Source organism: Pagrus major, chromosome 17 (genome assembly GCF_040436345.1).
Source record: "Pagrus major chromosome 17, Pma_NU_1.0".
Taxonomy (NCBI): Eukaryota; Metazoa; Chordata; class Actinopteri; order Spariformes; family Sparidae; genus Pagrus; species Pagrus major.
The window spans coordinates 19,634,086-19,914,441 of NC_133231.1; the positions used below are offsets into that span (position 1 = coordinate 19,634,086).

General features: G+C 41.5%; 26 protein-coding genes across 34 annotated transcripts; 10 read left to right on the forward strand and 16 right to left on the reverse strand.

Annotated features, from left to right (window-relative positions):
- Positions 1-5,485: 5,485 nt before the first annotated feature.
- On the forward strand, positions 5,486-15,984 carry cacng8b (calcium channel, voltage-dependent, gamma subunit 8b). Its single transcript, XM_073485735.1, has 5 exons — positions 5,486-5,510; positions 6,093-6,317; positions 12,207-12,290; positions 14,765-14,905; positions 15,188-15,984. The coding sequence occupies exons 2-5, from the start codon at positions 6,095-6,097 to the stop codon at positions 15,982-15,984; spliced, it is 1,245 nt and encodes a 414-aa protein (XP_073341836.1). The 5' UTR covers positions 5,486-5,510; positions 6,093-6,094.
- Positions 15,985-21,276: 5,292 nt separating this feature from the next.
- On the reverse strand, positions 21,277-32,315 carry cacng6b (calcium channel, voltage-dependent, gamma subunit 6b). The gene is made up of 5 exons (XM_073485480.1): positions 32,264-32,315; positions 28,728-29,479; positions 26,098-26,172; positions 23,680-23,817; positions 21,277-23,594 (listed from the first exon to the last, which is right to left on the reverse strand). The coding sequence occupies exons 2-5, from the start codon at positions 29,089-29,091 to the stop codon at positions 23,374-23,376; spliced, it is 798 nt and encodes a 265-aa protein (XP_073341581.1). The 5' UTR covers positions 29,092-29,479; positions 32,264-32,315; the 3' UTR covers positions 21,277-23,373.
- A 4,614-nt stretch (positions 32,316-36,929) lies between these two features.
- Positions 36,930-45,093, reverse strand: u2af2a (U2 small nuclear RNA auxiliary factor 2a). 3 transcript variants are annotated; one of them, XM_073485233.1, is made up of 12 exons: positions 44,503-45,093; positions 43,543-43,684; positions 41,613-41,648; positions 41,182-41,285; positions 40,814-40,965; positions 40,580-40,696; positions 40,300-40,438; positions 40,089-40,168; positions 39,686-39,808; positions 39,439-39,525; positions 38,780-39,028; positions 36,930-38,327 (listed from the first exon to the last, which is right to left on the reverse strand). In XM_073485233.1, the coding sequence occupies exons 1-12, from the start codon at positions 44,549-44,551 to the stop codon at positions 38,193-38,195; spliced, it is 1,413 nt and encodes a 470-aa protein (XP_073341334.1). In that variant the 5' UTR covers positions 44,552-45,093; the 3' UTR covers positions 36,930-38,192. The 3 variants fall into 3 exon arrangements, with proteins under 3 accessions (XP_073341334.1, XP_073341332.1, XP_073341333.1); XM_073485231.1 differs by having other exon boundaries at positions 38,150-38,327; positions 40,089-40,189; positions 44,503-44,640; XM_073485232.1 differs by having other exon boundaries at positions 38,150-38,327; positions 40,282-40,438; positions 44,503-44,640.
- Positions 45,094-46,414: 1,321 nt separating this feature from the next.
- On the reverse strand, positions 46,415-50,006 carry LOC141011385 (coiled-coil domain-containing protein 106-like). Its single transcript, XM_073484531.1, has 8 exons — positions 49,931-50,006; positions 49,392-49,474; positions 49,203-49,301; positions 48,890-49,111; positions 48,701-48,757; positions 48,283-48,564; positions 48,008-48,175; positions 46,415-47,899 (listed from the first exon to the last, which is right to left on the reverse strand). The coding sequence occupies exons 2-8, from the start codon at positions 49,459-49,461 to the stop codon at positions 47,583-47,585; spliced, it is 1,215 nt and encodes a 404-aa protein (XP_073340632.1). The 5' UTR covers positions 49,462-49,474; positions 49,931-50,006; the 3' UTR covers positions 46,415-47,582.
- A 1,527-nt stretch (positions 50,007-51,533) lies between these two features.
- Positions 51,534-64,177, reverse strand: LOC141012126 (C-Jun-amino-terminal kinase-interacting protein 4). Its single transcript, XM_073485527.1, has 28 exons — positions 64,081-64,177; positions 61,583-61,961; positions 61,269-61,463; positions 61,035-61,155; positions 60,833-60,903; positions 60,639-60,703; positions 59,822-59,894; positions 59,563-59,732; positions 59,140-59,432; positions 58,623-58,680; positions 58,244-58,396; positions 58,064-58,106; positions 57,833-57,960; positions 57,666-57,713; positions 56,934-57,074; positions 56,713-56,845; positions 56,451-56,537; positions 55,219-55,266; positions 54,926-55,067; positions 54,712-54,754; positions 54,520-54,600; positions 54,314-54,381; positions 54,057-54,205; positions 53,655-53,826; positions 53,106-53,219; positions 52,928-53,026; positions 52,749-52,838; positions 51,534-52,623 (listed from the first exon to the last, which is right to left on the reverse strand). Exons 2-28 carry the CDS (start codon positions 61,682-61,684, stop codon positions 52,505-52,507), a joined length of 3,006 nt encoding a protein of 1,001 aa, XP_073341628.1. The 5' UTR covers positions 61,685-61,961; positions 64,081-64,177; the 3' UTR covers positions 51,534-52,504.
- A 2,360-nt stretch (positions 64,178-66,537) lies between these two features.
- Positions 66,538-66,972, reverse strand: LOC141012121 (uncharacterized). The gene has a single exon (XM_073485523.1). The coding sequence runs from the start codon at positions 66,970-66,972 to the stop codon at positions 66,538-66,540; it is 435 nt and encodes a 144-aa protein (XP_073341624.1).
- Positions 66,820-75,015, forward strand: rcvrn2 (recoverin 2). 5 transcript variants are annotated; one of them, XM_073485520.1, is made up of 5 exons: positions 66,834-66,878; positions 71,121-71,166; positions 71,288-71,815; positions 73,870-73,981; positions 74,434-75,015. In XM_073485520.1, exons 3-5 carry the CDS (start codon positions 71,435-71,437, stop codon positions 74,520-74,522), a joined length of 582 nt encoding a protein of 193 aa, XP_073341621.1. In that variant the 5' UTR covers positions 66,834-66,878; positions 71,121-71,166; positions 71,288-71,434; the 3' UTR covers positions 74,523-75,015. The 5 variants fall into 5 exon arrangements, with proteins under 5 accessions (XP_073341622.1, XP_073341621.1, XP_073341620.1 ...); XM_073485521.1 differs by lacking the exon at positions 71,121-71,166 and having other exon boundaries at positions 66,820-66,878; XM_073485519.1 differs by having other exon boundaries at positions 66,846-66,878; positions 71,121-71,815.
- Positions 75,016-76,033: 1,018 nt separating this feature from the next.
- LOC141012423 (germ cell-specific gene 1-like protein) lies at positions 76,034-80,767 on the reverse strand. The gene is made up of 6 exons (XM_073485900.1): positions 80,572-80,767; positions 77,923-78,105; positions 77,703-77,750; positions 77,450-77,602; positions 76,513-76,624; positions 76,034-76,406 (listed from the first exon to the last, which is right to left on the reverse strand). The coding sequence occupies exons 1-6, from the start codon at positions 80,765-80,767 to the stop codon at positions 76,034-76,036; spliced, it is 1,065 nt and encodes a 354-aa protein (XP_073342001.1).
- Positions 80,768-84,156: 3,389 nt separating this feature from the next.
- Positions 84,157-86,970, reverse strand: atg12 (ATG12 autophagy related 12 homolog (S. cerevisiae)). Its single transcript, XM_073485602.1, has 4 exons — positions 86,842-86,970; positions 85,473-85,609; positions 85,294-85,356; positions 84,157-84,356 (listed from the first exon to the last, which is right to left on the reverse strand). The coding sequence occupies exons 1-4, from the start codon at positions 86,945-86,947 to the stop codon at positions 84,297-84,299; spliced, it is 366 nt and encodes a 121-aa protein (XP_073341703.1). The 5' UTR covers positions 86,948-86,970; the 3' UTR covers positions 84,157-84,296.
- Positions 86,971-87,039: 69 nt separating this feature from the next.
- On the forward strand, positions 87,040-90,774 carry isoc2 (isochorismatase domain containing 2). The gene is made up of 7 exons (XM_073485601.1): positions 87,040-87,126; positions 87,310-87,425; positions 87,717-87,841; positions 88,497-88,709; positions 88,907-88,977; positions 89,091-89,208; positions 90,606-90,774. Coding segments are annotated over exons 2-7 (594 nt in total). The 5' UTR covers positions 87,040-87,126; positions 87,310-87,424; the 3' UTR covers positions 90,672-90,774.
- Positions 90,775-90,974: 200 nt separating this feature from the next.
- On the forward strand, positions 90,975-97,269 carry foxj2 (forkhead box J2). Its single transcript, XM_073484803.1, has 10 exons — positions 90,975-91,241; positions 91,564-91,925; positions 92,023-92,097; positions 92,221-92,313; positions 93,783-93,899; positions 93,978-94,452; positions 94,576-94,728; positions 94,843-94,944; positions 95,611-95,952; positions 96,563-97,269. The coding sequence occupies exons 2-10, from the start codon at positions 91,590-91,592 to the stop codon at positions 96,658-96,660; spliced, it is 1,791 nt and encodes a 596-aa protein (XP_073340904.1). The 5' UTR covers positions 90,975-91,241; positions 91,564-91,589; the 3' UTR covers positions 96,661-97,269.
- On the reverse strand, positions 97,079-112,330 carry epn1a (epsin 1a). Of its 2 annotated transcripts, XM_073484800.1 has the most exons (13): positions 112,255-112,320; positions 108,565-108,727; positions 108,166-108,267; positions 107,721-107,879; positions 104,648-104,776; positions 104,152-104,272; positions 103,847-104,004; positions 103,603-103,674; positions 101,977-102,069; positions 101,203-101,491; positions 100,445-100,609; positions 99,956-100,198; positions 98,497-99,051 (listed from the first exon to the last, which is right to left on the reverse strand). In XM_073484800.1, exons 3-13 carry the CDS (start codon positions 108,232-108,234, stop codon positions 98,585-98,587), a joined length of 1,965 nt encoding a protein of 654 aa, XP_073340901.1. In that variant the 5' UTR covers positions 108,235-108,267; positions 108,565-108,727; positions 112,255-112,320; the 3' UTR covers positions 98,497-98,584. The 2 variants fall into 2 exon arrangements, with proteins under 2 accessions (XP_073340903.1, XP_073340901.1); XM_073484802.1 differs by lacking the exon at positions 103,603-103,674 and having other exon boundaries at positions 97,079-99,051; positions 112,255-112,330.
- A 5,167-nt stretch (positions 112,331-117,497) lies between these two features.
- On the forward strand, positions 117,498-123,293 carry sbk3 (SH3 domain binding kinase family, member 3). Its single transcript, XM_073486153.1, has 4 exons — positions 117,498-117,509; positions 120,154-120,301; positions 120,828-121,030; positions 122,523-123,293. The coding sequence occupies exons 1-4, from the start codon at positions 117,504-117,506 to the stop codon at positions 123,291-123,293; spliced, it is 1,128 nt and encodes a 375-aa protein (XP_073342254.1). The 5' UTR covers positions 117,498-117,503.
- Positions 123,294-131,443: 8,150 nt separating this feature from the next.
- On the forward strand, positions 131,444-135,716 carry mfap5 (microfibril associated protein 5). Its single transcript, XM_073485668.1, has 7 exons — positions 131,444-131,479; positions 132,440-132,516; positions 132,628-132,660; positions 132,783-132,818; positions 132,943-133,030; positions 135,030-135,103; positions 135,193-135,716. Exons 2-7 carry the CDS (start codon positions 132,474-132,476, stop codon positions 135,303-135,305), a joined length of 387 nt encoding a protein of 128 aa, XP_073341769.1. The 5' UTR covers positions 131,444-131,479; positions 132,440-132,473; the 3' UTR covers positions 135,306-135,716.
- A 722-nt stretch (positions 135,717-136,438) lies between these two features.
- LOC141012012 (adaptin ear-binding coat-associated protein 1-like) lies at positions 136,439-142,176 on the reverse strand. Its single transcript, XM_073485392.1, has 7 exons — positions 142,033-142,176; positions 140,965-141,065; positions 140,604-140,708; positions 140,321-140,402; positions 140,107-140,215; positions 139,730-139,877; positions 136,439-138,108 (listed from the first exon to the last, which is right to left on the reverse strand). Exons 1-7 carry the CDS (start codon positions 142,131-142,133, stop codon positions 137,999-138,001), a joined length of 756 nt encoding a protein of 251 aa, XP_073341493.1. The 5' UTR covers positions 142,134-142,176; the 3' UTR covers positions 136,439-137,998.
- Positions 142,177-143,311: 1,135 nt separating this feature from the next.
- aicda (activation-induced cytidine deaminase) lies at positions 143,312-145,031 on the reverse strand. Its single transcript, XM_073486117.1, has 5 exons — positions 145,012-145,031; positions 144,174-144,339; positions 143,764-144,046; positions 143,473-143,588; positions 143,312-143,362 (listed from the first exon to the last, which is right to left on the reverse strand). The coding sequence occupies exons 1-5, from the start codon at positions 145,029-145,031 to the stop codon at positions 143,312-143,314; spliced, it is 636 nt and encodes a 211-aa protein (XP_073342218.1).
- Positions 145,032-148,007: 2,976 nt separating this feature from the next.
- Positions 148,008-150,029, reverse strand: nat14 (N-acetyltransferase 14 (GCN5-related, putative)). Its single transcript, XM_073485924.1, has 4 exons — positions 149,903-150,029; positions 149,266-149,426; positions 148,879-149,184; positions 148,008-148,792 (listed from the first exon to the last, which is right to left on the reverse strand). The coding sequence occupies exons 2-4, from the start codon at positions 149,344-149,346 to the stop codon at positions 148,349-148,351; spliced, it is 831 nt and encodes a 276-aa protein (XP_073342025.1). The 5' UTR covers positions 149,347-149,426; positions 149,903-150,029; the 3' UTR covers positions 148,008-148,348.
- Positions 150,030-151,309: 1,280 nt separating this feature from the next.
- Positions 151,310-160,132, reverse strand: znf628 (zinc finger protein 628). The gene is made up of 9 exons (XM_073485919.1): positions 160,030-160,132; positions 159,042-159,602; positions 157,918-157,990; positions 156,897-157,826; positions 155,480-155,650; positions 155,009-155,342; positions 154,522-154,676; positions 153,802-154,044; positions 151,310-153,684 (listed from the first exon to the last, which is right to left on the reverse strand). Exons 2-9 carry the CDS (start codon positions 159,425-159,427, stop codon positions 151,708-151,710), a joined length of 4,269 nt encoding a protein of 1,422 aa, XP_073342020.1. The 5' UTR covers positions 159,428-159,602; positions 160,030-160,132; the 3' UTR covers positions 151,310-151,707.
- A 1,712-nt stretch (positions 160,133-161,844) lies between these two features.
- Positions 161,845-166,402, reverse strand: il11a (interleukin 11a). Its single transcript, XM_073486030.1, has 5 exons — positions 166,396-166,402; positions 165,502-165,659; positions 162,652-162,747; positions 162,315-162,476; positions 161,845-162,158 (listed from the first exon to the last, which is right to left on the reverse strand). The coding sequence occupies exons 1-5, from the start codon at positions 166,400-166,402 to the stop codon at positions 161,979-161,981; spliced, it is 603 nt and encodes a 200-aa protein (XP_073342131.1). The 3' UTR covers positions 161,845-161,978.
- Positions 166,403-182,379: 15,977 nt separating this feature from the next.
- rasip1 (Ras interacting protein 1) lies at positions 182,380-192,123 on the reverse strand. Its single transcript, XM_073485772.1, has 16 exons — positions 191,836-192,123; positions 191,028-191,149; positions 190,249-190,700; positions 189,809-190,069; positions 189,489-189,730; positions 189,243-189,407; positions 188,487-188,691; positions 188,094-188,392; positions 187,837-187,998; positions 186,601-186,641; positions 186,147-186,301; positions 185,887-185,999; positions 184,131-184,425; positions 183,201-183,364; positions 182,966-183,107; positions 182,380-182,872 (listed from the first exon to the last, which is right to left on the reverse strand). The coding sequence occupies exons 2-16, from the start codon at positions 191,147-191,149 to the stop codon at positions 182,694-182,696; spliced, it is 2,997 nt and encodes a 998-aa protein (XP_073341873.1). The 5' UTR covers positions 191,836-192,123; the 3' UTR covers positions 182,380-182,693.
- A 1,862-nt stretch (positions 192,124-193,985) lies between these two features.
- cox6b2 (cytochrome c oxidase subunit 6B2) lies at positions 193,986-196,327 on the forward strand. Its single transcript, XM_073485943.1, has 4 exons — positions 193,986-194,075; positions 194,576-194,704; positions 195,375-195,475; positions 196,016-196,327. The coding sequence occupies exons 2-4, from the start codon at positions 194,599-194,601 to the stop codon at positions 196,067-196,069; spliced, it is 261 nt and encodes an 86-aa protein (XP_073342044.1). The 5' UTR covers positions 193,986-194,075; positions 194,576-194,598; the 3' UTR covers positions 196,070-196,327.
- A 6,719-nt stretch (positions 196,328-203,046) lies between these two features.
- slc2a3b (solute carrier family 2 member 3b) lies at positions 203,047-214,665 on the forward strand. Its single transcript, XM_073486164.1, has 11 exons — positions 203,047-203,148; positions 203,760-203,882; positions 207,532-207,636; positions 208,075-208,235; positions 208,479-208,719; positions 209,365-209,527; positions 209,782-209,969; positions 211,504-211,608; positions 211,704-211,805; positions 211,913-212,116; positions 212,209-214,665. Exons 2-11 carry the CDS (start codon positions 203,859-203,861, stop codon positions 212,464-212,466), a joined length of 1,551 nt encoding a protein of 516 aa, XP_073342265.1. The 5' UTR covers positions 203,047-203,148; positions 203,760-203,858; the 3' UTR covers positions 212,467-214,665.
- A 2,362-nt stretch (positions 214,666-217,027) lies between these two features.
- ephb6 (eph receptor B6) lies at positions 217,028-261,659 on the forward strand. Its single transcript, XM_073485331.1, has 19 exons — positions 217,028-217,102; positions 228,732-228,796; positions 237,310-237,582; positions 239,321-239,490; positions 239,570-239,865; positions 252,994-253,149; positions 253,534-253,805; positions 254,223-254,304; positions 255,910-256,034; positions 256,131-256,293; positions 256,794-256,908; positions 257,003-257,058; positions 257,560-257,676; positions 257,772-258,019; positions 258,125-258,343; positions 258,430-258,579; positions 260,252-260,436; positions 260,544-260,702; positions 261,362-261,659. Exons 2-19 carry the CDS (start codon positions 228,734-228,736, stop codon positions 261,465-261,467), a joined length of 2,955 nt encoding a protein of 984 aa, XP_073341432.1. The 5' UTR covers positions 217,028-217,102; positions 228,732-228,733; the 3' UTR covers positions 261,468-261,659.
- LOC141011968 (small ribosomal subunit protein eS25) lies at positions 241,134-241,627 on the reverse strand. Its single transcript, XM_073485332.1, has one exon. The coding sequence runs from the start codon at positions 241,599-241,601 to the stop codon at positions 241,230-241,232; it is 372 nt and encodes a 123-aa protein (XP_073341433.1). The 5' UTR covers positions 241,602-241,627; the 3' UTR covers positions 241,134-241,229.
- Positions 261,660-266,452: 4,793 nt separating the features above from the next.
- Positions 266,453-272,798, forward strand: trpv6 (transient receptor potential cation channel, subfamily V, member 6). The gene is made up of 16 exons (XM_073485815.1): positions 266,453-266,583; positions 266,728-266,825; positions 266,907-267,029; positions 267,821-267,961; positions 268,134-268,232; positions 268,388-268,563; positions 268,681-268,827; positions 268,935-269,014; positions 269,092-269,227; positions 270,093-270,179; positions 270,276-270,352; positions 270,436-270,601; positions 270,761-270,827; positions 270,944-271,212; positions 271,301-271,407; positions 272,540-272,798. The coding sequence occupies exons 1-16, from the start codon at positions 266,453-266,455 to the stop codon at positions 272,796-272,798; spliced, it is 2,163 nt and encodes a 720-aa protein (XP_073341916.1).
- Positions 272,799-273,045: 247 nt separating this feature from the next.
- Positions 273,046-280,183, reverse strand: LOC141011991 (C-type lectin domain family 4 member E). 2 transcript variants are annotated; one of them, XM_073485365.1, is made up of 7 exons: positions 279,970-280,183; positions 279,636-279,734; positions 275,925-276,029; positions 275,563-275,655; positions 274,625-274,788; positions 274,410-274,507; positions 273,046-273,545 (listed from the first exon to the last, which is right to left on the reverse strand). In XM_073485365.1, the coding sequence occupies exons 1-7, from the start codon at positions 280,091-280,093 to the stop codon at positions 273,419-273,421; spliced, it is 810 nt and encodes a 269-aa protein (XP_073341466.1). In that variant the 5' UTR covers positions 280,094-280,183; the 3' UTR covers positions 273,046-273,418. The 2 variants fall into 2 exon arrangements, with proteins under 2 accessions (XP_073341466.1, XP_073341467.1); XM_073485366.1 differs by lacking the exons at positions 279,636-279,734; positions 279,970-280,183 and adding an exon at positions 276,137-276,278.
- Between the last annotated feature and the right edge of the window lie 173 nt (positions 280,184-280,356).

A 280,356-nucleotide genomic window follows, 5' to 3' on the forward strand; every position in this document is an offset into this window, starting at 1 on the left:
ATTCAACAAGCAGTTTGGTAGTTGATTTATGCAATGAATAGCTAATGGAGCAGCTGCTACAGAATTCAAATCTCCCGTGTGATTTATGGCTGCATTATTGGAGCCACAACTCACTGTATTTATTCATTACATTTTATACGAGGCATTTTGTCATGCTGGGAATGAGTCACGCAGGTAGATCTGATTACATCTGAAGTTTTCTGACAAGTGAGGGCCTGGTCCTATAATGGTCCCTGTAGCAGCTAGCTCCCAAAGCTAAGCTCTCGGCCTTTGTTGCTGCAGCACATCCTGCTGCGGCTAATTGGCCTCTGGCCGGCCCAGAGTCCCGAGTGTTGCAAACAAACTATTAAAGCACCACTGTAAGGGGGGAGGAAGCTCCGAATAGGGGAAAAGGAAACATTTACTTATAATAAATTCACCCTAATGTAAAGCAAACAGTTATCACCACTCCTGCCAAATCTGTTGCCATTAGGGACCGTATGAAAATTATTGAGGTAGCAATGAGGGACTGAACCTTCTGTTGTTTGTGAAAAAAGAAAGGCCCACTGCACTGATTTAGCATCGCACTCATAACATTTAAATACAGTTAGATGCAGAAATCGATGTAAAGTATTAATGCAGCAGAACCACAGATATCATCCTCGTAAAAGTCAGCGCAGTTCCAAATCGACCCTGTTACGTTTTCTAAAAAATGCTTTCGAACTTGTTCAAAAGTTGTTGACTCTCTCGGGTCAGGAGACCACCACACATCAAATGCTAAACATTGGTTTAGATTGACGCCATGTTACCTTAAATGTTTGATGTGCAACCTGACATACAGCTAATTAACTTCCCACATGCATTGCATTTTGCCTTGACATTGTCTTGCGACCACGCTTCTGAGCGTTCATGGCAGCCCGTCTCTCACACTGTGTTGACATGTTTGCGACGCATGCTCGTATCTAAACGTACTGACACGGTGTTATGTTGATGCCTGACGTAGACGGGTGCTGGCAGAGAGCCACATCCTCGGCGGTATGTAGCCTTTGTTTGCAACAAAAAAAGGAACACATTCATGAGCTGATAAGCAGAAGTAATATTACTCTATTCTTGACATCGTGGATTCAGTTCTACTGGAACCAAATAACTGGTGTTGTGCTTGTAGCGGCTAATGTAGCATCAAGCAGAGATGAGGAGCGGGCTCCAAAGGTCTGGTAACTTAAACTACACACCCCCAGATTATTTAGTTTTTTGTATTCAGCCCCAACCGATGCTGACTATATACTTACCAGCTGATAGCCTCTGTAGTTTCAGCTGGGAGTTGTTTGCGAGTGGCATGTTCGATACATTTTACAAGCTCTCTTAGCTTTTTGTGGGAAGAAAATAAACTTACCCTCCTACCCTCCTTACTAAGCCCCCCTCCAGTCAACGTCTCTTCCTGTCTAACGGTCAAACAGAGAATGGGGGCGTGGTTGATAGTCATACATAGTTATTACCATCACAACCAGACTGCCTTTCTGGCAAGATCAACATCACTGGCATGGATTACAGTAGCTAAAGCATTGATATTAGCCGGGATATGAATAACACGAGTATGAGCTGTCACTCCAACAGAAGTTCTTCTTCCTCTTTCATGGTCAAGCTGTGACCTGTACTGTACATTTACTGCCACTGGACAACTTCCGCTAACACTAGCCATGCTGCATTTATAACCCCTATTAGAAGATGACGTTATTCCATATTAGCAACAGCTTAAATTTTGTGACTTTGAGCACAACATTAAGTTATTTGTCGAGTGTCGAGATAGAATCACTCAGCCCTCCATCTGAATCGTCGCTGCTTTAAGTCCTTAGTTTTGGTCAGTGCCGCTGTAAATCACCTCCATACTGTATCCCCTGTTTTGAAATTGACCTCTGGCAGTTCTGGAGGCTGTGCTCAGTCCCAGTTTGGTGTTACACGTAGTGACTCACTAATGCTAATGAAATGTAAAAACGCTAGCTACGGTGATACAGAGGTATGCTGCCCCCTATGTTTTTGGAGCTACTTTCAAATTATGGCCATATTCTACAAATTAGACCTTTAAGATCTCTTTGATGTAACCATGAACTATGTTGCAAAGGGAGGCAGAAATAATTAATAATAATAATGTACAGTCCCTTTACAGTCTAACCCATTTAGTTAAACTCACACACTGTCGTTCATTTTTCTTGCCCTCTTGTTCTTTCACGCTCTCCTGCTCTCATTCCCCTCGTTCCCCTCTTTCTTAATTATTGGCGGAGAATAGAAATTACAGATAATTAAATGACAATTATGATCTCCTACACAGGGGAGTTTTTGCTGCGGGGAATAACTTAGTAGGTTATTGTTAAGGTCATTCATTAAATACTGGAGTCAAAGACCGCACACACACACACATACACACACACATCTACACACACATTAGATACTGCGTTTTTTAGGCCTTGGAGATAGTGTAATCCCTTCTGGACATGTATTTTCCTCAGGGAAAGGCAGTATGTTGATAGGGTTGGAAGGTCATCGTACACACAGATACACACACACACACAGTCACACACACACACATACACACATTCACTTGTTTGCTTGCACATATGAACCCACAATGTATAAATAAACCACACAGTGGTGGTGTCATTTGACAGTTTACATAATAAGGAGCCTGAACGCAGAGATACGAAGCTAACTGTCTAACTGAGGGGAGCTGAGGGGAACATTACTGGGATTCAATAAGATTGGACTAGACCCATCCTCAGATGCACTGGAGAGGAAACGTGCACGCACACACATAAAACACGCACACACACACAACACAACACACCGTCTCCTTCCATCTCTCCTTCTGTCTCTGAGGCAGCTCTGTTTTGGGTCTCACAATGCAAACAGGATGTAACCTATTTTGATCACGGTGCCATATTGCATCATCAAATATTAACAGACTTGACTGCACTGCATTATGTCTGCTAAATAATGTTTGTTGAATAACGTGTGCTGCTTCATCGTATCCTCGCGTTTCTTTTTTTGCCTTAATTCAGCAACAAAAGACACTGACGGAGGGTTTTACTTTGTGTCGTTCTCTCTTCAGTAACTGATGGCCTTGTTGTCTTTACTCGTGTGTGTGTTTGTGAGGCGCACGTGCATGTGTGTGTGTCTGGGGGCATCTGTGCCGTGGACACATAAATCTATTGATAGAGCATTAGCGCACTGGTCTGTGTGTCTGTCTGTCTGTGTGTCTGGTTTCAGACTAAACACTCCTGCTAGTGATTTGAAATATTCCCCCTCATTTCTGCCTCTTTCTTTCCCATCTCTGTCCTCTCTCTGCTTCGCTCTCTCTGCCTCTTCCTCCCTCTATCTCTTGCCCCCCTCCTCCTCCTCGCTCTATGCTGATCCAGACTTTGGAATTCAATGTTGCTATGGTAACAATGTCGGGTTGGTCCTCGCTGCCTCCCCCTCTTGCTCCTCTTATTCAGGCTAGATGCAGCACAACCCGCTCTGGAGTCATTCAGTCTTTTAGCCTGTAACGCTGTCACTTCTATAATTACTCCTGATCTGTTTTAACATCGGTGCAGAGCCGCGACATTTAAATACGGCATCCGTAGGAGGATTTGAATGTTATTTCGTTCATTGTAAGTGACAGTAAAATTAATCTGCAGGTGCTTTCAAGCATGAATCAGTAATTTAAAGGTAAAGTTCATCTAAAAATGGAAAGTCAGTCATCGTCTAATCACCCTCGTGCCGACGGAAAGTCAGGTTGAAGTTTCGTAGTCAACCAAACATTTCTGCACGCAGCATTCTCCTCATCAGCTGAAGAAGATGGGGACTTGTTTTAAAATGTAAAAAACAGGAAACGGAAAATGGCTCCATACAACTCGTCTGATGTCTTTCAGAATGCCACGAGATTTCTAATTGATACGAAAAGACGAGATTAAGGCTCGTGCAGCTGCTTCAGACAGCGTGAGAGTTAACGCTTTTAGCTTAGCAGCTACAGCAAAGAATTCAGCCTGAAAATCGATGTGCGGCTCACAGAGACTTGGATGAGTTGTATGGAGCAAATTTATGTTGTTTTTCAGTTGTTCTTTTTACATTTTAAAACGTTATAACAGTCATCATCTGCTTCAGTTGTTTAGGAGAGGGCTGCAGCCTTGTTTTGCTGTGAAGCCCCAGAAATGTTTTGTTGACTACGAAACTTCACCTGACTTTCGTCTGCATTGGGGAAAGAAGAAAACACTGAATTTTCATTTTCGGGTGAACTTATCCTTTAAGATGTTTTTCTAGCAACAAGACAGAGCTGCAGTCATGCAAGCAGCTCTGTTACGCTGTTGGTAGATACAGATGCACTTTGAGTTAAATGCTAGCATCGGCATGCTAACGTGCTCGCAATGACAATGCTAACATTGTAATTTTAATTGTAACTGACAATGTAATTGACATTGAGCCTGCTGCTAGCATGACTTAACATTTAGATAAAATTCCACCAGTTTTGATTCCTCAATTGAACACCTTGAGGTTTTTGACTGTATGTTGGGTGAAACAAGACATTTTAATATATCATCTTGGCCATCAAGGCAGTGGAAGGTGGCAGTATTCACTGTTTCCCACCCTTTTTGTCCCTAGTGGTCCAATGAGAACAGTTTCTTTTGCGTAGAGAAAACAAAACAAGCAAATGCAAAAACCCGACATGCAGACAAACAAGACTTACTGGGGCTGCAGCTTACAATTGCTTCAATCAATTAATCATCAGGTTGATAAAATGCCACCGTGTAGTGAAAAATGCCAGTTACAATTTCCTGAAGACAGAAGCAATGTCTTTAAATTGCCTGTTTTTCAAACACAATGATTTTCAATTTACCATCACATTACACAAGGAAACAAGATGTTGGAAGAAGATCATGTTGGCATTTTTGCTTGAAAAATGACTCGGACAGTTAATCAATTATCAAGTAGTTGCCGTGTTATCTTCTGTCAACAGCTAATTGATTGATTGATTGTTTCAGCTCTAAAACTCAAGAAAAAAACTAAATAATCATCAAAATGAATCGATAATGAAACAATCATTAGTTACAAATGATTGTACTTTAAGTCATATACTATTTAAACTCTTTTCTTTTATCCCCGTTTGTTTTCATCTGTAGATTCATTGTCTAATAATAATAATAAATAAGGTAATAAAGTGTAAAACCCCCCTTTGTTTTTCTTTATTTCATGTGCAAACGCAGCGACAGCACTGACCATGATGCAAGTTTTCTGCTAACAGAGGACGGACGGAGAGCGGGACGACCGTCCGAGCCACAACCTCCACCAGCAGCAGCAGCTGTCCACTGAGAAAGACAGACAGAAAGAGAGAGAGCGCAAGAGAAAGAGGCAACAGAGAGAGAACGAGTGTAAGAAGGAGCGAGGGGAGCGGGTGAAAACAGTCGATGGATGCTGTCCGGATTGAGGGGACAGCACGTTTCTCACTGACGAGGAAAAGAAAGATTTCAAAATTGAGTCGAAGGATAGAAACTCGCCGTCAGGTAAGAACTTTTTCAGAACTTTTCGACTTTTCTACACTTTGTGTCGGTGTCAGTGTTATCAGTGTGAAAGGGAAACTCATTATAGACCGCCGTTAGATGTGTGTCGTGTGTTTGTTCGTGCGTGTGTTTGTGTATTCATCTCCAGCCCTGCTGATTCTGAGTTGGAGAACGGTGTCAGGGTCATGAATATGGAGCACAGAGAGATTGGGGAGGGTGTGATCTGTTGTGTTTCACATCAATTCCTTTCTTGTTAAGCAGAGTCAGCAGAGTCATCCAACTCTCCTCCAAGGACACATCACACAGCCACTTACGCACCTCCCACATCAGCCTCGTCCTCGCTCTTGTCTTCTCTCATTGCCTCCCCCTCCGCCCCTCACCTCTTCTTGCCCCTCATCATCTCACCTGAATGTTCGCCGTCTTCTTCAATAAACTGCACTTTGTGTGTGACTGTAAACACATCATTCTTTCTTGTTCTTGAACTCCACAATTATTGTTTGCTCGCCCGCCTGTTTGTACTCCTGATGTCCGTCCTGTTCCTCTTCTGCCTCCCTCCGTCGACCTCCTATCTTTTTTTCTCAGCAGGCATGGTGTGTGAGAAGGGGATCCAGATCCTCCTCACCACCGTGGGGGCATTCGCTGCCTTCGGCCTGATGACGGTGGCAATAGGGACGGACTACTGGCTGTACTCCCGTGCCCTCATCTGCAACAGCACAGCCAACGTCACCCAGGATGATCCCCATAACAAGGACAAGAAGGATCCTGGGGCGCTCACCCACTCTGGACTGTGGAGGATATGCTGCCTGGAAGGTAAAGGAGAAGTTTTTGGGAGGGATTTGGATCGCTGGGAAAAGTTTGCTTTGGTCGAGGCTTTTCATTTTAGTGAGGAGGGTTCAGGGAAAGCTGATATGTGGCAACACAGCTCAGGTTACTTTCTAGCCCTTTAGCATTTAATGTAGATCCAAATCTGATCAGATGAGGTCTTCTCGCCTTCAGGACTTAAAATAAAAGCAGAGTCAACTGAAGATTGAAAGAGTACTTCAATAATTTGGGAAATGTGCTTATTTTCTCTAGATGAGGGTGAGAGAAGAACATTGTTACCATGAATATGAACATAAATCCAGCAGCCAGTTAGCTTAGCTTAGCATAAAGATTCATAACAGGAAGAAACAGCTAGCCTGGCTCTGTCCTGCTAGCACCTCTAAAGGTCCCGGTGGTCGGTTGTTGTGCATTGTCGGGACGGTCTGTGAGCATCCTTGGCTTTAGTCGGTGCGGTGTGTCCCACGCTGCTGGCACTGGACAGCCCTTGTTGAAGGATCTTTTGCCGAAATAGAATTGGTGGCGGCTTGTTGGTGAGTGAAATCACTGTTGTTGGCCTCCGGCTGTAGTCTTTGCGGTGCGTTCAAGTGCAGGTTTCTGGCCGAGATGCTGAAAACACAAGGCGACAGTCATACTAGTTATTTGATGTCAGTTTTTTGTGTCAAGGCCTTAAAGCTCACTTCTCATTATAGCTTGTTCTAATCAGTACAAAAGCTGAAGTGTAAAAATGAAAAGTGTGTGAACTCACAGGGGTAAAATCAACTGACATAACATATATATATAGTTTTAGATTCGTGTTAAAATATAGATACAAGGCTATAACATGACAAAAGATGACAACACTACTCCCAAGCTTCACGGACGCAGAATGAAAAGGTCAAAAACTGCTGCAGGAGTTTTTGAGCTGCTAAGCTAAGCTAACTGGCTGCTAGCTATAGCTTGATATTTACAGTATAAGACTAAAAGTGCTATCAATCTTCTTTTCTTACTGTCAAGAAAGTGAGTAAGCATGTTTCTCAAAATGTCAAAATATTTCTGCAAGTGCTCTTTCCAGTCTTAATTTCCCTGTCATGTAACAGGGAATGGGTAATATTTTTCCTTTTTTTCCCTGCAGAATAATTCAGACTGAGCACACATTAATGTTTCGACTGTCGCAATCACAAATTCTTTTTGCCTCCGCTGTGATTTGACAATTTAATACACACCAAAGGCTCTGAACACTGGAGGTAGTGATGAATCCAACTTAACTTATCAGCTGCAACTGAACTGAACTCATTAACATCGTCTCTCTCGGCTGCGTGGAAGCTTTTATTGTCTGTCAGTCACCATGTGTTTTTTATTATTATGGCTCAGCAGTGTCAGACTTTCAACTGATTTTAGGACTCTTTTGCATCGCTGTGATCTCAGTGATCATTATTAGCATCAGCATATACACGTTTCATTTGTATTTGTTAGACCGTGCTGTAGTGACAAAAAACTATTTTGCATAATTGCGGTATAATTACACGACACTGAAGCGTATCCCTCACTCAAAATAATCCATTAATCACTGCGTTTGACTCAGTAATTTAATTCGAGGGATGAAACAAAAGGCCCTCGGTCACCCTGACGCACAACGACTTCTCACTCCAAGTGGTTGAAGCTACAGAATCTGGCAGTGGCCATCTCTCGATCTTCGGTTTGTCACTGCAACACAAGCTGCTAATCCATTATACATTACACTGCCTGGCTGACACTCAACAGTAAAGGCTGCGATGGAGTTAACAGTGAAGCAGCTACAGCCAAAGGGGTGGTGTGAGTTAGCGATCTGTGCCTTTGCTCACATACAGACTTCTGTCTCCAGGAAAACCTCTTGGCTCTCCTTATAAAGCATCCCCGGCCCATCCTGGGCTTGGTCATTGTACAAAGCTAATTTGTCCTCATCTCTAAGCTTCCTGATAGCAAAGCAGCCAATTAGAGATAAGCTCCAGCCCTTGCAGCACTGCTGCAGTGCACCCCCACCCACTCCCTCCATTGCCTCACTCTTTCAGTTTCTCCACTTGCTATCCCTCCGTCTCACTCCCCCAAACATTACATTGAATCTTTCACTGGTTTCTCCTCTTCTTCACATCCTCGTAGCTTCCTCTCCTTCAGTCCTTTTCTCTCACATTGTGGTGCAGTAAAGCTGACAGTGTCTTGGCATGGCTTAGAGGTCAAGTATCCTTGATGTCTGTGGAGTATTCAGCCAAGATAGATGCTCTGTAGCCGTGCAGCGATGCAGTGAGGTGTAGCTGGAGCCGAAATGCAGGACATGCTAGCTCTAAAAGATTTATGCCCGTGGGTGGGTGGCACATTATGCTGTGGATAGAGATGTGTCCTGTCCTTGTCTCAAGCTCGTCTGCAGGTTTACTGAAGGTGAGGTTGTACTGAATTACCTGTCAAAGATTACTTACTTTTATTTGTTGAATCTTTGTTCATGTAGCGCAGAAGTTACCAACCTTTTACCTTCATAGACACCAGGTAGCATGTTATAAATATGTCCACTAAACGGATATATAACAGTGGATATTGCTGTGACACATTTTCATGCAACTGATCTCTTAATGTTGATGTTGGTTTGAAAAGTTCACCCATTTATCTGTCACTTTTAGCTTCTTTTCAATTAGTTTTAGCCGCCTATTCAACTAGTTTCCAACTGTTTGAATTGTTTTAAGGGACACTCCATCACCGAATCAAAAATACACATTTTCCCTCCAGATTGTTTTGGTGTGAGTTGCCCAGTTTTGGAGATATCAGCCGTAGAGAAGTCTGCCTTCACTTGAAAATAACGGAACCAGATGGCACTTAGCTTGTGGTGCTCAAAGCTCCAAAAAAAAATACATTTGAAAAACTCAACAGCAATGTCTCTTTCCAGAAATCATGACCATTTACTCAAGATAATCAACAGACCTTGTTATGAGCAGTTTCATGTAGGAACTATTTTCTTTGTGCCAAACTACACCCCGTGCAGAATGAAGCATGTATCTACTCATGCACCAGTTAATTAGCTAGCCTCGTATCCATGAGCAGATGCACGCTTCCTTCTGCGTGGTGACACTTTTGGCGGGTGTAGTTCAGTAGACAGAAATAATGCCAAAAAAGTCCAATGATGATCTTGAGTAGTAGTGCCAAGCGGTTGCATCATATTTTAGAAAAGGCGGACATCTCTACAGTCGATATCTCCAGAGCTCAGCAATTGGCGCCGAAGCAATCTAGATGGATAAATAGCAACACATGTAAGATTTGTTGATTTGGAGGTGAACTTTCATATTAAATTTCTACTCCAAACCGAGTGGAGGCAGCATATCACCGGAGTAGCCATGTTAGCCATGTAGCTAATGTGGTCTGGACTGGGAGGGGAATGTTTATTTTTTACACCGCTAGCTCAGTAGCTTTAGACTGTGAGGGGCCGGGGCTAGCTGGTTAGCATTTGCAACAACACATAGACATCATAACATCAAAACTCGTATCTCTTCGCATTCTGTTGATGATTTTAGTTTTTGTTGTTTTGAACTGAAATTCTCACATATTTAACTATTTACCTCTCTGCTCGCTCGCTTGCTAACCATTTTTCACACACTCTCAACCGCAAGCTGTGGTGTTCATGATTTGAAGCAGGCCTATTCAATTACTTTTTTTCGAAGGGCCAGATTTGAAGTCAAAGAGCAGGGCAGGACAAAAAATACCTCCGCTTAACAGCCTTGGCTAAAACGTTTTGATAAAATAAGAGTATTTTTGTGCTTAGAAGCAGACAAACGGCCAGAATGAGGTTGATAAAGGGCCCAGGGGCCGCTAGTTGAATAGGTCTGATTTAAAGCTTACTGTGGCCTGTTTGTTTAGTTATTTATTTGTTTATTTATTTATTAGTTGAGCCTCTCAAAACCATTCACACACCCCCTGGCAACTGCAGAAGTACCCCCTCACTGATACGGCAAATGAAGTTGTGAAGATAACGCAGAAAAAGCCAGATACTACGGCACCAAGTACATCTGTATGTCCTGTAATGAGACGCTGGTCGAGCTGCTGATGTTTTAGCAGTAAGTCATTCAGCGATCAGTCCTCCAGCGAACATGTGAATTCAGAAACTGGAGGGGAACACTTACACTAATGTCTAAAAGCTCTGACAGTGTGAACGCCACCTGAAACAGTCTGTTGAGTCTGTGTCTGAGGATGGTAACAGCACTGATCCGTGTGGCTCAACTGACATCCCGTCCCTTTGTACCTCCATCTGTTTCTTTTCAGACCAACCTGTGGAAATAAAAGAGCTGTGAGAAAAGAGACCAGCTCACCCCACATCTGTCCATGTCTCCCTCCGTCTGTGTCTCTTCATTCCATCACCTCCATCCATCTCTCTCACAATCCACCCATCAGCAACAGTGGTGTGCTGTCATCATCGTGCGTGCATCCCTCCGTTCGTCTGTCTGTCTACATGCAGGACCCCGGCGGGTAGTTATCTGTCTACCCGTGTGTCTGCATACTTGTATGTATTTACGTGTGTGTGTGTGTGTGTGCGTGTGTGCGTGTGTGTGTGTGTACTAGTGTTAATTTTGTTAATGGAAATTATGACTAAATACAACTAAAAAACTCAACTATGACTCATTTTCCGTGACTAAGACGAGACGATGCCGACAAGGAACAGATGTCTTTAAACATTAACTGTGACTATATCAACATGCAGTTTTGTTGACGATGAAGACGAGGCCGCCGAGCTCAAAAGATAAAAACTCCGCCAAAATCTCAAACAAAAAAAAGAGAAGATGAAACGTTAGAGAGGCTTTTTTCTTTCAGCGCAGCGGTTCTGTTTCCTGTGCTGCGTGCATCATATCAGGACGATACCATCAGCACAAAATGAGCAGAATCAGGACTCGGAGTCTTGTTTCCATTGTTCACAACGCAAGTTTGTCATGTTCTTTGGTCAAATTGTTTTATTGTCTTTACAGCTCATATTGTTGTATAATAGTGTGAGAGAGAGTGTTGGGCCCCAGTACTGGTTCACAATAAATATGCAAATCAGAACATGGTCCATCGATACCATCGGACCACGAAATGAGGCACTTTCTGCAAAGCTGCATTCTTAAAGGGGCACCATTTAAAAATTTGTATTCATTCACATGTATTAATCTTTTTTTAGTGGCCACACGTGAGCGGATTGTAACGTGACATGAAAAATGAGACCTTCTTGGTTGCCTTTACAAGCCTGTGAACGAAGTTGTTTAAAGCTGCTGGACTGTGGATTTCATTATGAAGGACTCAGGTTGGACTTCCCGATGTGACTTTATGCACGTTCTCAAGTGCCTCTCTCAGCTCCGCTAACGGAGAGCAACAGTAGCTAACGTTAATTTAGAAATGTAGTACGCTAACATAACAACACAGAAGCTCCGCAGAGCCCCTTTAAGCACAGTTACTGGATGAGGCTAGACTAGACACAACACTTGTGCCATATCATTTTATAACGATATTCAAAACCAAGACGATATAAAGTCTCATGTCACGATATAATAATGACATATCGCCCAGCGAATAGGTTGATTAAACATGATAAAAACTAACAAGGACATAAAAACTAAATCTAAATGAAAACTAGCCGTCAAAATTAACACTAGTGTGTACTGTATGTATGTGATGTTACTAACTTGCATTTAACCTCTGTGGTGTTCTTATCAGTATGTTGAGGTCTGACATCCGGCACATATGCTCGAATACAAAAGAGAGATTTTCTTACAAATATATGACTGTGCTCGAGTGTCAGTCAGTTTGTCTCTCAGGAGGATATTTGCTGCTCTCTTTTTCTTACAGCGTCAGTTATGAGCTGCTGTCTTTTGTTGTGTCTGGTCACCCCCTGTTTCTTCTCTCATCTCCCAGGAGTAAAGAGAGGAGTGTGTTCTCAGATCAACCACTTCCCAGAGGACGCAGACTTTGACCATGACGGGGCAGAGTACGTCCTACGTAAGTCAATAACAACATTACTAGGCATGGGTGATGAATGACAGGGGAGCCTGGTTATGAATAAGAGAGAGAGAGAGAGAGCCTGACGCTAAGAGAAAGAAAGTGTAAAATTACCCTCCGTGACTTTTTAGCTCTGTGTTTTTGTTGCTCGTCCTCAGAAGATTCTCTCTGCGAGAAATGAACATGTGACAGTGTGTGCAGAAAATCAGGGAAGATGGGGCGCCCTAGTTCATACCCAGTGCCCTGCAGTGATATCTCTCTGCTCTGTGATATGCTACATGTGTGCCTGTGCATACATAAAGAAAAGCTTGTGTTCTGTTTACAATGTTGCAGAGGCATTTTGCTGGCATTTAGGTGGCATTTTCTCTCCCGTGGCCTAGTTGTCCTAGATGAGAGAGGAGTGCTAATGTGTGTGTGCGTGTGTGTGTGTGTGTGTGTGTGTGCGTGTGTGTGCATGGTTGGCAGACCTGCTGAAAGCACCGAAGGCCACATGGGAAGTTTGATTCGATTGTGTGTCTAGAACTGAGTAATTAATTATCTCACTCTCAAGTCTTATGTTCATATTTATAACGGAGCAGCTTTCACATTTTTATTTTCTTTGTCGACGTTATTCTGTGTCCTTGCATTGTTCAAACCTGGGTTTAGTTATAAAGTAGCTGTCTATACTGACTCGGAGTAAACCACCAGTTTTCTTGAAGTTGTAACCTTTAAGATTTCATTCTTGGTTGATTTGGTGACGCCTGTGGTGAACGAGCACATTTTAATGCTTAAGTTGACAGTCATTGAGCCACACAATGAAAACACATTCTGGGTTCACGCTGTGCACGGCAGTGGCACTTTTCACACAACAGCAGAGCACAGCGAAATGAGTTTTTGCCAAAAAAGACGGTATATTGTGATTCTCATGAGTTCTTCAAAATAAAAGTAGGGCGATTATTTTTTATATGTTGTGAGTCACGATTTCATTTCATTTCATTTTCACAAAAAAAAATATATGAAAATGTCGATGTGATTTTTTTTCTTGAGTCTGTACTAGATAGAGCATGGATACCTGACCAGAACCCAACAGAAATTAAGAATTCACATCCGGGTTTGGGTCGGGTTCGGTGACGTCAGTGTTTTCAAGTTCTCTGCCTGGACGTAATTTCTTTTCTGTATGAGTTTGTGCGTATAGATAGATGATATTAGTGTTGTACCAGCTGTACTGTGTCGCTCTCTTCTCTCTGACAGCAAGTTGTGAGACGAACTATTGCACTATCTGTATACTGTAGGCTCGCCTCCTCACATACAGTTATCTTAAATGCTGTTGTGCTAATCACACAGTAATCAAGCCTTGTCATATTTATCTTTCAATAAAAATAAACAATGTTATGCCCTCAAAGTTGTGTTTGATAAAACATAGCATCGATTATCCATATTTTTCATGTTATTATATCAAAGTTAGACATTTTAGTATCGTGACAGCACTAATAGATATATAATATATGTGGGCGTATATTATTATTTTTAAATTTAATATCTATGTGCCTAGAACAATGCCTTTTCATGGTCATCTGCACTGAACATGTCTGTAATCAGGGCAAAGCTGTAACCATAGTAACAACTGCGTGACAGGGTAACATACACTCAGTTCTTCAGTTTACATTAACTGCTGCCCAGAATAAACCTTATTAACTTTTGGATACAGGGATAAATGCACAAGGCTTAACATCGCATGGCGTTGAGTGATATTGCACTTGGCCATATTGCAATTTCAATAACATTTCGATTAATTGCCCAGCGGTAATGTTTGACCATGTTTTACCAGCTGAATCCTTCAATGTGAAAACTTCTGTTTGTATATGGCTCATTTCTGACTGCAGGACAGTGAGACTAGTATCAATGAGAACATTTGAAACAGTAACACTAGATTACATGCATACATCATTTCCTGTGAATCCCTCAGGTTTAGGTAGTTAATTAGAGTTAGAGAAGTAATTACAGAATGTAAATACATTGAAAGGCTGTTGCTAAGGAGACAAAAACCATGAATAGTATCAAAGACGGGGCTTGATTTTATACAAATCTTAAGGATCGTAACTTTAAGACAATTTCAATTTCAGTTCTTTATTGCCATGTCAACACAGCTGATAGGAACGTTCCCCAGTGCAGCTCTTAAAAACGGACGAGAACATAAACACAAGTCGATAAAATATATGAACTAAAAGCGACAATGGAGTTATTCATTCATACGTACATAATATGCAAAGTCATAAAGTGCATAGTGTTGCTGTATTCGTATCAGGCGATAGTTGCTTTGTCCTGCTATCTTCCTACTTTTAAAGTGCTTGTTGGCTAATGCCTGCTCTGCTGCTAAAAGTGCTTTTGTGTCTGAAGATACTGTCACAGAAGTCCGGCGTCATTTCACACATTCAGTATTTATACTCCTCGTTTTCTCATTTTTGCCGCTGACTGTTATTCTCTCCTCTGTTCAGGGGTAGTCAGGGCTTCCAACATCTTCCCGATCCTCAGTGCCATCCTGCTGCTGATGGGAGGGGTTTGCATCGCTGCTAGTCGTTTCTATAAGAGCAAAAGGAACATCATCCTGGGGGCGGGGATTCTCTTTGTGGCTGCAGGTAACCCGAGATTATTGTATGTGCATGCGTGTGTGAGAGACAGTCTGGAGAATATTACTTGCTCTAACAGTTTTGATGCTTTGTTTGGGAGTGTGCAGCTGTGTGTAGACTCTTCTGTCAGCTTAATAGAAGTCTTTATATCCAACCTTCGTCTTGTCAGTTGTCTTTATTGGGAATGTCACAAATCATCATGTCAAACAAATGTGTTTATTAGTACTGTGAGTTGCTCTGTCTGGGTTTATTTAGCTCTTTTGTAAATACCGTACTTCTGTGCTCTCTCAGGTCTGAGTAACATCATTGGTGTGATCGTGTACATCTCGGCTGCACTGGGGGACATCTCTCCTAAGAAGGACGAGGATAAGAAGTGGCAGTACTCCTACGGTTGGTCCTTTTACTTTGGAGGCCTGTCCTTCATCATGGCCGAGATGGTGGGGGTGCTGGCTGTCAACATCTACATCGAGAAGAACAAGGAGCTGCGCTGTCGCTCCCGCACCGACATCTTCAAGAGCACCACGCACGCCATGCTCCGCCTGCCCAGCTACCGCTTCCGCCGCCGCTCCCGCTCCTCGTCGCGCTCCACCGACCCCTCACGCTCCCGAGACCCCTCACCTGTAGGAGGTGGGGGCAAGAACTTCGGCCTGCCCCCCTCTGCGCTGCTCTCCCAGGGCCCCATCTCGGTGTCCACTTTACCGAACCCCCACTCTCGCTCCCACACGGCCCTGGCTGGAGGCGACATCTCCCTCTACACGTTGTCCCGTGACCCCAAACTGGGGGGTTTGCCGCCCATGTATGGAACGGTGGACAGGGCCACGCTTTACCAGCTCCACAACTGCTTCCCAAAGGATGGAGGGGGAGGTGGAGGGGTGATGATGAGCGGCACACTTCCCTCGCTTAAGTCACACAACCCTTCCAATTCTTCCAACTCCAACGCGCCGATGCCCAACTCGGTGGGCTCCGGCCCTCCACCCTTCACCTCGTCCACAGTAGACAGGGAGCGAGGGATGGGGACTCTGGACAGGCTGAAGGGAGACAGGGAGAGCAACTCTAACACCCTGAATAGGAAGACAACGCCTGTGTAGGGAGGAGGGGAGGCGAGAGGGAAGGGAGGGGAGGATAGGTAGTGATAAAGGAGGGAAGATAGAGAGGAGCTCTGTGTTTGTTTGGCTCAATAGAAAGACAGACAGGTGAAATGTTAAATCTCTCCCTCCATGTTCACTGTTATTTAGTCTACTCAATCTCACTGAGAGCAAAAAGAAGAAGAGTAATAACAGAGCGATAATAACAACAACAATGAACTTTCACAATAAAACTATTTTGATATTTTAATGTGCTAGAAATGATTTATTTTGTTAATGATCAAACGCAATTAACCTTGGGCTATTATGAAAAATGTTTCACATATTTTTTTGTGCAATATTACTGCTAATTTAACCAGATCATCATTAATGTAAAATTGTTGTTGTGATTATTCTTAGCGTTATTACAGGCTAGCCGCGTTTGCAGAACACTATCGTTTTGGAATGAAGAATTTTAATTTCAATGTTGTTTTCACTCTAATTTTAGATCTCGATGACTTTTACTGTGAATTTCTTCCATGCAGAGCCGCTGGGACTGTCAGTGAGCTGTGCGTAATTGTGTCAAAGTGTCAAGCATGAGTGTGCACAATATGTGGAAGAGTGAGGGCCTGTATTATTTTTGTAACCCCCATATTATATAATTTTCATTTATAACATGAAGTCAGATTTGAATACTGTAAATTGTCTTCCAATATTGATACTGAAAGAAATGCAACAATAATGTGAGTGACTGCGACAACCGTCCAACTTCATTGTTATTATGAGTCTGAGTTTTCTATGGGCCTCTGTTAGTCTTATTTCCATTCTAATCAGTGTTAACAGTAGTACTTGTAGCTAATAGTCGTGTTGAAGATGTTTGTTCTTGGGCATTAACAGAAACCTCTGACCGGAGGAAGCAGAAAAAAGAAGACATAGAATAAATACATTTGTACAGATTCAGGTAAAGGTTACTTACCTGAGCAGAAAAACAAAAAACCTAATCATTTTTTTCTATGAAGAGTCCCAAAGTGAGACATGCAACTCATCATTTTCAGTGGCAAAAAAATACAATATGTATATGTGGGTTGAGAGGGTTTAAAAAACACTATGGAGAAAAATCTTTTGAGAAGATACATGTACATTGTAATTACGCATACATCTCTTTGTAAAGTCTATAGATATGTTTTTTCGGGACCACTGTTCAAACTGAGTATGCATTTTGGGCAGGTTTGGCTGAAGTGTTTTCTTCCCTGGACTCTTGTTGGGTAGTTTCATCCGCTGAATTTGTCCCCGTCCCCGGCTCCCACATTTGGTCACAGGATCAGCGTTCCCTTATTTTATCACGCCAGTAACAGTTTCACCACAGAGACGACATCTTAACCTCCCCAAAGATTCTTTTCACTGTGCTTCCCCCTGTGACCGGCCGACTCGGGATCCTGAACTCTGACCTGTTTATGTTGATGAGAATGTAAACACATGTAAAAACCCAACAGCCCACCCGCCCCGCCCATCCCACTCTCTCTATTAAAACTGTCCCGAGTGACTGCAGATGCGGGTCGAGACCATGGACACACCGCTACGTGATAAAATGAAGAAACTAAAAACAAAACAACCAGACGCTTCCAGATTCTCTACGTTTTCATTTCTTTGATTTCATTTCAGAAAAAGAATAATGTGATAAAAACTGCACACAGATAGCATTTATGTGGGCAATATGAATAGTATGTAGTTGAGAATAGATATATCTAGACAAATGATTATGGTTTATCTAAATGTGTGATAAACTTAAACACTGTATTGCACGAAGTTTATAAAAAAAACAATAACAAACATATTCACAGACTGCTGTCTTTTGTTTCTTTTTTGCTGAGGAGAGCGGCGTCTCTTCTGAAACACGAAGTGAGCATGCATCTGTGTTTGAGTATCTCTGAAAAGGGAATTTTTTAAACTGTGGGGTTTTAAACCTGGGCCCGATATTGACATGTTTGGTGTGTAAATGATTCATAATTACAGATTATAGATCGCCTTAGCTGGCAGCTGCAATGTAATCCTTTGGGATACTATGACTGTCGAGTCTCGCTCAGGAAGTCTCCTTCTGAACTCTCGTGAGAGGTTAGTTGTTGCAGGGAGACGACGGTGGACACGTGAGTCAGATCGGAGAGAGGAGTTTACCTCGAGGACCTGCCAGCGAGAATTTATCTTCAAAGTCACTGGACGTTTCCGTAATGTTGTCAGACACCTCTAACAACAACCTCAGCCTGTCAGTAGCAAAACCAGCACTTTTAGTGGACGTAACTTTGACGGTTGGAGTTGCCCCAAAGGATTACATTGCAGCCATGTTGCAGCCGCCAGCTGAGGCGATCTACAGGACCGATTCCAACATTTTTGGTAAGTTTGAATCATTTACACACCAAAATATATAAATATAGGGCCCAGGTTTAAAAATACAGGAGTTCCCCTTTCAGAACAGTTTGTAAGTATTCAGATCTTTTACTTTAAGCAGCTATAATCTATGTTTTTCTATATATATCTAATGACAACGTGAAAAGGTGGCACTCATAAAAATGAACATTATCACTTGAATCTTCTGCTCCCTTCAGCTCATTGTTTAGCTGTCCGGCCCACTCATGGCGACGCTGTCAGCCTCAGCAGGTGCCTGTTCTCAGTGAAGAAGCTCTGAAAAACCAACTGTACTCTATCTGCTCAGCACCAAACTGCAGAGAGACACAGTTAGCGATTAGCTGGTGAAGACGGTGGCATTTAGCAGTGAAAGAGCCAGTAAAGACCAAAATAGAGCTAAAACAAGAGTGAATACTGGACTCATCAGGTGGCCAGAAAGATATGACTTCAAATGAATGATAATGCTGTTCTGTAACTGCTGGATGATAAGATAACTCTTGACAAACGCTGACAAGTTTACCGCTTAAAAGGTGATGACGCGTCACTGTTATGTTCACAACTTGCCTCCACTAAGCTAAGTGGACAAAAAAGCACAACAACATTGCAGGTTTAGGTGAAAGTAGCATAGTCGTAGTTGTGTCCTGAAAATTTAACCTCCACATCCACTCAAAAATATCTTTGCTTATAGTTCTGTCTCTCAGTTGTTTCACCTTCACTGTGCTGAATGATGTATGTGCTGTTTTCACATTCATCTGCTGACAGAGGGCGTTTATATGTTCTTACCTAAAATATGATTTAATGCGTGTATCTACCCACATGATTTTTTACCTCTCTGTTTGGCTATCGTGGTCTCATATGCCTCTTAAAGGTGCAATATGTAACCGCTAACTGCTACTAACTGCAGCTTTCCTTAGTTAGTTAGCTCAGTTAGCCGTGCAGCTAGTGGTTCAGACTGTGAGCTGTGGAACCAGGGGGATGCTTTACACCACTAATACTGGTGCTTTGGATTGGGACGTTCAGGGCTAGCTGCTTAGCATGCTAACTTCAGTAGATGTCTCTGCAATACAATACGCTAAAATGTCAAAACTGCTAATTATTCACATTCTGTTGGTTGTTTTAGATAATTTTTTAATGTTTTCAACTAAAATTCTTACGTATTACCCCCTTAAACAAATTTGATACAGAAACTTAAAACCTCCAAAATGGTAAAAACAGTTTCAGGCATGAATCATCATTCATATTCAAAGCTGAATATTTGTATTTGTTTTAAAAGATGTCCGGAGGAGAGCTTAAAGTAAAAGTACAGAAGGATTAGCAACAAAATATACTTAAATTTACTGATAAAGTATCAAAAGTAAGTATTCAGTATGAAGAATGGCCCCTGTCAGTGTTACATTATGAATGATACTTTATTATTGATGCATTAACTTACATCTAGGCAGAATTTTAATGTTGTAGCTGGACCAGGTGGAGACAGTTTTACCTGCTCTATATAAAAATACAATTTATATTATAAACTGACAATATCTTTTGTGTGTAAAGTATTGTTCATCATTAGTGAGCAAACATCGCTTTTAGTAGTAACTCAAGCTCAGGGTCACTCAGCTAATCTTTGCTTGTGCTGTGATCCTAAAAAGACTTCGACCTTCCTTGTCAGACCTGAGGCTCGTTATATTTGCAAATATATGGATAGCGCCAGATGGGCGGTATTTGCCAAATAGGATAATGAGAAACGCAACTGAAAGTTTATTCAGGAGACTTCTTTGTGACCACTGCCTTACCTGAGCTCATCATTTTTTTTTTTTTTGCCATCTGGTACCTCATGCATGATTTTTCATGAATAAATTAAAAATTACTCTGAAGGTCTGTTCTGGTCCCTTCAGGCCCACTGGGCAGGTCTTCCTTGACCTCAGAGGGATGAATGCGGGAAAACTTCCAGGGAGGGATCAAGCTCTTCAGCGACGAGAGGTGATACTTATGGCAGAGTGAAGCAGTGTCACATCCTTGACAAGGAGCATGAGATTCTTTGCGATGCTCCTGAACCCTACGGATTAGTTATCTGGGAGCCTGCTCCTGCTATTATCATACCTACTGCAGTCTTGTTACAGTCACAGTGATGCTGCGATGAGAGATTCAAGGAGGAGAGGAAGCCAAAGCAAACTCCTTTAGTCTACTACACAGGGACCGTTCCTTATTACAGCTTAGGGTGAAACAGCTGAAAATATATGGCCATTTATATTTCGGTCAATATATCGATTATAAAGTTGAGACCACCTTCAGTCTACAGAATTCTTGGACGCCCATTTCCATTTACAAACATGCAGCTCGTGGCCGGTGTGTCACACTGTCTCAGTAGGACTATTAACAGCTATATATACAACCAGGATAGTGTGTCATGTGGATTCAGTTTCTGTCCACCCAGAATTAAAAGCCTGTGCCTGAGAGAGTGTGTGTGTGTGCAGGTGAGTATATGTGTGACTGTCTGGATGCCACTCACTTCCCAGTGGGCCCGGGGTTAGAGTAGTTATTGGGACATCTCTGATCTGAACAGTTAGTTCCCTCTGTGGACAGAGGGAGGAGGAGGCGGAGGGGTGGAGGAGTGGTGACCTCCAGGCTCCCCCGGAGACAGCAGGGAAAGTGACGCACTCAGGTCAGGGGTGGAGAAGCAGAGCAGAGGGCACAGAGGTACGAGGATAGGCCGCGGGGTACATAGTTGAAATTCAAGGATAAGGTTTCCCAACCTCTGCAGTGAAATGCATTACGATGAGCTCTGGCCTAATTATAGAGGAGCCGGTTCAGGGGGGAGGGGGATGTTTGGCAGAGGGGTTAGGAGTCACACTGTGACAGGGTGAAAATGGGTGAATGTCAACTTTGAGAGGAGACAGGGTGTCATGTCAGCAAACAAAAGGGAGGCCATTATTTTATGTCAAATCCCTTTAATGGTAAGCAAAACTGGTGCCACAAACTTTACACGTGAGTAGAAATGAGCACTTCCTGGTAAAGAGATAAAGTGAGTATCCTGTGACAAACATGTTTTTACTGCATACATATTGCAAATAAAGTGTTTGGAGACTAAACTACAAACAATGACCATTCATACAATATAAACACATTCATTCAGTTTATGTACAAATGAGCTTATAAAGTGAGTCCATACAATTCTCTGATATACAAAATGATATTTTAAAGGCACAGTTTATTTCATTCAACATACATTCATCTGTTAAACTGAAGCAGCCCTCACTCAATAGTTGTAAAACATGTAAGTAATAAATAATAACAACTAAAGCCTCATAGGCTACAATATTAAGGATACTTATTGACTCTATTCATAAGGCAACATGTAGCAGATAGGACCATATTCACACGGCGGCCATTTTCCTCCGACATCTTGCTCAGCGTGGGAAGATCATATGTCGTACATGAAATGACATATTGAATCTGACGATTTTTTTATCACTCCACAGGCACCTTTAATGATCAGCAAATAAAAACACAACAGACAGTGAGAATCCGGAGGAATACAGGGCATATTTCAAGGTAAAACAACATATTTTGACAACCCGTTAGCTAACGTTAGCATTCAGCCACTTCCGAGCTAACTGTACGTTTCTTTCACATTACACGATATGATAGAAAAGGTGTAAACTAATTCTAAAACATTGACACACATCTTGAACCCAAATATTTAAACTTCGAAGTGAAACGCAATCAGCTGATAAAGTTGGTTGAATGCTAATGTTAGCTAACGGGTTACCAAATATGTTGTTTTATCTTGACATATGGCATATATTTTCATTATTAATCATCTTTTCAGTTGCTGATAAGTCAGAAGCAGTGATGTTATAACAATATATATAAGATTTCCTACATTTATATGACTTCGAACACAGCAGCGTAATGTTATCTGAGCATTTCAGCTTACCATCATGAGAGTGATGTCAGAGGAAAATGGCCGCCGTGTGAATATTGGTCTATACTGATCGTTAGCATTATCAAAAACATAGTATTTGTTGCAACTCTGGTGGTGATACTGCTTTTGGAATTTTAATCAATGGAAGCCCATTTCTGCTTGTTGATAAGTCATAATTAATAAGTCAAACGTTTGACTCACATTTTCAGAATTTTGTTTTATGTCTAACTTTGAGCTTCACGTCTCCCAAACGGACGTATGTTCACAGTTTCATTTGGACGACTTGTTGCTTACATTTCATGTTTTGTTTTGTTTTTTCTTGGCAGAAATGAGCTTCCATATTAAACAGACGACAAAACGTTTTAAAATATAAAAGTGTCTGAGCATTTCAAAGTTTGTATTTACCTTCCTGACGCTATCAGAAAGACTAGATGTATGTAGTCTAACTATATGCAGGCTAACAAGCCTATTTGTGACACTTCGTTAAACCTGCAGTCTGGGGTGCAATGCATTTTATGTCAACCAGCAGTACTTCTGTTTACGTGGACGATATTTCGGGTCAACTGTTTACATGGTATGGGGTTAATGGATCTGGTGTTTAATTGGAACAGCTGTGTGTCATAAGTGATGTTGCCTCATGCATTCCTCTTCCTCGTTGGATATTTGATCTCTTCTGGCCCATGTTTAAACAGCTCCCTGTCCTGAAGATAAGGTCAAGTGAGAGATTAGACCAGTTCACCTTAGAAGTCACCACCTTTGGTAAGTAGAAAAACATATGCATTTACGTCTAGACGGAAAATAATCAGGTTGTATCGTTTACAGCTTAGTTCCACGCCGCAGGTTTAAGTAAACATAACACAGAGCTAAAAAATTGAACAGTCAGCGGTAGCCCTGTTGCTCCTTCATCTATTTTCTACTAAAAACGCTAAAACAAAAGCTCTGGAGGCCTAACTAATGTATTACTGCCTTCTCTTCAGACATTTATTAAGACCTATGACATCCAAGAGCAAGCAATGTCACAACTCTCAGGAAAACGACTTTTCCACTTGCTCTTAAACAAGACATCAAGAACACTGTGTGCATCATTAAGCATTTAAGTGCTAGGTGGCGCTATTCTTGTGAGGCAAGCATTTCTGCCAGGGGCTGAAAGGAAGGGAGAGGATGATGAAGAGGGAACCTCCAAGAATAAGAAGGGCCCCCGCTGAGCCCACGCAGGCCACAGACCAGGACAGCTCATGGTGTAAAGGTATGGAGTGGTCACTAGACAGGAAGGCCAGCACCGACTGGTGGAATATTAGCACAGAGAGAAGGACCAGTACACCTGCACAGAGGTTAGAATAAAATCACGTTATCACATCGTCTTGCCATCTTGAACGTAAACAGGTGATGCAGCAGTGAGGTCCCACCTGATAGGATGAAACAGAAGGAGGCTGGTTTGAGAAAGAACTGCACTCCTTTGCTGAGGGCCATGGCGATACAGATGGAGCCCATCACCATCATGGTCAGACTCAGAAGGGCCAAGACAGCTGATGCAATATTCAGATCTGTGAAGGAGAGAGGGAGAAATTAAAAGAGAAAAGGGAGTGAAGAATTAGTCACTTTATACAGCGAGAAATCTACAGGAAATATGGCAAAAACACTGTGAAATGCTCTGTGGAAACTGGTCGCGTAGTAGAATCAGACATTGTTTAATTCCACCGGGCTTTGAGTCGATTATACTTGAGTTCTGAAACGTGAAAATACAACCATGGTGTGAACTGTACCACTTCCCAAACTGGCTCTATTGAAAAAAAACTTTATTTTGGCATTGAATAACTGAACAGGTGCAACCTAAAAAGAGCCCGTGCCAGTTTTGTGTTTTTTGACAATCCATCACACAGATATTATTATTTTATCAATTAAAACACAACAGATACAGGCTTCAGGAACGTGAGAGGGAGACAAAGCCAAAAATGAGGCGAGATCAATCATGTCGAAAAAGCAACATAAAAAGACTTTGAGCACTTTGGTTCTTGCCCAGCAGCACAGTTTCAGAGAGATGCATTTTTCCTATCATCCATGCTAGCCATTCATGTAAGTGTGCCGGTAAGACTGTAGAATAAATGTGCAGAGAATACAAACCTGCTTTACATGAATAAATCGTCACATTGAACACTTTATGGTTTGGCAAAGTTATGTTTTGTGTTAGTGCAGAGCAGCTCTGTGTGGCAAACAAGCTAACATGCTCACAATGATAAAGCTAACATGTTGATGTTTAACAGGTATAAAGATTAGATTGTACATTATCTTAGTTTAGCGTGTTAGCATGATAACATGAGTTATTGAGCACATAAATGGTAACATCATACATTTTGCAGGTTTCTGGTCATAAACTGATTGAATAAAAGAAAATGTTGACCTGATGGTTACGCTGTATGAAATATCAAAGTGATAACTTTTCATTCTGAGGGAAATTTCATGGCAATCTATCAAATTGTTAAGAGACATTTCAGTGCCAACTTCATGGAGGCACAACAGGAAAGGCAGGGGATTACAAAAGTCATTGTACATCATAAAGGACGCATGATTACATATTTAACATTTCTTTGAAATTACCTCCAAATAATTACCTCAAAATGTATTGAAAATTACCATAAAATAATTTAATAATAATATTCTGTTGATTTCCAACAAGCAGTTAATAAATAAATATATAAAAAATATATTTATTTGATACATTTCCCGGAAACTTCCAACTTTTGCTGATCATGTCATCGAGTTTCTGTCTAACATCCCTTTATGTCAGTTTACTGACCTGCAGAAGTTAGACAGAAACTAGTTGGAGGTAAAGTTGGCACAATAGGCAGATGTAAGCGGTAAACAGGTTGGAAATTAAGCTGCAACAACTCACCTCAATTTATTGGCCTGCTGACAGAAACTAGATGGAAGAATTTGCGACAACTCGCCTTAATTTAGAGGTGTGCTGAGGGGAAGTTAGGTGGAAACTAGTTGGAAATTAAGCTACAAGACTCTCTTCAATTTAGTGGCCTGGTGAGGGGGGTGTTAAACAGAAACTAAACTAAACTGGCATGATCAGCAGAATTTAGGCAGAAAACAGTTGGAAGTTTCTTGGAAATATATTAAAGAAATTAACAGCTATTTATCAACTGCTTGTTGGAAAATATCAGAATATTATCATCAAATCCTGTGGGGGAAATTTTTATAGATTTTGAGGTAATTATTCTGGTAATAACCTCCTACTAACCAGGAAATTTGCTGACCTGTAAAATGAAGCAAAACTTCTCGACAATCTATCCGATCGTCTTTGAGATATTTCATGTAGGACCAAAGTGGAGGCCTGACCAACAAACCAACATCGCTAAACAGGCAGGTGCGCTAATAGCACGGCTACAAACAGCATTCCCACTGTGTATGTGATCACAACCATGGGTGCTTCACCTTGTGATCGCACTTCCCTCTCACAGCTCTTAAATATTGTATGTCCTTCAAGGAAGTTTTCAGCGTGAAATCAACTTCAGAAAGTTGATTTCACGCTTACTGCGATGTAAGCATCAAGTCTCAGCCAGCTGAGCTTCAATATGCACTGAAACCAGCGGCTGCCTGGACAGTAAGGTAAACACATTAATCAGTCTGATAGCTTATGATTCGCTTTGGAAAATGGGTGGCAGCAAAAGTTAATGGGCTGAAACATGCAAAAAAAAACACAAAAAAAAAACACCAGCATGGTCCTCTGAACACCCCAGTGGACATCTTTATTGATAGTGGCTGTAGTGTGTGACTGTATGTATAGTGAAAATTGCAGGGGGAAATGTTTAACGTCTCACTTTTGTTGGTTGTCTTCTTGAATATGACTGCATTCTCCCCAGAGGTGAAGAATTTGAAGTAGGTGCAGTTGGATTCTGTGGTTAGAGGAAAAAGATCATACAAAAAGATGAGACATGTGCCCACACACACACACACACACACACACACACACACACACACTGGCTGCTGGTCTTCTGTTATGTGCCTCCTATGCATCCATGCACCCTGTCCTTCCAGGCATTATTCCTATTTATATCCAAGAGTCGAGCATTAGCTGGAAAACCCAGAGACGCACACCGCTCCACACACACACACTGCCCAGCATCGCACATATGGTGCCGCCAGAAAGGGTGAGAGACAGCAAAACACTGAGGGTGGATGGCAGAGGGGAGAAGGAAGAGAGGTAGATGGGGAGAAAGGGGCAGATGGAGGAGAGAAACGAAGAGGCGTGGCTGCAGAAGAAGAAGGAGTGAGGGGAAGTGAGCAAATGATGAAGGGGGGATGCAGGAAATATGCAGCTCAGAGGATGAGATAGCTGGGGGAAGAGGAGGAGGGAGTTGGAGGGGGGCAGATGGAGGGGTGGTGAGTGAAAGGGAAGAGAGAGGGGAGCCACAGATGGAGAAGGAGGTGAGGGGAGCAGGAGATGTCAAGAGGGGGAGGAAACACAGAGGGGTTGGTTAATACTGCATTAGACATACACTCTCCCTCAGTCCCTGTCTGTCCCTCATCCTCGTTTCCCCCTCTCTATATTTAGACAAAAACTGTGAAGTAGTCAGATTCCACTTGGCTTCACAAGCGCATAGTGATGGCTTTCACCCACTGAATATTTTGTGGTCCAAGATGACCACATGCTCGCACACACACTCACACATTTCCTTCACACACAAATATGTTTGTGTCTGAGCGCATTTGCAAACATTTCTTATTGAAGCCGACACACCATTTATCAGCCTACTGATTCTTTTAACACATTATGCTATCACAGTCAACTGGTTTTTGCTCTCGCTTGCCCCTGCTGAGGCTATAATTATTGAGCTGTCATGTTCCTCTCCAGCAGGCAGCGAAAAGATGGATGGCTGGTCTTGAGATGACGGGCATGGAAATCGGCGGGGCCGCACTTTTGCTCGGGACAGGAGCCAGAGGCATGCAAACAGGGATGTGAAACGGAGAAGCAGAGATGGCAAAAACAGTTGTTTTCGTCCAAACATGACAAGCCCACGGCCATCTGCGACAGGCGGCGTGGGCCAACAGTGTTAGGACGAGTGAGAAAGATTGTCAGAAGCATACTGGCTGCTCTCACACACAAACAGACCATCTCGGAGGCATAGATATATAATATATCTGCTCGCTGGGAGCAGCCAGAGATGGAGGACATTTTGACGGGTAAGATGAATTAGTCCTTGATGGCTGGATGGTAAAACAATGTTGTGACCCATCACTCAATTTGATGTATGCGAGTAGTATTTATGTATATGTGTGATCCTCGTGTATCTCTGCTGGGAGAGGAGATTTTCTCCTCAGAGCTTGGCTCTGTCTCAGCAGATTCCCTGAGATAGGCAGCGACTCCATTCTAAAGCCTTGCCTATCTCTATCTCACGTCTTCCAATACCTGCCTCTCTCTCGCTTTTCAGACAGAAATAGGTCATTGTGCAGATAATGGACGCACTCTGGAGAACCTAACCACGGTCAAGTTGAATAAAGTGCTTTTGCGAGAGGCGCTGTCACAACTCTAAACATGGACGTTCGTCTGCACGATAAACCTGTGGTCTGCCCCTCATCATCACCTGCCTGCACTGTGTGTACAACAGGAGATGATTAGGCAGCCAGTGAAGGGAGAAACTTGAAATTAATGCTTCATTTCACTGACAATGTTGCACACAGATTTTATTGTATAGTTCTACATGTGCCTGCACGCTGCTTTGTGTCGTTACAATAACAGCGTTACTGTGGTCGGGCTCTGTTTCTGAGCATCGTATTTCTTTAATGATTCAATTTGCACATTATCTGTAGGATGACCTAGATACATATGCATGCAGGCAGCTTCACATACACAAATATCCTCTCTCAATCCTTTCGCAAGGTTACAGTGGATATACTCATTTATAGGAAAAATGTTTAAAATCCTAAATATGTTGCTCAGAAATCTGAGGATTGTCAGTGGGAGGAACATTATTTTTATTAAAATGAAGTGTTGGCACAGCGTTCCTCAGTCCCTTATGGGCTCACATGAAAGACCTACAGATGTAAGCATATTCCCAGAGGGCATACATCATATTAGTTATGCCTGCTCCCTCTGTTTTCACATCAGTGGTGATGGCAAAGAAAAATCGTTGCGATTAAGTGTACACGTTTTTTTCCTCAATGATATCAGCAACGTGCAACCTCTCAGACGCATCTTTTGACCCTTTTCTATTAAATCACTTTAATACTGAGGCACGTTCTGCAGCGTGGAGGCCGCCTCGAGGTACACTTGCATGGCCGGGCAATTCAGTTTACAGAGAGGCAGACACGAGCAGACAGTCAGAGAAACAAAACAGACACATGCCCTGCAGAAACCTCACCTGCTCACCTCCTAGACAGCACAGAGAACAGACAGACAGACAGACAAACTCACACAGCCACACAGACACATGCCAACCAGAGGTCTCACCTCCAGGTAGTTCAGCAGGGCCGCAGCTTGTCCTCTCTGGGTCTATGTCAGCCACCCATAGGGTGCGGATGCAGCCCTTCCACAGACCATAATGGGCCATCTGGCAGGTCTGGTTGCCACTGAAACTCTTTGGTTGGGCCAGCTCCACCCAAAACTCTGTCCCCATGCCCAACACCGTCAGGGTCACGCCAATGATAGAAACAAAGAAGGCCAGCTTGATCTTCCCCTCCTGGCTGTCACTCATCTTGTGAGTCCTCCTCTGTCCCCTTACACCTTTCATTCCCCCCAAACCTCCAGGTTGTCCAGCTCCTGCCACCCCAATGCGACCATCCTCATCCTGCTGTACAAAGAAGTTGGACCACATGCTGATCACAACTGGCCAGGCCCGAGGAAGATCAGGAGGAAGTGTAGGGCGATTTGGTTAAAAATCAGAGGAGCAAATAATAGAGGAAGAGATTGAAGGAAGGTTTGGTGAGAGGAAAATGTGGCGGGGGTAAGGAGGGCTTGGAAGTTTTAAAACAGTATGTAAAAGAAAAGGAGACACAGCTATCAGCTATCCTGTGATGGATGAGTCAACTGAGCAAAAGCAGTCAGAGTGAACAAAGGATCAAGTAAAAATAAGTGGGTTGAAGAATGAAATTAGACAGAAAGCGAAATGAATGAAGTAGGGGGCGGATGAAGTAAGGAAATGATAAAATGGGAGGAGACGGAGGCAAGGACCAGGAGAGCCGGTGTCTGTTTTCTGTCCAGTCCTGTGAAATAGAGAGATGAAACAGAAAGATGAAAGAGCAGCCAGCATATGCTTCACAAGAGCAAAATCCTTTCATCACCAGCGTAATATTTAATTTCCAACAGCTTTATCAGCATCTACAGTTATCCCTCCCTAAAAGCCATATGACATGCTCTCAGCCAACAATAGATAAGCCATATGGCGCTTCCCTGAAAGGCAGATTCTGCTTCAGATGAAGAAACAATTGGGCTGGATGAGCTGGTGGAGTCGGTTGGTGCGGGGTCAAGGTGAGAGATAACACCACAGCGCCAGACCGGACCACCCATCTTATATTTTCCCAGAGGAGTTGACAACAGAGCTCTTTTCCGAGCAGGTACACTCTCTGGGGCTTAGACTCAGATCCCTTTTGATCTGAGGGGATAATGGGTTGCCACAAATACCTCCCATCCTGCATTACGTGTACCGGCAAACACTTGGAATCTGCAGTTATGACCGCCTTTTTGCATACATGTATATGTTTGGGTCTGTTGTATATACAGTGTAGGTGGATCCAGGCTTATAGAGTCGTTTCTGTTACAAACTGTGAGCCAGCAGTATAAACAACGTGAGTGACGGGGTACAACGGTGTCGCTGCTCTGCTCAGGGTGCATGAGAGGTGATAATTCATGCCTGAACCCTCTGACAGAGAGAGGGCTGCAGTAATTAACTCTGCAGTGCAGTCCAACAGGTCACGTAGTGGAGGCAAGAGGCCTGGCAAGTAAGGGAGGCAGCACCAGCAGTTGTGGATCACTTAATTTAGAGCTTTGCGCTTACAGCATCAGAGGTTTTATATAGGCACCGCACCACATGAACCCAGTGCAAGTCCTTGTGCAAGTCCTTTGTGTACAATATTTGGCTGTATATAAATCTAAAGAGTAAATTAAGAGTTTTGCAGTATATAAATATCATTACTTGCATGCATCAAAAAATTGGGGTAACACCTTCTAATAACAGTTTTACAAATGGTTCATGGTATAGTAAATTAAACTTATTTTGTACAATATTGTAAGACAAGTAAATTACATTTTAATTATGCCTTGCTTGGAGTTATCAATTTGGACAATACAAATGTGTACAAAATAACAGAATAGAGCAGAACAGAACATAACATAACATAGAATAACAACAACATAAAACAACATAACATAACATAAAATAACATAACATAACATAACAACACAACCTAACATAACATAACATGACATGACATAACATAACATGAAATTACGTAACATAACATAACATAAACTAATATAACACAACAGCAAAAACATAAAACATAACATAACATAAAATAACATAAAAACAAAACATAACATAACATTACATAACATAACATAGAATAACAACAACATAAAACAACATATCATAACATAAAATAACATAACAACACAACCTAACATAACATAACATGACATGACATAACATAACATGAAATTACAATAACATAATATAACATTACACAATATAAAATAACAAAACAACATAACAACAAAAAGCAACATAACAACACAACATAACATAAGATGGAATAACAACAACATAAAGCAACATAACAACATGAAATAACATAACAACACAAAATAACATAACATAACTCTAACATAAGATGAAATAACCTAACCTAACCTAACTTAACACAACATAACATAACATAAGATAGAATAACAACATAAAGCAACATAACAACATGAAATAACATAACAACATGAAATAACATAACAACACAAAATAACATAAAATAACATAACATAACATAACCCTAACATAAGATGAAATAACCGTAACCTAACCTAACACAACACAACATAACATAATAACGTAAGCTAACATAACACAACAGCACAACACAACATAAAATAACAAAACACAACATAACATAACATAACATGAAATAATATAATATAAAGTAACATAACAACATAAGCTAACATAACATAACATTACACAACAACACAACACAACGCAACACAACACAACACAACACAACACAAAACAATACAACATAACATAACATAACATAACATAACATAACAATATGGACGTGTATTGCTGCCATGCCAGAAAAAGAAAAGAGATCAGTTTGACGTCATAATGTAAAATGTTTATTCTTTTTGTTATAACAAGATTTTTTTGGACAAACATATCACATTAAAACAAGAAACTTTTTGATATAACAATATACTATTTATTTTGTTAGAAGATGAAATGTTTTAAGTTACAGCAAACCCTGTAAAGGGCTATAATATATAATTAAGAGCTAATAAAAAGGAAATGTATGCATGTCTCTAATGAACCAAAGGTTTGGAATAACACCCGTGCATTAGAATAGTCTTGCAACATTAACTGTAATAAAGAATATGATGACTGCAGCTGCTGACAGCCATGTTAGTGGTCATAGAATTACAAACCTCGATCACATTACATCCATATTAACCACAGGATGATCAGAGGGGTCAGAGCAAGCCACGCTACTCTACTGGAGGGATAACACAGACAAATGCTCACTTTGTACCACAAGATTATCCTAAGCAGTGTATACATGCATGTGTTTCAGGTTGATAATGCAACAAAAACTATGATGCACTGACTTAAGCTCTGTAGCAGTTGTGCCGATGATAAGCTTGTACACACTGGTGCATTTTGTGTTGTGAGGAATGAGGAACTTTCTCTACCATTTCACCAAAAAGCCAGCCACGGCCACCTGTGTGACAAGAAAGCAACAACCAGCTAAAGCACTTTGAGTGAAAAGAAGAATAAGTCTGACCTGTTTGGTGTGTGTTGTTCAGTTCAGGACTGAGAGACGCCTGAAACTCAATAGAGGGGGGAGAGTAGTGATGGCAGAGTAAGAGAGAGAGGGAAAGGGGGGTGGGAGGGAGGTACATAAGGGTTATGGAAAGTGAGTGTAACAAGGGAGGGGGCCGCAGCCTGGTTGGTTCACACAGTTGTTGATTAAATGTATGTGTGTTTGCACTGCTGTTGGATTGCACCTGCAACTCAAGCTCAACAGCACCCTGTTCATACTCCACACATGTTTGAAATCCTAAATCAATGAGCAGGGTGGTCCGCTCACATGAGCAGCCCTTATTAAAAAACATGTTTATATCTGTGACAGTGTGAGGGTCTATTTTTGACAGCCACCTGTTAATGACATTAAGTAAGGGTGAAGGAGGAGCCTGTGTTTACACGAGAAGGGCCAGGATAGTGTTTTACAGCAACACATTATACTGTGAGGAAAGAAGAAAACTGACAGACAGAGAGCAAAACAGAGATGGAGAGAAAAGTGTGAGAGAAAGATGGGAAGAGAAGATGAAAGAGGGGTAAAAGAAAAGGTGTACGAGCTCTAATGTCTGAGCCAGATGCAGATATGGAGTACGCTGAGTGAAGAAAATGAGAATGTGCAGCCCCATTTCATTCCTCACTGAACAAGGTCCAGAGAGACTTCAGAGCCTCAGCCTGGTCTTATGGAAAGCTTTTTCTCGTGGCCCAGCCCTGCTTGGCTCCTGCACAGTTTAGGTTACATACGTGGCACAGCGAGAGAGAGGCCAGCGGCCAGGGACGCTCAGGGAGGGCAGGGAGAGGGGGGAGGGGAGAGAGAGAGAGAGAGTTGCAAAAGTGAAAGTGAGAAACAGAACGAGAGGAGAATCGGACAAAAAGGGGACGAAAGAGGCTGTAGGCTGTGACAGGAAAATCAACACCTACAATGTCCAAAACAGTCAAGGCCTGTTCATTTTTAGGAGAGATTGTTGTGACGCCACAGTGCAGTTTGCAGATGGACTTTCTCTGAGAAGAGGGCGCATGATAAATGGAGTCATCTGGAGGACAGCAATCTGTTTTACTGCACATATGTGTGTCTACTCTTTATTAAATGACTTGGCTTCTAATTACGCAGCCCGACTCTGCTCCTCCATCATAAGAGATGGATAGAAAGTGTCCGCAGTCAGTCTGAGGCCATCAATAATCTACAGTATGCTGATGTGAACAATCTTGTCTCCACATCACTCGAGTGGCCCTGTCAGCAGGACTGATTTATGCTTGAACACACTGAAGTACACACATGTACGCTCATATACGCAGTCATGCGCACACTGACCACACTTGTGCACATAACAGCTGCATCCATTTCTTACTATGGCGTTGGAAAGTAGTGTTGACTGAGAATATTGGCTTTACTGCAGCTTAAAGGATGAGTTCACCCAAAAAGGAAAATTCTGTTATTAATTAGTCACCTCTATGCAGATGGAGAGTCAGGTGAAGTTTTGTAGTCCATAAAACATTTTTGGAGCTTCACAACTTATCCTTTAAGTCTGGTGATATCTTGTGCATCTGGTGACATCTGTTCCATACAAGTGTTTCAGTGTGTGACAGTCAGTCAGCATGAACGACACCAGAACCCTGAAACTGTTGCAGCTAAATGGACCTCAGCCATAATTAATTTTATTGTCTACACATGCTTCCTTCTGTGACATGTTTTCACACTCAAAATGACGTCTCTGTACCCATATTCATGTCAAAGTCCTTCCCCATGGGATGTTTACCTTCCTTTAACCTCCATGAGCTGAACTGGCGTAATGTACACAGAGTACTGCATCCATCCCACTCCAGTGTTGCACTCTCCCACTGCTGCAGTGTTCTATCTTTCTGAATGAGGATCAATGGGGAGGCTCTGCCCAGAATGACAATGACCATCACCAGAGTTTTACATTCACCACTAGAGGGAGATCATGTATTTACAATCTCCACTGCAGCACCAGGCCCGGGGAGGGCTGCTAATAACACTAATGGGTCTCATGTTAGGCGGCCTGAATGTCCTGATGTATGAGAGGTCAGTTTTTACATGTTTCCTCTGGTGGATGTGGCGCTTCAGCAGCCCGGGAGAGCTGCTGTGTTATCTGCGCCCTCGGGGAGCGACAGGGGAGAGCGTGTTGCAACAGTGGCCCTGCTGCTGGGTTTTGTGCAGTGGGGTGCAGCGATGCAGATGGAGATGGGCAGTATAGAGCTGACACAGGACATTATTTCATGTCAGAGATGTGTTGCTTTGCTGTAACTGTTTCACAGGAAGTCCCTGTTGAATAAGTCTCAGGTGGACTCAGCTTATGGCATTTATTGCTGCTGACCAAGACTGTGCACTCATGTCCACTGACTGACTGAAGACCTGTTTATATAAAAGCCTTTTTCTACTGTGTATTCAATTACTTGTTTTTATCACTAATGCACCTTTATACATTTTTGCTATTATCATTAATTAGTTTTGCTTTGTTTCTATTTTTTTGTATAAATATACTGTGTTGTGCTGCTTTCTCTCATCATTTTAGCTGAATATTTTGTTTGTTGTTGTTGTTTTTGTTTTGTAGCAATGTTTTGAAAGATGCAATATCAATGAAGTTATTATTATCATATATGAAGGGAACGACCGGGTGAAACAACTTCACTTGATATCTGGCTGGATTTTGACACAGCAAGCATAAAAAGCTGCTCCACATCAGTGTGGTGGTGTTAGTTGCAATGTCATAATTAGATTAATACAGATTTGCTGGCTAAGGGATGTAAACATGAGTTTTAACTTCATGTATTTTCACAGGTTAAAATCAGACAAATGACCTTGCAAATGAATGAGCAGGCAGAGGAAAGAAGCCCAAAGACCCAAATGATATTTTAAAACTTGCATTGTTAAAAATATGCAAGACATAAGAAAGAATATAAAAGAGATGAATGTCCCATTTCAATATGTTTTGTACAAATTGAAGGAAATATATAATGTGAACCAAATGAGAAAAGTTGTTCCCTACATAAGGATTCTGTTTGTAGGATGTCACAGCAAGCATCGATGCTGCTCCAACTCAAGGAAGATGCTTTTACTGAGAATTTGAAGAAGATTTGCTGGCTGACGGGAGTTAGAATATAATTTCTCTTTAAAATACATTTTGCACAACTTGGAGGAAAATAATATTTTAACCAAATGAGAAAAGGAGCTCCTCACTTTTGGACTCTGGCTGTGAGATGATTAATTGACTGTCTGATCTAGAAGTGAATGTGTGAATCAGTTTAAAAATGAGTTCATTAATAAGATTGAAAAATCAGTTAATTGGTTAATTAATCATAAGTCAATTAAAAATGAGTTTAAAAATAAGACTTGAAATGATATGGAATCTGTAGAGGTACATACTTGTAAAACTAAAACTAGAACATATCTTTAAATTAGTTGAGTGGGTTGTAATGCCATGATATTGTATCGTGTTGCAGCATGAGAACCAATATAAAATATACACTGACAAATGGATGTCGAATTAAATGTAAAACCTGCATGAATGAGTGGAGAAACATGACAAATGCAGATGCTTCCATACAGGCCACGAGGGGTTAACGACTACATTGATGGGAATCAATTCAGCAGCTGTGGGAGAATATGGAGGCTTCCAGAGACGACAAGGTTTGTGTCGATTTTCCTTTAAATTCTCATCCATTTGTTGATTTCATACTACATTTAAAAAAATCAAATGGAGATCTTTTGGTGACTGTGAAATGGCTCCATCGTTCGGACATTACCACTAACTGCAGGGTTTGATAAATTATGCCATCGACCGAATGAAACTGAGTGGACATGGCTCCGGTCTACTCCATCTCTGTAATGAACTGTGAATGTCATCGCTCACTGGAGGAATAAAAAACTGTGCTGCAGCAGGGTGGGTGTGCATAAGAGAGGACGCACAAAGAAGAAAGACATCATGTAAATTCAGTTTTTAATCAACATTTGAAAACAAATTGGACAAGTGAAAGACTTTTTGCTTTTTATAAACTAGATGTGGTTTTTAGCTTTAAATCATTTAAGAAATCACATTTTTTTCCAGAGAAAGAAAGAAAAAAAAAAAAAGAAATGACACAGTGACACTGAGAAAGCAGATTTCAGAAAGTAAGGAGTAACATCTCGTAAGTGTTATCACTGACACAATCGCTCTGCAGCGCCGTCTTAAGCAACCCAACAAATCAAATGAAAGCAGTCTCAAGCGTGTACAGTGTGAATATGTGGTCCTCAGAGAAACAAGGGCAGAAGATGAGGGAGATGAGAGAAGAGCAGATTTTGTCTAAGCACTGTTCCTAACACCCCAGAAACTACCAGAACATAAATTCATGAGCTGAACACTAAAAAGTGAAATGATTTTGTTTGTGAAAATTTTAGACAGCAAGTCTTTGCCTGCAGGCTTCAATTCAATTAAACAATTTGCAGTTTTCAAACTTTTTTTGTCGAGCACTTCTCACTCAAGCTAGCGCAGTTTTCATTAGTAAGATGGAACAAGTGATTTTTCTTTTGTGTGAACAAGCCATCAAATGTTAATTTCTATGTTTTTTTATTTTGACAAATGAGGCTGAAAGTTGACAGAACAGAAAGATTGCGTGGTTTTGGTTTCACTCTGCAGTACAACATGAGTCGTGGGTATTAATCATGTGTTTATTTGGTCTTGTCAAAGAGGTGAGACGTTGCACAAAAAAAACAACCGGGTCCAACACATCTTACATCCCAAATCTGCTGGGAAACAAGGACAAAATGAAAACTGCTAATGCAAAGGCTGAAGTACAAGATGGTGACATCTATGAACATACAGAGGGGCAAGCCGAATTTCTTTCCTTAGCGAATTGACATATATTAACATTAAGGCTTTTTGGTAAGGAAGAGATAAATCCACTATTGAATACCAATCTGTTCTCCCCATCTTCCTCTTGAATTAAACCAGATCTGAACTGCTGAGACAGAAACAATCTCACCTGTTAAAAGCTGAGCACAAAAGATGGACGTGAATAAAGTTACAGAAAATAAAAAAAGGACGAAAAGAAACGTTCTTTTCTGCAGTTCATGTTATTCTGCGGCCTGAATACACGGTGATATTACAGCTCAAATCAGTGAAGCTACACACAGTATTGGAACAATTACAGTTAACATTCAGATAGAGTCCAATTAGACAACAGATTCTCTGACACTCGTCCTGAGGGGGGCAGTAGTCTGATGAAAATGAAGGAACATGAAGAAATGAGTCCAAACAGAAAACAAAAAACAAAAAATGAGGACTCTCCTCTCGTCTCTCAACTGAAGTGGATGTTACAGCTACTGTGTATCTACATTAGATGGTCAAACAAAAATGCCCTCATCTTCCTCTCCATCTCCCCCACGTCTCCCTTTCACTAATAAACACTCCTGTTTTCCTCGACTTCTCTTCTCAATCACAATAGTCCAGTTAGTTCCCCCCTGCAACTCCTTCCTAATGTACTTAAAACAGGCTACCTCCATTTAAATACAAACCTTAAAGTGTGGCACCCCCCTCCCACCCACAATGACATCCCTGTCTCACAAAGTATAAAAATTGTTGACCCCACCCCTGGACCTATTATTACACACATTTCTCAAAAATCTTTGACTCCCCCACCCACCCAGCTACACCCACCCAAACCTAGCCCCCCTTTGCTATGGACTGAATATAAACCCTCCCCCTTCTTCTCCTCTTCCAATTATCTTTTTTAACTGCTGGACATTTCACGTAGATCTCAGATGGGAGACTGAATATCACTACAGCCATTTGTCAACGAGTAATACTCTCAGATCTACCTGAAATGTTGCAAATTACTTGGGGGGGCTGATTTGGAAACGGGCAGCACATGTTCCCTCCCCTCCCTCCCCCCCACCCCCTCTTCTCTTCATGCCTCCTCTACCAGAAGTCTCGGCGGTGATAAGCGTCTGGATCGCAGTATTTGGTCACCACCACCCGGTTGGCAAACTTCCTTCCTGTCAGCCCCTGCATGGCCTTCTGGGAGTCAAAAACTGACATGAACTCCACAAAGATCTGCAGAAAAGTTAAGAAAAAAAACATTAGAATGATGACGATCACTTGCAGCTTTTTGGGAGTAAAATTCAAGCACTTTCAAGGTACCTAAAACAACGATTTCCAGACTCTCAGCCTTTATCATTACATCTTAATTGTTACTGTAATTGTGAAAAATCAAGTTTATTGAATTGCTTTAAGCTCCAAGCAATCAGTGTTTATCGTTGCATTGTTTATTATAGCAGCTGTTTTATTAACTTTAATTGTATGATTTGTCAATCTAGCTCTGCTCTCCATCTGGTGTGAGACGCCAGGAGACAACAAACATGATGATGGGATTGTTTCATTTCAAATATTAAAAGATTTTTGGTTTGCATGTGTGATTGTGTGGAGTTTATTTCAATATAAGTATATTCCTAACCTTGAAAAACAGAACTCAAGTCAAATTTATATTGTGATGTAACAGTTCCTACCTTGCCGGTCCCAGGCACCTCCAGGCCATCCACAGGTCGAGGTATCTCAATGCTCTTAACTTGGCCGTACTTGCTGCACTCGTCCCTGACGTCCTCCACAATCTCCTCATATTCTTCATCATCCAGCAGCTCCTCTGGGGCCACCATGTTCATCAGACACAGCACCTCAGTGGGCAGGCCACCCATCTGAGTCACTGAGCTGTTCAGACCTGGCACCTGCAGCGTCACGGGGGTCTGGTTTATACTTGTCTGCAAGGACAAACAGAAAGGTTAGAAGAGATATTATGCTTCCTTGTTAAGGGAATATAAAGCAGAATATATGAACACAGTGCACCACATTCCTCTTTCAGTGGCCTACTATAAAGCATGTGTAAAAGTTTAAAAGCCAGTGACTTTCATTGCAGTGCTCTGCATGCTGTTGACACCATTAAACCACAAAGAACACCGCAGCTGACTGACTTTCATAGTGCTCATGAGCTCATCTCATCATCAGGAAAAGTTTTACATGTACACTTGTTAGCAGTGTGCCTGGGAGTGTGGCAGATAAGTTGCTCCACTGGATTTAATCAGCAATGTGCCTTTATCCATTTCAGTGAGTGTGAAAGAGCATCCAGCCTCCCACCACCCTGCTGTCATCTGTCCAGCGTTTGGACACTTACCAGAGTGGCGTTCTTGGATCCCACACTGGCCCTCTGCACCAGGAGCTTCTTGTCTCCCAGCTGCATGCCGTTCAGCCCAGCAATAGCCTGTAACAATATCACGGTCTTTAATTATACTTTCAAAACATCACATAATTGTGTTGTGTTAAGTTTAAAAGGGCAAGGTAGAATTTTTTGTCTGTTTAAATTGACCAAATCATCAAAACTTTTACAATGTCTTGTAAACATCTTTTTTCTGTTTGCTTACCTGGTCATTAAGGTTGACATCAACATATTCACAGAAGGCATATCCTTTAGATAAGCCTGTAGCACTGTCCTTCACCAGGTTGAAGGCCTTCAGGGGGCCAAATGACGTCAGCAGCTCCTTCACCTGAGACACAGAAGACAAAAGAATCACTGACAGTTCTACTGGTGTAAATTTTAAAAAATCTAATATTTGAAATGTAAGAATTTACAGTTTTATGAAGCAGGGTATGATCCAACAAGTGATAGATATTTTTTGGAAAGAAAGTCTACTATTGCTAATGTGATGTGTTTGGTTAGGTCAGTTAACACTAGTTTAGAGTGGGCTATAACTGTGAAGTGCAATACACGTGTGGTACACTGTAGCTCAGTTTGGAGGCTAAGCTGTTTCATGCAGAAACACTGACCTGGTCATCATTCAGGTAGTTGGGCAAGCCGCCAATGAAGAGCTTGTGAGCCGAGTCAGGCACCACTGTGGACACCACACCTACAGGGGACACAGTAACACCTGTAAACAGTAGCGCACAGGGAGCAAGATCCTGTAGAGAATGGGTTATTGATAACTTATGAATTATGCCACAAGTACTTAGAGTTAAAAACCATTAATTGGCTGTGTACCAGGCACATAGACACTGGGGTTCTCGCTCATGCCGGGCAGGGGCTGGTAATCGTGTGGACGACGGATCTTGAGGCTTTGGCCTTGAAAGATGATGCCATCAAAGGCCATTGCCTGTGTCGTTTCGTCCACTGAACGGAACTACATAGAAAGAAAGAATAACAGATGATTAAACTGATCTCATCATTATTAGTATCTTATCAAAACTGCTCTTCAAGCATAGCTTAATGGACAGACACTCAAGAGAGAACAAAAGACATGCTTATGAGGATATTATCTCACCTCAAGGAAGGCAAAATTCTTATCCTGGTTGATCTGTACTGCAAGGACAGGGTTTCCAGGGGCCTGAGTAAGACCACCCAAACGCATCTGGGCATTGAAGAAGTCCATCATGGACTCCTACACAGAAGAGAGGAAAATAATTATTTGTATCATTTGTGAATTTCTTTAAAAAAGGATGAAAGTCAGGTTTTTAAACTTGGACTCAAAAGCCAAATGCTGTCCGGTTCTCCTCACCTCTGTGATACCAAATGGGATGTTGCCCACATAGAGCCGGCGGGCCTGCCGGGTCATCTGGCTGCCCACTACAGGTACGGGGGTGGGAGTAACTGCCAGGCCATCTGGAGTCATGGTCGGCAGGAGGGCTGTGGCTGGGATCTGGCCCGCAGCTGGAGAGCAAAGCGAGAGGTATGATTGAACAATCTGATTATATATATTTATATATATTTTAAACATTATCCATACAGTTTGATGCGCATATCATTGATGTTTTGCAGTTATGTAAAAGTACATGTAAGGTTACAACAAAACAAATTGTCAACTGTGAAACTAGGTAGCCTATCAAAAAATGAATGATTAATAAGAAAAGAAAACCAAGATATTACCTTGCATGGCTTTGTACTGCATGGGAGTGATGTGTTCAAAACCAGGTGGAGGGACATCCCAGTACTTCTTCACCTTCTTCTTCTTCTCACGGTGTGGAGAACGGCTGTTAGAGGAAGAGACGACAGGTGAAAAAAAAGTAGAGAAATCAACACGTAATAGATATATCTGTTATTAGCACAGCAGTGAACTACAGGATCCGATGATGGCCCAAGTTTTCAAAAATATGCTACAAAATCTAGCAACATTTGGGGGGAAATTGAATCAATCAAACGTGGTAACATGATGATAAAGGGGGTAGAAGGGACAGAAAACCCCATTCAGGCAGACATCTATACAATGAGTCAGTAGTACACAGTATCAGAGGCGGGTCATTAAATTGCAGTTGATGCAATAATGCACGAACTGGCTTTGTGTTAGTTTGCTGTATTACCTTCCAGCATTGTCCTGGGGATAGCTGGCTGGTGAGCTGAAATGACATTGGAAGGGTTTCACATTTCTCTCAAAATCAACCATTACATTCCAACATTTCCACTTCCTAAAATTAGAAGTTATAGTTCATGACCACCACCAAATGCAAAAAGCTATCATGAACCTTGAAAATCTGTGTATTACTAAAAGCGTAAAATTCATTCAAGTTCAGATGACAAACAAGTGCATTCAGTGAGCCTCACAGCTGGCATTTAATACCATTTGTGAACAACTAATGATACAATGAAAGCAGGAAAGATTTTCTCAAAACATAGCAGCTGCAACGGGAGGGGTTGAATTTTACACCTAAGTGCACACGCTGAGCGACCACCAGTAACAAGTTTTAAATTAGCACTGAGAGACAAAAAGCAACAGTCAGGCCAGAGGTCATTCAGTCAACGACAAGAAAGTTGACCAGCGTTACAAAGGTACACGTTCAAAGTAATGCACTAACTAAAGAGGTGGGTGAATTAAAAACTGTTAAAAATCTGCTTTATACAAATATAATCCATAGATTTGACTCTCGATACAAATGACTGAAAATCCTATTTTTCTAAAGATATCATCCTCAACACTTCTAATCATGTCCAACGAGACATGCAGGTATTGTGTGCCAGAAGCCAACGTGTTTCCCTGACAACAGACCAGCCTGTCACCTTTGTAGATAGTTATCACGTTTCAACTGTGTTGGTAGTGTTCTGGGAAGAACTTGCACCAGTATGAAAATGTTTCCACAGCCGCAGACCGATTGTATCACAGTGCAGCGTTGACTTGTCATGAGACAAACGCACACATGCTGCATGTGTCAAAGACATCTGATGTTATATGACACCAAAGTGAATGTACAATGCATCTAAAATGACAAAGCAATTCTTCTCGCAGCAGGTCTATTAATAACAGCCTGTGTGATCTTTGATTCTAGGAAGGATGTGAATTTCTTCAAACGCAATTTTAATTTAGTCTTAATATTCTGCGTTAAATCATGAGAATATCTAATATTTAATATAAGAGGCTTTAGCAGCTGTTGCTTTGTGTTTTCAAAAGTCCGTCCCATAATTTTCAGGCAAAATTACCACAATGTCATTAGCACCTGTGACAGAGGGCTTAGGGACAGAGAGCATAAAAATAACATCATCCAAAATAGACCATATGAAAGTCAGTTTGTGCAATGATATTGTCATTCATGAGGATATTTCTTAAGATAAAATGTAGTGCATTTTCAGCTGTTTAATTCACAGAGTCCAACTAGCTAATTTAAAGTCGGCCTAAATAAAACCCTGTTATCAACGGCTACACTTTACAGTCACTACTTCCTACGGACACCTGTCAAAATCTGTCAATCGGCAGTGATGCCTAGAATGGCACCTGCCAATGTTACTGAGACGAAGTGAACCTTTGTTTTGAAGGGACAACGGGAGTGGGCTTGGAAGGCTGGGCTACATTTTTTTTTAAAAATCATTGCTAATGGATCGGTATCAGTTTGTGTGCATTTGCTTGAGTTTGGAAATTGCAGCCACCTACAACACAGTAGGCGACTGGTTAAATTCCAAAAGCAAGATGAGGGTGTAGAGAAGACATGCTGATGTGGCGTAATTGAGTGAATGAGTGCACTCAGAGTGATTCCCAACTTCAAAAAAGTGTGTGCATGCTTGTGTACAAGTGTGGCACATGCTGAACTGAGGAAAACAGCATGAGAACTAAAAAAATAGATTCTTATTAAGATTTACACGTTCGAAACCTCTTAGTGGTGGCCTATACTAGACTGAAACACTTCCTTTTTATCAAGTGGTAATTACATGAACTGCAAAACCAGAAGGGAGGGATATGTGATAATGTGGCATGTTACCCTCACAGCTTGATGGTCCAGGTGTAGCTGTATAAAAGGTACTAACCTGCGTCTGTGTCTGCGCTCCTTACTGTCTCCACGACGATCCCTGCTGCGTCTATCCCTGTCTCTGCTCCTCCTTTTCCTCTCTCTGCTACGGCTGCGGGAGGAGGACCGGCGGTGGTGGCGGTTCTCTTTGTCTCTTTCAGCTGTAGGAATAGAGTATTTATCAACTTTCAGAGCAGCAGTTAATATACACAGCAACTCATAGTAACAATCAAGAGAGATACAAGCATGGCTTACATATCAAAGACTCATATACCCTAGTTCACATGGTAAAAGGTAGCAATGCTACAATAAACCCACAGCTTTTATGATACTAGTATTCTTAATAGTTACCAATCAACACAATGCACCCATTCTATAATAAATAAATAGACAAAAAAAATGCATCTGTAGTCTAAACTTTTGGGTCATGGTGTAATTTGGCTAAATCATAAACTAGCACCGTCTACTACCTGGGTGCAGTAAATCTAGGTTAAGGCGAGCTTAATAGGGGATAAGGGTAGTGGCTATGGTTGGTGGCGTTGTCGGCTGGGTGCCAGAAAGCTGGAGGCAATAATGGGTGTAAAGCACTGGAGATGTTCACTGAACGCAGCAGCTGCAAAGAAAGCTAGCTGCCCCAGCCATCCAGTCAGCTGGCACGGACAGGAGGACTACCATGATATAGACTGCCCCTGCCTTAGAGAAATAATGCATGTTACCTAACCGTTAAATCAGCTCCTATTATCCCGATACTGCAAATGTATAACAATATTAAACATAATCAAACCGACAGAAGTGTCTGATGAGTCACAGAGACTTACAAAAGCATAGCATCCTAAATGATACACGACTACGGCTAATGGTGTAGCTTACACTGCTCCAGTAAATAGACATATCCATGGTCGGCTAAAATGATAGTAGCATTTCAAAACAAAAGTACCACTAAAAAATTAAATTGTCGATGTGCTTCTGGTTCACTTACCTTGTTTGTTTTCAGATAGCTGCCTTTCAAATTCGTCGAAGTCCGACATCTCTGTGAGTTGAGGGCTACTACGCTTTCAGCGACTGCGTTGTTCAGTTGGCGGTGGCTAGCTTAAGCTAGCAACAAAGTGAACAACACTTTTTTAAAAAAACAAGTGCCTCACCGACGTAGCTTAAGTAAGTTTGCTTCAACTAGCAGCTTACGTAATAACAGAACTACCAAAAAATGTTAACCAGCACACACATTTGCGGTGTGGTATTTATTTACAACGTAACAGACAAAATCATTGAGAAAGAAAACGTGTTCGCATGGGTTAGCCTGCTAATGTTAGCTAACTAGCTTGTAGCAAAGTCCAGAAGAATGGGCCTGCTGCTTCAGACACTGGTGTGGAAGCTCGTTAGCTAGTCAGCTAGCTACAACGAAAGCCGAATGAATGAGACTCTTTTCAAAGCCAAATGCAAATCCCAGACGGTCACTGGCCCATAAGGCGCAGTCGTTCGACTTTATAAGTCGAATGTATGCGCTTGCAGATGTTTAAAGCCAAGCGAAAACAATAAAGATTTCGGTATGCCCGCTTTTTTGCTCCGTCTCCCAGGTACCCCGTGACACCGGAAGTTGATGAATGACAGCTTCCGGTGAGTGAAAAAGACGCTTCAGAGCTTCAGGGACAGAAAAAAGAGGCAGACTCCCACTTTTGTACGTTAAAATGTACAAGTGTCAGTGTAATCAGCTCAAGATGTGATGCAGATGAAGATGTTTTGCAATTTTGCCGGTCGTAAAGTTTCAAACCTCTCTGCATTTGGAGTCTTGAACAAATCGCCTTTGTTAAAAAAGAAGTGGGGAAACAATATTGAATGCTAATCTTCAGATTTATTGAAATTCTAAAATATATACACTGGGTTTATGAAATTAACAAAAATATTCACAAGATCTCAGATAAGATATACAGTGTCTAGCTCCTCACGACACTGATTTAACGAGAGAAACTAGAAAATACAAAATAAAGTGCTCAAAGCCACGTTTTTCCTTTAGCTGATAGACATTTACTGCACAATGTGGTCGCCCAGTTTCTGGTGCTTAAAAGGGAAAACAAAATCCTGTTTGCACTTAATTGTATATGTATGCACACTTGACAGACAGGCTACTTTACGTCCCCAGTCACAAGATTTTCTCTCCAATTATGAGCATTCGTTCAGTGAATGGTGATTTTTGGATTAAACAGATGAATTAATCTACATTCTTGTAAGAAATCAAATGCCTTGATGACACTTGAGTGCTACCGTACATTTAGTGAACGCTAGGCATCGTTTCAGTTACACGTTTCACTCAATATACATAATTATGACACATGAAAACGAGACAAACAGACCATGTTATGTGCCCCGGTATGATTTTGCAAAGTCTGCGTAACAGTAACACTGTACCTTAGGTTGTTTGCCTTTCAGCCTTAGAAATAACCACACAGAGAAAATGGCACAACTTACACAGTTTCACAGAGCACCTGTCTGTTTACGTTCAGGAAAAAAAGGTTATTGAGATGTGAAAATTGTAGCCAAGAGTCACTGTACTCCACTGTAACCTAATCTGTTTTTAATATAAGAGATCTTATTTCACTGTACCGGTATAAACACCACACATTGGCATACAATATGAACATTTCTGCTGCTTTGAAATTACAAATTTTGACAAGACCTCTATAAACCACAGACCAACAAAGAGCACTTTTTACATGCATTTGAAGTGGAGCATTGGGAAGCAATAATAGATCTTCTGTGTGCACAAGCTAGTTGCTTTTGCTGACGCCGGAACAACCGAACCGAAAACAGTGTTACAAATAGTATAGTGAATGCTCTGTACCGTATTTTACAAAATGTATTGTTGTCAACAAAGCATTACAAGAGCCTCAATATCAGAAGCATAAGAAGTGACATTTACTGGATTTTAGTGCACAAACTTTACAAAAAATGTTGGTACAACGTTTAGTGGAACAACGGAGTGATGCAGCTGGGCCCAAAACCAACATGAGTCAAACACAGACAATATAACCAACACTTTTGTGTCTGTCTTTGATTTGTCACTAGAAACCTGTGGCTCTTGCCAAAAAATGCATTTGCACCACATTGTGTTGGACTAGTCTGTACGATAGTCAGTTTTCAGTTCTCCCCTCCTTTAAACCAGGAAACATGGAAAGCAAAAGAGAAAACAAAAAGACTCCAAGACTCGAATTGAGTTTGTGCTCAGGGAGCGAAAGTGACCCACAACTATTGCATGTCTCACAAAAGGAAATCACACAAATTGCATTAAGGCAAGTGAAAATGGTCTGAAAATGTCAGAAATGATACAACAAATAGACACTGAGCAATATAAATAAATATAAATAAAGTAAGTAAAAGATTATTTCTTAAAAGTTAGGTGTAATTCTACAAAATCTATGGATTGCAGCATAATTTTAACATATTCCGGCATTTTGATTGAAAACTACCATCATTTTAGGGTTGTGTCAAAATTGCACACAAATAAAGTGATAAAAAATCGCCATGTTTTTAAGATAACTTAGAAACCAACATGATCCAGACAATCAATTACTTAAGTACTGGCCTCAAGCTGATCTAGATGTCTGGGAAAGAAAGGGTCGGTGTGTCTCTGCAAACCTCCCGGCTGAAACAGCATGAACTTGGTTAACCTCATTCATTGACTGAAGAAAATCAATCCCCTCTATCTTCCTAATGGTAAAAACAAATTCTGGATCACACACACATCATTTTGCTCTTTTTTCCCCTTTCTAGCTGCAGCAGGCATCCAACATCCTCAATACTACTGGAACGATGGTGAGGATTTGTCAAACTGACATTCCTGTACAACATATTGATACTAAAAGTGAAATGTAAAAACTTTATTTTTCTGAGGATCTCAGCCACAGTTTACATGGCCATATCCAGGTTGCTGAGATTGCGAAATAATTCCTCTTCCCTCTGGACTTCTCTGTGATGTGAGCTGCCCACCTGCCACTTTTCTTTTCCCCTTCACTATCAACTCCACTGTTGTCCACAGACACTTCCCAATCCTCTGTCTTTCTCCCCTCAATGTCTGAACCTGTAGGAAATGGGCAGGAGGAGGTTATTCTTCTTCAGGGCCTGCACCCTGCTGAGTGTCTCCTCGTCCAGGGCAGTGTAGCAGCGCCGGGCATAGTCCAGCAGCTTCTCTTTGGATGGGTCGAACTCGCCCACCTCTGCCACCTTCTCCGGGGCCACTAGTAGCAGCTCAGCAATGGGTGTGGTGGAAGCTACTGTGTTACGGTCCACGCCGTGGATTTGAAAGGCTTTAGACATGTTTTTCAGACGCTGGTATGTAAGCAGGATCTTCTTGTAGCGAAACAGCACTCCAGCAGCATCTTTGACTGATGAACGAGAATGTACAAAAGAGTTAGGTACGGCAGTCTTATGACAGCCTATGTTAAATAATGAAACTGAAATGTTTTGTAGCTGAATCGTTCTTCTTCCCTTACCTCTCTGCCGCTCTCGAGGGGCTCGGAAGACCCTCCTTCTCTGTAACTGCTGTCTGTTGCTGTTAATGGTGTCTGTCATTACATCTTCCCCTGATATCATTTCCTCCTCCTCGAGGTAGCTGTCCTGATCCAAGTACTCATCAGATTCTCCCAGGAGTGACAGTGAATCTGGAAGAACATGAAAAAAAATAAGATAAAACCCACAGGAAACATTTTTTCCCTCTTCAGTTTTAGATCAGTTAGGGTGACGGAGATCTTTGTGCCATCCGTATTACCTGGACCCACGTTGCTGTGTCCACTCATTTCATTCATGGATGACCTTGCAGCACTGTTGCTGCTGCCGCCACTGCCACTGGCTGTGGTATTTGAAGTACTGTGGCTATGGCTTTGCAACATGGCCTGGGATTGCGTAGAGCTGAACAAAGCATTTATAGAGGCAAGCTGATTGGTAAGTGGACTAGAGACATGGTTTTTGGAAGGCACCATGGTTGGAGGACCAGGCCGTCGATGGATATACGAACGTGAGGGGAAATGCTGCGAGTCCGTCTTCTGTTGCTCTACGAAGAGAAGAAAGCCGTTACATCTGAGGATCTGCAATCTAAGATGAAATCCAGTACATGTACGAACTGGTTACACTTAAGCACAACTATATCTAACCATGACTGTAGTTAAGTGCATGACTCTTAGTTTTACCAGTGGGACGATCGTCCTCTCTTCTTGCCCTCCAGTTGAACCGCCTAGATTCATAACCTGACAAGGGACAAATACCAACAGGTAATAATTAGCTTTCCACCCACAGAGACTTCCCTTGCTAAAGTCTGTCTCTAATTAACTTATATTTCTCTGACAGGTTGTCATCTCACACCTGTGCCCTGTCCTCACCGTTACTGTACTGGCTCTGACTCTGCTCCTGTCCCTGGCTTTTTGTGGAAAAGATGAAACGGTCCAACTGGCAGCGCAGGAAGTCCCTCTCCTCTTCCAAGTCCTCAATTCTCTTCTGCAGCCAAGAGTTTTTCTCCAGAGAGATCTGTAGCTGGGTCCGCAGGTTGGTGATCACCATGTATGAGTTGTTGACTGGAGACGGGCCAGCAGGTGGGGGTGACTCTGAGGATAGTTTGGGAACATCGTAGAGAAAGTTTCTGTGAAGAACAACATTTTAGTGCAGATAAAAGCGAGCTTTAAAATATCTATTCACCATCAAAATTCTGATCAGTCTGGTTGAAAAATCCCTGCTGCTCAAAGTTGTTCTCTTCGTAGGGGATGGCAATTTCATAGGCGTCCTCATTTTTTGGAGCTGAACAGGAGAAAATATTCACAGTATTAATCACGATGCCTGAGCTCAGGGCAGGAAATCATATTTATTTGCAACCTGTAGAAAGCTTACTCTGCAGGTGGAGAGAGCCTGCGTGGCTCTTTGATGTGGAAGCAGCCTCAGTCCTGTTTCCGTCCTCCATGTCAAATACCAGCCTGCATGAAGATTATTGATGAGGATGTTTGATTAGTTTAAGCTTTTAAAGTAACACTATACACTCGCTGGGGCATTTTTCCACTAACGCTCTGTACAAATGACTCACACTCATGTTGCAGAAAGTACACTTCATCGTCTGTTGTATTTTAGCCAGCAAAGCAAAGCTAATTATACTGTTTTTTTTCTCTCTGGTTACGCACATATAAACTGAAACAGTCAAACTTGGTGTGCTACTCTAACATAAGTTTGTAGCTGCCAGGTAACGTGCTCACAATGTGGATGCGACCTAACATTAGCTCCGCACCACGTTAGCCTGGCATAATGTTAGCATGAATTTATCTACGAATATAAAATAACAATTCATCCTTTCTGTACACGTCAGTGTTTATTTCCATCATTCAGACATTACGAGAATCTCCACTCTACCGATATATAGTGCAGAAATTGGTACATACCACTTTACGTTTGTAATAACTTAATCGTGCACATGTAATAAGACGTTATTACTCTGTCATATCTCCATTCACGAGTTCGCCTGCTAGCTAACAAGCTAACAATAACAATTATCGCTCTTTTATTTTTTCAGTGCGCTCTTGCGTCACTTCCGGGTGTAATGAAATTAACGTTCCTGCTCAGTAAACATTACTAAAAGAAAAATATACACAATAAATGCTTTATTTGTGGGTAATTTTCGTTTTTAAAGTATTCAAAGCAGTGACTCTTTAAAAAAATAATATATATATATATATATTAAAAAACAATATATGTGTGAAATACCATCTGTACAATAAAGTTTCATACATTATTCTTAAACATTATACTCTCTATAAGAGTCTTTATGGGCTAAATTGTGTGACGAAACGATAAAAAAAAATAAAAAACTTTCATGTCTGACATGTGGCTTTATTGTCAGTGCCGCAGCAGCAGTGCAGGACAGGTAGAACAGGTGTCGAGGTGTCAGGTTTCACTGCGGTCTGGTGGCTCTGAGGAGTTGATCCCGACAGACGATTCTTCCTTTATTATCTGAATTTTTTAAATAATCTGCAAACTGGTGACGTGACGGTAAGTGAGTTGGATTTTGTTTTCATAAATACAAATATTTGTTGTAATGTAGCTGTTGTGTTTATGGTCTGCTTGAAGAACAAGTCTGTTAACGCGCGTGACAGGCGTGGCACTCGTATTGACTGAGAGTACAGGGGACAGTTTAAAACATGTAAGCACACAGAGGCCAGTGTTGTAAACTGAATGATAGTGTACTACAATAATTACTTTATTTTTTTAGATACTGAGGAATGTCCTGAATTAGTTTCTAATAATTATAATATCCTCCTCTCTTTCAGTGCAGCCATGGCAGCCAAATATGACGGCCTGTCCCACTGTAGGCTGGCCCTGGTGTTTGCTGTGCTCATGGACCTGTTGGGTGTGATATCCCTGCTGCTGGGGGTCTTCGCTCCACTGGAGATCCAAGGCAGAGACTTTGGGGATCTGCTGGTGTACTCAGGAGCCCTGCTGGTGCTCTTCTCCCTGGCAGGCTGGGTCATGTGGTACAGTGGCAACATTGAGGGCCTGACCTCCAAAAAGGAGTTGGGGGGAGCAGTCGGTGGAGCTGTGGACCGCCTCGCCCGCTCCCTCAGCCGCAGGATACGGATCCCAAGGACTCACAGCAGCCCAACATAGGAGGTGGATGGCAAAGATTTCAGCAAGTACATGAAGGACTATCCTTAACCAGGCAGCGGGCCAGACTGCCTGAGGCACGGGCGGGTCATATTCTCGTAACAGCACTTCTCATGTGGAGTTAACAAACACCTCATTCACATGAAGAAAAACTTTCAGGGTTATTTGTTTTGTTTTCATCAGGAAAAACAGGATAATTTGTTTCCTCCCTGCTCAACAAGCTGTATGTGGACTTCACTCAGGATTGAAATGCAACAGAACTACTGTAGATTCAATATATGAAGATTAAAAAGATTTATCTGCTATATTATTTTGTCGATTTCCTCTGAAGTTATTCATTCGTTTGTTGACTCAACTGTCACCACCTAGAATCAACTTACCACATTAACCATTCAAGACATTTTTTATTGACAATAATCATGATTGCACAAGGTCGAGTCAGAACAAATACTCAAGTCTTAATTGTCTTTCCAAGAAGATTAGGAGGCGGCTATGACATCAACCTGTGTTTACAAACTTGTAAGTGCACATAAATACTGCATAGGACACTTGAAAGATTTTCTCTCCCTTATTTTTACAAAAGATACTGAAATCAAAATAAAACAAAACAAATTAAGACATCCAAAGACATTAAGCAAACAAACTGATTGAGAAAATAAATAATATCTAAGGACAAGCATTTAAATTGCTCATTTAAAAAGAAAGGATATCACATATTTTTTATACAGTCACACGTTTAAAATGTGCAGTTATTTGTGATTACGCCACATGTGATGTGGAGAAGTAGAATCTGAAACACACAAATCCTGATCAAAAGAAGTTATCCCCCAATCCTAATGCAGCATCAGGAGATAAGATCTGTCTGATTGTCTTTACACTGAGAGAAAACCAATACCTGTTTCCAGTTCACAGTTAACACAAAGTATATACACCGCAGCTTCAAGAACAGCCACATTATTAAGTTACATTTTGTGATCATTTTGACAGAAGAAACAGGTGGCCCCTAGATGGAATAAAGATGTCAAGGACAAGTTTGCATGTTCAACAAAACTGAAGGTATTGTTAGTGCAAAGGTAAAGGCAGCTGAATTACTGACCAGTTCTACAGAAGGCACACAGTAAGGCATTAACATCCACGAGGATAATCCAGTCAAAGTGAATGAGGTAAACAAGGATGAACAGTTTGTGTCATATATATAATCTATGAAGAGGATACTTTTATTGCTGCCACATTGAGACGTGGTTCATTCAGCTCTATGGGGACGCCATTTCCAATGTTGTCCCGAGCTCTGCTGGTGAAGTAAATGCGTCTGCTCTGTCCTTTTCCAAAAGGGCAGATCTTTGAGATGAGTAATGTCAGAGGGCGGGGCTCGGCACAGAGGGGGTAGGATTCTGCCAGATGATCATGTGACTTCGTTCAGACCGCTGAGGTGTAGCTTGGGACAACTCAACCGATCCTTCACTCGCATCGTCTCCTGAAAGAGTGGACGGCTCGGTTATGTATTTAATAAACTAAATGATAAATAACTGCAACATTGATACAATACATCAGAGATTTTTTAAAAATTTGACACTGCAATGCCGTTTTCCTTCAGCTCACCGATTCGGAAGTTGATGTAGCCCTCTCCTCCGCTGAGGATAAGCTGAGAGGTAGTGACGGTGCTGCTGCCAGGAGAGGTGATCAAACAACCTGTGGGGCAAAGACAAGTGCACTCTAAAGGATGTCCCTGAATTAACAAGTTACTGAAAATGATTAGCATGTTGGGTTTGGATTCTTACCAGGTGCAGCGATGATGAACCTGACAGCTTGTCTGTGTCCATGGTAACACAGCTGGGCTGATGCAATGGAGCAATATGGGATGGAAACGGCCTCTGATGCTGTGGACGATCATTAATATGGTTAATATTAGATAGAGCACATCATGTACCTGTAACTCTGAGTCTAAACAAAACTCACTTATGGATAATGGGATGGAGAAGAGGGCACCGCCCCCTGTGCCCACCCACAGACGGCCTGAGATGACTGCGAGAGACGAGATCTGGAGAGGTGAGAGTGTCAGGAAGGCTTGGCCTGCAGAAGGAGATGGAAATGTGTTAGCTGATAAAAAATGTTGTAGTCTATTGATTAACATTTATTCCCATGGCTAGTTGACCTTTTGTCAGTTTCTGAACTGACACCACCCACAGAGGAACACAAACTGTTTAAAACACAAAGGCTGCTAAAATACACAACCGTTTTAACATATGAAAAGAAAACATCACAAATACCACTTGTTGAATTTTGTTTCCTCAGTAAGACAAAGTGTCCAGCTTATCACAAACACTGGTGTGAGTATTATCATTATAAGTGTAAACTGTACTTGCTAACATTATAGGAATTTACTACACTATGCTGAAACAACCTGTAATACTGATACAGATACACACCGCACACGTCTCACTGTGAATGTATTATTTTCACACTTCAAATCGATTTGTAATGAAAGAAAAAATAAAGTTGTAGCACCTAATGTCTTAGTGACCAAAGCGCTAAAATCGACTTCCTGTAGCGGCCGTCCTGTGGACCAATCAAACAGTCTGAGGATTGGGTCGAGTCGGCACGCTGTCCAAACTCCGCTCCCACCGGCACACAGGAAACGAACCTGCTGCTCGCTGCGCTCGGAGACTGAGAATATTTGCTGTAAGGTCAGATAAGGAAAAATGATGGTGGGTACAAAGACGAGTGTGAACATGAGACAATGTAAGTACCTCCTCTGTAGCGCTGCAATGATTATTAACTAATGTGCAACTATTTTGACAATCAAAAAGGTTTTTTTCACCATTTTCTGACATTTTACTGACCAAGCAGCTAATCGATTAATAGACAAAATGACCAATTCTGAAAATAATTGATACTCCTTTTTCTCACCTCAATCTTCTTGCTCTCAGTGTCAACCACATATACTTTGTTCCAATATCCCACCCACAGACGGCTCCCTTTAGCAAGGCAGCAGCGAATGGGCTGCAGAGGGTTTAATCCAAGAGGCATCACAAAGTGTGACTGTAGGTTCCAGCCACCTGTCAATCACAGCACTCTTGAGTTCATTATCAACATTGCCAAACATCAAAGTATGTGATAACTGGAGATAGATAAGACTGAGATGTCACTATAAGAGAAACCGTTACCTGAACCATGTGAGAAAAATGCTAACGTCCCATCAGCTAAACCAGCTATGACTTGATCCTGGGAATACCTGTCATAATGAGTCGAGAAAATGAAACTTATTTTCAAAGATTTCTGGATAAAGACATGAGGATAACTCACATAAAGACAGACAATAATTAAATGCTAATACGATAATATGAATATTAATATGCTTCATTCTTCTTACGTGAGCGAATGAATGCCTTCTGAGAGGGAAACGGACTGCAGACCGCGCCTCCTGCCAGCAGAGGCTGAGTGTAGCAGTATACTGTGAGAGAGAATATATATAGAGAGAGGCAGTCAGGGTGCTTTGCCAACAAGTATTTGCTCCGAGACAGTGTTATTTTTTAAAGTGAGCTGCTTGCTCAGCGGACACTACCTTCCTTCCTGAGTTCCAATCCACACAGTTCCCGCAGTGTCACCTGACATAAGACAGGACAGATTGTGTCAAAAGGAAGAGCTAAGTAAACAGTGCTGCTCTCCAAATGTTTCCAGTAAATGATCAGTATGGTCTGAGGGGATTTTAAGAGCACAGAACATATCAGAGAATTTGTCTTTAGGCAGCTGCTGCAGCCTATTGTACCAGCACTGACCTACGGGAGGCACAGCACAGATGCAGAGGGCAGGAGCTGTGGGAGGGAGGCTGAACTGATCCAGAACTGTGTTGGACCGTGCCGGATCAATCACTGTAATATCGCTGCTGAAGGCAGGGCCAGAAACTACCCACACAGAACACTGGCAGAGAGGGACGGATATGGAGTTTGGAAAGATGAGTGGCATGAAACAACACATCCCTAGTAAGTGTTAGTTATGGTCGGATGGCATTGTGCTGTACATGGTGATTAGAGTGGGAGTTGCTATTAAACCAGAATAATGACAGACTTACTGTGGCCTCTCCTGAGATCTCAGGTGCGACCGCAACTGCACAGTTCAGCTGAAGAGAGAAATAAGTTAGGAACCACGCTTAAATGCACCAGAGGTTTGATGGAAAGGCTCCTAGTTTATTTTATTTAAATTTGTTATTCTCAATTTAAAAAAGAGGACGTGCATCACAAATTTGTCATAAAAGTTATTCCACCAACAAATTTGTCTCAAGATTTGTGCAAATGGATGACAAATATAAATGAAGTAGAAACAACTATACGTCTTTTTTTATGAATGTCAGTACACATTAGGATTCTGGGGGGGAAAAATAGATGACTATTTTGACACCCAAAACAAATTAATTAACTTTGAAGCCAATGATGTATAACTAGATACTTAGATCCTTTTAAAACAAAAAACAGGAAAGTTCAGCTGACTGTCAACTTATCAATCTCACATCCATAAAGTGAAGAAGAACTTTGAGTGTCTCCAATTTATAAACAATGAAATGTGCTCATATAGTCAGTAAGCCTACAGTTTCTGTCTTGATTGTATTATTGTATTATTACATTACATTTATCTTATGTCCCGGTTCCTTGAATTGTCTTATTGAGAGGGGAGTCATACCTGTTAATGTTGTCCTTAATTCACCGTGATGTTTTGTCTCAATTTACATCAGTATGTGTATGAGACCTTGGAGCGTTATTGTTAGGTGTGTTTATAATGCTGCTGCTGGTAATTGGCTTCATGTGTGTTAATGACTGACCTTTACAGTTACCCAGTATGCATGCCTCATTCTGCACTGAGGAAAGTCCAACATGGACTGAAATTTTTGCACTTTAGCACATTTTTTCACTGTCTGTACATCCATGCAACTATGAAATAGACAAGTGTTTGTCAACCCTGATCCTGGAGGCCCCCTTTCCTGCATGTTTTAGATGTTTTCCTGCTCTTACACACCTGATTTAAATGAATGGGTCGTTATCAGGCTTCAGCAGAGCTTGATGACAAGCTGATCATTGAAAACAGGTGTGTTGGAGCAGGGAAATGTCTAAAACATGCACCAGAATGGACCAGAATTGAAAAACACTGAAACAGACATTTCAACTCCAGACTATAGTCTGAATCTTTTTTGTTCTCTGTGTGCAAGTCCTCCCTTCCTGTACTGTTTTGTCTTAATTCCACATGTTGTAAGTGATGAGTTATATAATAAAGAGATGAAGAGAGAGAAAAAAAAAAAGTGAAATGATCTACCTTAGCTGTGGAGTCTCTTTGATCCAACAGTCTGAGCTGCATTAGAACAGGCACATCTTTAGGCTCTGGGACAGGTTCTTGGGATTCCTACATCAATGACAGTTAATCACCAGCATATTGTTAGGATTGTGGAAATGCACACATCTGAATCAAACTTATATAACAGCCAGGGGAACTTTAGCCCCATAATTAATTATGCTGTCTTCTATTTTCCCTCTCAGATTGCTGTATTTCTGTGCACCTATGTGTGCATTTCTACTACCTGTGTGTTTGCCAGTGGCGTGCTCCACCCGTGTATCTGCCGTTTTCCAAGCGATGCCCAAATGTGTGAGCGAATGTCTTTGTAGAGTTCTCTCCTCCTGACACGAGGGGAGAGAGCAGCAGGAGAGGCAGATCTAGGGAGAGCGCTTCTGGTGTTAAATCAGCTTGACTGAGCCTTTAATGATTATTCCATTTTGATGCAAATAATGGCTACTAGCTTACTCAGTGTGTGTTTGACTGACAGCCGGTAATTGTGGAGACCCCAGAGGAGAGCGAGTGACTGATGGAGAAGTCGGCAGGGCGAATGCAGACGCAGGTGGTCGGATTAAGGGTTCCTTCGACAGGCCAAATAAACGGTTGAACCTTAATAAAAACAATAAATATCAATATTTTATATAGGTTAACCACACCTCATAAAAGGAAATTATTAAAAAATGCAGTCACCTTGCAAACTTGTTTATTTCAATCATTCTGTGTTGTGTCCTTGTGACGCAAAGTGGCTTCACTGACAAAAACAGTAAAGATTATACCCTCTGTGGCATCTTTTACTCTTTTTTTTAACTTCTTTAAGCTCCAACTTCTGCACATTTAAGTACTTCTAAACACATGGACCCTGAAATGGTAGTTTTTTTTATTGTGGTGACTATTTTAGAAACCAAGTGCTGCACTGCTGAATCCCCACTGGTTTTGTAATTGATATTTAAATATGCTCACTGCTTTAATATGCTTACAGCTGATTTTCCCATTGTTTTTAAAATTAATTGCATTCATACTGTTTAACACTTTATTGCTTAAAGGTAATTGGCAGTTACTAGATTTCAGTATCCTCAAGCACACAGTGGCAGTCCGCCGTTTTGGGAAATGAAGCTGCACCAGACACATTTTTTTGTGTTATGAGGACACCCCACCAAAACATGTTTTTAGATGAGACATGATTAGATGACAATCACTTACTTTCTCCAAACACTTGACCTTCTGTCCTCTGTGAACTCTTTTGTTGCTCTATAAAAGTGAACAAAAAAAAATCATTCTTGTTTTAGCCAAATTGTTAGCTCCCTATCGGAAGAGACAATCTTTATAAAGCATATATACACTTATGTTGATTTCAGGAGCAAATTTACCTGAGGGTCTGACTACGTCTCATTGCCTCCTGCAGCTCGAACAGGCGTTGCTTGTATTGGTTCTTCTCCATGACCACACGAGCCATTTCAGAGCGAGAGAAGTGCCTCATGGATGTGGGAAAAGAGGCCTGAATGGAAAGATTTATGCTATTTAATGGGTTACATGCATCAGTTTCGGACATCGTAATAAACATTGAGCTGTTAGTGTCACTGTGTATGATGTCTCCTTACATCAGCATCGTCAGATTGGAACTGTTCCAGTTCTTTCCGAAGTCTATGATTGACAGTGATTATAAACCACAAAAATATTATAACAGCAGTATTATGAAATAAAAAAAGCAATTTACTATTAGTTCCAAAAAGTCAAAGAATCAACAAACATAATTAAAATAGGAAAACAATCTTCTACACCTCTTGGTTTCCTCCTCTTTCTCCTTCACCCGCCCATCTAATCGTGACACTGTTTCCTGAAGAGACGACACTTCCAGTTTAAGAGCTGAACGGTCGTCAGTCAGCTCTACCACGCGAGATATCACAGCTTTACGGGCAGCGTCTATTAATTCACTGAAAAAAGAAACAGAGCGAAAGATGAGTAATTCAGGATTATGAAGAAATCAGCAATCACTCTGGCAAACAGAGTAAACAGTTCCAGTTCCTTTGTTCCAGTTCCAACAAAGAAAACAAGAAACTGTGTGAGTGTTTGGAAATGTTTGAAAAATCCCATGGACACTCTAAGTAATCACACTGGACTAGTCATAAATAGGTCAGAGAAATTCAATAAAGGACTCACTGGGTGACTTTCAGTTCCTCATACTGAGAAAGAATCTCCTCAAACTGGTCTGTGCTGCCTAAACAGGGAAAAACATTAAAAAAGAGCTCTTAAAACACAGAGAACACAGATAAGTGTTGGTCTAATTACTCTTCACTCTGAATTCACATCCAAGAAGTAATGTCTACACAGACTGGTGGAAAATGGTAAAAATAAATTTTAAAAAAAGGGAAGTAAGTCTTCATGAAACCTACAGCAGGGGACTTTTTTCACTGATGTACTTGCACTTCATGTTAGAAGGACATAAATAGTTTCTCACCATTGCCCTTCTGTCACCTCCGATGACTGATCACTTACTTTGTGTCTCAAAGCAACACATAACATAACATAACATAACACACTGTCATTGTTTGTTTCAGCTGCCAGGTGCTTGCACAATTATCTGACTGAGGGTTACAAAATGATTGTTTCGTAACTGTTAATTAAACCTCTGGTAAAGATGGAAGTACATAAACCTTGTTTGTGACAAAGACTTTACCTCTGACACTGGCCCCTTGGTCCACACTCTCCACATAATCCCGACTCAGCTCTGACAGTTCAGAGAACACAGAGTCGGTATTGCGCAGTTCCCACTCCATACTATCATCTTCCTCCACCTCCTCCTCCTCCTCCTCGTTTTTATCCTGCCTCTCTCCTCTCTGCTCCTCCTCTACTTTACACTCCTTCTCTCTCTCCTTCTCAGTCTCCTTCAACTCTCCCATCTCCTCCTCCAAGCTGGTCTCCAACTCATTACTTGATGGCTCTTTGGTGTTAGTTCTGGCAACTGGGGTGCTGACAACAATAAGAAAAACAGGTGAATATTTAATGTGCTTTGTTTGAACATTTCGATGAGCTAAAGTAAACACGTGTTTAGTTCATGATTAACTTTCCAACTGATTACTTTATGGTTTCAGATCATTACCTTGCATCCACACAGCCATGAAACTGCTTCAGCTCAGGAGTGGAGCTGATGATGTCATTGATAAACTGATCTGCAGTGGGCTTTACTGCAATGTCAACTGCCTTCTCCTCTTTGGCTACTAGATCCTCCAAACGGGCCGGAACAGAATTTGAATGTGGTCTTTGAATCACCTGCAAAAAAGAGCAGAAAACAAACAGCTATCTCTCTGCCAAACTCTTGTATTTAAAACTTTAAGTGTGTTAAGCGAGATTACGTTTACCTTTTCATTAACACTGGACTCTGACAAGACTTGGTTGGATGGAAATTCAGGATTCTTGGGACGAATGTGATTCCTAAACGCATTATCCGGTGTTACATAGGCAGAGATAAGTCATCTGAATTATCTGCATACATTTATGTTTTTTTCTTACTTTCAACCGCATCATTACCATTACTAAAATCATAACCTGTGACTTGTGATCCACACCCTAAAAACAATTTTGGTGCGAGGCATCTGTGCAACGCTCTCGTTGTGCATGTCCTGGTGTTTATAGAGCCGTGCGTGATACTGCATGTTAACTGTAGACTGATTGTACATGTGCTGCAACGTCAGCTCTGTTCACTGGAATGGCCAAGACAAATTCCTTCTACAGCAGACAATAAAGGCTAATCTAATCTAAAACTGTTTTTTTATTTTGAAACTTAGCTCTTAATCCCATTTTTCAGACATAAGGTCAAAGGTGAAATTAGCTAAGAAATAAGCTTTCTGGCATGTGAGCTGACCCTTCATACAAAAATTTGCTTAACCTAAATTTTCATTTTTTAAACTAACTGCTATTTTTCAGTTGCATGTTGTATATACTGTTCTTCGTATCCTTGTGAAAGGTAAACACAGATGCTGTGCCACGTCACTGCTGTGATGCAATTGTTATGGTTAAGTGCAGAAATGTAGGTTGCAGGTTAGAACGGGGTTCAATATCAAGACAGACTCACAATGAAGCTGCTGTCATGGAATACCTATAGCCCTCCTGTGTGAGACGCTATCTACAGAATAAGACTTGTTATTTTTAGATTAAAGATTGCTGAATAAGAACAACCTCAGAGGAGAGTCTCGCTCAGAATCCTTCTTCTTTTCCAAAAGTTCCCGATACGTGTGAGCCAACTGAAGGAGAGGACATCAGAGATGAATAATGACAAAAATCAGCTAAATATTATACAATAGTGTTTTTACGAAGCCACGTGTGGTGATACAATTGCACACAAGTTTTTAAACTTCACGGCTGTATCTGACCTTGTTGTGAGTATGCTTCAGTGTGCTGAGTTCTCTACCCAGATTGACCTTCTGATCCTCCAGGGCCACCACTGCAAGAAAACAAAAACATTTAGCTTCAAAAGGTATCTGGTCATGGCATGCAAAGAAAGATGAATGAAACTTAAAGGAGGTAATCAAACGTTTTAAATACACGGCTATTATGCAATATTCAAATACTCACACTGATCAGCTTGCTCTCTTGCTTTCTTCTCCAGCTCTCTCTCCCGCCGTTCTCTCTCCTTCTCCCTCCCCCTCATGGCTCTCCTCTCTTGTTCAATTTGATCATCCAGTTCCAGATACCGCTACAGGAAACAAAATGATTTAACAGCTCTGAGCACAGACAACCCGCCTACTTTCACAGCTTTTAAAATCACACAACTGAAATCACGGCACACAACCCTCCATCAATTCCCACCTCCTGACTTTCCTTCCTGAGTGTTCTCTCTGCTTGGTATCTCTCCAGCAGCTCTTCTCGCTCTGCTTTCTCCCTCTCCGCCTCCTCTTCCCTGTCTCTCAGCTGGGCTTTGCAGCTGGCCAACCCCTCCAGGATCCACACGAATATGGGCACCAGCGACTCAACCACACCTTCACCATGGGTCTCAATAACTGTCTGTGATCGGACAAAGCAGCAGAGTGATAAACCAAGTATAACATGTGCAACTACATCTACAAAATAGTCCCATTCAGAAAAACAATAATGACATAGAAACGAAATGTTATTGTATTTACCTGTAGCTCTGAGTATAGTTTTCCTGCTTCTTCACTCACAATGTTGGGGTCCAGCTCCACCTCCCCTGTCCCACACAGCACCCTCTCACCGCACTCCATCATTAGTTTAATCTGCTGTATTAACTGTCAATGCGGTTTCCCAACTCAACACCAAAGGTAAATGATTTTTTTTAACTCTATAAACCAATCCTGGCTACACTTACTCAACAACCAATACAACTAGTTTTTCTAGATTTCTAACATTTCTGCTGACAGCAGCACCACCCATCCTCCACAACTTCATCTTCCATTTCTTCTTGAGAAGGACATCATTCTGTTAGATTTGCATTTAGCTTGCTATGAAGTTTATCGTATGTCAGGGGGTGTTTTAGAGTCCATCCTGGGAAAGAAAAGAAGGAAATACAATCATATATAATGATCTTCAATCTCCCCTACAATGCATTTAATTCTGACTGCAAAATGACAGTCAACTGTTCAAGCTCAGACATGCTTCTTTTTTCTTTATTTTAATAACCATGAGCTTATAATTGGTTGGACATGATCATGTGATTTTCTAGTATTTTAATCCTTGACTAACCAGAGAGGATGAAATTCAAATTCCAATGGTTGGTATTATTTCAGGGTATACACTAAGAGGACATTCATTGCAGATCAGTTAGTACACGTGTTAGTGTTCAGGCTTACAGACAAGTGTAAACATACTTGATTACTCTCAGTCACACATTCATTCTTTGACGGATTTCTCTTTAAAGTCGCCATTTTTAAAAGGCAGAAACAAGCGTATTGCATGTGGTTCAGTGGATTTAAAACATTCATCCACATAACTTCACCACAACTTAAGCAATGGTACCAAAAGAGCTGAAACAATTGGTTGACACAACAGAAAATTGTTTGGCAACTAAATTTCCAACCAAAAGTGCCCAACATTTCTTAGTTTCAGCATCTCTATTGGGGGGGACTCCCCTGCTTTGTTTTGTTTTACGTCAGGGTTTTCCCAACCATTAGAAGGCTTTGGCACAGCACCCAGGAGGTTTTAGGGCACGACCTAAGCCAAATGAAAGTAAAACTAGTAAAAAAAAAAGTAAAACCGTCCACAAACCTAGTGAAAAGACTGTAAACAGTAAACTAAATATCTTTGGGATTTGAACTGATGACCAGACAAAATGAATGGTTCTTTTTATTACCAATTATTTTTTGGCATTATTTTTCCTTGAAATGTGACTCAGTTGATTCATTATTATTGGTGGATGTGGATCGTCATACCCTGGGCTTCGATGGATCATTGCTCCCTTCTGTTGTACTACCTCCTTATATCTGTACTTCCATAAAAAAATGTTATGCCTCTTCATTTTTATGTTTTTTTTTTTTTTTATTGCCAATTATCTTTTTGTGGCCTGTCCTCTTCCAGGTCACCACGGTGGAGTGGTGGTCATGTGACTCAGACACCACTTGGCGATGCCTCGGCCTGCTCAGTCTTCCTCCTGGATCCACACACTTCACATATATTATATAATTACTTGTATCAGATTCTGTCAACACAACTTGTAGACTGTGATTGTGTTATTCTGTTCTGTACATGCGACATCTATTACATGTCTGTCCGTCCTGGGAGAGGGATCCCTCCTCTGTGGCTCATCCTCTGTTAAAAGGGTGTTTTTGTTCTCAACGCAGCAAGTTTTTCCCCACTCGAATCGAGGGTCTAAGGACAGAGGATGTCGTTCTCTGTGCAGATTGTAAAGCCCACTGAGGCAATGTGATTGTGATCTTGGGCTGTATAAATCAAACTGATTTGATTTTGAAAATTGAAAAAACAGCAACCTCAAGAAGAAGCATCAGCAAATAGTGATGGGAACTTTATTTGTTTTTACTATTTCCTGATACCCTTTGGACAAAGTGATTAATCAAGACAATAAAAAGCAGGTCATTGATAAGGAAAATAATCCTTAGCTGCAGTCTTAATCACAGATATTGTAAGGTGTCTAATGAAAAGGGTGTAGCTCCAAAATTACATGCAGCTACTTGGACTTTAAAGTGTCTCTAATGTGACATTTAATCTACATATCAAAAAGACAGTAGATCTTAATATTCATGTATGTCTAATAAGGATTATGTAACGTGTGGCATGGACATACCGTTCAAACCAAATGCACGTCTGTACATATGTGTGTGTGCGTGTGTGTGTGTGTGTGTGTGTGTGTGTGTGTGTGTGCGCAGCCCCACTAACAGCACACAGAAATGCAAACGGTTGATTGTAAACACTCACATGACAGCGACAGGTTATATGCAGACATAACAAGGCTAATTAACCGTGTAGGTTAGCTTAAAACAACACACAGCTCTACAATGGCACGCTTGAACTGAGACACTGTAATAAATAAGTAACGTGACTGACAGTGGACACCTTCAGAGGTCTTTGGCAGCAAGTTTAAAAGTTGTAACTTGACCGAAAAATACAAACCGAGTCGTCGCGGTGCTCGGCTGCGGTTTCACAAACTCACCTTAATGTCTGCCTCCTCCGTTACTTTCATTTCTCTGCCACCAAAATACTGAAAGTCCAGCCGACTTTTTTCTTCGGGGACGATATCAATTACACATAAACGACTTAAAAGAAGGGGGTGTGGTTTGATTCTGACGAGCGCAGACATGTTCTCGGTCTGACCAATCAGAGCGCTGCGGTTGTCGTGTGTAACCAATAGGAGGGAGGAGGAGGCGGGACGTGGGCAGGTTTGTTTTCAGAAGGAGGAAAAAAAAAAAAGTTTCCTGAAACTTGAACGATGACACGTGACCAAGGAGGCTGCAGCGGGCTGTCAGGTGACCCGAGCAGGGCACGTCCAAGACGGATACCTGTGGAAATACCTCACATACGTGACAAACCAAGCTAGTCTTGCTTTCAGATGCCACTCTACATCAGAGTAGTATCAGAAAGTCAACAGTGGCTGCATTGTGCACGGTACGTGTGGATAAAGTTACTCAGGTGTCAGGTTAGTTTACAGAGCAGACTGACTGGGCCAAGTGTGTTTTCTAACATCAGGGTCATCATTGCTTATACCTCTTGCTTTATTCTAACATGCTTTAAAAATGTATATATACATATAAAAACAGTTTAAAAGAGAGGTAGAGGCAGTTATTTCACACAGTGAGGTAAGTAACAGTAGGAAACAGCCTTTACTGTAAATCACAGTGAGTAAAGTCATAGGATGAAGTCTGAGGTTACACTGCGTTTAAACTCCAGCAGATGGAGGTACTGACACATTTCACCCCTCTCCTTTCTGCTCTTTCTGTACGTTGATGGTGTATAGACCTGCTAATACTGGTTGTTGGTGCTACAATCCTACTTATACATGTCTCCCTTTGCAGTGATGGATGTAACTAAGTACATTTACTCAAGTATGGTGCTTCAGTACAATTTTGAGGTACTTGTTCTACTTTTGGAGATGGATGTATTTGATAACCTTAGTTACTAGTTACTTTAAAGGTTGCATGCTGCATCAGAGCCAAAGTAGCATATTATTATTAGTTTTATTATTATATATCAGCAATCAGATTAAAAACACATTGATTCTGATGATAAGAAAAAAGCTGAATATGGAGTCTGACAGGTCAATAATCAGTCCACGCATACAGTATATGAATACGTGTAAATATATGTATTATTTACTTTTACTTGTACTTTTAGTATATTTATTGCCAGAAATACACTTTTACATTTAATATCAGATATTCACTTTAACTCAAGTACTATTCTTATGGATGACTTTCACTTTTACCAAAGTAATATTTCATCACGATATCGTTACTTTAACTCAAGTATGATCTGTGCGTACTTGTTAAAACACTGTTTATTATGTTGTACTTTCCATATATACGTGTTCTGTCACTGGTAATACTTAATACTTCAACCGTCAACCCTTCAACTTTTAAATGTTTGGCTCACTTACCTGTGCACTTACGCACATATTGAGGGCAGAGAAGAGGTTTGAAGATATCCGTAAATATAAATGTAATCCATAAATAAATGTCATGTTTTTCAATGCAAATATAAATAGGTTCCCCTCCAGTGTATTGTACTGCAGTTGCAACAGGATACAACAGCTATCTCAAAACCTCTGCCACAAATGAAAAACATCTGCATGGCTTGATATCACCGGGAGGAAATGGGAAAGTCTGTATGTCTAACAGACTTCTGTATTCTGTAGTAATGTCTCTCTTTATTATCTGTGCACTTTGCCTTCTTCCAGGTTTTTATATTTTCATCTTTCTCTCTCTCACACACACGCAAACATAGAAATTTTTACATGTAGTCGATTTATTACATACAACATTGTCAGTTGAGAGAATGAAAGAAAAAACAGGCATCATAAGTTAAATACAGTGGTAGGCAATGTTGGAAGAAGTGCTATTGAATGAATGTATATAATACCTCAGTATACAAACTCTACAAGTTAGTGCCCTGACTCATAATTTTATGTGAGTATAAGTACAGAAGTACTATCAGCACAATGTACTTTAAGTATCAAAAATATAGTATTCATCAGGCAGCAGATTGGCCACCTAAAGAGTATTATATTATACAATGCAACAAATCATACACAAACCTCACAATGTTTTATATGTAAAGTCTTGACAATCATAGAAACTAGTTACTATGGCTGTTGACAAGATATAGTTTAGTACAAAGTACATACGTTTCTTTAAAATGTAGTTGAGTCGGATTATATAAAAGTTGCATGAAATGGAGGGAAACTGTTCTTATTTCCCCGGAAAACAAGAGTTGTTAATCTACATGATTTAGATGGAAAGTTACAGGGAAGAACAGCTGTTGTTGTAGGTGGGACTGATGTGGAGGAGTTTTGTAGAAGAGGCACGGGGGAGTGTTTTTTCCAGCTCAGTATGAGTATGTGTCTTGTTAACAGTTGATTCAGAATTGAATTTCTCTTCCAATACTCGTTTCTTTTTTACACAGTGACTTTTTTAATCACCCTCTCACTCTCTACCAGAACCTCTTTCCCATCCTCTCTTGCCTCACATGTCATCTCTCTCCTCTTCTTCGTCAGGAGGTAAAATGCCACCACGCCTCCGACTACCGCTAAACTGAGGGCCAGAATCACAAATCCCAGTACCAGTAAGTGAGAGGTTCCTTCTCTGAAGTGGTTCAGCTGGTCCCACAGCCCCACAGCTACGCAACTAATGCCAATGAGAGTTCCCCAAAACCCAAAGGCCAGCATACAGGATCCACAGGACAGCTCGACGCCGCCGGTCATCACGGTGATGCCCGCCACTGAGACGACCCCTCCCGGTAAGGTCACTGTCTCAGATTTTGGGTCGTAGGTGACAGTAGACGTGACGTCTGATAGAGCTGAAGGATCAAGCGTTTCCATCTTGGTTGTCATGGTTGGTTTTAATTCCTCTGTCAGATAACCAAAAGTGTTTTTGTGAGCAGCTTCTTCTTCTTCTTCTCTCTCACTCCTACAACATCACACACAAACCCGTTAACATTTTGTTTCCTCTTTTTTTTTAACATCCCCTTATGTAGCTTTCAGTTTGAAACAAATCACCTGATCCCGAGTCCCAACTCTTTATTGAAGCTATACAGTATGATGAACAGTACACCATTGCATGAAAGGTCTGCGTGATTTACACATTAACTTTGAGAGCCATATTGAGATTTACAGTTCGTATTGATAACATTTTTATGTAGACAAATCAATAAAAAAACAAAAAAACATCTACAGATCTTATGGAAAAGGTGTAGAATAAAAGTATCTCTTTTCCTTAAAAACATTATTATGATCGTGATTTAATATATTTACAATCTTTGTCGGGGCCAAAATGATTGTTTTGTTTAATTCTGTGTAAAAGTTCTTGGTTTCAGTTTCTAACAAGGTTTGCGAGCCAGTAGTATAACACATAGTATCATGTGGTATCCTTGTTTCGTCAGCATCAACAGTAATTGCTGGCGGTGTTGTGATGTGATTGCAAAGGGAGAGGGAGATTAAATTCCACATTAAGTGGCTGAATGTTATCAATAGCACCTCCAAAGGTAAAACATGTATAATATGACCAGAATTCAAAGGTGGTGAGGGTTAGGCGCCGAAAATATCGGGGACAGCAGTGTCAGCCGCATGAGCTGCCCACTATATTCTTTGCTGTAGATATCTCTGGCTGAAGCTAGCTGCCATTAGCTTATTAGCTCAGATAGCCTACCCCGTGTTGTGACCTTGTGCCTTCTTATTGGGCATCAACCTCGCGTTTGAATGTTGCATTGTTGAAAAAATACACTGGGATAAATGAACGCTTGAAACTACAGGGGCCATCAGGTCGCCTCTTACAAAGCTGGTTAGCATGCTAACTTCAGTACACATCTCTGCAATGTAGTACATAGACGTATTTGACATAATGTCAACACTGCTGTTTATTCACATTCTGTTAATAATCTCAGTTCATTTTTTTTTTTAAACTAAGAATCTGGCTACATTTCACACACTGCCCCTTTAAAATACAAGTATGTGGGATGAACAATGTTTGGGCGATGGAAAAGCTGAAACTGAATCCTCATGAGATTTTAAAATCGGTCATTTGAATGGCAAACAGCCAAAATAGCATTTCTAGTATTTCTACTAAACTGAATGAAGATAAAGAGGAAGGGAATTACATGTGAGATACAAATACAAGGGAGATCTTATTTCTGTGGACTCTCCCGTTGGAACCAACAAATACTGGAGGCTAAGTTAAACTATTATTGCCTTCACTTCAGTAATTTGCAATACGCCTTAACATAAACCTTAGTTTCTTCAACCCATTGGTTCCATGTCAGGCCCCTTAAATGTATAAATTCAAAACTGAAATCAAGATGAGTCTCCTATTCATAAGATTTCTCTGCATTTTAATCCACTGGATAGACGAGAAGATGAAAGAGTAGGACACGGGTTGGTACGTAATTGCTATGTAAATATTGATAACTTAAGAAAAAACAGAATGTTGTATTTTATAAAATGTCTGGCGTTGCTTACCTCAGCGTTGAATCAGGAGCTTAGATGTCAGTGGAAACTGTGTCAAATGAAGATCCTTGTGCCAGTGATTTTAAGTGAAAGCCTAAAAGTACTGCAGACTCTCTCTCTGGACAATGGGTGCAGAAATGGGAGCAAGGGGCCCCAGTGCTCTTACCTTTATCATACACGTCACAACCTCAGGCCTCACAAGATGGTGGGCACAGTTGTCGAGATTGTTGTCATCATTTGTTTGTTCCTCTCTTTCCTTGTGTTCAGTAGGAAGCTCTCATCTGTCATTAAGCCTCATTATGACCCATTACCAGATATTTATCTAGGAACAACTCCCTTCCTTTTTTCCTCTCTCTTTCAGTCTTAAGATTTGAGCTGTGTCCGACCAAGGCATTGTTTGGGCTGAGAATGGATTTTTTCCTTTTTTAAAACAATTTCCTGTTCAGCATTCCCCTTTCTCTGGTGTCTCTGGTGGTGAGTTTTAGGAGTAAGAAAAAAAACATCTTACTTCTAAAACTTTGTGGTGTGAGATGTACTATTGAACCTTGTGACTAACTTGAAATATGAACAGGAGTGAACATGACTCAGAGTTCTCTGTTACAAAGGAAATGTCTCATAATTCACAGTGTTTTTGGGCCGTTCATTTCTGAAATATGTGGAAAAACTAATTGCAGACACGCTCTGTGTTTACTTGGTCCTGTTACGAAGTGCCTGACCTGCCCTGCCGACAGTGAGTGGGGCAGATTTGCAGCCTCTATGTCAACGCTGACGTTTAGCTGGCTCCCAGGATGGTGCTGTAACACAGGTGAAGTTTGATACTGCCAGTTAATCGGCTGAAATGCTGACAAGCCAACTGGGACGTTGCCAGTGGAGAGTCACAGTTTTAAATGCAGATATTTTTAGAAGTGTTGATTTCTACTATTTACAAACATTCACCTGTTACTGCAGCATTTTCTATACATAAATGTCTGCAAAAGAAATAAAGAAATAAAGAAATAAATAATAATCATATTTAATGTTGCGAAGAAATGTGAGAACAGCCTTCTACAGTATAAAAACATAATTTCATTATTGTGTCATCAGTGGGCTTTTAGATTATGCGTACACATCCACGTTACATGTTTCCTCACCTTGTCCACAAGGAGAAAAACATTTCAAAAGTGACCGCAAATCCTCGCTCGCTCCAGCTCGAGCAATTAGTCGAGCCGAGGGTACAGGTCAGATGTCAGGGATTGATTTGTGAAGAGGAGGGGGTAATTCTATTGGCCACGGCACTCACAGGATGATGATGATGGTAATTGGCTAAGGATTGGTTGGATTGGGTGGGACGGGGCGGGGCATTAGTAATCCAATAGATGGACTCACTGAGCATATTTATGGAGCAAAGAAAATCCGGCTGCAAAAAGCAAAGACGTGAGTGATAAACAAAGTGTGTTTGAGAAGCGCTACTAATGCTGCTTCCATCAATGTACACACCCTTATGCAAACCTGTAATACGTAAAGTCTTATACACGCCCCCATCTCCATGCTCGGTCAGTCAGAGACAACAGTTAAGACAATAAAGATAATACATGCTGACGAAAACAAAACAGGCTTGACGTAAATGTGTCAAGAAGTAATATACAAAGGCCCAGAGGACTACAACTGAGTTCACTGGGTGGAAATGAAGTGTGTGTGTTTGTGTCCGTCAGGGTGTAAAACATGACGCTTTCAGTGCATGAGACAATAATTTGTGGAGGGAAAAGTCAAAGGCTAAAATGAAGAAGAATTTGGCAGTCCTCCAACAAAATCATAATTTGGGAACATAAGAAAAGAGGGACGACACTTCTAAACAGTTAGTCCAGCAAAACAAGCTGAAAAGAGAGCGACATCACAGCTCAGGGAGGACAGGAAGGAGGTCAGGAGAAAGATGGCAGTGGCGATGACGTGAGGGGCGTAGGTGGGATTGAAGGTAAAGGTGGGCCGGAGAGGGAGTTAAACTGCCTGGACAGATGGCAGTCTCGAATTAGGTGTCACTGGTCACCTAAACCCATTGAAAGTTCACTACTGAAATAGCAGATATGCTCCTGGAGAAGCTAAAGTTAGCTTTGAAAAAAAAACCCAACCTGGACCATGTTAACAAAGTTTCCTGGAAAATGTTTATCTGATGGCCAGTTTACGAAAGTAATGTTTAAGTTTTTATCATTTTGTTACTTTCAAATTGATCTTATTGCTATTATTCAGTGAAGTGCATGAATCTCTGTTGATTGATTAAAGTTGAGTTATTAAGTAAGTAAGACCATGAACTTATTTGATGCACTACCACAAGGTGTAACTCTCATGACTTTAATTCTCACTGTTTATAAGTCATGTAACAGAGAAGTGAACCCAACACTGTAGATCCTTCTAGACGTCCTGAGAGAGAAAATTAGGATTCAGGGGCTCATTTTAGTCACGAGCTCAGCCACCCTAAATCCCGTATTAACAGAATTATCCCAGTCGTCCACGGTAGGAGTGTGTTTCCCCCAGCCCTTCTTATCTCTCACTGTCTTACTGCTCAGACAGACGCTCAATACTCCAGCTAGCATCTGCCCGCGCTACACACAGGTAAGCTTTTCTTACATTGCTGATCATCCTCACAATGTGATTTACTGAGTAGCATGAGGACATTTAGGATTTCATAAGTGGACTGCATATGACCATATGTGTCATTTTTTGTCACTTGCAGGGTTTTTCTTTGGCCTCCAACATCAACAGAAGACGTCAAGCCAGCAGTAAACAAGAGAGAAGTTCAGGTGGCACAGGGGAAGAAGAAACTCACTTGCCGGTGAGTTTGTCAGAGAGACACGTTACTAAGACACTGAAAGCAACGACAATGGGAAATTCCACCAGCAGCGCGTTATCAAAGGAGATCCTGGAGGACCTGAAGCTCAGCACCAAATTCACTGAAAATGAAATCAGCCAGTGGTACGAGAACTTCCAGAAGCAGTGCCCGACGGGACGCATTACACCAGAAGAGTTCGAGCAGATTTACAGCCGCTTCTTCCCTGAGAGCGACGCCAAGAGCTACGCTAGACATGTGTTTCGCTCCTTCGACACCAACGACGACGGCACTTTGGACTTCAAGGAGTACATCATTGCACTGCACATGACCTCCACTGGGAAGACGACCCGAAAACTGGAGTGGGCCTTCTCGCTGTTTGATGTGGACAAGAACGGATACATCAACAAGACAGAAGTGACGGAGATCTGCCAGGTGAGTGGAGGAAGTAGTGATATTGATGAAAGGATGAGACACTTTGTAGTGAATGGTGTCCACTGATGGTACAGAGTGATTATGTATCTTGTTTTAAACATTTTGCCTCTTCAGATAGAGATTAATATCCGAGCATTTATCTTCTTTTATAGGGGCGGTATAAAACTATGTTGACTTTGAGTGCCAAAGAGAGAAAGGCTGTTTCATTTTACCATAACGTTCATCTTTATTGCTGCTATAAACATACAATATCAGAAACTCAAGCTGTCCTGTTGCTTATATTCCTCGGGGAAAGGCTTTATTCTAAGCCACAACAGAAAGATAAAATAAGGGGATTACTTGCCATCATGCAATACAATAGCCCTGTAGTGAATACTACTTTTTACGAGTATACTCAGGTTTTTTTTTTTTTTAAAGTTTGAGGTGTTGATTTAACTGCTCATTTTTGAGGCAATAGTTTTGGAAAATTATTGTTTGACTGCATTATATTGTCAATTTTTCTTCCTATTTTTTGCCCACTTCCTTTTAAGATCCATGTAAAATGAGTTATTAAAGAGTGACCATCCCTCTCATGGTGCAGTATGTAGGTCTCAGTACTAATTACCAGCCCAATTAGCCAGCCTTTTTGAGCTCCAAACTCCCGATAATCTCTGTGATTACAGGTTTAACTCTTAGACAATGTAGGCTGTCCTATTCTTAAGTAAGGCTACTCCATTAGAGGGGCTGCCCATCATCCTTGATTCTAATCCATGTTTCTTTTTTAGTGCACTTTGGACTATTAGATTAATTGATGCTAATTACTGTAAATTAATTGTCATCCATTGTGTTCATACAATCAGAACTCAGTGTGATGGAGGTTGTAAAGTTTTAAGACAAATGAAACAGAATTGTAAGAGGTTTAGACAGATCAGCTGAGGATCCAGCTGGCATTGTAATGGGATTTCATTCCTGGCCAACTGGCCCCAGTCCACTTGCATCATGTTTGCAACCGCTGCACAAAATAGCTACATTTTAAAGCCACTCTGCCAAAAGTTCAGCAACCTATGACAGAATCAGACTCTGTGGGGAGAAGTAGACAAAACCAGATCTGCTATATGCACAGAGGCTAACATCATTATTACATAAAGATAATCCAGTGATATCTGCTTTCATATGTGGGTCTGAAGCGGGAAATAAGTGAGTGAGGAAGGCCGGAGGAACCACTATTAGTTTAGTCTAGTACAGTATACTACTCTGATACAGATGTGGTTTCATTTTTTTTATAACTGACCAGAAACAACTTGTACTCACAGTGTGAATCTATACAGAGCAGAGGGGCAAGATGGAGGGACAGTCCAGGGAGAACACAGATGACATCTTGGTGTTTGGCCTGTGGCCTGAGTCTTGGCACTAATCCATGTTAATCTAGGTGTCTTAAATGTGGGAGATGAGTGCTTCCTCCCTAAGTGGGACACACACTTAAAGACCTGAACCTAAAGTGTACAGTCATGTACAATCTGCTGGATTCCAAGTGGCCCACTGCAGATTAACTGTCTCTGAAGATGACACACAGGCCTGAACGTGCTGCCGGCGGCTGTTTGATTATTAATTTTGGACACAACTAGTGGATTCCCAACTTGTATGCATTGTTTATATGTAATTTGTGATGGCCATGCCCCTTAGGATTGCTCTTGCTGCATTGAGTAAGCAGATCAGTTGTCATGCAGGGATTGCAGGCTATATTTTGTGTAAGATTTTAATTGTAGGCTACTTGCTTTGTCTGTTTTCAGCTAAATTGCACAAAGTATCCAGTGGTTAATAGTAGTAATCAGATCATGAGGAGAAAGTCTCTTTGTTATTGTGAAGTTGTTTTCCATCAGAAGCTCGATGAACCACGTGCATATACAAAGCACTAATTAACTAAAGAGGGCTGTGAGCTTCACTTGCCCTGCAGGCTACATCCTTCGTGGCTTGTACACATTTGTTTTATGTGCTCTGTTGACGTTCCATACATTATTTGTGAGAGAAATAATAGAGCATTCATCACTGATCTTTATACCCAACCCCCCTCTCAGGCCATATTTAAGCTGATCCCCAAGGAGGAGCAGATCAAGCTACCACAGGATGAGAACACACCCGAGAAGAGAGCCAACAAGCTGTGGTCTTACTTCGAAAAGAAAGACAACGGTGAGGAAAAAAAAACAACACACATGCAACGTATGCAAATACATTCTGAACCAGTGGTGAATGAAAGGTCACTGTGTTCTTAACAGTATGTACTTATGTTAGAGAGAGAGAGAAAATCGGCGTAAGCTCTTACTACCTTTCCTCAGCAGCTGTTCTTACATCCTGTACCGTAGATTACATCTCACAAGCAATAAATCCACCTGGGGCTCACATCCCCAGTTACAGCATCACTTGTGTCATGCAAGCTTTATTAAGCATGCAGCATCCACAGATCATGAAACCTCAAGTGACTCCACTGCATCGCATGCTACCGACACACAACCAGACAGGAGATAAGACCAGATGTCTTAGATAAGTCATTATTCAAGCTCATGTTGACCCCACGCTGTATGTCATGTTCACCATATTTGCCGCACTGTAACGTCTCTTGCTTTGTCTTTGTCCCCTCACAGAGCGACTGGCTGAAGGCGAGTTCATCAAAGGAGTGATTGAAAATGAGAATGCGATGCGTCTTATCCACTACGAACCAATCAAGCAATAACTCACTCCTGTTTAAGCCCCCCTCACCTTCTTTCTCTCATTAGACTCTTTCTTCCACTCATCCTCTCTGTGTAAATACTCTTCTCCTCAGTGTCTTGCTCGCACCAACTTTTCAGTTTATGTCATGTAATTGTTTTACCGATGTTTGTCAATGAATTCATATCAAATAGAGGATAAAAGAGGCCAATTGCAGCATAGTGTGTCAAAAAGACAGAAGATTCATGGTGACTATGTTGACGCAATACATAATATACAGTTAATATATATATATGAAGAAAGTGTTTGATAAATATTGTCCTATTGTTAACTGTTGAAATGGTTCAAATGGAGTTTTGGCTCTGGAAAATTCATGTTATTAATTAAAATTATAATATAGTATCATACTTGACTGTTAGCTCTTTTTTTTTACAGAACTGGAAATGTCTTAAAGAGGTCCTAGCTCTCAAGTGTTGTACTTTATTTACTGTACAATAAAAAATAAAGGTTTTCTCATACATCTGTGCTGTGAAAATCAATTTATTAATCTTTCCCAAAAAACATCAAATTCTCCTTTGACCTAGAAACATACTGTTTAATAAAATGCTGCCGGTCGACAGAAGTTTTCAATTGTATCCAACCAGGACAGTAAATCCAGGATTATCCCAAATGTATAACCAACAGATATTTAAAGGAAATGTAAATACCAGAATGTATAGTGTGTATTATCCGTTGAGAAACATGTATTTCCCTGAAAGTTTCACGTTTTAAGTGCAGATTGTTTAAGTGTGCGCACGCTTGCGTTTCTTTCCAACTCTTATTCCAACCCCCCACAACCCGCCTCCTCCTCTCTCCATCTCCATCCCCTCACATGCCTACCATCTCTCCTCGCTCTATTCCTCCTTCGTTCCATCCAACTCGGGATTACTGGTTTACACATAATCTTCTGTTCAACATCAGAGAGCAGACTTTTCAAAATCTCTGTAATCTTTCTATCTCTATGTGTCTATCTTATGGGTTTGTCTGTGCATCTGCAGAGAGCGGCTGTGTTTGTTGTTGTAGCTTCTGTGTGCATCCAGATGCCGCATCTGTCAAAAGTTTGTGGCGAGACGCGTTGAATGTCCCTCTCAGAAAAATGAGAATATGTCGTCCGATTACTCTAAAGGACGGGCTGGAAACATCCATCCTGTCTATGCAATGAAATGCTCATTGACATGTCCTGATACATTGCATGTTAATATATAAACAATAAAACAATATAAACATGTATTTACACACAGAGACATCTACTTTCCTACCATGAGGCACTGAGAAATACCCAGAAAACATACATGTCATACATTGCAGTCCTCACAGTCTGATATGTATTGATTTCACACTCCTTCACGTGCAGTTAGAAAGTCCCAGCTTCATTATAAAATGTAAGAAAAGAAAATCAGGATCCGTTTGCTCACACTGATCCTCCTCCAACATGGCAGCAGTGTCTTTCCTTTTTTCAGTTTTCAGCCCTTTTAGTTGATGGATATAAACGGCCCTCTAACAAGGTGAATCAACTCGATCCATTGCCTCTTCCATCTCATCCATCTCCCTCTCGCAGTCTTCACACCCCTCTGGCCCACAGCCTCCTACCAAAACCAGCGTTGGTACGTCCCCATTTCCCACTCCGACCACACTGCCATTCGGGGCCCACGCCACGTCGATCATGCCATCCGGACACTGCAGCAGGCCGCTGACAGAGTAGAGCCCGCCGCCTGGAACAACCTCGTCATAGGCAGGAGCATGAGTGGCGGCTCTCGCTTCCTCCAGACGGAGCCTCTGTCTGCGACGGAGCTCGATGATGGTCTTCGTGTAGGAGTTGAGTGTGACCACAGCGGCCCCCATACAGCAACTGAAGGACACCCAGGCGAGGCTGAAAACAGAGATTAAGAAGGAGTGCAACATATCAGCAAAGCCTGTATATGACAAGTATTTCATGTACATCCTTGTATGATACAGGTTTATATGCTGACACCTACGCAAATGACCATCCGTAGTCCCAGGACTGAGGCCTCCAGTCTTTGGGGCCCACAATGACCGTCATCTGAAATACTGTGGTGTACATCATATGGGCCACCATCCCAAGAAGACCTACGTAGGGGAGGAAACCAACACAAACCGGGCAGAACAGATCTCATAACTCAGTCTAGAAAACAAAGATGACCATGCAAATAGAGAGTGACATATGGCGAAGGTGGTAGATATAAGACAGGGCTGCCTAAAGTGCAGCCTGGGGGCCAAAGCTTGCTGGCCATATGGTTCAAATTAGCCTTTCTAATAGTAAAAAAAGTACAATCTTTTACATTTTGAGAAGCAAAATGCTCTTTAATTGTGTAGGATCATTGTGAGTAGAAAGTCAGCAAATAAAGGGAAATTATCCTTGCACCATTTTGCATCTCAACACAAAGGGGTGCTTGCTTTTTCCCCAATTAAAGGATAACCCACCAATTTTACACATTAAGGTGTGTTTACAGGTTACAGGAAGCTGCATGTAATCTGATAAATTGCCTTCAGTGATGTCTAAGGTGGCCAAGTTGCATTGTGGGTAATGTAGGCGCCAGGATTTCAAGAGGAAGAACATTGCATGGAATAAAAAAAGGCAATATCTCTGATCTGGATTTTGTTTTTAAACGGTCTTCAATGAGTCCAACAGTGTTATAGGAGTACAATGATAGAGCCATGGACTGCTTTTCAAAACCTGTCACCTACATTACCCACAATTCAACGTAGCCACTGAGTGACATCACCGAAGGCAATTTACAGTATCAGATTACATGCAGCTTCCTCTGGAGCCACGAAAGGCTTTATACTCCTAACACGTGTCAAATTGGTAAAGTCACCTTGACGTTTCAGGGGAAAGTTTTGAGGACCTCTCATATAAAGTATTGTAAAACTGAAGGACACACTAAGTCTCACCTGATAATACAGTGCAGATGGCTGCGTAGGCATTGATTTTTAGCGAGTGCATCTCTTTATGGGAACACAAGACTTCCAGCCACATCAGTAAGAAGCCCATCCCCAGCAGCCCGATGTATGTAAACTCTGAAACAACTGACAGCCAGAGCACACCTGCAACATTTGGAAATACATACACAATTTACACACATGCATCCATGTAGAAAACAAAATAATTTTTTATATTTCGGCACAGGACTGATGAACAACTCACCTTGAGTGTCTCCAGGTGTTAACTCTATAAAGCTTCGACATTTCTCCCCTACAGATATGAACGAAAATGAGGATATAACAAACATTCTTAAAGTTTGAATAAAAAGAATTTATGGAAACCTGAAATAAATAACAATCCATGAAAAGTGCAACAGTATAACTAATAATGTGACTAGCTGCAAGTGTGTTTGTGTTACTGGACGTGTGCTTGTTGTTCTCACCATCACTGTGTTTCTCGCAGCTTTCCCAGAAACCGGTGTGGAAGTATCTGAAAGCAAACTTGTCTTCTCCCGTCTCCCAGATGTAGTGAACGGCATTGGCCAGCTGCCTCTGTCTGATCTTGGCCAGCTCGTCTCTCCTGGCTGGAGACAGTGTGCGGTTGTAGGGATTCTGAGTGGGGCTCTCTGTGTGACGGCACAACAGGACGATAGTGAGAAGAGCAAGTCAGGTACATTTTTGTAGCTGCAAAATCCGCGATATGGATAATGGAGCAGAACCAAAAATGCACTGGGTGGATCGTATTTTTAGACATAGAGACACCAATACATTCGTTCTCACATGCATCTATGGGAAATCTACATATGCACAGGATGAATATCATACAAATATCAAACAAACACAGGATTGCTCTCAAAAACACAAACGTACAGCAGCCTACAAACATATTCATGCCTCACAATCAAATGACAAACACACACTTTTGCATGCAGGTGTGTGTTGATTGAGAATCAGGCTACAGGGGGTGTAATAGGAAGAGTTATGGATGCAGAATATTGAGCGCAAAACACCTGAAAGTCTGCTCATCACACCACTGCCTCAAAAGTAACACGCCTCTGTGCTTTGCAGTCACATGTAGGTTTTGTCAGCCCACGTGTGTGTGTTTGTAAATCTGGGAGACTTAAATCCACCACTGTAAAGGTATATCTTGATCAAAGTTGATTCCTTTATACAGTAAGAGCTGTTAATCTCAGTGTGGATTAAGCATATCTGTTGAGAAATTAAAAACCAGGCAGCAGGCAGTGTAAACCTCTTCTCCGTGCAGGAATAAACATTTGGAGCTCCCCTCACACCCCACAGATTAATACTAAGCCATAGTTACGTTTACTGTGGGGCCAAGGTATGGGCAAAAAGAGATTAAAAAACCTCAAACCAAGGACAATCACTTTCTAACGGGGGGAGAAGTTAGTTTATCCAGTCAGATTAATTCAAGGTATTGTTTGTTATGCAGTTGCACGGAGCAAAGAACAAGAAATTCAATACTTGTGTAATCAGGTTCAACAGTCAAGGCCAAAATTTTGGAGAAGTCAACGTCAGAAAGACGTTTTTTATATCATCGGCACATTTTGAGAGACTTATGACGTGACGCACGATAACAAACTGACCGTATGCACTCAAACAGAGATGTGACATAATTCAGTATCTGCTTTATTTTGGAGGTGCTTAAAAAGCTTCTTCCATATCTGCAACTGATATCTTGCTGATAAATGCTGCGAGATGCAGTTCAAAGCTCCAGAAAAGGCTTATAAATAGAGTTTACTAAGTGTTTCTTATTTTTATGGTAAATATCTGATAATATGTTATCATGAAACCCTGAGACTTGACAATTAAAATGAAGTCCCAGAGCATCTTTAAACAACCATTCTGTCTGAAAAATGGTAACCTGAAGCTGTGATGGGACGTATCTGCTCAGTTACAGTGTTTGGGACTGTTGCAAAGGTCTAATGCCAAGAAAACATTGCATGACTGTTGACGTCAGGTCGGATGAATCCATGAAGTCATTTACGATAAATTGTGACACGCCCGTGAACGTGTTGGAACACCTATCGGGATGATTCACCCGGCAACTTTTTGTAGAGACTGTTCATGTGCTTGTGGTGGTTTTATCTACTTGCTCTTAGGCAGCAGGAGGGAAACTCGACGTTGCCTTATTTTGCTTTGGTTGATATTTTAAAATACTCTATTTAACAGTTCGGAACATGACAAAAATACATTTACTCAAGTACTGAGCTTGTACTTTATTGGAGTAAGTCTATTTTATGCAACTTTACACTCATATTTCACTGCATTTCAGAGGGAAGTATTGTATTTTTTATTCCAGGGCCTTTAAAAGGGCCTTTAAACAAAGACAGAGCTCTCGATGCGTGGAATAGCAATGTGCAAGTGTAGACATGGGTTTTAGGTTTACTTTGGAGCCATACGTTTACATCCTCATTTGTGAATATTAGAGCAAAGCAGGCTTATATTTGGAGTTGAACACCTTGTCCGTCTAGAAGTACAACAGTTCGAGAGTATTTGTCCAAAACAAAAAGTCAGTCAGATCTTTCTCTTCTAATTAAAATATCTTCCCCAACACTACATAGTGCACCTTTAATGCATCAATATTATTTTAAATGCCAGATTTTTACATATAACGGTGTACTTTTACACTATAGTATCACTTCTTTTACTTAAATAAAGGATCTGTATAGCTGCTATTAACACATCTGTTGTTATTTGCATCCTTGTTAGCTAGAAAAAGTGTTTTTACCTAAAAAATCCATGCAATGTGGCTGTTTATGAGATGCTAAACTCTGTGCATGACACCAATAATCTTCAAAACGTTCTGTCAAAGCATCTAGCTCATTTAGCTGAACAGTAATTGAACGTCTCCACCCTGCCTGCATATTTAAATGCGCTGTTCACAAATCTGGAAGAAGCTGTTTGCATAACGAGGGAGGGTGCACCTCAAGAAGTGAATATCAAAATATATTCATGTACACAAATGTGTGTTCAAGGGCCAGTAACAGCTGCAAATACAATAACGAGCATCAATAATGCAACAGAAAGTACATCAAACAAAGAGGTGAAAAGACAACGTCACATGACAGTACCTGTGGTGTAAGGCTCGCTGTTGTTCTGACCGCAGTTCTTCATTTTGACAGGCGACAGGCAGAGGGGCTTGACCACCTTGTGAGTGCCCTCACACCAGTAGGAGGTGCAGAGAGCCAGGATGGACAGGGCCAGAGCCAGAGTGGTCAAGGTCAGGGAGAGCAGGGAGCGAGAGCGACGGGACATACGCTCCAGCATGGCCACACAGGAGAAGAGGGAGGCAAGGGGGGAGGCCAGAGAGAGAGACAGAGAGATGGGGCGACAAACGGGACACTGCACGTGGGAATAAGACGAACAGGAAAGAAGGTGTGACTGCAGTCACAGATGGAGCCCAGAGGAAGGGACAGATGCTCTGAGGTGGTTTTAAACAGTGATGAGCTGCCAGGTTTAAACGGAAATCAGAGATAAATGTGATGTAACCGTACAGATAGAAGATGACAAAACACAGCTGACAAAACGATACTGTAAAGTCAGCGTGATTAAAAGAGGGGAAGATAAAGAGCGCGAGAGGGGAGGGAGCGGGATAAGATGCTCTTAAGTTGATACACGTGGGAAAGGACAGATGGAACCAAAAAAAATGAACAAGAGGGGATTTACGATGGGTCACAGTAGGAGAAAAGAGTGGGATGCAAGGACATAACAGTATGCTGGCCAGACAGCTTTAATGTGATATCCTGCTATTGATCCCTGTGGTGAATGATGTGGCCATACATCCCCTAACCTCAGCTATATAGACCCTCTGGTTTGCACTTAGTCAGTGTGACTATATCTAAAAAGCATGAGGTAATTTAAAAAAACTAGAATTTTGAATGGAAAGTTGTTCATCTAAAAGGGAAATAGAGGACATTCTTACATGAAATTCATCACCTGACAAGAAAGTGAAATTAAACGATTGATTGGGACACAAAAAGCTAAAAGCAGGGCGTCCATGTGGTGACATCTAACTTTGTTGAATGTCAGCAAGAGAGGGGTTATGGAGCTGTGTGCTCTCCTGTGGCCCCAGCTAATATCTCCCTGCTTCCCGATGAACACACTCAGGCCTGACCCTGCCGTTCATTATGAGCTCCACTGCTGGACCCTCTGAAGAAGACAAGAAGGAGGGGTGCAAAAAGAAGAGATTACGTTTTTTGATGAAATTATGGTTAAGCCACAGATCTAAATGAAATTTTTGCTAGTAATCCCTGATAATCTGCTTTAATCTGTTTGTGTTAGGTGTGTTTTCAGTGTGAAGTGAATTCTGACCATATCTGCTGTCTCTGTGTGTCTCTCATGCAATGTCTCGTCCTCAGCCCACCGTCCCTGAAACGCGACAGAACATCAGATGAGACGGAAATGTAGAATAAACCCTTCACACGGGGACACCAGAGCGGCTTCTGATATCTGTATGATGTTCACAAAAAATATACACAAGACTAAAGCAGACAACTAAAAAGGCAAACATTTTCATTGACAAAAAACTACGATCTATAAATCTGTTCATGAATTTTTATCTGTAAAATGATTTGTACAATATAACACAAAGAATAAGGCCAAACTAAATGTCTGATTTATGTAAAGAAACTATATATTTGTCCATGATTTTCAAAAGACCTGAACTCTGTATAAGTCAGGACATTTTTTCTGCTCAGCAAAAGGACAAGTTCACGTACAAATGACAATCCATTCATTATATACTCACCCTCATGTTGGTGAAAAGTTATTTAGTCCACAAAACATTTCTGGAACTTCGCAGCAAAACAGCGTTGCAGCATTCTCCTAAACGACTGAAGTAGATGGGGACTTGTTTTAAAACAACCTTAAAAAAACATAAAATGGCTCCATACAGCTCATCCAAGTCACCGCACACCCCAAGATCCCAGAGACTTGAATACACCCTATTTAAGATGAAATCTTCACTGAAATCACTGTAGCTGCTGAGCTAAAAGCACACACTCCATCTTACAATACAAGCTGTACTGAGTAATTTTATGTTTTTTCAAGTTTTTTTGTTTGTTTTTTTTGACATTATAAAACAAGTCCCCATCTACTTCAGGTTTTTAGGAGAATGCTGCAACGCTGTTTTGCTGTGAAGCTCCGGAAATGTTTTGTGGACTACAAATCATAACCCGACTTTCCATCCGCATGAGGGTGACAAGATCATGGCTTGAATTTTCAATTTTGGGTGAGCTTATCCTTTAACAATACACTTCTACCTCAGAGTCTTCCTACCATGGACAGCGTATTGAACATACAGTACAGTGTGATCGCTATAAGTTTGCAAAAGTTCACAGCAGGAACAAGTTGAATGCAGAGTAGTACATAGATTTTGCAACATTTATAAACATTCTAGCATGAAGAACACCAATATAACTTTTTGGTTGATTGTATGAGAAACCTGGAAATTGTTTGTTCAACAGAAAATGTGATAAACATGATTGTTTTCCAGATGCATTGACAGGTTTGTCTGTCTTGACAAATATTAATAAACTGATTAGAAACTGGACACACATCATTTGCCTCATTTAATCTGCATTAGCAAAATATCTGAGAGCTCCGTCTAAGTGCAATGCATATCTCAGTTACTTATAAGGCTGTAAGAATTGACTGTTTTGTATATCTGTAAAAAAACCACCAGTAAAATGCCCATTTTAATCATCTAGAGCTCTAAGATCAAATCTTCATATAACTTGTTTTATCTGAACATCAGTTCAAAATTCAAAGATCTTCATTTTACTACCATACATGACAGAAAAGGCATCAAACTTTTGTTTATCCAATAAAAAATGACTGAAACTATGACTGTTGTCAAACTAGCTGCTGATAAATTTAATGTCAATTGACTAATTATTCATCTAGTCATTTTAAATAATCTGCGACATGTACCTACCAAAGTGTTGTTTCTTGTCCCGTGCAGTACTTGAAGTCAAACAGGAAGTCCTACCACATGAAAGCCTTTTTCTTGCAGTCCTCTAAACCTACAATCCTCAGTTATCTCTGCCTTGTTTTGTTTTTTTATCAAAAAGCTCCTTAAGAACTTGAATTTAGTTGCTCCATCTTGGTTTTCTGCATCACTACCCTCTTCATCGTTTCCTCTCTGTATCTGTCACCAGTATTCCTCCTCCAGGATGAGCATCAGTGACCTTACCTCTCCAGTTGCTCTCCCCCCTTTAATCCTCCCAGCCAATAGTCGAACGGAGATGCAAGACTGGTGGAGCGACTGAGAGTCTGTCTCCATGCCACTCTACTCTTTTCTGTCTTTCTTGGGAATTTATGTCACAAACCCATCCTGAATCGTGTAATCCCTCTAAGTCCATCTGTTGCTGTAGTGCCCCCTCTCTTCCTGTGTCTGTCCCTTTTCAGAGGTGGTTCCTCCCTAAACCTTTAGCACCAGTTTAAGCTCCCCACCAAACTGACTTTCACTAGGTTTTCACTTATTACACTAAAAGTATAAAACTGTGGTCCAACATATCCATATGAATTGGCGTTGCTTTTTTTCTTGGTCCCCAATCAGCACTGGTGCTGTGCAGAGCCAAATCCTGTGCCCACTAAGTTAAGTGTTTATTACTGGGTGCCAAATGTGATGCCCTCAAAAAAACAGTGGAAACAGCTTTATACAGTCAGAATAATTTATTTACAAAATGTATGTACAGAAAAAACTGAGCAAAGCAAGCAAAAACATCAATGGGAGCATGTTTGGAGGATAAAATTAAGAGAGGTCGAGGTTCAAGATGGAGTTATAGGAAGCAGTTTAACCCCAGGCTTGAGATTTACAGTAATGTAAAACCAGCTTGCCATCGCTGCCAAAACACTGAAAAAGAGAAAAACACATACACTAAGTAAAATGTTAACTAAAACAGTAGACAGAGGATTGATGTGACAGTACAGCTCCAAAATCACGGTGTTGATATTGACCTGTCTGTCCACTGTGAATTCTGGACTTTGAGTTCTTTACTGTTACTTATCCAGACATTAATCACTGGCCAAGGATTTTGGCATGAAGCGTCCCTCTTATTGCTCCCTCTGCTGGACAACCCTCCACATCGCACAATCACTTCTATAGGCAGGCTTGATAATTACAAAGGTTTCTTTCTAATATTTCATTTAAGGCTAAGAGACTAGATCAATATGGTAAAGATATTTTGTAATACTGTGTTTAGTCTTCCAAATTACACCTGCTGAAGCCTGACTGGACAGAAGTTATCTGCTAGTGCATGTATATATTGTTAATACTGTTAATATTATTAAAAAAACTCACATCTGTAATCACTGATAAGGCTTTAAATTGACATTTTACTTACTGAATAAAGTTTGTCTTGGCAGGTAGTCTAGCAAATGTGAATAAACTTGTCTTTTGTGTGCACATGGATTACAATTTTATTTGGAGGTGTGGTTTTTGTTTGTGTGTGTGTAAGGTCCAGTTATTAACTTTTTCTGAGCTTTCAACAATATCTTGTGGTCTTTATCAGTGAATAGAACTGGAAATCAAACATCTGTTTGTTGATGATGCGATTAAAAACAAAGCAAAGCCAGTAAGTGAACTTGTGGAGCCAATACGTACCGTTTCCATGGTCAAGAATTAGCTTTTACACACATTTTACGTCGATAACAAAATGGAAGACAGATGTGACTACTGTTCATCTGCTGTTTGTCTCTCTTTGAGATCATATTTGCTAAGTAGTAAGCTAGCTAAGTACACAACACACTACAGTAACAGTTCATTAAAACAGGTGTTTATATGCACTCACATCAAAGAGGACTCCTACATCTTGATCCGGTGAGGGGGCAAAAGACTGGTTAACATAAATGAACTGGAGAGAAAAAACAAATGCAGATGCAGTTAGACATAAAGAATTGAAGAAAAAAAAGAACTGTCCGAGTCATAATTTTGGGGAAAAAAAAGGTAGTGGACAAACTTCATCCTTACCAGTTGTTCAGTGGCATCAAGCTTGAGGAAGCGAGAGATGAACTGAGACAGGGACTGTACTGTCCTCCCCCTGTCCACCGCCCACTTCTTTGTTTTCATGATAGGAGTGTCTCCCACAGCCTTCAGCAACACGTCAACTATCAAAATGGAGAACACAGAAAGTGAAAGTGCTATTATGGGGAATTTCTGGAATAGTGTTCATCCACTGACACATAACTGACATAAAAATTTTGATCCTTGGGGTTTTGCACAATTTGATAGCATAGCCTGCAATTCTTTTGTTCAATATTTCCTTCCCTTTAATCACTTCTGATATGCATTTGAATTAATTTAATTTCCTGATTTTTATTATATAAAATGTGAATTAATAAAAAGCGGCTGTGTGAAGTATACCTTGTGCATCATTTAGGAATTAAATTAATCATTAAAGATCTATGTTTCCAATCTTATCTCGCTCTGATCTAATGTTCAAGTTGTCGCTCAAGTTTTGAACACGTTTTACACATACTGTATTACAAAGTCCATCTTATTCTCATATACTTGACATGATGAACTACAGTCATTATGCAGGTGTCATTTATTTACTGGTATTTATTTTTGTTTGCTGCAATGTGGTTACTTTTACTTTCAATCTGAAGACTCGGGAATATTAATAGATCTAAAGCAGAAGTTTGGCCAGATAATTGTGTAAAGATTGTGCTATACATTGTAGCAGCTGAACTGAATGTGAGGGTTTCATCTTAGGGTTGTATATAAAACAAAAACACTTTGACATGAATGACTTCGTTATTTGGCAAAGTAGCCAAAATTGTTTTTATGAAGTAACTCTGAAACAGAAAGCCAGCCTTCTCACATAGCTCTCTAATGAAAATGTAAAATGGAGAGTATTTCTTGCAATATCTGGCCAAACTTATCCAAAACTTGAAATAAGATATTTACAATAAACTAGTAAGGTTGTGACAGTTTGACAGTTATAAGCTAACCAGAGTTTGTTAGCTTATCCGTATTAACTTATTCGTATGTACAAGACATGTAGTTGCTATTGTCATTAGCATAGCATATATTTGACAGATAATGAAAAAAACCAGCCTCTCTGAAGACGTATGTATCCTATAACACCAAAAAGTTGATATGTTGCCTTCATAAACATTAGCATTAGCTTTAGCCATTCCCTAAACCGGTAGTACCACAAACTCAACGTTAATTGGCTAAACAGGAAAAAAGCGGCATTCCTATTGGCCAGAATCTCTGTCAATTTTCCACACGTCACAAACCCGGAATTGTTTCCAATCGCACTTCAACAACAGTCATCGTAAACACATATTATCCGCTATCTCAGGCGAATTTTCGATATACCACGCTCGCTTACTTTTTAATTCAGTTTTTTTCTTCTCTTCATTTGTTGTCGAGTCGTCTGTCGGTGGCTGTGACTCTTCTTTTTGCGTTTCTGTCGGAGACTCTGCATTGTCAGACATCTTCAGGTGACTACTCTCAGTTATTGTTCCCACCCACCAGAGCTAGCAAGGCGATTCGCCGCCAACTCCGTCTGCTATTGGCTCAAAGAAACGTCAATCACTAGAACACGCGATTCTATTGGTCAATGCGCTTCTGGGGAAGGCTGTTGAACTTGTGTGTCCTCTTAGCTACATGCTAGGTTAGTTATTATTTTCCTGACTGGAATATATTTGTTAATAGCATAATTATTTCCTAACAAATTCAGCTGGTTGTCTATTTGATTAAACTTGTGTTGGCCTGTTCTTGTTAAATTTTGAATGCATTCTTACTCTTTCACTTGCTCGTACAGTAGGTAAATTTTTGCTGGTTTACAAATACACAGGTGTCGTCACATGGGACATAACAAGTTAATGTAACCTGACGGGTGAACTTTCTACAGCCTTGTTGAACCTGTCACCCACTTCTCCTCCTCACAGTCGGACTATTCAGGCAACAAAAGTAAGTCTGTGTCTTGTGTTAAAGTTGTGTTTACGTCAAATGTCGCTCCAGTTCATTTGTGTTTGCATGCAACAACATGGAGGATATATTTCGTACAAGGAAATTAACCTCTCTCCTACTAAAGTAGGACACACAAATGTGTGGAAAAACATACTGTGAAGGACAGTCCACCAAGTGTTACTGATCAAAGCTTCAGGGCTATTTTTAATGTTAAGTTGTTAGTCAACCTTGCATCTATCTAAATATGTCTTACTCTACAATCTGTACTTTTCTGTGACCTTGTCCTTGCAGTGGCAAAGATTGGCAGACTCTCCACCAAGGATGCAGTGCTCCTCCTGTGTGACATGCAGGAGAAGTTCAGACCCAACATCTTCCAGTTCACCAACATCGTCAGCAATGCAGCCAGGCTGCTCCAGGTTGGAAATACTCACCTCCACACACCTGTGTCACTCACCAACAGAGGTGGTACACATATTCCTTACTCAAGTGAAAGTAAGAAAGTACAGGCTCAGAAATGTACTCAAAGTATAAAAAATAAAAAGTATCCCTCTGAAGGACATCTCTACTGGTCATTTCTCTGCAAAACTAAAAGAACCTCACGTCATATTAATCTAATTCACAGACTATTAAATTTAAAGGTAGAATCAGTACGATTTGTCCGAGGTGTTCCTAAATGCATCACAAAGATATCTGATTGTTGGGTTTCATTCCCAGGATGTCAAATACTGAAATCTACAGGATCTCTGCAGATACGAGACACTAACACTCCTTTTCTCCCCATTCTCTCTCTGTCTTTGAAAATGTAAGGAGTAGAAAGTACAGATATTGTGTTAAAATGTAGGGAGTAAAAGTAAAAAGTTAACACTTAGGCAAAGTACAGATACCTGACAAATCTACTTAATTATGGTAACAAAGTATATGTACTGTGTTACTTCCCACCTCACCAGTTTATCATTCTCAGAAAATAATAAAAATATTGTCTGAGGCTTTCTTATATTATAATGATAAATTATGTATAAATTATTTTAACACATCTAATCAAATCTGCCTGCTCTCTCCTCCTTCTCACAGGCCAGTCGTGTTCTGGGCATCCCCCCCATTTTGACAGAGCAGTACCCTAAAGGCTTGGGCCCCACAGTACCTGAGCTGGGAGCAGAAGACCTGAAAGCTCATGCTAAGACGTCATTCACCATGATGATAGAGGAGGTGCAGAAGGAGCTGGAGGCTCTGGGGAACCCCAAACAGGCCATACTGTGTGGAATAGAGGCACACGCCTGTATTGCTGTAAGACCACATCATTGCTTCTGCAGTTTAGCTATTGAAATGACATTATATTCTTCTCAACATTAAAAAAGACTAGGTGATGATGTGACAGATGATTATTAAGCTATTATGAAATTATTAGGTAATGTAATGTAATGTAATTACTCTGTTCTCTGTGTCTGTTAATGATTCAGGACCTCTGCTTGTCTTTCCCACAGTGCACAACTTTTGACCTGCTTGAAAAGGGAATAGAGGTTCATATTGTGGCTGACGCCGTCTCATCCAGGAGGTATCTGCGTATTCTGTTTTGCATTGTTATCACCTGCATTAAATATAGATTTGTTCCTCTGTGTGTGGAAACTGTATACGTGTGTGTTACTGCTTTTGTGTCTCCCTCCACAGCCAGACAGACCGTTTGTTTGCTCTGTCCCGACTGAAGCAGAGCGGAGCTTACCTCACCACCACAGAGGGTGTTCTGCTGCAGCTGGTCCAGGACGCTAAACACCCCAACTTCAAGGAGGTGCTTACTACAGCTGCTCTCTTTCACTACATTGGTCTGGATTTCATGGGGGTGGAGGAGACAAGTCCTCCTTTATAAAAACATGAAAGTAGAAGAGGACTTTTTTTTTTTTACGAACTATTGCCTGAGAGCCTGACTGCATTATTTTATTATAGAAAACAGAAAATAATATAGCAATATTTTTAGGCTATATCGCGATACACTATATATCTTGATATTATGAAATCTCTTCAAAATGCTAAGAATGGGTGGCAAAGTCTAATATTATGATATTTTTGACTACAACAATATTGTAGTGGTACTTTCACAAAATATTAACATAGTGAGATTTTTTATGAGAAATCCATCAGTAACATGGATATAAGACTAAGTGGGTAAAGACAAATATAGAACAAGATGAACAGTCTGAACACTTATATCATGATATAACAATATACAAAATCTATGATGATATACAGTATAGTCTCATATCATGATAAGGATATAATATTGATATATTGCCAAGGCCTGTTTTTATTAGATTTTTGTTTTTTATCTGACGCCTGAATTTTGTGTTCTTCTTTACATAAATAAAGACATTTTCACTATAAATTGATGCAGAAAAAATTCCAGAAAGCGGGAAATTAAATGTTTGATGCTTAATATATTAACCCCCCTGTGTTGAAACAGAGTCTATGCCCTGATGAACTCCTGATTGACTTTTGTTTGTTTAGATGTGTCAGAAATACAAACCTGGCTGTAGACTGCTGTCAGAGACACTGCAGTCTAAAGACAACCGCTTCAGGGCTGCCAAAAATACACTGCCTACAACAAATATCACTGATACTGTTGAAAAGTGACTTTATAGGGTGCTCAGTGATGGAATGTAACTAAGTACTTTTACTTAAGTATTGTACCTAGTATGGTACTTTTCCTTTAATAGAGTATTTCCATTTTTCTGCTACTTTATATTTACACTCTACTACGTTTTAGAAGCACATCTTGTTCTTTTACTCCAATACATTTATTTGATAACTTTAGTTACTAGTTACTTTACAGATTACATGCTGCATCAGAGCCAAAGTAGCACATTTCATAGTATGCAGTATGTACACACATGTTAATGTATGTATAATGTACTTTTACATATACTTTTGATGCAGATTGATCAGATACTTTTACTTTTTCTGTGTTTTACTTGAGTACTATTTGCATGATTTAAAGTTTACCAAAGTAATAATTTCAACACAATCTTTACTTTTACTCAAGTATGACATTTGGGTACAGCACTGAGGGCGCTGAAGGGAGACTTCCTACTGCAGTGATCAAACCCACATGTTGCACATTCTTTTAAAAGTAAAGCGGACACGCTGCTCTTGCAAACATGCCAAAACATATTCTTTCCACTTTATTTACAGATCCAGAAGCTGTTGGCCCACCCGTCCCCTGACACTGGCCTCCTCGCCTTCTTCAGCAACATGTAGGAAGATCGTCACCTGTCATTCTGTTACACAGACCCTCCCTACGAGTTCACTGCTTCCAACATCCTGTTAAAGTGCATCAATAAAGTGACGCTGCTACCCTAAATGTGTATTACTGTGCCTTTGTGTCCAAGTTCCTGAAATGGTTTCAGGTGAAACTGAGTGGTTATTCCTCTTTTTGTACCGCCTGATGAGCCCACAGCTGCAGAAGCTTCCACTTCAAGCTGAAGAGGTGGGACCAGTTCACAGAGGCGGGCGCAGAGAGTGACGTCACCCAGGGGGAGGAGTGAGTGACGTCATTCTGGTATATCCAGAAAGGGAGGGGAAGGAGAGAAGGAGGGAGTGAGAGAGAAAAAGGAAGCTCTCCGACAAGTTTTTGTGTATATTTCTCCAAAGTTACACAAACTTTCACAAAGCAAAGGTGTGACTGGAGGACGTGAGGGGATCAACATGCTGAAGAGAGAGCTCTGAGGGGGAGGACGGACACCAGTTTGTTAGCAGTTGTGCACAGCTGATGACAACTTCAGATAATAACACTTTTTAAGGCCTTGGGCCTCGAGTGACTATAGAGAGGTAAGCAAGTCACGCTTCTTCCTCGGAAAATAGAGAGTGTTGGTGGTATTGTCATGTTTAAATGCCGTCACATTCATGCAGTGTGTTGTTGCTTGTGACTGGAGAGCTTCCAGAGCAGCACAGAGTGTCTTGTGTCTGAACTTACTGGTTTAACTGACGCTGGTTGGGAGAGCAGGAACAGAACGGCTGACAGTGTTACATTACAGGCAGGAGGGAATCTCCAACAGCAATTCTCACTGTTTGTGTTTCCCTCTACATTTTCCAAAGTAAACATAAAGTGAAAGGACGTGTTGATTTAGCACTTCCTCTTCCGATCCCTCAGATCCTGGACAGAGAATAAGAGACACAATGTCCTCGGACCTGGACTCCAGTCTCACCAGTATTGACTGGCTGCCTCAGCTGGGAATCAGCAGCCTGCGCTCGGGGAGAGAAAGAAGAGGAGGAGGAGGAGGAGCAGGGGAGAGGGACAGGAAGAGAGATGGAGGAAGGGAGAGGGTGGACTTTATACCCCCAGTGCCCGACCCCTCCCCATCTAACTCCAAAGGTAAGCCCCCCCACAGCTATGCCACTCTCATCGCCATGGCAATAGCAGCTGCACCTCAGAGGAAGCTGAGTTTGAATGACATCTACACCTGGATCAGTGACACGTTCCCCTACTACAGCCGAGCAGGCCGGGGATGGAAAGTAAGTGGAGCAGTGATAACGTTATAACTAAGGTATGTTCAAAATGATTTGCATCACCGGCTGTTTCAGGACTGACTTATTTCTTTTTCATGTCCAGAACTCCATCCGGCACAATCTGTCACTTAATAAATGCTTCAGGAAGGTTCCTCGGCCGCAGAGTGACCCCGGCAAGGTGAATTTATAATGTTCTGATGTTGTAAGAATAATTGTGCTCTTCATATAATCTGCATCATGTGAGAGGGAGAAATGTTTGCTTTAAAGAGCCTGAAGCTTCAAACTTATACTGCATTTCCAGGGTTCCTATTGGACGATGGATGGGCCCGCAGAGGTGAATCAAGCCAGGCCACCTAAACGTCCCTACCCAGAGGAGGAAGAGGACAGGCGGGATGTATGTTGTTTAATATCACTCGTTCACTTGTCAACTGTCAAACCCAGTACAAATACAAGTTTGGGATTCTTAAGTTTATCCTCATATTTGCTTTAAAACATCCGACAATGAATAAATTCACACTGAAGGGACCAGTTTTTCAGAGACACTTCCAGGGAAAATGTATTTCCTCATTTACCTCTAGAGGTATTATGTCATGCTGGTTTTGCTTTTATTGTCGAGGTTTTAAGAATAAACTGTATGTTTCGCTATGATATATATATTTTTTTGCCAGTTATATAAAAAAATTGAATTTAAAATTCAGCACCAACATTTCTTTACAGAAACGATGTCCTGGTTTTGTCTTGATAGTCTTTAGACCTTGCTTTCATTAATTTAAAGCAACATTATGTAAGAAACTGTATTTCTTGCATATTTTTCGTATTGCAAATCCTCTCGACACCACTGTCGTACACCTGCATTTGTTGTGATTACATGACTTACGATCAAAAAACTAGCGAGTCGAGAACTTTGCTAACAAAGCCAAACATCAAACAAGTGCAACAACACCAGACATCGCGAGCTAATGTTACTAACTAGTAGTAGCCACCCTTCTCTCTGATTTTTTATTTAAACCCCTTATCCAGCCATGAGGTCGGAGCTTTACCGCTCGCTCTCACAAGACAGTGTCCTTCAGTCACTGTCATTTTTTGGCAGCTCTTCTAAGCACATAGTGTAAAAAAGAGCCGTAGCGACCCAGTCATGTTAGCGTGTGGCTAGCTAACATTGCTAATAGTTGTCTATCTATCTGAAGTTATGGATGGATTATGGATGAGAAAGCACTGAGATAACTAAAGATGTATACTGTAGACTTGGCACTGGAAGGAAAAGGAAACGCAGTTCATAAAGCAGATATACGTCACACTACACTGTGCAAGTGGAAAATGCTAGCGCTGCTCCTCGTCGGCATTCCCAGAATTCCCCCTCCTCCTGGCAGTCCCAAGAAGCTGTGCTAGCGTTGTAAACATCGAGACTCCTCGGGACTCCTGAGCTAACTGAGCAAACCAGCTAACGGCAGCTACGGAGGACATCAGAGGGAAAACCAGAAAAGATTTCTTTAATAAAATATGATCCAGCGTTACCGACATAGTTGTTGGTGTGTGACCGACACTTCTCGCACCCACCAAAGTTACAACAACAGGCGTTTTGGGCGCGAGAGACAGAGGCGAAGTTGGTGTAAAATCAAAATGATTTTGAAGCTGTTATTTTAAAGTAAATACTTACATAATGTTCCTTTAATGGGGGCAACTTTATATAGACGATATTGTTCCCATTTCTCCGGAGGCAGAAATCAAAACCTGGGCAAATAAAAGCTTGGCTACAGGGGAAAGATCGTATTTTGCCTTTATTATTTAGTATTTTGGGCGAACCGACCCTTTAAGTTGAGTAATGCTACTAATGCACCTAATAGTCACACTGTGCTGTTACAGGGGACACACGCAGACAGAGGACCCTCTCCTCATCAACCACAACCAACCTCCCACACAGAGTTACTGGGAGCCACCCAGTCACCCCAGTCTGCCTCCCTCTCTCCTCCCCCATGCAAGGTAGAGTCACATGTTCCCTTCTTTCTCACAGTCAGATTTTCTGGACATTTTCAAACATAATGTCTTTTATCTTCACAGCAACCGTCACCATACATCCCGAGCCCCGTGTCCTCGCTCCCTGTCCTCCCTCATCCATCTGTGTCTCTTCCAGCCGGGCACCCACCTGTGATCCCCATGTCCTCCATCAACTCTTTTCCACCTCCCCTTCCGACCGGCCCCACTTTTTCCATCCCCGCTGCCTCTGCCAACATGTCCACGGCTTCTCCAGCTGTTCCCTCTTTCTCTGATGCTGCTCTGTCCTTTGCTGCTAACTCAGGTCCCGTATCTGTTTCCACTTACTCCTGCACTCCTGTCTCAGCGCCTGTGTCCGTCTGCACTGTGTTGGGACCAGCTCACTCTTCTGTATGCGCCCTGCCTTCGTCCATTCCTGTCTCGTTAAACTCCTCCACTGATCCCTCGCTTCGTTTCACCTTCGACGAGCTGAATTTGCCAGACTTGTATGCATCTTTCAAGTCTCTAGTCAAGACCATGAGGGAGAGGGGAGGCTCACAGTGTAAGTAGTGTGTGTGTGTGTGTGTGTGTGTGTGTGTGTGTGTGTGTGTGTCCATTAACTCTATAAAGTGTACATTATACACATAAACATCCTGGATAAGTGTTTTTTTCTTATTCTTTCCAGCGGATGTTGTTCCCCTGGCTTTTCAGAGCAATGACATTACTCCACTTCACACTCCAACCCTGTTACCAATGTCTCCTCACCCTCCACCACTTGCACCTCCTCCAGCAGCTGCACCTCCTCCAGCGGCTGCACACCCTCCTGTTTCACAGCACAGTGAGTCTCACATTACCTCATCAACCCCAGAAATGCTTGAATTGTAATAAAAAAATAGCAAAATGACTCAGGAATGATCCGGCCTCTCTCACGTTACCTTCCTCTCTTCTTCAGCGGTGCCACCCGACTGGTTCAGTAACCCAGATTCTCTGAAGGAGAGCTTTCGCATTGCCAGCAATCTGGACTGGGCCAACATAGACCTCTCTGGTCACCCAGGTCTGTTTTCAAGAGACTTGTTTAATTAACCCGTTAATGTCCACAGTGGAATTTTATAATTTCCTTTACGGCACTTAAAATACGAGCTGAGCTGAGCACAAACCCATTGAATGTTTAGCCAAAGGTTTTTTCTGAACGTCCTTTTCTTAGTCGTTAGTCACAAGGGGTCACTGTTTTTTTTTATTCACCACAAAGACACAAAAACAATAGGTTAGGAATTTCACATCCTCTTAATTTCTGAAACACACTTAGTCTAAGTGTCATATTATATCATATATATATATATATATATCATAAAATAACATATTTTACAGGGGTTATTTGGACGTTCTCTGCCGAAGTTTTGAGATTCGCCCGTCAGCCCGTGAGGTATCAGACTAATTAGTCACTTAGTTAATCGACAGGAAAATAATTGGCAGTTATTTCAACTATTGATGCATCATTTCATTTTACCAAGCAGAAACACCAAACATTTTCTGGTTCCAGCTCGTAAAATATAAAGATTTGATGCTTTATTTTCATCGTATTTAATAGTAAACAAAAAATCTTTGAAAATGAAAATCCACCGTGAGCTCTGGGAAATCATGATGGGCATTTTATAGCCAAAGATTTTTTGAAAAAAATAATTTTTTGATAACTTTCTTGTTCTCCACTTTCTGTCTCCAGACCTGCTGGAGAGCATGCGGCAGGCGGAGCTCTGCGACTGGGCCCTGGACCCGGCGCTCTTCACCTCCCTCTGCGACTCTCTGAACCGCTTCTTCACTCAGAAAGGCATGATCACCTCTGGGAGTAACTCCCCAGTGACCCTCGGTGCACCTCAGTCCTTACAGGTCCCACCGTTCACCACCAATCCTCCTCTTACCCTCGCCAGCCTCACCCACCCCTCACCTCTCCCCTATTCTCCCATGGTTCCTCCCATCAGCGGGGCACAGCCGCCCCGGAGGGCTCTGCACATGCAGGGGCAGGGACTGCAACGACCACAGCTAACACAACCTGCAAACACGACCGGTAAGACCTGGACATCATGTTGGAGAAGTTGTTCTCTGTTTAAAGGAGACCCTTTCATGCTTTTTCGTTTTTTTTTCTTTCCTTCAGTGTGTTTAATAGTTTCTTGTGCATGTAAAAGGTCTTGAAAGTCCTCTCCCACAGAAAACACTTCTCCAGAAACACCTCGTCAGTGGTCCTGCCTTTAAATCTGTGACTTTGTGACAATACACTACGTCACCATGTCACACATTTGCATAATTTATGCCTAGCGGTTAGTATGACACGTTTAGCACAGCCGCTCTGTTGTTGTTAGCCATGGGTGTGCTGACAAATCAGAGGAGACTGGGTATTCAGGAGGGGGGCCTAAAAGAGACAGAAGGGGAATAAAGTGCAGCAACCTGGACAGTTTTAGAAAACTGATGTGTTTTTGAGCACTAAAGCATGTAAACCTCTTCTAGTAGTAACCCAAAATAATATTATGAACCTGAAAATAAGCATAACATGTCTTCTTTAACTTTTGTTATGTGGGTTTCAACTGAAGTCACAGCCTTTTTTAGAATCAAATTCTTGCCTTTTCTTGCCATGCCTGCACCACAGTTGTATTCTGAGTCTACGTTTCTTTCTGTCTCAGCCGGGATGCAGCCACGACAGCGTCCTCCATTAAAGAGTCTGCACAGCAACAGTGAGGAGATCCAGGATGACTTTGACTGGGATTCTCTGCTCGTTTGACCCTCACCGTCTGCGTGGAGAAGCGATTCTAACTAGAACTTTTCAGAGAAACAAACGTGGCTCTTCAAGCCTTCTTCACTAGACTCTATGCAGAAGCTGCCTCGCCGTTGAGCATCATGAAGCTTCTCCGAGAGCAAGTTTGGGATCAAGTTTTTCACAGATGACTGAATGCTGTATTTCAAGGTCAAAAAAGTTGTATTTTTTATCATCTTATTCATATGCTGTAATGACTTTTGTTCACTTTATCTTCTGCATGTAATTAGCAGGGTGTTGTTGTTGTTGGATACTAGATTTTTTACACCAAAGAAAATAAAGTGTAAATTTATTCCCGTTACATTATCGTATTCTGCTGCAGTATAAAAAAAACCCCCAAAAAATAACAAACTACAGAGCAAGCATGAAACAAGTCAAACACACATCCTGTGTTTTTGTTTTATTTCATAAATTCCTTTTGATTTTTTTTCCATTTTACTTTTCAAATGTGAATGTTCACAGTCATCACCACACAAAATTCAACCTTACCCGATAAAAGAGATATTTTTTCTTGTTGATATAAAATAACAAATTCATCAAACTAAATTAAAAGAACAGCATGGAGCATGTCGTCAAGTCCCTGTTGTTGTTTTTTTCTCCTTTCATTCATTGAAATAATTGTCTCTTTTTCTTTAAGAAGCATCTGTGTCTCTCCCTCCTCGAAGGAAAGAGGGATGAAACACAAGGACAGCGGTGCTCGGGGACACCTGTACACCAGGGATCCCGTATGAAATGTGATTGGGACAAAAAAAACAAAACGCTTTTGATTAATTTAAAAAAAGAAAAGGTGAAACAAGATTGGCAGAGAAATGTGTGACCCTTATAATACCTCATTTGAAATCCCCATTACATAGTATTAATACAAGTGACAATTTTTAAAAACAAAAATAATGTATGTCATCTCTTCCTTTCTGAGTCACTGAAATAAGATCGGACACAGGAAAAATGGAGACAGATATTGATACATATACACAGAAACAGGCATTTGCACTATTGCATACTCACAAATGAGCATTCTCATTCACACGTCGCTGCAAACACACACGCGCACACCCATTCAACAAACATCCCATCATTTTTTCCCATCAGACCACAGATGTCAGAGCTCTCTTTAGTTTTCTACAATAAATCAGGAAGAGAAAAAAAAATAAGCATTTGATTTAAATGGCATCATCATGTGATTTTCCTTGTTTATTTGTTCCCAAAAAATTGGAAAAAAATAAATTACATTTAACATTAAATTAAATTAAAAAGTGAAAGAGTTGAAACAATTTGACCACATTGTGCCTGAAATGTAAATGCAGGTTTTTCAGTCCGTATCTCAGTCTGGAGTTCGTTTTAAAAAAAAAAATCATCCTTCATGCACTGGTTTGATTTCAGTGATTCAGTGTTTGTCTTCATTCTAGAGGGAGAAAAGAGGAAGAGGCAGGTACAACAGTTTCTCTGTTCAGTTTGTTAGTGGCTATGTCCCCTCTCCCTCCATCTCTCTCTCAGTGCAGTATTATTAGAACAGAGTCGGGTGACACTACTGTAAAGCCTCCTGCTCTCACAGACTTACCTTCATCTCAAGACAGGACTGAAAAAAACACAACATGAAGAACGATACAGAACAGAACAGGATTAAAACAAAAATAAATAGATCTCTATTTCCCACCCACAAACAACCCATACTGAAATGAAAGGAACTAAATGTGGAAAATTATTCTGCAATGAAATAATGCTTTTGAAAAAAAGATAAACATAATTTTTGATTTTTTGTTTTTTTCTTTAAATATAGATGTACACATTTTTATTTTTGGACACAAATTGTGTTGAGGGTGGATGAATGAAGGGGGCAGCAGGTACGACAGAGGAGGTTGAAACAGGTGAGCCAAGTAGTGGTGACACTTCCTCAAAGGAGAAAAGGGTTGGTGCTCGCTCCCGTCGTTCCTCCGCCTCCCACTGATCCTCCTGCTCCCATCACTCCTCCTGTTCCAGTGGGCCCACCCAAAATCAGCTGAGGAGGTGCGGCACCTCCGGGCCCCAACAGGGACGAGCCTGGTGGAGCCATAGGTGAGAGGCCGCTGTAGGGCATGCCCATGGGGCTGGCCTGCATCATGCCCAGGCCCATTCCTGGAGCCCCCATACCCACACTCATTGGCCCCATGCCCATTCCTGGTTGCACCATGCCCAGCATGGGATTGGGAGGCACAGGACTGGAGCGGAGGCCGCTCAGGCCAAGTGATGAGGGCTGAGGTGAGATGGAGGTCATGGGTGGAGCCACGCCGAAAGGGTTGGAGGACGCAGGTGTTGGAGAAACCCCCCGACTGGAAATGGTGCTGCCTGGAGTCACTGCCATGCCAGGAGCAGGAGATGAGCCTGAGGGTCAGACGTGTGGGTTAGACAATACAGAAAAATATTTCCACAGTAAGAGTCACTTGATATCTGCTTAGACATCAGGTTAAATATATATTTTAATGTTTTTTTTTATGACTAGTGATTAGTCAATCGGTTGGAAATTATTGTGAAATTGTGCACAGCAGCGCTTCTCTGGAGCAAAAACAAAAAAAAAAACATATTCCAGCACGTACCCAGATACATTTGACACCATTTTATTAACATTACATTAAAAACAAAGCCAAAAAAAAACTAGATGTTTCACAGGTCATTTATTCAGCAACTCAATTCATACATGCTATTCACTTTCCCCAGGTATTGTCAATAACATTTCCATTAACTCAAAAAAGACAGGAAACCTTTATTACTGAATACATTTTCTGAGTTGTTTGGAAGTTCATATCCCATAATGTCTCATCATAATGTAGAGCTGCATTGACATTGTCCCTGAACGGCTTCAGTTTAGTGCAGCTCAAGATAACATGAGCATGATTTGCCTCCTGGTCACCACAAAGCTTCCAACATGATGGTTAGGTGGTTAACTGTCTGCTTTTGATCTGCAGTGTTCAGAAGAACCGACTTTGTTCCAGCCAAACTGTCTCCATACTTCTGAGTTAATGGGAAAACATGTGGTTCGACACATTTATTTTGATCTTTTTTAGAATGTTTTAATCAAATGGTCTTTTCTGCCAGCTGCAACTTGTTGTGAAAATGAGCACAGTTGATGATGAGATCTTAAGAACCCTTACTCTCTTCCTGGGAACTATTGTGCAAAGTATACAGTACTTTGCACAATAGTTCCCAGGAAGAGTTCCCAGGTAGAGTTCTCAGGAAGAGAGTAAGAGTTCTCATGTTACGCACAGTTAACGTGATAGCTGTAACTAACCTGTGTTCTGGAGGAAGGGGTTGTGCGCTGAGGAGGAAGAGATGGAAGGAGGTGGCGGCTGTTTGGGTTTAGGTTTAGATGACACCAAGGAATCGAGATCCACCAGCGCTGCGTTGGGGCCGAGGAAGGACTCAGGAGTCTTACGAACAGGAAGTGAAGAACCAAGAGATGACAGGTCGAAGGGCACCGGTGAGCCTGTGCTGTCGCAGCCCAATGCTGGGGACCCTCGTCGCTCTGGGTCTCCTACGGGGGAAGGAGTAAAAATAGTAAATCAGACACAGAATAGTAAAAAAAAAATGTTTTAATTATAATAAACAACAAATTTAGAACTGCATTAACACACATACTAGAGGAGGATGAAATGTAAGACAAGACAACTGTTGTGTGCATGCAGTTGAAAATCTGTGTATACTCTATTAAAATCCTGTGAGGGTGTGGTACCAGTACCTCAGTGTTTGTGAGTCCATGTAGCTTTAAGTGTGAATGTACCTGTGCCGTTAGTGTGTTTGGCGGTGCCACTCCAGATGTCAGAGGTGATAGGGTCAGAGGCAGGGACAGGCCCGTCCTGTGCCCAGGGGTCTACTGGCCCCCCCGAGGAGGAAGTGCTGGGTGGCACTGGGGGGCCCCAGGGATCGGCACTGGGGGGGGTCACAGCTACAGGGGAGGGGAGGAGACGCAGGGGAGGGGAGGGTTAACACAACACCGTACAGGTACAATCCACAATACGGAGGGAGCAGGAAGCTGGGCTGGGTTCCAACAGTAGTGTTTCTCTCCTTGACCTCTGTAGTCCAACATGTTACTTTCACCTATTTAACGTCTGAAGCTCAAAAGAGGTGAAGGAGAGATCATAAGAAGCTACCTCATACATTAAAAAGGCAAAAAGGGGTAAGAGACAAGACAGCTCTGGTTGAGACACAGCCACAGTCAGTCCTGAGTAGAAACAAGAGGATAAAAATCCCTGGTTTAGACACAGAGGGAGAATGGACTGAGCATGCTTGCTTTCCTCATTACAAACTGAAAGCATGTGAGCGGATGAGAAGATATGACAGCATGGTGATTTGACAGAAAATGTAACTGGGCTCTTATGAAGACAGGAAATGGAACAGTGAATAAGAGTAAAGGTCGAGAGGTCTTTACATCCTCTTTTATCCACAGAGCGAGACACGGTTCTCTTTCGATACTCGGCGATGAGCACGTTTCCACCAACCTGACAGAGTCTACGTGTGACCAGTGCTGCAGCTGCTTACCTGAGCTTCCCCAGGGGTCGACGTTGTTCACTCTGTTGGACGTCTCTCCCCAGGGGTCTGGAGGAGGGGCTATAGTGGGCGGGGCTCCCCCACCCCACGGGTCAGAGCTTGTAGGAGATGTGGGTGACGCTACCCCCCACGGGTCTGGGGGGGCAGCGCCCCACGGACCTGAGGCAGCAGGGGCAGGAACTGTGGGTGGAGGCGAGGGGCCGGCAGAGCCCACAGTGGCAACGGTGGCAGCAGGTGTGGCCCCCCAGGGGTCCACGGCACTCAGCTCCATCAGAGCACCCTGTACAAGAGAAATTTTAATTTTCTTTTCTTTTTTACACCTCATCAGTGATACGACAAAATACATCTAAATCATCATGTCTTCAAATATTTTTTTTTAACCAGAGAATAAACGATTCATTATTTATCTTTGATAATCAGCAGTTTTGCACACTGCACCATGTACGCAGTTGTTTACAAGCACTCATTTTGTGGTTTGAGAGCCATCTGATTGTGATCTTCACACACAGAGATACTATTTCTGTAGATATACATCAGGCCCCAGATCAAGGCTGACTCAAGCTAGCAGGTTTATCACACCAGTTGATGCCTCGCATGCCATCATTATGAATTATTACCATTCTTATCTGAAACTACTTGTATCAAGAGTGCGGCTGTGTTCATGGGACTGATCTAAATAACCTCTGACACGATGCTCAAGTGCACAAGAACACTGAATTGGGAGTATTGAGAGAGGGAGACAGTGAGAGACAGTTTTACACACACCTCCTCAGGCTTCAGCTTCTCCAGCTTCTCCCTCTTACTCTCCTCGATGGCCATCTGCAGTCTCAGGTCGTCGCCTCTGCGCAGTCGTTCTTCCTGCCAATCACACACACTGTGATGTCAGCAACCTGAGACACACAACCTCGGAAAGCTCACCACAGCATTTAGGATTAGTTTACAATCCCACAATTAAAGTGGAAACTGCAAACCTTCAATCACGATCTCCAGTCAACAGAAAATTAATCAATCCATGCATTACTGGCAAGAGTTTGCAATTTTGTCTAATTCTCACAGCACTTACATACATGATTGAATCAGCTGAAAGCTTGTAAATATTATTGCGGTTTCAGACATTAAATAAGCTCAGTCAAAGCTGCGGTCACAAGGCAGCCTAAAATAAAACTGTGGAAATGTTGTGGCAAATAGCTTTAGACATGGACAGGATTTGAATCCCCACCATAATCAGAATACTGAATTTAAATGCACTTTCAACCAACAGCAGCACTTTAGAGGTGGAGCAGCATTTGCAGCTGTGGTTAGCTTGTTTCCTGACAAATGCCATCAGTGTGAATATTCCACAGAAGTGCTGGCTGTTCTTTGTTTGTTTGGGCTGCTCGTAGCTCACTTGCTCACAATGACTATGTATTATAAATAGGTACCAGTGTTTTAGCTGAGCGTGGTGAAGCTTCTTTATCATCATGCACACCTGGTGCACAAACACTGGGCTGAAAATGGACCGTTACATAACCAATAACAATCAATTAAAAAAAAAACAACACCTTGGTCCCCTGATAAAGATCTGGCAGATATTTTATTTTATTACTTTATTTCTGTTTTAATAGCAGCGCAAAGAGACTAAAAACTGCTTTTCATGATAAAACCGTGTGTTGTAAAGTGATAATAAATTATTCTTCCGTCTTTTATAATCCGCGGTCATCCCGACCCTAATGCCACCTTTTATCTGACCTCGTTATAAGGAGGTTTGGTGATCAAACAGCAGAACTTACTCTTACTCTTGACGCCAACAAGTAACAATAAAGACCCTAAATTAGTTTTTAGACTAAACCTGTCATGTGGTCGAGTAGGTGCGGGACACTAACCAGTTGCATACAACAAGCAAACATGTAAAGAACACAAGGAAGTTACAACAGCAGAAGATGTGTAAGAGGTGAGGAAAAGAGAGCACTAAAGTTAAATGCATGCTATCAGAGAGGGTAACAGGAAGGAAAGAATAATCAATGTTTATAAACAACTTGAGTTTAATTTGGTCAGTAATGATAAATATTTGCCAATGCCATGCAAATTCAACTATTAAACTAGAGTTAATCAATTTGTTAGTTGACTTTTGTGCAGTTGTCAGCAAATCTCGACAGTGATTTGAAAAGCACCTACATTGCTCTTTAGTACAAGCACTATGAAAGAATGCAACACTGTACAGAAAACTAAATTATCTCAACAGTCTGATGCAAATTTGTATCTTGAAGAAAACAACACATGACAATTATGAGCTTAAATTAATTTTCTTGATTGATCAATCCTTAATATGAATTTGAGAAGTTCCAATTGACAGAAAGAGAGACAGGTGATGACTGGTTGGACAGTCATCTGGACACACTCTCTGCCCCTGACCTTTTCTTGAATCTCTTTGCTGAGTGTGATTGCATAGCGGATCTCTGCATCCTCAAGAGGGTCCGCGTTAGTCTGAGGGAGGTCAGGCATTACATGGTGAGAGCAAAGCAAGGTGTATGTAGTGAATAATATCAGTAATAGCCCTCTGTGTACAGACTCAATCTGCAAACTTACCCACAGTTAGTTTTAGTTATGCTTTAATCCTTAGCTTAGCGAGCAGTATGAATAAGCTGCTTTGTGTTACCTGCTCTGCCTCTTCTTTACTCATGGCCAAAGCCAGCTGGAGCTGCAGATCCTCCTCTCCAGAGCTCTGTGGCCAGGCCTGCTCAGGGTCTGCCCCTCCAGAGTGGGAGCCCGCTGACAGGCTGCCCCCCAGGCTGGGTGCTGAGGGAGCTGAGGAGGCTGGAGCAGAGACAAATAAGCACCATAAGATGAGAGGTTTCCTCAGGTTATCAGCTACTCAGAGGGCCCTTCAAGCTGCTGAGGTCATCCTTCGTTCAAAGTGTAATTGTAATCTTTTTTAAGCACTGCTTTAATTAACCATCTCACCACTGGAGGTCTGTGCCATCTTCTCTTTGGTTTTGAGGGCGTGGATCCTCTCCTCTCTTAGTCTCTCTTCATCTTTCAGCAATGTCACTAGCTGTTTGGCTTTCTCTCGCACATTCACCCCCTGAAAAAAAATACAGGAATAAACACACAATTACACACAATTACACACTGCACTGGAGTGTCCAATTTTTAATGTTAAACATTACAAAAACAGACATTTAAATACTCATGCAGTTAGTTCAATTATCACTTTACTGTTAGTGTAACAGCTTGTTATTTTACCCTCGTTTCAGTTATCAACAACCCATAAAAATCTTTTATGGCTGGCTTTGTAGGTTTGCACAAGAGGTCAGAAACTCATTACAAAATGTCCTTGAATGAACCACAAGCGGCATGTTTGACAAAGTGTGCCTGCATTCCTTAAAGGTGGACCTTACTAACAAATCACTTAAACTCTCCACAGAGCTTTGTGTGACATGGGTGTGTGTTTGCGTACCTGGTCTTTGCCGTCTCTGTCTATGTACTGAAAATCTTTGAGCGTCTGGACTGCGTAAATGTTCTCTCGGCACTGTTGGGCAACACGTTCTGAACCCGTCTTGATCAGGTACTCCATAAGAGTCATAGCCTGGAGAAAATACAAAGCACAACCAGTGAGCAACTGCAGGAATGGTTTGGATAGGGAAGTTGTAGAAATGCAAATATTTCCATTCCACATCCATTTACACACACAAAGCTGTGTAGTCTAGGAGTGGTAATAAGTAATAGCTCACAATATGAATTCTTCTTGTAAAATTACAATGAAAAATCTAAACTTTATACATTTTATAAAATCAGCAATATTTGAGCTGTGTCTTCATCACTCCCTCGCTCGTCACCCCCCATAGTTTATTCTGCAGTAAGCAGTAAATTGAGATTTCAGACACATCTGAATCATTCTGCATCATCGCTGACAGGTGTGGGGCTGTAACAACTGTAATATTTGCCTCTACAAAATGGGATGCACTGCACTGCAGGATTGTTAGCAGATATAGTACATGCCATGGACATTACATTCTAGAAATGTTTGAAGACCCTGTGTTGTACATACAATTCACCAGGCTTTTTCCTACGATTACAAGGCTTAGGCACAGCACCTGAGCCGTGTGGGGCGCCACCTAAGTGGAATGAATGTAAAGTCAATGTGGAGAGTATTTTCTCAGATCTAATGGATGAAGCTGGTCCCCAGTAGACTTCTTTTGCAAGTTTTGTCTTCAAGCCTTTAGGTGTTGTTTGGCTATTAAAACACACCTGAAAACACAATGTCCATGACCATTCACGTACACTGCAGCACATGTCGTTGTAAACAGGAAACAGATTATAAATTCTGGTCCGCTGCTTAGCTACAGAAAATACGATGAGTGAGGCAGAGAAACGTGACGGCTCTTCACAAAATCTACTTGGATAACTTGTCAGCAAACACTGTAAGCACCCGTTTTTGTCTCTCTCTCTCTCTTTTCCACCCAAAATCTAAGTTTTTGCCCGTCCAGATGTAGACACGGAAAAAGGTGTTTCTGAATAATCTTCAGCCTGGAAGGAGTTCTTCAAAAGCTTGAGTGACTTAAAATGCAATTTTACCTGTGTCCAAAAGGCCAAGATGCATAGAAAACGCTTTGTTTTAAGAATTACCTGTGAACGTGTGGACAGGGCTTAAGTCTAGGGGATGCTGACTTTCACACACTTTCATTAATATGAAAGACAGTATATGTAGTGCAATATACAGTTATTAGGGAGTGGTTCTGGACACACCTTGTTAGATTATCATTACATTGCATAACACTGCAAACACTAGGGTTGGGCCGATGAACGATACCATCGTCCATCGCCGATGGCTGACAGCCATCGACTACTAATCCCTGACCATCGTGATTTAAAAGGCTCCACACCAGAGAGCACTGTTAAGAGGCATATCCCCTCAGAGTTGCTGTAGAGCAAGAGTTGTTGTGGTTTGTGATATGGAGAGAGGAAATGAAAAGAAGTATGTTGCTGCTCAGTGCACTAACATTAAGTCTCCATGTCCCGTTTATTTATTTTCTTATCAAACCAGCTCAGTTAGGCGAACCCAAGACTTTTCCCGCTGTTTCTCTCAGTCATGCCGTTTTCATACATAGTTTTCTTAGCTTAGCTTCTTTGGCTACTTGGTCAATGTTGTTTTATGCATACGAGGCTGAACAAAGCTAAGTTACGGACATGTGGTGCGGAGACAAGGACTCTTTTAAACCTGGCACAGGTTCCTCTGCAGGGTGAGACAATTGGAGATTCATGTCAGAGCAACGGTGGGAAACAGCGGCGGCTACAGTGGTGAGCTAATACGCAACTGCTGCCTTACGACAACATTGAGGGTTAGGGTTAGTCAACAACAATGTCATCGTCCATCACGATGTTTCACTGTAGCTCGAGTTTTAACCAGAACAAAGAGATCAGATCACATCACCCCGGTTCTTAAGACCTTACACTGGCTCCCAGTCAGCTACAGAATAGATTTTAAAGTTCTGCTACTGGTTTACAAATCACTGAATGGTTTAGGTCCAGAATACATAAATGACATGTTAGTAGAGTACAAACCCAGTAGAGCTCTGAGATCTACTGACTCAGGTCAGATAGTGGAGCTCAGAGTTCAGACCAGACATGGTGAAGCAGCATTTAGCTGCTATGCTGCACACAAGTGGAACAAAATACCAGCAGAACTGAGATCAGCCCCAACTGTAAGCACTTTTAAATCCAGGTTAAAAACATTTCTCTTTTCACGTGCTTATAGCTGAGAACTTAAAACTTTATCTATTTTCTTTTATTTTACTTTTATTTGCTCTTGCTTTTAACTCTGTTTTAAGTGTTTTGTTTGTTTGTTTTTTTTCTGTCTTATGCTTCCTTTTTTATGTAAAGCACATTGAGTTGCCTTGGTATGAAATGCGCTATATAAATAAAGATGCCTTGCCTTGCCTTGTAGACACTGTCATATCCCAATACAGGGCTACATATTACATATACTTGCACAGGTATCATTTTTACTTTTATAATTTTTTGAGTCCATCCTAGAGAACATCATCCTCAATCGCTTTACTATTGAACAATCTACCCTCACTATCCCCCTCCTGTCTATTGTCAATCACATATGCTCTGCAGAGAGAGAGAGAGAGAGAGAGAGAGAGAGAGAGAGAGAGAGAGAGAGAGAGAGAGAGAGAGAGAGAGAGAGAGAGAGAGAGAGAGAGAGAGAGAGAGAGAGAGACATCCCTCCAAATGTGATGCGGTGCATGTTGGTTTTGATTGCCAACATATACAACAACAAGCTTCCTCCACACATGGCTCACCTGCTGTTATGACAACAGAATCACGGGGGAAAAAATCCTATACACAAGGTGTGTTTCTGGGCAGCTTCATAAAAGCAGATAACGTTGTTGGTAGAGAGAGATCAGAAAGGTGAGGCAAGCCAGTGTGCGTGCATCAAGGTGGACGAAAGCAGTACAATGTAATGTAGGTAAACTCCTGAAGCGATTCTGAGAAAAGATAGCTGATGTTTCAACACACACACAAACCTTGTACACATGTCTCCAGTTCTTGCCGTGGTCATTGAGGCGCTTCCACACCATGCTCATGATTTCCGAGAAGGCCACAACATTGTAGGTCAGATCAGCAATCTCTGACATCAGAGAGCTGCTGGGGCCCCATGGGTCATTGGACGTCGCCTCTCTAACCTGGACGACAACACAGTGAGGCACACACTCAGATTTTCCTCCAACCAGACTGTCTGTGCATGAGAAGAATCGTTTTGGCCCAATATTTTGTGACAGAGGCAAAATAATGAATGGATAATCTCATTAGATTAGCTCATACTGTGTTTAAAAAGGGGAAGAAATATTGAATTATCAGCAGCTACATTAAACTGTGCTACCGAGATGCATGAGCTACACCTAAACCACGGACATATGGGGGATGTGGGAGTGAAAAAAGAAAAGCCAGATAAGCAGAAGGACACACAACCTTGATTTCAGCCTCTGAATAGTTGTGGACGATGTTTTTTACTTGTCGCCGTAGCGATGAGGTCGACATGGCAACGGTCTGGCCGTCGAGCTCTGTTGCAACCTGAACAACAGATGGAAACGAAGCGTTTTAATATATAGTTAATAAAAACACAAACAACAACTGGGAAAGAACAAACGGAGACAAATTAAACACAAGTAATACTTCTATAAAAAAAAGAGTGCAAGAAGATATAGAGCTAGAAAGACCAAAAGAAATGTATGCGAGTGCGAAAGGCTGGATGAAAGAGACCTTGAGAAGAAAAATCTTGTGTGCAAGACGGTTTCTGTAACAAGAAATCCATCTGAAATCATGTGACTGCTACCATCAGCAGAGAAACAGAGGCAGCGTCATGCACACCTGTTACACAAGAATGATGCAGAATAGGGGTCTCTCCTCTCGGTATCTCTTTTGTTTTCCTGGCTTGTAAGCCCACTCATTCACGGAGTGCGATGTCTCAGTTTGTCTGTTCCTTCCCGTGGCAACATTGGGTCCCAAAACCACAGGCGTAGGGAGATGAAAACTGTGGAGCGAAGATTGAGAATAATGTTAAAAAGAGCAGATACTCACTGAGAGATAACGGGTTAAATCACAACAAACAAACAAAGAGCGAGCTGCAACTTGATCCTATGTCTAATTTAGTAAATAATCATTATACAATAAGGACAAAGCAGATATTCAGCGACGAAATCACATGATTTGTTGATGATCCACACATGGCTCATAGTCAACACATATGCTGTATTCAAAGTCAAAGCTCTTTTACTCAGAAAAATAAATAGCTTTTCATTCCTAAAGTACAGAAAATAATAAATGTTATTCTCTTAAGTATGTGTAAGTAGTATGAAGAGGATGTTCCCAAACCAATAAGAGCCGTAACGGAAAAATACCCGATCTCGTCTTTTCCTCATACTTCTGAAAGTAATCTCATCCGACACACATAATCATAGGAGTGATTCACATTAGCTGAGTCTGAAGGAGCTGAATGAATAAGACACATGGTTCAAACCTTCAAGTACACAACTTTTCAGACGTAAATCATTCTTGAGCCAGTTAATAATTACTTTCCCACTGATCATTTAGGGAAACCTTCAGCTATGCAAAAATAGTACTCAATAAATACAGTAATTCTGAACAGAAACTGATTTTTTTAATTCTGCTGTCTCAGAATAACATGGTAATAATATCCCCTATCATAGGTTTGACTTCACTCTAAACTACCATCTATAACTCACGTTACCAGGCTGAAACATCCAGTAAAATGAGAGTTTGCTTTGATTGCTAAAATCTCTGTTACGAGTGTGAACAGATGGAGCAGAAGTATGTAAATATGAACTTAAGACACTTTGTGCAGGGGCGTCTCTGAACAAGCCTGAAAGTAACCGGCACACAGTTACTTCTGTCAGCTATTAACAGGAGGTCGAGTGACGATGGCACATTTTATCAGCAACAACAGGACGACTGACAGATGGGAAAAAAACGTCTGATGCAATACATTCTGGTTTCTTTTCATTATGGCCCTTGCTTGACATAAACATCATGGACCGATACACTAGCTGCTGCTGCTGCTGGTGTAACGGTATGCGGAGAATGATTTCATGGCACAATATTGGATCCCTCAGTACCTACTGAGCATTGTTTGTATTTGATTGCTTACACAGCAGGCTGAAACGTTGTTGCTGACCATATGCATCCTTTTCACTGCCACAATCTACATTTTTCTCACCAAATAGATGCTGCCGCTGCCTATGTCATAAAGCAACAGGTAGCCAACAAACCAAAAACTTTCTGAAACTCACATTAGAAGCAACAGACCTGATTTTGCTGTTCGAGTAATTAATAGCTCTCCGTAAATGTTTGAAAGAGCGAAATCAATATACATTTTTCTGCCTCTTAATGACACTGAACCCTAATTGGATCGTTGTTTGAGGCAAAGAGAAGAAATTCGGCAAAGAGCATTCAAGATCAAGTTCAAACGCAGTGCTGGGACACTCGCTCCTAAACTGCCATCTCACATGGAACGGAAAGAGAAAGGACAGTGTCACTTTCCTGAGAGGATAATAAATTCATCCCGCGCGAGTTTATCAATGTTCCTTCCAACCAGCCCAAAGAACACCAGGAGGCAACTTAGAAATAGTGCTAGTCTCTCCATTCAGCGTCCAGCAGTCCTGCATCCAGACTCAACAGTAAGACGGATGTTCAGAGACCGACCTCGACGACTTTTATCAGCGTAAACAAGACTGTAATTTACACCCGTTTCTTCCTGTCGTAACTAAACCGTGACTTTCTTCTTTGCCTGTGGTCTGCTTTAAACAATCTGAATGAAATAAATCAACTTATTAAGAAGTAGGGATCAAACGGCAGAAGCTGCAACTTTTTGATAAAACACGCTCCAGTCACATCATCATGATTTTCATTTTTGTTTTCAGAGAAAATGAACGCTGTGATGCAAACTGATCTTTCAAACTCATCTTCAATTATGTCACAATCATAAAATCTATTAATATAATCTCAGTATCATTTTTCTGACAACATCGTGCCGCCCTGTTAACAAGAAGGAAGAATACGCGTGTTTGAACCAGACTATTTGTCCTATTAAATACACTTCAGCAAACCACTAATGTGACAACTGTGCAGCACTGACGACCCGACTGTTCTGCGAACTTTCAGAGTGTTTGATGCGATACGGACACATACAGTGTGGCATTCATGTTTAGATTTGTAGGTCAGACAAATATGAGACCACGTTGCATAACTGAACATTAGGCAACCACTCCGAAAGCCAGTTCAGAGACTCCTGAAGCTCTGTGCCAAAGTTCAGACACGCCAACTAATCCTTGATAAGGGATATAACATGCCTTTTTGAATCTTAGGCTTCCTGTTTTCTCAAACATCTTCACAGCCTCTGATTAAATACATTTCAACTCTGCTGCAACACATTATCATCTGACGGACATGCTTTACTTAGATCAGCACACATCTACTGCAGCTAGGTCAAGCTACAGATTCAATGGTAATGATTGAGTATCAGGAAATCACAGTGATTACACATTATTGCAGGTGTTCTCCATAAGGTAGCTTCAGAAAGATTATTACCAAGGTGAAGAGTTGGCATTGAGACTAATCTAACTTATTCCTCCTCCTCTCACTTGCATGCAGTTGACTGTTGCAGAGTTCAACGAAGTTATCCCCCCCACCCAGTTAGCCTGCACACAGATAAGGTTAACGATCGTGTACCCATCCAGACCACTGCAGCTTCCCCTGTCACACCTACCAAGTTAACTAGCTGACGTAATGTTAGCAACCAAACAGTCAACAGACGTTATGCTAGCTAACCAGCAACTGTTAACTCACACGGCGGAGAGTGAGCTGTCTAGACAGAGTTAATGGGTAACGTTACCTCGGAGCAGTGCTAGCAAGAGCGTCGTAAAAACGAGCATATCTGTTTCACAAAAAGCATGTGTGTGAAAGACTGAGTTCACGAACCACCACTTACTACAGCTAATTAGCCAACTAACGTTAGCTGTCACCTGGTGCTGTTAGCCTCCACTAGCAAGCAACTCACCCATTCTCACCTAAGCTAATCGAAACAGTTGGCTAGCACTTTGCCACCAGGGTTGTGGGTAAAGTCTGGGCAAAGTATAAACAGGGGCACAGAAGGGTGTAGCTGGGTGCGAAGTGACAGCCAAACTAAAGCCTAAATAATGCTTGTGTTCTCGTCACAACGTTGACTCACAGCACAGTAGAAACGAGCGTTGAGGTAACCCTGCCAGCTTGACTGATACAAGAAATCACTTGCTGCTCTGTTGCTGCTGCTGCTCCTCCTAGGAAAGATTAGCCAGCTAGCAAGGTAGCAGTTAGCTAGCTGGCTAGCTCCTGCTAGTTAGTTCGCAACTGGCAACAGGACTGCTGGTCTGTACACGCTTTAGCAAGGACGCGTCCTGCTTCAGGACAATGTCGACTACACACGTTTGAACACCAAGCCGAAATGTCAACAACATACTGACAACACACCACAATAAATAACCAAATCAAGTGTGCATTACTGACCCTGTTGTAGCTTGAATGTACGAGGAGATGGCCGAATTTCCGCTTCCGTTCTCGACTACAGGAAAGACCGCACCCCCTGTAGCTTTGTTTTCCTGGGATGGTAGTAGAAGACTCATGAATAATTAATTGACTTTTTAAGAGCCGAAAATTAAAGGCCCAAATGAAAAGATGTGCGTTTCATTAATGTTTAAAGGAGAGACAGGGGCGTGATGTGTGATTGGTTGTTTCCCTGTTTATTCAAATGACACACACAGTCTGTGTGAAGAAACACAAATCACTTCCTCTCTCGTGCTCCTGTGTGTTTTTAAATGTTTGTATTTTTTTATTTATATATATGTGGCGGACCCTGCCACCTTTCCAGCTTCAAACAGTGTTCTGGGGACCTTATTTTCCAGTTTGTTTATTCAGTTATAATGAGCTAATGTTATCACCTCATTAATATTGGAAATATCAAAATCCTGAGTTTCTCCTACAAAACTACATAGTGCTCCTTTAACCCAGACGTTCAGGACCTGTTTTGTTTGTGACCCGTTACAAAAAATACTTAGTTCGGGCCTCGTGTAACTTTTCTGTTTTCTATATGAGTTGTCAGTTATCTTAATTGTTTAAGGCCCAAAGATGTCAAATTATTCAATATTTCCCCCCAGAACTAAAAGTTTAATGAAAATCCCAAAAACGAGTACAGATTTGTGACCGAACTTTGTTTTTTCTTCTTCCCTGCAACATTAAACATCTCACAACTTTTCAGATTTATCTTTCCAACCTTTTTGTTCGGACAGGCCCTGAACAATAGGTTGGTTATTAATGGACTCAAGTACTGAACTGTATAGAAAATAGTTGAAACAAGCTTAAACTCAACCAGCAACATTTTGCATCAGTATCAACAGTCTAACAATGTTAGATATGCCACTAACTCCTCTGCAAAATAAGTACTTTAAGTACTTTCGGTACTTTTGACCCACAAAAATGCAGGACTTTTACCGATAAAAGACTTGTTTTATGGCATTTGTACTTTTACTTGTGTAAATCATCTAAATAGCTTCTTCTTCCACCACTAGGAAGCAGAATGGACAATTATACAGACACATTATTAACAGGGATCATAAAGAGGGAGATCATTTACAGTTCTGAGTATACTCACATTATTTATGTGCAATTTATAATTTATTTATTGACTATTAATCTGTCATATTGTTAAAACCCTTAAAAGAAAAAACAGCATTTTCCTTGTTGAGGGTTTCAAAGTCAAAATGAGTCATCATCACCGTCACTGTAACCTTCATCATAACTCTGAGTGCTGTGAAAACGTTAAAAGGTTTTAAGCTCGAGCTGCAGCTGAAAGCAACACGTATTTCACCTTTAAGTTGAAGCTTACAGAGCCTTTAATAAAGTCAGACTGATCCAGAATATAAAGTTACTCTCTAAACTGGTCAAAAAATGCAACGCACTAGCACACACCGTCCACAGAGAGGCATCATTCAACCAACTCTGAACTTGCAGCTTCCCTAAAAGTTGTCTGTCAGTGGCACCATAAATAAAACATGGTAAGCCTCATAGATCAGAACAACACAGTAACAGCTGGCACGCATGTGTGTTACAAGCTCCCCTTTTATCCGCCATCTATTTATCCTTTTATCTGTGCCTCCTCTCCGGGGAGGACGGGACTGAAGGAAACATGGCAGCGTGACTCAAGCAAGCTATAAAACTGTAATGCACTGTGACACTGCTTTGGAAACACTAATCATGAAGATGAACGAAGAAATGCGGGCGATTATAACAAGCATAAAAGCTATTCTCGAGGTGTTGCTCGACTGTTATGTCACGGAGGAACTTTAGACGGTATTTCCTTTACGTTCACTGCCCCTGCTCTGTTAGGAGAGACGGGTTTGAGTCAACATGATTCGTGAAAACAGGGGAAACGGCACAGCAAACCTGAAAAATGAGTTTTAAAATGAATTCAAGTGTCAAACAAGCTTGAAAAATGATGTCACACAAGCACAAAATCAGATCAAACGTCTAAATCTCTCAGTAAATCAGCTCTGTCTCATTAGACACTGGATGTAAGAGACATTCAAGATAAAATAATTTGACTTTTACTTCATCTTCAAACTAAAACATCATGATGCTCCCTGTGTCTCTATTTAACTTGAAGTAAATGAAGTCATTTAATGAGAGACTTTCATTTTTGGTCTTTTTAAATGAAATGCACGAGATGAAAAACACGAGAACATCTTCCATTAAGAGAGTTTTCCAGAATTTGTCGACTTTTGGAGGTTGTGAAATGTTTCGTCTTCATCTTGAAACGTGTTATTTCCTCATCACATCATTCTCACAGCAAGTACCAGGAAAACTGAGCTAAATTGCAGCTAGCACTGTTTAGTTAGTGACTTTCTGGGCTTAAATGCGGCGTCAAATTGCATCATGTTTCTTTTTTCACACAGACTAAAAAGGAGGAAGAATCTTGCTCTCTTCTCTCTGTTCATATCTTGTTTGTTGCACACACCATACCTCTTGTGTAAGCATGAGCAGTTTCCTTTTTTGGTCGTCAAAAACTCGCTCAAAAATACAGAAGTGTAACCGAATAGCAAAGAGGAACATTATGTAACTTGACTGTCAACAAAGCTGTCCTGACTGAGTGTGCTGCTCTCATGCATTTGTGCAACACCGTCTGTGCATCAGCATCCGTGAATCCACGTCCATGTGGTGTACGAGTGTGTGCAGCAGTTATTATTCATGTTTATTAGTTTTCAGCACTGAAAAAGAAACATCAAAATGCACCTTTTTAATTATAGAAGTAGGTGGTCAGTTTGATTCTGGTACGTTCGCTCTGCTTTAGCAGCCTGGGTGAGAACTTTTTATTTGATCAAGAGTATTTCTGTGCTTGGCAACAGACACGACTAATTAATGGGCCAATTAGCCGGCTAAAACAGAAATGATCAAAGGGCCCGAAAGAGGTTGTTAAAGGGCCGCATAGGGCCCTCAGGCCGCCAGTTGAGGATGTCTGGTGTGCATTATCTATCTACGCTTTGCATGTGTGTGTGTGATGTGACTCGAGTCATTTGGTCCAAGTCAAGTCAGGATGAGTTGAGTCCTTAGTTCAGGGAAGTCTAGACCCAGGTCAAGTCAGCTTCCCAACCATACCACCTGCTCACCTGCACTATGCCTCATTATAAAGAGGAAACACCAGGTAATAGTATCAATTTAATCATTATATTATTGGCCAATAATAGGTATCTGTACTTTACTTGAGTATTTCCATCTTCTGCTAGTTAAATACTGTACTTTTTACTACGACTTTTTATTTGATAACTTCAGTTACTAGTTACTTTTCAGATTACAACGTAATTAATGTATTTTATTTACTATCAAATAAAAAAACACTGATTCAGATAATCAGAAAAAATGTTGAATATCGGATCTGATAATTGGCCAATAATCGGTCAACCTGGCGTAAACAATATTTACATGCATGTAAATATACGTGTAATTTGCTTTACCTTGGGTTTTTGATCCCTAAATACATTTGATATCAGACACTTTAAGACTATTAATATGTGTATTTGTGACTTTCACTTTTACTAAAGTAATATTTTAACATGATATCTTCACTTTTACTCAAGTATGACTTTTGGGTACTTTATACTACACCGCTGATTATCTGATCCAATAAATAGCAATTTTCTCATTATTGGAATCGATTGCTGATAAATAAATGAAAACGTTCTGCTTTGCTCAGATGCAACATGCAATCTGAAAAGTACCAAGTAACTAAATTTATCAAATAAATGTGGGGAGTAATACTTTCCTCCAAAATGTAGTGAAGCGGAGGTATACAGTTGCAAAAAAGTCCCATCACTGTCTGTTTGTGAATGGACTCGACTATCTCTTGGCTTCAGCTGAAAGCGATGAAAGTTGTGTTTTGGTGGTGGGGGTCGTCACAGCAGGGGCCACAGGGCCCCTATGGTGCAGGCACAAACATGGAAGCTCATGTTGGTCATCGGTGTACGCCCGCATGACCAGCGCAGTGTTAGTAACCTGAGCCGGGACCATGCCGTTGTGATAGCAGCCAGTGTTTGTGTTATATAACGAACAGCCATCGAGCCGGTGGCAATAATAGTCCTGTAGTATGAAGTCCGGAGGGAAATCTATATGAGTGGACAGAAAGAGGAGGAGGGTGTCGAGGCCATAGGAGATGGAGAAGCTGCAGCTAAGTGGGAAACATGGCTGGCACGTAGACAGCAAAGTACAGAATGATGGTGTTTTGCAAGGCAAAGATTCAGCTGTTATCTCCGTCAGTGTGTGATGAAAGGCTATAATATGCACTTGGAAAGAGATAAAGGGGGGATGGGTTTTATGTCAAGAGAGAGGAAGATTAGGGGGGAAGTTTGTCTGATGATGATACAAATAAGAAAAACCTTGACGATGATCTCAGGAGGATGCTCATGGGGTAATAACATGGATTTGATATGATTCAAACAGAGAAATGAAGGGCAACAGGGGCAGAAAGGAGTGATATCGGTCAATAAAAGGGTCAGGTGGCATCTTCAACCGTACCCCGTAATCCAAGTAAGATTCAGGGATCAGGGGTGCAGCTTGTTGGACTATTCCAATCATTCCAGCATACCTGTTGATTAGACGAGGAATCCTACGCCGTGGGGGGAATTCACTGACTCAGACTGGCTGAGAGGGTGAGAAAGAGAGAGAGACATGGAAAGAGAAAGGGGGGAGGAGGGCGGAAAGTGAGTGACAGCTGAGGAGAGGGGAGGCAGAGGAGAGATGGGCTAATGTGGCCGGGCTGACTGACAGGCTGGAAACGGTGGGATATTAACACTGCTGTGTAGTGAAAGAGAGGGGAGGAGGGGGAAGGAGGGAGGGAGGGAGGGAGGGGGAGGTTTGACATGCCTTGTAGCTGGTTCACGCGTATTTGCCAGCATAACAGACGACAGTAGGAGAGAGAGAGTGTTGGCACTAGAGTAGGAAAAGAGAGGGAGAGAGTTCAGAGTGTGTCTCCCGGGGAGAAGCGCACAGTTAATATCCAGGTCTCCAGCAAACGTCTGTGAGGCTGCTCTATTAATCTGCTGAGCTACTGCAGGGAACCAGAAATATCAGCTTCAATTCCTGTTAAATTATCAGTCTAGTCGAGGACTGAGAACAGTAGTTAGTGTCAGCAGCTTGTCAGGAGTCAGAAGTCTTTAGATGCTGAAAAGAGTCGAGACAAAGTGAGCAGAGATCAACCAACTGAACAGAAAATGACAGTAAGTATTGCACCAGCAGCAACACTCAAACGACAGTCATTATCATCATAGTGTGCTGCAAAAGCAACCAAAAGCATAAATGCAAGTATTTCCTCTGTGCCTGTGCAAACAGTTGGAGGTTTAATGTGTTTTTGCAACTATACTATATATGATGAGATGACATGCAGGCGTGGCTCAAATGCATTGCTGGCTGTTTATTGCAAAGTGACTCAGAGGCTGCAAATGTTTGATTGACAACTTCATCGAGAGGATTTTCAGCTTGTAATGTTGAGCTCTTGTGCCCGACTTCAAATTTGTTAATGATGTTAGCTCGTGCAGAGCCTTCATGAGAAATCTCCGATCCACTTGTCGCTTTATGCCGACTAATCAGCTAATAGGGGGGTTAAATTAATAATCGCCTCAGTTTACAAGGACACGGCAAGTATGGGGATGTTTCTGATGCAAGAAATGTTTTAGATGCATCTGACATGAGACTATAAATCAGCTGTGACCTGGATAAAACTCAGTTTAGTGTTTCTCCAAATGTAGTCAATTATGTTAATTTACTGCTGGTGTGAGTGGAATGAAGAGCAGCCCGAGAATGTAATAATGTGATAACTCAAACATGTGTTAACAGCTCTGTGAAAGCAGGAATTTAACACTTAGACGAATAGACAAATACACATAGACAATACGTCTTTCTATTCACTGTGCCTACAAGTTAACTGGATTGGATGTATTACATAGAAGTGTCATGTTTCCAACTTTTTTTGCATTTGGAGTCTGCCTTGAACACATTGTTTTAATCAGCCCGTGACGTCTCTCAGTGTCTGAAAAGTTGATGTTCAGGAGCTTTAAACTGGAGCCAATAGAGCAGCATCAGTCTCATTGATCTCGAAGCAGCCCATCATCAGCTCTATTTTAAATTGAGCTGATTGTCGCATCTGTGCCAAGCTGGACTCTCAGGCTGGTTGAAACCTGCAGTCTTATTTTTGGCTGTACATCAGCATCTCATAACTGAGATCCATCCATTTCTTAACCTGCTGTCATGGCATATCTCCAGTTTCACATGGCACCATTTGATCTCTTATCACCATCAGTGATTTGTGAGAAATGTTCAATGATCATAATCAGGCTTTTTAAGACATTAATAATAGAGCAATAACCAGCAGACATGTTCCAGTTGTTTACATTAGTGTAACAGGTGTAATGAGAATTAAAAATGGTGGCGCACTAGGCTCAGTTACGCAACGTATGGAAGGTCAAAAGTAAAAATATGTCACACTCCTACAATCGCTTTATCTTTTGTGTTAAGCTGTGTGCTGTAACTGTTCACAGCCTTCTTAATTGGCTGGGGTTTGTGTCGGGGGTGACTTCATGAACAACAGTGAATGACAGTGGAAACTGAACGACAGCGCCAAATGTTCTGATCGGCCTGATAAGACGTCACGCTGATGTCTCAAGTTCGTATGGGACGATGGAGATCAAGCTAGATCTGCAGAAAGGGAACACAGTACAATTTGTTCTGCTGATTTCTGACAGATGCATGCTGGGATAGGCAGGGCTGGGTAGTAACAGATTACATGTAATCGGGATAACGTATCCAGATTACATAAAATAAGTAACTATAATCATATAATCAATCATCTTTTTGTTACAAACGTGTAATCGGATCATTACATAACATTAACAACTTACGTATACAAAATATGTAAGTGTTAAAATTAAGAAGCTTTTTTTTAATGAATATGCTGAAAATAAAGTAAATCGCTCCTCTCAGGTTGCCAAGGTTAGTTTTGTTAATAGTGACTTAAATTGCATTGTTTTTGTTTCAATTTTCACGATGATAAAGGACTTTTTATCCTTTTTCATTTACAGTGAAAATGGAAGAATAATGTTTTGAGTAAGTGCTCCTGCGTTACAAGCAAAGCAAAGTCCTTCATGTGGCCTCTGATTAAAAAAAACAACAAAAACGATTACAAAAGAAAAAGCATCCGGCATGTTGTAGAATAAACACAGTACACCATACAGTGTACGGCACACAGTCATTTGTGACAGTATTGTTTTTGTAAGGGTAAATTCATTTGACCAACTGTAAATCTTGAATATGCAACATGCATTGTTACTGCGCTGAAAGTGTTTTCACATGCTTAAAGAGAAAAAATTATAATTTTGAGGCTCATTTTTGGGGCTGCATTCATTTCAGCATAAGGTGCATTTTTAAAGTTTGATGTAATACAAAAGTAATACAAAAGTATTCTGACTAGATTACACTTTTTACAATCCCATATTACTAATAACAAGACTTGTTATGTAATTTTTATTCAGTAACTGTCTAAACTTCAGCCCCAACCCCACGGGTAGAATACGGTTTTGTTGAGCGGAGTGTGCAAATAAACAAAACCCCATGAGAGTAGCTCCGATATATGAGATTTAAGTTGCAAGGTCCTTTTTAAAGCAGCGGGTTCAAGTAACATATCAACATGTTCGACCTCAGATTCAAACTTCATTCTGTGAAGTTACCTATCACTGACATCAACACATGCCGATCAAGATGTGGGTCTCCTTTCACTTGACGCAACTGAACTAATCATCATCTATGGGCATCGTGCAATGACATTGAATATGGATTTCTGTATGTGCGTGTGTGCGTGTGTGTGAACAGGCTGCAGCAGCTCAGGAACTTGACGAACGATGTTTCCTGTCAGCACAGTCCATGCCCAGTCTGAAGGTATCCGAGCACTTCCAGGTGGTAAAGCTCCTGGGAGAGGGATCTTATGGAAAGGTCATGCTAGCTGTGCACAGAAAGAGAGGTGAGCACAGGACTCGCAGTGAAAGGTCATGTTGGTCTGAGACTGTTACATCTCAGTTTGTGTGTGCAATTGCCATTCAGATTTCCTACTGTTGATATATTTAATAAACAGTTATGCTTTTAAACTCCTCCTGCCTCATCTGAAATGGGTGAAATGGCATCTCTCCACTGAGGCACATTTATCTCAGGCTCTGGTTTCTTTCTCATGAGGAAACTACACATGTTGTGTGGGGTCAAGCGCTGCATTAATGTGAGGACAGATCTGTCTTTTAGAAGGCATCTGTTATCCTTTTGCGCTTCTGTTGCTGTAATGAAGTGCTTTGGTACATTCTCTGAGATAGAGTTGCCACAACTGGGGTGTCGCTGTGTAATAGAGTCGCCCCTAAGGGGAAGTTATATATGCTCACAGTGTCAATGATGAGCAACACTCACATTCCTCAGATGATGACAGCTTTGTGACAACGTCTGACTAAAGCCAATTAGTAATGTAGTATTCAACATATGTTGTCTTGCTTCACGCCCTCCAGGAACACCTATGGCTCTGAAGTTCTTCCCTCGGCAGTCGACCTCGCTCACCTCCTTCCTGCGTGAATACAATCTCTCCCTTTCTTACTGCACACATCCCTCTCTGACGCGGGCCCTCGGCATCTTCTTCTCCACACCGACCTACTATGTTTTTGCCCAGCAAGCTGGTCTATACGGTGACCTCTACAGTGTGATAGTGTCCGAGGTCAGTTTGGCTCTTAATGCCCTGCATGGTAATGCCAAGCCTAACATACTTTTACTTGTAAAATGAAGAATGGAGGGTGCAGTTTCGTGCAGTTTTGCATGGATGTTAGGTTGGGTTGCAACACTGTCTCCTCGAAATTAGATTTATATCTTACTAATTTGTAACAGAGAACCAGTTCCACCCAGATTATGAGGAAATGTTTCCAATTGATGTATCTTGCCAGTTGCAAAAATGCTTATGCCAAACATCTCTGCACAATGTCTTCTGACCATGTATTTCATTTGTTCTCCTGACAATATCCACAATGCAATATGCTCTTGTGACAACACAACCATGATAAAACTTTTTTTATTGTTATCTTTAAAGTTAGGGAAAGGTTGTTGTCTCGGTTCTGCAAGTCACCAGTGACTTGAAGGTCCAGTGAGTAGGATTTAGGGTATGAAATGGAATATAATATTCATAATTATGTTTTCATAGTGTGTAATTTAAGAATCGTCATGTTTTTGTTGCCTTAGAATGATACATTTTATATCACAGAGAGTTATAATGGATCCCGCCCTACTCTGCATGAGACTGGTTGGCTTTGTTGGTTGCATTCTCTTTGCTTGACTCAAACTGTTGCTTCACCCCATAGCTTTGGTAATGTCTGTTTTTCTTGCACTTCTGATACTGCAGTTTATGAGTCACTCGCTCAACACTGCAAAGGTGTATCTCTGGGTTTGTTAGGTAGAGTGGACAGCCCTGCTACTGAGACACTGCAGTTGCGACAGCCAAAGTGGTTGGTGTGTTTACCGGGGCAACTATAGCTCACAATCCGCAGCATCAGCTCCACTGCTGTTTTACAAACCAACTGCAAGACTAACAGGGAGAGCAAAGGGTGTTTAATTGGTTGCAATACAACCACATTGTTAGGGGCTACTAAATCCTACACACAGGAGCTTTAGAGCTGGAGAAGGAATCAGTTTTGCTTATGAAAGTTTAATTGAAACCAGTCTTTCCCTAATCTGAAACAAGGTGCTTTTGTTGCTTCATTGGAAAAATCTGCCCGTGAACACAATCCAAACAAACAAAACAAATAAGAAGCATGTAAATGTAATTTCATGAAGAAGAGGCAGCAAATTGACCTGTGGGAGAGGCAAATCTGAATCAAATGCAGCGCTGCAACACTTCAAAAGGCTTAAACTTTAGTCTGCAGTGTGACTTTCTTATAGGGATTTCATGGAAAATGTATCTGCTGACCACGTCCTTTTGAGACATGCTCGATAACAGCTTCCAGCTCGCCCTCCTCTGTGTCTGTGTCACTGCCAGGAACATAATAGAGCCCTGATAAGAATAAGGGCACCCTGCTCTCACTGAGTGTATTGAGAGTACATGAAGGAAAGCACAGGTTTCCAAGAGCGTCACCAAAACGATTGGTGACGCTCTTGGAAACCAGACATGTTGTACTAGGTTATAGAGTTATGTTTTCTAATGTTGAATCTTTCTGTTTCAGGTCGGGGTGGATGAAGAGTGTGTCCAAAGGGTGATGTCCCAGCTGAGTGGTGCTGTCACACATCTCCACTCTCTAGGCTTTGTCCACCGTGACATCAAACCTGAGAACATCTTCCTGTGCGACAGTTCCTGCCGCTGGGTCAAACTGGGTGACTTCGGCCTCGCCCGGGCCATCGGCTCAAGTGTTCGTGCTGTCTGGTACGAGTCGCCCTTCTGTACTCCGGAGGTGGAACCTGCCAAGGAGGCTGAGAAGGAGAGGGAATGCGATGAGACTGAAGAGGAGGTGGAGGACATTTGGATAACAGTGGAGCCCTGTATAGACAGCTGGGCTCTCGGTGTACTCGTCTACTGCCTCTTAACTGGCTGCTTCCCCTGGGAGGAGAGCACCCACGATGACCGTGGCTACCGTCGATACAAGGAGTGGTTTTACCGTGAGGCTGAAAAGGAGGAAAAGATCATGGATGGTGAGTGGATCAGTGAGGAGGACAGTTACATAATGATGAAGGAAAACCAAAGAGACAACCCTCCTCCCTCACAGTTTGAGGGCCTCAGCCCACTGGTGATGACTCTTTTCAAAGAGCTGCTCCACCCTGAGCCCAAACACAGAGGAAGCCCCGAGGAGATCCTGAGCTACCTGGGAGGGCCGTGGCTGACGGAGACGGAGGAGGAGGAGAAGAGGAAGGCAGAGGAGGCGGAGAAGGAGGCCAGAAAAATCAGAGAGGGAGGAGGGGTAGCAGAGGAGTTGGTGAGGGAGGGAAGAGGGGAGAGATAAGCTTTGCCTTTATGGAGTTGTTTCAAGACCTTTTTTTTTTTTTAAAAAAAAATGAATATTACATGTTAGACATCATGTTGCAATGTATTTTTGTGTATAATAATACAAACATATACTCTATAAGGTGCTATATTTTCATATTTTTATAAATATCCTTGTTAAAGTCGCCACTTCCATTGTTGTATATATTCAGGTGTGTGCATGTGTATATATGTCTATGTTTGTGTGTCATAATGAAGAGAATCTGAAGATAATATATGAAAAGCTTGATGTTTGAAACTATTATAGTACCTTTAAAAGTCTGTATCAGAATTGTTGTCTAAATAAAATAAACTCCTCGTACTTGTACCTTGAACTTCTCATAAAATACTGTTCCTAAGTCACACATAAAGTTTGATATAAAGTAATTTTATTTAAACTGGCAATAGACACATTAAGTAAGTCAGCTTTTGACAGCAAAGTGAGTCACATCATCACCAACAATAAAGAATATAAATACACACACCTCATATCACAAGGATTTGTTTGACAGAGCTATACTGGAAGATATAAAATACCTCCGTCCTGATGGTAACTACCCATGTTCACCATAGAGATGGTGTGATACATCACTGAGGATTGGCCGTAAGTTTCCTGCCAGTGACATACTATGACCCGAAAATGTTGATTGCACAAGATAATGAATGTAAAATAATGACACCAACAGCATTTAGATTGATCCAAGTCAGCCTGGCACCGTCTATAGACTAAATTAATGAATAAACTCTTGTTTTGTCCTGTGTTGTTGGTAGTTGCTACTTTGAGGAAAACTGAAAGCGACGCAATTGTTTTTTTTCCAACAGCAGTGACAACAAACACACCACTTGGAAACATTAGGGAGGGAAAGTTGTCTGTTTCCACTTTAAATGGTGCAACATAACAAACTTGTGCCGTATTACACTTTCAGGATAAATGGCATTTTAGAAATACTTCAACACAACACAGCTTGCTCCTCGTATACAACTTAAATCTGTAGTTTAACCCCAGAAAATACTAACACACAAATACTGCACTCCACTGTTGCTTCACTGCTGTTATCACTTAAAGCCTCCACCAAACCTGACCTGATCTTTCTTTACTAAAATGTCAGTGTATCTGGCGCTGGACAGGGAGAAGCAGGAGACATTTTAATCTCTCAAAACTGAAGAAAAAAAAATCTTAATCACTTTAACTACCTTAAAATAAATGTAATAATAAACGTAATAAGGTTACAATGAACTTCACATAGATATAAAACATTTTTAGTGGTGTACGGTGTCCTGCTCCAACATTACCTGCTTTGTTTTATTTTGTTCAATACTCGTTTAATGAGGAAGAAGAAGGCTCCAGAGGAAGCAGCCCATAAACATTTATTACTGTTAAGAACTGTGACATGAAAAGCCAACGACCCCCATACCGATCATGTATCAACAAGCATAACTTCATGCGCAGCCATTTAAAAAAAAAAAAAAAAACATAATCACTTTTGTTTATTTTTTATTTATAAATAATCATTGACAACTTATGCAACCTTAAAAGAGACGCCTTCTTTGGCGTGGTAAAGCGACAGGTGCTGCAGAGCACAAGAAGCACATCTAAAATTGGACTGAACAATACAACCTGATAGTTACACCAGCGTGATCTTCTTCCAAGCGTGCGTGATGCAGACCCCGGGCATATTACCTGCAGCAGGAGAGACGTTTATTCACACTGGCAATCATTTTGAAACTAAAAAGACCTTTTTCAGTGCATTATCCTGAATTTGGATGCATGATTGATTGGCGTGTTGACAGCTAAAGAAACCTCACGTGAAAATCTGCACACAAGGCAAGATGACCTCTATATTGTTCAGTTGTCCTACATCTGTCACAGGGGACACTGGCTGGTTGAAGAATCACCTGCATTCCTGTTGCAGTGCCCCCGAAAGAATTCTTTGGCATTGCTTATAGCCACTTTGCACGTTTGCCACAACCTCGTCACGCTCTGATGTTCACAACTGTTTTTTTACTGTAGAGGTAAAAACTTAATATAATAATACAATAATAAAAAAACGCATCATAAAAATGAACTGTGAGTCACAGGAGAGGGTGATGGTTTTACTTCCTCCGCAATAAGTAAGTGTAAAAGTGCAATGCATCAAAGTAAATCCTTAGTTTTAATTTTCACATTGCAGCATGCATAATGTCTCAGTTTCGATTTGGAGTAGGTCCCTATTGGTAGCCAACTGCTAATGTGCAGTGCGGGTGTGTGTGTGTGTCACCAGTGCCTGTGCTAACCCCTTGCTAAAGGGCCACTCCAGATGAATTTATAAATAGACCCCCGACCCATCTATTTACACACCGTGCACATCATCACCTCGCTCTGACTATCTGCACTCCACAGCCCTCCAAATGCAAAAGTCAGGCTGTCTTGGCGCCTGCAGGCCTGTAACAGCACAATCTGATGGAACACTGTGACCCATCTTCACCCGTTAACTCCCTCGTCTCCGCTCTCGTTTTATCTTTGGCTCATTACTTTTCCCTTGAGTTGTTCTTTGTCTTTCCCTTTCATCTTTGCTCTTGTGGTCACACGCACCACTCTCCCTTTCAATAACTCCCTCTCTTCTCAGGTCGCCGGTAACATGAACCAAGAACTACATCTTCAGCCGCGTCCTATAGTAAAGTATGTTTACATTAAAACACTCGACAGCTCCTTTGGTAACCGCTGTTTGGGATGTACTGTTTTCTGGGAAACATAGGAACAAAGCTCATGTGACACTTGGGTGCGGAGTTAACGGAGGCCCAAAGCCTGACAAATGGAAACACATGGTGCGGACCACAGAGACAATAGAGTGCCAACACAAAGATGCTAATCGAGGTGCAAATCTGTCCGAGCTCCATGAGGACACAGAGCAGGGATGATGAAAATGAGAGAAACAGGGACAGCTAAACCTGAAAGCTGTTGATCCAGCCCAGTGGTGGACTGTAACTAAGTACATTTGCTCAAGTGCTGTACTTGATTAACACCTAGAGGTACTTTATGTGAGTATTTACATTTTCCACTACTTTATGCTTCCACTCCACAACATTTTGGAGGCAAATATTGTACTTTTTACTCCACTATATTTATTTGATTATCGGATTACTGTCACTTTTACCAAAGTAATATTTTAGTACAACACTGATTCTATGAAGACTTCAGTTAGCCACATTTTTTCATAAAAAAACATAAAGCTTATAATACAGGATGCTTTGTTATAAAATAAACTACCCAACATATTATACAAGTAAACTGAAACAAGTTGATTGACAGAAAATTCATTGGCAACTACTATGAAAATCCTTTAGCCAGTTTTCTTGCAAAACAATTCATGGTTCCAGCTTCTCAAATATGAGGATTGGCTGCTGCTCCTTTTTAAAATTATTTAATAATTTAGATTTATTTTCAATAGTTTGGAGGTTTGGACTGCCTGGTTGAACAAAACAAGCATTGTGAAGGTGTCAGTTTGGATTTAATTTTGATGGCATTTCTCACTATTCAAGGATATTTTACAAACAAAAAAAATCATTCACTTAAAGGATATAATAATCCGTATTAACCTAAAAGGAATACATTACAATATAGTTCAAAATGAGCTCCACCTCAACAACTACAACAGTGAAATCCAACTCTTAAATTATAATCTAATGATATAAAATATCAGAGGATATTTTTCTGCCTTGGCAATTTAAGTGCATTTTCCTAATTATACTTATATAATCATACTTAAAGGTGTTATTGCTACCATTCAGCCACTAAATGTGGCATTTCAGCCCCCTTCCTCCTTTGCATTCACGTTCCAACACCGCTGCTGTTCGAATCATTCGCCCCCTCAAATGGTTGCCAGTTTGTGCACTAGCTAACGTTGCTAACGCTGGCAAACATTATTTGTATTTGTACTAAATTAAAAGACCTGAAAACCTCCTCCACCACTGGTCCTTACCGAAATCCATGTGCAATGTCAGGGAGGTTAAGCTCATTTTACTTTCAATCATGTGTATACTTCCAAGTCACGACAGACCTTTGAACATTTGCATTTGCAAATCTGGAAACCCAACACCATCGGATTTAGATTTGTAACGTAAGCAAGATTCTGACTTCACGCCACCAGTATCACCATCGGGAAGATCTGCATGCTGTCACATTCAATTTAAAATAACGTTTACATTTCATATCCAGCATAAGTTACCCTGTCCTCTGTCTTTAGAAGGGAGATTAATGTTCTTTAATACAAATATTTATAGGTCGCATGGATGAATGATACAGACACAACCAGCTGGAAAATTATATTAGATGTAACAGATATTTATACAGATATCTGATTATATTAAAAAAAGTCACATGTCAGGACGATGATAGCTGCAAAATAGACACCGATATAAGAGCCAGATTGATAGGCAGAGTGGAGCAAATAAAGAGTTCATAAGGTCAAATGTCTGAAATGTATCCGTACAGTGAAGCCAAACACTTGGGTCAACATGGCCTAATTCACCCCCTCCCCCCTCACCTGGCTGCTTGTTAAGGTTCAGTGACACTGATTGCTTAACCAGGACTGAGAGTGGTGATACTGGTCCACAAGAAGACCCACCAGTTATCACTTTTGCGAGTTAGAAGATCTAAAGATCTAGTTTGAGCATTGCAATGTGCAAAATGGAGAGTTAATTTGTTGTGCGTTTGTGTTGCTATCTTTGTGGGGACTACTTTTAGTTACCTTCTTAGTTGGGACACTTCGCATTGTGGGGACATTTCTGATCCTCACTACTTAAGACTTGGTTTTAAGGTTCAGGTTAGATTAAGGTTAAGTTTCAGTAAAGATTGGAGTTGAAATTTAGTTTTTAAAGTAAGTTAAAGTAAGAGTTATGCCCGAAAAAATGCATTGCACTTAAAGCGTGTGTGTTTCTTTCTTGCATGGGAAACAGCCGTACATGAAAAATGCATCAGCTGGTTGAAATTCAAAGGCAGAAATAGAGAAGCACAGTTAGGGAGGAGTGTTGGGGTGAAAAGAAGGTCGGTGCGAGAGTATGAATTGCAGAGCTGGCGTGCCTCATGCATTGCCATCCAACTAATAAACAAGTCGCGGGATTATCATGTGTTTACTATCGGGCATGTTTGCCTTAACCATTCTACGTTGCTTTCTCACTCCCGCACCACCTGGATCCTTTACTCAACCCTTTCTTTCCTTCTCTTTCCTCTTCTCTGCCCCTCTCAGCACTACTTTCCCCTCATGGTGGAGCAGCGTGGGCAGAGTGGCAGGTTGATATGTTCAAAGGATTCATCGTCCCTCTTGGCTCCTCTCCTCCTCTCTTTTGCTTACACTGTTCCCCATCTGTCAAGCTGTCATCAGGCTCGCCCAGTCGACCTTGTTAGGGCCACCCCACAGGCGCTCACCCTGGTGTCCCTGTAGCCCCGATATGTCAAGGGGATGATAAGTGTCTCCCTTTTGAACTGACTAGGCCCAAGCATGGGGTGAGAGCCAGTGAGAGTTTTGTCGTGTGTGACTTCAGGGGTATGTGTGGCAATATTTTTATTATTCAAGTGCATGGAAGCCAATGTAGAGTCAAGTTTCCCTCCCAATGCAGCTGTAATGGCCACAATGAAAAGCATCTTTTCAACACAAAGAGCCTCTGAGACAAAGAGTCCGGAGCTGTGGCCTGGACAGACACTTTCATCTTTGCACAGATGACCTCTTGGGTTATTTCAAGGATAGCTTATCTAAACTGACAACTCAGAAATTGTGGGTTACAGATGACACATATCTGACTATGTCATCCGTCTACAAAATGTATTAAATTCCCTTACATTTCAATAGTTGAAGTTCATCGATAAATGAAATTGTGCAAGATTTAATATTGTCCTTTTTTAAAGTAATTGTGTCACATCTATTTGTAGTCCTTTGAGACTAGAAATAGTCTCAAATGTCATCAAAGGAGAGCAGATTAAGCTGCTGACAGAATATAAGTACCTGGGGCTTATCATGGATCACAACTTTCTTAGGATCCACATGGTGATGCTTTTCTACGTGGTGATGAGCTAATATGTTCGTAGGAGATGTGCTTATTTGACAAATGTGATCTTGAAGGTGTCACCTGTTGATGTACAATATTACAAAACCACTCACAGGAATAAATAAAGATGCTAAATATCACACAATCATATTGGAGTCTGTTAAGGCAGTCAGACATGGTCTCCTCAAATATGTTTCATCTCCTTTAAACAGTGTTTTCACCACTTCCCTCACAGTACAGCACTGTCAACATCAGAACAAAATGAGCCAGATTTATTCCTGTGGCAATGAAACTATGCCTGCAACTTTTTCCAATTCACTGATTAATAGTTAACTTAAAACAAAACCATTTCCAGATCAGATGTCTCTTTTTGTCCACAACCCAGAGAACGTTTGGTGAATAAATTACTTGAACACAGGATGATGGAATGTTACTAAGTACATTAACTCTTGTAGTGTATTTAAGTACAATTTTGAGGTACTTATACTCTACTCTAAGTTTCTGATATTGCCACTCCACTTTAATTTGATGGCAAATATTGTACTTTGTACTCACTACATTAAAGGTGCAACTCAGCAAGTTAATATTTACAATATTAATAAGATAATAATACAAACTCAGAAATAGATACTGATATATTTCCGTATAAACAAGCCATTTTTAAGGGGAATAAGGTCCCCTAAACATGATTCAACAAAGGCAACTGTGTTGTCCTTTGAGGACAGTTTGTTCATTCAGTTTATAGTCATGAAAATCAGTAAGTGAAGATTTTTCTTTTTTTCTCTCTAAACTTTCTTCCTCAAAACTACATAGTGCACCTTTATTTTGACAGCTTTAGCTACTAGTTACTTTGCAGATGTCATGCTGCATCAGAGCTAAAGTAGCTAATATTTTAAATTAATCTATTTTATCCGCAGTGAAATAATAATAATAATAATAATAATAATAATAATAATAATAATAATAATAATAAAAACACTTACACATACAACACATGTATATATGTGTTAATATATGTAGAATTTACTATTTGTACTTTTGACACTTGAGTACATTTAATAAAAGATACTTTAAGACTTTTACTCAACTATTTGTATTTGTGACTTTCACTTTTACCAAAGTAATATTTTAACGCGATATCTTTACTTTTACTTTTTACAACACTGTTAATTAATTAATCAATCATCAACATTTTATAGTTACTAATTTTCTCATCATTTCAGCGCTAAATTAAACAAACAATGGTTGCCATGGAGAATTCAAATCACACATTTTCACAATGAGCAACGAACGACTTGGGGAGGTAAACATTATGACATATGGGACTGAAGAGATTACCGGGGTCAGGTTGGCCCTCGTCTTCTGTTTAACTTCTGTTACATTATAGAGAAATCAAACACAGGTCATAACTTTTTTGTACTGACTCCCGCATTACACAACATGTAGAAGAGGCCAAAGACGATATTCTTTGTGCACAGCGCCTCCTGCTGGTTAAATTAAGTAGAGCAAAAGTCCAATGTGAGGCCCACTGAGGTCAGATAATTCTGTTTGTGTGTGTCTTTCATTTGCTCCATTCAGACAACAAATCCAAACAGAATCCAGGACACACTTGACTTGAGGCTCAGAAAAATCTGGATGCTCTTACAACAAAGTTCACTCAGACAAGCCTGCATCTCTGATCTTATTGTCGTAAATAAATATGTCAGTGTTATCTTGACGTGTGTTTGCCAAGACTTTGAGTGCTTATTATGGAATATGGTATTTAGGTGAAGAAAAGTGCCTTTACAAATAATTAACAAGAGCAACCGCCCTACTTTTTGTGAATGATGGCAGTCTGAATGTTTGGCTTTGTGTGGTGATGGGACGCTGAGGCACTAAGACACTGGACCTGTATATCTGTGTAAAATGTCTGCCACTTAGGACCAACAAAAAGAACGAGATCAGATTGTAACTGGATGCTAATTGTTTTTTTTTCCAGATTGGGTGAGGAAAAAATGTGAAAAGCAAGAAATCTATGATGGTTAGGAGGATAGGGGCAGGAGGAGGAGGAGGAGGAGGAAGAGGAGGGAAGAGAGGAAAGGAGGGGAAAGGGGAGAAGACAAAAGATTCATAAAACTAAAGCAGTGGTGGACGACAGCAAAAGTTGTAAGTACAAGTTAATTATGCTACTTTTTTCACCTGATTTTTAAGGCAAACTGCAGGAAATACACAGAGGAGCATCTGTACATGCACGATATCTCACATCCAAAGATAATAATGGAAGGATAATCCTGTTGATTAGATGTAAACATGAAATGTGAAGATTGAATGCTTGGCTGATTAACCGATTCACTTCAGATTCTTAATATTTTATCGTTTTAAGTGATGTGTGGCTGCACAGAGTTCAGGAAGTGAAGCAGGGAAAAACAGATCAGCAGAGGCATGCAGCGAGTTAAACCAGGACAATCCACAGTTTGCAATTCAGTAATTGAGAATGTATGACTGAGATTATCGGAGCAGAAAAGACACAAAACTGTGATGGCCGTAAGAGGCTGGTGATGACCGTACAGTTGGAAAGCAGCGATATGTTCTATGAAAAGAAAGCTGTGAAAGAATGTGCGACTGTAACAGAGGAGGGGTGGAGGGGTGCTCAAATAGGGCACAGAAAAAACACATTCTTTTGCGAGAACTCACATCTTGGACTCCAAAGTTACACTGACACATCACGAGAGGAATGATGCAGGGCGGGAGAGGAGAGAGGGAAGGAGAAAAAGCAAGAGAAGGAGTGAGAGAAAGGAGAAAAAGTGGAGAAAGTGTCATTTTTGAACTTTTTTTTAATAGTTCCTCCACTGCTACTTTATGTAGTTGTTTACAAGCAGAGAATTTACTGCAGAACAGATTATTTCCACTGCAAAATGACATCAGGCGTTCTTCAAGAACATATCCAAAACACTCTCTGTGGAGCAAAACTTTAGGGAAAACATTACAGTGACCTGGAACTTTGGGATCATTTATATGCAATGAGATTCAAGGAAACATAAACAGCACAAAAATCTTGAGCGAGGATATTGAACAGTTCCACTCTGTGAAATCACCCTGACTCTTTTCCTCTTCGGTTTCCTCCAGCTCGTAAAGCTTTTACCTCTTACAAGTTGAAGGAATGGGCGGCCTTCCAGTGGTCCTGCTCCTCTGCAGTTTCCACGGTACTGCTGCCAAACAGCACACACAAATCATCTTGTTTAATTATGCTTGAGTCGCTGTGTGTTTGTTTTTATGCTGCGAAACACTCCCCTCATGTGGTTTCTGTTCCACAGCACTCACAGCTGTAGCCCAAGCCCAGCAGGCTGGTAATGCTCTTCTCCTCATAAGTCACACTTCAGATCAGGACGAGACATCTGTCCGTCTGTGAGTCATTGCTCTGGTTAAGATGTGTTCCCAGTCTGATCCTGTTTTCTTTCCTTGTTTTTAGAGGGAACTGAGGCACCTGGAGAAACCTTGCCAGCCAGTGAGTGACAGCAGATTGGAGATGACCTTTGAACTGCCTCTCAGGAGGCCTCATGAACTGCTGGCTCATCCTGTCATTGTGACTGATGCTATTTCAATATGTCCTGTATTTTCTGTCTCTGCAGACTGTAGGGAGGAGATGTATCCTTGCACCAGGATGTACTCGGTTCACAGGCCCATCAAGAAATGTATTGGTGGTCTTTGCCTCTACAGGTGATCTGCAATTTACCTGCAGAATAACTTATATGATATGGCAGTGAATGTGTTGCTGTATAGCATCATCTATGACTGTTTTATGAGAATCCCTGTAGTATTGCAGAGATTTGAGGTGAAAAAGGAGCTCAGACCCACTCAGAAAGAAAAAGTCGTGACAACACGATTCAAACTACTCACTGACAAGTAAAAGTTTAGTCTGCGAAGCACCTGAAAACATTTCTCCATGACATTAAATATTCATAAACACATCCTTAGTTTTTATTATCAAGAGTGGAACCCTTATCTGCTTCACCAGGACCGCGCAGATGTGGTTTGGTCTCAACTGTCGTCAGATTTTCATGCAAATGTTGTTGAACTCAGATCAGTGCACAGAAGTATGCGACTTCATGTTTTAGTAAGAGTGAGAAGACCAGAAACAAAAGCAGAAATGCAGAAATCTGCCATGTGAAACAACCAAAACTGTTCTAACTTTAGAAAAAAAAATAGTGTGTCATATAAGACTCTGTGGCTCATAATAAGAAACAGGGGTTTCAGGGCATTTAGGTAAAAGTTCTCATTATGCAGCAGTATAGCCCCACGATTGCCTAAAACAGTGACTTTAAAAGGGACACTATGTAGTTTTGAAGAAAGTCAAACACAGAATTTTAATACTTACAATATAAATGAGGTAATAACACACCTCAGAAATATTAATTTGTTCAATAACTGGATAAACAAGCTGTTTGTTGGAGGAAAATAAAGTCCCCAGAACACTGTTTGAAGCTAGAGAGGTGGCAGGGTCCGCCACATATAAAAGAAGTAAAACAGTATGAAGTTGTGTTGTCCTTTAAGGTCAGCCTATTTATTCAGTTCATTCAGTCATGAAAACAAAGAGAGTTTGTTTATGTAGTTTGTTTAGACATTAAAAACAGTCAGTCAATGAAGATCTTTCTCTTCTGATTAAAATTTCTTCCCCAAAACTACACAGAGCTCCTTTAAGTATTTCAATCACATGTACATTTTCCTTCTAATTTTATGTTATTGATGTAAACAATCACATTTAAAGCAACACTATGTAACGTTTAATGTAGTTCTGGAGAAAGATAACTGATTGTTGAGTCTCAATCCAAGATTGTCAAATACCAACACTTACACGGTTCAGGTCTGATACAAAATACCTGATTAGGTATTTGATTTTGATTGGTATTTTACGATCTTGGCATGAGAATGGCGTACCCCACCACTCGCCCAATGTTATATTGGGTCGACTCCAGCACCCTGCGATCCTGCAAAGGATTAGTGGTTACTGATGATGGAAAGTTGGACTGATGAACGGACGGACGGACGATGGACAGGCGGACGGACTGAAAGAGAGTCAACAATCAACTATCTTTCTGGAGAAAGTTACAGTGTTGCTTTAATACAAGGTTTTTCTGTCATGTTGATTCAAGGTGTATAAATTAACTGAGTGTGATTTACTACAGGAGACAAAATAACCCATTTAAAATGCATTACTTTTATGTATAATAGTTTATAAATAGTAATAATAAACACAAATATATGTTTCTGTAGGAGTTCCTCTTTACTTTATATGTAATAATTAAATAAACACACAAGGTGTATGTGTATGTATGTTTAAGTTTGCATCAGTTTAATTCAATCAGACTAGAGTATTTCATTTATACATACTGACTCAACATGACAGACAAACTTTGCATTAAACTTAAATTGATGTCATAAAATTAGATGGAAAATGTACATGTAATTAAAATACTGTTATAGGTATAAGTATTGTTTGTGTGTTTGTGTTTTAATATCACAAATCTATACATTTAAAGTCATAAATGGATTGTTGCTGATGCAGAAATTTGTAAGCAAAGTTTTCATGGTACTTTCAATATCAACAGGTTTCACTTATAGTAAGATCAGTGTTTTCATGTTTTTGTTACTCTAGTTGCATCCTGTCAAATCAGTTAAAACTATATCAGGACAGCTCTATCATGCTATTGTATTTCAGCCTTCCTCGTGTCTACGTGATCAACAATGAGATCTGTATGAGGACAGTCTGCCAGCAGGATGAGTATCTGAAAGGTGACACACTCTAAAACTAGAACAAACATGATGTTTCCTCTACGTGATCATGCATTAACAGAGATATCCTTGTCTTTCGCACATAACAGCTGAACTGTGCAGAGAGCTGTCCGGGTGGCCCAGACGTGTTAAGAGGACATCTGATAGGAAACGCTGTCGCAATCGCCGTAGCAACCCCAAAACCTGGGCAAACAAAGCCTGATGGGGGCCCCAGGATGGTGATGTGACCACCAGTGGGGATGGAGCCCCTTAGCGTCGCCACAAAAACAGCCCATAACACCATAAATCCACCAGTCAACACCTGGGGGTCTTTTTGTTTCTCTTTAACACATGCGCACAAGTGTGCTGACTCATATCAATGTTCATGTATTCGTCTTTTGTGTGTGTCTATTGAAGGTGTGCTCATTTCATCTGTGTATTGTTGGACACAGATCATGTCTTTCATGGTTTACGACCCATTTAAGGTACTGTAGTAATGGGCCTATAGCAGCACTGAGTCGTTTCTTTGTACAAAGAAAGACCCACTTTGTTGTGGATTGTAAGGTACTCATTGACAATCCAGTATTATGTGCACTATTGTATCCAAAATAAATAAAGCTATATGTGTTAATGAGTTACTTGTTCTTTTTTAGCAATGCAGCGATTACAGTCTTTTGGCCGATTCTGATTTCCAATTTTTTGATAGTCTGAATCCAATTTTGGTCAATTTCAATTTTCTTTTCTTTTCTTTTCTTTTCTTTTCAAGGACTATCATTGACAGCAAATGCACACATTTGTAGGCTCATAATAAAACATTTACTACTGAAGAGGCTTAACTCTCTTCTCCCTCACAAAGTTTCAAAATCAAGTGGGCAGAGCTTTAAAAAATATATAACTAAAAATATAAAAAATAACATTCAACTGAAAATGAATTTTCACACTTTATCTAACTAGCTATTTTTTCAGTGGTCTGTTAGTGAAAAGTCTAAGTGAATTTAAGTACTCACTGATAAGTATTTACGCAGTTTTTACTTGTATCCAGGTCTCTTATTTTGAAAGGTAAAAAAAAAGGAAGGATACCATCTCTAATGCACTGCAGTTAAAAATTTGCTAATTCTGTATTTATAACCCTCGACTACTATGTTTTACTTTTCCAAAACAAAGCGTGACTGTAAATGACATCAAAACACAGGAAAGACTTTTACACTGAGCTGAAATGAAAGGAGTGGAAATAAATTAGGTAAACGCGGTGGGGGGTGGGCGGCATGTGTGTAAACTGTCCGACACAGACTCGGATCTATCTCACACATAGCCGGTCATGCCAAAAAAAATAAAAAATTATACAACAAATGAAAGTTACGGTCATTGAGTGATATCTTTATGTGTTTCTTTGCATATTCACTTCCATATACATTTCCATACACATATACAGTTTGAATAACAAGTAACATTTGGGAGAGATGCATATAATTCAAACAAACACTGACAAACATTGGTAGGGCTTTACACTCACACAGCCTCTGTGTGTTCCAATCATCATCCACCTCATGACGGTCATCTGTCACCACACACGTGCATCAGATATCAGTGCGACATAATCCATCGGCACATAACAATATCACGACAAAAAACTGCATCAAACACAGACTAGCTTGGTCCCACACTGCATTCGTCTGCATCAGAATACCATTAATAACATCACATCTTAACATGGAATTGAAGTTCACAGTTAAAACTCATTTGTACAGTACGACATGCTGCGGTTGAGGTCACCTTCTCATAAAGAATTAAGGAGATGAAGCTCTCCCCACAAACACAGACCTATTCATTGAGCAGCAGAGAGGTCACGACCTAAATGAGTCACCAGTCACAGCTTTAACAGCTGTGCTGAGTAGAGATGACATAACATGGACTAAATCATCTCTGTTTCCCTTTGAGGCAAAGATAAAAGCACTTGATGCCTCTCTTTCTTTTAGTAACACCCAAACGCATCCAACATTCCTACTTCCCGTCTCTTTGTACTGATCTACAGTTAAAACAGTGCACGCAGTGCCCAGGACCCATCCCCAGTGAAATATGTGTTCAACAGCTGCAGCTCAATTTGACATCTCTCTTAAAACGGTGCTGTAAAGCCTCAAGAGCCCACTAGAGAGTGCTAGAGAGCAGAACTATCCTGCAAGTCAGCTACAGCTTAACACGCCTTTTTCAAGTAAAATCATTTTGTGGTAAACTTTTCTAAAACCTAAGTCTAAAATTTGAACAATCCCTGCGTTAAATGCAGACTTTATGCATTACTAACTCTATAGACAGACCAGACTGCCAGTCAGTGCATATAGTCAGTCCCATTGCGGGGGACTTGGAGGAATATAAGCTACAGTACATACAGGTGACAACACCAATGACAATAATTACAAACTACAGACAATATATACATTTAAAATAAATATTCTCTGTACATAAAATTCATTAATTCATTATATCTTACTAGATTTCATCATCAGAAGTTTCTGATTATGTCTCCCTTGATCATAATTATGTAGACTCTACGATAGAAATTAGCAAATAAAACACTGAGAGGAGGAGAAAAGGGGCAAAGGCAGAATTTGAGTAAACTAGAGAGAGTAGATACACATAAGGAGAGAAGGAAGAAGACCCCCGAGAAGGATAGGGAGAAGGAGTTGTTGGCCTATAGTTCTAAACCTCTCTTATTAAGACTGGACTTTGAGGTCTGGATGTATCTCTGGCTAAATACAAAAAGCAATGCGGAGCTGAACTAAAGTAAAACAAGCTAGTACAGGGGGTTACCCTGCTTGGCAGGGAGAGATACGGGATCCCATAATGGGGAAAACAAAGTTGCAAAAGTGCTGCATAAATTTACAGAGAGATAGGAGGGAGAAAAACAAACCGAATCTCTCTTCACTTCGATACAGAGTCGAAGTCTCCCCACAGGTCAGAGCTGGCTGTGGTGGCAGGGTTGGATGGAGCAGCTGAGTTGAAGTTACTGGAGTCAAAGTCTAGCAAAACACCTGCGGGTTAAAAGAATAAAACAGAAACATAATGCACCTCTGAATAAGGAACAAAATATAGATTTCTGATTTGATTATTATAAATCAAAATCAATTTATTGTGTATTCTTCTCATAAATAGGAAGAAAATCTCTATCTTTCAAGTCATTTCACTTGTTATGAAGTGTAAAGATGCATACAATTTGCTAAAGGGTCGGTTCACTCAAATAAAATACTGTCCCACTGACACTGCTGGCATCAATGGTGGCCATGCACATACTTTCAGCATTACAGTCTATACTCTGGTTTTGAGACAGCGGCTTCTGAAACTTCAGCCACCACACAAACACAATGGAGGTGAAAGGCTCTGTGCTGCTTGAAGTGCTGAACACATCACATCTGAAACTCAGAATCACTCAAACAGTCTCCCGTTTACTCTGGATTATCCTCACATCTCTATTATTTCTTGACCACTATTTCTTTGGTAGAGAGAAGTTTCAGTGGTGAATTGCAGTGCTGAATTTTCCAACTGTTTTTTGATGTCTTGAACACCACATAGAACTGCATTGTATTCAAATGGTGGCAGACATCTCAAGAGGCGAACCTCAGCTCATGAAACCGAAACCACGTGCACTTCTTAGTTTTGTGATATATATCGATCTTCAGTGGGCCAGAGAAAAGGGAGACCACGATAATCTTTAAAGGAAAATTCCTGTATTTTACAACTGTCTACCTCATAGTTCTGGCTTGTATTCCTGTAGGTCAGCATAACATCGCACTCACCACTATGATTGTAAAGACTGTGGATACAAGTGCTCCACTGGAAACACCTTTACAACAGACCCCAATGGGGCCAAAGAAATACAAGCTTTCAACAACGAAATTACTTTCCTCTGCTTTATATTGACCATTTAATGAACTCTATACTGTATGAAGGTCACACTCTACGTCCCACTATAAATGAAACTGCAGCACCGACCTAGAACGACCTGCGGGTTTAACATGGAAGTAAAGATGGAATATAGTGGATTATTGAGGTAATAACGTTCAATGTCCAAAAACCTGATTTTGACAGTTGAGCTAAGACTGGGCTGAGCTTCCAGCAGAGCGCTCAAGTGAACCATCTTTACTACAGCTGCAACAATTAGTTGATTAACTGCTTAGTTGACTAAAAGAAACTGTTTCAGTCATTTTTGAAGAGAAATCTCAAACATTTGGGGTTCCAGCTTCTTAAATGCGAGGCTTTGCTGCTTTTCTTTGTCATTTATGATGGTAAATGAAAAGTCTTTGGGTTTTGGACTGTTGATTGGACATAGAAGGAATCTTAAGACGCCACACTGGGCTCTGGGACATGAAAATTATCGGCAGATTAATTGATAATGAACATAATCATTGGTATCGGCCCTTTCACCTATCTTCACAGTACCAGTGGTGAGTACAATCCGTTGTTAACTAATATCTATGCTGGATAATAGAGCTAACATTTGTCTCCAGACTTTGTTTTCTCCTAGTCATGAAGAATACATTTTGTGTGATGTCATCATAACACAATTGCTTTTTAAGATCACAAAGTATTTACAAAACAATATTTTCTAAAGTTACGTAATATTGACATACATATTGCGTGATCACAATTACCTACCAGTGTCACTTCCTCCTGCAGGTGGTTGTGTGTTATGATTGGTAGATCTGGCTGAAGGAGGTGGGGCTAACTTGCCCCCAGGAGGAGGTGGAAGAAGCCCAAAGCCACCTGAACTTTGAGGACGAGACCTGTCCTTCTTTTTTGATTGCTGGAAAAGGTGCAGTTAGGAGAAAATTTGGTAAGTGTGTGTGTGTATTAACAAGTGTGAGTTGTCACTTGTCAAGAATTGGTTTCAGACTCAAAGTTAAACCCTCATCATGCTTAGTATGGTTTCTTTTTAAAAAAATACTGGTATATATTTGTTGGTTCAATCATTAAAACAACCTTTAAATCTACAAAAACCTTAAAAACATTAGATTTAATGAAAATAAAGTTACCCCAATATTTAGAGTAATGGTCTGTCCTTCTTTGAAGCCCAGGTCCAGTTTAGGAGTAAGGTCTGGAGCCTGTGCCTGCTTGCTAAGTTCATCTTCCTGTTTCACCCACCTGGAGGGGACAAGATAAGATGCAAAAGGATTATTAAACTCGTATAAATAAATTCTTAGTTAGAATTAGTTACGATTCATGACACACTATGAAGCAGCTGCATACTTGAAGTGATCCTGGAGTGAAACATTGAAGTCAAAGGCGTCGCCTCGGTCTCCAAAGCCAATGCCTATGAACGCACTGCGGCCTGTGAGAGAAATGAACACAAGGAACAAGGGTTAGAGTTTATTACACACAAAAACATACTAAATCGGCCGTTTGTCACAATAATCGACAACAGTTTTGCAGGGTTTTTCCCTAAAAAAATAGTGGTGTATCTCTGCCCTGTTGTCCCCTAAATTGTGAGAACATTTACAAAATATTGATGGCTTAGCGACAGTTTGCGCACCGTTGTCATCCTGGATACGGAGCACAAAGTAACGGCTTGAGTCGCTAACAGTTTCCACTGCGATGCCAGGGAACTCATCCACTGGTGCTTGGGCGAACAGCTCCCCTGTAGGTTAGAACAAAAGATGGACGTTAGATGAATTATAGTATTTATTTAAGATCAAAACCAGGCCAGAATACAACAAGAACAAGATATGAACAGATATGATCAGATACGGACTGCCTGCTTGGACGTGAGCTGGGTCACCTTGGAATAAATTAGTCCCAGAGAGGGGGGGTCGGCGAAACAGGAGACTACACAGTAAAATGATTTACAACTGCGGCGCTAAACAACAGCACTGTCCCGTCTGCTCATCTCTCACCAGAGGTTTTGTCTTCCAATTTCACGTAGACCACTTTGCCGCGGGTCGTCAGGCGCATGCGTCCCGTCCAGTCAGGAGCATCCAGCTTCCAGTCGGCAGCCCTGGGACACAAACACACAGGCGGGCAGTCAGGGAGGCGCGGTGTGATGTAGGTGAAGTGAGAAGGAGACGGGAAAAGGAGATTTGTGTGTGTGTGTGTTATTGTTATGATTCATCACACACTCCAGCTTGGCTTTTCTCTATGTGAGCAGAACGTGACTAAGACATCAGACGGGCATTTCGCCGAGACCTAAGGCTGAAATATTACATCATCACCCTTACTCACTGTACATATGGTCACTGGTTAACCAATCATGTGTCTCAGGGGACTCGGGCCTGTGCTACTGTTTGGTTGGTGTGATGTCCACTCAGCTGCAGCTGGAGCAGGTCAGGCTGGAGCAGCAGCCAATGAAAGATGGGGTAAACAATTCAATGTCAACCTTCTTGGCAGCACAGCAGCTCTTTAAAGCATACACAGAGGGAACACTGTATTTCATGTTGTCAGCAAAGAGCGTCAACCTTACTGAAGTGTCCTTGAGCAATACATCTTTGCAACGTAGCAATACAACTCCACTGATGATGTGCTGGCATATTTAATAAGGTCAGACAAGCAAAAGGAGAATCTCTGGTGCAAAACAGAGTATTATTATCAAGCTAGCTGCCCTAAAAATACAACCACTTGGACTTTAAAGCGATGTTAGCATTATCGATCGTGTGTCGTGCCACTGGATGATGGCACACGTAGCGTTACAAACACAACAGCGACACGAATATCATCAAACCCTGTCCCCCGCAGGTACAAACCCGCGCTGCTCGTTGCGTATTTTTCCTTCATGACCTTGTGAATGCACAGCAGAGACGACCAGCACAGACACCGCGGCCGCCGTTTCTTGAGGCTGCGTGATTAACGGATGAGCTCGGTAGGTAGGTCGCCGAGGCAACGCGGGCTCCTACCGGCTGCAGCTCGCGGATGCTGGGACAGAAAGCTCGCCGTGAGGCCGCCGCGCCCCCCGCCCCCCCTCCCCTCACCTGATGGCCCGGTTGGATGCCCTCGGTGGGATTCGGTAGACGTTGACTTCAGGTTTGACACAGAGGACCGACTCGTACTCGGACTGACCCTCGGTCGCCATCTTGACTTGTACTCAGTCGGTGCACGCCGGTGGTGACGGTGAGTGTTGTGTCCGCGCGGCGTTAACGGCGACGTGACCGTAATAGACGGTGTATGTGCGCACACGCTGGCGACCTCGTTTCACTGGTACGGTGTCAGTGATGTCGTTAAAGGGGGACGCCACCGATTTTTTTTTTTTTTTTTTTTTACAAATAAATGTCAGTTTATTCGTCATGGAGAGTATTTATGAGCCTGAAAATTACATTAAATGGCGTTAAAAAGAAAAGCTATGTTACAAACTGGGGTGTGAAGTTTTGAAGAAGTGACAGGTAAGCTAAGAAGAAGCATTGTTTGACTTGTAGGCTATTATTGCACTTACAAGTCAAACTGTAGGCAAACTGTAATTTATCACTGGAGTAGAGCGGTGTGGCCATTTGTAGCCATTTATAATTAATTTGTGGGAGATTTAATGATGTATTTTATGTCTTAAAACAAAACATGTAAATATTTGAAGCCTGTGGTAACCACAGACCTTGTCTCAGACATTTAACCGAAAACCAATTAAAACAACTCGGATGTGCAAAAATGCTAACTGATTTCTGCGTTTTTTGGACTACAAACTACACCACTTTATGCCCCTTTAACTTGCAGTCCTTAACAATGCCCTACAATCATAACTAGGCCTACCAGCAGTTAAGCTAGCTGAATATACCACCAGTTATCTGAATAGTTCGACAATCATTTTTGAAATGCTAATATTAGTCAGGCTAACTACTGGCAAGCTAACATAACTTCAAGTCCATAAAGTATGAAAGGTGCAATATGTAATTTAAAAGGATTTGCTCGCTAGTTGCGCGGTTAACTAAGCTTACTAGCTAACAGCAGCGACAGTTAGCGGCTATGTTTGGGGTTGTTTGGAGTATGAATTTGGCAGATGGTTAATTCTTACATATATCACCTTAACATCAACGACACAAGACAATATCATTGTATATTATTTTATATCACATGACCATATTGCCACAAAAACAGCAAGCAGCATCTATCTAATGTTTAAAGCCTTGCTGCAAAGCTATTTTTTCTCAGTTTTTCATATTCTCAGTTAAGCAGTTGTAGTGATAGACAACACCAACATGTATTTTTCTCTTTAGAAGTAATGACAGAGTTAATGGTAATGCTAGAGGAGGTCACAGGTATGTTTCACAGTCCAAGAAGCTTGAAGGCATCTCTTAAATCGTCTGTTTCACAGGGCTGAGAAAGACAGAAAGAAAGAAAACATCATTATTAGAATTTTAAACAGAGCATCATGGTTTGACTTAATCCCTTTAATTGAAAAACATGCAATATTTTAAATCATCTACCTGGAGGATGCGGTTCAGTTTCCTGGTAAGGCGAACAGTGTTACGATGCAGCTCATCCCAGGCCTTGAATTTGCTCGTTTTACAAGCCACAAAGGTCTGCCAGCAATAGAAGAAGTCTGAAAAGAGAGGAAAAAATAATCATTATTTTTAACATCCAGAAAACGATCATGATGAGGAAAACAATGGATTTTAGGTGGAATTTGGCCAGCTTCCAGACATTTCCGGCTCTAGATATATGCATCTGCTTTCTCTTTATATCTCTACCACATACACACAGTTTTCTGCATCTACCTTTGTAACTCATGACTGTGATCTGCACGCCGGCTTTTTTCAGCATTCTTAGGCCCTCTCTTTCACGGCTGTCCTCCATGTCACAGAAGTAGAGGCGAGAGACGAAGATCCTAAGGCGAAGGTTTGGAGTCTTGCTGAGGAACTGGCACAGTCTGAGGGAGCAGTTGGCACAGGGAGACCACGAGCAGAACCAGGTGATGGAGTAACTAAGCCTCTTCTCTCCAGTGCCTCCATACCCCCACAAACCAGGGCACAAGGCTCCCAGGTAGCGCAGGAACAGCAGCTATGGAAAAATGGGAGAACAGGCAAAAGAGGGATACAGTCATCCAGTAAATTCAGTTGTTATTCTTTGCCTTTTGTCTAAACAGGCCCTTCTCACATGCTCCCCCATTTTCACCCACATTACTTACCTCTACATGGATGCCACTGCGATTTCGGAGGTGTCCAAAGTCAAAGGTTAACGTGTCTGGCCCCACTCGCCTCTTCACTACAAAGCACAGGTAAGTCTCATGTCGGCCCCTTGCCCAGCGCACATTCTTGTAATGGTAGATGAACTTTTTTCTGGGCAAAAGCACACTAAGACAAAAACAAAGAGAAAACATGTGCCCTTTTTATTAGCTAATGAAATGTGGTGCACAGCACAGCTTACCTATCAGGATTTTCAAAGTCTTCTTTTAAAGGCTAGATCCACCTACAAAACTTTGTGCCCAGAGTTTATCAGTCACCATGTCATCAGTAATAATGCCGTCAAAAGTGTTGCCGTTCTGTGAACCGACATCTTCGGTGACCTATAATCTCAGGGGTTTTAATGCCGGGAAAGTCTGAGACAAATTCAATACAGTAAATTTCCATTTTAACGTATTATTAATCAGATGACTCACACATGAATTCTAATCCAATAAATTGGCACAGTAAACTCATGTAAAACCTGTGGTTAACCAAATGTGAGCGCTGGACAGTCAGAAGACAACTAACATTCACTGCTTTCTTCTTACTCTCAGTTTCACAACTTTTAGCGAAAGTCATTAATTATGAAACCTCAATTTGTAGCGTTCAATGGTGGTAGAGTGCTGTAGTTAATTAAACAGAATTCAACTAAAGAATATCTTATTAAAATATTATCATTGATATAAAGTTATGAAAAACTTTTTTTTCCATTTACTAGTATGCATGTTTAATCTACAGTATGTATAAATCAAAAACAAAGACATATACAACATATAAATAGAATGTATCCATTTTGCTCACCTGTCTAGCTTTGTAATCATTTTGAAAGACGCGCTTTGTCACTCGGCGGGTGTGGGCAATAAATGAAGGTAAATGAGAAAGAGCGAAAGTGTGTGTGTGTGTGATGTGTGTGTGTGTATGTGTGTGATGTGTGTGTGTGTGTGTGTGTGTGTGTGTGTGTGTGTGTGTGTGTGTGTTGGGGGGTTAAAGGGAAGTAACTGAGAGTATATACCTCTAAACATAAACATCCTGCACACAACAGAGGCAGCTTCTGGTTGGACAGAGATTTTTCAAAGTAAGTTCAGGGGGCGTGATACAAAGGAGATGGATGGATTGCATTGTCTTGTGGCAAAACAGTTAAAGCCATAAATGAATCACTCATTTTGCCAAATTCTTTTCTAAGGGCATCATGGTTTTTATGTGTTACGAAAATTTTCAAATTAGCTCACATAATGATTCAAGTGAAACCAGAGATGTGGCACAAGGCAATAAAGGAATCTTACTGGGAAGGCAGATTACACAACATAGATTTTACAAACTAATCTTAAGTGACCACACGTGAGAAAGAGGACTGTTTGACGTGATTCGTAACCTTTGGAGTTTTTCACAGACGTCAGTAAACTTAGCCAACTGGCTGGAACTTTCCAAACACTTGAAACGTATCCAGCCACTGGCCCATCCGCTTTGGTTTTCCCAGATCGTTAACTAAAAACCTCCAGATACCTTCTCACCTTGATCTACTGTGGGATCACCACCAACTGCTCCTGCTATTCAGCCTTTCCACCTAGCCTGCCCCCCCACCTCCTCGGGGCCCCAAGATTTGGTGGAGCCCTAGGCGTTCCCAGACCCGGAGGCCCTGACACCTACTTTGTCCTCTGATCTGGGTTTTCCCAAACTGTGTCAGTCTGGGAGCAGAACTGTAATCGACCTCTCTCACCCTACGTGTCTGCTAGAACGGCCGTCCAGCTGACCGACCACAGAGTGTGGATAAATCTCACTCATAAGCCTTTGAACCATCGGATGCTGTCATCCATCCTTGCCAAATCAGGATGTGTATTATTTTGCTCTCGCCTTTCTTTGCTCTGTCTGTTTTAGCTCTGGCCCAGTCTGCTAACTCTGTGGCACTGCATGCAGGCATCCTGCTTTCCCATGACTCCCCTCACCCTCTCATGCACTCTGTGGTTTGGGGAATTCACCGTTTCCCAGGGTGGCTGTTTTTGGAGCTCATCTGCGTGTGTATTTGCGCATGTGTGTGTGCTAGCCATCTGTATGAGCATGTCATTAACACAGTCTATATGTTATACATCATCTGGAACAAATTTATCTAATATATCCTATGATTGTGTGGTGCCCCCAAATTTAGAGTGATTCATGTGTATGTGTGTCTGCATGCTCTGAGCGACCTCACATCATATTACATTACTCTGACGGTGCACTAAGGCTAATGTCTCTGCACATTTGATCTCGTGTGCATGTGTCTTTTCTCGACTTCAAGAGGCTGATCAAATGCCAAACTATATGCAACCACTTCCCACCCAGCTCTCTGGGTTTGACCACAGTTGACCAAGGTCATCTCACAGTCACACATGAACGCTCATGTGCACTACCACCCCTCTTGTGCTGTGTGTGTGTATGTGTGTGTGTGTCTGTGTGTGTGTGTGTGTATGTGTGTGTGTGTGGTGGAGTAGTACAGTATGGCCAGACGTGGCTGTGCATTTAACCCGTCGTCAGGGGCAGAAACCGGGTGTAGGAAATGCCAAGTCATACTTTCCGAAACCCACCCGCCCACACCCTGCACACGCGCACACAAACACTCACACACAGCCATACCGTGCAGACGCACATGACCACAGTCACAAACAGACTTTCTTTCCAGTGTGTGAACTCACATCTGTTTCCTGACAACAATAATAGCTACAGATCTGGCGGGTAGAGGCCCAGCTAACAGGTGTCTGCTCTTTGACAGTCATGAAGAAACAACCTGATGATGACCAAGAAGTGTCACCAGTAAAAATACTGTTTTCGAACAGCCTGACCACACACTTACTCAAGCAAGTAACAACACTGTTATGTTACTGGGTGTCTCAGCTTTCTCATCAAACTTAATTAAAGGACTGTGAATTTCCACTACAGCTCACATGATTTAGAGCTGGTGTTAAAGTACAGGCCTTTGCTGTATGTGTCCTCACATCAGGTGAGATATGCCTTTCTCACACACACCATTGTACAAACATCCTGTGTGTTTATCTGTGGCACACTGATGCTATAGACACCGCCTGTGGTTAGCAGTGTAGGTAGCTGCGCAATGTGAGCGTGAGGGCTGCTAACCATATTAAGGTTAGCCTCAGACTGGGGCTGTGTGCATCACCCCCCTTAGTCACATAAACTGTCATTCACCTGCTAACCACACACATTCTTGAGTCAAAATGCCAGACGCATATATTTAATGTGACGCCACCATGCAAGTTAGTTTTGAAACACTAATTACCGAGTTGATTTATTTGTGTGGTTTTGATTGACTCTTTGCAATCAATTCCATTTTAGAGCGGTGACTAACAGTTACTTTCATTATATGAATATTATATATAATGTCAGAAGTGTTATTTCTTCACATTCTGTTGATAATTTACATTTTTGAATGATTTCTGATAAAGTTCAAAAGAAAAATTGCACTTTTAAAAAAGTGCAGAATTCTGTCTTCTCATCATAAAATAATAATAATAAAAAAAGAAAGAACAAGAAAACTAAAGCGAATGGAGGGAGCACTGTTTTTGCAGAGTCATGGACCCACATACTGTACATGAAGGTAGGCAACAGCAGCCAGGGCGCACAAAAAGATAAAAGCAGATTAATTCTGCACATTCACCCAAACCACATAGGCTTCCTATACAGAAACTGTACATCCACCTACACACATCTTTACAGTTTCACAAACAAATGTGTGCAGTCACACACACTAGCACGTGTTGAATTGCTTAAGAAAAGAACCACACAGACACATATTTAGGAAACACACAGTTTAAATAAATATTTCATTTCGTTACAAATGACGAGAGAACAGCACATCTGAAGCTTCATGTCATTTTTGAGTTATTAAACAATGAAGTATTTGCTTTATGAAAATGGACAGATGATACTTTAAATAATGAAAAAGGTAAATATATACTTAAAACAAACAGCAACACATGGCGTAAATAAATACTGGTATAAATTAAACAAACATTCAATAAATTATTAACCGAAACAATTCATCAAACATTTTGCTGCATTGACACAATCACCTTCAGCAGAGCTCCACAGTCTTCTCTACCTTCAGACAGGCTGGGACACTTTTTTCTTAAAGTCCATCATCCCTCCATCACAGGTCTTTGTAAAACACCTTCGTGAGGGGGTATCCCAGAAATCCTCTCTCTGGAGTCTCCAGGTCCCTCTCCTCATCGTCTTCATTATCTGTCCCTTCCCCAACTAGCTGATAGCCCAGCTTCCTGAAGAAGACCTCCCCCACCTTGGAGGGAAAGGGGACGTGTGCGTACACCCTGTGAGCACCAGCCTCCTTCTCTCTCTGCTCCAGACTCTGGACTAGCAGCCGGCCCAAGCCCTCCCTGCGGTACCAGCAGCCCGTCACCAACCTGCAGATCCTGCTGATACCACCTCTACTCTCGCTTTCACGGAAGATGCAGCCGATGATGTCGCAATCGCATTCTGCCAACCAGACCTGCCCCGCTGTTTGCTCCCTCTCTGGTGTGATCTTCTCTGTTGACACTTCTTTGTCCTTTTCTTTTGGGCTGATTCTGCGCCTTGGCTGAGTAGAAGAAAAAGGATTATGTGGCTGCAACATTTGGTCACAAGAATTAAGTAACAACTACCCCAAAAGCACTGTAGACTAACCCTTTTCGTCACTGGTGTCTTGCCACTGACCCTACAGTAGGGATTCTGCAGTGTCTCATCCTGTGTCCCTCTGTAGCTGCTTCCCACGTAATCCCAGTAGGGGCGGCTGCTGCCCAGAACCCCAGTGGACCGCGGCATGGTGATCTTGAGAAAGACAATTAGCAGGAAGACAGGAATAGCAAGTGCCAGGATGAAGGAATGGACGAGGCAGCGCAGGATCGAGGAGAAAACAGCCAGGATGAAGAGGCAGAGCGGACGAGTGACGATGTGGAGGATGAGACGGTTTTCTGTGCCCTCACTGCCCTCCTGGAGAAACATTGAGAAACAAATCAGCAAAAGATAAAAAAAAATAATAATACAAATCCTTCTATGATGATTTGCACAAACCTTGATGAGGGCTTTGACCACCTCTATGTCGTCCTCCTTCATCCTCCTCATCACCACCTGATCCAGCTCCAGCTTCACCATGTTTAGGCTTTTTATGCTCCAACAGCAAGACTGCTTGCTCTGGTGCAGGCTCCACCATCCACTCTGTGTGCACAGGGACCCTACAAAAACACATTTAAGGAAGGGTACATGGACAGAAGGTTGTGCTTGCAAATGGGACGTTTGGCACTAAATCATGCAGATAACTGACACTGTTGTAGACTGACAGACAGGTTTCACGACGACAGACATGATGCATTAATAATGGGTCAATGTATTTTCCAGCACTCACATTATGCAATACAGTAGATTTCGCCTACAGCGAGCCAGTAGTTGCAAGCTAACATCGCAACAACAAAGACAGATGGGGATTACAGAGGATTTTGTCATGTGTCACCATCACTCTGTGCTCGTGTCGTGCACGCCATTCTCGCTTTTTTCATCTGCATGTTTAACACTGATCATCATCATCATGATCATCATCAAAGCGAAAAGACCCTGTTCAGATCCTTATATGGTTATTCCAGAGAGCTGTGGTCTGCCTGCCCTCACACATGTAGACCCCCTGCTCCTGCTCACACCCCACGTTTCCGCTTACCTCGTGCACCACGCAGCTCAGATCACACTGAAAACGGGAGAAACACGCTGTGTTTATCTCTCGGTTTGTTGTCCAGTCCACGCAGGGTCGGCACGTTTGATTGAATGGCCATAGAGCACAGAGTGGTTTCTTGCGCAAAGGAGCGATTCTGAACGCGGACGTACTCTGTTTTACGTCTGTCGGACGTTCTCTATGCGCCGATCTACGTCATTTGCGTAAGGACGATCCGCACTCCGCAGAGGCTACGTGAATGGCTAACGTAACGGCGTAAACAGCGCTGCAAATGCAACGTTTGTATTTTTAGCTTCCTGCAGTACCCAAAAAAGTAAATATATCATGTTATATGTTACATGTTAAAAGTGAAAGTCACCTATATAAATATAACTTGAGTAAAAGTCTTAAAGTATCTGATAATAACTTAACTTAGGTGTCTAAATTAATTTTCTGGCAACAAATGTAATTAAGTAAAGTAAATCATACATTTCTCTACATGTATGTATATGCTGTATGTAATTGGTTGACTCATTATCAACCTGGCTAATTATTAGATCCAATATTTAGCATTTTTCTGATTTTTTCTTATCTGATTGCTGATAAACTACATTTATTTTAAAATGTTCTGCTTTGGCTCTAGCCAGTAATCTGCCAAGTAACAATTAACTAAAGTTATCAAATAGATGTAGGGAGTGAAAGTACAATATTTGCTTCCAAAATGTAGGGGAGAAAATGGAAATACTCCAGTAAAGTACTAGTTCCTCAAATTTGTACTGTAAAAGTACTTAGTTACATAGTTACAAGTAGTGTCCTTCTATTTTTCTTTTTACTATTTCCATTTTCTGCTTCTTTGTACTTCCACCTTTCTGAAGTTAGCATGCTAACCAGCTAGCCATGTTAGTAGTGGTTTAAGTATCTACACTTCCCTGGTGCTCCAAGCTCACAGTTCAGACCAGTAGCTCCATTAATACCTGAGCTAACTGGCTAATAGAAGCTACTGTTAGCAGCATTTGGCACCAGCTCTGGTGAAAAGCAATTTTTCAACATTTCTGTTAATTTCTCAGGGAATAATGCATCGATGTGATGAAAAAAATCTGGTGTATTTAAGTGTCTGGTATCTATGAGTGAGTGCAATTTAATGTAGATAAAGGGGAGTGTTTGGTCTTGGTGGAGGTATGCAGATCAGATCAGATACAAAAAAACCCAACTGATTCCAATAATCAAAAATATCAATTCGACCCACAGTATACAGTATACACATGCTTGTACATCTATGTATAATTTACTTTTACTTGTACTTTTGATATTTTAGTACATCGAATATCAGATACTTTTGGGTACTTATGACAACACTTTTTCCTAATAAGGAAAAACTCAAACTACAAGAAAAAACAAACAAACAGGCAAATGAAAAAAGGTATTAACAGATTTATTAATAATTAGCTATTTACTATTAACATTGTGAAGAAAGTGGGCCATGTACAACATTTATTCACAAAAAAACGTATTTACTTCATAAACAAACTGCCAATGACAGTATTATTTAAACTAATATTTATAGGAATAGTCCATGTACAGCCTATTTGAATGTATAACATTTCTAGTATGTGGCACCATGGGATAACAACACAGTACTCCACTAACTGCATGTTCTCCCTCAGTTCCAGGAGAACTCAAACTGACTAAAGTGCTAACACACCGAGCTCACAAAGAGTGAGGCATTCACTCATACACGCACTTTCTTCTTCTCTAACATGCACACTGGTTTTAGCTAGAGAACTGCATCTCTTTATTAGGTATAGGTCCATTTCTTATTGTGTCTTCAGCTGATTCTGCACCTCTGTGTTGTCTGTAGAGTTGTGCTCCTTTACAGACTTCTCCTTTGCCTCTGCTGTTACACTCTCATATTTTACCTCACTACCTTGTGAGATCTCCCCATCCGCCCCTCTCTCAATTCTTCCTTCTCTTAAGCTACTGGTGCTGACCTCAATTATGACAATCTCCTCTCCACTTTCCAGCTGAAATATACTATCCATGGCTCTTCCATCCTCAGTAACCCCACCACTTGCTGCATTGCAACCTGCCCCTTCTTCCCCCATCATTCCCCCTTCACCTTCTATCAGGGCTATCATCTGCATTCCCTCCTCGGTTTCCTGCTCCATCTTGGTCTCGCCCCCAAGTTCAAACACCACCTCCTGCCCGTCAAGTGGCACCAAACTTTGAGTGGGTGTGCAGGAAAGCTGCAGGCTGGTTTCTTGCCCCTGGCTGAAGGTTGCACTGGATGGCCCGCTATCTTGTGCCTCAGTGTGGAAATGTAGTACATAAGACTCCCCCTGGCTGCCCTCCTCTCCTGTCTGTCTCTCCCCCTGCTTTTCCCCACCCCATTCGCGCAGTAGTGACATCATCCCTCCCTTATCTCCCCCCTTTTCCCCTTCACCTTGCCCATTTGTCTTGAACTGCAACACAAGTGATTTCCCCTCACCACCCATTTCTCCATCCACTGCCTCTCCTGATGCATCTCCTTCAAACTGTAACACATACGACTGCCCTCCCCCCTCTATATTCATCCCCTCCTTTGCCTGTCCTTCATTATCAAAACACAGCACAAACTGTTTCCCTGTCATGGTCTCTCCTGTCCTTATTTGCCCCACAGTCGTATGGTGGTTCCTTTCTGGTGTGGTAGGGACAGGGGTAGAAACTGATGCTGTGGCTACTGTGGTGGCTGGTGTAACCATGGTAACAGTCGATGTGGGTCCTGAGGTGTCCACTGTGGGGGCTACAGTGGTGGGAGATGAAAGGACAGTAGTGCAAGATGTTGACAGGGGACAGTGGGATACTGTAGATGATGCTGATGTGGTTGTGTTAGCAGCAGTAATAGTCTGTGTTACACTGGTCACATGACAGTTCGTTACTGCAGCCTGACTGACAGGAGCTGTGGCAGATTTCTGAAGAGTAACTTTTGGTTTGCGTCCTCGTCTGCCCCGCGCTGTCCGTGTGCTTTTCCCTAATATGGGCTTGGTCAGTAAAGAGTTGGCTGAGAGAGTGTGTGTTGGTGTGGCAACAGGAGTGTTTGCATTGTTATTATTGTTGGTGATTATGATCCTGGTCTGCTGCTGTTGCTGTGATATGGTCGGAAACTGGGGCATCTGAGTCTGTGTTTGGTTTAGGACGGGCTGGAGTGCTTGGATAGTCTGAAGCACAGGGAGGGTCTGAGGCTCCTGAGCTGGTGGAGGGTTGTTTGCCGTCGGGACGAGAATCAAGCTGGACTGGCTGCCGTTGTTTGAGGGGCACTGTAGGAGTAGGAAATTTTGGGGCTGGGACGGAGGCGGTGGTGGTGGAGGCGGCGGCGGAGGGGCTGGGGTAGGGGATGACAGAGGAATGAGCTGCAGGCCGCTGGCTGTCTGAATCATGAAGTAGTTCTGGGAGGTGTTGGGGGGAATATTAAGTGCTGGCTGGGACACAATCAGGCTGCCATGGTTTCCTGAGGTTTCCAGGGTGATGGGGTTGAGCAGGGTTGTGGTCGTTGTCACACCCCCAACACTGGCCTTCACAGCCACTCCATCTTTACCTCCACCACCAGGGCAGGGCAGCGGAACACCACTGCCATGGGTACGGATGTGCCTCTGCAAGTAGGAGTGCATGACAAACTCCTTGGAGCAGTACGGGCATTTGAAGTCCTTGCTCGAGGAGTGTGTGCGAAGGTGGAGCTGGAGATTGGAGGAGTGTGTAAAGCTTTTATTGCAGTGTGTGCACTGGAAAGGTCTCTCACCAGAGTGGGTGCGTTCATGCTGCGCACAGAGAAATAAGAAGAGAAGAGGAAAGAAAACAGGTCATCAAACATGACAGATGTATTCAATGCAAACAGCTATAAATCTTTATGATTTCACAGCTGAGTCTGTGCTTACCTGTTTGAGGTTTGACGTCTGCGAGAAAGACTTATAGCAGATGCCGCAGATATGAGGCCGCAGTCCAGAGTGCATCTGACTGTGTCTGCGCAGGCAGCTGGTGTTCTTGAAGGACTTGCCACACTCCTTACAAACATACGGCCTCTCGCCTGTGTGCTGCCGCAAGTGGTACTGATAGTGAGAGCTCCATTTGAAAGTGAGAGGGCAGTGGGGGCACTGGAATGCCCGAACGCCTGTGTGCACCTGGGTAAGGTGAACATAGAAGAACATTAATTTACATTTAACATATTAAAGCAATAAATAAAAATTATACTTAACTGTATTTACTGTTCAAAAAAGACAGTATCAGCTAGACAGAGTGGAGTGAAATCCATTGCTCCCATTGAATTGTTTTCAAGAGTGGTAGAATCAAAATGTGTGAACGATACAATCAAAACTTACAACTGTTACAATTGAAGTGTTATGTGATAACAGCCACTGAGTCACAACAAAGTTGTGAACTACAGAGTTAAAGGGAATTTTTATTGCATTTTGGATTTGTGTGTTGCAGACGGCATTCATCTGTCGGGATGTGAACCATAGCAGACAGCTGCAGTCCCTGTGAACTAAAGAAATCTTAAGTGTCACGGTGACATAAATGATGACATTTAGCTCCCAAATGACGGATCTCTCATTTGGAAACCTTACCCATGTGTAAATTTCTTGCAAAAGAAGCCTTACCCTCTGATGGATTGAAAGCAGTGACGACCTCTTAAAGCTCTTCCCACACTCAGTGCAGCGGTAGGGCCTTTCCCCAGTGTGATCCCTCATGTGGTACTTTAACCCCGATGAACCCTTGAAGGCTTTTCCACACTCTGAGCAGCGGTAGGGCCTCTCTGTATTGAGTGTGTGAAAACGTCAATTAAAACTGGCATATGACACAGCAGAAACACACAATGTTGGTTGGAGGAATGATGGAGGAATCATCACAATAAAGAGCAACCTCTTGATCGTTAACTTACTTTGAGGAGATAGACTCATTGAGACAAGTTTACTGGATGCTATAAATGTATTATACAACCAATTTGATATTGAATACAGCATGGCAAGCTTTGCATTAACAGATTTACCAGTGCAAGGGAAAAGCTTAGCTTAGCTTAGTCAAATCTCCATTGTCTTCATATCAAAATGCAGCTTTGTGTTTGTTCTGCCATGAAAATGTCTTTACCTCCTGCAGGAGTGCTCTTGCTGGTTCCTGTCTTTTTGGGGGCTTTGGTCGGTTTGGCCGGTTGTTCCTCATGCTCCTCGCCGACGGTAATGATGTCCACATGGATCTCCCTCTGGCCTTCCTGCTGCTTGTCAGCCTGGCTGGGGGAGGAGGGAAGGGGGAGAGACAGGGAAAGGGAAGGAGGACACACAATCTCAGCCTCTGCTTCAGCCAGGAGACGTTGCTCAGGGGTGTGGGAGTGTTGGTGGGTGAGGAGTGAGGAGAGTAGGGGGAAGGAGCGGTCGCAGGCGGAGCAGCTGAACTGGGAGCGGGACTGGGATGAGAGAGAGTGCATCTGTACAAACAAAAGGGAAAAACAGGAGGCAAATATGATTTCAAGACAGATAAAACAAAAAACAATACATTTCACTGCTAATTATACAATACGTTGCTGTTACTTGTCTGACAGTGTTAGTGGAAGAGTATTCGCACCAGGGATACATGTCTGTTGAGGCCTCCACTGGTCTTGAAGGTCTTATTGCAGTAGCCACATGACAGCCCTGCCCATGTGGTTCTGGCCTCTGGCTGAACGGTCTCAGAGCTCTGAGTCACCTCGGTGAAGCTCTGCAGCAGGTCAAACTGGGCCTGGGTGGTGCCCACATTCTGAGGACAAACCAAAGGAAGTAATACATATCAAAAATAAATCTTCACAGTGAACTCAAGCAACTTATAGGGTAGGTAAGAACTTTTTAGATGAATCAAAATTAGATTATCTAGACAGATGTGTGTGTTTATCTTGACCATCAAGAATACTGTCATTCTATTACAAACAGTAGATATACTGTACATCGTACAACTCAATTGCCATTTTGTTTTTCTTAAATCGATTTAGCCTGACATTCTGTTTATGTTATCTTGTTGTTTGAGTGATGTATCCATCGGGCTCAAATCGTTTTCAGTTGACACAGAAGCTGCAGTGGCAGATGCCAGTAGCAATGTTTGTCACATTAATCAAAGAAATATGTTGTTCTGTTAGTGAATCTCATCAACTCTTGTGAACATTCTACTCAGTGTATTATTCATGAATGTAGCTAGGTAGCTAGCTAGCCATGGAAGAAGATGATGTCTTCATTTCTAATCCTAATTCTATTGTGACTCTATCTAGTCTAGGGAGACAGCTGTCAGTGAGCTCAACACTAGACCTGTATGAATTGCTGAACAAATCTGAGATGTGGGTGGCTATTCAGAGGTCTGGAACTAGGTCACACACCCCATGACCTGATTCCCTACCTACATACTGTAATTCACTTCACTTTTTTATTTTAATGTGAAACCCCCTCACACCCATTAACATCTGGCTTTTGTTTTTTTAGTGGGACAGGGTACAAAGGATATTTATTCCCTGGCCAAATGACTCTGCTGTAGTCATGTATTTACTGTAATATTTACTGGCGCCGGCTCCAATCAGCAATGATGGAAACGTGACACCTGGGTGGACATGCTAATTTTTAGCCCTTTTCTGATGCAATGCTATGACACTTGTTTAAGTTTAGGACTGTGATGCGTTAATACTTTTCCATCCATCTCCGTTCTAGCAGCACTCGAACATCATTCAGTCGGTGTTGAGTTTGAAAGAGACAATATACAAAAGTACCACCATAACATTGTCTCCTCCATGCTGCTTTCCACTGTTCTGTTTTTTCTTTTCTGTTGCATTCATGACACACAAGAAAAAAGAATTGCTAACTTGTCTACTGGCAATGAGAAAGTAGTCAGTCTCCTATTTTTAGCAGCTTTACCTGCGTTTAAAAAATCTGCATATACTTGCTTATTTTGGTGTAAAAAGGGTGTAATGTAAAAGGGTTTATTCTTCTCTTCTCACATTTATCTGTTTGATCCAATCACTTACTGTATTGCTGCCGTCTCCTCCCTCCGTCAGTCCAAGGAGCACCTCTGTCGTGTGACCATTTTCAGCCACTGTGGTCGTCTCCACCACTTCCTCAAAATCAGCCAGCAGGTGGCCGGCTCCAACCAGCCCATCCCCAACCTCCATCCCAGCCCCAGGCCCCGCCTCTGCACTGGCTCCGTGTTCCTCTGGAGCCATGTGGATGGACTGGTGCTCCTCCAGCTCTGTGCGTGTGCCAAAGGTGTGGCTGCAGCTGCCACAGCTGTACAGCAGCACACTGGCACCGGTGTCTGTACTCAGGTGAACCTCTGTCCCGATGGCCCTGGATGCACACACACCCCCCCCAGAGGTGGTGAGGGTGAGAAGGCTCGGATTCTGGCCGGACGAGGTGGTTGACAGGAACACTTCTTCCATCCCCACCCCGACTCCATCAGTTCCTTCCTGGCTCACAAATCCCACCATGTCCGTCAACATGGACGATGTCACTTCCTCAGCCCCTACCACCACCTCCACTACCTCATTTCCCTTCCTTGCATCCTCTCCCCTCTTTCCCTCCTTCCCTCCTGCGTTGAGGTTGGAGTGTGAGTTCTTGTGCAGGGCCAGGTTCGACGAGTGCGTGAAGCTTCGTCCACACTCACTGCAGATGTAGGGCCTCTCACCTGTGTGTATCCTCATGTGCTGCCTCAGGTTGGTAGACTGAGTGAAGGATTTGTTACACACTGAGCAGGTGTAAGGTTTGAGACCAAGGTGGACATTCTTGTGTCGCCGCAGACTGCTTGAGTTCTTGAAGGCCTTGGGGCAGGTGTCACACGGATAAGGACACTCTCCAGTATGCTGGCGCAGGTGATACTGGTAATGAGAACTCCATTTAAAGGTCAGGGGACAATAGGGGCACAAGAAGGTACGCACTCCAGTGTGGACACTCTGATGGACCTGGAGGCAGACAGAGAGAAATGTAAGATACCATTTCCTTTTCACACGGACAGAATCCTGCTTTATAACATATAAAACTATGACATCTCACCTGGAGCAGAGAGGAGCGTTTGAAGGCTTTGCCACAGTCCTGACATTTGTAAGGCTTCTCCCCTGAGTGAGACCTGCAAAACAAAAGATAGCACTACTAGGATAGAAATACATTACAATACTTTCTCTTGTGATACATCTTATACAAAGCCACCATGTTTTAAATTAAAGGTATGGATTACAGATTTTCCACATTGAGTCTCCTGTTAACTTCATTCCCGATAATTGATAATTAATAAATTGTTAATAAATTGTCATTCTTCGAGCAAAACACCTGGTTCCAGTTTCCTAAATGTAAGGACTCACTGCTTTTCTTTGTCATTTATGATAGTAAATAGTAGTAGTAGTAGTCTTTGGGTTTTGGATTGTTGGTTGGACCAAAGAAGAAATTTGAAGATGTCACTTTGGCTTCTAGGAAATTGTGATGAGCAATTTTCCCCTTTTATTTGGCATTTTAAGTGATTAATCATGAAAATAATGGTCAAAATAATCGCTAATGAGATAATCGTTAGTTGCAGCCCTAGACAGATTGAACCAATTTGAAGTGAGGTAGAGGTGGGTCTTGGGCTGGATATTGGACATCGATACTTTTATGTCACCAACCAAACTGCCTCAATACGATCGACTATCATAAAATGTCTTGTCATTCGAACCAAATTTCAGTGTCAGTGAGCCAATAAGCTTGCAGCATGCTTGTTGCCCAAAGATCTAATAGTGCTGGTGATTGGCTGTCTCAAGGCAAACATTAGGTTATGCCCAGAGAAGAGGCCCACCATGTGTATGTTTAATGTAATCTTTTGTTAAAACGGATTTCATAAAATTGGTATTGACAAAAGTATTATTCAGGAACCGGTATCAGTGTAATATAATATACTAGTAATATATATATAATCGTTTTTTGAATGATGTCAAGCCCTAGCTGGGTCCGGTCTTGGCTCCAGATATTTCTCTTTTAAAGTATTCTGTTCTCTGGCTGTTGAATGTACAATCACAATACACTTCTGCCCAGCGAACACTCACGCTTTCTCTTATTCACTGTAATGCATTAAGTAATATTAACAGCATCACAGCACCATTGTAACAGTGTAACAACAATAAGGAGAAGAACTCTGCTATTGTGGGTACCGTTGGTGGTAGAGCAGAGCAGAGGAGCCCTTAAAGGCCTTGGGGCAGAGGTTGCAGCGATACGGTCTCTCATTGTTGTGGCTCCGCTGGTGGTGGGTCAGCCTGGACGACCACCTGAAACTCTTCCCACAGTCCATACACTGGAAGGGATGGTCCGACTGCTCGGGCTGCTGGGCCGGGCCTGACACGGACGACGTCACCATGTCCAGAACCACCTCCTCTCCACCCTCTACTACTGCCTTGTCTCCATCCACCAGCTCCCCTCTGTCTCTATCGTCTTCGCCGTCCTCTCCTGAACCAAGAAGGGATGGGAAAGGAGAAAGGGAGGCGGTGGACTGAGGTGGTAAGAGTTCTGCTTGGACCACTAGGGCAACTGAGTTAGCCATTACCAGAGCAGGCTGGTAGCAGATGATGGTATTCCTTGGAAGCAGATGTGGATTACTTTTGGTGCAGCATCATGTTTTTTTCTTTCACATTTTCTTCTGTGTCTTTCATAAATTCCTTCCCTGTCAGCCACTGGAAACACCAGCTGTCATCCCAAGTAGACAGCTCAGGACAGGTCTGACAGAGTGAAATGGAAATAAATACAGTATTATAACTGGGTAACTCCTGGTAAGAGTGTCCCCTTTAAATTCCTCCCCTTTCCTCCCTCCCTCTCCCCTGTCTATGAAGCTAGTCCCCCCTCCCTCCCTGCTGTCTTTCCTCTGGCCGTCAGTCCGTTTCTGTCCGTCTACGCAGTGCGGTGCCTACTACCATTACACACCACACACACAAGCTACAGCTAAGTTACACATTCAGCTACTTTACAACTGTTTCCTCAGCTGTGCGAGCCGACATACAACACACACAGAAAATATCAGTTTTTCACTGTATCAACAAAAACAGCTGCTGGCCTTCATTTAAAGCTAATCTCGCCCCCTCGTCAATGCGGAATCCGTTAAACTGCTCGATAAAGACGTGCATGAATTCAGGCCGTAGCAGTACTCACCGAGCATCTTTAGCTCATCTTTAAGCTATATTGTTGATATTGTGAAAAGGAACTGGGTACCGCAGTGCTAATCCACACAACCTTAACAATAAACACAGCGCAAACTAACAGCAGTTCTCCGCCCGATGCCGCCTTCCAAGAACGGCAACGCTGATTGGCTGTTAGCTCCAATAGACGCGCTACTACCATTGGCTGAGAGCTGCAACAGACAGATTGACGTTCTTAAACATCAATTTAAAAATATTTTTAATGTCCAAATTTAACAGAAAACGCTCATCAGTGATGTATTTATCATCGAATATATTAAAAAAAATAATGTTTAAAGCTTTGCTCACAATCGATATTAACCGACAATCGATTCTATCCTGACTCAGGCGCACAGACTTCTGGGTAATGTAGTATCTACATGTGTCTGTGTCATGTGCCTCCCTCCCATCTGTCAAAGCTTACATTGCTTAGTAGTTGTCAAAGATGTACTCAGATCCATTGTGCACATTCTTTAGTATTTATTTCACCAAGGCACATATTTCACATTGAGGCCAATCAGTGTGTGGAAGAGGCATCTTGATGTTACAACAATAATTTAAACATGATGGTATGATAATAGTAAATAAGAATAAAAACTGTATAAAAAGTACAAAAAGATAGGAGACTTGCTCCGCTGCAGCACAAAATAAATAGTTCCACCAAGTTACTTAAATAAATAGTCAATACTGTAACAAATACTAGAATAGGAATGGACAAAAATTATAGTGATGAAATCGGTAGAGTAATCTACATTATATTGTAGAAAACAACATAATACACAAAAGCACTGTATACAACAATTTACATTCTTGTACATTTATGTACACCTGTACAGAACATAGTGTCACAATACATAGTATTTTAAGGCTTTGGGTGTTTAACTAAAAAAAAAAAAAAAAAAAAAAAACTTTTCTACCCCAAAGTACAAGTTCAAAATCAGCCATCTCACTCATCCAAGAGGCTAATCCTAACAAGTCTGTGCAAAGAATCTAATCAGGTCCATCAGTGCTCAGCAACAGGGCACATTCATACAACTTTACCACAACGTTAAATATGCCTCCTCATGCAGAACATGAGAAACAGGCATCGAAAATAGAAACTCTACCTGTGGTACAAAAGAAAGCATTCACTTTTCTTCGGCTACCATCTTGACATTTTCAGATGAACGTGATTAATTTAAAGGCCATCAATTGATATGTTAAGACGTGGTAAGTTTAACAAGGTTAGAAGATAACATTAACATCTTCTAAAGTGTTTACTTTAAGGGCATTGTAAGTGAGTCATGGTGAAAACCTTGGCTGTCCTAAATGTATGCTACATCTACTGGAAGAATGAATTCGCTGCAGAAATACATAAATGCAAAGTAGATTAAGTTAGTTTAAACAAAAGTCATTATCAGAGCTATAGGTTCAGGAAGTGCTACTGTGTTTTTCATGAGGATCAGTGAGACACAAGACAAAAAGAAAAGATTACAGAGATGTGGGCAAATAAATTCACGTGAATACAGAAATAAAGATGAAAGTGACACATTACAACTTCAAATAAATAAAATTAAATAAATTACTGACAGTCAATAAATAAATAAATACATAAATAACATGGTCATGAACAAGGCCTTTAGGAGAGAGTTTGGGGAATCATGACGCGATCATTGTAGTTAAACTGGCAGTTTGCTTTAACGGGGATCTTGATGGTTGTAACTGGCTGCAGTTTAACGCATCCTTATTGGCTCTGATGGAAAGACACATTCTTCAACACACATGTCATTGGTTGACGTTTGGGCCTGTTAAGTGACGCTATTGACTGCAGTGCACACTGATATGGTCCTAATTCCCCTTTGGCTGAGGCTGGTGTCCGTATATCCTCACTGGCTCTGCAGCCAAGTAGTTGAAAGGAAAAGGACGGATCATGTGCATGGACTATCATTGTACTGCAGAGACTTTGGGCTTGAGGCTGAGGAACGCTCTGTACGCCCAATCACAGAAGAGCTTGAAGTGTTGAAGAAGCTCTTGACTGGATTGCAGGACATCAAACTGATAGGGGAGTTGAGGGGGGAGGGAGGGGGTGGCGGGAGTCAACCTTGGTGCTTCAACTCTCAGCATCTATAGGCAACAAGACAAACAGATTAGAACAACGATTCATTTACTTATCACAGGGTGAATGTAAAAGTGGTCGCAAAATGTTGTAGAAAATGACACAATTTCCTGCTTAAACCTTTGAAGACAACTGAGAATGAAAAAGGGGAAACTGCTCTGTACCTGACGGTGCAGCAGGGTGATGAGAGATTTCATTTCTCTGATCATCTCCACCAGCTTGGGCAGTGCAGGGTGGTGGTGCTTCTTTGAAACCTTGTTGAGCCACTCAAAGTGGTGCTCATACAGCTTCAGGTCAGCATGCAGCTGCGAGAGTGTGGGCCTCAGCTGGAAACAACACAGACATACTTTAGAGACTTAGCCTGGGTGTGGCGAGATGTAACTGTGCGGATAGAAACAGACCAGCCCCTCTCCCTTCACAAGCATGCGCGCACACAGACACACACACACAAACACACACACACACACACAGTCACACACAAATACATTATCAGAGCATTACCTCAAGATTGCTGAGATCATTAGCTGATCTGTTGCTCATTTCTGGCAGAGACCTGAACCTGTGGGGCTCCACATCTGAGTCAAATGCATGCTCCCTCTGAAAGAGAAAACAAGACACAGAGCAGCCGGTTAGTAATTTGCATCAGCACAATTTTACTCATCCTGAGACAAGTCACGGCAACATGAGGAAAGTATTAGTCCAGCACCTCGATTGGCTGGCTGTTTTCTGTGCTTAGAGACAGTAGCTCTCACTGAAGGGAGTGTGGTCGATCGGGTCAGTGTGAGTTCACCCACATTCAGCCACCCCAAATGTCAACAATAAGAGCAAATGACCTGAACCCACAGGATGTTTTCTACAGGGAGCGAGGATAACAACATATGCAGTGACTAAGAAAGCTCCAAGTGGGACAGACAACACAGGGCTGTAGGGAAACTCCAGGGTCACAGCTATAAAAAGATGGAATGACGCAGTGCTGCTGCCCAGCTAGAGTTGTGTTGTAAACTATGTCCAGACGGGAGATGGAGTGCTCGTGGTGGCCAGCAGAGGGGGGTAATCGACCTGACTGCAGGTTTATGGCGCTGTACCTTAGTAAGGCAGTAGTGCAATTTGGTAATAAAGATGTACGCCTGATTCAGTAATGAATGGGGATAAAATGAGATGACTGATGTGGCTTGCGTCATTTCCAATCAGCAGAGGAACATAACAACATTAGGATGATTAGTGCTGAGAAATGTTTTGTGTAAACAGGTTGTGTGTACTTAATGCTTCCTTACCCTGTTATGCAGTGCTCTACTGTTTGCCCCCAGTTGTTTGTGTTGATATTTTTAGTGATGAATGTGCCGCATTGTCTCGCATGTCTCTCCATCTGCTTTCATAAGAGCTCACTTATGTTTGTGGTCCGATGTTTTGTCTCTGTTGCTTTTGTCCCCTTCCATCCCCTGCTTCTCCTCTCTCTCTCTCTCTCTCTCTCCCCCTCTCCTCTCCCTCTCTCTGTCTCATACCAGGTGCACAGGCACATGCAACATCACACACGTGCATGCACACGCACACACACACCACCGGCTTGTCATCTAGTTGGCCCTCTGATCTCTTCATCTCTTGTGGTTTTCGCTCCATCTTTCTCAGCCTTTAATTCTCCCTCTTATCCTCCTTTTTCTTGCTCTCTCCATCGTAGATCATGACCTCACCCGACAGAACTTAGCATCCAGCCTTTTTCTTCCTGAATGCAAATACTGGAATGTGATAAATCTTTTTGATTTTTATCAAGTCATTTTGCTGTGGCGACCGAAAGCAAAACACTAAACACCGCACCTACACAGCCATGACTATTTACAGAACCCTCAATGCACACACACACACACACACACTCACGGCCACAAAAATACCTACACACAAATGCATGTACGCATTTGCACTCATACTGCATGCATGCAAACACACACATTCACAGTTGCGTCGGAAAACCTATATAGACCTATGTGTGTACACACACACACACACACACACACACACACACATTTCTCTCCCTAAAAGCATCGGTTTCATTGCCTCTTTGCAGGGACTTTCCACGAATTCCCATTCTATTTATCTTTCCTAACTTTGTCCACTCTTTAGTGGAATTCCACACAATAAGGAACAAAAATTAAAAATAAATCCTCCGTGTTACTGAACACTGTCTAATACTGTCTCTACCCAATCCTCTTTGATGAGGCTAGTTTCCTCACATCTGGACCCCAGGTTAGACTACTCCTCCACAATGAGCCTGTAACATTGTTTTAAAGCAACAAACCCCCCCACCCCACCCACCCACACACACATGATCTGAACACTATCTACTGGCCAAGACTAGAGAGAGTATGTGGCTATTTTTGATTTCATCCCCCTGAACAAAGGAGTTTAAAGATTTGCATAATGCAAAAATAGAATCTGGATCAGTCATGTGTAACCAAAGATCCAGAGATATGGTCCCGCTTTCTTTTCACCTGTTAAAACACTGTGTTGATACACAATCACCAGCTGGAGCCAAATCTTGGCTGTGTCCTCAGATCTGATTTTCCTACCCACTTGACTGTCAACAAAATAAGATTTCGGGCCAGAGTTGTCGGTGCGGTGCAAGTGATTCACGTTTCATAGGAGGAAAAAAAAAAACCTCCTCCAGCTCCATCCTCACTTCGACAGTCTAGCCGCAGAACATAAACATGTTTCTATGTAAACAGGCATGTGATATACTTTGCTGTTATTTCACAGATGGCTTGGCAGTTCGGCTTTAGTTGGATCCAGGTACGGTGTTGATATGTAGTTCTCAATTTGCCTTGATGGCAGATATTAATGTGATCCCTAGAACTTTAGATTTTGTTTCTCTATCCTCTTGGCTATCGCTGTGAAAGTGTCTTTGGATATTAATTTCATTACACGCTCACTAGACTGGCTTGGCCACCAATCTTCCTGCTCCCGCCACCAATCAGGTGACCAGGCAGACCAGGAGGTTGCTGAGTCAGACCTCCCCTCCCTTCCGAGTCTAGTGTGGATTAAAAGTGAGATCACTCAGTCAAATCTCCCCCGAGGCTGTTGCTGCCCTGATCTAAGCATGCAGTGTGGACTCCAGCCAGTCTGTCATCAATGAAAGCAGCTTAAGTCAAACTGAACCCTGAGCAAACAGCCAAAACAGAGTCTCCACAACAAAGCACACGTTACATAAACTGAAAGGTAACATTAGCACCAGAATCCAGTTAAGGGGAGGTCAATCAGGACCAGCATCCTCTTCCACCCTCACACCATCAATTCAATTAACCTCTCCTCCAATCAATAGCCGAGAAAGCTCATCACCACCGTGAGGGCATCTTCACTTACCAGCAGTTCTTGGGTGAGCTTCATTAGATTTTTGGTCTGATTGGACAGTTTATCCATGTCACTGGGCCGCCGCTGCGGCACTGGAGAGGCAGACGTGAACACGGGCAGCTGAGCCAATAGCAGCGAGAAGAGGAGCGACGAGGAGGAGTCGAGCAGCACTGCAGGGGGAGAACAAAACGGAAGCAATTAGAGGAGAGGCGCTGTCATCTCGCCATAATGATAATGACCTCAGGCCACGGCTGTCAGCTCCAGGGGAAGATATTGCACCATAATATAAACAATAGCTCCAGACTTGGCGGAGGAATCCTGAAGAGCTTCAGTGTCAGAGTCATGTTTTCACAGGCTGAACGCAAATCATTAAATCATTTGACACTGAATCTCACCATCACTCCTTTATCATAAGCAACGCAATGAATGCTGCTGATTGTCACACCTGCAACAGGATAGGTACGTGAGCTGGTGGTATAAATTATATAGAGGCAGCCAAGTGAACTCTCAAACAGTAAGCTCATTCATTCTTTTTCCTTTCAAGTTCAAATACAAGGTAGACTAAGTATTAAAAGGGAACCACAGCGCTGTTGAAATGATGAATGCTTGATAATTACAGGTGAACCACAAGAATCGCTGCCAAAATAACACTGCAGGAGCATCTGAGCTCCCTGTCTAACTTCTTACAGTTCAGAGGATAAGGGTGTCCAAGACATGAGCAAAGTCAACTGTTAAGAGTTTTAATCTGTAAATAAATAGTTTGATTTAGCCTGTAAAGGGACGATAAAACAGCTGTTAACAGTCACACAAGCGCCACAGAGCCGCAATTTAAAGAAAACGTTGAGAAATCAAAGAAACCTGCGAAAGAAATGGTTAATTAAAGCCATTGCGAATCAAAACACTTACATTTCATATTGATTCGGATCCGAGAGTAAACCAGCAAAGAAAAAAACAAAAACAAACTTGGATAAATAAATAAATAAATAGAAAATTAATAAATAAATTGAACTCCGGAAATTGTCACGTGCTCCGGTTTCTTCTTCGCGAGTGAGGAGGAAAGTTGTCAGAGAATGAATGAGAGAGCAGAGTGATGGTGACTGAAGAAAGTAAGGAGAGGAGAGTCTTACAAAAAAAAAAGAAGTAGAAGAAAAAAAAAAGTCAATAAGTTTTCTGTCTCTGGTTAAAGTTTGAAGATGAGCCCTTGTAGTCTTTTATGGAGTGCTGAAGGCAGAGAGACACTTGGTTTGTAGAGAGAGAGAGAGGGAGAGAGAGGCAACAGGAGTGCAGAGAGAGGGATGCGAGTGTGGTAAGTCCAATTTTTGCGCGCAGTGAAGTGTTTAGGCTTGTTTAAAACTTCCTTTATAAAGACGTCGGGCCTATGACACATCGGCAGTGACTCACTTCATTCATAAAAACACACACACACACACACACAGACACACGCTCTCTCTCTCCCTCTCTCTCTCCTCTCTCTCCCTCCTCTCTCCCTCTTTCCTCCTCCCCTCCCTGCTGCCTGTCTCCCTTTACGAAACTTTAAAAAAAAAAAAAAATGTTCCGTTGTTTTTTTTTCTCTCTCCTCTATCACTTTCTCCCGTCCTGTCCTGTCGCTATCTCCAGCACTTCCTCCGTCGCATCCCGCTACCTGCGCCAATCAGTCCCATCTACCTCTTTTTATCTCCCCATCTCCAAATCTCTTCCCCCCTGCCTCTCTCTATCACTGCAGACGTTTTAAAAAGCCCATTGTTTTCACGTGTATCAGCATATCTCGTGTAACCATGTATCTTTTAGAGCCTCTGCCCCTTTCTTTTTTCTCTTCTTGTTATGTGCTGTGCCCAAGTGTTATTTAATTTATGGCAGGGCTCTTTTAGGCTACACATGCCACATTCCCTGTATTATAGCTAATACGCACAGCAAACACCTTTTCTCTCCCATATTTCTCTCCCTCCTTTTCTCACCCCTTGCTCCTTTTTTTTTTTTTTTTTTCTTTCGGAGCCCCTCCTGAGACAGCAGCCTGTTATTTCCACTGCCCCCCCACCCACCTCCTCTCTTTTTTTTTCACTCCTTCTCTCCCTCTCCAGGGTGAAGGAAAGAGTGAGGAGTGAGAGACGGATAGGAGCAGGAGAGAGGTGTTGTCCAGACCAGAAGGGGCCTCTGAAAGTGTTGCATAGAAACAGTGAGCGGACACACACACACACGCACACACACACCACAGGACATTAACACAGACACACACTTGAAGGGTGGGGGGGGCAGTTGATGGGGTCAAAATGGCAGGCACACACACAACATGCACATGGATGCACACACGCTCCTAGAAAAACATGCTGCCGTACTAAAGGAAACACACTCTGATACATGCAGAAACATAACAGTCTGCTGTACACACATCGACATGATTTCTCACACTCGCTGTAGGTTTCACACACACACACAGAGGCAGTCTGGAAACACTCGGTCAGGTGCAGTAAAGCGTGGCCTACTACTGCAAAGGGCAAGAATGAGTTTCCAGTCATCACAGAGGGACAGTCGATGCATCATACTGTACACATACTGTATATCAAAAGGGAGTCAATGGGTGCACGATTGTCAGGTCTGTTTGGAGCGATGAGGAGGGTGTAACCTTCATCTAATTAATACATGAAACAAACAGAAATAACATTTTTCCATCATGTTTTCGACATTTTTTTCCCTGGTGCTGATGGCACTGACTTACTGGCGCTCTTTTAATCACGTCATCTTGTTGTGGCCATGGGCGTAAATTTCAGGGAGGACAGGGGGGACACGACCCCTTCATAAAATGTGTTGGTTCTTTAAGTGGGGTCCTCACTGGGATTTCATTATTCCATGCCGTTGAGTCCCAAAGCCTGGAAACAAGTTAGCATTTTTGTAGTTCCCTTGTCTTAAAATTTTTTGAATGGGTTCCCCGTTAGATGCTCGGAATAGGGTCTGTGGTTAACACCAGCTTAAAGGTGCAATATGTGAGAATTTAAGTGGAAAAGAAAGAAATCAAAAACTTGATTATCAACATAATGTGAAAAACATACATCTATGTATTTTGTTGCACAGATATCTACTGAAGTATAGCATGCTAACCAGCTAGCCCCAACCCGTCAGGGTCCAAAGCTACTGTGCTTGCATTGTTAACATCAACATTTGATGCTACGACTCCCTGTACGGAGTGATAGCTGCACGGCTAGTGAACTAGATAATGGCAGTTACAGTTAGCAGCAGTTAGTGGTTGATTGTTTCATATTGCACCTTTAAGATATGGTCATGTTTAGTTCTATGACATAAAATAAGTCAATAAATACCCCATTTTTTAATTTAAAAGCACTGTAAAAGGTGGTCACTTGCTAGTAAGTGGCTAAATGAGACTACAGAAGTTGTCAGAGACAGTAAACGTCATCAATACAAAGACTCATCTACTCACTAGATCTTCACAGGCAGACTTTAGTTGCAAACTATTCTAACTTTAACCTTTACAACTTGTAGATTGATCAGTTTGTAGTATGGCATTGTAGGAAGCTTTCATTTACGCTTGAAAAATCATAAACTAGTATAATATCAGTAGTATCATAAACTTGTGTATCATAAACTTGTGTTACAGAGTGAGTTTTCTGCAGCAATCCAAAATCCGATTGAAAAATCCCACAGGCTTTTTAACAAGGAAACCAGGGCAATGCTAACTTCCATGATGTATGGACATTTTGGTCACTTTCTTTTATAAAATATCTGATAGTAAAAATCTTATCAGATGGGGGTCTGTGGCCAAGTCCTTGACAGGAAGAGGTTTGAGAACCACTGGTATAATGACACCTGAATGCGTATCTCAGCTCCTAACGTTCACATATCAGTACTGGATGAAAACTGGCGAGAGTTCACATTTTCTTTCATCGATTTCCTGAGAATTTGGTTAGAATTTTCTCTACATTTGGGTGGAAACCTGGCTACAGACACACACAAACAAAGGGAGAGAGAGAGTAGAGGCGAAAAGGAAGAAAGCGCTTTTGAGTCTGGGTGTGAGATTAGGAGACCCTCATTCACAGACATACACTCATGGTGTGGTTTGAAAATAATTAGTGGTGGGCCTTGTACGCGCACACTCGCACACTCATACACATATACACACAGAGTTGCCAGTCCGGTGGTGGGCCTACACAGACAAACAAACACCCTCCAAATGATGAGGGCCTGGTGGCAGCGAGTGGGTGGCAGAGTTGTTGTGGTTAAAAAGGGTCATACTCTGTTTTCTCGGGTCAACAGTAGAGAAGAAAAGCAGGCGAAGGAGGAGAACAGGAGAAGGAGGGGAGGAAATAGATGAGTGCGGTTGGACGTAGGGAGATATTGACACACTCGCTCTTTTTAATTTCCCACATCAAAGGGCCGTTTGAAGACACAGCTGGGGAGAGAAGAAAAGAAAAAGTGAAGTTAGTCACTCTCCCTCGTTCCCTCTCTGGGCTGCCTCTCATGATGGGGGTCTCCTGGGTGGTTCTGAAGCACACAGTCTTCTGTTAGGCCATCCGCCAGCGCTGATCACTCACACACCATGACACCGGATGGGTGCCCTTTAAGTGTGTGTGTGTGTGTGTGTGTGTGTCTGTGCACGTGCATAGATGTCAGCGCCCAAAGTAAGAGGAGTTATGTATCTTTGTTTAGACTTTTGTTTTTGTGTGTGAGAAAGCAAGCACTGGCGCATGGCTGTTGGAAAAGGGGGAATCCAGGGTTTGTGTAAATGGGTGTGCGTACAGTATATGTGTGTAATTATGGGTATGTGGTGGTATAAGTGCGGTGTCTGTATATCGTGCATGAGCATCGGTGTTTGTGTGTGCGTCTGCGTGTGTTTGTGTGTGGCCTTCATATGCTACCCATTACATCACCAATCTGTGTAAACCACCATAGGAGGAGAAACAGAGTGAGACACTCAGACTACGACCTCAAAGACATCAGAGAGGAAGGGGAACCTGTGACAGGGCCTGCGAGGCCTCGCTGCCAGACAAACTTTACTCACACAAGCTTCACTCAATTCGCTCATGCTTTACACTAGGTTTCCTGTGCGCCATGGCATGTATTCACACATTATTACGCAGGCTTCAAATCATTTGAATGGCTCACACTCTTTGCTCACCTTTTGCCGGGCTGTTAATCCACACAGTTGCGTGATTCATCGCCTTTTACCACTTTAAAACTTTGATTTAGGCAACTTCAGAGTGTGTGTTAGTGTAATATTCTTCATAGTTTATTTATCCGACAAGGAAGAGCTTGTGCAAGAACAGATTTTTTTATGTTGGGGATTTTTTTCATTGTTTATTTAACTGCGATTAGTGTTGTAGTTTGATTATGGGAACAAATACCAAATCAGCCCATTCTGTTCATGTGGATTTTCCCATAGTTGTTTGTTACCGGGGGTGATTTCCATGTCCAGGTGGATGATAAAGTAGTCTTGTGGGTTTTAGGGTTTAGTCTCATGTTCTGCTTACCTTTGAGCGTCATATATAAACAGAGCAAATGTTGGCTGTGACGCAACACTGCTCCGATGGTAAAAGGGATTATGGGAGAAGCAGTAGTTCATAATTTTTATGTTGCACCCTCATTTCCTCCAGGGGATTCCAGCAGGACCTGAGTCAACAAACGCGACGATTAGTTTCAAAGGGAAAACCAAAGGTCCGACCTATTACTGTTAATATTTACTCTCCTATAACAGGACACTTTCAAGTTTCCCCATGACCTCCTCCACCTCCTCTCTTCTTCCTCTCTACTCCGTCATCCTGTCCCCCATTCATCCTCTCCAGCTCACTGCCAAGTTTGTGATTCTGGCAGGGTAGGGTATCCTATCTGGCAGTGGAGGAATGTAACTAAGTACATGTACTCAGTACCGTGCTTAAGCACAAATTTGAAGTACTTTTACTGAACTTGAGCATTAACTTCTGTGCATTTCCACGTCTGCTCCGCTACATATCAGAGGGAAATATTGCAGCAATTATGAAACAGCTTTAGTTACATTTTTTGCATAAAAACCTTGAGCTTATAATGAGTTACAATGATTTGGACAAACAAGCATTGTGAAGGTATTGCTTTGAGCTGTGGGTAGTTGCAGCGGCATGTCTTACTACTTTCTGCCAAACAGTCATTGATGAATGGAGAAAATAATCAGGGCTGTCAATAGTCTTGCTCGTGCCCAGGACAAGATGATCTCCAAATACAAAAGGCATATTGTTTTAAGGGTTAAAGGCTTTCTGGGCTCTTTTGGGCCCTCTCATGACCTAGGGCCCGGGACAACTGACCCGGTGTTTCCTCCTGGCGGCTGCCCTGATCACTAGTTCAAGTCCTATACAAAATAGTATAAATGAGCTCCACTTCAGCCAACTACAACAGTAAAATCCTACTTTTACATTAATGCATGACTAACTTGTATGGCAAGTAGAGCGCATACCTCCGCCAATGCCCTAATTCAATCAAGTCAATCCAATATTAAAATCTATATCCCTGTATCACTCTAAATTTCAAACCACCCAGACCTGCTTAACCAGATCTACAATCCACATCAAATTGTCCTCACCCACAGATACCAGACACCTAAATATGCCTGATTTTTATCATCAAGATCCATGAATTCAGAAATCAGTTTCTGGATCCGTCCCTTTATCTGGATCTGCACCAAAAGTTAAAGGTGTCATGGTTTAGGTTCCCAGTGTCTCTCTACCTGCACCTCACCCCCTTGTTAGTTTTGTTTGCATTTAAGCCTATGTTTTTCCCTCACTCTTTGTTGGTTTGTCTGTTTTCATCCACGCATCTCCTGTGCTCCTGTGCCTGTTCCCCAGTCCTTGTGTGTTCCCTGTGTTCCTGATTTGTTCCTCATGGTTTTCTGGTCTGTCAATAGTTTTTGTATTACTTCTGTGTTTTGGACTCCTGCCTGTGTGTGCCTTGCGTTGGGGTCCTTTCTGTATAATTGTGACAAAAGGAGTCTGGGAGTCTATTCTGGGACCCATCCTCTATCCAGGTTTCGTGGAAATCCATTCAGTAGTTTTTGTGTCATCCTGCTGACAAACCAACAGACAACCGGACACGGCTGAAAACATAGCCTCCTTGGCGGAGGTAATATCAATCTAATGACATTATATGTAATACTATAACAGTCACAGGGGACATATTTCTGCATTGAGTACATTTCCTTTACATACTCTTACTTAAGTAACAACATTTTGTATGCAGGATTTCATGTTTTACATTCTGGTATTAGTTCTTTTACTTTAGTAAAGGATCTGAATACTTTCTATCTGGGGAATCGTTATGGTAACCCTTGCCCTAACTCGGTACCCACCACCATCATCACCCCACCCCCCCCTTCTCCCTCCTCCTGCCTCCTTACTTCAACCTACGTCAGAGAGCGAGTGAGTGTGTTAAAAGTTCAGGGGGGATTTGGTTTGGAGAAATAGTGACACACAGGAGGGGGCTGCAGTCATTGGGCAATAAAGTGACGTCTATGACTCTCTCTTTCTCACTGTCGGGGATCAATGTTCAAGCTCTGTTGTCTTCTTTCAAATGGATATATGAACAGAGACCCTCCTCTCGAGCCCCCCTCAGCCTCCCCTCCACTGGCGAGCCTTTAGTTGAGAGAGCTCCCCGTGGACGTGATTAACTAATTATGCGTGTCAATTGCTCTCTTCCTTTTTCATGTGAGCTGCCCACTTGAGGCAGATATGGCTGTTGCGCATCTGTTGCTTTGCCTTTTTATTAGACCATTAAAGTGGGACATTAACCAGCATCATTATTGCAGGTTTCCTCCGCTGGCTCAGCTCACGGAGCCGAGCAAAGGGCAGGATGCAGGGATGAAAGGGAGAGCGTGAGGCAAACGTCTCTCCCGGCAGAAACTGGGGGAGCAAAATGTTTAAATCAGCTCTCTATTAAACACACATTTACGAGGCTCATTCTGTTTGGAAACCAAACTTTATGGTATGTGACAAAACACAGTGTATGTGTGTGTATGCATGTGTGTGTGCATCTGTAACAGCGAGAGTCAGCCGAAACCCTCTCCCTCTCTGACTCTACATTGCTCACCTGCTCACGTTCTCCTCTCACGCCGTCCAAGAGGTTTTGCGTCTGCCAGTGAGGAAATCTCTGAATGAACTAGTTGAAGCAATAGGTCACAGACAGAGTGTGAGAAGGAGAAGAGGAAGGAGGAGGAGGAGGAGGGGGTTACAGCGGGAAGCAAGCAACCCACGCAAAAAGGAACTTTTTACTGTGCAAACACTCTTTCCATCTACCCTGCTTGCTCCCTCCATCTCAGACTGGTGTTAACACACTGGAGAGCCCAGGCCTGTCTCAGAGCTCCCGCTCTCTCCTCCGCTTCTCCCTCCCGCTCCTCTCACCGCCATTCTCAGTCGCCCTAAACATTCTTTCCTCCCCTGTCATTGCGTGTCCTGTCTGCATCCCTCTCTCTCCCCATCTCTTCCTCCTTTCAAAGTGCTTCCCCCTCAGCTCCCTCTTACTTTCTCTTTCACACACTCACTCGTTTCCACTTCACATCCCGGTCTCTGTTTTTCCTCCGGTGCAGTCTGGTGCACAGCAGGATCAATGAAATGCAAACAGTACAAGCTTTAAACTATCAGAGCGTATGTAGTCAAACATGTGCATGCAAATAGTGGACTATTTTTATCACCTGGCTGCAATATCTCTGCACCAGTGAGCCTGTAGAGAACTTTTTTATAAAAGTTAAAGAAAGAAAAGAGAGGAGAGCGACAGCGTAGGTGCTATTTTTGGTGCATTCCTCAGCGTGCAGAATAGTTATCCAGGAGACATTACTTGTGCATTCTCTGTCCCTTTGTCAGGCTTTCACCGTTTCTGTGGTGAGTTACTACATCTGCATGTGTCTGTGAGTGATGTATACTGTATCAGAGCTGACCACTACTTGCCGGCGCGCCGTGCGTCTGCGTCAGCCACACACTGAGTCTGTTGTCGTGTTTTTCTACGGAAGCTGAGAGCTGCTGACAAACTCTCAGGGGGGAAAGGGGGGGGGGGGCAGCATGTGTGCGTGTGTGAGTGTGTGTAAGGGGGCAGCGGGTCCGGGAGAGACGACGGGGAAAGAGTGAGGGGAGTGGGAAGACAAAAGGAAGAGGACTTGTGTGACGTCGCAGTTGGCCCTACAGCATGACTTGTCAACGTAAGGTGACCTCAGTCGCATAGGGGGGGTGGGAGGATGCCCTTTTGCAGACAGATGGACACACACATACACAACCTCGTGGACACACACATATGCTTACGTCTGTTAGACAGTTCACTCCAGCATTTAAAGCAATTTATAACCCAGTACCCTCTTTAACCTGACATGGCCTGGTTGTTTTCTGTGAATGCTGACGCACATCAGGCCCCTCCATCACGGGCCATTCATTAAATTAACGCTCGTTACGTGATGACAATCATAAATCAACCTCCCACAACAATGATAGCAGATAACACAACTTATAACAGAGCGCACGGCCAGCTGTATTGATTTTAACGTCGTTCCACTGACCACTTCCTGTGCGTCAGCCGTGCAAAGTGTGTAAATTTCATCATAACTGTGAGCAAACACAGGAAAGGAAATTTCATATCCGCACGTTGTCACTGTTTATGTTTTGAACTAACGTACGGACGTGGATTGTGCAGCTGAGCACAACAGTTTGGAGGCTGGGGGCATTTGAAAGTGTTTGTAAATCAAAAAGACTCCTCTCCTCCACATTCAGTAGGCTGCGCTTTGACCGCACAGGGAGGGGAGGCGGACCTCAAGTTCACTGAAATGTCAACTTTGGTTTTGAAGTGACTTCGGCACAGAAGATACACTGTCTTCCTCTTTTAGATTGAAATTTCTGCAGTTGTTGTCGTATCACAAGAAAACATTTACTGTAAATGTTTATATAAACTGTGAACTATCTATCCCTCATACTTCTTGGACACGCTATCTTATCTCTGGAATAGTAAGTGAAAGATATGGAAGTAATGTGTTTGCGTGCATTCTTCCTAACCACCATTATCATTATCTCCGGCTGACAAGTCTGAGTCTGACGGCCATATTTTACTTGCACATCCGCACGACCTGTCACATCCCCGACGTCTCTCCAGTTTTATTTTCTTGACCTTTTTTTTTTATCATTGTGGGATTTCACAAAAGCTTTGTTTAGTGTGCAGTTAGAGAACCACCTTTATCCTTGGAGGGCTGTGACTAAGAGGAATGACATGAAAGTTATTCCAATCTCTCTATTCTTGTTCCCAATGTTTGCGTGCACTTTGACCCCCTGCTGTGTCCAATTAGCCACAAACTGCTCTGTCGGGAGATGTCTAAACGCCTTACATGTCTTCTTTTATCAATAACAGTCAGTGAGTCAAGGACTTAGAAATGAAAGCTATCCAGAATTTTCTATTTTTGGCACAGAGTTCACACACATTGCCGTTACGCCCCCGCCGCCACTGTCTTTTTATGTCTCCCCCTCCCTTTTCTCCCTGGCTCCTCATCGTCTTTCTCTTCATCAATCACACTGTCCATTCTCATCAGAAGGTCACCGCTGGATCTATGAATGGTGTCAGTTCCCCTCAGTGTCTGCCTTGTATTACAGACGCCCTCGCATCAGGCCGGACCCCCAGTAGTGCCGGGAAGCATGCTAGGAATGCAAGGAATGGCGCAGTGAACGATAAGAAGGAAATTCCCCGCAGCAGACTGGACTAAAAGCCCAGAAACAACACGCTCATGGACAATCACTAGGGAGAAATGAAAGGGATGACGACAAAGAGTGGGAAAGAAGGGGATGGGACAGGATGCCTGGACAGACATAGGTCTAGGGTTGAGACAAAGACAATAAACACGGTGACAGTGGGTATCCTTGGAAGCTGGGAGTGATGACGAGGACGGTGACACATAAAGAAAGAAGAGAAAGAGATTGGATAGGTTGGGATGATTGGATGGAGATTGGTAAAATGGTCATGGAGAAAAGAGCCAATGACCTGCGAGTAAAAACAAAGTGATGCTATGGAAGAGAAAGATAGTGATGGCAAAGACGTAAAAGAGGTGTTGGGCGAGAACGAGGGTGGGACAGGAAGAGGGCAAAGATTAGGAGCATGTCACAGGAAAGGCGATCCCCTTTAATCAGACCTTGAATGGGTGACAGTGAGTAGGAAGACACACACACGCACCTCACAGGAGGATTTCTGCTTGGTGAATCCTTGGTTTTGACTGACAGCACCTCTTTATGACTCAGTGACCAAGCTTTGCTACTGTCGCCCACACTGTGCCATCTGCGGAGGCTTTCAACCTCAGTTTGAATAGCGAGAATGGCATTGCCAAACCCTGATCCAGATTAGCTTGCCCTCTGTAGTGGCCTACTAAATCTGACCTTACATCAGTGTCTATACTAACATGCCAAATCTACTACATCCCTTTTGTCTGGCTGCTGGTGCTGATTTGGGGGCAGCGAGTCTGTAATTGTTTTGAGCTGCTAAATTGCACCAGGAGGGATTGGATTACCTACCACCAGGGTAGTTCCCCTGTTTCCCCTGGATTACATCAGAGTTCAGACTCCTTCATCTGTGAGTAAGCACATACCTCACAGTCACACGGGAGGCCAGAAACATGCTGAATGTGTTACAAAAGAAAGGTGGATAATGGGGTGTATGGAGGAGGGCAGGAAGTGTAAACAGTCCTTCCTGTACACGGTCTACTATTCACCTTCATAGGAAAGATAAGATGTGATGATGATCTAGTTTCTGTTTATGCGTGCTGGTGTGCTTATTGTTCCTATCTGGCCAAAACCCAGTTCTTTCTGTATTCAGATCATAAATAATGAACAGCCGAAGAAGGAAATGAAATATTATCCGTATAAAACTCCCCAGGGTGTCTTATCTTGTATGACAGTGATTCATTCCTGTAATATCACGATCACAGCTTAAGCCTCGGCCAATTACAATAACAAAAATTGAGATAGATAAATGATATTCCAACCACAATCTAGGCTCCTTTTCTCTAGAGATGCATATTAATTAATCTTCAAAGTAAAAAGGATTCTTGCATGACAAAGCGAGTCCTGTAAGCCGCTGCTCGGAGACATTTTCCCAGGTCAGATCAACATGGACATAGTAAGTGCAGAACAGTGCGATGAGGGCCAATACAGGAGGCTTTATTTGTACTTCATGATGTGGTTGTACAGAACAAATTAGGGTCAGAATTCAATCCGGTGAACAGTTCTTTTAGGTCAAAACCTCATCTAATGATTCAGTGCGGTTCCCTGGCTTTTCGACCCGTCCGAAACAGCTGACACAAGACAGATAGGTGGGTGTGTGAGTCTTGAGGTGAGCCAGTGAAAGGCGCAAGGCAGACAAGGAGAGGTAACTCTGTTTTTTTGGTAACTCCATTAAAACGCACCCCTGGGAGGTTTGGACAACTGACAGCTGAGGTGGAGTCCGGGGCAGCCAAGCAGGAGGGAGAGTGTTTTCATGTGTTTATGTGTGTGTTTTCCTTCACTACTGGGACGCATATATATGGCTGCAGGGCTGTCTCTCAGATCCGCAGCAGAGTGTGACGGGGGTTCACTCAGGGGTATAGGAACAAGCCTTGGGGACGACCTGTGGAACACCCCCGTTATCCTCCAGGGAGCGATGCTTTTGAGGTGCGGTCCCCCACCACCCTTCACCTCCAATGTGCCGAATCAGTGGAAGGCAGAAACCCAGAGAGTATCCCTGACACTAATATGGAAAAAAGCCTGTTTGGAGCGAATATAAGGGCAAATATTATTCTTCCTGAGCGTAACCACGGCGAGCACCTCTGACCTGGCAGTGAAAGTGCTGAAACAAAAAGCCCAAAGACTTTTTCTGCCCCATCAAAGGAGAGCTGCATAAAATAAACATGGCCATCAGATTACCACGCTGAACACGGGGCCGCGTTAGCCCGCGCCGGCCGCCCTGCCGCCCAACCCCATAGCTCTATGGGAGTTAAGTGTGGGGTCCGCTCAGTCAACACCATGACGCAAAATGGAACAAGCCTCTGACAGAAGCCCCAGGCTGATGGAATAAGGCCCCTACCCACAGGCCCACAGGCCCCCCGGCCCGAGAGAAACATACTGAGCAAGAACGAAAGTGAGGGAGACAGGAAAACAGGAGGAAAGAAGAGGAAGGAGGGAAAGGGTAGGACATTTTGGAAAAGAGGAAAAGACCACCAGTCCCAAATTGGTGGCACTGGCCCTGTCCCAAAGTGTGCACACACATAAACACTGCTGCTCTGGAGAACCAGCTGCAGCAGCAGCAGCAGCAGGTCAGGACAGACAGCCGCCAGTGGAGAGAAGGCCGGGGCAGGGCAGGGCAGGGCAAGGCAGGGTACAGCGGTTGGTGGTGGTGGTTGTAGCTGCCAGTGAGACTGTGAGGCTTAGCCGGCTACGCGTACTAACAGTGGACAGCCTCAGCACGGTGGATCTGACCTCACAGGGCTTCTTTTATATCCCTGCGTGTGCCTGTGTGCATTTGTGTGTAGGGGCATGCACTGAAAAAAAGAAAAAAGAGAGAAGTTTGTGTGTTTATGTGTGCGTTTCACGTTCTGGTGACGTAATCAGGAGAAAACACATTACCCCTTGAGGAAGACCAAGGCTTTTCTCTTGGCCTTTTGGTGATCTCACTGAGGCCCCGCTGTCCATTTCATCCACCTAAAGTCTGCAGCCACAGTCCATCGTCTGTCTGCATCGGATTGATTCCCCTCTGACCTTCTCACCACTCGTCTCAAACCTCTCGCAGATTCCTACACCCCCAGTCTGTCTGGGACCTAATAGAGATTCCCCTGCTCCTGCTCCAGGCTCAACCAGGAGTCATGTAAAACATTCCACTTCTACTTTTGTTTCAGACTAGAGATGACTCTCCGGTGTCTCATACAGCCAGGTTCTTAAATATTTTCAGTCTGAGACAGATAATGAAAAGTTGCTTTATTTCTTAGGAGCTGCACTCATTAAGATAATATTTCTCAGGATATATTATCCTGGTAAGACCAGGATGAAAAAACACAATTTAGTTTCCCACTGGTATAAGCAGTGTTGTACTGAAGTACTGAAAGTCATACTTGAGTAAAAGTAAAGATTTTTAATAAAATATTACTTTGGTTAAAGTGAAAGTCACCCATCTGAATAGTATTTGAGTAAAAGTCATAAAGTAATTAGTAACTAGTAACTAAAGTTAGAAAATGTATGTAGTGCAGTAAAAAGTACAATATTTGCCTCCAAAATGTATTGTAGTGGAAGTAAAAAGTTGCAGAAAATGGAAAGTGAAACCGCCTCAAAATTGTACATAAGTACTGAACTTGAGTAAATGTACTTTGTTACTTCCATCAGTGGAAATGCTGACAAAAAAGTTCTTTGTGTAACTGAGATGATTACAAAACATTTCTCCTGTATTTTATTATTATAACCACGTTATCATCATTTATCAGTGTTTTTAACATGGAAAGTAACTAAATAAATTTACTTGAGTACTGTACCAGTACAATTTCAAGGTGCTTTACTTGAGTTTCCATTTTACACAACTTTATAGTTCCACCCCACTACATCTCAGAGGTTAATATTGTACTTTTTACTCCAGTACATTTGTCTGTCAGCTTCAGTTACTAGTTACTTTTCAGATTACCTTCCTTTCCAGTCAAAACCACCTATCTCCAGATGTGTTGATGTTGAATGTTTGTGATAAACTGACAGTGTTGTGAAAAGTACCCAAAAGTTGTACTCGAGTAAAAGTCTTAAAGTGTCTTATGTTAATGTATATAAGTATCAAAGGTACAAGTTAAAGTAACTGTTGACTGATTATTGAATCTATGTATTTTTATTTGATTGCAGATAAAACAAATTCATTTAAAAAGGCTCTACTAAAGTTATCATATAAATCAATACTAAAGTAAAGTACTTGAGTAAATGTACTTAGTTACATTTAATCACTGGGTATAAGAAACCAGATCCTGTAACATTTGGCAGTGATGACTACTTTGGACCGAAGCCCTCACACTTTCCCCTCCGACTTCCTGATAGAACGTGTCTCACAGCCTCCATCAGTGGCCTTACAGTCATCGTACTCTGCCCTTTCCCCGAGTGTATGACTTGAAAACCCTCCTTATATTGCGGGCTTTAGGATGACGCAGGGCTCAGGTAAAGTGTTACCAGATCACAAATAGATACAGAGGGCGCGCCAGGTTGTAGCTGTTAGTGTTAAGTGTGAGAGCCATGGGCCCTTTCTGGTTCCTGAAAATGACTCCTGTGTGTAACAACAATGAACACAATCACTGTGGTCCACTGGGCCTCACACCGGCAGCATTGCATTACCGCACTTGCCTCCCTACTGTTCTTCCTTTTCTTTTCATCCTTCTCTCTTTTCTCCTCTGACTCAGCCGTTTTGTAGGAAACTCCGTCTCTTTGAAGAGGGGAAGAATCTTTCATTACTCGACAGCAGGGAGAGAGGAGGAGATGATAGGGAGAGAATAACTGCCCCATTGTCCTCGCACACACACCCCTCCATCCACCAATGATAATTGTGTTGAGCTAATTACAGAGAGCTGCTACAACAGGTGTGGGACTCTGCACCTGGGTAAAGAAGCCGTCTTAGTGAGTGTGTTTGTGTGTGGGAGACAGTGAAAGACGATTGTGAGTATGACTACGAAATTCTGGTGAAAGTGTGTATGACTTTTTGTCTGTGTCAGTGATTGTGATCACAGAAAACAGAGTGTGTGTCACATGCTTACTAAACCTTACATGTTACTTAATCACACTCAGACATTGGTCACCGTACTGTATCAAAGACTACTGTAATATCATACAATCAGCGTGGACCTTTACCAGTCTGAACCCCATCTGTGGTTAATTATAAAGCTACAGACTACATCTGTTTGACATTACTGGCAAGTTGAAATTAGCACACAAACACAGCCTCACTCTCACTCATACACCACACTGAATTTCAAATGAGACTGATTACAATCACTTAATTGATAAATGTAACCACAGGGAGCCTCTTCTCATGATTCATAATCTATAACTGGTCTTTCTCAATGGCTGTTTTTTTTTAAGTCAGCACAGTAAGAAATTGGGGAGACAGAACCGGAGGCAACAGTGATGATGTAAGCAGGGGTCTCTCATGGGACTGATGTGTTGTTTTTCAGCTTTTTACCGTAAAGGAGTTCTTCTGAGAAGCTGACCGGAAGAAAGGAAGCCATTTGGTCAGACGCCAGAGGAGGAGCATGATAACTTCAGTTTGTGGAGACGTCATACAGCTTCACTCTCAAAACAAAGAAAGTGGTTTTCCAAAGGAGTCCGGGCTGACTAGACGGTGAAATTGACTGGGTATTACAAATTTGTGACAGGTCAAGTTCAAGCTGAGCTGTTACTCACTCCTGATGATATCACCTGTCTGCTGTCTGTACGTAACAGACGGTTGCTGATTTATTCTTAATGAGCTGGACTTTTATTTTATAGGTTCGGCGAGTTGTACCACATTAATGAAATGGGAAACCCTCCTGATCAGACCACTGAGGGAAATTAAAATCCCCCCCCAGTAGTTAAGTCACCAGCTTTTACCTTTATGACAGCTTACCTTGGTAAAGGTGACCTTTGTGTACGTTCGTCACAGTCTCATTTACTTGCTTGAGTCATGACCCTTTGTAAAATGCCACCATTATTACAGGAAATGAGAATGAGCCGTCGGAGCAGACGATAATGTAGCTGTATGATCGCCTCCTTAGTCAAGCAGTTCTACCTGCAGACTCATCATTTAACGTCAGAGGGGAATGAGTCCTGCATTGCCACCTTGTGGAATATTCCTTTGGTGTTTAAAAGTTGAGGTGAGTGCCAAGCCCAAGGGGCCCTGCTGTGGGAAACAAGCTTGTCAAAGATCATGCGGAAACTGTAGCTCTTTAAGACTTGAGTTCAGTGTTTTATTAAAAACAAGTAGTTTAAAAACATACATGACAGCCAAGTAAAACACAAGTCTAACAGACATGGTGTTGTAATCCCTGCATTAAAGTACAATCTATAAAGACATACCAGAGCCAATACATTTCCCTTACTTGAAAATATCTAAATGAATAAATGAATTGATATGTAAGTCATGAAAAAACAACAAACAGGCAACAAAATGCAGAAAACATGTCCAGTTTGCATTTTTTTTTTTTTTTTTTTTGTCTGCTGTTTCTTGAGACATCCATAGAGAGACAAATATGGGCTTCCTCAAAGCCGAGTCCTCTGATTGGCAGGGAGCTCATCCTGGTCGAGTCCCCACAAGAAGGTGCGGAGACGTGTAACTTCCTTTTGGAGCTCGGGGCTCGGGATTGGTTGGGAGAGGTCAAGGCGTGGAGTCTCGTTTGGCAGGATTAAAGGAGGGTGGTCCAGGAAGCTCTCAAAGATGTCTAAAAGATCAGAAAAAGGGAAAGAAGTGATTGACATAACAGGTAATTTCACTGTCTTAGTTAGTTAGTTAGTTTTATCTATTTATGTTTTACCTCCGCTCAGCTCTGTGCCTGGTGGAGGGGCCCAGGATGCTGGTGGGGCTCTGGTTGGACCCAGCTTGTAATGGGTGAGCAGGTGGTGCAGTTGGGAAGGGCTTAACAAGACATGTTCCTCCTGTAGACTGGGCCAGGATGACTGGAAGACGAGAGGTTAAAGGAGAGAGGAAAATGAGAGTTAATACTTTTGGGTTAGGGCTCAGAGGACACACTGCACATGTAGCTGTGTTACCTGGATAAGTCGAGTCTTGGGAATACACAGGAAGTTGACCGTGATTGACAGTTTCTTCATAAACTCCGAGGCAATGTCTCCTAATCCCGCCCCCTGTAGCCAGTCCAGAACGAGGTCCAAGTTTGTACGGATCTGGACCGCTCTGGACCACGAAAACAGCCCGTCTAATGGGAGAGAACAGATAGAAAAAAGGTTAGGATTTTGGCAAAGCATTTGAAAAGATAGAATTCTGTTGTTAAAAATAATAAAACAGGAGATTATTCTGTCTGACCTTTACAGACCATCTAACTTTTGAAGGACGAAATAATACATCCCCTGTTTTACAAATAAAAAGTTTAATTTAAAAACATTAAAATACCTTTGCTCAGTCTAGAACACTCAGGAGTTTTGCCACTACAGCCTTACTTGGTCTGGTATGACCAGTATCTTATTTTTAGTTAGTGTTAGAAAACAGATAGGCTGCCGTTACTGATTAAACAGACAGTTAAGCCCCAAATGAAAAATACATATTTTTCCTCTTACCCGTAGTGCTACAGTACTTATCCATCTAGATTAGTTTGCTGTGAGTTGTTGAGTTTTGGAAAAACTGGACAAAGAGATGTCTGCCTTCTCTCTGATATAATGGAACTAGATGGCACTCAGCCTTTGGAGCTCAAAGTGGCAAAAATTACATTTTTAAAAAAACTCAACAGCAATGTTTTTTTTTCCAGAAGAATGACCAAGTTACTCAAGATAATCCACAGACCTTGTTGTGAGCAGTTTCATGTAGGAACTATCGTCTTTCTCTGTGACTGATATTTCCAAAACTCAGTAACTCACAGTTAAACAATCTAGAAATAGCACTACAGTTAAGAGGAAAAATATGTACTTTGAGGTGAAATGTCCCTTTAATGTCACAAACTGTGTGCACTTTAACCTGTGCATTCTCACCTCGCTCTAGCAGAGTATTGAGCAGGGAGGTGTTGGTGAAGAAGAAGAGGTAGCCGAAGGTTTGGGAGGTGAGCGGCGGGGACAGACATGCCTCCCGCGACAGCATCAGGGAGCAGCGATACACCTCCACCAGCCCGGCAACTTTGGGCGGTAAGGCGGACACATCATCCACCTCTCCTTCCCCTTCTCTTTTCTCTTCTCCCTCCGCGCCCCGAGCTCCATCCTTCTCCTTCTCCTTCTCCTCGCTGGAGAACGGGTTGGTGTCCAGGAGAGCTGGAAGGAGTGAGTACAGGGTCTTTGTGGACAGGAAGGAAAGAAATGTGAGTTTGTTTGTTTAGAAAATGAAGAATGAAGAAACAAATACTGGATGGTTTGCCATGAAATATTGTTCTGACGTTCATGGTTCCCAGAGGATGGATGCTACTGACTTTGGCGATCTGCTGGCTTTTCCTCTCGCTCGACTATGAGGTTTACATTTGTGGTTGAGAGTGAAATATATCCATGGCAATGGGATGGATTGCGGATGTCATCTGGTAAAAATATTTTTGTCCACCTCTGGGTGAATACCAATAACTTTGGTGCTCCCTGACATCTAGCACTATATATTGGTCAACTTTTTAAATTTGACGTTTATCACCACATACCTACAAACATGACATTCCCACGAGCCTCAGCTGTACTTTGTGTTTAGTGCTATAATTAGCAAGCTAACGCTAAACACAGTTACTTAACATGGTGCCTGTTGTGTATCATGTTAGCATTGTCATTGTGAGCATGTTGGCCTCTAGGATGGCTAAAGACATGTAGGCAAGTCCCACGATTGACTTTTCAAACGTGCTGTTGATGCATGCTATTCTCCCAGAATGCAAAGCACAAAAGAAAAGGAGGAGCTGCTCACAGCTGGAAAAAATTAAAATTAATTGTGGGTGGTGGTGAGACAGCCTCAGAAACATCTTGGAAAAACAAGACAAAAATGTCATAAGTCTTCAGAAAGACATTCAGCTGTCTCCTTGTTTGGCTGGCAATAGACAACTTATTGTTTTAATTTATCCTCCTGAAGTAAATACTGATTACACAGTGTAATGGCTGTAGGAAAATGACTCCATAGTGATTGGTTCCCTATAAACCTTGCTTTTACCATGCTTTTCAGCCTGCCCACCTGGCTTGATTTTTCCCAGAAAATTTAAGGCCACATTACGGCGGAAACATTAAAGAGGCATTGTTTGCCCTGGCTGCTATCCCCAGGTAACAGTGGAACAACTGGAATAACTGCAAAAGAAAAAGAAGTTCACTGATGGAGGAGGAAAAGAGGGAGAGTGATGAAACCGAGGTAAAACAAGAGTAACCGGACGTTGGATGTTGAGAGCCGGAGTTGTGTCAAAGTCTGTCAGCCCACTCATATGTGTTTCCCCTCACCAGTGGGACTCGATAGGGTTCAAAACTGGCATTCTTTCTCCAGGACCAGTAAGTAATAAAATCCTAATAGCTCTGAGATCAGGATTTTCGAGGTCAACTTGGGATTTTTATGGTGTCATGTCTTTCTTTGCGACGGCCGAGCCAACAATAATACCACAGGGAAACACCAGGAGGATGGAAAGTTGAAAAATTGTACTTTTACGCTTCAAGAATACTTGGAAGTGGCTTCCCAAAGTTGCAGTTTGATCAACATCTGGCGCCACAAACTAAAACGCCTAATTATGCCTAAAATTTGTTTTATATATATGCATTACTATTTAGTATGGATTTGGTGCCGTACCTTGGTGAGGTGATACACACACTGTTGGAAGGTGTGCATAATGACATCATCCAGCTGTGCCAGAGCCTCTGAGCAGGTGTCCATGTCAGCTGTCAGAACTGGGTCACCCGGGGCTTCAAAGAAACCATAATTAGGACGAGTTAAAGGTTTTGCATCCGCTTTAATTTCAAACATTCCCAAAGGTCTGTGATGTTTCATTAAGCAGCCACGTTTTTACTTGAGTCATTCGTTTCAGTCAACTGTTCTCAAATCACTCTCACCTTCAAACTCCCACTCTTTCTCCATGGTTTCAACTTTGACCTGGAAGAAGTTAAGGAGCTCTGTGGCGTTTGACATCCAAAACATCAAGGGTCGAAGGTCGGATGACAGTTTCAGCACATTCGGCGTGCTTATCTCACCTTCCTGCTCTGTGGAACTGGACACATTTATGTAATGCCAAAGTTATGTGAGCTGTAAAATGATTGTGAACATTCTCCTGTCAATGTTTGTTTGTGCTTTATGAGAGAAACACACCATACTGTGAGTAAAAATAGACTGAGTTATTATTACTCAACTACATTTCAGCCATTTCTCAACATCACCGTGTTACAATGCTTTCATCACACGACAAAAATTTACCCAAGACATAACAGCAACGGCACAAATGTATCATGAATCACTCGGCAGGAGATCTCTAAACAGAGGAAACATGACGTAGAACAAAAATGTTCTTACTTTTGCGTGGGATGCTTATCCCCAAATTCCTTAATGTTATCCTGTAAAGAGAGTTGGAGACAGAAGAGAGGAGAGACATTAGGCTTAGTGTGGGGGTGGAAGAGGGGGAGCAGAGTCTCGCCCTGCAGCCAGGACAATTACAGCACATTTTCCAGCAGAAAGGCAGTGACATCAGCTCATCCTCGCTCCTGTCCACGACGTAGCAGGCCACAATGAAGGGCATACGACTGTCTGCTGGTTTTTCTGTTTGACTGAATGTGGCCCTCTCAATCTGCCCAGCTGATGTTTTTCTGCCAAGCTTCTGCCAAGCCTAACCCTAACCCTAACCCCAAGTGTGATCACGGCCACACTGTCAAGAAATACTGTCCCAAAAAAGGTTAATGATTCACTTGTTTTGAGCCTGACAGATGAACCACTGCTGAACCTCTGAGATGTTTTATTATTTTCCTTAACATACCATGACATGTAGCACAATTTATATGTTTTGAGCTTTTGTGTTTTGTTTTTTAGCCAGGGTAGCAATAACATGGCTCGATGGACGTCATGGTCCCCAGAGGATGTAATCCTTCTGATTTTGATGATCCCCTGACTTCTTTACCCTGCGAGGCATCCATCTTCCCAGGCTCCAAGCTATGCACTTGTGTCTGAACCACAGTGATTGAACCAATCAGCATCCTATGAGGAACTTCAGGCAGCTAGAGAACGGCAGCTATGGGCGACTAGAGATGTGACTGTTCATTCGAAAACCACAATGGCGAAGAGGCTGCTATGGCATCAGTTATATCAGAGCTGGCGAATATTTCTTAATTGAAAGAAGAGCAAAGAATGACACTGTAGGCTTTTCTTGATAGAAAAGACGTTTTCACTCTTCTCTCGACTGGCTTGATTTACCAACTGTCTTTTACCAAATGCTAACATGTTGAAACAAGATGGTGAACATGCAAACATTACATCTGCTCGACATCAACATGTTAGCATTGTTATTATGAGCATGTTAGCATGCCAATGTTAACATTTAGCCCAAAGCACTGCTATGCCTAAATAGGGCATTCCTTTATTACAGAGATAAGAGTAGAGAGATGACAGGAAATGAGAGGAGATAGAGAGATGGGAAATGACATGCAGCAAAGATCCATGGTTGTTTATTGCAGTTCATGGTGAGCGCAATATCTTTCGGGCACCCCAACGTCATTTTTCTTTTATATATTGAGCTGTTAGATTTTTTTTTTTACTTACCCAGACAATTTCTTTTATTAGATTGGCCGATTTGAGTAAAATCTGCGGCGTGAGGGCAGGGTCAAGGTGTTTGGAGGCATGATCTATCATGATTGACAGGAGATAAGCAGGAGCTAACGGCCCACCCCCAGAGTCTGGAGAGGAATTTTTGGAGATTATCTCCTAAGAGAAGAGTGAGGGATAGACATAACATATGTCATTAAGGCATTTTTTCCATGATACCAGAAAAATAACAATACGAAAGCTAGTAAGCGCACCTGTAACAGGGAATCAGCGTGACGTGGGTGGAACTTCAGGACTGCCTCCGTAGATCCCAGGTACTGCCTCAGTGCTTCCTGTCTGTCCACCAACCCTGAGGGGCAGCAGGTGGTGGAGGCATCCGCCTGCCATGGCAGGGTCAATGCCAGCGGTGGAGCAGGAGTCACACGGGGGTCACGATACAGGAAAAGGAAGTGGCTCCCCAGACCGATCACATCCCCAGGCTTTAGGACTGTCTCCCTGTAAATGGCCACTCCGTTGTGTGTGACCTCACCTCCTCTGAAGGGCCGCATCAGAGCTACGATAAAATAAAAATTAGACTGAGTTAGACTTTAAAATAGCAAGTGCACCATGGATCTGAGTGTGACATGAGTTAGAGACTGTTTTAATACCCTGTCCAGTGGGCGTCCCAGGAACAGCTGAGTCTCTCCTGACCAATAAGTGTCTGGCCAAGAGGTCAGGAGCAGAGAGGAACGTCTCCACCTTCAGTGGCCTCTTCCCCTTCCTCTCCCTCTCTCTATCCTTCTCCCTCTCCCTCATCGTGGGCTTTCTTCCAAACACATGCGTATGTCCCATCATGATGTACAAAACAAAATCCTAAACAAAACACACAGGGTGGAGAGCAGAAGAGAGTCAGGGAGGTCTGTTATCTTTTTAAGTGCTATGGTTTGTATCAATCTTCCATCTTGGAGATGTTAGGTTCAACAGAGGGCGGTTGATAAGGTATGAAGTGTGTCGCAGTTTGCTACAATGGAGACCTGTGTGAGGTCATTGTGTGTGAGTGATGTACACAGAGGGGGTTTGTGCTTTGGTTGGATAAATCGTCAAGCATTGTGCTGCTCTGAGGCTGTTTTGTGCAGGATGCTGAATGGGAGAGGCTTGTAGAGCGATGGAAACCCTGATGGTATGTGGCGATTACAGACATGCAGGTATGATGTCATGTACAGGGTGTGTGCACGCGTGTGCATCTGCACAAATCCTCCACAACTTGTCTACTAGTTTGCATATCTGCACATCAGTGTGTATGCACCTTGTTACCACGTAAATGTCTGTGTTTGTGTGCGTGCCTGTGTTTACATAGTGTACGTGTGTGTGGGAGTTGTTTGTGAGTATTCGTGCGTGCAATATCGTCCGTCAGCATGTCTTGCCTTGCTCTGATCGTAACCCTGCAGCAACAGAAAATAGGGCCGGTCTGTGGGTGGAAGGATCAAACTTTGTGACATCACTTCCAGGTCACAGCTTGAATAATCTTTCTCGTCCTCTGCCGGCTGGTTCGTCCACCCAACCTTTGCTTCAGCTTTTGAAGCTCTAATCTGAAAAAGTGGGCCAAGACATGATGGTTAGAGCACCAAACGTAAGATTAATTCATTTTTTTCTCACCATGTCGTCATTACCTCTCCCGGCTGTGGGTTGATCATGCTCACAATGTTCTTCCTGTCCTGCACCCCTCCGTTGTTGTTAGGCCGGTTGCCAGGGCCACGAGAGTCCTTGCTGACGTGGTTGCCTTGGCGGCGCCGCAGACTCAGGTTCATGTCGCTGATGCTCCTCCTGAGCTCGGTGTTCCTCCCACGGTGACCACGCTCGCTCTCCTCTGGTCCGCCCCCTGACGACATCCTGCTCCGCCGCCAGCGCACACCTGTTGTCCAGACAGTCAGAGGATTGGTCAAAGCTCCATTGCGTGCTAACATACCTGCCTGTTGAGTCTTAAACATACCTTGATAATTCTCTCCTTCCCTCTCCCGCTCCTTCTCCCTCTCCCTCTCTTCTCTCTCATAGTCTTCCCTTCTTTGGATTTCAAAGCGCCGCTCAAATCCGTCCTTAGGTCGCCACATGTCCACCAACAACAAGGGACATTCCCACGGGGCAACGCTTCTCCGGCACTCTGTCTCCCACTTGATAGCTCCATCTGGCTGCTGGATGGGCTTTCCGATGACATCACACAACAGGAAGTCCTCTGGGCTGTGTTTCTGGAGAACTAGAAGGTAATGGAGGAAGGGGGGAGGAGGAGGAGGGGGGGGTAATTATTTTTCCATAACACTGTGGTTTATGTTTGTATTAAGTCATTCCCAATTGGTTTAAACCTTTTGAGCAAACAATTCCTTGTAATGGGTCGCAGCAGAGGTCCAAATGAGAGAAAATTTCCCTCTCTCATACCTGCGTCATCTGTCTCCTCCCTCTCTCTCTCAGTGTACCGGGTGATGACCTGGGCGATGAGCTGCCTGGCTGTAGAGTTGATGTTGGCCAGCAGGGAGCGATAGTTGGCCCCACTGGAGAGGGCATCCCCATAGATCTTGATCAGGCCCGGGGCACAGGAAGAGGCAGGGGGCAAGTAGTGGTGAGAGGAGGGGGCGGCCGAGTGAGCCCAGACCTCTCTCTCCCTCTCCCCCACCGCCCGGTCCCGGTCGCTGTTCGAGCGCCCTCGCAGGAAAAGATGGGAAAGGCGCTTTGTGCGGGACTGAGGCCCAGCAGGCCGCGGCCTGAGAAAGGCCGGGGAGGGAGATGGGGACGGGGTAGGGGAAGCCAGCGAGGGGGTTGAGTTAGAAAGGGAAGAGGAAGGAGCAGAGGGGGCCTCGTGGAGGGAGGCTGCGTCAGAGCTGGTGGTCGACCTGGGACAACAACAGAGGAGGGGAAGACAGATGGAGGAGAGAGGAAGGAGAAAGGAAGGGACCAGTCAGCTGTGAATTATGACTGACTAAACAAAGACAAACAACAAGGACTAAAATAAAACAGGGAAAGGTTACAGAGTTGGACGGATACAAATGAGAGTGGAAGTAAGATAAGATGACATCGACACATAAACTCAACTTCAACAATACTTATCAGGCACTGAAGTCTGGCTAAACAGTGATTACAAGAAAGTAGCATAACCTGAGAACAAATGTACATGACATAGAAGCAAAACAGGAGATTAAAAGTGTGTTTAAGAGACTGACTTGACAGAGATAGCACTTGGCCAGCGACCCCCTAGCTTGGCAAAGTGTTTCCTGGGCGAGTTGATCCACAGACCCACTGGGAAATGGAGCTTTCTGAAGCGAGGACTGCCAGACCCCTCCATCTGACAGAGGGAGGGAAAAACATAACTATTAAAAACAAATGTGGCCTTTCAATTCAATAATCTGCAGTATGTCAACATACTGTAAATGTCATGTTTCCCGTAATCTGTAATCTGTGTAATCTTCCTCCACACTGTTTGAGGAATGTGTGTCAGGATTGAAAACAATATAACAATGGCATGATGTCACCATCAAAAAACATCAACAGGATACCTGCAGCAGGTTGTCAACATGGTGAAAGCAAACAGAAATTAGCTCAAAACAGCCCTGAACGTCATAGCATGAATTTCCCACTCTCTCAAACAGGAAGCGTCTTTTGTAGGACTCAGGTCCAGCTGTTACACTGACAGGGAAATACCCACTCCAAAGGTCACTGCCTGTCCATTTCTCTGTGTTACTTCTACCATCAAAGTTAAGGATCACACTTGATCGTCTTTCCCCTTGCAGATGGAATTTGGAGGCCAAAACAAAATCACTGCATTTACCAGGAAAACTATCACGTTTTGAAGTATGATTTACGACAAGATGTGTGTCTGCGCCTAAAATCTGCCGTTGTCATTCTAGACGGAGAAGATTTTTTTTAACGAGCATCCTGTCCTTCATGTTGTGGTTGTATATTTTGAAAACCATAAACCATAAAATCAGAATGCTACATGAAAGAATGTAGGTATTAGATGTTGGCACTTACCCACCGTTACTTGTGATCCTTCTATTGAGTGTTTTGATGATTCCTCGCCACCAAAATGTGAATACGCAGCTCAAAGTAATCTAATAATCGCGTACGTTTCCTTTTCCCCACGACGAAATTCCATTTTCAAAAACCATAAACGTGTCACACATCTACAAACTCATCTCTAATTCTTTATATCCATTGATTCAACCTTCTTTTAACTGAAAAAACCTTTTTACTTCTAACTGGACAAGATCTGCTCCCTCTCTCCCTCTGGCTTTCAGCCTTTCTGGGTCTATAGATAGAGAAACAGGCCCATTGTTCTAAGTGACAGAATTTCCTTCCTTTGCTGTGGACAACACCTATATCCTGACTGAGTGAGCGAGAGAGAGAGGGAGATTGGTAGAACGTGAGAGAAGGGTGAATGTACATACATTCGAGTCTTTGAGACCTTGTCGGTATACTATATGCTGTATTTTAAAGCTAAATATTTTGCTCTGTTTGGATTAAACAGAAATGTGGTGTCACAGTTCCATCCTATCAAAGTTTAATTACATCAAACAGGATCTCAAAGCCACAACAGAGCGTCAGGAATGTGTTCAATCTGGTGCTGCGCTGTGATTTTTTGATTAGCACAGTCCACGCAATGCATCACAAAACACACAGCGGGCCCAGTTTGAAGTTTTGCTGGAAAGAGGATGAAGGAAACACACAGAGCGAGACAGGAAGCTAGAGGGAGCGACAGAGACACCTGTGATCTTTGACCTCGTCTTCGACAGGAAGATGTTTAAGGAAAGAGAAAGGGGACTGTCACTGTGTCTCAGTTCAGCGGGTAGATCCTCCAAAATCTGCATTTCTAGACCGATTTGTCCCATCAGAAAGGCTCCTCACTGAGGGAGAAGAGAACAGATTCATGTGGATGTGCTTTAACTGTATATAACATTAGCCTGATAACATCATTAGTCATTACTGTCAGCGTCATACAGATTCAACAAATCAGGTATAACTGTAATTAACCTCTTTGCCAGTCTTATTTTTGAGCAATTAACCATCTAGTACTAGGCTTGGGCGATATCCAAAATTTTATATCACGATATTGTCCAGCCCAGATATCGCGATATAAAATATATTGTTTGTATTTTATGTTTGTTATGGAGATGTTGATAAGCTGTTCACTTTACTTCCCCTAGTCTGTCCCTGTTTTCCTTTCCCATAAACTTTAAAGGGCCAGCCAGGTGAGAAATAACTAGTTTAATAAATTAGAATTAGAAGTTAAAATACAGTCAGAGCAGTTTCTCTCAGGTGAAGAGTCACACAGCTGTTCGATATTCAATATTGTGAAAAATATTGCATAAGATGGCAAATATTGCGATATTCGATCATATCTAATATTGGCTTAAGCCTATCTAGCACCAATAAACTGAGGTGTTATACCTTCAGTTACTTAGGCAAATACAGAATATAGGCTTAAGCATTAAAAAAATGTTTAAGGAATACTGGTTACATCATATTTTGTTGTATTGTCTTCCTGTTAGTGACTTGAGTCAATAATCTGATTATTTTAGACAGCACTTGAGAAAATCTAAAAATAGTTATTATTTTTTTATGCCTAAACAAACTAAATAGACAAACCCTCTTTGTTTACATGACTGAATAAACTGAATGAACAAACTGACCTTAAAGGACAACACAATCTCCTTGTGGAGGGGCCTTGATTTCCTCTGAAACAGCTTGTTTATTCAGTTATGGAAAAATAAGGAGTACATTTCTTCTCCAAAACTACATGGTGCCCCTTTAACATGGCAAACAGAAGCAGTGTATGAAGCCTGTAGTAGTTGGCAAAATTATCTCACAGATTGCAGATGAAGACATTAAACCAGTGATTTAATTTAATTAGGAGTGGATCCAAACAACTGCTGAGGTGAGAAATATAATTTTAATTTTAAATTATACATTTTCCTGTAATTGGTCTATTTTTGGTCTGGTCATACTGTGATTGTTTCAAGGCTGCAAAAACAATTATAATTTTTACATAAATGCACAATCAAGAGAAAACAGGCTTGTGATCATCATTATCGTCGTTGCAGCTCATTTAAAATGGTTAAAACTGATAATAAAGAGCAGAAAACTGAAGTTAAGTTCAGGTCAGTCTGGTGTTTCAGGCGTTCCCATGACCCGGTATCCCAGCATTCCTTGCGCGGTGACGAGCAAGGACATCTTTCCGGAGACCACCGAGGACACATCAAGAAGCGTCCAAGGTTAGCAGTCAATAACCTACCGAATTTTGTGTTATTCATACAAACCTTAACCTTAAGTTGCTTTAGCTTTCTTATGTTTTGAACTACAAACAATATTGGAACAACAAGGCGTTCTTAAATATGTTTAAATCGGACGCGGATATGTTAACATGTTAGCAACGAGCTAGCATCAGCTAACCGACTCAACTATGCGAAGCTAAGCAAACTATGCTAACTTGTTTTCAAAGTTATGTGGTCGAGTCACAGTTCTAATGTTTGTTTATGTCAAGAGTTAGATATCTATGTGGCTTATATTTAGTCTTAGGTCTGATAACAAACCAGCACTGAGTAGCGATAAAGGTGTCAACAATGCTAGCTTAAATTAAACTGTGATCGCAACGCTATTTTTAGCGTAGCCAGCTAACATTGAGTACTATGTAGGGGTTGTCATCGAGCCTGTTTTGCAACCGAGTTGCAATTTGAGGTTAATTCAGCCTGTGTCTTGTTTTATTGTCGTTCAGACGTTTGATAGAAGGTCACAAAGATGTCTGAGACTATTGAAGAGAAGATTAAGGGCTACAGGACGGCTCCCTTTGACGCCCGATTCCCCAACACCAACCAGACCCGCAACTGTTTCCAGAACTACCTGGGTGAGGACATGATCAGTTTGTTGTGTTTGCAAGAAGTGTTCAGACACAGCACAAGCACTACAAATGAAATACCTGATACCTGAATTCGTCATTATGTGTAGTACAACTATTTACATCTGCAACATCTGTTATATTAGTTCCTCAAACCGCCTAAATGGGTTTAAAAACACTTGCAAACAGATTTATACAGCATGATAATACTAAAACCATCCATAAGATGTGCTTACACCAGTTTGTGGTTGTTTCAGCTAGTTAAAATCTTTGTATACATTTAAAACAATTTTGTGTAAATGATACTATCAAATGTACATGGCGCACCATAAGAAAGAAGACAGTCAGTGGACGCTTACATTCATATTATGAATTTTCACAAGAAATAGTGTCTAACATATGACCTCCATGTGACATTGATAGCATTGTAAAAACAACAGCTCTGTCATAGTGGTGTAAGCACTGCTTTCTGCCTCACATTTAAGCTTGAACATTAAATGTACAAAGTTGAAAAACAAAATAAGCTCTGGTTCCTTCACTGTCTCTGTCGAGGCTGGACATTGTCACTGTGGCACTGACTGTCATAAGATCTCTGTGGCTTTTTGTTTATGGTGTTTTTAGTATAAACATTGTGTCAGATGAGCAACATTTAACCCTTTTGTTATTTATTTTGCTTCAGACTACCACAGGTGCAACAAGGCTCTGTCAGCCAGAGACCAGGACACGGCTCCCTGTGATTGGTACCAGAGGGTTTACAAGAGCCTCTGCCCCATGAGCTGGGTAAGATATTCTGGTCTGTTCTGACAGTTCCTCGGTATGTTCAGCTGTCATAGTGGGGAACGGACCCATAAAACCCATATAATAAAATTTCTAATCGTTGAGTTGGACATTTGTCCATGCACACACTTAATGTCGTAAGTGCTGGATATCCAAGGCTAGTGCAGACATGCAAATTGTTTTGCTGCTTCTTGGTCTTCTGTTTGTTTTGCTTCTCTGTGGTTGATTTTGTTGCACGAAGTACGGCTTTGTGTTGTGCTGTGATTGACCTTGTGTTCCTGTTTCATCATATATTTATTACAACCTCTATTTGAGTGGATTAATGCTGACGTCATGTCACATGCAACAGCTGTGAGACTTTTTTGACAAACATACTCTTCCCAAGGTCAATAAAGAACTTGGATGCTCAAATCTTTGATGGATACAGTGTGTTCTAGTGATTGACATGAAACTGCTATGGATGTAAAACAACTGCTCTGTTGATACTTATGCATTAGCTTGTTGTCAGATAGGGCTAATGTTTACTTTAATATCTCTCAACAGGTTGGCAAATGGGACGAGCAGATCGAGAGTGGAAGCTTCCCAGGCAAGATCTGAACTCACCAAGCCGTTATTGATCAGGACCGTCCACTCCAGGACATTCTGTTACGTGCCCCTTTACCTCTGTAGAGTGCCTATGGACATCTTCAAACAGCTTTCACATCGTCGTCATCATCATTGATGTTACAGTTCTTAACCTAAACACGCACAACTTTTTACCTTGCATGTTAAGGTCTGAAGTTTGTTTTCTTTCTCTATTGTAAACTACTCTTCGGCAATGATTGATCAATAAATACAGTTTGGATTTAATTAAAAGGGTGTTGTTCATTTTACAGTTTATTGAATTTGCTTTCTCTTAGTCAGACATCGTTTTCCTTAAAGGTCCAGTGTGTAAGATTTAGGAAAAATTAGGTGGATCTATTGAATATAATATCCATAATTATGTTTTTATTATAATCACCTGAAACTAAGAATTGTTGTTTTGTTACCTTAGGAGCCTTTTTATATATACAGAAGCAGCAGGTCCTCTTCCATCGCATCATGTTGCATCGTCATGTTTCTACAATAGCCAAGAATGGACAAACCAAACACTTGCTGATTGCCTTTCTGATTTTCTGCCTTCTAACCTCTGTTTGGGAGCATGAGACGAGGGGTGTTCAGTTGGTCACAATCTGCAATGGCACCGCTGGATGCCACTAAATCCTGCACACTGGAACTTTTACATCTTATTAAATTACACAAAAATATGCCTGACTGACTGCTACTGAAGTTAATATTGTCAAGTATGTGAAAATGTCCAGGGATAGATGTAATGTAAATGTCTTCTCAGTTACAGCCCATCAGATCTATACTGAAGGCAGGGAAACTGGTTCTATATTTGTGTTTTGTTCCAATGAGATTTCCAGTTTAATGTTCAGAAAGACATGTAGTCTCTTTGGATTACCCAACATAGCCTTCAGCGATCCTGATATATTTACAGCAGAAATGGCAGCATACACCATATGTACACAGTAATCTGCTGAAGTATTCATTCAGTCCTCAGGCCTGTGGACTCTGAAAACACAACGTAACAATACCAGAGTTTGTCCAGAGGGGGGCAGTGGTGATAAAACCAGATGCTTGTATTGGTGTAATATTTAGGTTTTACCACACAGTGGCACGGTTGAACTATAACCACGATAAAGCTTATTGCTGTTGGGTAACTGAGTAATTCTTTAAGGGCTTGTGTTGTTAATATTTGGATTAATTTAATGCTCTGAGTCAGTGTTGCACATTGACAACCAAAGGAATTAATGGGTTGGAAAGGTTGTGTTGACAGAGTTAGTGCTGCACCTTTTTTTTTTTACTGACCTGATTCAAGTGTGGACACCAAAGCATTGAGATTATTTCATCAGAGGTGGATATGTGGAATGTATGAACTTGACATCTTCTCTTGTCTCAGGTTTCACAGATAAACATTAGAAACAGATTTGCTGAATGAATTACAACAAATCATCTTCATTCATGAGTCAACAGTCAACCACATTGTCTTAATTCCTCCATTGCTGTCTCATACATTCCTCTAAATTTGTATGATTCATACCCCTTTACTTGGATCTTAAGAATTGTTTCATGTCACCGTTTACTTGACTTTGTTACAGGGGGCCACTTTAAGCCTGAGGATCTTGATTTAATGAATTGCATCATGACACAGTTACAATACCGACAACTCCATCCTCGGAGCACAGTTGCAATCTTCCTCTGATTAACACCAGCTCACCACAACCTCCGCTGTTAACTGTTCGCCTCAGCTATGCTGCAATAAGTCCTGACACGTCAGAAAGGGTGTGTTCAGACCAAATAAACTCCTCTTCAGACTTTGCTTGTTATTGACGCTGATAAGACTGTCAGAGCTGCGGTGGTGACATTTTTAAACAGGTACAAAAAAACAAACAAAAACCAGAACGTCGAGTGAGTGAAATATTGCAAGAAACACAACGTTGTTTTTGTAAGATTGTGAGTGCCAGACAACTGAGCGTCATTGTTAGAGCGAGTTTATCTGTCAGGGTTAACGCGCGTCAACAAGAGTCAATGGCAAACTCTACTCACAGGGCGGCAGTGTTGCACCAGTTTTAAAATGAGTAAGCGCCACAGTAAACCATGTAACAAGTTCTTCATGATATATATATGAAACCCTGTTGACCCTGAGCCAGCAGATTATCATTATAAATATATGTATATCCATGTTTATAATGTTCAAACCCACAAAAGACGCCAAACATACCAAATATTCCTAAACTAAACTGGACTAAACAGAAATGTGCAGAGTCATGGACACATTTAGATTATTTCTACATGATATCACCTCTTTAAATATGACTTGTCCATGTTTGATGTAATAAAAAAACTTTGAACTGATGTTTATCTTCTTTCCTACAATAATATTCAGACACCAGATGTATTATTTAAACTAGTTTTAGCCCCCAATGAAGAATAATTAAATGATTAAAACCTTTTTTTGGCCCTCCACGGTCTGCTTAGTAGTTAGACTGAACAGGTTTAAACTGTGATTTTACAGTCCATAGTGTGTTCAGTTGAGTCGAGTCACCTGTTCCATCTTGTTATGGATATTATTGTACGCTTGACACTGACAAATTAACCTGTTTCTGTTCAAATCTGCACAGACTTTGAGGCTCGGCTTACAGTTGCTGTTACCAATGACTGGTGATTTCATATAATCTTATTTAATTGTTGCTCAGCGGTGTGTTTCCCTCTTTGTCCGTCTGGTTGAACCACTATACAACATTTTTTTTTCCTCCATGTCCAAAACATTTCATTTTTTGCAAAGTCTTCATATAAAATAACATCTATCAGCACAGCTTTCTACCAAGTGACTGTCTGGTCTTGTTTTCTGGGATTTACCGTACTCTCTCTTCAGACAGAGAGTCTTGGTTCTCTTTCAATGCTGGGAGGACTTTTAAGTCTCCCGTCACACATTCAAACGTATCCAGTGATGGGCATGATACTCGTAACAACCTTATTCTCAAAGACCAGACGACACCGACCCACCCTGTGCATGAAAATGGACGCATGAATATATTTCTGCTACGCACAGGGAAATACTGTGATGTAATAATCTACAATGTCAACATAGATGGGAAAATGCCTTGTTGCAACATTTGGACTCAATCTGACTGCATTTGTTCTCATATATGGATGTTTTTTCTTTCTCTATTTTGTTCTTGTTTAAACCAAATCCTGTTGGCTCACATGTGGATGACATGTACTGCTCTGTGCACATGTGAGTGATATTAATCTATATGTGTTTTACATGATGTTTTTCAAAAATATGTCAAAAATATATATAAAACAAGGTAAATGTATTGTCATTTTTTAAACAAAGGTTTAAAAAACAAAATAATGATTGAGCCCTTGAGTCCTGCTATTGTTGAAGATGAGTTCAGGAGTGTCGGTGTTGGTGTTGTCTTTAAGCATCCTTTGGGCTCTGTGCAGACATCTCGCATCACTGATGTCGCTGATACTCTGTAGTTGGGTACCAGCGATGTTCTGGGCGGTGTTGTGTCCAGTCAGGATGCTTTCTATCGCTCCTCTGTAAAAGCTGACCAGAATCTTGCTCCAGAATTTAGCCTTCTTAAATTTTCACAGGAAGCAGAGGCTTTTCTGTGCTTTTTTAACCAGGGTGGTGTTTGCCAGTGCTTGAATATAATATATATGGGTGACAGTTTTTCATTAGTTTGTATTTGTTTCACCTGGTCTATCATCATCTGGGCTGTGACTTCTATATACTGCACATTAGGTGGGGCCACATCGTGTTGTCTGTAGTTTGGAGCCCTGATTAAGACCTACTGGTTGAAACATGTCGGCTTTTATTTAAATGATTGCCCTTTTAATGATGTAGCCACTGTAATAAAGGCTTTTAAACATGTCCTCCGTCGCTTTTGATACTTTTCTAGTTTGAACCTGGATTGCCTCTGGTTTTTCCATGTCAAACACTGTTAGAGCAAAACATGTTACAAAATGGCTGAAGCCTTGCACTACTATGGTGATAAAAAAGCAAAACAAATGAAGGAACAGGCTCCACCTATTGACTTCATATTAACCCTGTATGATGCTTTCAGCAAGGAGCAGAAGTCAGTTGAATTTACAAATAGAAGGCCATTTAGGCCATTCAAATCGTTTGCATCAGTCCGCTGCAGACTCATGCTTTGGGCTCAAGCTACAGGATGTGGTTTGTAATGGGCTGCGTGTGTGTTGGCACGGATGTGATGGAGGACGAGGGAGGAAGAGCCTCTAACTTTCTTCATTTTCTTCCCCCTCCCTCTCTCTCTCTCTCTCTCTCCCACCTCTCTCTGTCCCTCTCTCCCCCACCTCTCTCAAATTCATATTCAAATTCAAAGGGGCTTTATTGACATGAAAGTTTAACAACAACGTTGCCAAAGCATCTGTCCGAACACTCGGACATAACATAACAAATAACAACAACACCTCTCTCTCTATCTCTCTCTCTCTATCCTCATGTGTATCTGTGTTTGCTCTCTGCAGATGTCTTACAATTTGATCTCCTCACTCAGACCAGGTCACTAGAGGAGATGCTGTGGGTTTGGTTTCCTTGGCAACGGCTCTCCGGATCCAGATGAGATACTGGGACAGAGATGTAGTTTCTGAGGAATGATGAAATGTTGCACGTCCCTCAGTCTCTTAGTTCCTTCTCTTTTTTTTTAGCTGGTTATTTCAAGGCTGGATGAAATAATTGTAATTCCACAAAAAGGGAAGGAGCCTCCCACATTCACCAGAATTTGACGTTTTTCATGTGGAGTCACTGTTACAACAGATTTCCGGTCACTTTTTTCCGAATGCTCTGGCTATTAACTTCAGACTTGTAATGTGAGATGACCTGTCCAAAAGAAGCAGGGTATATCTGAGGTAAAAGTATATTAATCCTCACAGTATAACTATGTTTTCATAATATCATCTCAAGGTTACAAGTGTACAGTCCTGGTTACTTCTGAGAACATCTCCTAGAAACACTCGTTTCAGTCTTTCCTGTTTGCATCATAGTGACTGTTTTCCAAATTCTGCCGCAATATGTGAAGTTTTACAACGAGCCACAGAGATGAGTTGACAAAGGTCAACATAGGTGTCACCTGGGTGAACTAGTCATATGATATTCCCTGTCATGAGGTCATATCTGCTTTAAAACTCATGTTTGAATCTAGTTATTTTGTGGAGCATGAATGAATAATCAATCTATGTTTAGTTCTGATGTCATTAGAGATCCAGCTCCCAGCTCAGGAATAAGTGTATTTATGTCCGACTGGACTATTATCTGCATGCAGCTCTTGACATGATGAAGTGCATGGTGAAATGTGAGATGTGAAAAGTGTTGGCCTCGGCCATCAGCGGAACTGATTTTCACCTTTTAATGACTTATTACAAACACTTATAATGACTCATTTATTTCTGCATCTTTGAGCAGGTCTGTAATACCGATCAGGGCGCCAGCGGCCACTGAGGGCACAGAGGTCATGTCCTCAGTAGCTGCAGGTGTCAAACAGGAGCTTACTCTGCTTTTATTTGCTTGTTTGTCTGATTTCATGTTGAGAAACAAAATGTACAGACGGTTGAATTAAACATGTGACTTAATGAATGTAACACGAAAAAGATATTTTTATTTTTGGCATATGGTCAAAATCTTGTTAGGTGGGAATGGGGACAGTTTTCCTGACCTGAGTATTTATGAAATGATTCTCGCACGCTTTCAAATCTTTAAAGGAAAAGTTCCGATTTTTATTTAGATTTTTACTGTTGTTGTTATTATTATAATTATATTATAATCTATTTTAGTAACTTTTTTTAAAATCAACTTGTACGTGAAATATTTTATCTTTATCTTTTATTTCTTGATTTTAGCTTTTATTCTTTATATTTTATTATTTTAACTATTTATTTTATTGCCAATTGGTGTGTGCATTAGTCTCCAAACCCATTTTTGTTTTCTTAATATACCAGGTTTTTTGTAAAGTACTTTGAATTACATTTGGATTTGTTTGAAAGGTGCTATATAAATAAAGTTTGATTGATTGTTTTTCAAATCAATTTGGGTCTCAGGGCTTGCAGACACTTGGATAACGCCGGACGTATGGAGCCATTTATGTTTTGGTTTTTTTCGGTTGGGTTTTTTAACATTTGAAAACAAGTCCCCATCTACTTCAGTTGTTTAGGAGAATGCTGCAGCACCGTTTTGCTGTGAAGCTCCAGAAATGTTTAGTGGACGATGACACTTCACCTGACTTTCCACCAGCATGATGGTGAGGAGATAATGACTGGATTTTCATTCTTGGGTGAACTTCTCCTTTAAGTCATTTTCTTTGGGTTGTATGCTGGGCTCGAGGATCCCAGGAAATATTCAAATTGTCACCCAAAATCCAGAATCACACTCCAATGGGCCTCTAATAGAAATCTAATACAAATATGAAGCTAAACTGAGCCCAGCTGCTCCCAGAGTGGATTTAAAAATGGCCCTTCTGACTCACATTTTTGTGGACAACTTGTCAAATTCCAGACTGGGATTTAGTTGGGTTGTGAAGATTAGACATAGTTGATAAAGAATTAGGAGGTCTCCCCCGTTTGTTTGCCACCCACTGAGCCGGTCTCATGATTTCTGCATGACCAGGCTTTGTATCTGGACTGCGCGCACATTGCCTTTTGTTCTGGCGCACCCGGTGGGCAGCCGACGGGCCAGCAGCAGCACAGAGACTCCTTTCACCGGCAGCGTTTGTTCTCCAGCTCTGCTCCGTACTGTACGCTCGGCCGAGCACGTCCCCTTTCTCCAGCTGAGCGGAAAACGCGCCTGCGCCGCTGCTACCGACATTACGACCCGAGACGAAGAAACCCGAAGTACGTGGGCGCCGGATCGGAAGTTTTGCGTGCGCCTTTTCCTCAGAAGTATGAGTAAGAATGATGTCGATGAGGTGAAACGTGCCGGTTATCGTGTCCGACTTTCTATAAAAACACACAGATAGGAGGGAGGACTGAACATTTGTCACAGCAAACACGTGTGGACAAGACAAGACAAGACAAGACAAGACAAGGTTTTTTTTTGGATACACAAAGGCTGGCACGCATCACATATACCGGTAAACAAACATTTATTTTTATTCATCATGATGATTAATTGTGTGCTTTGTCACTGTCAAACAATGTTGCTCATGATTTAATTTCAGGTGCTGAAATCCTTGTGTGTTATGAATTATAGAAGTGCAGTAGCATCTTGTGCGTAAAACACCTTTTAAAAGCAAAATCCACTTGATCTCATGAAGCTCCATCCGCACAGTGTGGGTTACTACAGCCTCTGCAGCCCACTGAGAGGGTGTTTTTGTTTTGCTTTTTTGTGTGTTTCCATTGTATTGATAAAAATAAGCAAAGCGACAGTAATTTAGTATGAAAAGAAGGAGTTACATCACTTTATTCATTTCATAATTAGAGAGAACCGAAGAGGAGGGTGAATACGGAAGCAGAGGGAGGGGTCACTGTCATTTTGGTTCACAGACTCCTGTTGAGTTCAGAAAAGCTCCTCAGCTGCTGCAGAGTGCTCTGAGTCCATCAGGTGTGTAGTTTGTAGTCTTCTTAATGGCATGAGCTGTAGATGTAACCCACACAATGTTCGGATTCTTCAGAGTTTTATTTCTAACGGATGTCTGCTTTAATAATGATCACATTTTTTGCTCTTGTGTTTGCTTTTTTTCAGGTTTCGACTGTTTGCACAGAGGTGTGTGTTCGTAAGGGATAAGAGACAGCTCACAAGAGTCACTTTCCTTCTTAATATCTTCGATCAAGCAAAGAAAATATGGAGCGGATGGAGGACGAGAAGGTAAATATACTGGACTGTACTGTAAAGGTTGATTCAAGCTGCCTGTTATGATTCCCACTGTTTCCTGAGGAAGACTGTCAGCCTGCTTCTTTGTCATTGTGTGTTTTATTCTGAGCCCGTTTTGAGGCAACACCTCTAATGAATGAGTGTGTGGTATTTACGAGTCACAGGCTGGCAATTCTGTATTTTTCCTTTCTGGCAACGACAGGATCTGGGGATGGGAGTCTTTCAGGACGTGACTAAGAGAGAAAGAGTAGGGAACGGGGCTGGTGGGTGACAAGTTTGAACCTGAGTGTGATCTAGTTTCTTGCTTTTATTTGTACGCTGCGTTGAGATGTGGGTTGAGGAAATAGCAGTAGGACAAAGAGAGAGCTAGGGCATGCTGCGAGGAGAGTTTAGTTATCTTTAAATTTGAATACACCAACATACTATACTTGACATTATGTCAAAGAGTTGGTTTATTCAAATGCCCTGGTGTTGTCTGTAGAGTAAATATCTAAAGTGACTGAAAATTTGCCTGCTCACACCTTGTGATGTCACAAACCGTCCCTGCAGTTTGTCTTTTGAAACATGTTGCATGCAGTTACTTCACTGCCATTGCTGTTACTTAAGATTTACACATAATTTAACCACCAAGCCACAGTGGATAGTAGCATGTGCTCCTAAAAGACTTTTCCATCAAAATGTTCTGCAGTGAAGAGAAGACTTGCTGCAAAAGTCGAGTTTATGATAAAGAAACACACTGAAGGGTCGATGCAATATAGTCGGACAACATAAAGGGAGAAAGAGAATGAGAGAGAGAGACGCAGACAAGGATTGCAAGATGACATGAATGTGGAAATTGAGTGTTGAAGGCAGGGCCGCAGCTATGTCGACTTTGGGGAGGCCCAAAATCTCCTGGGGGGTGGGGGGTGAGGGGTGGGGTGGGGTGTCTGTAGAGTGAAGTAAAGCTTAGTGAAACTTTAACAGCTAACTTCCTGCTATTCTCAAATATTTAAGTATTCATTCACACTCGGATTGAACGCTTCATTTGTTAACTAGCTAACGTTCTGAGAGGAATTGAGCATAACATCTCGAGACATTAATATTTTCATCACAATTATCAGTTATACAGCCTACATAACACTCATATTACATTCTGGTTTGAAAACGTTGTGAAAGAAATTAAATAAAGAGACAGCACAGACTGCTGTAGGCTAAAACCTTTTAACAGCTTAAAATGATTAGTCTACTTTACTTTGTAATTTTGAGGTAATCGGTTTCCACGATTACTTTAGAAGTAAAGTCACTTTGTCCGATTTTACAGCAGTCAGGCGGTGGTTTGTGCTGGGGTACGGCAACACCACTTGGACAAACCATTTGCAGATCTGCAGGACGCCTTAATACGAGAACCAGAAGTAAAAATAATGGTGATTTGTTATGTCAAGTTATGATTATGATTATAGGTCTCACAATGTTTATAGCAGATGTTAATTTGCAACACCGGTCCACTGAAGGGCTTTTAATGACCTTTAAACTTAGAGAACAAAATGGACCAAACACAAGCCAAATAAAAGTACAGAAAAGAGTAGAAACTGAGGTCTAAAGTTCATTGTCGACCTTGGAAACAGCAGCTAAGAGAATAATGTCCCCACAAGATACATTTAGTAGCTGGTCTGGATGTTTCAATCATATCACAGACCGAGACTCTCAGTCGTCATGGATTTATGTCTAAATGTCCCAGACTCAGCCTGTTTGAGTTGTTCGTTTGTGTGACTGTTTACATGTTCAGACAGGTACTCAGTTTAGTTGTTGCATAACGTGTTTTAGCACGATGCAGTTGCGATCAGTATATGTATAAGTACTTTATATTGTAGAATACAGCTGCGGATATTGAATACAGACCGTCTACAAGTCTGCGTTACTACATAATGCTGCTTACTCAATCGGCCACTCCCTATTCAGAGTTGTTTTAAGACGGCGATATAATCTTGTCTGAATGTTACTCAACAGCAGCATGTGGCTGCACATGCAGTTGTTACAAATGTACATGTGCAGCTACGTGCCCACATACATTTTTTCATCATCTAATCTCCTCGAGCCCAGTTCAGCTGCACCCCACACACCCTGCATGTGTTTAATCCCTCTTTTAGGTTATCTGAGGTGGTATCCTGTGGCAGAAGTCAAACATGGCACGCATGTTACTACAATTAGTTTCTCTTTCAAGTATAACATCACTTATTTTGTCTTGCATCTCATTTCTTCTTTCGCTCTACATTATTCTCACTCTTTTGTTCTTTGACTAGTGCTTCATATTTTCAACGTCACTATCACTTTATCGTGTACGCAGCACTTCCTGTGCCATTGTTTGGCTGTCTGTCACATATAGTCCTTATTCTGAGACATGGTCATGATGTTCCCCTGAGAAACACACTGTAGTTATAACTGATTATCACTATCTCAGAGTGGCAAGATATTCTGTTTTTGTTATTTCATGGAATTCATCACTTCCTCCCGTGTGTTGTTTCATTCTGATCCATGTGCTGGTTTAAGGTAATTTAATGAGCGCCTGATAGGAGCAGACAAAAAGTGCCAAGTACTTCGGATACATTTTAAGGAGATAAGGAACTCACGGGTAATCAGGAAAAGGACGCAGCTGATCAGATGAAAGAACAGTTTGTTTCAGGAGACTCTTTGAACCAGTCTTTAGTTTTTTCTTATTAGTGCAGGTTGTGAACATGTTGTTTCATGATGTTTGAGGAATTTGTTATTTTATCTGTGCCAATAATTATATAATTGATGTATGTATCATCACGGTGAAACACAGCTCACTGTGCCTGTCTTTGTAGCTAGAAGCTCTTGTTTTTTGACTCGTGTGAGATTACAGATTGTGCAAAGCAACGTACTAATTAGCATCATGAATGTTAGTCGAGTCAGTGGTGAAACGGGCACATTTTGTAAATAGACGGATTAAACTGGCTGATTAAAATGGATTTTCTTTCATTAATGAGCCTATTTGGACTTAAGCCCCGGACTGTTAGACTCTGGATGTAAATCATAAGCTTTACAAAAGTTCTTAGACTGTCAAATGTTTTACAGACAATGTAGAAGAGATGTAGTCTTTGGGTTAGTTGTGTGAAACTTTGATCGGGGATTTCCATTCTGGCTTGAAACTTAATTTAAACCGATGACTGCTCTCAGTTCTGCTTGGTTGAATACTTTAGCATATAGCTAATTTCACCCCCCGGCAGGCAGTACTGCCTTGTAAGCGATTACTGTCAGGTGTATTAGCTTGTTATTATGAGCTAAACCCACTTTAATTCCGAACCCAGCAGGGAAAAAACATTCACAATAGGATTCAGTCTCTTTCTCTTGGGGTGTCTTTAGCTACTTATCTGAGAAATGCCTCAGAGCTGAAAATCATGGAGCCTGTGCAATGTTGTAACACCTTACTCTCACAGCAGCGCTGCGAGCTGAAACCAGGGAGAGAGGGCAGATGTAGAGAGGCTCATTGTCTGTAGTTTGCCAGTGTCACTATAAACAACAAGCGCTTTGTGGAGCCAGGAACCGGCCATGTCCGCCACACAAACTGAGGCAGTGATTGTACATAAACTCCATCTGCTTGTTGTTTTAATATTTCATATCTGCGTGTCTGTTTTTCTCTCAACAGCCCAAGAAGAAGGTGACTGCTTACCTTCTCTACTGTGTGTCAACGGCAGTCATTGGCTCGCTGCAGTTTGGCTACAACACCGGGGTCATCAATGCACCAGAGCAGGTGTGTGTTTGTAACATGTTGAGCACACACAGCTGGATGAATTCTTGTGGTTCTTGTGTGTTTTATGACAGCGGGGGCAAGCATTAAGGGAGGGGGCATAATTCCTGCATTAATAATAGATGCAATACCACGTCTTCTCTCATTTTCTGATAATTATATTGTAGTAAATCTTTTTCAGTATCACTTTCCTGTTGTTGTTCTGTATAGTGATCGACATGATGTTTTCAGTGTGTCTGGTCTAATTTGAGAGCTCAGCATTATGCTAAAAGCCGTAGTGCCCCCATGTGGATGTTTAAAAAACTCACAAATACACATGAAGCACAATCTCTGTTACATCTGTTAGATCTTAAATGATTTTTTATGACAAACTGCAGAAGACAAAGACTTTCTTTAAAGTTGCCACTTCTAATCCTTTCACCCTTTTCTGTGGTTTGACAGAAATTGCGAAGGTTTTTCCAGAATGTGTCGACAGAAAGGTCCGGGGAGCCTTTCAGTACAGGAGCCAACACCATGGTGTGGAGTTTTGCCGTGGCCATCTTCAGTGTGGGAGGCATGATCGGGTCTTTCTGTGTTGGATTCATGGTCAACAAATTTGGCAGGTGAGAACATCAGGGGAACAACTGCGGTTTAATGCAAGATGACAGATGTGTTTTCAGCTTTGACTGAATATCACTAATATGACCAAGTCAATTAGTCATTTAAAAATGATATAGCAACTTTGAAAATAGATTAGTCATTTCAGTATTCCGCATTTAGAAGCCTTTTATAACTGCTTATTTGGTTGTTTTTCTCTTTACTCTCACTAACTTTGACCGTCTTTCTTTCTCGTCATTCATCACCAGGCGTAAGTCCATGCTGCTATCTAACGTCCTGGCTCTCCTCGGAGGGGGTTTTATGGGACTGTCGGCTCTGGCTCAGTCTTATGAGATGGTCATTATCGGCAGGTTTATCATCGGTGTGTTCTGCGGCCTGTGCACTGGGCTGACGCCCATGTATGTAGGCGAAATCTCGCCCACGGCTCTCCGAGGAGCCTTCGGTACGCTGCATCAGCTGGGTGTAGTTATTGGCATCCTGGTGGCACAGGTAAGACGCTGTGATATGGTGATGATGTTACTGTGATTTAAATATTGTTGCATTTTATATTAGATTATGCGCAAGCTATGGATTTTTGCAGGATAACATTGACTTAAGACATCAGCTTTGCTTCGAGAACTTCAAGTCCTTAAAACACTTCTGCTATATTCACCTCACAAAGCTTTTTCAGACATCTTGTCTTTATTAAAGTGGTGTCTGAGGCTGTTTAATATAAAGTCTGTTCATCACTCATGTGACCTGTAGATCACCATAAATACCAAGTACAGAAAACAACATTATCATCATGTTTTACGCCACATTTACTCTCAGTGGAAACAGAAATTTACAAGAAAAATATACATGGCTCTAAATACAAAACTCATAATACTATAAGCATCTTTTCAGAATATTTTTTGGAAAAAATAAGAAAATATTATTTAAAGAGTTAGATTTTAAGCTTTTCAACACAAAGGCAACACATGACACAGACTTGAGGGGCATTTTTACGATAAATCTGACACCACATCAACGCACAGCAAGTTCATGACTTTATATGAGGAAACAGCCTCAGACAAGATAGCTGAATATGTCTGGTGAGGTGAGTGAAGCATGCTGTAAATGAGTCCACTTCATCCGCTGCTGTCTGTGTTTCAGATCTTTGGTCTGGAGTCTCTGCTTGGCTCAGACACTCTGTGGCCTCTGCTGCTGGCTCTGACCATCCTGCCGGCCGTCATGCAGACTATTATGCTGCCCTTCTGCCCTGAAAGCCCCCGATACCTGCTCATCAGCCTCAACCAGGAGGAGGAGGCAAGGAAAGGTCAGTTTTGAGCCAGTTTACAATATGCTAACAAGCTGGCAGCATTAGGATTTAATGAGACTGAATCTAGAATCACTGGTGAATTTTTAATGATGTGCGAATTGAAGCATGTCCTGCAGATGAGGTGGCCCTGTGGTTAATTAAACATTTACCATGTGACATGTTCGAAGACCCTTCCAACCTTTCTTTACATCATATTTGCATAAATAATGTACTTACTTCCTCTCTATTTATCCATCTTCTCCTCTCTGTAGCGCTGGTGCGTCTGCGCGGCACCGAAGATGTGAACGATGACATTCAGGAAATGAAGGAAGAAGGGATGAAGATGGCCATGGAAAAGAAAGTGACCATCCCCGAACTCTTCCGCTCCCCCAACTACCGTCAACCAATCATTATCGCTATCATCCTCCAGCTCTCTCAGCAGCTGTCCGGCATCAACGCTGTAAGTAAACATGATATCCTATAATCGAGTGTAATGGATATTATTATTATTAAGTGTCAGTCTGATGTGTGAGGGCGATCTTCAAACCTGTCATCTCACACATGACTCTTTAAAGGAGCATTCACTGAAATTATACAAATGTTTCTGACAGGCACTCGACAAGAGATGCTTCTTGGCTTCAGGCAATGTTAGATTGAGTGGAATAATAACCCTCAAAGGGTTAAAAGACAGAGACACACACAGTGGTATTTACTGGGTATTTTGTTAATGAGGTCATGTAACCAGGCTGACTTAATGTGTTAACGGTTGCAGCGTCTGACCTAGCAATCACAGTCAAACTGCTGCAGCCTGCGGCTAGAGGCTGCAACATCGATTGAACTCTGACAGACGCCTTAACACTCACAACCTATATCACTCACCAGTACGGCAGCCAGTAGAGTTAGACATAATGCAACTGTGTGTCTAAGTACCTGCTGTGTAATTATTCAAAAAAGTTTATATATAGCATTTTAACATCTTGCAGCTCCCTGTTTTGGTTTTATGTCCTGCAACTTAAAACCCTAAACTGTTTCAGTCCACTCAGATGTTTCCGTTTTTTTTTTTTTTTTTTTTTAGCTTAAAAGCTCTAAAAAAACATTGTACACCACCTACCTAGCACCAAACAACAGACAGACAAAGTGAGCGACAAGCCTGTGAACATAGTGGAGCATTTGTTAGGGTTTGGCAAAAAATGTGAGGGACCCAAAGGCAGACACGATGTTCGGCAGGTAAAGACACAAAAGCGAGCTTTAATGAAGTAAGCTGAAGTCCAAAAATCAAAACGCAGGCAACAACACTGACAAAAACAGGCTGGGGCAAATCCAAAAGACTAAAGAGAAACACAAAACTAAATGAAGTACAAACCAGGATGGAGCTTGGGGACACAGGCAGCAAAAAAACCCCAGGGGCAGGAAACACGCGGAGCCAACTCAGAGTACCAGGAACAATACAGGACCTGAGAACAGAGAACGCAGAACACAGGAGACCAATGTGGGGAAACAGACAAACACAGGCTTAAATACACAGGCACTAATTAATAAATGAAACACAGGTGTACACAGAAAAAGGGCAGGAAAGAGACCAAGATAGGAAGTGGAAAGTCACAACAAGACACGTGAGGATGAAGTCAACAAAATAAGAGGAGGCAAACATCTAAACTGAAAACCAAAACCATGACAGCATTTAGATATTTCTGTCAGGAGGTGGTGGAGACCAAAACAGAGCTAAACAGAGCACAAGGTAACACTTTATAATGTCCTCCTAATGTGTTACTGGGCGTTAATATTGGTCTAACAATCACCAGGTGGTTATAAACACAGCAACAAATAAATACTAATGTTGCATCCGTGTCTGCTGGATGTGTAGCAGCTAACACGTTGGCCTTATCAACTTTAAAGGGTGATAATATGTCAGTGTAAAAACAATCAATTCATGCTCGACTACAATAATTTTATTTACTGGAGTGAGTAATGTCTATTTTTGTCTCCTCTTTCAGGTCTTTTACTACTCTACAGGCATATTTACCACAGCTGGTGTTACTCAACCCATCTACGCCACCATTGGAGCTGGAGTCGTGAACACTGTGTTTACTATCGTCTCTGTAAGTCTCTGACTACACATTTGGTGTCTCGATACAAGGCATGTTTTTGTCTTTTTTGGATTATTAATCAGTCTTTTTTGTTGTTTTGACTCCAGCTCTTCCTGGTTGAACGGGCGGGACGAAGGACGTTGCACCTGATTGGACTGGCTGGAATGGCTGTCTGCGCCCTCCTCATGACCATCTCCCTGGCTTTGGTGGTGAGTGATGGTTGCCTGGTTCTTGTCCTGTGAGACAAAAAATATTGCATCCTCATTGCTACCTTGTTACATCGCCTCATACTCTCTGTTTTTCTTTTTCTGAGCAGGAGAAAAACCAGTCTCTTAGCTACCTGGCCATAGTGGCTGTGTTCGGCTTTGTTGCCAGTTTTGAGATGGGTCCGGGTCCCATCCCATGGTTCATCGTGGCAGAGCTCTTCTCCCAGGGGCCCCGACCTGCCGCCATGGCCATCTCCGGTTTCTCCAACTGGACTGCCAACTTCCTCGTTGGGTTGGGTTTCCCTAAATTAGCGGTATGAACACATTTATTTCACTAAAATCCTCAGATGCAGAAGCAGTACGAGTTCGACGTGCATTTACAATCATCCTCCTCATCTTCTCACAGGAACTTTGCGGTGCTTACGTCTTCATCATCTTCATGGTCCTCCTCATCTTTTTCTTCATCTTCACCTTCCTGCGAGTGCCTGAAACCAAAGGAAGAACCTTTGATGACATCGCTCAGGGATTCAGCGCCAGTGCAGGGAAATCCCCACAATCCCCGGGGCCTGAGGCGGTGGTCATCGGCCCTCCAGAGAGCAAAGACGTTCCACCCATGTCCCCCACAGAAAAGGTTCCCATGGTGGATCTTCCAGAGAAGCCATGAGCATCGTTCGCGAGAAGAAGGAAAAGAGTACGAGACAGACGACAGATTCTGAGCACATAGATATTGTAAAAAGTTATATTTCATAACTCGCAACTAATGAAAGAGCGGTGGGGGTGTGTTTAGAAAAAGCCAACTCAGTGTATTAATGCAGAAATAAGATTTTAGTTTTCTAGTGTGCCTTTTTTAATTAAATACAGTGTTTTTTTTACAGACTCAGCAGTTACAAATGCTAAAATAATTCCATGTAATCCTGATTTAAACACAGGCCAAACTTAACTGAATTAACAGTACTATCTGTAGACATTCCCAGTGCCAGCTCCATGCATACTGCCTTATAAGAGGATCAACATACGTTCAGTATTAGTCCCAGGTCCTCAGCTACCCCCAATGTTAAAAGGTTGCAGGATTTGGGGGTTTTACGTATTGAGGTCAAGCTTGAAAAGCCGGTTTTGGAGCCCGGTAGTTTGACCCAAAAAAAGGGCTGACTTACTGCCCCGTCTGCCTGAATGAGGTGCCTTGCTGCTTGGGGGAGGGAGCTGAGTAGATAGCTGAACTGAGTATAATAAATATATTTAAACATTTAGAAGATGAGAAATAATTCTTCTCATCATAGCACAACGTACCCTGAGAGTTGAGGATGTTTGTGTGTTGTTGGTGCTGATAAACAGAGGGTGTTAACCTGCCATCCCCCCCTCTCCATCCCCGAGGAGCAGAGAGAATAGACAGAGGTTGTTTTAGTTGAAAATGTTAGCCTACTCTGCCTGACTCATTGCTCCTTTATCTGACTGAGGTAGGTGCAAGTTTGCATTGATAAATCCATGGCGACTGTCTGTGGTGCCGAAGTAGCAGCTTTAAGACCTCGTAATTGCACCTTTTTCTCTCAGTCCCGGCATTCTGCCTTTGATTCAATAGAGACCCGAAGTCAAGCCCCTTCCGATGGAACTCATTTGACCTTATTCAGGAAAAAAAAAGGCAAAGTAGTCGATGGGGAGAGACAAATATATTTTTGATCCCGTTTGAACTTGTGCTGTGAATTACACATATGATGTTTGTCGATTTAAAAGATAATTTTGAAGGCAAGAAAGTCGCAGTTTGCCGTAAAGATAATAAAATACTATCTATTTTGTGTGAAACCGCTCAGTGAACTAAATCGTCTCACTCAACACACGTCACCAACACCAACATGGCCGTCGCCTTGGCACAAAAAAAGTATTAAAGGAGTGAAAATCACAATAAATCTGGCCATATTGACAACTGCAGTGATGTGAAAGCAGAGTACGTGACCGATTCTACAAGGTTTCTTTTATGGGCTTAGTGAGCATAAAACAAGACAATGTCACTTACATGTAGTCTTCCCAATTATGTTTTTTCACAGTCTTATACTTCATTCATTGAAGTGTGACTTTCTCGAGTTGAAAAATTATCTTTTAAATTGACAAAAATCATATGTGTGATTCATGGCACAATTCAAACAGGATCAAAAAACATATTTTTTGCTCTTGCCATTCACTACAGTACATGTTTTTCTGAAATGAGGTCCCATTTTGGTCCACCAGAAGGGGCATGACTTCTCCTCTCTGTCATCTACAGAGTGGTGTCACCTTCATGATCAAAGTAACAGGTAAGAGTGAGAGGATCATAGAGGCACACTGCCACGTAGAATATTCCTATAATATTTCAACGATCGTTCAGTTGAATCTGGGCTACTGAAAATACAACCTCAGACCAAGCCACCTCTGTGACAAAGTATTTTACGGGGGACATGACTTTTTACTGTAAGGCTATCCCCCTGTTAAACATTAACAAATCACTGACTGATGATGACGAAGTAACAACAAGGACAGTTCTGTAAATTGTTACTGTCTGCTTCAAGTATATTGTTTGTATGAGAGTAAGGTGTACTTTATCACTGCCAAGCCTTTTCAAAGGCTTCCCGCTCTACAGAACACAACCTAACCTCTTGTTTCGTATGATTTCATTGCACAGCCAGTACGACAGAAACATTGTTGTAGTGCAGTCGTTCACCGTATGCATTACAGCAGTTGGACACAGACACTCAGGTGGCTTCTCGTGTTACACCGTATCATCGGCTTCTAACTGAAAATACATTTATCCATCACTGTACTTGAAAGTCTTTTGATGACTGTATGTAGCAGTAACTTCTGAATCACAGGTCATGAAATAAAATGTCTTACAATCTCTAAAATAGAGTTACATCAAATCAAAAGAGCTTGTCAGTGTTACCACTGTTGTTTGAGAGATGTGTTGAAACACATTCACGTCTACTGATAATTAAACTAAAACAAGTATCGCAGTATGATACTGTATTCGCCATGTGTGTAAGGAAGCCCATTCCTGCCAGTACAAAAAATATGCTAAAAACAGCCTTGATAAAAAATAAATGTTCCCATGGTAAGTCATTATTATGAGATAAAAAAAATTAATATTGAACTTTTTAAAATTTAATATTAATGACTTCTATTTAATATTTTTGACTTTTTAAATCTCATAATTATGACATCTTATCTCATAATTGTGACTTTATATCTCATTATTTTTATTTTTTTAATTATGACTTTTTAAATCTTATTAATTATTTTATAATTTAATAATGAGAACTTTATATCTCATAATTTTATTTCATAATAATGATTTACCATGGGAATATTTTTTTAATGAACCTTAGTTTTAACTGGCAGAAATGGGCTTCCATACGTGTTTGATGGCAACGTTTAATAATAACACTAACTGAATTGTATTTATTTCGATGGTTAACGCACAAAAAGTGTCTTATCATATGTATTTGTTTTGTCTGAAACCATGTGTATATATTGTAGTATCCCCAGTTACCACATCACGGTCAACTATTACAGCACAGTATACATGCTTATAAATGTTGTGTCAGTGTTTGTACAGCTGCTTTTTCCTCTGGATGTGTGCGCAATCTTAAGGAAGCACTTTTCAATATTTGAACTTAGCAGCGTTTTCTTTTGCACTTTTGCAGTCAGTCTACTTTCTAATGATTGCTTGTATTGTGTGTGGCTCTCTGTTACATGTAAATATCCTGTGTTAGGGTGTGTATGGTTTCTGTTATTTTTGGTTTTTCATAATCCTGTATGTTACATCCACTGATTTGTCTTGCACTGTTACTGTGATGTAAATCACTATATTTCTTTAATGCAGAAGTGAGAAGTAAGTTGAGTGTCAGATAATTTTCTACTATAATATCGTCTTTTCTCCTGCTGTAATATGAGTGACACTTGCTTTGAAAAACTAAAAAGGAAATAAAGAAAGCCTTATTTTAAGGGAATGTGTGACTTGAGTTATGAGCATCAACAGTCTGATTTTACTGTTTGTACTGTAATGCAATGAGTCAAAGCAAGTCTCATGCCATGAATGTTTAATGTAGCTGCAGTCTGTGCTAAGTGTGAAAGTGTGTGAGGGTCGTCTGGTATTTTGTCTGGTACCCACTTCTGCACTGTGGCAACTCCATTTCCTCTTCTGCACCGTGACAAAACCTCAGTTAGCTGTGCCGTTATTTGATGTAGAGCTAACCAGCACTCTGAAATACTGAAATAAAGCCATGAGTCTAAAACCAGAGTTCAGTTTTTCACTGCGGTGGCGGTGGCCTCTGAACGGTTGGGATTAAAAAGATATATTCACGACTGTGTTGACATTTTTAGGAATGCTTGCGTGAGGAGTTATGAGGTCACATTTCCTCCTGGGTCACACAGCTTCAGAAGCCAAACCAGAACACATGTAGAGATGCAAGAGAATATTTAGCCCGAAGAGGATTTCCTCTGGAAATGTACTTTAAGAAAACATTCGCTGTTGTTGTTCTTGCATTCAAGGGAACTCAAATCCAATGTGAATTGTTGTTGATGTTATATTATTAGAAAAGGAGACTAAAAACACACTAGGGCTTCATCCAAGGATTATATATTATATATTATATAAGTCAGCCTTGTGTGACTTAGGCTAACAATGATTTTCTCAATGAAATTATTCATAATTTAGTCTGCAGCACGAGTTTCAATCTGATATTATTGATGGTGTAACATGAGAAAAGTTCATATTACATGTAATTCGTCCCTCTGTCATTATTCTTAATCATATTTCTATTTTGGAGATAATCTGGCTCCAAGCTTTCCCATAATCCTTTGGGAGATGTAAACAGGAAGTGTTCCCTCCTGTATGTGATGTAGGACTCAAGGCTCTTTAGACAACGGAGCTCACAATGTAAACAAAAATAAAGCCATGTCTCATGAATAACTACACTTCACTAACATTAGGTGAGAGACAGACTTGAGTTTACCCCAGACAGTTAGCAGTTAGCAGATATCAAAGATGCTAGCATAACAACACAGTTCACAAAATACGCACAGCAGAAAGTCGGGCCATGTTTGACTATATATCTTTAAACATTACAGTTTAACATGCATTTTAGATGAATTAGATGTAAACACTTGGAAATAAAATCATGAAAGAAAGACTATAATTGTATGTAAGCTAGTAAGTAATGCACGGTTTTCTACCCGGAAGTTATTGTAAACAAACAAGTCAATTAGCATTGGATGTACGCTACAGAAAACTGCTGAAGGATGACTGAAACTGAAGACGACATGGTGATGCTCAGGTACAAGTAGCCTTGTTTCTGTGATTTAAATGTGTATTTATGGACGATATCAGTGTGTTCAGGTTTGACTCAGTATTGACTCTGCTGACACTGCTACAATTGGGAGCTAAGAGTATTTTTTTTAAAGAAGAAAAGTCAAAACTCTCTGATGCTAGCTTCTTAAATGTGAATATTTTCTGGTTTCTTTAGTCCTCTTTAACAGGAAACTGAATGTCTTTAGGTTGTAGACAAAACAAGATATTTAAGGTCGTCATCTTGGGCTTTGTAATACACTGATCGACCTTTTTTCACCATTTTCTGACACTTTACAGACCAAACAACTAAATAAAGATATTCTAGAAAATAATTGACAATGAATAAAAAAAAAAATCTCCTGAAAAATCTTAGTTGCAGCCTGATTTCACTGCTGTCTGTCAGCAAATAGATACAAATCCCCATCACTACTTCCCAGAGCACATGGTGACCTCTAAATATATTTTAAATTATTTTTGTCCAACCAACAGTCCAAAACCAAAAGACATTCAGAGAAAACTTACATAACCAAAACAATATGCACATTTAAAAACCTAGAATTACTGATTATTTTTGCCCAAAAAATTACTTATTGCTTGATTATCAAAAGTTACATTAAATTTCTGATAGTTGACTAACTGATAAAACAGCTCATAGCTTCAGCCTAAAGAAACAGACAAAGCACAGGCATTTTATTCAAGCTGACGCATGAAAATTGATTAAGAAATTTTAATATCCCTCCTTAATGACTGTGATCCATTTCCCTGTCCACGTTACCCGCTGTACCTCTCAGCCCCTCAGAGCAAAGGTCCTTGGGTACAGGGCCCCCCGGCTGGCTGGGAATGGGGCCATCTAACTGTGTCAAGCCAATGGGCAACATCTCCCTGCAAGAGTCTACTGAAGTCTTACTCATTGCAGTGAACTGGGGCATGAAAGCCCATCAACAAGCTGCAGTACTGCGGTCTTGCCAGCGAGTGGCGTGCATGGGCCAGAGGCCAGAGGGCTGTTCAGCTCTGTGCGTTTGCATGTGTGAGTGCATGTCTAGATACTGTCTGGATGAGCAATCCTGTGAAGCGAGGAGTGTGTCTGAGTGGGGGGGGTGGGGTGTTAGGAAGAGGGAGCACGAAGCCACATGAAGGATGGAGAGCCTCCAAAAATGTGTTGAAATTATACTCATTTTCCATAAAAGGTAGAACTGAGAGAGGAAAAAGAAGTTGGGCACTCTCACATGCCACAGCTTGAAAAATGCAAGTTAGCACAGTGTCCAGACATGTGAGGGATGCCACAGTTTGAGGCACCGTCTGCCAGGCGGCCTCGCAGAAATGTGTGGACGAGAGCTGGAACTGTTAGACATGTCTAGACAGTTGTTTTAGAGACCAGACAAACTTGTTTATTAATTTTTCCACTTCCTTCTCCTTCTGTCACTCTCTCTTGTCATGACTCTTTGTTTCGCTCAATTAAAAAAAAAACTCTCACTCTCCTCTTCTCACCCTTTCTCATCTCTCTCTCTCTCTCCCCCGTCTCTCTGACAACAGTGTTTTGTTTACTTCCTCTGTTGGCAGTGTACTTATTGTATGTGCTGCTCTGTAAATATTTTTCTCCTTCCCTCATCCATTCATCCATCCACACCCCCCATCCTCCCTCTCTCCCTCTCTCTCTCTCCTCTCATATAAAGGGAGCAAACAGACTCCACCCCCTCTCTCACCCCCCTCTCCCTCCCTCTCTCGCTCTTTCACACACACTCATTCTATCTCCCTCTTTCATGCTCTCTCCCTCCCTCTCTCTCTGTCAGTGTCATTCTGTAGTGGAGATGTGGAGTGTCTTTCTGTCTCTCTGTTTGTTTCTCCAGCCTAATTCAGCAGAGGAAGGTAAGGACTAAACTTTTTACTTGAATTCATTCACCTTGCGTCTGCGATTGCGCGCATGTGTTCGGATGGAGAGTTTGTTTCCCATCATGCGCTCGTAATGAGTCCACAAGTGAAGGATGGACACTTCTGCGTTAGCTCTCTAAGAATGTGTGTCTCTCTCTGGCAAAAGTGTGTAAAACTGTGGCATGTTAAGGCCGCAGCACCTTGAGAAACCTCAATTTTTGAGCGCTACACCTCCAGTTTGGGACCCCTTGAATAATTAACACCTTTCCCCCTGCTCACACAGCCCCGTGTGTGCGTTAGTTTTGCATCCTTTTTATTGTATCTGAAAGCATCTGTGTGTGTGCAGACTCCTGTGTGTGCCACTGTGCCAGCACATCATAGGACTTTGTTGGCATGGAAGTGCCAGGTGCATGCCGGGGCCTATCAAGCTCCCCCAACAAAAGAATATGGAGATTAGGCAGGAGACAAACGAATAATAAGTTGCATAACCCGTTTCTCTTTGCCTGTGTATTTGGCGACCCCCCACCCCCTGTGTCACTCATGATCTCACGGATGTGACAGCCGGAGACCCCTGCCCCCTCTCCGGTGCTGTTATCTGTGCCTCTTTGGCTTTTTAATGAATGCGTCTCTGCTCCCAAGTCTTCACACTTTCTCTGCATAGATGGAAATATTAAATGTCTTACAAAGTGGCAGAGTGAGTGAGAGAGTAAGGAATCAAGAGAGAGAGACTGTCTGGAGAGGCTGATAGTTAAGTGAGACTTCTATGAAGTGTTTTGCCACATCAGAGTGGGCGGACTTGAGAAACCTCACGATAATGTGATGACTCAAACTGCCTTTTTATGTGTGTGTGTCCATACATATGTATTCTTAAAGGTGCATGCATGCTTTGCCGTCCGCCTATACATAGCTCCTCCATCCTGTCCCCAACACTTGAGAGGGTTTCAGCCGTCACTCAGCACGCAATTACATTCAAAGGATCTGGCTGCACGTCGGAATGAGCTGCACCTGTTCACGCTCATCTCCCACTGGCTTTAGTTTACTGCGAGGTGTGTGTCAGTTATAGTCTATAACAGAGGTAACTTATATGTCAGCCTCATGCCACATTATGTGAGCGGTGCTTGTAACAGATGGCCTGGACTAAGATGAGACAGAATGACAGAGAGGCATAGAGGCTGCACAGTGTTACTGGCCTACTGACTCTGTTTGTGTAATTGAAATAGAGCTCTTCGTAATACAGTATTAACCCAATAGCATGGACGTTCATATAAATCCACATAAATTGAAACGTTTAGTTATGTCACGGAGGGAGGATTTGGCGTCTGCCTTGGCTGTGATGGCAATAGATGACGTGTCTGTCTGGGCTGACTGGCAAACTGATTTGTTTACTGTCTGTCTTTCTTTTGTTCGTCTGTCTGCTGCGTTTGGAGTATATCTGAGTGTATATACCACTAACAACCCGTATTTCTCGTCTGTTTTCACACCACAAATCATAAAGAAAAGCGTCATTTTTAGCCTTCATTTCTTGCAGTGAAGAGTATAAAAACTAGTTTGCCACCTCGTTGCATGCAGACAAACTGCAGAGCGTGTGACTGACAGGGCTTTTGATTTGTCACTCTCTCTGCTGCCTGTGTAAGTGTTGATGCGTTCGCCCACATGCATTGTTGATGTGAAGCCACATGGCTGGGCTCTGAATTGTTGGATCCGTGTTGAGGATTGCGTGTTCACACTGAAGGAGAGGCCTGTGCAGGAGGCACACCTGATGCCCCTCCAGCTCTTCTTGTCATGGATGAGTGGAGCTGCAGTGATGCTCACTGAGCTATACATATCCAGAAATTAACCTTGTATCATTAGTGAAACTTATGTCATACCCTGAAAAGGCAATCTAATCTGATTTGTCAAAAAGACAACTGGCTGCACAAACTGTGGCCTAAAGTGTTCGCCAGTAACAACACCGATAAAAATGTGCATGATTTTTTGCATAAAAATCTAACCAGGCGAAAAGGTTTTGCAGATGTTATTTGCAGTTGTGGAAAGTAATAAATCGTCACCAACACTGAGCGTCTTTCTACACTTACCATAAACTGATCAATCTACAATTTGTAAAGTTAGTTAGAATAGTTGCAACTAAAGTCGGCCTGTAAAGACGGACCAGTGAGTAGATGAGCCTCCGTGTTCAGCGTGATAGCGCTTAATGTCCCCGACAACCTCTGTAGTCTTATTTAGCCACCTGCTGGCAACCGCCTTTTTTAAGACACGTAAATGCTACAACCTCTGTTGACCACGGACCCTGTTTCAAGCATTTATCCAACCCATTCAAAAAAAACATTGACTTTAAGACGAGGGAGCCGGAAGTGCAACTTTATTCTGGGTTTTAGGCCTCATTCCTGCAGCATCCTATGTAGGCATCATGGCTAACACTAGCAACACTGGGCACGCAACAAGCCAACAGAAAGTCAAAATAACGCAGCATAATTGAGATTAGTAACTGTAATATAATTGCTGAATTACAAATTGTAATCCCTTATAAATCCCTTAGTAAATCTACAGTATTACTAATCTCACCTTTACATTTATCTTGTGACTCTTTGGACGGGGCCCGACCCCTGGATTGGGAAATACTGGACTTTAATATCTAACTGTATGTAAAGTAGCGAGGTCACCAGCTACAACAGTTCATAGGATATTGCCCAACTGATGCAAGACTAGGTTTTTAAGAATCTGATCATGGTATATTGCCAGACACTCATTTTTGTGTATAAACACATAACATAAATAAACAATGACATTTTTTTTAAAGAATTGTGACCAGAATGCAAACTAAGTTGGTGATTTTACAAATGAAAAATCAACCTGTCAGTGCTCTGTGGTTGACACAGTATGTAATGGAAAAACTAAATTACCTCAAACCTAGTTTGGCATTTCTGTACAGCAATTTTTAGTAACTAATTGGCTGAAATATATAGTAATACAGCTATATCTGTAATAAATTAATCCTAAGCCTGTCCAATTTATCATTCTAGCTCTAATGAAGGAAATAAATATGTAATAATGTATCAGTCACAGGGACCATTTTTCTGCACAATAGAGTGCTTTTACTTTGATACACCCCGGCCTTTGATACACTTGATAATACTTATGTACTTTTACTTAAGTTAGACTTAGCAGGATTTACTGTCCCTCACTTATGATGAAGTATCTTTACACAGTAGTAATGGAGCTTAAAAGTAATGAAAGGATCAAAATCATTCAATCAGTCATCAGCCACATAACAAAGAAAAACACCAGGCTGTGTGGTCTGTGCATGAAGTATTACTCATCTTCACTTCGAGCCATGTTTACATTCTCACTTTAAGGTCATCTGGGCCATCTTTCCTGCCGTCACATGCCGTCTGGCTTTAACGGTATTAATTAAGCTGATTACTATCCTTACCCCGGGTGTAATAAGCCGCCTTTTCAGGACATTACGAATTAGAGAAAGTGTGATAAGAAAATAAATGGCATGCTCGTCACAGTGGGAGTGCAGCAGGACAGATGCCACTGTCAGCCCTGAAAAGCTTCCTGTTCTTGTCTCTCCTGCCTGCATGTGCAACGAGCTGCAGAAACAGAGAAATCACATGCTGGTGAGAAGTGGAGGATGTAGCATCCCCATCACTGACACAGCAACACTTAACTGTGACCAAGCACTATTTTTAGCAATGTTTTTGCATGTCATTTTGAAAAGCAACATAATTTTCTGTGGCTGTTGAGAGCTCCGTAATGACATTAGGCCACTTTTCCACAAGTGAATCACATATCTGCCATTTGTGATATGAGGGGTTGAAGCCCTCAGGCGGCTGCAAGCCAAGACTCTCTGCTTTGAGTCAGTCAGTGTCATTGCAGATAGCATCACAGATAATACGCCCATGCAGACAGGGAATGATTTAAAGCCAAAATCTAAGTGAAAGATGAACGCGTGGTATGGACTGCTGTGACACGGTGGAATGTAGTTTGTGGTTTTGAGTTTCACATTAAAGCCACACTTGGCAGTTTGCGTGTTGGCGTCAACTGAACAGGGCGAGAGCAAACTTTGATTGTTGAAGGCTTCACTGTTCATAAGTGACGCAGTGAGATTACAGTAAACTGATCTCTTCTCAGATTCACATTCCTTCTTAGTGGCTGTTGAGGGTGGAGATGGTGATGAAAATGTGTTTGGAGCAGGTTCAGTCTTCATTTCTATTGAGGAATGAACTTTTAAGCAGAGGGAGGGACAAATGCTGTAACACCATTGAGGAGTATTTTTCCACAGGATTTTTGGCCAAAAGCGTTTTTTAGGTCTCATGACTGCCGCTTTCATGACAAATCCAATCCTATTGAGGCGTAAAGTACAGTACACACCCAAAATGTGTTTCAACTGTTTTGCAATCCTCTGATCAAGAAAGGGGAGAGTAAAGTGTAGGAATATCTGAACAAGTTAAAAGATCTTTTTTTTACTTTCTGGGATATACACTTAGATGCACTCTTGCAGAGAACTAGGTGAGAAGGTTGATACCACATTTATGTATGTACCCTTAATATGAAGCCTAGCCCAGAGACACTCTGGCAGTGAAGAGCTGCTCCGGGGAATGAGTGACCCTGAGAACAGCAGCAGAAGACGGGGAAGAAGTCTGAAGAGGTCAGTTTGTTTACCAGGGAAACTACAGCTCATAAACTACTATATCAGAACCACAAGAAAAACACATAAAGACGCCAATCAGAGGCGGAGTAGTGAGGGTCAGTGGGATCCATAATAACGTGGACGGAGCCCAGCTAAGCTAAATTTCCAGTATGCTACACTTAGCTAAACGACGGCTGGCGTAAGCTTTCTCTTCAATCAACCAACATGAGAGTGGTATCGACATTCTCATCTAAAGATGACAGTTGTTACGTACCTTTCCAAAACCAACGATCCAGTTTTCACACCCACTTCACTCCGTCATTGGCCTGACATGTGGAGGTGTGAAAGTAAACTGGATCTGACCTTTTTTGCCACTTTTCAGAGACTGTCTGAGAATGTCTGTCTGTTAGGTGTTTTGCCTTATATTTAGTCAATATAACGTGTCTCCCTCTCTATGATTAGTTTTAACCATGCCATCAAGTGTAGCTGATTGAAGATGGCATGTATTTTCTAGCAAAACAAGTATATTTATGATGTACGTCCAAAATGTTGAACTATTCATGAAGATGTAGTTACCGAGCCCCATTCCCCAGATGATTACCCAACCAGTCTCATCTTTGCAGACGTCTTGTAATCAAGGAAGAGTCAGTTTTCGTGAAATATCCTCCTACCTGTGCCTGTTGCTGCCTGTTCAGCGACTCATAGCAGACGTTGCTCTGTCATCTCACCTGGCTTAAGTGCTGTTTGTTGCAGCTGCACTTTCATTCAGCTTAACCACGGGAGAGTTTTTTGATAACTCCCTTTGACATGTGCATACTTATTTCTGGAATCGCGTTAATCCCCCTGCTTCCTTCCTCCCTCCTTCCGCCGCGCTCCTCCTGCTCCCTCTCTGTCTTGGCGTATCACTCTCTCGCTGTGGTTGTTTGTAATGATGGTTTGGTGTTTGGCCTTGTCCTTGACTGACTGTCTGTGGGTGGGAGCATCTGGAGCGTATAAAGAATGGGTGGAGAGATGGGTGGATGAGTGGACAAAAGACAAAACATAATCTGACCACTGCCGAGAACGCTTGCAGGCACTGTGGGAATTTTTTTGTGAAATTGTGTGTGTGTGTGTTCCTGAAACTTGCGATTACCTGTGAGCTCAGTGACTCTGCGTGCGTTTACTTTGGTGTTAAGGCATATTACACGCTCACACACTAACACCCCTCTAGCTTACATTAATATTAACACCCAAATTCTTTGCTGAGTGTCAGGGGAGCTCTATTGCCTGGAAAATGTGCGGCAAAGTAGCGTACATCTGCCATCAAATAGGCGTGACGTGAACAACAGCACTACACTTAGCGCTGGAGAGTGTCGATGCATGCATGGCCACACAGAGAGGAGAAGTGTTGGGCAAAGAGAAATGGATGGAGAGAGTGGAGAGAGGGTCACTCAGCTGAAGTGAACACTCGAGTGGCGGAGGGGACAGTCATGAACTAATGCAGGTCACCTCTGCTCAACAGAGGAGAGCGTTTACACCCACGCCAACGAGGGAAAGAGAGGGGGAAAGAGTGAAAGAAGCACATTCATATGCACAAACACAACTTCATCCTCCTCTTCTCGTTCCTGCTTCACAGTCCGACCTCTTTCATTCTATTGTCCACCCCTTTTTCTCTATCAAAGCTCTTCCCAAACAAACAGCAGATCTAACATCAATAATGGAGCACAGCGTATCTCCTTATTTAACATACAGAGAGGCCTGCCCTGCTGTCACTTTTTAGATGAATAATACACAGAGAGAGGGGGAAGAGATGAAAGGGACAAGGGACAGGATGGGAGGTAGAAAAAAGGGGGAAAGGTATCGAGTGGAGTGAGTAAAAGACCTGAGTGGAGCAGGAAGACGTGAGAGACGTTGTGCATTAACTCAGCACTCAGGCCCAGATTGCAGACTCAGCACTTCTCCAAACTGTCAGGGACAAACTTTGAGTGTCTCGGCCCCTTATATGGACCAATAACAGAGATGCTGTGGCGTCTGAGAGTTAAATAAAGGGGCTTTTACTGCCGAGTGGACCTGCCAGCAAACGTCCCTCTCTTTTGTCCAACTTTGTCTCGCACACACACACAAGATCCAGTCATGCTGCCTCGGCTCGAGCTAATCCTTGAAAGGTGTGTGTAACGAGGCACTCTATGCTTATCTTAGGATGCCGCGGTGAATTATTCAACACGCTAATGTCACGCAATGAGACATGCATGAAGCTCTTTGAACACCCCTCCATGTAATCCTCATGTACAGGTTTGTCAGGGAGAGAGAGCGGGGGCGACATGCGGACCTGTGGTCCCCAAAGCCCCACTACAAGAGGCTAAATAGTAGAGGCATAAATATTCATGTCAAAATAGTTGGCTATATATTATTAATGCATGAGTGTGCCCTGGAGCAGAGGGTTAATTGAATTTGGGATGACACATTTGCTGCATTTGTGTGCGTGTGTTTGTGTGTGTGTGTTCTTATCTGATATAAATAGGATGGTGCCTAATGAGGTCAGAATACATATGAATGTGTGCGTTTCATGCATGACTTGTTTATACATATGATCATTTATTATGTTGACAAATGAAGGATATTTTTGTGGCAACAGACACAGCTCAGAAAACAACAGGCTCTTTCTACGTGATCCCACACACTGACAGGCGTTTCTATTATTTTGTCCACCCCATTTTTATTAATGAGGGTGGGCTAACAGAAACACAGAAAAAGTAAGAAAAGACATCTTTCAAAATTATCATAAGGTTTAATCAACACCTCTCTAAAACTGTTTCAATTCAAACTGAACATAAGAACCTAAAGGATTACATGCAGGCCGGGTGTATGAGATTGCATTGGTTTGGTGTTCCTAATAAACTGGCAACTGCCTGGATATCCTTCACGGATGCATCATGAAAACAAAGCAGGAAAGGTATGTCCCTAATGAAAATTGTCATTCTTCTGAAAGGCTTTAGACATCCTGGCTTGGTGGATTTAGTGTTCTCCCTGTAGCTGATTTTATCCTGATCGGCTCTGCGATTCCAGCGCCAAGCTGTCCAGACATACGCCGCACCAAAAACTATTTATTCTGATGCCTGTGGCTGCATATAAGCCTTCGCTGTCACACTGCATTTGTATTCTTTTCTTGATACAATTCATATCACTCAGAATCCTGGAGGACTTCCACGGAAAAATGTGTGAATTTCAGTAAGATTGACGTAAAGACAAGCTAGTGGGTGAAAACAGATAGACAGACTGGAGGGGAGGGGGGGGCTTGTAAAGAAAAAAAAAGAGGAGGGAAATGAAGGATTGGAGGACAGATTTGCTGGGTCTCCATCTGTGAGTGTAATCCTTAAAAAAATCTGTTTACAGCGCAGTCACAGAACAGAGAGGTGGGGGGGAATTTGTGTCATAAGCCACAAATGATATCAGTTTCTTTTTATTTGATTTATTAAGGAGCAGGCAGGCATGGAGTATGTGTGCACAAGTCTGTACACCTGAGAAATAAAAATCGAGCTATCTCAGTGGGTCACCGGTGTTTTGGCGAGACAGGGTACCTTTTCAAATCTCATCCTGTGCGTGCGATGATTATGTAGATAATATATCTCTGTTGCTCTTTGTCTGGTTGTCAGAGAGAGGGAAAAGAGAGAGCCTCCTTTTCTCTGGTGAACGATTGTGTGACATGAAATGGAAACGAAAGCATTAAAATTGGATGACAACAATGAGAGGAATTATTTATTTGTAAATAGAGGCGGATGGCTGCTTACTTCCACGGTGCTGTGTGTGTGTACGTGTCTGCAGTCCTTTAGGTGATTAGTGTTGTGCTTGATTGAATGAGGCAAGGTGTGTTTTTCGCCATTAGCTCCATCTGTGCACGCATCCTAAACCTAAAGTCTGATGTTTTTGTCACCTCTGTGAGCATGACAATAGTTGGCTGGGATTCAATCGGCGTCTCCACACAACAGAACGGAGCGCAGACGGTGCCAGACTGAAGGAACGGCAGCCACCACGGTTTTGGAATACTAATGGAAAATTCAAGGGCTTCAGTTTTGTGTGGGAAGCTGCCATGTGTCAGCACGCAGCACTCAGCATTAAAGTCACTTTGTGTATGTGTGTGTGTGTGTGTGAGAGAGAGAGAGTTCTTTGCCAGCATGCTTTTTAAAGCACTTAAACCGAAAAGGCAAATTATGGGAAAACACACTTAAACGTAAAAGTCACATGCTATCCTTGTGCTTTCACCGTCATAGAAAATGAGCAAATCCTGAAAAAACCCGAAACAAAAGAGAAACCAACACTGAACATAAACTGTAGTTGATGAAGGTTCTGTTTTAGCCAGACAGCAAGAAGCATCTTCTTGCTGAGTCTCACCAAATGTGACAGTTACTGTAATGGCCTTTAAAAGTTGGAAAAGTTGACCTTTTAATCAGGGTGTCCCATCAGGTCAATCAGTTTAATTTTTTAAACACCAGAACTTTGTGCCCAAATGCATCATCACTCACAATCGGTTATTAGATTTGACGGATGCACACAGCTGGAGCCTTTCCTGATTTTATTGCATGAGGGGGGGGAAATCAAAGAGAAATGTGGACAAAGCCTGGACCGGCTCCACCAGCAGTAAACCAGCTTCCAACCACTTGTGGTATTTAACAAAGGAGTCAAAATACTGTTCTGTGGTTAAAGCTCCTACTTCACAAAGTTCATCTCAACTTCAGCACTGTTTCATCTCTGGCATCACAGAATCGTGCAGTCTATGTGAGTCCAGCCTTGAGAGACTCTCATGATTACAAATTAAGCTTCACGCTCACTTCTCTTTTTTAGCACTCTTTCTGTTCAAGTTTAAAGATCCTCTCCCGACATGTTTTTTAAGATATGTATAAAGTGCTGTACTTTGATGAATAATGTGTGGTTTTTCAAAAAATACAAAATAAATACTTAAAATTACATCTACTCCTTCTCGCTCATTAAAAAATCCTGAATTTATCAAGCAAGAAGAGCAAGAAGAAAAAAAATGTTTTGGGTGGAGGGAGACTTTAAACTCTTGAGCAGCAATCTGTACATCTTGTTCGTCTGTTTTCTCATACCTTGTCTTTGTCTCTGCTTCCTCACCTGTCAGTGATGCTGCTGGACACAACGGAGTCTACCTCAGAGCTCGGCTGGACCACCTATCCAGACACGGGGGTAAGCAGGGAGCTCGCTGTCAATGTGTTATCCAGCTGTGTGAGCGTTGAAGCAGTCATGTTGGGAGGCCGATGGAATGTGTTGCACACATGTTACGCATGGTTTTGTTTGAAGTGTGAGATTATGATCACATTGTTTGTTGGGCTTTGTGGTGTTGCTCTAATGAGGGATTAAACACATGTAAAGAGTTCATAACAGAAATGTCCTGTGTGGGAAGAATTAAGTTACTAATGGTTGTCTTTGGTGTAGGGTTGCGACTAAAGCTTATTTATTATTCATTAATTTGCTCATTATTTTCTTGATGAATCATTTGGTCAATAAGATGTCAGGAAATAGTGAAAAATGCATAAAGATCTTGATCTGGCTAGCTTGTGCAAATTATTTGTAAAGCGGATGACAGACACAACATCATTTTTTTAAATGCTATTTTTCTTTTTTAAACACAGCTGTTTGCTGCTGTAATATTACGATGGGGAACAAAGTAAACTTTGTTTTAGTGCGTACCACCAGACTACAAAACAGCTTCTTTCCTCAGGCTGATCAAGCCATGATAACACACATGGCATGGGTTACAGCCAGTGGTGGAAAGCAACTAAGACATTTACTCAAGTGCTGCAAGTTCTTAAATACAATGTTGAAGTTCTTTTACTTCATCTGAGTATTTTCATTTTAGATTTCTTAATGCCTCTACTTTGCAATTTAACAGACAAAACATGAATTTATGATTCATGATTTATGAAATATGATGCATTTTTAAAGATTGAACCGCCCTACAAGATGTATGAAGTTGTTAAAATGAGCTCCATCTTGACCAGCTACAATACTTAAGTACCACTAAGTAAACTTTGTCAGCAACAATCCTGTGCTTTTACTTAAAGCTGCCACAGGAAGCTTCTATTTTTTGTTGATTCTGGTAAACTTTGTTTTTGTGCCGTACCACCAGACCCTCAATTCATCCTTAGCACTCCACATATGATACATTTTGTGACTTATACGACCTGGATAAATCTGGAATCTGACTCTGTTACAGGCAGTAAGAATAACTGTCATAACTATATAGGAATAGACAGTGTTTTTGCCGATGGTCTCATTTATGTAGGTCATAAAGAAGCATCAGAATTAAATTGAGATTGTTTCATAACCAGTGAAAAGTTCCTTGTCTTACATTTTACTGATTAATACATAATCCGACAAATTGCCGATTAGTAAAGCAGCCAGATTCGGTTTTGGTGTAATTTTGTCGGGGATTAGGAAAGATGATGAATGATAATCATTATTGTGTTTGTGTATTAGGTTAGTCATGGTAAAAGGTCCCTTCTCTAGTTATTATGTTAATTTATTTACATGTACGGTATATTTAGGAAAAAAAGACTATTTCTTGACTTGACTAAAAACATAAAACATAAAAATAACATATAAATTTCTGAGCTAGGTTGTCAAAAAACACACAAACACTTTCGCTCTGCCTCTATACTCTGCTCTGAATTCGTCTCACACATGTCCAAACACTTAAAGTCTGTTTAAAATAGAGCCATTACGATAAATGCAATGCTTTTCTCACCATGTTTGCACATTTTGAACACATCATCCTGGCAGCTTTAGTAGCTGGCACATTTTCCAAGGCTGCATCGATTTCAGTGATTCATATAAACAGTAGGCTCTCACAAAGTCTTCTCCGATATTTTTGCTGTAGACACCTCATTGCTGCAGACAGTTACACTGTCCAGAAAGTCACAGATCTCATCTTGAAGATTGGGAATAAGATTATGAATGCTTATGTGTAGTTACGGGTTAAGGTCAGCGCTATACCTCGCAGAATGTCTGGCGTCTGACATTGATTGGTTGAGATTTTGGCGGGTGGCACACAGCCCGAGAGTGAGAAAGGTCTCGCCCCGGCCTGTAAGACAACCGTGAGGGCTAAAATGTTTCTTCTCTATCATGCTCTACTGTGTGTCTTCATCTGTGAGAAGATTGCACTGATTGAACTATAGATCTCCTGCTCTTGAGCTGCATTGTATTTAGGGTTGTCACATCGCCTTGGGCTGTGTAAATATGTGTGTGTGTGTGTATTTGGGGGGTGGGGGGGGTTACATGTGGGAGTACATGTGTGTCTACTTGCGTGACTGTGCTAGGGTCAACTCCTGGGTCAGTTAAATTCATTCAGCTGTGAGTGATTGTGGCTCAGTTCTAATATGGCTCATAATTACACACATACATCGTCCTCATTGTCATCGTCTTTGAGATAATCAGTCAAACCATGTGAGTAAGTGGAGGACAGTACTCGTACTTGTTACTGTGGAGGAAATTCCTATGCCAATTAGTCTGCCAGTACAGAACTATATTATTCTTTAGACTCCACACATTGGCAGTATAGTGGGAACTGCTTATGTGGATCAAAAAGCCTGGGGAAGAGTCATTGCAAATGCTGTTTAATTTGTTTTCAGCAAACGTTTTTCCCTCTGAGGGCAAAAACTGAAACTTAATGGTAGGTCTTAAGAAACAAAACGATACTAGGATCCAAAGTTCCCTTAATCGACTGACCTCCTGCGCAAAGTGTCACGCTGTCAGCCATGTTCAGGTCATGAAAAAAAAATTATAATTATGGGTCCTTTATATTTAAAGAGCATATTTATCTCACAAAAATAAAACATTACGATTATCTTTTGGAAAAAAAAAAGTTTTTTTTGACATTTTTATCACTCGAAACATTTAGCAGGCCCGGTTGAACATTATGGATGGCCAACCGTAGCCCGCGTGCACTACGTTAGGCAGCCTTGGTTTATAATAATCAATCGGTCTGCTAACATTGTTCATTTTGGGTCTTTCATACATGAAAAAAATGGGAAAACAATTCAAAACTATTGTAATTCTATGTTATTTACTCTACTCCCATGATACTTTGCCTCGTGGTAACATGTCATCTAACAGTAAAAAAAGACAGTCATTTTCTCTCAATGAAAAAGCTTATGACAAACTGCCAAGCACGAGCCAAAGAGATGCAGCAGCAACACTCAACAGTTCCTCAGGCTACCTCGTGTAGCCCACTTAAATAACAGGAAGCAGTCAGGGCTGCTAGTGATGGAGACAGAAAAAGACCTGGAACTTGGAAACTGTAAAAAGGAAGACCTACCGTAAGCTATACTTTATATTCAGCACCGTGCTGTATTATAGTGTATTTGAATTACACAGGACTGTAATTGAATTTGTACAGTAATTAAAAAAAAAGCATTACAAACAGCTGTACTTTAGTTTTGAAATAGTCGATAAAATTCAGTAAATAGCAATGCTGGCTGGATTTACGAATCCTACCATTGCAAAGGCCTGACCCGCCCTACTTTAACCATTGAAGGCAACAACTCTTAACCAATCACAGTCGGGCGGGTCAGGCCTTCGTCATAGTGGGATTTAGGCCTGGGCGATATGACCTTAAAATAATATTGTGATTTCTTCATAAATTCTAGGACTAAGTGGGTAAAGTCAAGTGGAACTGTCCTCAAAAATATTACTTCCCTTCACTGTAATGCAGCCTTTAAAACCAGGAAAGAAAACACTTATGCCATATCACAATGTAGCAATATCCAAAATCTATGACGATATAAAGTCTCATATCACATCTGCGTCTGTTTCATTACTTTATATTCATTAATGAATATACAAATGTCAATTAGATGGCAAGCTGCCAGAGAAATAAAGAAAAGGGGGGGAAAAAAGGATATGATAATCATCTGCTTATAGTGATTACATACAATACGAGGTTTCCGCTGTATGCGCCAAACATCTGATATATGAATTTAGAGTACGATACAGTGCATGACATAAAATAAGCTTAACGCTACATGTATACATGCTAGTTTTGGCAAACAACTGAGCCATTTACGACCAGTTTATTACATGCTGGCAGCTCGAAAAGCACCAGATGTAAATACAGTAGTCTCTAACCAACATCTGGCAAGCACACACACACACACACACACGCACACACACACACACACACACACGCACGCACACACACACACGCACGCACACACACACACACACACACACACACACACACACACACAGCCTTTTATCTCACCTTACATTAAACTTGAGCTTTACGTTCTGTCATAATCACCCCAGTCTAGCCTCCAGTGTTGGGCCATAATCGTACATGATGTTTGATTAGGGCCTCCTGTGTGAAGGGAATTTGCAAACCATGATGGCCACTGCCGCATTTGTGTGTGTGTGTTTGTGTTTGTGTGTGCGTGAGCAAGTCAAGCATTTGCATGAGTTTTTTTTTTTTTTTTTTTTTTGTGGTCCCTGGATGAGAAGTGCTTCTGAGATGGAGATATGGTTATTTGACCCGGGGCATCAAGCTGAGAGAAGGAGAAAGACAGACCAAGAGAGAGGGGGGAGAGAAAGAGGGAGGTTGTGTGTGCATGTGTGTGTGTTTGAGTGTGTGTTCTTTTTTTAACCCTTTCCTCACTTTTCTCTCCACATCGCCTCCTTTACTTGTGCTCGAGGCTCTGTGGATATCCCTTACTGCGCTCTCCTCCTGCTTCATCTCGCTCTCTTATTCTGCTCTTCATTCTTTTAATGTACTGACGAGCAGCAGCCCCTCTGCTTCTTTGTCTCTGCCTCTCTCTCCCTCTTTTAATCTTTTCCTCCCCTTGCCCTTCGCAGTCCCAGAGCCACTGGGTCTCTGCTTCATATTCTTCCTTTTATCCCCCAACTCAATCTCCACTCTGCCCCCTATTTCCCTTCGGTGTCAAACCAGCAGACTCTCCACTTCCTACAGCCAGTCTTTGCTTTATTCCCTCCCCTTGTTTCCACTCGCTATTCTTCCATTGTGTGTTTGCTTTGTGTGTGCGTGCACATGCATATGTCTTGGGGTATCTCTGCGTGCCTTTCTCTGCTTCTTCATGTTTTTGTGTGTGTGTGTTGTGTCTGAGGCCCTACCCCTCCCTGCCCTCTGTCACTGGAGAGATTGCTCTCTGGCTCTCTGGCATTTCGGTTCAAATTAAATCACGAAGATGAGTCGTCCCTATTTTTTTTTTTCTTTCTTCCCAATCCACCCCTCCTCCTCAATCTGCCCCGTTTTTTTCTTCTTCTTCTTCTTCTTTCTTTCTTCATGAGGGAGGGAGAAAACGAGACGAGGAGGGGAGAGGAGAGGTGGGGGTTTTGGGTTTGGGGTCAGAAAACAAATGAAAGCTGCTTTTTTTTCCTCAAAGGTACAGAGGCAAACTGCACGCAATGCCACAAAGGCTACTCTCTCTACCTGAAAGTCCAACAGCTCAGGGTTTTACTGCAACCACCTCATGCTGTCACACAAAAACACACACACACACACACACACACACACACTCTATTTACTATTTCCTCACTTTTCTCTCCCTCACATCACACCATGAGCTCTCTGTTGTCCCCCTCCATCCGCTTCCCCTCATTCTCATGTCTGACAGAGTGAATCACGGCCTGGGAGAGACAAAATGCGTCCTTTCACTCCATTAGACGGACAGTGCCTCAGACTCTTTCTATCTGCTCACTGATCTTATCATTATTTCAATTTGACCAAATATGAATGCTCTCTCTCATCTGTGATGCTACAAAGATTTTTTTGTTGTTGTCTATACTGGCTGTCAGAACCACACAGAGAAAGAGACACGAGCATGCAGAGATACACCAAACACTGAAACACACACGCCAAAAAATTCACCCTGATATGGTGTCAGGACCTTTTGTCCTTTTGCTATTGTTGTAGGGAGAATAATGATGATGAGGCCTAATACATAATTCCTCTGTGTTACAACAGAAAAGGCCCTGCTTGTCACTCAGGGCTACACAGGCTTAAAGCAGAGCCTTTTCATCCTCGGAGGCACCGTACTGTATAATTGGTGAAACTAAGCCTGGCGCCTACATTTACATTTTGACTCATGTGACAGAGTCTCTGTGCGGCTCGTTTTTCTCCACGAAGGTACAACTCATGTCCGAATTTGTGTCCATTTGTGCATTAACAAGTGTTCAGATACTTAAAAATACGGCAAAATCTGCTCGTTTTATTACAGCAGCTGCCAGAATACACAGACACAAGTGTCCGACACCGGTCTCATGAGAACAATGATACACACATACATATACCAAACCAGTGCAAGAGAAAAACTAACCACATGTCACATAAAACTGAGTCATTGTTATTATAGTACACTGTTACGCTAGTGTAACATAAGACATTGAAAAATGCCAACATCATCTTGAAGTTCACATACTTCCTTTCTTACTTCGCCGTGTCTAGCTATACAAATATTTATTGGTTTTGTTTGCTGAGAGTTTGAAATTCGTCCACCTCCAACCCAGAGCAAGAGAATGGAAGAAATTCAGCATCGACATGTCTTTTCAGAAATGTCCTTGTTGCTTTGGATACTCGGTACAAAAGAAATAGTACCTTTTGAAAAACAGCTACATTGTGTTCTGTCTATTATCCAAGAGACACTGCAACTATTTTCTTAAAAAACCTTGGAGTTGAAACTTTTCAGCTCTGGGGATGACAGTGCTGATTTGTCGGTCGGCAGTGCACCCTTCAGCCCTGTCACTCCAAAATCATGTTTCTATATGGCCATATCTATCTACATCATCTATATGTTTCGTAATGGTCAAATGCAACAGCTGCTGTGAGTGATTATGTTCAGAGACAATATTTCTTTGCGTCAGTCAAACACTACAGTTCATCTACGTACCGCAAGTACAAACAACAGGACTGTTACACCAGATTGAAAGGTTCATACTCCTGCATGTTTGGCAACAAAAGCACTTTGGTTAATGTTAAGGGAAGAAATTGAGATTTGGGTCAAATGTTAATGAAATGAATTATGCCTCAAGTCACTGCTGATCTTTTTCTGTGCTAAACCAGACCATGATTTCCCTAACCTTAATCTGCCAGTGCCCAAACATAACCATAAAAAGGTGAATAATGCTGTAGCCACTAGCAGTGTTGCAAGATTGCCTATTTTGATGGAAAACAAGGGAAATGCGTTGTCAGAGAACATTTTACTGATTTGTTCAATATCAACATTTTTCCAACTTGCCAGGTACAATTATTAGCATTTCCAAATGATGTTAACAGAAAACATGATTTGATAGACATTACAGCAGAGACCTTCTAAGAGAGGACACAAACCACTACACCACTACCACCACAACCTTTTGAAAAGAAAATTCTGCAACGCTAGAGATGGCAGGTGTGTGACACATATCCCGCCCCTTCCCCCCAAAAGCCCAAATCGTCTGCTTTATCACAGCCAAGCCAGGAAAACAGATTCAGCCGATTTGTTACGGCTGCAGACAGACCTCTAATAAATATGGAAGAGGAGAATATTCGTCTAATGCACAGAATTACCAAGACAGGCGACGTTATTCAGACATTAGACATAAAACTCGCTCTGTTCAAGTGCTCTGGTGGGATGAGGTGACCGTGTTACGTCACGTTTATAAAAGTAATTTCAAGGAGACGGGGCTGACCTTTTGCTCCAGGCTGACGTATGTCAACAATTGGATGGATTGCCATGAAATCTTATAAGACATTCAGGATCCCCAGAGGATGAATCCCAATCGTTTTGGTGACATTCTGACTTTTTCCTGCATCACTGTCAGAAGAATGTTTGTCAAAGCCTTTGGCGATCCTGTGACGTTTCCTCTTGTGCCACCTTTAGGTTAAAACTTTTAGCTTTGACTGAAAACATTAGCATGCTAACAGTCTAAACCAAGGCTGGGAACATGGTAAACATTTGCATATTGTGAATGTCAATGTGAGCATGCTAGCATTAGCATTTAGCTCAAAGCACAGGCTGACAGTCACTAGCATGAACGTCTACTCCTGCACCATGAACCAAATTTCATCCATTGGCGCCGTATTGAGGTGGAACTTAATACTATCGGATATTTTTTTAAACCTTCTCTTGTTCGTTGCAATTTTGTCTGCAGTACTTGAAATGAAATGTGTTATGCTCTAAATTTAAAGACTCAAGAGGCTTAATGAGCTACTGATTTTGTAATTATTGATTACCTAATTAGACAGTGGAAAATCTATCGTGGATAACAAGGACATAGAGATGACCCACATCATCAGGGACATAGAAGAACAGCTTTTCTATAATGGATTCAGTATTGGTGTATGTGTCTGTGTGTGTCTGTGTGTGTGTGTGTGTGTGTGTGTGTTTGTGTGTGTTATATTAGGACAAAATAAATACTCTATTATATTTATCTCACTGAGGATGAAGATGTCAAACAGCAGTGTGTGATGTTAGTAAAGTACATGACCTACATGTCAGCAACACCGGCACTTTGCTCAATATTTACCTTGTGACATGTAAACCATCTTTGAAGATGAGAGAGAATTATCACTGTGGACAAACCATAAACACAGCAGGGTTTTTACAGTTTATACTGGTTGATTCTGGAGCTCCCTGCTTCAGATCATGTTTTTCTTCTCGCAAAGTTCAGTTTACACAAGCTCATAATATTGTTTCTGTCTCTCTCAGTGGGATGAGGTCAGTGTCCTGGACGACCGGGGGAAGCTTATACGAACCTTTGAGGTCTGCAATGTCAACCAAAATCCCCGACAGCAAGACAACTGGTTGGCTACACCCTTCCTGTACCGCCACTCTGCTCCGCGGGTGTTTGTCACGTTGCGTTTCTCGGTGCGTGACTGCGCCAGCCTGCGGTCACCGTCACCCACCTGCCGAGAGACACTCACCCTGTTCTACAAACAGGCCGACACCCAGAGAGAACTGGAGAGGACCTGGGTAGCTGAGGTGAGACACAACACCAGATAAGCTGCAATTTACATATTTTTGTATTTACATAGCAAATTTCATTTTACATTGATATTAGGAGCAAGTTACACCCTACTTTGTTATCTTTACATGTCCCCGTTGTCAAGCACAGATTAACTATTTCACAGCTTTTTGCAAAACTCCTGCTTCAGTTTGAATCCACACAATTAACGCGAGCTTGCTAATGACCCCTGGCTTTACGTTACAGAGTAAGAGAGGGGATATGAAAGATGGCTGACAAATCTGACTTTACACTTGGGAAACTATAATAATTTTAAATGATATTACACTAAAATAACACAATATAATCCACATTAGTTTACAACATCTTATGCTAATAGTGTCAGTATCAATAGCTAACAAGTGTTGGTTAGGTTAGAATAAACAGATATTTTCCATTTTTAAACTGGATGAATACTGACTCTGACAAATATATTTCACATACGTGGATAAACTACTAATACCTTTTATAATTTTGGAAATTTACTAAATAAGATTCGATATATCATTGTGCCCCCTCAAACAATTATTTTTGGCGTCTTCATCAGCTAAGCAGTCTGAATTTTAATGTTACAGCTCAGCATCCTCGTAGATGAATGAACAGGAAATTTAAAATGCTCTGATTGAGGTGCATCTCATTTAATAAGGCCCAATTCCTCTTGTTTTTGTGATTATTCTGTTTTTTGTCACTGCTTTAGGGCAACAACCTTCAACCAGAATCATTAATCTCAGTGAAATGCAATTTTCATTGATGTTTTCGCCCATGTTATACCAAAACAGCAAAACCTCTCATCATTTCATGACAAGGAGTAATTGTATAATCATCCTGATCATTGTTGTGCTTGCCAAGAAAAGCAGCTGAGATTGACGTCCTCCCTTGGCCACACTGGTGTGAAGTACAGACGTGCTGAGGATTATGGTTTACAAGATGCAAAATTGTGCCACTGTGGCCTCCGGAAATGTCACTCCAGTCCCACTAATTACATCTCGAGGCATAAAATATGTGACAGTGACCATTTTTCACTGAGAGCAGGAAATTCACTGAACCTCATGTGTTGTCAATGATGCAGTAAGCGTGTTTTTTTTTAGTGACTGACACTGACTGTCCAAAGACGTTTTATTTATTTATGAATTTAGATGAAGTTTTCTCTCATGCTGGGACGTTTTCAGCTTACGGAGTCTGCCTTGCCTGAGCTACATGTGCAGTCGCAGTCACAGTGGGAGGGACTCGGTATTTGTATAGATGAATGCATTTCTCCTTAGGGAAGTGAGATGCTTTTTAAAAATGCAAATCAAAGCCTGATGAGGAATCAGAGGAGAGTCACAGAAGAGCAGGAAGCACTGCAGCGCTGAAAGTCTTTGCAGGGACTTGAGCACGAACCCCCGCTGGGACCTGCATACATCTAAGTCAACGTTTACTCCTCTGACTAAACTACTTCATATTATAGATACGCCTGGGAAAAACACAGCAAAAACCTCGGCTTGTCTTTCATCTTCTCATTTTCCCTATTATGTCCGTTTTTTCTCTTTTGATTTAATGCATCGTAAATTTCCAATCCTATCAACCAGCTAATTTTAACCTCCATAATTTTCCCCTTGTTTACTTCTTTCCTTCCTGTCAACCACACATTCTCTCCATGCTATTTTGTGTTCTCTTGACCTCTCATTATATTTCCCTCAAATGTCTGCTGTCCACTCTTCTCTCTCCTCACCACAGCCGTCTACTGGAGAGAAGGAGACGAGGGAGGGCTGGGTGAAGATCGACACCATCGCAGCTGATAAGAGTTTCTCTAAGGTGGAGCCCAGCTCACCTCACCAGTATCAACCCAACAGATACAGCAGAATCAACATCAAGACACGCAGCTTTGCTCCTCTCACACGCAATGGGTAATCATCATTGTGCTACATTTTGCTGCTCATGTTGGGTCTGGCTGTTCTCCATCTTAACATCTGATCCTTGTTTCAGATTTGTCTTGGCCATCGTCGACAGTGGAGCTTGTGTTTCCCTCATGGGTGTGTCTATCTTCTACCGGCGCTGTCCAGCCACCAGCCTCTACTTGGCATCCTACCCGCCGACTCCCTCAGGGGCAGAGCCGACCGCCTTAGTTCCCGTGAGCGGCACATGTGTACCCCACAGTAAAGCACAGGGAGGCACGCCCCCTCGTATGCACTGCAATGCTGAAGGGGAGTGGATGGTTCCTGTCGGAGGATGTGTCTGTGATGAAGGATATGAGCCGAACGTCAATGGATCTGCCTGCTTGTGTAAGTCAGAGGAAAACTGATTAGCTTGATTCCTAATCTTTGCATCATGTCCATTTGATTAGCCACAGTTTATCAGATATGTCATGATACAGTAAAGACGGGTGACTTTATAATAGGAGAAATAAAGAATGGGCAAAATTGAGGCAACAGAAGCAGAGATATCCTGACTTTAATCTTCTGCTTGCTTCAAAATGATGCTCTCCTACATTTCCCATAATGCATAATTAATTTTCATTAGATCTTCCATGCCTGCCTGCCACTGCAGTTATTTTTCTTGACTTGACTTGTAAAACTCCACTCCCAAGTTACACAACATCATACAACTGTTTTTAAATTCTGGGTAGGCCTGAACTCCAAGTTTACTCCAAGTTGAACAAACAGAGAATTTGTTGGATTTAATTCAAGTACAACATGTGGCCTGATCATAAATTATGTTCTGTTCCTATGCGCTGCCTCACTTTCACATTTTACCACGTCAGTTAACAGTGTTACTTTTAGCTATGAATTGTCCATCTATGTTAAAGTGTCTTCACATTACTTCTCAGAAGGTTTAGTGTCATGATTATCTGTTCAATACTAATTATTAGTTTGAACTGTTTTGCCTTTTCAAAAAGAACAACAATAGGTTGTTTACTAAAAGGGCAACATGATGGCACCACACAATTATTCCGAAACCCCAACAGTCCAAAACAAATTCCAACCAGGCAGAAAGCCCGTTTGTCCAACAGCCTATTATTCTGAAAACAAACCCAATTAGTCCGATGGCCTATCGTTCCCAAAATACACACTCTTACATACGTAACTAAACTAACGTGACTTATGCACTTAACCCAAACTGTGATCTTTTCCTCAACCTTTCCACAGTGCTCTAATGCGTACACCTAACTAAACTGCGACCGTGTTTTTTATTGTTACCAGGATCACCTGACAAAGGTCACAGATATTAAGAGATATTAAGTAACAGAGGTGAGTTCTTGATACCAGAGTGTGTATTTTGGGAACAATGGGGCCATCAGAGCGATGGGCCTTTGTTTTTGGAAGAACAGGCTGTTGGACAAATTGGCTCTCAGTCCAGTGGGACACTTTTTCGAACTATAAGGGTTTAGAAATAATGGGTCGTCAGAACAATAGGCAGTCCCCATGTAGTGGATCAGATGGAGTACAAGTCACGGTCTGTTGCACGCACAGTACACACTGAATTTTGATTTATAACAATACATTTGAGATAAAATATTTAACTTTGTTCCATCTTCATATGGTAGTTAAAATTTCTTTTTTTTTTTTTTTTTTTTTTGTCTTTTCAGTTTTTATTCACCTTTCATTACAAACAGCTCATCAAAAAGGAAGTAAACAGGAGAACCTGTTTATGCCTTCTCTGCAGCTGCCTCCTCGTCTCCACCCTTGGTGTTACGTGTGTAGATGAGCTGTGCTCTATGTTTGGACACCAGTTTGATCATGCCTTTGGCGAGCAGTTCCTGGAGGGCATTCCTGGCCAGAGAGCCACGGATCTTCAGCCTCTCTGACACAACAGCGGGTGTGATGAGCTTGTAGTTGGGAACTTCTTTGTACAGCTTGTCGTAGGTAGCCTTGTCGAAGAGCACCAGGTTGTTGAGCTTATCCCTCACTTTTCCCTTGGACCACTTCTTCTTCTTGGCTTTGCCTCCAGACTTGTTGACTGGGTCCTTGTCCTTTTTGGACTTCCCAGTGTCCTTCTTCTTGTCTTGCTTGGGAGGCATGTTTCCTCGTCAAGATGTCGGAGCGAAAAAGCGGTAGTTAAAATTTCTAATTAAAACACGTTTTCATGATTTCCTGGTAACTGACTTTGATCAGCGAATTTCCCCTTTAAACGCACAAAGTTGTGACTGAGTTCAGGAGAACTCATTTGAACTAAAATGTAATCAGTCAACTTCTTGGGCTAAACTTGACTTCCCCTCAGTTCTCTTCTTGGTATTTCCTGAGATGTGAAGCATCTGGATCAATACTGAAAGGCGCTGCTGTCATTCTGATGCACAACTGTGTTTGATGTCGAGAACAGAGGGAAACGAGGGCAGGCAGGTCAGGTCGGGATGAGATGAGAATGGGACGGGCAGTATTGTAACCGTGCAGTGAATCTGTAGCGATGTACCGTGCACGTATTGTCTTTCATCAGTTAAGTTTTACAGACATATCTACAGAAACCCAGAGCTGCTATATTCATAATTCATAGCTGGAGTATGGATAACTGGAGAGGGAAAGAAGGAAGAGGAGGAACAGCTATAGGAGGACACACAGCTGAGAGTAAGAACAGGGTCAGCAAAACTGGTCAAAAGTGTTTGCACTTCTCAAAGTGAGGGGCAAAAAGAACACGAAAAAAATTTGAGAGATGTCCAGACGGACAGGAAGAGATATAGGGAAAGAGCAGGAGGAGGGAGAGAAGAAGAGAGGGAGAGAGCCACAGTGAGAGGGAAGTGACACATTTAGGTCATGGCGATGTAATGGCCACTCGTCTGTGAACAAGTGACAGAAACCGCAGGGGGAGAGCGGGGGAGTGGAGGCAAAACAGAGAGAGGTGGAGGCAGAGTGAAAGATAGGATGCAAGTTAATGACTTAAAGAACTGAGCAGGCAAAAAAATTCAGAGGCCGCGAACGAAAAACCGAGTGTCTGTCCCTTTTGTGTGAATGTGTATGCTCGAGTGTATCTTACTGTGAAGCTGATACATTTTTAACACTCACATGTGTGAGGACTGAAAATGCCAAGATTACAGCAAAAAACTGAAGTCTACCAGGAATTTCAATGGACGTAATTGCTCTGCTCCCTCGTGTGGGGGCCCTCAAAGTCTTAACTAACTCCAGCACAATTAATCGTCCAATCCTGCCAAGTCAGCTGTGAAATGTTTTCATGCTCTTTACATCTGCACTCCACACGCCACTTGTGTTTGTCCGCATTTGATTGATATTTACTGACAAATCACCCCTCGAAAACCGTTCAGCTGTCGGAGCAGAGGCTCCCACTGACTGTCTATGAATGATCCAACACATTGCTGCCCACGCTGCTCCGGCTTTTTGTTCCAACTCTCATATGATTATGTTTTGTTGATCACTTCACTGACTAATGATGTGGATTGGCATCACTATATTGTTGTCCTCACTGGCTCCCTGGGAATGTTGAGAAAAAGAGGCAGATGGTTCAGTGGCTATGCAGTCGTCAAGGATTATTAACAGTAGCCGATTCTTGTTCTCACCAGAAAGTGGAGCATCGAACTCTCCTAACTATTATGACTTGTACATTTTGTTCTTGTTTGAATTCAGCACCAAGGACGTGTAATAATAGCACAATGTGAGCAAATGTACTGCACTGAACGTGTGTGTCGGTTGGAAACGGCAACTAAAGACACACAGTTCTCCAAAATGTTAATTGTTTTTCTGCCGCCAGCACTTTGAACAATTTATCAAGAGCTTAACTGACATTTATTTCCTCTCACTACAAGTGTGTCATCTTAGATCATTTTATCAAACACATTATTTAGCACACTAACCAGGACCGTTTGAGGACAGACTGCGATGTTTTTTCTCCATTTTTCACTATTTCATTAAGCTGTACTGGGCTTCTTGCTATTTAAGTAAATCACTACAGTGTAAATTAATGCCATTTTATATCCAAGTGAGAATACTACACCCAGTGCAGCTTTGTCCCCTCAAGCAAGACATAATTTTTAGGCACAAATAAGGACTCTAGCTCCTTCATTTCTCTCAGTCTCATGTGGAAATAAATGTCAGTGTTAAATGATTGCCTTTAACTACACACAGCTCTAATTGCTTTCTATTTTAAGATTCAAGGGGTCTTCCGTAATTTATTTTTTTAATTTTTGAAAATGAATTACATAGGGAGGACTGAAGACTCAAAACTTTTTATATAAAATTGATTTAGCATTAACATTTAGCACATTTGTCCAAGAGACCAGCACTTTAATCAGTGATAGTGGTGTGGTGTTATGTTGCAATGTCGGTTTTTCAGCTGGTCTGTTAATCGGCGCACCACTTAAGTCCAGACAGAAATGTCTCATCAATTATTGTATAGATTGCATTGAAATGTTGTACAAACATTGATGGTTCCCCAGAGAATGAAGCCTAACAACTTTATTGATGAGCTGACTTTTCTTCAAACGCTACCAGCAGCTGAAAGTTTTATTCTAGTAGTAACCCAAAATAAAAATTGGTAAGATTTTTTACAGTTTCCAGTGGATGAATGCTACTGACTTTTACTCTACTCGCTCCACTTTGAAGTCTCAACAACTGTCTGATGGATTGGCGTTCTGGATTAATTTGAATAACTTTGGTGATGTCTAACTTTTGGTCGAGCACCATCATTAAGTCACAATTTGTGGACATCTCTGGTTTATAACCAAATACCTGCTAAAGGAATGACATTCAGAAAAAAGCATCTTCAGTAAAAATGTAAGATCGTGAACAAAAATTAGACTTCTAAACATCAGCAGTGTGTTAGCATGCTCGTGCTTATGTTAGCATCAAGTTAAAAACAATAAACTAAGTACAGCCTCACGAAACCACTTGCATGTCTTAAGAGTAGACGGAGTCGGGGACTGAAGCACCAATCATACTATTGATGGGTTATGCTTGCTATCACTCAAGCTAGCTCTGTGCATTCTGTAAAAATTCCTTAGGTATTACTTCTCACCTCCACCTTTGATGTTACGCTTACACCCGTGTCCTCTGTTTGTGTGTTGGTTGGTTTGTAAGCAGGATTACAAAAAAACTACTGAACAGATTTCCATGAAACATGGATGCATGATGAGTCTCAGCCCAGAATAGACCCGATTAAATTTTAGTGCAGATCTGGATAAAGGGACAGATTCAGGATTTTAGTATCTCGCTTTCTTTAACATTGCAAGACAGGGCTTTGGCATTTTTTGTTAATTTCTAAGGGAATTGTGCATGGAAATTGATCAGGTGCATTGAGGTGGCTGGCATCTATGAGTGAGTGTAAAAGGGGACTGTTGAGCCTTGGCAGAGGTATGCGCTCTACTGAGTGCCATTTTAGTTTAGAATTTAACACTCGTAGATCTCAACTTCTCTGCCTTGTCAGGACTGTGTGGGTGTGATTGAAAAACATCCTGGTAACAAGCAAAACGACCTTTTAACCATCATTAGATTTCTATTCAAATTTAGCCAAATTCTGATTGTTACATGGAAATACTTGGCAGTGTGCTTTTTGAATGAAGCCCTATTAAACCAGTGAAGAGAGCAGAGAAAGAACAATACAGACATTTCTTCATCGCTCACCGTGAGAAGCTGATTGAGACAGAAGGTTTTAGAGCCTTTAAAAAGTGTCAAAGAACTTTAATGTATTGTTTTACGTACATTTCCTCAGCCAGTGTAAGATCATAAAATAAAATCTGTTTGAAATGATAATGAATCACTAGAAATGACAACAGCACTTGAGAGTGACTACTGTGAAAACTTTACAGTCGCCTGTTAATCTTCTACATCTGCGACGCCTGATTATTCTGATAACTCAGACTCACCCAAGCAACACTCAACCATTTGGACTGTTGATGAATTAAACTGAAACATCAAACACTCACAAAATCACTGTCGGCATCTTGGCAGACACACATTAAAAGATCATTCCTCAATTATTTACAAAGCTGTTTATCAAGAGCAAGTTTAAAAGCACATCTGGCTTCTGCGTGACTATATTTGACATTCAAAGCAGAGTTTGAGATAAAAGGACAGAGAGGGACGACGAGCAGCAGCCGTCTGCTGTTGTTTTACTCTTGCTACCAAACAACAGACGGACATTTTCCTCCTTTGACATTTGAATCCCACGAGGGAGATGGAGAGGCAGAGAGCACAGGCGGAAACACAACTGAGCATGAGACACAATTACACCTGTTCAGCCAAACATGAAACATTCCTTTAGTTTTGGGCTCCCCGATTCGGTCCGAGCTGTCTGTACGTCATCAGACAAGCTCCTTTCTCTGTTTGGATGCTTCCTGTATATTTAAGCCACTGTCGAGGATTTGGGACAAGGATTAGCACCGAATGTTCAAATGGCCTTTGAGTTCATCTGGAACTGTGTTGGTATTTTCTGTGGCATGCCAACTGACAGTGAAATATTCAACATGTCAGATTGTCCTGATTTGTCGCCCACAGCGCTCACTCTTTGCACAGACACGTCCATTAACTATCCTGAAGCATGTTGTGGTAGTTGCTTCCCACAGGAGCATTTGGCCAGGGGAGGAACTTAAAGTACAAGTGTGATATTATTTTGATGGTGATGGGTGACTGTACTCTGGCCCCAAAAAGACATTTCTCACCAGAAAGCATGGATATCTTTCTCAGAGCAGACAGTAGGGCGGGTCTTTTTCATTCCAGATGTGCTTTTTTACCACAACCATGATATGTCAACTGGAAGCTCATTGGCACTTGTTGACATTCAGTTGCTTTTCCAGTCTATTAATAAAGGTCAAGCTTTAGGCACAACACAACCGAGTGGAACGATCGATGAGATATACATACAGTCGTATTGACTGTGGGCTGGACAGGTGATGATGACAAATGAAGCTGAACACACACAAATTCATCACATCGTTAGTCTGTGTCTTCAAATCTATTGAGCGTGTTGGATCATCAGAGCAAGTAGTGTAATGATCAGATGGCTATTGACTGTTTTTAAATCCAGCTTATTTAAGTATAGATGTTTTTGAATCCAGGGCAGTGTAGCCAGGATTATAGAAATACTGAAGTCATGAGTAACAACCTCCCCAAGTGCTTCAGGCTTAACTAGCCAACACAATGTAACACTTCATGTTGTTTGTTATTTTATATTTCTATATGATGTGTTTTAGAATATTATTCCTGTGGAGAAATACTCTTTTCCTTTCTATTAATGTCTATTCTTTTTGCCTATTTTGTATTATAACAATGCATCAAATTGTTTAGCTGTCCAAACCACAACTTTACTGTTTTGAATGACTCTCACCGCTCTCGTGGCGTCATCGTCAGTGAAAAAGCTCTAGAGAATCACTGTACTTTACCTTGTCAGCACCAAACAGCTGACAGACATGGTTAAAGACGAGCTTGGGAATGTAGTAGTGGATGTTGCAGCAACAAAATGATATATTTCCCCCAGGAGGCCAAAAAACAAAGCTACAAGAGATTGATTCGACTTGTATTCACCAGGACACACGATTTCAAATAATAATAATGCTTCTATGTAACAGCTGGATGTGTAAATAAGCACTTGTTTACTAACTAGCCAACTGCTTTAATGCACACCAGAGCCAGTGCCGCTAACAACAACAGAGCAGCTGTGCTAAATTAATTCTTATGTGCCAAACTGGCTGCTAGATGTGTGTGACTCCATGATGTAGTGTGATGTCATGAAGTCACAGAATTAAAGGCGAGACTACTTTTAACTTTCAAAACCTTTTACATGCACAACAACCTATAAAACACACAAAAACAAAAAGCATAATAGGTCTCCTTTTAAATGGGACAATATGTCAGTGTTGTGTTCATAGCCTTTTCTTTCAGTGCACCCAATTGGCCAGAAAATGAGTTATTGCAGACTCGCCTCTAATTTGTGGTTGTAACAAATGTAATTGTTTTTTAATTTGCTAAATGAAAACTCCCTCTCATGTCCTTGCAATCCCTAAACAGATGATAAAATAAGATTTTTTTATTTTTTTTTTTAATGAAAAAGTGAATAATGTGCTCATCAAACCCCATTGAGCACGTGGACTAATGCAGCGAATAAAGGGAAAAGTCTGCAATTGAAAAAGGTTTAATGAGGTATAGTCAAGCAAACGGACTATATAATCACATAAAATTACAGCTCCACTTACACTTACAATTACACACAATTTGCATTATGTAATCTTGTTATTGGAAGTGGAGATGTAATTTTTGTCCACATAGTTTTCCTTTCACTGAGAAGCCTCGGCCTTACGAAGACTTTGATGGCCGAAAAGCTGCCTCATTTGACTGATGTGAACTCGCAGTATTTTGACACGTGTGGGCTAAGTAAGTAAGATTTGTTTAAAACTTGCTGTGTAATTTAATATTGCGCAGAAGAGACAATTGTTATGTTTAAATAAAGCCCGCCTTCCATTTTCTGCTACAGTGTAGTTTATGGTCTGTCCAAAGCTGCTTGTTTATATGAGAAAATCCAACAAAGGATTACTTGCTTTCACATAAGGCTTTGTGTTGTTGGAGCATGTATGGAAATGGACTGAATATTAGAGAAAATATGATTCAGTGCCTTAACGTAGAGAGAATGAAGGATGGAGAGACGGAGAGAGAGAGCAAGGCATTTACAGTTGGAACCCTGTGTACCCATCTCTCCTGTTGTGTGGTCGCATCTGTGACTGAGCTTATGTGTGTGTTTGTGTGTGTTTGTGTGTGTTTTTGTGTGTGTCTGAGAGAGAGAGAGAGAGAGAGATTATGCTGGGAGCCAAAAGAGGGAATGAGTGCATGAAACATGGAGAGGAAGAGAAAAGGAGAGAAAGTGGGTCAGCGATCTACATACCAACATATTATGTTAACGTCATATTACTCACTGATGATGTCTTTGTTTCTATTTCTGTTTAGCTCTTCGGAAATTAAATGTAGTTTTCAATTCTATCTATCTATCTATCTATCTATCTATCTATCTATCTATCTATCTATCTATCTATCTATCTATCTATCTATCTATCTATCTATCTATCTTGTGTTCTGTCTATTTATAGATATATTTTATATATTATATATTTTTCTGAGTTTGAATTTCTTCTCCAAAACTACATACATCCCCTTTAAACTGGGAAATCCGATTTTGATCAATTATTTTGGCACATGCATGTCATTTGAGCAAAGCTACAACATCTGATTACAAGAATGATGATTTTTTTAAATATATAATTATTATTAACCAGTTAATCATTTAGTGAAGTCTTGAAAAATGCTTTTTTAAAAAGTGAAAAATGCTTAAAATATGTTTTGTTTTTTGTTTTTTCAAAAAGCCAAAGATATTTAGTTTACAATTTTCACTTCTTTGGGTGAAGATTTCATGTATATATATATATATATATATATATTCTGTATTCATTGTTTCTATTTTTTATTTCCTTTCTCTTAAATTGCCAGGTCATGACTAAAACCTCTATTAGTTATTTATAAATCATGTTTTACACATGCATGTTTTTTTCACAATTTGAGCAGAGCTACAATGTTTCATTACAAGAATAATATTTCTTTTATTATATTAACCAATTCATCATTTAGTCAATTAATTTTTAAATTAAAAAAGTGAAAATGCTTTTCTTTGGACCAACAGTCCAAAGACCCAAAGACATTTAGTTTTCGTTGATATAAAAACAGAGAAAAACAGAAATAAATAATAAATTTGAGAAGCTGGGAGGGTTTTTTTTTTTTTGGCATTTTTGCTATAATAAAATAAATAACAATAATAAAATAACAATGAATTACCAAATTGAGAGATAAATGTGATTTGTTTATTAACATATTTCACTTGTTCCACTTGCAGATTTTTTTACTCAATGATTGACATATGAATGTATTACGATAAGATTATTAAGAAGATAATAAGAAAATAAGACATTTGAAAATGCATTTAATTCATTTTATTTCCTGTAATACACCACAATATCCACATCTGTTTGTTAGTTTGTGGATTTTTCACTGTAACTCCTCTGTTCTTCACTTCTCCTCCTTCATCCCTCCTTACTTCCTCAAGCACACTGATGTAAAGACATGTGTGTCTGTTCATAACGGCCATGGACTGTCTACTTTATAGCTGAGAGATGAGTGAAATATGGGTGGATGGATGTCGCCGGGGGGAGGGGGTTGCAGATCAAGCGAGAGGGCAGAGGGCTTGCATTCTCATTGGCTGCTGTAATAAGGTGGATGAGGATGAGAGGATGAGAGGAGGAGGAGGGAGGGAGGGAGGGAGGAGTGGGCACAGTTGAGTTGTCTCCGGAGCTCGTAATGGCGATGAGAGGCTTTGTAGCAAAGTCGTGTTTCGTGTCAGAGCTGTAAGAGAACACGTCTGGTAATGTGCAGCCGGGACATAAAAGATAGAGGAAGGAGCGTATTTCTCTCCCCTTCTTCATCCTCTGCTTCCTCGTTTTTCACCCACCCTGCTCTTCATCCTTACAACTGTCTCGGGCCATCCGTCTCCATGTTCACTTCTTCCCCCTTTTTTCCGAGTGTATTCTCCCTCTGCGATCTCTCAACATCCTTTTACTTCTCTCTTACCTCCATTTTTTCCCTCTTCACACCTGTTTGAAAGCAAAGTCAGCTCTCAGAGACAAGTGAGAACACAGAAAGCCTTTTATCTGTTTATTCTTTCACTTCTTACCTTCTTATCTTCCACTCCCACGCTGCCGCAACACCGTCTAGTATACACACATGCATCCACACACACATACACAGCATGTCAGATTTGAGATATGTCACATGTTCCTGACAAGGTTATATAAATAAGGTGAGGGGTTCACTCCCACTGACCATAAAGAGCACACACACACACACACACACACACACACACACACACACACACACACACACACATCCTCCCTCATCCTCTGACTCTGAGGGTGTGTTTACTCTGTTTAAAAACATATGAGAGGATCCTTCTTTTAAACTGCTGGGCCAGATGTTATCAGGTGTGCCATTTACACACTGAGAGATACAAGAAAGCCTCACCGTATCAGAATATACACACACTCTGGATTAAGCCTACAGACAGAAAGACCTCTTTTTGAACGATGCAACCTTTATTTGACACTACTTTAGGCATTGAGACACACACACACACACACACACAGTGTGAAAATGGCAGCAGACCAACCTGGAGGCAGTACTCTCAATGTTCTCATAGTCCTGCTCAGGATGAGCACTCGAGGCTCTGGCATGCAGCAGCATGGAGTGAAGTGTGCGTTACTTTGACCTCGGTGCTCAGCTGTCCTGCTGTTGACATTAACAATTGGCACATTTCACAGATTTTCCACCGTAAAACAGGATAACGGCCTGCAGGTTCAAATGGTATTTCCAATGTGTGTGAGTGTGTCTGCGTGAGAGGGAGAGCGAGAGAGAGAAATATATGCATGCCTCGATTTTTACCTGATTTTAGGATAATCGCACATTCATTATTAAGGTATTGTAATATCACTAAGATCACTTTATGAGTCTCTGCTCCATTCCCTGCCTCATTAGGGAGTAATTACACATTTTGTTGCTGCACAGTGAAATTTAAATTTTGTGAAAAGAAAAAGTTGAGGACTAAAGTTTCCCTTGTGGGCTGACAAAATTAAATGTAAAGCTGAAGCCAGCAGCTGGGTAAATTAACTCACCGCAAACTCTCCACCAGAAAAGAACTTTTGCTTTGTGCTGAATCAATATTTAAAACCTGTTGGATTATCTAAAAAATGCATTGTCACAATGCCTAAAAACAGCATTTCTTGGCTCAGGAACAGGTGACATTTTGGAGATATAGTTTTAACAGGACAGCAACAATATGTAACACTTCAGCTTAACTCAAAGGTCCACTTACTGCTTGTTGTGAGCTATTAACACATCCTTTGTCCGAGCTAGCTCCATTTGCTGATAATGCAGTTGAAAGCTCAGGAAAGGCTAGCTGCTAAGTGGATATTGAAGCTGACATTATTTGTCGTCCATACTGTTCCCAAGGTCAAGAATGAACTTCATGCTAATTATGATACTGATTCAGACAAGTAGTTGGACAAATCAGTTAGATTTCATTCTCCTGTCTGTACGTAAATGTAAAGCTAAAATTAGCAGCTGTTTAGTTTAAACTCAGCAGAGAGACTTGAAACTGGGGAAACAGCTAACCTGGCTCTGTCTAAAGCTGGCAAAATCTGCCCACATTCACCCCTTAAGCTAACTAATTAAAACTTTTAGCTAGTTTGTTCAGTCCGTTCAATAACCAAAGTAGAAAGATGACACATAGTACCTATACTAGCTGTTTCCCTGTTTCAGTTTGCCTCCAGCTTGCTGTTTTACCTTACAGCACAAGAGTAACACTAATCTTACTGCCTGCAAGAAGGCAAATAAATCTATTTCCCAAAATGTCAAACTATTCCTCTGAAACACTGATATAGGGTCAGTGTGGCCATTTTCTGACATTTTGAACTGTGTGTGTGTGTGACTGATGGTTTTGCTGCGCTCTGCTAGCGCAGGCCACTTCCTCCGTAAACAGAAGTAAATGACTGTGCAGGACAAAGCCGACAACAAACAACGGCCTGCCTGGTCTCAGATGAACTTTTGACTCAGAGGGAACCACAAGCCGAGCTGAAATTGATGCTTTACCCCAAAATAGTTTCTGGTGTTTGACTTTGTCCTCTCAACAGACCAAAACAATAAAAACGAACAAATTAGATGCACATATGCTGTGTATTTCACGAGCTACTGCCAGGTCACAGACGTTCCTCTGCTCAGCTGAGATTTGAAAGGTATTTTGTGTGGAATATTACTATAAAATTAATCAGGGTTTGGAAAATATTTTATTTATTGACCCTAAATGTATTTTACTCCTCTTTAATACTGTATCTTTTCTTCTTAACACACCATTTATTTGAGATAATAAACCCAACATAATCGTTGCCAACACAATCTTATCTCAAGGTTCACTTTCGCTTGTTCTCAAGCTCGAGATCAGGATGTCACGAAACTGTAGATCCTCAAACTTTCCATTATCTACATGTTCACTTCCATGACAACTGAACAAACTCCATCTGCTAATGAAGACCAGATGATATGGTTAAAGAAATTCAGGAGAAGTGCGTAAGTGAACCTTAACTTAGGGTTGTTTTGTCAACTGCTGTTTCCAAGGTAAAAAATTAACTGTCGAGCTCTCATGCTGATACTAATACTGATACTGAATTTTACTTTAGTGAGATGTTTTTACAAAAAAATCAATTTCCTTCTACTCTATCCTTAGACTCTCATTTCAGACTGGCTCTTTTTGCTTGGATGAAGAGAGATAGTGTCATACAGCCTTGAAACACTGCAGACTCCTACGTGGCACAGTAATGGACACTCAGAATGAAGACTATGATCACTTTCTATCTTCATGTTCTGTCATCTTTTCGTCTCTCTCTGCAGCTTGTCCAGTGGGCTACTTCAAGTCCGTCTCAGGCTCTGTTCCCTGCTCAGTGTGTCCCTCCAACAGCCGAACCAGCCAGGAGGGATCGAGTGTGTGTGAATGTCGCAGCAGCTTTTATCGGTCAGCCAGTGATGCCAACTCTTCTGCCTGCACAAGTGAGCTTTGTTGGTTTGTTTGTTTACGCCAGGCTCTCTGGGAGGCGTTCAAGGGGCCTCTCTGGCCATTTGTCATTTACTCAGACTGTGAGAACGGAGATAGAGTCACTGACCAGAAACCATCCTATTTTAGCACAATATAATGGACATTTAATTGCAGCAGCAGAAAAGAACTGTTAAGTATTTAGTTTCTCTGCTCACTTAGTTTAAACTGTGTCACTGCCAAACTTTCCTTCCATTACTTCACGTTTAAATGTGTTTGCCAGCATGAAGCTTCTTTCATATCTTAAACTTTTCAGCAGATGCTTCCATCAAAGTGTCTCCCTCTTACATTATGTATGTCACACCCCTCCCGTTCTCTCTATCTCCCCGTTTCCTCCGAAGCTCCTCCCTCTTCTCCGGTCTCTCTGACCTGGGAGTATGAAAGCGGCGACGGCGGAGTTTCCTTAAGGTGGCGCCCTCCAGTGGACATGGGAGGCCGCAGCGAGGTGTGGTACGGAGTGGTGTGTCGCATCTGCCCCTCAGCCACCATCACCAACCCGGCATCGTGCTCCTGGTGTGGGGAGGGCGTCACCTTCAGCCCCTCCCAGACAAACCTGAAACAAACCAAGGTCACCCTCAACAACCTGCTGACCAGAGTCACTTATCTTATACAGGTACTGTGAAAAAACTGTCTCTTGAAGGCACAAAACCCTCTTCATTATCACCTTGTAAATAATCTAAAAATTGTCAATGAGTTGGTTGTGGTTCTGCCAGTTGGAAGTTATTTTTAAGTGATTTTTATGAATGATGAAACGTTTCACAGAGGAGGCGGGTCCTCTGTGCCATATAATTCCATGAGCTCCACATCAGCAAATACACAGTAACATTTATTATTTAGCTCCTGGTAGCTCAACTAAATCATAGCTCATTTCTTATTCATAATAGGCAGCTACTTCCCATTTATGGGTGTTTGTTGACTGAACGACACAGCTGCAAGTGTCATGCTTTGTTTTTCAAATGCACAAGCATGTCATAAGAGTTAATAGAAAAAAGCTTCAAATGTCACGTCGGTGTGTTCTTCTTATTGACAGGTGCAAGCCATGAATGAGGTGTCAGCTTTGAGTCCTTTTCCAGCCCGATACACAAGCATCAATTTCACCACGAGCCAGTCAGGTGAGTGTGGGACGGAGAGGATGAAAGGGATGAGATGAAAGAGAAGAGATGCTCTGATGATGTTTGTGTAGATACTGTGTGTGTGTGTGTGTGTGTGTGTGTGTGTGTGTGTGTGTGTGTGTGTGTGTGTGTGTGTGTGTGTGTGTGTGTTTGTGTGTTGTATGTCTGGGGTTTCTCGCCCCCTCTTTTCCTCTCTCTCTCCTCCATCTTTTCTGCTCCCGCTCTCTGGACAGGAGGTTGCTCGAGGTTACAATATCCTGTCAGATCCCATTATGGTCACTGTGGAGAAATAAAGGGACAAATGAGAGATGGGAAGACAAAAAGACAGACCAAACGAGAGATGAAAGTAGACGAGTGGGGAGAGGAGAGGGGCATGGGGTGTTGTGCAGACAAAGTACACCATTATACAATTTTCCAAGAAACTGATCAAGACTGATTAGAACTCTCTTCATGGACTTCAATAATCTGAAACCTTCTTGTGTTTGCTCTTGGAGGTTATTGATTAAATGAACGGAATGCTGGAAAGTTCCCTTTAACGGGTCTGGCCAGCCAGCACAGTGACTGTAACTAGATCCCACTTGGTGCTCCATAAAAACGCCTCTTCCACTTTCATGCTCTACTAAATATTCTATAACACTGCCCCCTTGTGTTCACCATCACTTCAGCACTTCTTCTGTTTTATTGTTGTGGGACAATGGGGCTTTTAGAGGGAGGTTAATCAATCAGCCAATCACTTCTCTCAAGGGAAACTTCAGTCCAGCTCATAGATCTGCTCTCCACTGATGGAAGTAATTAAGAAGATTAAATACAAATCTGAGATAGAGTAAGATAAATAAACACTTGGTTTAAGTGGAAAAGACAATCTCCAATATTTTATTCTAGTTTTTACCTGTTTTTTGACAGGGACAATACATTTAAGTGAAATGCAGCCAATGCAATGTATATATAACTTCTAGCTATGGCAGTTCTTGTCCCTGGTTAGGCTTTTGGGGAATCAAACACATTATAACACTTTAACTTTAGACATAAAAACCATCAATAAGCAGACATAGACCAGCGTCTACAATAAATCGATTTTAAATGTGCTGCTATGGCTTTGATGCAGCATATAATCTGCAATGTACCTCAAAATTGTACTTAAGTACAGTACTTGTAAATGTACATAGTTACATTCCATCACTGCCAAATGTATATGAAGTAAATAAAAAGAGCTCAAGCATTTACAGTAGTAAAATGCACCATTCACATTTAGGCAGCAGTGTTAGTAAAACACAGAGATGAACTGTTTTTTGCATTACAAGTACTTTTACTTACTTACTTAAAATGTTTTGTAGATTCTGGCGATTCCTACGAAGAAAAGTTAAACAAAGTACATTTTATTTTAGTGCTGTACCACCACACTACTGAGTAAGACTCCTCAAGTCATCCTCGGCACAAAAATAATTTTACAACTTATCCAACCCAGATAACTTTGAATCTGACCGGCGGACAGGCATTAAGACTATAATTACTATTCGGAAATAGCTTTTCTTCTCGCTGATGGTCTGGTTTGCTTATGTAGGTCAGATAGAGGCATCAGTATTAAATTGAGACTGTCTCCCACAGTTCCCAGCACAGTTCCCATGATGCACCAGCTGAGCCGAGCCCCAGACTCCATCACTCTCTCATGGCCTCAGCCGGACCGGCCCAACGGAGACATCCTGGAGTACCAGCTTAGATACTATGACAAGGTACACTCGGTGAATAATCACACACATGCTGCACAATCACCCAAACTGACTCGTAACAAACATCACCACAAAATGTCGTTTTTCTGCGTCCTTCAGGGTTCAGATGTGGACAGTGCAGCGAGTGTGTACAGTGAGACCAACACAGTGACCGTCAACTCTCTGCTTCCCGGATCCATCTATGCCTTCCAGATCAGAGCTCGAAATGAACGCGGCTTCGGGCCCTACAGCAACACCATCTACTTCACCACGCTGCCTGCGGGTACAACACCGGTTTTACTTTATTACCAGTAAACTGGACTATATAATAGTAACTAGTTACTCATAATATATTGTATACTACAGAAGTAGAACCTGACTTAGATTTTAGAAGGTTGAAGTAAAAGTAGCTTTTTTTAAAGACGACTCTACTGGGTTTCAAATGGTCGCTGAAGAAGAACTAAGGTTTCCCACCTTTTTATGTACATTCAAACTAACTCTTTCTTTTTCAAGGATGCTCTCTAAAGTGGTTTAAGTACTTTATTTCATCAGGATAATATACTCGATGTCAATTCTACTTTCAATGGGTCCTTGAAAATTGCCTTACAAGAGAAGAGATTACACTTCTAACTGTGGCTATTGCGGAGCTGAGTGCAACGTTTAATCCATATTCTACTGTTGGTGAAAATAAAGTGCACTCATGAGAAAGCTAAGCAGTTACAGTATCAGCAGTGTTTGTAATTAGTTTCAACAGCTGATGTTTCCTCACTTTCTCTCCCACAGAGGAACATTCACAGCAGATCCAGAACCGACTTCCTCTGCTGGTTGGGTCAGTGATGGGCGGAGCAGCATTTCTCCTGGTGGTGGCAGCGATTGTGGTTGTGGTGGTATTTCGGAGGTAAGTTGAAGATCTGTTCACACAGTCAGACATCTGATTTTTATTTATTTATTTTTTTTCACATTCACATATTTTGTTTGCTTCTACTTGACAGTAAGAGGAGGGAGAGTCCGTACAGCGACAGACTCCAGAGGTACATCAGTAACCGAGGTGAGTATTTGTGTTGTTCATTTAGTGTAATTGAATTAAAATTCAGTTTAGTCGGATTTTTTATTTATTTTTAAGTGAGAAATTTGCTTTGTACAAAAGGGCAACATATTATAGGCACAGTGCATAATTGAGATCTGTGACGAACAACGTTTGGTTTTCATTTGTTTCATTTAATTGAATGTGTTTATAGATAACATGGAAACAAAGGCTTTATTAGGTTTTCAGGGTTTTATTTCACTTAAGAAAGTAGACAATTGCTCAACGTGTGTCTGAATGAAGGGGACAGAATTTAATTTCAACTTTCCACGTGTTATAAACTTATATTTATTCTTCGAAATACAGTACTGCATCTGTATATCTGTATAATATAATATAATTTCTCTCTGCTGTGCTTTACAAGACCATCCTCTGCTCAGTCTCATGATCATAAATGTGTTAAAATGTTGGAAGTAAGAGGATGAAAGTCAGGACTTGGTGCTTAGAAGTGCCTTTTAATTTCAGGTGGCGTTAAGTATTATGTGGACCCATCCACTTACGAGGACCCCAGTGAGGCTGTCAAAGAGTTTGCCCGTGAAATAGATCCCACTCATCTCAAGATCGAGGAGGTGATTGGTGCAGGTAGGTCTGACATTCTCGTTTCTTTTAAATCTTTTTGTGATACCTATCAAGTATCAACACAGTATAATATCTGATCCACCTCCTCTCTACTCCAGCCCAGTTTGGGGAGGTCTCCCGGGGCCGCTACCGTCCAATGGGTCGCAGGGAGGTGCTGGTAGCGGTGAAGACTTTACGCTGGGGGGCGTCCGACAGAGAGAGGGGGATGTTCCTCAGTGAGGCAGGCGTCCTGGGACAGTTTGACCACCCCAACGTACTGAAGTTGGAGGGCGTGATCACTCGTACCCCCCCAGAGAGGATCATCACTGAGTTCATGGAGAACGGGCCTCTAGACGCCTTCCTCAGGGTGAGACAAAGACACGCTGTTAACAGTGACTTCACACATGTTTCACTTCACTATAAACCAAAGAATCTCCTCCTTTCCTGTTTCCTACCCTCCTCATTCTTTCAGGAGAACGAGGGCCAGTTCAGCGTCCTCCAGCTGGTTGGGATGCTCAGAGGAATCGGTGCAGGGATGCGTTACCTCGCTGAGAGAAACTTTGTCCACAGGGACCTGGCAGCTAGGAACGTGTTGGTCAACTCCAACCTGGTCTGCAAAGTGTCCGACTTTGGCCTATCCCGACTCATGAGGGGCCTGGACCACAACATACCTACATACACTGCCTCACTGGTACGTATTGATAAACTGGGCCTCTGCGGTTTTTATACGCTTCTGGTTTTGTAACATTACACTGATTCACCGTCTTCCTTCATCAGGGCAGCAAGATTCCTGTGAGGTGGACCGCACCAGAAGCCTTTCAGCATCGCAAGTTCAGCTCAGCCAGTGATGTCTGGAGCTTCGGCATACTTATGTGGGAAGTAATGTCATATGGAGAGCGTCCATACTGGGACATGAGCAATCAGGAAGTGAGTATGTAGCAGAATGTCACTGAGCACAGGAAGTCAAGATCAATTATTCATGTAAATGCACTCAAATCCTCAGCTTAAGTACCAGGTTAGCTACAACAGTGTAATAATATGCCATTAAAAGTATAGGTCCTGAGGTCAATGGTGCCCAGGGGGTTAATGCCTGGCCATAAACCGCATTGTCCAGTGTTTGCATCCCACCAGACACCTTTATTGCATGTTGATCACTGTCTTTCAATCCCCTCATTTTCTGTCAGCTGTTGAATGAAGATGCTCAGCACATAATGAAAATAGTCCTGCATTTATATCACTGAAGCTACAATTTTGGAGGCAAGAGTTAAGAAGTATTTAACAAAATTAAAATTTGTGTTGTGTTATTGTTGCACTATATGTATTAAATGTCCACAGGCTTATATAGACAACCGAGAGAGAGACAGGGAAGGTCTCATTTTTCATGTCACACTACAGTCCACTCACAATAGACTAATAAGTGATTAATACAGGTAAATTGCAACAAATTGCTACATAGAGCCCCTTTAAATGGGCTGAGTTGTGCTCAAGGTAGACAATCGCCAGAGTTGGGTAAAAGTGCACCAAACTGCCTCCAAGCAGGTTGTGGTGACATTCATGGTCATTCAGGGCCGAGTGATAGTTTCCTCTTCCTCTTCTAGATCCATTTCATCATCCCGTCTCCCTGTTTCAAGCGGTAATAAATATCCCGCTGCCAAGCAAAATTGTCACCACAGCTTGAAAATCCATGATGACAAGTAACTGGCTGGTATCTGGCACAGTGCAACAGTGACATCACTGACTCAAGACAAACGTGCCATCAGTTAGAGGCATGTCTTCAAGCAGGTAGCCCTGAAGTTATGGAGAAGCACACAAACAGAGTCAAGTTGAGCCAGCATGTGTGTAAAGGAAAGTTCTACTCAAATTTGATGAGTTTTAACCTTTAAAAGGGGGGGTGGTGTTGAAAGCCCAAACAGGCAATGACGAAATAAAAATTTCTAACTAAGTACAAATATTACAAATGCACAAATATTGACTTATTGGCATTTGGCTAAAATTATTTGACAAAAATGAAAGTTTTTCAGAGTTCAACACGTTCCAATCTTTCCCCCTGGCTATTTTTTGATGTGAATCATGTGTTAATAGCTCGTGTTTTACATGTAAAGGCTTATTCTGTAAAGTAGCCACAATCCTGATATCATCAAAGGTAAAAAGTATAAAATATTTTCCTTAGAAATCTAGTGGAATAAAAGTGTATGGTCTTAAATGGTAACTCTGCCGCTGTGGGTCTCTCAATCAAAACAATAAAAACAACAAGACATTTCAATGCAGAAATGTTACATGTTATACCTTTAAAATACGGGACAACTGAAGGAGAGTGCCAAAAATTGTAGACAGCTCCTTAAATAAATTTGCTTAATCACTCTCCCCCTCGTCTTTATTTAGCAGACTCATTTAAGTGGTGACAAAATGTCAAGCAGCTGGAATTTGCATAATTTTTTCCCCGTCACTCTTACATGCCCTTAGTGACTTGTGACCTTTTTACGTAAGGCACTTACACAAGACTCCTCTAGCTAGACTATCTGACCTACTTATTATTAATTATATTATTATTATTACTACTACTTATTATTATTATATGTCTCGCCTGCTCTCTCTGCAGGTGATGAAGGCAGTAGCAGACCAGTATCGCCTCCCTGCCCCACACAACTGTCCCCCTGCCCTCCACTCTCTGATGCTTCAGTGCTGGCAGGCTGATCGAGGGGACCGGCCAGCCTTCGACTCCCTCCTGTCCTCTTTGGATCGGCTCATCAGGCACCCTGCCTCTCTCAAGGCAGAGCCATCTCGGTGAGACAACAGCTTCTGGCAAAACATATCAGAGGCAGCAGGTGATGAACAATCTGGTGTATTTATGGGTTCTCATGCTCTCATTTTTGACATTTCCTTCATTACAGAAGCTGCTCTCAGCCGCTGCTCAGCCCCACCCCCACAGACTTATCATCAGTGGCAACAGTCAGTGATTGGCTGAAGGCGCTGAGGATGGAGAGATATCAGGATGAGTTTGATCAGGCACAACTGGACACGTTAGACAGAGTCAGCAAGCTCACGATGGAGTGAGTATAGATGGTTATTACTGTAACATCTGGTTTAAAGAAAAACTGTTTTTATTTATTTCTGAAACTGAGCAGCAGTTAGCAGTTACCTTGGTGATATAGTGCACCCAATTTGTTTGGAGTTTGAATTCGACAGGTTGCCCATTCTTACACATCGCATCTTTAAAACGAACTACTCTTAAAAGCAAGTTTCAGGTTCATTTGAAAATGTGTTTACAGAACATATTGGTGCAAACGGTCTCAAAGTATATTACTTTGCAAAAGGGAACCTAAGCTCAAGGTTGGTTGAGCTTTTTCTTAAGCAGTTGTCATGACAGCCGAACACCTCCATGTATCTTCAATGTCATTTGAAGCATTTTTTGTACCTTTACTAACTGAGTAAAAGCTGAGCTGTAATGTTCATTTGTGACCATCGAAAAAGCTTTGAAAGCTTTGAAAGACACATTTTGGCATTCCTCAGAAAACCAAGTAAGTGGTTATTAAAATACAGGTATAAATACAGGGCAAGTATGAGCATCAGTAGAAAGCCTGATCTACCATAGGTTTGTTTGGACTAACACATGCAAACCTATCACTGTTGTCCTTCAGAGTAGGAGTAGCATACACAAGAAGCTGAAGTGTTGAACTAAACTCCACGGTTGGTCTGTTCTCTCCTTCAGTGACGTCCAGAATCTCGGGGTGAACCTGCTGGGACACCAGAGGAAGATCGTCAGTGCGGCCCAGCAGCTCAGAGCCCATCTGACGCAGGGCCAGGTGGAGGTGTGAAATCTGCCTCCAATACAACCTGTGCCATGGATTTCTGTGGTTTTCACATCCCTCTGCTTGTTGTGTCTGGTTTCTGTAACACTCATTTCAGTGGAGCACATTTTTAAGCCAAAACAGAGAGAGAATCAGCTTTCCGGTGCCACTTTGTGTATTCTGATTAACCCAACACGACAACCAGAAGGGGTGAAAAAATGATGATTGGACTTCCTGCCTGTCACTCAAGACAAATAACAGAGGAGAGATGCACTATGGGAGCTGCAGTCCAGGTCAAAGTGAGGTTAGGTAAATGCGGAGGAGGAGAAGGACATTAAAGATTCCTCGATGTTTTTCACTAGATTTCACTTTATTGTTGTCTGCCTTCTTCGCTCCTCACCCATCTGCAATCCTACCTCTCACCTTCTCGTCCACTACTGTCCCCCCATGAAACATTTCAATTCCCCCACCCTCATCGAGGACAAAACAACTATAAAAATGCTTTTTTTTTAAAAAAAAATACTCATGGAGATTTCTCCACACAAAGAATTGCGTGAGGACAATCAAAGCCTTTCTAATACTTTTTGAGTTGTTTGTAAAGTTATATCACTTCCTCTCTACTTAAAAACGCCAAATGCTAAAACCTGTTAGCAAAAAAGAAAACAGTGTACTACCTAGCAAGCTATGGTGCGCCTTATGAGGTATTACCATCTTTTAGAAAAATGTATAGTTCGTTTAATGTTCTAAAAAAAAAATGCTATAAAGTCCAAAATCAGCACTGCAAACCCTGAGGTTAGATATGAATCACTGCCATGAAATTGGGAAAACAAAACCGATACAAGAAGGTATTTTTTAAAGCTATAAGCCATGTTTTCCTTCTTTAAAAGACATATCCAGGGTTTGAAAGCAGCCCTGTTTGTACAGCTCACTCTCACTCTCTCAGCGACAACAGAGCTCATGAACTGTGATGCTACAAACTTCACCTCAGCTGCAAACACAAATCTGTGATGAGGACAGAACCGAACAGCACCCACCTTTATGTGTACATTTCACACTTCACCTCTTTTTGTTTGATTGCAAGAGTAAAGACACTGAGTCATTGGAGCTTTGTGAATGTGTGAAATGGGAAAGATGGACAAAGTCTGATCTGATTTACACTTGAAGGAAGGAGGCAAAATGCTTTGTAAGTACGTGTGTCTGTAACATATGTGTGCTATAAATGAGGCTGTGTTAATGTGTACATCAGATGTATGCTGTACATGATGCTGTGTGTGTGTGTGTGCGTGTGTGTGTGTGAGAGAGAGAGAGTGTTTGAGACAAGTGTGTCAGGCTACACACACATTATTAGCTGTGTTTACTTGTACGAGTGTTCACCACTACTCCATAATTGTGCAAATTTGTAAAATAAATGATATGATTTTATTTAAAATATTGCTTTTGCTTTTCATTTTAGAGAAATATAAAATATTATATTTTACCTGCCACTGCACTTTTTTTTAAAAAAACAGCCGTATCTGGGACAATCCTTGTGACCTCCGCCCGGGGGGTCATGTTTTCCTCCATGCCTGTTTGTTTGTTTGTTTGTTTGTTTGTCAGCAGGATTACACAAAAACTACCAAACTGATTTCCACGAAACTTGAATGGAGGATGTGTCTTTACACATTAGACCCCTTTCATTTTTAGAACGGCTCCAGGATTTTTTCTCACTTTCTTTGAAGGTGTTATTGATAACGTTCAGCTTCTAAATGTGCCAAATTCATTGAAATGCATCCAGTAGCCTACAGGAAAAGTCAGAGACTTGTCATCGTCATTAGGCTTCATTCTCTGGGGATCATGAATGTCTGCACAACAGTTAATGGTGATCCATCCAATAATTATTGAGATATTTCAGTCTGTATCAAAGTGGTGCCTTAAAACCAGAAGGAACAAATTGTGGAAAAACCGAATATTTTATTGGATCATAGTAACGACAACTCGCATTAATATGTTCAACACCGAATGAAAGACGACTCAGAGTTGTAGCATTTGCAGTTTTAATGGCTAATTGATATAAAACTATCTCAAACAAATGAGCAGACGGTGGTTCATAATGACATCCATCACAGAAAACCCACTAGAGTGTTTGATACTATCACTGGTTCATGTGGTTCAAACCATGAATTCGTCAGCTACAACATGAATTCATTCACCTTGATGCACTCATATCACCTTGACAGCATTAAGGACTGAACAGATCAGCAGGTTTGAGGTGAATCTCAGTTTGGGATCTGCTGGGATCAGCAGCAATCCGCAGACAGACACTGGTTTCCCACATGTCCCGCTGCCGCTGATATCACAGCAGATCTGGACTGATAGTAAGACCGCTTACACAACCCCCACATTACTCTGGCAGGCTGACGCGGCTGGTGCTGTGCTGTATTTTACTGTGTCAGACTGCAGCCCAGTCACCGGTCTTCACATTGGCCCAATGTCAGTTTTACGAAGGCATGCTGAGTCGTTAAAAATTATTCAAACACTCAGAACTTTATTGTAAGTTATTGCTCAGATCACAACGTTTCCAAACACACAATGTATTCAGTTGTTGAAAGTAATTTTGTTGTATTATCATTATTATTTTATTCTTTTACATAGTTACATTATGAATTTAAAACATTTACTTGCAATGGAGCACTTTTATAGAGTGTAGATGGAGTTTGAAGAAGGATTGATGTATAATCATTATCATGGATGCATTAATGTGTAAGCAGCGTTTTTGTTTTAGTTGGTCGAGGTGAAGCTCATTTTCATGTGATGATGATGTCTGTCAATAACTCCTATAAGTCCTAAAAACCTTTTTTCGGTGCGGTATTGTGAGAATATTTCAAATGTTTTTTTAAATTTATACCAAGTTGTTTAAAGTATGTTCGAGATATTTGTGTTTGTATCTTGAAACAAAGGAATTTTGAGAGTCAGATTATGAAGTCGAGGTTGATTCGCAGAGAGAAAACGTTTAAATATTCCAATCAATCACAATGACAGATCAAATCAAGAGAAATGTTCGATGAGCAATGTTTTTAGTAGCTCATCATTTGCTATAAATGAAAATAACCTGCAAAATACCCAGTAAATGAAGCTGTCGAATAAATGTTGTGGAGTAAAAAGTAAAATATTTCCTTGTGTGGCGTCACAGAAAATGAAAATATTTAAAATTGTACTGAAGTTCTTAGTTACTTCTCATCACTGTGCATTGATTATGGTACTTTAGAGGTTAAGTTAAAGTTTGTATTAGAGGAAGAGCTAAGAGTTATGAAGACTCCCTGTCAAACCTCTTGAAATCACTGTAGCTTTCTTATTTACAGTGATACTTTTGTTTTAATAATGATCATTGAGCTCTGTTGTGTTCAGTCACTCTGTGTGAGAGCACCTGTCATGTCATAAATCTACCAGAGGCATCTGTAATAATTGTTTGCCGCGACTCTAATTAACACCGTGTTGTGAAAGAAGCGCTGGCAGAAACAGTAGACGCACAAACCACCAAATCATGTTTTTATGGCGTTATTGTTTCTTTATAAAGACATTAACAGACTGGAAACCACTGGTCTTTATCACACTACTTAAAGATGGTGCTCTCCGTCTGGTAAACAGCTATTATCTCCACAGTACCAAATGACTGCCACATTAACAGGGCCTCCTATAGAGTCTCCTTAAACCCTGTTTATCCTGCGGCTGACCGGCCTGCTAGTCATGAACTATAAATGGTGCAGCAAAAACACCTGCGCGATATGTCCCCGCTGACCAGAGATGTTGTATAAGTCAACTGATTCAGCAGTTTACAAATACTCCACATGAGTGGAAATTAACTCTGTGATTCAGGTTCAGTCGGTGGCTTTTTGCCAAACGAACTCTCCTGAAATAAAGAATGATAGTCTCACAAATAAAAAAAACTACATGTATCTTTGTTTTCAGCCTTCAGAGGAAAGTGACATGATGTTGCCAACCTCCAAATGCTCATTATGGTCTTTGTAATGTGGCAATTACCGTGTTTGTGAGCATTCCTGTTGACACATCAATGGTGCTCAACATGTTAAATCACTGTGAATGAAAGCAGCTCGGATGCATGTGTGTACAAGATGCAACATGTTGGAGAAATCGTGCATCATGTCCATGTTTACGCCGCAGAATGATCCCAGCTTCACCTGGAGAAATTTATAACAGAACAGAAACAACGAATGCAGCTTCACAATCTTGCTTTAATATCAGGTTTAAATTACAAACCTGTGCTCAGACTTACATGCTTGCAATTTCCAAACTGGTTTCCTTAACGGTTCGCTTGAAACACTGACCGCAGTGTGTTGACTGTCATGATGTTGCAGAATTTTCATAGTGGCCATGCAGGTTTTGGTGGTATAGAGGAATGCAGACAGGCCTGGTGATACCAGAGATATGTACTGGGATTAGAGACTGAACCATTGACACAGGTGACATAATACAGACAATAACTTCAGATCAGCATGATAAAGGAGTTCTTGTTCCAACGATGAGTTGAATCTTAAAGCACAACTTTCTCTGTGGACCTCCTGACCTGCGGTGAAAGTCAACCTGCTCATTAAAGCCTCACTCTCGCTGCCTTACCTGTCGGCTGCTCCCTCATCCTCCCTCCTCTCCACCTATTCATTCTCAACCCCTCCACATGTCTCCTCCCCCCTGGCTCATATATAATGGTGATGCCACAGGGATTTCACTTCTCCTCAGGGACATTTCACAGGTGTTGTTTCCAATTTTGACTGAGTGTTATGACTAAGGAGCACAAGGAGTTGAGGAGCGGCACTTTTATTGTTTAAGGGTAAGGTTGAGACACTTTCTTCTATCTTGTTTGATAGTTTTTTTGTATTTTATTTTGTTATCCAAAACAAAAAGGCCTAAATTATGAAATAACTGGCTTTCCACTTTTTTAAAAAATAATTGCTTCTTTTTTTTAATCTCACGTGGACGTCACCTGTCTTTTGCTTCCTCCAGTCGAACATCAGGTGTCAATGTCTCCATCTCTGGCCAGATCTGCTCCTAGCGAGCTCAACCATTGGTGGAGCCAGCTGAGGTTTCGCCTCCAAAATAAGAAAGGATGGAACGAGATGTTGGATGAGACGTTTCTGCTCTACACCAAACAGTAAGAGACTCATAGAAGATAAACATTTTCAACTTCTTTCAACATAAAATTCAATGTATGTCTGAATTAATTATTTGCAGGTGTAAAGGTCAACATTTTTAAGTAAATTACATGTATTTATTTATTTATTGTTTTATCTCTCAGTATCAACGACATCCCTCTCTTCTACGCGGCTAAAATCAACAGCGTTGGTTGTATCAAGAAACTGCTCAGCTGTGCATCCACCAACATCTTCGAGAGAGGTAAGACTTCACTGTGAGGACTTCACTGTGTTGTTATTCAGTGTCAGACGTGACCTGTGACACTGCAATCCTGTCCTTCAGGGTCTCTTGGTGAGACGGCACTTCATGTGGCGGTGATGAACGACAACCTCGACGCTGCTGTGGCTCTGATGGACGGAGCTCCTGAACTCATCAATGAGCCCATGACCTCCGAGCTCTTCCAAGGTTCACATACATGAACTCACAGACACAGAGAAGCAGCAAATACACATGAAGCGGTTTGAATTTTACTGGATGTGGCGACAGATATGAGCTTCATGGGTAGCAACTAAGAAAATGAAGAATTTAGGAGACAGACTGAGATAAGATATTAAAGATGTAGACATTAAATATGGATGTATGCTGCTTCTTCTTTGCTCAGAATAAGTACGTGTCATCATCAGTAGCATTTCACAGGATTTTTACTTGTGATACTTTTATAGTGTGGTATTGATACTCTTACTTAAAGGTCCAGTGTGCATGATTTCGGCATCTAGCAGTGAAGTTGCAGATTGCAACCAACTAAATACCCCTCGTCTAACCCCCTCCTTTCCAACGGTAACATGAAAACATAAAGACCCTCTCTAGAGCCGGTGTTTAGTTTGTCTTTTCTGGGCTGCTGTGGAAACATGGCGGCACAACATGTGGACTCCATGGAAGAGCACCTGCCCCCTCTGTATATATAAAAGGCTTATTCTAAGGTAGCAAAAACAAAATGATTCTCAGTTTCAGGTGATTATACACTCATAAAAACATAATTATGAATATAATATTCCATATGTGCCCATTGTTCCTTTAAGTTAATGATTTGAATCCTCCTTCAGCCCACTGGTCACAGCCAAGCTCATAAGGAGCGGGTCTATTGACAAAAGAACACACACTGGTTTATTGCAAGCGTCACGCAGCAGGTGACACTGGTGAAATTCAAAACGGTTCATTTACTGATGTACTCTGCTCTCCTCCCCTCTGTCTCTCAGGCGTTACTCCTCTCCACATCGCTGTGGTGAATCAGAACATCAATCTGGTTCATCATCTAATTAGTCGCGGGGGTGACGTGGCTACACCTCGAGTCACCGGTCTGTACTTCAGGAAGAGGATAGGAGGACTCATTTATTATGGTAAGTCAGCAGGTCCATTAAACAGTAGAATGATTGTGGTGGCTGTAGCCTGCATAAAAATCTATGTTATTTTGGACCAAAGCATTTGCCAAATAAATCTGATGTGTGTTTTTTTTTGCTCAGTGACGCAAAACAAGTGGTGTTTTTCTCTAAATACATATTTGGTTAACAGGTGAGCACATCCTGTCTTTTGCTGCCTGTGCTGGGAATGAGGACATTATCTCCATGGTAATCGACGCAGGAGCCAGCACCAGGATCCAAGACTACCGTGGTACTAACACTTCCTAAGAGAAAAGCACATTGTTATTTTAGATCTGTGTATCAGTCTGATAGTTTTTATTATTAATGCCCTTCTGTCTCCTCTACTTGTACCTCCTGTCTCTTGTCTACACACTCCCTCCTTTTATTCCCCTGTTTGCTGTCTAGGTAACACAGTGCTTCACATTCTGGTTCTGCAGCCCAACAAGACGATTGCGTGCCAGGCCATTGACCTGATTATGGCACGCGATGTAGAGCTGGACCAGTCTGTGCCACTCGACATGGTGCCCAACTACCGAGGCCTTACACCTTTTAAACTGGCTGCCAAAGAGGGAAACATTGTAGTGAGTGCAGCCTGAGGGGGGAAGGGGGCTCGCAGGGTGAGAACCCAACATGAAAGGTGGAGCAGATTATGTCACTAATCCTCTCCCCACTGCTGTGACTCCCTCTGTCTCTCTCAGGCATTTCAGCACTTGGTTAATAAAAGGCGTTTAGTCCAGTGGAGTCTGGGCCCTCTGACCTCTTACCTGTACGACCTGACGGAGATCGACTCATGGGCCGACGACATGTCAGTGCTGGAGCTCATCGTGGGCAGTCCTCAGAGAGAGGTACTATACAAGATGTACAGTATTTTGGTTGAAACACAGACTGTTTGATCAGAGATTATGACACAAAACAGATCCTAAACTTTAAAATAAATTACATAATTCTTCAGGCAAGAGGGATACTGGAGGTGACCCCTGTGAGGCAGCTGGTTAGTCTGAAGTGGAACCTGTATGGGAAACATTACTTCAGGTAAAATTGATGTCTGTCATGTAAAATATCTGCTGCACACACCAAGTCTCTGTAACAGAGTGTTTTTCTTGCCCCAGGTTGCTGCTGTTACTGTACCTCCTGTACATTGGGACCTTCACACTGTGTTGTGCATATCGCCCTCTTAAGGACGCTCCAGAGAATTACACAACATCAGACATGGACAAAACCATCCGAGTCCAGAAAACACTTGATGTGTGTTAGAGTTTTAAATGTGATATTTTATTGTTACCTATGTTGTGATATATATGCAAGAATATATACAGTTGGGGTATATAACTAAGTAATCATACTTAAGTACTTTTATGAAGTACTCCACTAGTGTTCTTACATTTTATGCATTTTTTTAATTTTCACTCTACTACATGTATTTCACAGCTGCAGTTACTTTACAGATTCAGAAATGTAATTAATTTAATATAATTAATTATAAGTCTTAACTAATTTGAATATTTTTGGATTATTTCAAAATCAAACGTTGAAAATATTGCCAGTGAAAAATAATGAATCCACTACATTTATTTGATTATTTGATCATTTTAGTTACTAGTTACTTTGCAGATTACATGACGCTTCAGAGCCAAAACAGTGCATTTTTAAATTAATTTGTTTTATTGACAATCGGATAATAAATAATAATAATAATAATAATAATAATAATAATAATAATAATAATAATAATATAATATAATAATAATCAGAAAAATGCTGAAAATCTGATCTGATAATTAGCCAGGCCAATAATCACTTGACCCATAATACACAATATATTTATATAAATATATGTATAATTAACTTTTACTCCTACTTTGGATACTTAAGTACATTTACATTAGATACTTTAAGACTCAAATACTATTCATATGGGTGATTTTTACTTCTAGCAGAGTAATTAACACAATTAAAACCAAAATAACTACAAAAAAAGAGCAGGCTTTAGGTTATATAGGGGCCTTACCTGTTCATGTGTATGTGTATAAATGTCACTGTGCACCTGCATGTGACACACAGTCTGATAATAATGTACTTTTAATATTAATACATCTATGTTTCCTCTCAGGAGAGTTATGTGACATATGAGGACAACCTGCGGCTGGCGGGTGAGATCATCAGCGTCCTGGGAGCTTTTGTCATCCTGTTGCTGGAGGTGAATTATTAAACATGATTCATCTTCACACATACTGTACGTACAGTTAATTTCACTGCCACATCCTCCTTTATGTGCCTTCTCCAACACCAACAGATTCCTGATATACTGAGAGTGGGAGCAAAGCGCTATTTTGGCCAGACAGCACTGGGAGGCCCCTTCCATGTTATCCTGTGAGTAGAAACACCTCTAAGCACTAAAATAAAGCACACTGTTCTGAAATATCATCTAATCTTCTGGTGTTTTATTTAACCAGGATCAGCTACGCCTGCTTAGTGGTGCTGCTGTGTGTTTTCAGAGCCACTGAGGTGCAGGGAGAGGCTGTGGTGATGGCTCTGTGTTTAGTTCTCGGCTGGAGCAACGTCATGTTCTTCGCCCGAGGTTTTGAAATGCTCGGCCCTTATGTCATCATGATACAGAAGGTAGGAGTCAGACATTGCGGCACATGTTATGTGAGCTCATGAGTCATGTTGTAGTAGTAGTAGTAGTTTGCTTCACAGACACCTGTTGTTGTCTTGGTTTTTGCGGTTCACCTATTTGTGTTTGCAGACTGACCGGCCATGTGTCTCATTTCCTTCTAGATTATATTTGGAGACCTGACAAAGTTTATGTGGCTGAGTTTCATTGTGCTCATTGGTTTTTCCACCTGTGAGTATATTCTTGGCGACATGTACAAACAGACTTTAACCCTCAGAACTCTTATAGATAAGAAATAAGAGGATTTTTTACTCACTCACATACTTTTTTAAACATTTTCCTCTCAGCTCTGTGGATGGTGTATATGACCCAGGAGCCAGAGTCCATTCCTTCATACCGCTCCTTCCCCATCACCCTCTTCTCCCAGTTTGAGCTCAGTGTGGGCCTCATAGATCTGCCCGTGGACCACACCATCGCCACCCCACCGATCGTCCATGTGCTGCACTGCGCCTTCTCTGTGGTCTCCTACATCCTGCTGCTAAATTTATTGATCGCCATGATGAGTGACACACACTGGAGGGTGGCCCAGGAGAGAGATGAGCTCTGGAGGACTCAGGTAAGATAAAATCATAAAGGCAGGGAACACTTCATCATCATGTCCCTGTGTGCTACTATGAGGTTACAGCTGTATTGATGTTGTGCAGGTGGTAGCTACAACTTTGATGCTGGAGAGGAGGCTGCCCCGCTGCCTGTGGCCTCGAATCGGGGTGTGTGGGCTCAACTATGGTCTGAGGGAGCACTGGTATCTCAGGTAAGACGATACAGCAGTAACAGGCGCAGAAATAGAAACATATTAAATGTAAGAATTCTGCATTAAAGTGCCTAAAAACAAATAAACCTGCATTATATATTTTGATGAGTTCTGCACATACATTATCCCAAACATTTCCAAAAATGTTCAATGCTCAAGTTCAAGTTTACTCAAGGCGTCAGGTTTCATTTGTTCCCTCATCTCTACGTTGATTAAAGTACATTTCCACTCCAGCTCCAGTCGGCAGTCAACATTACATAAACACCCGAATATGTAGGTCACCTCCGCGGATCGTTGATACAGTCAGGTTAATAAACAGGCTCTCCTCCCTTTGGTAAATTGCTCCAGAATCTGATCTGGCTCTGCACCCGGATTTCTCCTCCAAATCTGGCCAGTTTTCCAATGTAAAACTCTGCATCATCAGCATAAAAGTATACAGAACGTACTGTGAACCTACTGTACTGTACTCAGAGCAGCTGCAGCAGCTGGATGGAGATTTTTCTTTTTTAAACCCTGTTGCCAAAAGTACCCACATATGTGTGGTCTGGGCCTAAGATGCTGAATTTTCAACAAAGGTTTTCATGGCCTTTAAAGAAGAAACGCACCAAAACACCATTTAATAGCAAAATAGCGAAGAGATTGTATCCAGACATTTTAAGTGCAGTGACATCATCAGTTAAAACTTTTTTTAGGCTTGCTATTTTTGCTCAAAATAATCATATAGGAAGAAGTTTGTCCAATGACCACAACCTAAGTCTTCTCTAATGCACCTCAGCCACAAGTCATGTTGTGCTGTGAGTAAGAAGCGAAACTCTCACTCTCACAGATCTTGAGCTATTATTATCACACCACCTCCACCTAAATTTGAACAGTTCTGTATTTGAATTCAAGCATACTCCTAACCTTGAAAACCTAACAGTTAAAGTCAAGTATTTTTCTAACTTTCAAGACTTTGTACAATCCCTGTAGGGACCAAAAGTCAGGATATCTTGGCTTCTGCTGCTTCAGTTTCGATCTTTCACTCCAACCTTAGGGAGGTTAAATACTTTAAAAATCATGATGAGTTTGCATTGTGAGAGTATTTCCTCTTGAAGCAACTGTAACTTCTTTTTGGCTCTTCGTGTCTTTGCAGGGTGGAGGACAGAAATGACCCGATGTTTCAGAAGATGCGCCGTTACATCAAAGCTTTCTCTAAAGACGATGAAAAGGAAGAGAAGACTGACACATTGAAGGGGTCGATGGCGGGGACTCCCAAGCTAAGACCTAAAAACAGAGGAGGGTTTAACAACAGGAGGTCTCTGACAGGGTGGCAGATGATTCGCAACAGCGCTCTGGGTTTGGAGTTCGGACAGGAAGAGCCCGAGGATGACCTGGACATTAAATATGTCTAGGAAGAGAAGCTTCCTGAGCCCGAAGTGAATTCTCTGAGACCTGAACATACAAAGTGTTGATGAAAATCAACAAAAAGAACTTGCAAGCCGTGGACTCCAATGGCTCAAACTGTCTGTATGGTCAACGGTGCAATTACTCCTGCAGTATTATGCTATAGAGAAGAGTGCCTTATTTTTATAGCAATGTAGAAAATATGTAGCAGTTATATACGTTAAGCTAGAACAAAGTGAGACATAGACGTTCAACTTATTATGTAGTTGCATGAACATTTTTATATGAGAATAAAACCTTGTTGAAACTAGCGCACTGGCCTTTATTCGTCTGACAGCAGTATAAAGAATCACACAGTGTATAAGAGTAAAGTACTTGTAGTACATATTAGTTCTTTAGACGTAGCTGACATGTAAGAATACAAATCAGGCAACACAAGAAAACTTACAAAAATCTGAATAAACTGCGCTTCAAGCTTTCAATATAAAATAATGTTTTTCTTTGCTGGTGCTATTGATTATAATGTGTAGTGGAAATAGAAATGATTTGAAATGTTATGGAGGAGTTGATGCTTGTTGACAGAATTTTGATTTGCTCATTATTCTGTTGAAGAAGAAGACTGATGTCCTCACATCTGCAGCTGACAGATGAAGTAGGTGTAGGTGTGGCAGGGGGCTGTGACCCAGTTCTTCTCAGGTGGGCTTCCACTGCTGAGGACCCCACAGTCCCCTCTTGACCTGGCTCCTGTCCAAAAACTGCAAAAGAAAAGAATATTGAATATTACACAGTGGTGGAATGTAACTAAGTACATTTACTTACAAAGACTTGATAATTCTACTTCACTACAATTCAGAGGGAAATATTGTAAATACCTTAGTTATTAGTTACTTTGCGGATTGAAGCTGAACGTTATGTTAATATTGCCACTCACACTTTCTGCCACTTGGTGGTTGTGGCTGTGGTAACTTCCACCAACTGTGATATCACGTGCATAGTGTCTATTGAGCTAGTCAATCTATAGTGAAAATTCCTATATTTATTTATATTGCATTATTTATACTGTAGCCAGTGCAGGATCTAGGCGCAGGCATTCTTGGCCTCCTTGCCACTAGGGGGTGCAGACAGAGGGGAAAAATTAAATAATGTTTAACATACATTTTGAAATATTTTGAAAATATAAGAATATAAAAGAACTAAAAAACTCAGAACTATAAAAAAAAACTTGAATGAATACATGACTAAGTGCGTGTGAATACCAAAATATAAATAGATAAGCTAAAATATATACCTTACTAAATTAATCAACTGATTGTGTATTTTAATTGTGTTAAATGTGTGGGGTTTAGTGACATCTAGCAGTGAGGATGCATATTGCAACCTAACTGAACACTCCTCACCTAGATCCCCCTAAACATCCCTACACACTGGACCTTTAAATACATAAAGAACAATTTCATGAAGATAAATGTATCTTTTATTTATCTTATTTTTCTCTTTTCCAGCCAGAACACTTTCACACAAACCATGAAAATCGTACATATTTATATTTAACCCACCCAAATTTACAAAAAAAGTCAATCAATCAATCAATCAATCAATCATCACTCTCCAAGAATCACCTCTGTTGCAGCGCAGTGTTGTTGACCCAGGTCCATGTGCTGCTGTTCTGTCTCAGCCCGATCCAGTACTGCAACTTCCCCTCTTTAGTCAGAAAATTCTAGGAGACAGAGCACCACTGACATTTACAAATCAAAATTTGCAATATCATGTGCATGTTATTACTATCTTATTAACTGCATGGTTGTACTTCAGGAACAGGTAATATCAGATCCACCTGAAGACTCTGGCTGCTAATGACAGCCAGAGATCCTCCGCTAGCGCTGCAGTTCCTCTGGCTCTCATCCCAGTTCAGCCTGAAGGTGGACAGGAAGAAACAAGAGCGGCCGAAAGTCAGCCACCCGTCGGCGCACTGCTGACACCTGCGATCTGGAGCGGGATCTGAAAACAAAACATCAGTTTGCGAAATGTGGGAAAAAAATTAATGTTAAGTTAAAAGTTAATATTACTAACTCAAAGAATTTTTGAAGACAAAAATATAACTTTATGCTACAGATTTCCAAAAGTTTATAAGAAAAAGAAGTATTCTGCACTGTTTTCTGAGAATTCAAAGAGAAGTTGAATTATTTGACATAAAAATGCAGTTGCATTTCATGTATTTTCTTTATTTTCTTTCTTTAAATGACACCAGAATGCAGTAAACAGTCCTTGACTCACACATTTTTGAGGGTATCATCAGGGTCATCAGATTACATGCAGCGTCCTCTGGAGCCACAAAAGTCTTTATACTACTTGTTTCACATATGTATTTGTGCTCCCAGATACCTGTAAACACACTTTAATGTGTAAAATTGGTGGAGTTACCCTTTTAACTATCTGCGTGTTCAATTAGCTTTGGTTTTCCTTATGGTTTTTGGTTTTATTTAAAGTTTTGCCTCTATTTTCAACACATACGTGTCGTTGTCACGCATATGTCTGCAATCACAAATGAGGAGACAATAAAAATTATTGAACTCAGCTGAATCTCTGGTTAAATTAAGAAAAGTGCTCTCAGTTCTCTAAAAACAGTGAACCAACTTCCTCTGAGGCAGAAACAGAAAACAGAACTGTCACTAAAACACAGTGATTGAAAAGATATTTTTTTTAATATATATATATAGATGTTTATCTTGCTTGTACAAGGTTGGCATTTTGCCCCCTTGGCATCACACTCACGATGGGGTGGAACGCTGGGGAAGAAAGTCTGGCACCGCTCATAGTTGCAAGTATCTCCCACTGCCTGTGGGCAGACTGTAGATCCAGTTTGGACTAGAAATCAGAGAGAAGTGGGAGGAGTTGTTAGGGAGCAGACTAATGCCTGCAGGCTGCAGGAAAGCAACAGGATAAGCTTTGTGTTCCTGTATCGATGTCTGTTGTCATGAGCAAAAATAGAATAAAAGCAATGTGATTCTGACATATGTTTCCTTTTATTTCTGGAACTACAATCCTTTCTAGCTTTGCTCTGGTGTTACAAATATAACCCATCCAGCTGTGGATTGTTTTCACATAAAGTCAGACTCATGGCCACAGATACTTACGTTTCAAACTGAGGACAATGACGACCAGCAGCAGGATCAGGCAGAGTAAAGTGAGGAATATACACATAGCACGGTACAGACGTGTGTTTCCCTCGGCTGGTTTGTCTGTAAAGAAAGAATCAGCTGGATGTCATTGAGAGATTTAATGAACGCAGCAGAAACCACCATCAAGGCTATAAAAAAAACACACAAAAAAACATGCTTCGTCATACCTTTTTCCCCCTCCAGTTTAACAGATAACTTGGACCCGGGTGACAAATTTTCACCGGCTTCGTCTTTTTTATCCTCACCATAACTGCGACAAAATTTGATGTACATGGAGAAAAGTGTCCTGGGATTTTGTTCTGGAGCTTGTTTACCTCGTCCTGCTCCTTCAGCCAGCAACAGTGCACTTTAAAGACGCCCCCCCCCCCCTCCCCTCATCGTCTCGTCACCATAGCAACATGACATTTATTGAATTATTCATGGGGCACAGTGCTCGACTTGTCCTTCGATTTCTTTTTTAACGTCTGACTGTATGTCTCTTTGTCTCTCTCTTCAAGGACAAGTGTGTGTGTGAGAGAGGGACAGACAGATCCTGACGGTCAGGAGACGTCGTACTCCAAAACAACAGATACACAGTGTCAAACTCAGTGCAAAGACAGGACGTACTGACTGTACGTCCTGTCTTTGCAACTGATAGAGTTTTGTGACACTACATATATGATTAAAGTTCATAATATTGTGCACTGTATTAAGGTGAAGGATTAGACCAGGCATGACTGAGGACACTTTTAAATAAAACAAACTGTCCTGCACCAGGGGTGCTCAAACTTTTTCCCTTTGAGGGCCACTGGCCAAAAGCAAACACCTATTGAATTGTATTGTTAAGATGCAAAATAGTTTTAAGATCCAAATTCCTTTAAATGACTGACTTCCTGCACAAATTGTCACTCTGCTCTCCATCCTCAGATTATGAAAAATAATAAATATCAAGAGATCCTATATATTTTAAAAGCATTTTACCTCACAAAAAACAGCGAGAGCAGTGATATATATTATGTTTCTTTCATATTGGTGAAATACTTTAAAGAGGCAATATGTAGTTTTGGAGATTCAAACTCAGAATTTTTATATTTACAGTAGTAATGAGGTAATAATACAAACTCAGACATATCTATTTTTCAATAACTGAATAAACAAGCTGTTCTCGGAAGATAACAAGGTCCCAGAACACTGTTTGAAGTCAGAAAGATGGCAGGGTCCGCCAAATTCCGCCTATTCAGCCTATACAGTCAAACAGTATGAAATTGTGTTGTCCTTCAAGGTCAGTTTGTTTATTCAGTTCATTCAGTCATGAAAACAAAGAGAGTTTGTTTATTTAGTTTGTTTTGGTTTTAGTTTAGTTTTGTTTAAAAAAATCAGTCAATGAAGATCTTTTCTCTTCTTCCCCAAAACTACATAGTAACTGTTATTTAAATAATAAACTGTGATACTGTATCTTAAGTGTGCTTTGTTAACTAGTAACTAGTGTACATCAATAGTTATTGCTTTGCACTATTTGTATTTGTTGACTGACCACTATTTGGATGACATATCTTTCAGTAACAGTAACGTTAGTTTTGCCACGTCAGTTTACTTTTTCTTTCTCTCTTGCTTTTTTTCTCATTTTCTTACATTTTCTTTCATGGAATTGGTGCAATACAACAAAACAAAAGACACAAAAACATATTTTTTGGTGTCAGAATGTACAGACATTAAGACATGACACACATTTCATGAAATAACGTCATTGTTATCTATCAAAACACGAAAGACTTGTTTTTGTCCATCAAACTGTTTTTTACTGTATGTATGTAGGGCAACAAGTATTGTTATTGCTGCTGCGTAGCAACTGGATTAAGTGTTTCGATACGTCAGTTCATCTTCCAAGCAGAAACTTTTTCTCGTCATGGCAGGAAAACCCCAATTGTTACTAATAACGTTAACACTTCTGGCAGTGACATGTCAAAATGTTTGCTGAGTCGTCGCCCTTTTTCAGTTGCAGCCTTCACTCTGTTTTGGCCTTTGATTTAGATATATTCACATAAGTAATAATTTTCTTTATGTTTGTCAACTGAGTATAATTTAGAAATGTATTTTTACACCCACGCTTACAAATATTAATTATGTAGACAAAATACTTAAAGCCTCAGAAAACACATAAATTATTTCTAGTTTCTGTTTGTATAAGTCTTTGTTTAACAAGAAATGTTGTTCATACAAAGCATTATTATCATAAATGTATATCTGTACATATTTTAGTATTAGTAGTAGTTCAAAAACATTGTCAACCTGTTCACATTAAAGTTTTTGGAGCCAGAATTAACCACAGCAAGGATGAAGCTCTCATGATTGTAAAACAGGCTTTTAAACTGAGGCAAATGATTATGTGAAATAAAAACATGTAATGTTTAATTAATTATCAATTTCTACTTACTAGAGCTGAAACCATCTGTTGACTAAATGATCGTTTTTGAGTCATTTCTAAGACAAAATGCAAAAAATATGTGGATTTTTTAAAGTTTTCTTAATCTTCAGTGATGGGCATTTTTTTTCTTTGTTCAGAGATAATACCGACCAAACAATTAATACATTTAAAATATAGAAAAATAATCACCATATAATTTAACAATAAAAATACTCATAAGTTGCAACCTTTCTTACTGTCAGTGCTGTAAAAAGTATCCAAAAGTCAAACATACATACTGCCGTGTCAAAATATTACTGTGGTAAAGTGAATGACACCCATATGAACAGTATTTGAGTAAAAGTCGGAAGTATCTGATATTAAATGTATTTAAGAATTGAAAGTCATTTTCTGGCCATAAATGTACTTGTACAAGTAAAGTAAGTGTACATAAGTTTATACTGCGTGTTGTAGGTTAGTACAAGCGCCTCAAAATTTTACTTAAGTACAGAACTTAAATATAGGTACTTAATTAAATAACATCACTGCTTATTATACATTTTAACTTAGTTTGTAAAAGAGGAAAGTTTAAAAACATTAGGAGGACATACATTAAGTGGGGTGATTTTTTAAATTGTGAAAATTTTGAGTATTTCAATGTTTATCTAGAATTGCAGACAGCAAATAGTAAAGTAAAATTATATAAAAAGTTCCTCAATATCTGTTTTTCTTTTATATTACACAGAAGAAAATACCTAAACATGTTATTTATGCTATTTTTAGGTGCTTACATTTTCTTCAGGAAATTAGAAGATGTTAAAACTTAACATTAAACAACTAGAGTCAGTACTTAAGTAGTAAACGTGTCCTACCTAGATAAGAGCAACTTTATCATGAACGTTTTTGTGGTTTATAACTGTCACAATTAACTTCTGCTTTCTTCATTTGTTTTCTGTCTGAATCTTTTTTCTGAGAAACACTCGAGTCATGAATTCTTATAAATCACCTAAAAAGGCAGCTGTTATTCATCTGCACCACCATGGTGACATTAATGATGACAACACATCTGTGATTACTCACCAATGTAGGGAAGTTGATGCAAAGCCTACACATATACTTTAAAAATTTAAATTTACTGTAAGGGAAAATTTGACTAAGCAGTTTAAGTGTTAAAACAAAATTACGTATTGTGTTTCTGCCACACAGACACGCATGCGTGCTTCAAGGCGTGCTGAAATATGATGTTTGCGGGTGTTAAACATGCATTTCATATAAAAGTGTACCTGCTTTTTCTTTTACTGGAGCGCCACCATAATAAGCTTCTGAATAGATGTCATCCGTTGGACTTTGTAGTTTAGAATAGTGGTCTGGCTCAGCTTCCTCTAAAGCCAGATAAAAATAGACAAACACATTTTAACAGAGACAAAAACATCTGAAATTTGTTTACAAATATTAACACAACAATACAGAAGAAATATGTTAATATTAGCACAATCTCAGTATTTTATTAAACTTTTTGGAGAAAAAAAACTAAACACTTAATACATTACATGCAGAATTTTCAGTTCTACAATGTAATCATGTGTTTGTGTCCTGACTTGATAAAATTTCTTGTACCTTCAGTTTTGTCCTCCAGTTTTACCTCCAGTTTTACCTCCGGTTTTACCTCCAGTGTTGGTTCACTTGCTCGAACATCTTCTACATATCTTTCCTCCTCTGTGGTGATTTCGTCCATCTCCATGGCTCTTCTCTTCTGTTTCTCTAACTTTCGTTTTGCACTGAAAGTCTTTCAGGACTGGCTAGTCAACTGACGAGGTTATGTAACCTTTTGTCAAGCAGACACAAATGCAGCTGAAAATCCTGTTGCAGAATTGTGTTTTAAAATTGACAAGTGTCCAGTTAAGTATGTGACTCATCAGATCCGTGAAGACAGATCACTTCCCCATGAGGAGTTCTTCGGTCTTTATCTTCCTCTAAACCACATGTGATGAATGTTTAAGTAGC

Excerpts from the sequence above, each read along its gene's own strand:
- cacng8b (XM_073485735.1), top strand. The coding sequence starts at position 6,095 with ATGGTGTGTGAGAAGGGGATCCAGATCCTCCTCACCACCGTGGGGGCA. Across the intron at positions 6,318-12,206 it reads GAGGATATGCTGCCTGGAAG|GAGTAAAGAGAGGAGTGTGT; the intron begins GTAAAGGAGAAG and ends CTCATCTCCCAG. Across the intron at positions 14,906-15,187 it reads GATTCTCTTTGTGGCTGCAG|GTCTGAGTAACATCATTGGT; the intron begins GTAACCCGAGAT and ends GTGCTCTCTCAG.
- cacng6b (XM_073485480.1), bottom strand. The coding sequence starts at position 29,091 with ATGTGGTCCAACTTCTTTGTACAGCAGGATGAGGATGGTCGCATTGGG. Across the intron at positions 23,818-26,097 it reads CAAGAAGACAACCAACAAAA|ATCTGAATATTGCATCAGCT; the intron begins GTGAGACGTTAA and ends TCTCCTTCACAG. Across the intron at positions 23,595-23,679 it reads CTTCTGTTTCATCCTATCAG|GTGTACTGGTCCTTCTCTCT; the intron begins GTGGGACCTCAC and ends ACCTCTGTGCAG.
- u2af2a (XM_073485231.1), bottom strand. The coding sequence starts at position 44,551 with ATGTCGGACTTCGACGAATTTGAAAGGCAGCTATCTGAAAACAAACAA. Across the intron at positions 40,697-40,813 it reads TCCCATTTGGTATCACAGAG|GAGTCCATGATGGACTTCTT; the intron begins GTGAGGAGAACC and ends TCTTCTGTGTAG. Across the intron at positions 40,190-40,299 it reads CCCCAGTGTCTATGTGCCTG|GTGTTACTGTGTCCCCTGTA; the intron begins GTACACAGCCAA and ends TACTGTTTACAG.
- LOC141011385 (XM_073484531.1), bottom strand. The coding sequence starts at position 49,461 with ATGGAGGACGGAAACAGGACTGAGGCTGCTTCCACATCAAAGAGCCAC. Across the intron at positions 48,176-48,282 it reads ACACAGCAACGTGGGTCCAG|ATTCACTGTCACTCCTGGGA; the intron begins GTAATACGGATG and ends ATGTTCTTCCAG. Across the intron at positions 47,900-48,007 it reads CCCTCGAGAGCGGCAGAGAG|TCAAAGATGCTGCTGGAGTG; the intron begins GTAAGGGAAGAA and ends CTCGTTCATCAG.
- LOC141012126 (XM_073485527.1), bottom strand. The coding sequence starts at position 61,684 with ATGATGGAGTGCGGTGAGAGGGTGCTGTGTGGGACAGGGGAGGTGGAG. Across the intron at positions 54,601-54,711 it reads ATTGGAACTCAGGAAGGAAG|TATACTGCTACACTCAGCCT; the intron begins GTAGTGTCCGCT and ends TCTCTCTCACAG. Across the intron at positions 53,220-53,654 it reads TTTGGTCACTAAGACATTAG|GCCAAGCCTTCCTGACACTC; the intron begins GTGCTACAACTT and ends CTCCTTCTGCAG.
- LOC141012121 (XM_073485523.1), bottom strand. The coding sequence starts at position 66,972 with ATGACAACCAAGATGGAAACGCTTGATCCTTCAGCTCTATCAGACGTC.
- rcvrn2 (XM_073485519.1), top strand. The coding sequence starts at position 71,255 with ATGACCATATGTGTCATTTTTTGTCACTTGCAGGGTTTTTCTTTGGCC. Across the intron at positions 71,816-73,869 it reads AAGTGACGGAGATCTGCCAG|GCCATATTTAAGCTGATCCC; the intron begins GTGAGTGGAGGA and ends CCCCCCTCTCAG. Across the intron at positions 73,982-74,433 it reads CTTCGAAAAGAAAGACAACG|AGCGACTGGCTGAAGGCGAG; the intron begins GTGAGGAAAAAA and ends GTCCCCTCACAG.
- LOC141012423 (XM_073485900.1), bottom strand. The coding sequence starts at position 80,767 with ATGCTGGAGCGTATGTCCCGTCGCTCTCGCTCCCTGCTCTCCCTGACC. Across the intron at positions 77,751-77,922 it reads CTGCGAGAAACACAGTGATG|GGGAGAAATGTCGAAGCTTT; the intron begins GTGAGAACAACA and ends TCATATCTGTAG. Across the intron at positions 76,407-76,512 it reads GACTACGGATGGTCATTTGC|CCTCGCCTGGGTGTCCTTCA; the intron begins GTAGGTGTCAGC and ends CTCTGTTTTCAG.
- atg12 (XM_073485602.1), bottom strand. The coding sequence starts at position 86,947 with ATGTCTGACAATGCAGAGTCTCCGACAGAAACGCAAAAAGAAGAGTCA. Across the intron at positions 85,357-85,472 it reads TTGATGCCACTGAACAACTG|TTCATTTATGTTAACCAGTC; the intron begins GTAAGGATGAAG and ends TTTTCTCTCCAG. Across the intron at positions 84,357-85,293 it reads ATGTAGGAGTCCTCTTTGAT|TGTTTTGGCAGCGATGGCAA; the intron begins GTGAGTGCATAT and ends TCTCTTTTTCAG.
- isoc2 (XM_073485601.1), top strand. Across the intron at positions 88,710-88,906 it reads AGGCACACGCCTGTATTGCT|TGCACAACTTTTGACCTGCT; the intron begins GTAAGACCACAT and ends TCTTTCCCACAG. Across the intron at positions 88,978-89,090 it reads GACGCCGTCTCATCCAGGAG|CCAGACAGACCGTTTGTTTG; the intron begins GTATCTGCGTAT and ends CTCCCTCCACAG.
- foxj2 (XM_073484803.1), top strand. The coding sequence starts at position 91,590 with ATGTCCTCGGACCTGGACTCCAGTCTCACCAGTATTGACTGGCTGCCT. Across the intron at positions 91,926-92,022 it reads GAGCAGGCCGGGGATGGAAA|AACTCCATCCGGCACAATCT; the intron begins GTAAGTGGAGCA and ends TTTCATGTCCAG. Across the intron at positions 92,098-92,220 it reads CGCAGAGTGACCCCGGCAAG|GGTTCCTATTGGACGATGGA; the intron begins GTGAATTTATAA and ends CTGCATTTCCAG.
- epn1a (XM_073484800.1), bottom strand. The coding sequence starts at position 108,234 with ATGTCGACCTCATCGCTACGGCGACAAGTAAAAAACATCGTCCACAAC. Across the intron at positions 104,777-107,720 it reads ACTGGAGACATGTGTACAAG|GCTATGACTCTTATGGAGTA; the intron begins GTTTGTGTGTGT and ends TATTTTCTCCAG. Across the intron at positions 99,052-99,955 it reads CCCCTTCCTCCAGAACACAG|GCTCATCTCCTGCTCCTGGC; the intron begins GTTAGTTACAGC and ends TCTGACCCTCAG.
- sbk3 (XM_073486153.1), top strand. Across the intron at positions 120,302-120,827 it reads AGCTGTGCACAGAAAGAGAG|GAACACCTATGGCTCTGAAG; the intron begins GTGAGCACAGGA and ends CACGCCCTCCAG. Across the intron at positions 121,031-122,522 it reads ACAGTGTGATAGTGTCCGAG|GTCGGGGTGGATGAAGAGTG; the intron begins GTCAGTTTGGCT and ends TTTCTGTTTCAG.
- mfap5 (XM_073485668.1), top strand. The coding sequence starts at position 132,474 with ATGGGCGGCCTTCCAGTGGTCCTGCTCCTCTGCAGTTTCCACG. Across the intron at positions 132,819-132,942 it reads TGGAGAAACCTTGCCAGCCA|ACTGTAGGGAGGAGATGTAT; the intron begins GTGAGTGACAGC and ends CTGTCTCTGCAG. Across the intron at positions 135,104-135,192 it reads GCAGGATGAGTATCTGAAAG|CTGAACTGTGCAGAGAGCTG; the intron begins GTGACACACTCT and ends CGCACATAACAG.
- LOC141012012 (XM_073485392.1), bottom strand. The coding sequence starts at position 142,133 with ATGGCGACCGAGGGTCAGTCCGAGTACGAGTCGGTCCTCTGTGTCAAA. Across the intron at positions 140,709-140,964 it reads ATTGGAAGACAAAACCTCTG|GGGAGCTGTTCGCCCAAGCA; the intron begins GTGAGAGATGAG and ends TCTAACCTACAG. Across the intron at positions 140,216-140,320 it reads TCACTCCAGGATCACTTCAA|GTGGGTGAAACAGGAAGATG; the intron begins GTATGCAGCTGC and ends TGTCCCCTCCAG.
- aicda (XM_073486117.1), bottom strand. The coding sequence starts at position 145,031 with ATGATTACAAAGCTAGACAG. Across the intron at positions 144,340-145,011 it reads ATGATTACAAAGCTAGACAG|TGTGCTTTTGCCCAGAAAAA; the intron begins GTGAGCAAAATG and ends TTTTTGTCTTAG. Across the intron at positions 143,363-143,472 it reads AACTGAACCGCATCCTCCAG|CCCTGTGAAACAGACGATTT; the intron begins GTAGATGATTTA and ends TGTCTTTCTCAG.
- nat14 (XM_073485924.1), bottom strand. The coding sequence starts at position 149,346 with ATGGTGAAGCTGGAGCTGGATCAGGTGGTGATGAGGAGGATGAAGGAG. Across the intron at positions 149,185-149,265 it reads TGGTCAAAGCCCTCATCAAG|GAGGGCAGTGAGGGCACAGA; the intron begins GTTTGTGCAAAT and ends ATGTTTCTCCAG. Across the intron at positions 148,793-148,878 it reads AGACACCAGTGACGAAAAGG|CCAAGGCGCAGAATCAGCCC; the intron begins GTTAGTCTACAG and ends TCTTCTACTCAG.
- znf628 (XM_073485919.1), bottom strand. The coding sequence starts at position 159,427 with ATGGCTAACTCAGTTGCCCTAGTGGTCCAAGCAGAACTCTTACCACCT. Across the intron at positions 157,991-159,041 it reads GCTCTGCTCTACCACCAACG|GTCTCACTCAGGGGAGAAGC; the intron begins GTACCCACAATA and ends TTTGTTTTGCAG. Across the intron at positions 157,827-157,917 it reads AACGCTCCTCTCTGCTCCAG|GTCCATCAGAGTGTCCACAC; the intron begins GTGAGATGTCAT and ends GTCTGCCTCCAG.
- il11a (XM_073486030.1), bottom strand. Across the intron at positions 162,748-165,501 it reads AGCTCACCCAAGAACTGCTG|AGGGAGCATGCATTTGACTC; the intron begins GTAAGTGAAGAT and ends TTTCTCTTTCAG. Across the intron at positions 162,477-162,651 it reads ATGATCTCAGCAATCTTGAG|CTGAGGCCCACACTCTCGCA; the intron begins GTAATGCTCTGA and ends TGTTGTTTCCAG.
- rasip1 (XM_073485772.1), bottom strand. The coding sequence starts at position 191,149 with ATGGAGGGGTCTGGCAGTCCTCGCTTCAGAAAGCTCCATTTCCCAGTG. Across the intron at positions 187,999-188,093 it reads ACGCTGATTCCCTGTTACAG|GAGATAATCTCCAAAAATTC; the intron begins GTGCGCTTACTA and ends CTCTTCTCTTAG. Across the intron at positions 186,000-186,146 it reads GAAAGAGTGGGAGTTTGAAG|CCCCGGGTGACCCAGTTCTG; the intron begins GTGAGAGTGATT and ends GTTTCTTTGAAG.
- cox6b2 (XM_073485943.1), top strand. The coding sequence starts at position 194,599 with ATGTCTGAGACTATTGAAGAGAAGATTAAGGGCTACAGGACGGCTCCC. Across the intron at positions 194,705-195,374 it reads CTGTTTCCAGAACTACCTGG|ACTACCACAGGTGCAACAAG; the intron begins GTGAGGACATGA and ends ATTTTGCTTCAG. Across the intron at positions 195,476-196,015 it reads GCCTCTGCCCCATGAGCTGG|GTTGGCAAATGGGACGAGCA; the intron begins GTAAGATATTCT and ends ATCTCTCAACAG.
- slc2a3b (XM_073486164.1), top strand. The coding sequence starts at position 203,859 with ATGGAGCGGATGGAGGACGAGAAG. Across the intron at positions 209,528-209,781 it reads GGAGGAGGAGGCAAGGAAAG|CGCTGGTGCGTCTGCGCGGC; the intron begins GTCAGTTTTGAG and ends TCCTCTCTGTAG. Across the intron at positions 211,609-211,703 it reads CTGTGTTTACTATCGTCTCT|CTCTTCCTGGTTGAACGGGC; the intron begins GTAAGTCTCTGA and ends TTTTGACTCCAG.
- ephb6 (XM_073485331.1), top strand. The coding sequence starts at position 228,734 with ATGCTGCTGGACACAACGGAGTCTACCTCAGAGCTCGGCTGGACCACC. Across the intron at positions 253,150-253,533 it reads CAACTCTTCTGCCTGCACAA|CTCCTCCCTCTTCTCCGGTC; the intron begins GTGAGCTTTGTT and ends TTTCCTCCGAAG. Across the intron at positions 256,909-257,002 it reads GTTGTGGTGGTATTTCGGAG|TAAGAGGAGGGAGAGTCCGT; the intron begins GTAAGTTGAAGA and ends TCTACTTGACAG.
- LOC141011968 (XM_073485332.1), bottom strand. The coding sequence starts at position 241,601 with ATGCCTCCCAAGCAAGACAAGAAGAAGGACACTGGGAAGTCCAAAAAG.
- trpv6 (XM_073485815.1), top strand. The coding sequence starts at position 266,453 with ATGTCTCCATCTCTGGCCAGATCTGCTCCTAGCGAGCTCAACCATTGG. Across the intron at positions 270,602-270,760 it reads ATGTCATCATGATACAGAAG|ATTATATTTGGAGACCTGAC; the intron begins GTAGGAGTCAGA and ends ATTTCCTTCTAG. Across the intron at positions 271,408-272,539 it reads AGGGAGCACTGGTATCTCAG|GGTGGAGGACAGAAATGACC; the intron begins GTAAGACGATAC and ends GTGTCTTTGCAG.
- LOC141011991 (XM_073485365.1), bottom strand. The coding sequence starts at position 280,093 with ATGGAGATGGACGAAATCACCACAGAGGAGGAAAGATATGTAGAAGAT. Across the intron at positions 274,789-275,562 it reads CCCCAGCGTTCCACCCCATC|ATCCCGCTCCAGATCGCAGG; the intron begins GTGAGTGTGATG and ends TTTTGTTTTCAG. Across the intron at positions 274,508-274,624 it reads TTAGCAGCCAGAGTCTTCAG|AATTTTCTGACTAAAGAGGG; the intron begins GTGGATCTGATA and ends TCTGTCTCCTAG.